Below are 288358 nucleotides of genomic sequence, written 5' to 3'. Positions count from 1 at the left end.
CATCAGGCAACCTATACTAGAGGGAAGGGGGAGGGTAATTTTGCTACCTATACCTATACTGAAGGGGGTTGATGATGACAGTGTCCTTGGGCTGTAAAGAGTACAAATCCGGCCCTGCTCTCACTCTTGCATCCATCCTTGTTCGTTTCATCCAACCTTTGGAACTCTCATTCACATCTTGTCCTCCATGCCAAGCCTTGAACCTTCAAATGCAGCCATACATTGCACCCCTTTGTACAAGCATATAAACTGTCATAGTCCACCATGACAGATATCTCTGCATTAAATGTCTTGCCACTTTATTTTCTTGCCCCAATTAGAGTTGGGCCGAACGGTTCGCCTGCGAACGGTTCCATGCGAACTTCCGTGGTTCGCGTTCGCGTCCCGCAGGTGAACCTTTGCGGAAGTTCGGTTCGCCCCATAATGCACATGGAGGGTCAACTTTGACCCTCTACATCACAGTCAGCAGGCCCAGTGTAGCCAATTAGGCTACACTAGCCCCTGGAGCCCCACCCCCCCTTATATAAGGCAGGCAGCGGCGGCCATTACGGTCACTCGTGTGCTGCCTGCGTTAGTGATAGTAGGGCGAGCTGCTGCAGACTGTCTCTCAGGGAAAGATTAGTTAGGCTTAACTTGTTCCTGTCTGGCTGCATACCTGTGCTGTGAACCCACCACTGCATACCTGTGCTGTGAACCCACCACTGCATACCTGTGCTGTGAACCCACCACTGCATACCTGTGCTGTGAACCCACCACTGCATACCTGTGCTGTGAACCCACCACTGCATACCTGTGCTGTGAACCCACCACTGCATACCTGTGCTGTGAACCCACCACTGCATACCTGTGCTGTGAACCCACCACTGCATACCTGTTCTGTTCAGTGGACCCGCCACTGTATACCTGTTCATTGAACCCACCACTGCATACCTGTGCTGTGAACCCACCACTGCATACCTGTTCTGTGAACCCACCACTGCATACCTGTTCAGTGAACCCGCCACTGCATACCTGTTCAGTGAACCCGCCACTGCATACCTGTTCTGTTCAGTGAACCCGCCACTGCATACCTGTTCTGTTCAGTGGACCCGCCACTGTATACCTGTGCTGTGAACCCACCACTGCATACCTGTTCTGTTCAGTGGACCCGCCACTGTATACCTGTTCATTGAACCCACCACTGCATACCTGTGCTGTGAACCCACCACTGCATACCTGTTCTGTGAACCCACCACTGCATACTTGTTCTGTTTAGTGAACCCGCCACTGCATACCTGTTCTGTTCAGTGGACCCGCCACTGTATACCTGTTCAGTGAACACGCCACTGCATACCTGTTGTGTTCAGTGGACCCGCCACTGCATACCTGTTCTGTGAACCCGCCACTGTATACCTGTTCTGTTTAGTGAACCCGCCACTGCATACCTGTTCTGTTCAGTGGACCCGCCACTGTATACCTGTTCAGTGAACCCGCCACTGCATACCTGTTGTGTTCAGTGAACCTGCCACTGCATACCTGTTCTGTTCAGTGGACCCGCCACTGCATACCTGTTCTGTGAACCCGCCACTGTATACCTGTTCTGTTTAGTGAACCCGCCACTGCATACCTGTTCTGTTCAGTGGACCCGCCACTGTATACCTGTTCAGTGAACCCACCACTGCATACCTGTTGTGTTCAGTGAACCTGCCACTGCATACCTGTTCTGTTCAGTGGACCCGCCACTGCATACCTGTTCAGTGAACCCACCGCATCAGTGCGCATACCTGTGCAGTTAAGTCGCCTAAGTCACAAAAGTGTTAAGTACCTCACCTTTATCAAAATGAATGAGGCATGGATCCCGGAGGGCTGCTGCCCGCCCCAAGACTAAGTCAGTCCCCGCACACACAGCATCTCTGCCTGCACGCCGTGTGACTGGCTGCCTGGCCTGCCCCAAGAAGACTAAGTCGCTCCCAGTCCCTCCACACAGCATGTCTGCCTGCAGGCCGCTTGACTACCTTCTCCGCCACCACCAACAGGGTCCGGGACTCCAGGCGGATTGCTGAATTTTTTAGGCCGCTGCTAGCAGCGGCCGCTGTAATAATTTTTCTGGTGCGTGTACATGACTGCCTAATTTTTCTGGCTGCAATGCGGGCAGCTGCAACAACAAAAGAAAAGGCATGTACATGCGCCCATTCCCCTTCTTGATCATTACCTTGCCGTGGTGAAGGGGCTTGCGTATCACAATGAAGCAATGACCGGCGCCTAGATGAGTGTCTCGGGGGGCACACCCACGATAATAAGGTCGTTGCCTCATTGTGGTCAGACCAAATTTGATCAGCTGGACAGTTACTGTTCTGTCATTCAGCTACATCAGCCAGGCGACCATATGGGCTGTAAAGCCACCAAAACCTGCACTCTCGCCATGGTGCGCACCAGTCCAGCACGGCCGTCACTACACAAACAGCTGTTTGCGGTGCGTTACACGGTGAGTTTGGTGTGTTAGTGTGAAGCAGTACCTTAATTACACTACCTGATTGATGTATACACATGCAAGATGTTTGAAAGCACTTTAGGCCTGTCATTTAGCATTCAATGTGATTTCTGCCCTTAAAACGCTGCTTTGCGTCAAATCCAGATTTTTCCCGGGGACTTTTGGCATGTATCCCACTCCGCCATGCCCCCCTCCAGGTGTTAGACCCCTTGAAACATCTTTTCCATCACTTTTGTGGCCAGCATAATTATTTTTTTTTTCAAAGTTCGCATCCCCATTGAAGTCTATTGCGGTTCGCGAACTTTAACGCGAACCGAACCTTCCGCGGAAGTTCGCGAACCAGGTTCGCGAACCTAAAATCGGAGGTTCGGCCCAACTCTAGCCCCAATGTCACCTTATGTAGTGTCTCCACTGAACATACCTATAGATTGTACGCTGAAAAGCAGTGTTGGTGTTCAATCAGGATACTGAGTTCGGAAACCCAAATTATCCTTACTTTTACTTCATTTAAGCTTGGAAGGAGGAAACATCAGAGTCGTGTGAAGAACGCCATGAAGCGCAAGTAAGTGTGACCCTGTGACCCTTTCCACTTGCTTGGGTGCTGAAGTGCAATCTATGAAGTGCTGGGCTCAGCGCGCTTGGGACTTTACTGACTTTTGTGTTTGATTGCATGGTTGTTGGCTGGGACCATTCCAACCAGTTATGGCTTCAACACCTGGGTCTTGGGGTCCCACTGGTTCATGTATTTAAGGTTGGGGGTCTGATGTTCAGGAGGTCACTCTGGTGTAACGATTGTGGAACTTTCTCCGTGATCAGCGCACAACGCTGATACGGCGGAGATCCTCCACAAGCGTATATTTGCAGGCACCCAGCAAAAGGTGCTACGCACCCGTAGAGGGAAAATTCCTGTCGGCAGATGGCGCTGGGGAGTGCAGAGGAACCAATCCTCTGTACCTCCACAAATGCCAGACAGGAATTTGTACGAAGCGCAGAACGCAATCGCAAGAGAGGCGATTGCGAATGAGAATGAGCAAAGGGACAGATTGTATGTGTGTGCGCCAATCTAGTCGCCACCCCGCGACCGCGCACACACAACAGCAGATATGAAATAGGAACGCGATCGTTAGAGGTGCGATCGCCAGACGTGACACAAGGCAGATCAGAACAGAATACGAGGTTAGCAAAGGCACAGCAAATAATACAATGAGAATAACAAGGAAAATAACAAATGCTAGCTAACCGCGGACACCGCACTCATTTGCAACAGTGCACGCAGTTATGCGCGGTTATGCGCGGTCTCCACGTGATAAGCACAATAGAGACAAGCACGCCCAGACAAACATGAAACAGAGGACGCGTACGCTTGCTTAACGGTTACCTCACCGAGCCTCCAGCAAGCGTAGCAGACAAGACAGACACACAAAAACAGGGACAAGCGAGAGATAGGATCCCCAGCGCTAGCGAAAAGTGGCTAGCACGATCCCAGGAGACAGAACAGAAGGATCCCCAGCGCTAGCGAAAAGTGGCTAGCGCGATCCCAGGAGACAGAACAGAAGGATCCCCAGCGCTAGCGAAAAGTGGCTAGCGCGATCCCAGGAGACAGAGTTGCAGAACAGAAGGATCCCCAGCGCTAGCAAAAAGTAGCTAGCGCGATCCCAGGAGACAGAACAGAAGAGATAGCTGGTAGCAACCGCTGCACCAGCTATACTCCAAGAACAGAGATCAGAACCATTTCCTCTCGACCACCGTTGGGACAGGACAATGGCAACAGAACATACAAACAGATAATACAATCCTAACTGCACTAGGGAAAACCTGCCTAGCGCAAATTCAGGAATTACTCTAAGCTGAACTTCAAACAAAGAGCATGGCTGACACTCCCGGCAGGAGTGTTACACAGGACAAAATCCTTATGAACAGCGAAGCATTGTGGGAAAGACATAGTACTTATAGTACACGCCTCTAATGAATGTGGCCAGGCAATTTGCATGACAACGTATGCAAATTCCTCTGCAAGCACAAGCTGCAAAACTGACAGAGTCCTGCAGCATGCAAATCAAAACAATGGTCAAAAAGCTGCCTGCCTGCACAGGCAGCTGAGCAAATCATCACAGTACCCCCCCCCCCCCCCCCCTCCAGGGTCGAATTCCAGACGACCCTCAAAACTGCTATTTGCAACAGACTCAAACTGAAGACTCATGAAGGTCAGGACAGCCCGACAAGGTCCGATTCCAGAGTCAGTCCACCCGAAACCGACCTCATCGGAAACAGAAGCCACCGAAACATGCCCATCAGTACTACCAGTCTCAGTATAACACCCATCAGGACTGTGAACGCCAAAGAAGAAGCCATCGACACCCTCCAGACAATACCCACCACCTTCCAAGGAGCGTCTGAAAATACCAAACCTGCCACAATACCTGTTCGAAGTGTCCCTTACAACACAAAAGCCATCGTTGATCTTATCCAGGGGACCAAGCAAAATTTCTCCCGGAATCTCCCAGAACCTTTTGAAGCTCCACAGAGATCCCAAGAGGGCAGAACAATCACCAGGCTCACATGGAGAATTACCAAGAACCCCCATGGAACCAATGACAATTCCGGATTCAGAATTACGAGGACACCCATCAAGATCAAGACTTTCAGGGACCACTTCTGGGCATGCAAGCAGGCAGGCTAAATCAGAACATGTCTCCACCGAGGAAGCATCTGAGTATGCTGGTAACCGAGGCACACTTGGGCTTTCCGGGTCACAGAGCACACTGGGGTACACCAGCACAGGAGAAACCTCAGGACATTTCGGGGAACTGCCAACCTCAGAGTCCGGCACGAGGAAACCAAAACCAGGACCGGGCAGAGAATCATCACGAGCATTGGTCTCAAGCACTGGACTTTCAAAAGAAGACTCGGATTCAAATTCGGAAATTTCTGTGACTGCAATATCATCATTGACTACACATGGCTGAAGCTCCACCAGACCTGAAAAGGTAGCCAGCAAGGCAGCAATGCCTACGGAAGAGGGCAACACCTCAGAAGGACTTGGGGGACAGGAGACATCTCCTACAAGTTCTGCACCTTTTGGGAGGAACTCGGGGACCTCCAGAACATCAAACAAGACCTCAGGAACATCATTTTTCAAGTTTTCTAGGAAGGATTCTGAACTATCCATGTTACAGGGCAAAACTGGAACTTTATTTTGTGGACAGGGCAGATGTCCCAGGAATGGTTCCACCATAACCTGAGACTGGATCTCATCATCATGAGGGGAATGTACAGGTATATTTACTGGAACACGCACTGACTCCCTAACTTCATTCTCACTGTACCCAGAATTCTGTGTGGCAGTCAAACTAGCTTGTAACTCCAAAACTGCAGAAAAACAGGTAAAAATAGCAGCAATACCTAGACGAGCCTCTAGGGGCAGGGCAGGATATATTGTACATGGCAATATTGACTCATCCAGAGTACAGGGTGGAGAGTCAGAACTTCCCTCAGAGCAAGAAAGGGGCTCACAAACGTCAGTGTGAAAGGAAAACATGTTTTTATTCATGGTACAGGGCAGGTTCAGAGAAAGCGTCTCTGAATAAGGCAAAGAGGGTTCAGCATCAGATTCGCAAAACCGAAGCGCTGTCTCACTCTTAGATTCGGCTAACAATGTCGAATCCGAGGAATCAGAACGCAAAACCTGCGAATCAAAATTCACTTTAGGTTGTGAAACTGACGCTTCTATAGCGCAAACCTCCGCGATCTGCGGAGCAGACTGCAAGGCATCTAGGACCGAAACACTGGAGCAACTGTCCCCAGGCAACGGGCCCTTACAGGTGTGAACAGGGTGAGACAGAGACTCATCTGCAGAAGAAATGGCGACATCAACAGGATAAACTTTATCAGGCATAATAATTTTACTTTTGACGCTGCATAGTCGAGAAATTTTCCCCATAGCAGGGTCACAAACGGAAGATCTCAAAGATCTGTTTCTAAATGACAAAGGATCCCACACATCCTTGAGGAAACCGGCAGACTCATGCCGATCACAATCTGCAGGAACATCCGAGAAACAGGCATCAGATCGCACAGATTTAAACTGCACACTGTCAGGAGCGAATCCTTCAGGATTCGCACAGGAATCAACCACAGCGGCACACTCATTCATTTCAGATTGCACAAAGTCAAGACTCACATGCTTTACCCCAGAAAGGCAGGAACAATCATCCGACAACGATGTCTCTTTATTGGAATCAATTGGTTGGTGTGTGTGCAACTCATCCAAAATCGTTTGCCATACATAGATCACCAGATCCACATCATCCTTGTCACATTCATCGGAATCAATCAGAAGGTACATACGTAGAGTCAAGACAAGCATTCAAGACATCTTCGCTTTTTGCGATGTAAAAGTCGCAAAAGGCTTTCCAATCCAAATCGAATTCCTCCAGCAAGGCCCCAACATCCCAGGAAGCAAATGGGGGTTCAAACAGGCCAGTATCCACATAATCTCCATAGGGTTGGAGTTCAGGAACAAGAACAGATTTTTTTCACTGCTTTAATGTAGTGTGCGATCCTACCTATAGCAGGATCCACATAAGCAGGATCCACAAAAAAGACGGAGACGAAACAACATCATTACAAACATCAATAGGGAGTGTTTTATTCCGATGCTTGCGTTTTTTAGTTTTTCTCTTTTTCGCCACTTTGCATGTCTGCTGTTTAAAACCTGAAGTGGCAACAGACACATTGAACTGATTGTCATACTAAAAAGGTTTTGCATGGAAGGGAAAGATCAGCTGACTTATCAGCAGCTACACACTCAATCAGAGCAGGTGGTAAGCCAGGCAGTTTAAACCAGTGAGAGAATATCACTGCAAGCAACTGATACAGATTATTATTCCAAGAATTAGTTTTTAACAGATTATATGCCCAGGTGAACAAATCGTCTTTTAAGAGCACATAGGCAAACAGAAGAGCCGACGTGGACGGATCAGAAATCTGAAAGGTGGGATCCAGGCAAAACCTCACACATTCAGAAAGAAATTCCGCCTTGGTCTTTGAATTAAGCCTTTTAAAGCTCTTAAAGACACAGGACCCAAACGCGACAAAATCGTACAAATCGGAATTTCCGTCTACACTGGGGTTTTGGGTTGGGCTGTTCATACTGTAACGATTGTGGAACTTTCTCCGTGATCAGCGCACAACGCGTGCGCTGATACGGCGGAAATCCTCCACAAGCGTATATTTGCAGGCACCCAGCAAAAGGTGGTACGCACCCATAGAGGGAAAATTCCTGTCGGCAGATGGCGCTGGGAAATGCAGAGGAACCAATCCTCTGTACCTCCACAAATGCCAGACAGGAATTTGTACGAAGCGCAGAACGCAATCGCAAGAGAGGCGATTGCGAATGAGAACGAGCAAAGGGACAGATTGTATGTGTGTGCGCCAATCTAGTCGCCACCCCGCGGCCGTGCACACACAACAGCAGATATGAAATAGGAACGCGATCGCGAGAGGTGCAATCGCCAGACGTGACACAAGGCAGATCAGAACAGAATACGAGGTTAGCAAAGGCACAGCAAATAATACAACGAGAATAACAAGGAAAATAACAAACGCTAGCTAACTGCGAACACCGCACTCATTCGCAACAGTGCACGCGGTTATGCGCGGTCTCCACGTGATAAGCACAATAGAGACAAGCACGCCTAACTAACCATTGACAGACAAACATGAAACAGAGGACGCGTACGCTTGCTTAACGGTTACCTCACCGAGCCTCCAGCAAGCGGTCGTAGCAGACAAGACAGACACACGAAAACAGGGACAAGCGAGAGATAGGATCCACAGCACTAGCGAAAAGTGGCTAGCGCGATCCATGTACAGAGTAGCAGAACAGAAGGATCCCCAGCGCTAGCGAAAAGTGGCTAGCGCGATCCCAGGAGACAGAACAGAAGGATCCCCAGCGCTAGCGAAAAGTGGCTAGCGCGATCCCAGGAGACAGAACAGAAGAGATAGCTGGTAGCAAACGCTGCACCAGCTATACTCCAAGAACAGAGATCAGAACCATTTCCTCTCGACCACCGTTGGGACAGGACAATGGCAACAGAACATACAAACAGATAATACAATCCTAACTGCACTAGGGAAAACCTGCCTAGCGCAAATTCAGGAATTACTCTAAGCTGAACTTCAAACAAAGAGCATGGCTGACACTCCCGGCAGGAGTGTTACACAGGACAAAATCCTTATGAACAGCGAAGCATTGTGGGAAAGACATAGTACTTATAGTACACGCCTCCAATGAATGTGGCCAGGCAATTTGCATGACAACGTATGCAAATTCCTCTGCAAGCACAAGCTGCAAAACTGACAGAGTCCTGCAGCATGCAAATCAAAACAATAGCCAAAAAGCTGCCTGCCTGCACAGGCAGCTGAGCAAATCATCACATCTGGTCTCTCTTTATTGGCAAATACGGTATCTTTATACTTACAGTATGCAGATGTGAGCACTGTGTTTCCTCTTTGTAGTTAACTTTGCACTTCATTTGCAAATCAAGGTCTCAAAGTCTAGGGGAAGAGTGGACAGTCATACATACATACTGTATCATTATGTATCCCTTGTTTGTTTGCTTACATTGTACAGCGCCACGGAATATGTTGGCGCTTTATAAATAAATAATAATAATAATAATAATAATACATACAAGCTTGAGGTCCAGTGTGAAGTTTCTACAGTTCACACAGTGATGATTTGGGGAGCCGCGTCATCTGCTGGTGTTGGTCAGCTATGTTTTATGAAGTCCAAAGTCAGTGCAGCCTTCTACCAGGAAGTTGTAAAGAACTATTTTCTTCTGCTGAAAAGTTTTTTGGAGATGCTGATTTGATTTTCCAGCAGCGCTTGACACCAGCCCATCTGCTTGATTGGCCAGCAAACTCGTCTCACCTAAATCCCATATCCGTAGGGCATCTACAAGGTATTGTCAAGAGGAAGATGAGAGACACCAGACCCCAAAATGAAGGCTGCTATCAAAGCATCCTGGCGTTCCGTAACACCTCAGCAGTGCCATCGGCTGATCACCTCCATGTCACCCCGCATTGACGCAGCAATTCATGCAAAAGGATGACTAAATATTGAGAAAATATTGTGTGCGTACATGGACAACATTTCTGTATTCAAAATCATGTATTTTATTGATCTTATGTACTATTTTAATTTTCTGATATACTGAATTTGGGGGTTTCATTGCCTGCAGGCCAGAATCACCAAATTCAAAAGAAATAAACACTTGGAATATATGACTCTGTGTGTAATTAATCTATATTATATATGAAAAATAAGTTTGCCTACTTAAAACAGAAGGTATTTGCGATAATTCAGATTGGAGTGAGCATATGATGTCTCCCACGATGCATCAATACTGAATATGCAAATCATCTCTTTGTTGTCCCTGTAAGCTAAACACGCCTCCAGAACCGCTGGAATGCAATGATGTGTCAGCTTGTTAATATTACAGAACCACAATAACCCAACATGCATACAGACCGTTTCGGATTGGTTGATCCTCATCAATGCATGGCATGGATTAATGCGGCTCCATAGGGTATATTATATATACTCCTTTAATTGAGTCACTGAAACACACACATTTTTCAATGATAATCTAGTTTATTGAGATTCACACACACACATATATATATATATATATATATATATATATATATATATATATATATATATATATATATATATATATATATATATATATATACAGGAGCCCTGATGTCATTGGCGTGCATTCTTCCCAAGGTCACTGACTCACTAAGCAATGTAGTCAAAAGATGAACAGAACGGGCAGGAAAGTAGCGATATGTAATGAGCTGAGCAAAGGCAGGTACACTATAAACCAAAATACAGACATACAGAGGCTGCCGGTAGCCTTTGTTAGGAAAGTTAAATGTACATTTCATCTCCAGGCTTTCTGATGCATTTTCAGATGCCTTGCTCTTGCATCTCTGTATCTCCTCCACACAGCTAATATCTACACCTTCATTCATGCTCTGACAAGTCAGGTTTCATGGGAGGATCGCGCAGGCCCTTTCAGTGGCCTATTCATTAGTGGGTTATATTCAGAACACAGAGGAAGCCTATTCCAGCTCCCCACTTTGATCATCGCAAGCACTCGGCAGTGGAGCCACATGAAACAGATGCCAAGGAATAAATGCTATCATGCACATGAGAGGCAATAGTTAAATCAGAGAGGGGGGATTGTAACCATAGTAACCAGCAGTCCTGTACCTGCTCAGGGCGACAGACATGCTGTCCCCACGAATTGTCTGCTATGTACAAGAAAGCAGGTGGAGGAGAGTCAGTCAGACCTCAAAGTTCACATGTTACAAGTCATTCGACGCTGAGCTCATGTGCGAGAGCCTTCCTAATTACAGCATATCAAACCTGCCATCGGCACTCTTCCTTTTTTTAAACCGCCATTGATACACATCTTCTTGTAGATTTCTAGCAATTAAAAAAAATTCCCTGTGATTTAGGACAACTATAACAAACACGTTTACTTTCTGTGATCTAAATGTGAGGCCCGTATCACACAGATGATAAAACGCCAGCAAGACATCACTGCTTTCAACGATTTCCTGCTGGAAATGCTTTTTCTACCTCCAGGAGTGATGGCTGCCAGGCAAAAGGAGCTCCAATGTAGCTCCTGTGATGGATCAATCTCTGGACTCGGATGATCCATCCGTTTGAATGGAGCACCACATGCAGCCCTAATGTAAATTACTAAGCAGTCTGGTGATGGACAACACAAGTACGTGTACATGAATTTTGGGCGTCATAGAAAAATCGGACCCAGGAACAGAGCCGATAGTAGAATATCAGTTAGTGTCAGTGTCAGTCTCCTGGAACACTGTCAAGCCAGCAGTCTTCCCCATGATTGTGTGGCCTACTGAACCAGACTAAACAGGCTCGGACTGGGCCGCCGGGAACTCAGGAGAATTCCTGGTGTGTCTCGTGGACTCCCTCTCCAGGCCCCACACCGAGCAGCAGGAGGTGGTAGCAGCGCAGGAAAGGGGGGCTTGGGCACAAACCGGTGGGGAGGGGGGCCCCTCCTTACTCCCTCACTTGGGGCCCCCGTTCCACTCCAGAATTCTCCCCTCCCCCCTCCACAATTCTGTGCAATGGCAGTGTCCGGGCAGGGCACTAATTACCTCTTCCGTGTTCCAGGCGCTGGATATCTGCAAGTCACTTCTGTCTCCAATGCCTCTCCCTGCACTTCTTGATTAGTGAAAGTACAGCGACACCTATAGCTAACTGCCTATACTGGGGACACCTATAACTTGCTACCTATACAGGGGGCACCTATAGCTAACTACCTATACGGGTGACACCTATATTTAGCTACCTATACTGGGGGCACCTATAGCTAACTACCTATAATGGCGGCACCTATAACTTGCTACCTATACCAGGGACACCTATAGCTAAATACCTATACTGGGGACACTTATAACTTGCTACCTATACCAGGGACACCTATAGCTAACTACCTATACTGGGGACACCTATAACTTGCTATGTATACCAGGGACACCTATAGCTAACTGCCTATAATGGTGACACCTATAACTTACTACTTATAGTGCGGGCACCTATAGCTAACTACCTATAATGGTGACACCTATAACTTGCTACCTTTACTGGGAGCACCTATAGCTAACTAACTATAATGGCGACACCTATAACTTGCTACCTATACCAGGGACACCTATAGCTAACTACCTATAGTGGTGACACCTATAACTTGCTACCTATACTGGGGGCATCTATAGCTAACTACCTATAATGGCGACAGCTTTAACTTGCTACCTATACTGGGAGAACCTATAGCTAACTACCTGTACTGGGGACACCGATAACTTGCTACCTATACTGGGAGCACCTATATAATTAACTATACTAGGGACACTTATAGATGGCTACCTAGTACCTATACTGGGGGAAGCTATACTCGGGCTCTAGGCCCCGCATATGACACTTGCCTCAGGCCCTGCATATTCTAAGGCCGCACAGCATAGCAGGCAGTAGCTTAATATTTTTATTTAGTGGCATATGACCACTTGATGAATTATCATGAGGCATGAGGCTACTTGATTATTTTATCTAAAGTTTATCTGGTCAGACCCACTTTCTGTGAATAACACCGCTACTTACTTTGTGTATTTTTGGGTCTGCCCATGACCCATCATGACCATGCCCATGTTCTAGAGCATGGTCACACCCTCTTTTTTTTTCCCTGCGGCGCAAAGCAACCATATCTCTGTCATGGACTGTCCTCAGAGGAGATCACAATCTATTCCCTACCATATTTATAGTCTAATGTCCTATTAAATTATTGTGTATTTATATAGCACTGAAATCTGCACAATACTGCGTAATATGTTGGCGCTTTATAAATACAATAAATAAATAAATAAATAATATTTCTACATTTCATATGCATATCTGAGCTCAAAATGATGTGTGTGTGTGTGTGTGTGTGTGGGGGGGGGGGGGGCGTCTGGGCCCCAAGCTGAAACTTTCCTGGTGGGCCCAGTCCAACCCTAAAACTAAGGCCCGTACCCACTACACGATTTCTACAACAATTTTTCAGATAAGTGGGGATTTTTTGAGCAACGAGCGATCATTTCTGTGATCTTGTGCTGTGGGTACAGGTTTTTAACTACACTAACGAAGTTTGGCAACGCTAATGACTGTAGTGTCACAGCGGATTGGATCTTTTAAGATCCCTGATGACTTCACTTTGTGCAAAGTACAACAATCGCTTGACTTCCCTTTCTTACCCGCCGTATGCCGTCGCATTTACCCGCCAACAGAAAGATGGATCAGGGAACACTCACTGTTGGGGGCCCAGCATGTCCCTCGCTGCAGCTCTGCCGTCAGCCATTTGTCACCGCTGCCTCCCGGTCCCCGGTATAGATGAAGTCAGGCCGACCTGGAGGTTGGCCTGTACTGTGCCTGCACGAGTGGTGCTGTCAATCACCGCCACGTGGACTGGAGCGTACTGCGCTATGTGAGGCGCACTGGAACGCAAGCAGGCCTCTGGTACCGAAGGGGAGCCCGGGCCACCGGCTGGATGTGGAGCTGCGGCGAGGGCACAGGATGGCTTCCAGGGGCCCCAGGTAAGTGGATTTTCTGTTATTTTTATCCTTCTTGGATGTATCCTTTAAAGAGGATGTTACACATAGAATAGTGGGCAGGTGTTTTCCTCTGCCAGGCTTCAAATACTGCAACATTCTTTGCATAACTACTTTACTGCATAATTGCTTAAAAAAAGTGCCTCTACATAGGCTTTAAATAATATATGCAGTTATCAGAATTACTTCACCTGTATTAGGTAGAAAAGTAAGGAGAAAAGGGAATGGGATAAAGAACTCTATCTTATGAACCTCACAAAGCTGCAAAACACAAGTTAGGGCTAGTGCACAACAAAATCACAATTGCAGCTTTGTGAGGTTCATAAGATAGAGTTCCTTATCCAATTCCCTTTTCTCCCTAGCACTTAGCGATTTGTGATTGCGATTTTGTATAGCGGTTTTCAGATTTTTGAATTAATGAGTGTTTTTGCACCAAAAAAGGCTACATGCAACACATTTAGAAAAATCTCAACACTGCTGTGGGAACATCCTCATAGGGTTTCAGTAGCCAAGCTCTTTTCAAAGTGCTGGCATTTGAAAAGCACTCAGACGCGCTCTTGGTGTGCACCAGCCCTAAGAAATATTTCCTTATTTTGCCATTGCTAACCCTCTTGTGGAATATTAGTAGCACTATGGTTCCAGCCTCTGTTTTTGAGCCTGCTGATATTGGGTATCACGCTATTGTACTCTGTGGAAGAGGAGTTTTTCTTTCAGGAAAATACATTTTTCTCTGATGAATATTAGTGGTGCAGAAGATAAATGTCAGGCGTTTCTGTGTGAGGCAATGAGAGAGAAAGATATTAGTGGGTTATTTATCAAAGTCTCCAGGCCACACCAGATTTACAAAGAAAAATCTGTCCCATTAAAATGAAGGAGATTCTCATGATTGATTTCAAGAGCACTGATTGTGGACCCATTTTTTGCCTTAGTTGTGCAGCTGAGATATATTGATAAATGGCCCCGTTATTCACATGGAAGCACATTAGATACTCTGGCGATAGATTGTGCTGGCCCCTTTGTGGCCACAGAGTAAAGAATGCCCATGGATGCAGCCATCAGAGTATAGAAAAACACAAGCTTGCCTTCTTAAAACAAGAAGGCAATTGCAACAATTAAGGTTGGAGTGAGCTCTGAGATCCCCCACAATGCATCTCTGCCTAATATGCAAACCATCTCATTGTTTTCCCTGATAGCTAAACACACCTCCACCTTTTCAAATCATCACAAAGTGCTCAGAAAAGCGATCCTAGTAGTGGGTTCCAGGCCAATAGAAATGACCCTCGCCAAGCTTTTAGTAACTGGTAGTATAAATGAAGCTTTATAGAGGAGCAGCTAGAAACAGGACCCTTAGCGGGTGATTTTATTTACTGTACTAGTTGACCTAAGACCGTTTAAAAACCGGCTCTAGGTCTCTTCACGCCGCCACCCAGTGCGCACACATCCGCCCACTCAGCCGGTCAGCCCGCACTGCGTCCTGTCCCACAGCAGTTTTGCGGATGGTTGGGCGGAGTTTAAGCCCACAAATTTACGGGTGCCAGGCGAGTCACTGCAGCTGACATCTGCCGATCCTTGTAGCTCTGGGTTAGAGCTTTACATTAAACGTTTATAAATTCTAAAATAGGTACTCTTTAAAGGGAACCAAGCACCACTTTCCTTTTCCTGGTTTCTAATAGTTATAGCTGCCACGTTCCCCCCTCCCCTTCTACCTGTCCATTATTTATCCAGGAGAATGTGTGAAGATAGCATCTGTGACTTCTGTAAACTCTTTGAAGCTCAGTGTTTTATCTAACCCCTCCACCTCGTTGAGCTTTTTGTTTGCTCTCTGCTAATGTGTGCAATAAAATAATTATTACATCAGTCCTTATATACCTGAAACTTCTGTGGTTGGGCAGGTCGTGGAAGTAAGGTAATAAACGCCTCTACTAAACTTTTAAATTTAAAAAGAAGAGATAAAATAGAATTTTTTTTATTAATGAGTCACATTGTTGGCAAGCACATTTAACCTCCTGGGGACCGCCCATAGTAAATCCTACACCGCACTTGTGGCTGCCTAAGCCTGATGCGGCGCATGATTTATGTTACCTGCTTTTTCTGCTCCCGCCGCGATCGTGCACACCTGAGAGGGGAGATTACAGTGAACCTCCAGACTAAAAATCTACTCAGCAGCACTAAAAAAGGCTTGGTGTTTCTTTAACAGTTTCACAGCATCAGAAGTTGTTTTTCTTATCAAAGCCTTATTATTAGCTGCACAGAAGCTACGCTCTGCCCCATCAAAGAAAACTGCCTGGGCATTTTTCCCCTGATGTTGTGCAAAGCATGATGGGATTTCTGATGTTGTTGTTCTCGTTGCCTAGCAACTAGAAGGGGTGATCAGGACACAGGACAGTTGGAACTGTGTCTCATGCTCCCTGTCACCTCCTTTCAACCAGAAAGGTGGCTGCCCTCATGAAATCACAAACATTTGCCTGTTCTTTTAAAACAGGGTAGGTAAGATAACATATTACCTATCTATTTGAATTAACATAACTAATGTAACTAAATGACAGCATGTTTGTTTAGGCTGAAGTTCCTCTTTAAGCTGTCATATGACAACTGACATCTCCACTCACTGATCAGGAGCCATAACGATTGGCTCCAGATCACGTGATCACTACAATTGCTGGCCGATCGTAGTGATTACTGTAAGCAGCGGAGGTAAGAGGGAAAGAAGAAGACGGGAACTCACCTACCTGGCGTTCCCTGGGCCCCCCCCCCTTTCTGCCTGGCATCCCTGTTCACTCTGCTTCTAATGTCGGGTCTTGTCTTGATGAGGTTAACAAGCTGGGACCCGGAACTTAGTGGCAGTGCGAGCAGGGATACCGGGCAGAGCGGAAGGGGCTAGTGCTGCTCATCGCTGGGGGAGGTGATCCTTAAAGAGGAACCCCAGTGAAAATAATGCAATAAAAAAAGTGCTTCATTTTTCCAATAATTATGTATAAATGATTTAGTCAGTGTTTGCCCATTGTAAAATCTTTTAAATCCCTGATTTACATTCTGACATTTATTACATGGTGACATTTTTACTGTCGGCAGGTGATGTAGCTGCTGCATGCTTTTTTGACAGTTGGAAACAGCTGTAAATAGCTGTTTCCCACAATGCAACAAGGTTCACAGACAGGAAACTGCCAGGAGTACCACGGTCCTCAGAGTTTCTTGTGGGAGGGGATTCACCACAAGATCAGTCATACAGCGCCCCCTAATGGTCTGTTTGTGAAAAGGAATACATTTCTCACGTAAAAGGGGGTATCAGCTACTGATTGGGATAAAGTTCAATTCTTATTTATTTATTTTATTGATTTACTGTATTTATAAAGCGCCAACATATTACGCAGCTTTGGAGTTTCTCTTTAAGGGGGTGAAGGTGTCGGTCTTGAGGAGGTTAATGTGCTATCGAGATGGCCTGGGTGCTAAAAATGGTGTTCGGTTCACTTTAATCACTCACTGTTAGTAAACACAGACTCGGTCATTGCTCTGTCCAGTATTCTGCTGAAAGAAATAATAAATAAAACAGCAGCGTTTACCTTTCCAACTCCATGATTCTGTTTCATTTCAAGAGCACTTTAAAAGCAAAATGTTATGCCTAATTCATTGCAGCTTGTTGGGTTTTTAGGGCTAAATTGAAAACAACATCAGATATATTATCCGTAGGGTTTTCATTCTACTCTTTCACACTTAGCTGAAGATTTTCCTTCAAAATATATCCATAACGAAGATCACCTTAGAACTGTGTGCAATCATGCAACAGCAGAATATATGCATTAAAGGGGCACTACAGCGAAAAATTGTATAATTTAAAATATGTGCAAACATATATAAATAAGTAGTACATTTTTTCCAGAGTAAAATAAGCCATAAATTACTTTTCTCCCATGTTGCTGTCACTTACAGTAGGTATTAGAAATCTGACAGAGTGACAGGTTTTGGACTAGTCCATCTCTTCATAAGGAATTCTCAGCAAGGCTTTTATTCTTTATAAAGATATTTACTAAAAAGGATTTAAACAATGCTGTTGGCCAGCTTCCCTGCTCGTTGCACAGTTTTTTGGCAGTTGGACAGAGCAACTGCCATTCACTAAGTGCTTTTGAAAATAAATATATCCCTGAGAATCCCCTATAAAGAGATGGACTAGTCTAAAACCTGTCACTTCTGTCAGATTTCTACAACCTGCTGTAAGTGACAGCAACATAGGAGAAAAGTAATTTATGGCTCATTTTACTCTGGAAAAAATGTACTTCTTATTTGTATATAATTGCACATATTTTAAATTTTACAGTTTTTTGCTGTAGTGCCCCTTTAATAATAATGCCTCATCTATATTAAGACTGTACTTACATTATATAGAAACATACACAAATATACTACAAACAATAAGCAAGCCAATCCTGATGAATTTACATTTTGTCTACATTAAACCGATTAACATGCAGCATTTTTGCCCTACCAAATACTTCTGTCTTGCAGTCACATTTTTTTTTCATATGACTCCATGTTATTATAGCTAGCTAAAATGTCATTGGAATTGGCCTTAAATATAATTGGTATCTACTGTGTTTGCTGAAAGTGCAAGGGCTGGATTCATATATTGTCTAGTAATATGTCACATGGAAGTGGTGTCAAAAAGCAATACATCTATGCAATACAAAGCTCATTTAGATCTGTTGTCTCTTGATGTAAGCTGTAAACAATCGGTAATTACAGCACATCCTGTGTTATACCACCACATGATCATAATATGGAATATATTAAAAAAAAGGGGGCATAACAGTAGCCCCTGCAAGGGGGTGGGGCAGAAGTAGGAACTTGGAGGGAATGGTACTGCAGAGTAGAAGCAAGGGTTATACATTACCTGCACCAGGCGGCGATAAAGATCCTCATCACTTCCTGTTCAAGTGCTGTGTTCAAGAGCCAGCCAATCACCATTCAACTTTCACCCCATCACATGATATAGGACTGAAGCCACATGGGGATTTGCTGGCTGCATGGCACTTTAAAACTGAAAAGGAATAGGTCCTGTATTACCATCAGGTGTAAGTTATGTTTAATGCTCCACTTCACTGCCGCTCTGCATTATGTACAGGACCAGGCCCTCCTAGCTAACAGACTGTGATGGAAATTAGGGGCAGATCCTGGGGGGCTGGACCAATGCAGTTACGCCCCTGAGTGTGGCTGTTTATTTCAGAATCACAAATGTGGCCGGGTTACCCCTTTGTTAATGATGTTTCCAGTGGCGTAGCTAAGGAGCTATGGGCCCTGGTGCAAGTTTTACAATGGGGCCCCTCAAGCACTCTATGCATAACAAAAACCTTCCAATAGCAACTACAGTGTCAAAGGTGGAAGAAAGAGATGGGGAACAGTTTGTTAATGATTACCACTATTCAAAGTATCTATAGAAGTGATTATTATGAGCACAGGACCAATAGAGAACTAATACTGTAGTTGAGGGAGGGCTCAAGGGCCTCGATGTGGTCACAACCTCTGCAACCCCTATTGCTACACCCCTGGATGTTTCTGCCTCTGTTGTAAGGAGAGTACATCATGTCACAGCTTTATGTAAATTGATTTTCTCTGAATTAAAAAAAAATATATCTCAGGACTTTTCTTGAACAAGGAAGAGCGAGCACATCTGTGTGTCACATGAGACTGAGTAAAAGCTCAATGACTGTCACCCAATCCTCAGGGATAAGGGTCCTTACATGTAGTCTGATGTTTGCAGGCAATCTGTTAACCATCCTTTTGAGTGCCATCCTGTAGCCTTTTGTGGGGTCCCCCTGTAATTTGGCATAGTGAGCGGTGTTGGATAATTGTCTTTGGGGCTAAATGCCCCAATGTTATGTACGTGGGAGAAACTGGACAAACTCTGCGCAAACGTATGAATGGACACAGGCACACTATTAAAGATACCAAATCTGGGCTCCCAGTTGCTACACACTTTCGGTCCAACGGACACAGCATGGATGATCTTCGTGTCACTGCCCTGAAGGGTGGCTTCAAAACGTCAAATGATCGATTAATAGCAGAAACAAAATTTATAAATTGGTTCCAAGCTGTGCAGAATGGTTTGAATAAGGACAACAACTTTCTATATTGGTATGAGACTGATGACACTTGAACTTTTCTCAGCCATTATAGCTGAACTTGTGAACTAAGAATTTACGATACCTCTCTGTCAGTCCAACTCCCAGGTATGTGAGCAGGAAGTAAACAAGGATTATTATCTTGGCTTACAACCTCTAACTCCAGGTCGATGGTCTGTGTGAATTAAGGCATCTTAATGACATGTATTTATGCTTGAAAAAAAATATCTGTTTTCCCTTTTGATGTTGCATGTATATAAGCTGTCTGTACCACCAGTTTGCAAACTAACAGGATATAAGCCAGACGAAGGCTGCAAGGCCGAAAGCTTGCTTATTTTTATTCATTTTTAGTTAGCCAATAAATGGTATCATCCTGATTTAAAACTTCTTGTATAAAATAGTGCACTAGTTACTGGGGAAGTAATTGGTGGCTACGTACAGTATGTTATGGGGCACCCCTCCCCCTTCCCAAAGAAAGAAAAACAAAGTCACAGTTTTACAAATTAATCGTGTAAAACTGGCAATTGTTACAAAACTTCCACATGAAAGCAAGCTTGAGGAAATGCTGTTCTCCTCTCTAATCCCTAGCTGAAGGTTATCCTTTTATTTAGCTTCTTCCGTGTTGTGTTTCCCTATTGGCCACTCTGAGCAAAGGAAATATGAAAAGTATTTAAAATGAAACACAAAGGATAAAAGCGTAGTGTGTATAAACAGAGGAATAGGCAGGAGGCGGGCATTGAGGAGAGAGTGCCACAGCTGCATTCCAGGCACTGTTAATCAGTGTGATGTGATATTGAGGACATAAAAAGTGTGTCTGCTTCACATTCCAAGAGCTCATCTAGCCTTCCTTCTGGCCTCTGAGGGTGTTTGAATGAGCTGGTTGAAGAGCCTGCGCCCTCCTGGCCTGGCATTCAGAGTGCCTTCTGTATCAGCATGAAGATGGAGGAGAACATTGCATGATTGGAGGGCACACAGGCTCTTGAGCGCAGGAAGGGGAGTAAAGGGGTGGTGGGGGGAGGGAGGGGGACAGTACAAATGGCTTTGCCACTTAAGAAGCAGTTCAATTTTATGCCACTTTCACTGACTCTGATCACTTATGAAACACTTTTTCACAGAAATCAAGTAAGCATGAGGGATGCTCTTGAGTCCTCAATCACTGCGAGCGCTCAGGCGTCACGGCGCATTACCAAACAAACAAATATAAAATGACAGAAGGTCCCCGGAGAGCTGTATTTTGGGACGGCTGGCAATAAAGAGAAAAAAAAAAGTTTGGTATTCTCATAGGCTTTTCAATCAATAAAATATATTAACCAAAGAATTACTCCTAAACAGCTCACTGTTTTTCTTCCATCGGTGTGTTTTCTTTGGAAAGATTATGGGGCTGGGGCCTATTTATAGAGGTGTTGATCAGCTGATGGCTGCATCATTATTAATTCCCAGGGCAGCTCAATAGCACATTAAAATGCATGCTAAAATGTGGCTCATTATGAAAAAATGTGTTCATTTTACCTTATTTTTTTTACATTTCAAGGAATCATCAAGCAAAGTGTGCTACCCTTAAACATGCATGTATGCATATGCTTTCCTGGATCACATCCTCATTGCCCCCCAAAAATGACTTATTTTCCCGTTATGCGGCCCGGTCGGGGACACAACCTTGAGGTCGGACCTCCTCTGTCACCTGGAAGTTTTAGTTCCCATGCAGGCAAAGTCTAATCTTTCTTTCTGTGGAACGCAGGTGCTTTTCCTGCCACTGGCACGCACAAAGGAAGGTGGAGGCTGAAGGAAGGGATGGCGTGAGGGAAGGAGGTAGCGGACGGCAGACTTGGACACGCCAGAGTTGGCTACAGTACGCTTGCGCATGCGTATGTAAGCACGCCAGCAGCCTGCGTTCCACAGAAAGGAAGATTAGAATGCACCTGCGTAGGAGCAATAACTTCCGGGGCACAGAAAACTTTCGGGCCGGTATAGCATTTCGGGCGGAAACGAAGGACGCAAACCTGGCCATCATTGTGTATTGAACAGACACAGGTAGGCGGTTTAGGTTATGAAGATTTTGCTTGATGATTCCTTTAAGGGTTAATTACAGGCAGTATTCTTTTACTTCTTCTACTTCCTCCATCCCCAAGCCATCCTCAAGCAGCAGAAAATGGAAGGCAGATAAGGATTCTTCTAATTAGACTTAATTGCCCAGAAGCCAAGATCAAACAAACCCATTCAGCAAAAGGGAGGAGGGAGATACTGTGCTTCAAACATATAAGGTAAGTCACACTTGATGAACTTTCACTAACCTTGGAAAATGGCAGTGAAAAGGGAGCAGGGGGTGTATTTCTCAAACATGGCAGCCCTTTCAGCTATTTGTAGTAGTCACACCCTTATTTTTCTTCTACGGAGAGCGACTTCTTAGCCTGAGTGGGGACAGGCTTAATATCCCCATATGCGATTGGAGTGGTTGCCTGAAGTCGGCAACCCAGACTTGTGAGTATATCCATATCTGCTGTACAAATTGAAGATTACCTTATATTGACAATAATACACTGGTGGAGGCTCTCGATTGTTCTTTCTTTTTGTCTTTCTACATACTTTCAGCTATTTGAAACCACGAGCTGCTAAAATCCCTTTAACCTCCCTACTAATGGATACCTCTTCTTTATGCCTAATCCTAATCCCCTAACCCTAGGCTGTAAATCTATCTAATCTCTAGTGGCAGGTGACAGATGCTCTTTGACCCTTTCCAATCCAATTTTCAACCATGTTCCCCTGGTGATTACAGGAGTGTTGAAGAGTGCTAAAGCGTGCCAAACTCTTCGATCCACAAATGAGCCCAAATATGCGTGTAATATTTAAATTATGCGGCCCAGCGAGCTGGTGGGGATCAAAGTGTCAGACTTAGTCAGACATTTTGATCTAAAGGAACAGACACTGTGCCGGATTTTATCTGACTTACAGCGACCCTAGCAGCAGCCATGTCCACATGTCTGACATTGGTCCTGCAATGCTGGGCGTAGTCCGATATGGGATTGTAAAGGGTTAATTGATAGATCAGAATAGATTAAGATATGAGATGAACGACCAAAGACAACATTAACTTCTTGCCCTGTGAAATCATCACCCTTATCATTGTATTTTATAAAATTAACTAATATTTATAGCATGTTATAACCTTTCCGAATATATAAAAATGTTTGGAACTAATACTTTTACAAATAAAACACTGGAGGAATGCTGATTTCATGACACAGCTGTTTCAGATTCAGCCTCACAGAGACAGAAATGTGTTCTTTTCTGCATCATTGCCGCACTGTATATTTTGCGTAGATCAGTTAGTCTGATAGAAACTATAATCACTGCCACTTTTCCCTGTTTTTCTTCACAGGCACTTGGTTCCACATTTGCCTTAATTGCTTCCTTTACTAACATCGCCACCTTCTCCCCCAGGCGATAAACACTTTCCACTCTCCAACAAAGTTTCCCAGTCACTTTATAGTGTAGGGCCCGTTCACACTTATAATCGCAAAATGCCGGTTTTGCGGGAGTGATTTTCCCGCGATTAACGTGGAAAAATCACTGGACACTGCGGCGGTTTTGGAGTGATCGCGATTAGCGTGCTTTGCACGCTAATCACGATCGCTAATCGTGGAACGCTCGTTGCCGGCAAACTGCTGCATGCAGTGCGGTTGCGGTTATCGCTAACTGCAACCGCGGCAGTGAGAACACTGCCACTTGCTACATTGTGTAGCGGTTTTTGCAAAACCGATAGCAGTTTGCCATGAGCGGGAATCGCGCGATTCCCACTCAGGTGAGAACGGGCCCTTAGGGTAATATCTCCATAACCTTAGTCTCTCAGAATCACCTTGATCACGCCAGCTACTATACAGTATCCTCAGACACTTCCCTTCCCATTGGCTGTGCATTCTCCCTTCTGGAACCCGGTACTTTCATTGCAGACAAAGATGCTTGGGAATTGTCATCCATAGTGATTTCCAATTACACACAGGTGCGTACTTGGGTAATATGGAGCCTACGGCAAACACTGAAATTGCAAAAAAAAAAACAGCCCCCCCCCCTCCCACCAGAGCCCCCTTCTTCTCTAAAAACAGCATCCTTTCTCACATACCTGTGCTTTTTGGCTCGAGTTATTGCTGAAGTTACTTTTTTTTGGAAATATTTCTTCTTATTCCCTCTCTGGCTCTCTTTCCTTTTTTCTAACACTAGGCCAAGTGCACCCTACGTACATCCGATCTGAGGTCTGAGTGATGGAGAGGCATGGGGGCAGGGATGGCGGTGCAGCACAGGGGCAGGCATGGGGGCGCAGCACAGACAGGAGCAGGCAAGGTGTTGCAGCACAGAAGCAGGTATGGCGGCGCAGCACAGGGCAGGCATGGGAGCACAGCACAGACAGGAGCAGGCAAGGTGTTGCAGAACAGGAGCAGGCATGGCGGCGCAGCACAGGGGCAGGCATGGTGGGGCAGCACAGGGGCAGGCAGGGATGGATCTAGACCAAGTTGCGCCAGGGGCAAAGTCAGGTTTTGGCGCCTAAAGGTCAGGTTTTGGCACCTAAACTGCCATTCCCCATCCAGTTTTAGCGCCTAAAGATCAGGTTTTGGTGCCTAAAGATCAGGTTTTGGCGCCTAAACTGCCATTCCCCATCCAAATTTTGCCGCCTTTTTAAGAATTCAACAAACTGCGCCTGGGGCAAGATACCCGTCTGCCCCCCCCTAGATCCGTCCCTGGGGCCAGGCATGGCGGTGCAGCACAGGGGCAGTCATGGGGGCACAGCACAGGGGCAGGCATGGCGGCGCAGCACAGGGGCAGGCATGGCGGCATAGCACAGGAGCAGGTATGATGCCCATGGTGCTATGGCACCCATGGCATGAGCCATGCCTGTACCCCTTTAGATACGCCTCTGATTACACAGGATTAATCAGCGCTCACTACTTGATACAAAATAAGCTGCAAATGATGCAATAATGATAGACTTCACGATTGTACAACTAACAAATGAGTAGTAAAGTCTCTCAGGTGGAGCGCTCTCTGTGTTGGGATACGGACAGCATGAAAACACAGGATCAATTAGAGACACGCCCAGTCCAGACAATGTGAAAACAGATGGATGTGTTCAGAATGTAGTACCACTAGGACCATAATAACAACTCATTACCGGCTAATTAGGGGATTTACTATGTAAACCTGTACTATGTCCAGGTGCCTGGACATGCAAAGGAAGCGGGATTTCATGTGTGTCATCATGACGGTCTGAGAGGAGGAAATACTGTTGAAGGCGCAGTCCTCCCAGGTTATAAAATGGAGCCAATATATAGACCACCTCTTCATCATATGGAGTGAGGATGAGTTTGAGGATACATCTTCTGGCTCAATCTCTCACTTGGGATTGAGTTCACTATGACATGTTATACAAAGAAGATTGTTTTCCTCAATTTAGAAATTCATGACGGGTTGTCTTGTGGTCTGTGGACAAAACCTCACTTTAAAGAGACTGATAGGAACGGGTTTCCATCCCTGGGGAGCTGTCATAGTGAGCATACCTCATGACGACGCCAGGTGGGTACAGAACCACTGTGCAAACCGTTGCTTAGCGTTGCGCCGATAACTACAGACCAACACGGCGGATCAGATCTTTAAGCTCCCGATGACACTGTGCAATGTACCGCGATTGCTGGAAGTCTCACTCATGCCGCCGTGTACGTCGCGTGACTTCATGCTGAACCCGTCGACAGGAAGGGCCGTTGCTGACAAGTGTCGTCAAGGGGCTGTCGCAGGAGCCGTTGAGTGGTGAGTACGCAGCTTAGGGTTAGAAAAAGTGGGCGCAGCCAACACCAGCCAAATACATACCCAGGCAATGCCGAGTCATCAGTGGGCGGAGACAAATACAAATTTCAATGGGAAAATGTAAACTCCTTGTTGGTAGATTCGGGAAGGGGGGGGGGGGGGGGGGGGGACAGCAGCACCAAGAGGTCACAGAGGCATGTCATTGAGCAGAGAACATACCTCTGTGTCCCATGTGGTATGTACAGACTGCCTTGGGTACACTTTAAGGCACAATGTGCAGAAATGGTGCATTCTGATAGGGTTGATTAACTACCTAACGACCGCGTCACGCCAATGGGCGTGACCGTGGCAGCAGCCCCAGGGCGACTAACGCCAATTGGCGTCAAGTCCTGAGGCCGTCTACTTCAGGAGATCACGCACAGGCTGCGCACGATCCGCCCCGCCTTCAGTCTCCGAGTGGCGATCGCTGCTCGGGAGACTGCTACTTTTCACTAAGTACAGCGCTGTGATCTGTCCCCCTGGGGCACAAGAGAGCGATCGGCTCTCATAGGCAGAAGCCTATGACAGCCGATTGCCAGGATTGGCCGCCTGGGGGGAGGGAGGGGTTTTAGAAAAAAAAAATGAAAAATATATTTAAAAAAAATAATGTAAGTATTTGTTAAAAAATAAATAAACACCGTAGGGGGGGGGGGATCAGACCCCACTAACAGGAAGCTCTGTTGGTCGGGAGAAAGGGGGGGGTGAATCACTTGTGTGCTGAGTTGTGCGGCCCTGCAGCGAGGCCTTAAAGCTGCAGTGGCCAATTTCAGGAAAAATGCCCTGGTCTTTAGGTGGGTTTAACACTGCTGTCCTCAAGTGGTTAAATAAATGGATTTTTAGAAAAAAAAAATTAAAGATGTCAATGGAGTTGGAATTTGCATTAGGCCATTTCAGAAACTCTCTGCATATAAAGCAAGAAACGGAACCTTAAAGCTTCTCATGCCAGATTTAATCACTATATTTTTAAACAATAAAAATAGTTTTAATTAAGTGCTGGGTAAGACACCCGCTGATCCCTTACCAGTGGACTATGACTTTTTTTAAATGAGGGCAAGAAGGAAGCAGGGCCCTCATTCTTAGCAGCAGTGAGCGAGGGGAACCCCTGGGAAATCTAGACTGTTTCCGTAACATAATTACATGCCCACACATGGGAGCAAACTATGCTAAATAATTATATTTTGTTTTCACTTATTTATGCTGTTTAGAGGCTAAAACACTGCAGCCACATTGGAAATAGTCACACATTTACAAAGTTCATTCTCTGTGAGCCGGTCAGCTGGGGAACTGAATGTAGAAATGCAAAATATGTTCCCATGTTACACAGCAGTATTGGAACCCACCAGGAGAGAGAACCCTGGCCCTTGGAACTTAAAGTGGACCTAAACTCAGAACTTCCTCTCGGCTCTAAAAGTTAAGCAACAGCATAATAATAAGTGGCTGAATAGTGTACTGGGGCTCTGCCTCTGACATAGGAGACACCTGGGTTCAAATCTCTGCTACTGCCTACTGAGTGCGCTCTTGTTGCTGCCCCGCAAGTGCTTTGAGTCCGACAGGAGAAAGGCACTATACAAATACTGGAATAATAACCGTTAACCTCCTGAGCGATAATCCCGAGCTGAGCTCGGGGTATATTGCGCAGGAGGATTTCTCAGGCACCTGGTGGGCCGATTTGCATAATTTTTTTTTTGTTACACGCAGCTAGCACTTTGCTAGCTGCGTGTAACTTCCGATCCGCCGCCGCTCGCCGCCGATCCGCCGCCGCTCGCCATGCCGCGCACCCCTCCCCGACCCCTTGTGCAGCCTGGCCAATCAGTGCCAGGCAGCGCTGAGGGGTGGATCAGGACTCCCTCTGACGTCACGACGTCCATGACATCGGTGACATCATCCCGCCCTGTCGCCATGGCGACCGGGGAAGCCCAGCAGGAAATCCCGTTCTGAACGGGATTTCCTGCTTACTCTGATCGCCGACGGCGATCGGAGTGGGTGGGGGGATGCTGCTGCGCTGCGGCTATCATGTAGCGAGCCCTGGGCTCGCTTCATGATTTAAAAAATAAAAAATTTAAAAAAATAGTGCTGCGCCACCTCCTGGGCGATATAATTGTATCGCCAAGAGGGTTAAAGAAAAACATTTCTTTGTTACAGCTGATACAAATCCTGGAATAAATCTGCAGTGTCAACTTCCTACTTTCATGGAAGCAGCCATAGGGTTAAAGGGCAACTGAAGCAAGAGGGATATGAAGGCTGCCATATTTATTTATTTTTTAAACCAGTTGCCTGGCAGCCCTGCCGATCCTCTGCCTCTAATACTTTTAGCCATAGCCCCTGTCACTAACTTACCAGATGGATCCTGCGTGGCGGATTCATCCCCGGTTAGCGGCAGCGCAGCGATTCCTTCCGGGTCCCCGGATGCATCGGGCGTTGACATCAGGCGCCCTGTCAGAGCAGCGCTCAGGGTGTCTGCATGGCTGCTTGTTGCTAGGCGACCGTTGTACACTCTTAGGCGTCGCATCAGGTGATGTTGCTGGGTGGGGAGGTGCTCTGCTATTGGCTAATGCTGGTATTTAAACCTCCCTCGCCTTTTACTCAGTGCCCGTGATAGTGTTACTTTGGTAGCTGCTGGGTGCTCTCGCTGTGTTAATATTACTTGATCTGTGTTCTGATTTTTGGCCTGTCCCTGGATTGTTCTGTTTGCTGCCTGCCCCGACCTGGACCATTTGACTTTTCTCCTGTGCAAGCCTTCTGTACCGTGATATTTGCCTTTCTGTGTACCGACTTGGATTGTTCTGACTACTCTTCTGTGAATACCCTTTGTACTGTACATCTGCTTACTCAGTACCGAGTCGGACTGACTACGCTCTCTGTATTGCCTGTATGGTGATTTCTCATGCCTTAGTGTACCGATCAGTATTGTGACTATTGTCTGACTTTGACTAGTCTTGCTCTACACTTTTACTCTGTTTTCAGTGAATCTGCTAGGGTACGGTGGTTATTTGCCTACTTCCCGTCAGCTCCTATACCTTGCACCTTAAAGGCCTGGGTGTAACTTCAGTTGTCCTTTAACATCCAGAATTTATAAATTGGCTGCTCTGCCGAGGCTGCCGAGATTGCTGAGAAAGTTGAGAGATGAAATTACAATTTGTGATTACCCACAGATGAGGGGGAATTAGACAGGCTAATCTCTCTAAAAACTCTCTAAATACAAATGTGACCTCATTATTGGCTCCCTCCCCAGTACAATAGCCAGCTGTGCCCCTATACAGTATTAGAAAGTCCCCCCTCCCCCCAGTACAATAGCCATATGTTCCCCCATACAGTATTAGGTAGCCCCCCTCCCCTGTATAATAGCCAGATATGCCCCCCTCCCTCTCTCTCCCCCCCCCCCCCCCCAGTATTGCAATCAGATGTGCTCCCCATCCCTCCCCCCCGTATTGTAGTCAGATGTCGCCCTCCCTGATGTCCTCCTCCCTTTCACCCTTGAAGCCGTGCGCCCAGAGGCTGGAGCCTACCCCGCCTCTGCCTTGGCCAGCTCTGCTTGAACTTCTTTCATTGTGCATGAGCTTGCAAGAAAGCGGACATAGAAAACCGTAAAGTGAAATGGCTGAAAGGTTCAACTACTTGAAGGGCAATGACACCATCTGTTAAAGTGTATTCGTCCACTTATGGCTGTCATACATGTATCTGTCATACAGGTATGTACCCAAATTCTCCTCCATCCAGTCTGCTGGATGGTCATGAATGGAGCGTTTACTTAAGAAGGCAAATTTGCTTAAAGCTGAATACCCACCACCCGATGGAGGAAGATGGATCCAGCGACGTCTCCCTGAAGCTGATCATTTCCACGATCCTTCTTCCAGCCGACGAGTACATGTGACGTTACACGACGGCACAAGATGGGCACGAATGGATAGTCAAGTGATGACAATACTTTGTGCGCCTGTACCCACGTCAAGGGATCGCAGAACCGATCGCTCATTGCTCAAAGTATTGCCGGTCGTCTGAAAAATCGGGTCATGAGTGCGGGCCTTTACTTACAAGTCCAGTTTTGTAAAATAAAAGTATCTTGGTCAGTGTATCTTATGTTGGAGTTATTTTCTTGCAGAATATGGTCTGCTTAGTAAATACTATATATGTATATGTAAAACAGCTGTAAAAATATATTTATTTTTATAACTTGCACTATACCATAACCTCATCTGACCCAACAATTTAAAATAGCTCTTGAGGTGCCCATACACACATTGATTTTCCCATTTGATTACCTGCAGATCTGATCATTTTGGTAGAATCAGATGAGAATCGATTCCCTTAAAATGTCTGAAAATTGATGTGCTGTGTGCAGTGAGAATTTTTTTTGTGTGAAAGTAATTGATCATTTTGGAAGATTGATAATTACTTTAAAGCGTTGCCCCTATTTTTTGACATTGATTGGGTCTCACTTGTTTTAAGTTATTTCTTCTCTTCCCATTTTTTGTAAACTCGATCCATCATTCAAACAAAAAATCTGAGTTTCAAAGTTATAATCAAACTTTGGAAATGTTCAGGACAAGCAGGAGTTAGAACCTTTACAAACAACCCATATTTGAATACCCGTGGTTGTTTCCTTTTTTTGATGTTGACATTTGTGGCCTTTTTCTGATGTCCAGAGTGTTCTGAGGCTCTTCTAAACAAGAATGGTGCTAAAACACTTTGTGCAAAAAATTGGCCTGTAGAAAGCTGCATGCTTGCTTTGGAGTTAATGGCCTGCTAAATGCCTAGCTTGCAATCAAACGAAACATATGTGGTATCATTTTAACCATAAGAAGTAGTAGAATTGATTTTAGGGTGTTTAAGGGTTGAGGCCTATGTCATGTGAATTCCTTTTAGTGACAAACTGAATCAAAATCAATAAAATTGTTATTTTCATATACTCTATACAATAACTAAAAACAAAAGCGACAGAATTTAGAAGAGAATACTTACATTTTTACCCTAGTAATTAAAAATACTGTGTTTCCCCAAAAATAAGACAGGATCTTATATGAATTTTTGTTCCAAAAGATGTGTTATAGATTATTTATCAGGGGATGTCTTATTTTTCCATGAACAACAATCCACATTTATTCTTGAACAAAAAAAAAATCAAGATTTATTTAAATATAGTCATTTCATCACAATCTAGATCATCACAACTCTCCAAACTCTGAATTTCATCAAGAATGTTTTGTGACAATATTTCCTTTCTCCATGTACAATAATCTGCATCCTGGAATTTACCACCAATCCTTAATGTTTTGGATCTCGTGGGGTTTGAGTACAATTCTTTTGGGGGTGTTTGCTCTTTTGGGGATCTCTGCTTTCCTTGGCGAAAAGTCTATCTGTATTTTTTTACATCTACAGGTAGTCCCTGTACATGTAGTAGTTAGGGAACGAGATACAGACTGTAGGTTCGCTCTTATTCTGAATCTCCATTAACACTGTGCCACCTTTGTCCCCTGTACCTCCTCCATGCCGCCCTGTGCCTCCAGTGCCCCCCTCTTTGTCACTTTTGTTTCCCCATGCCTTCAGTTCTGCCCCCACCCCCTCCCCCCTTTCCTTTGTGTCACCTTTTAAAAAACATTTTGTCTTTTAATTTTTTATGTTTATTCTCTTAAAAAGTGCAAGGTCTTTTGGGGAAAAAAATTGACTTGTTCCCACAGAATCACATTTCCAGGCCATTTGAATTGGCGGGTTTTTCGTGAGTCAGGTGTTCAGAAGTCGGGGACTACCTGAATTCCATTGCTACCTCGGCACTATTTAGATTTACTTTTTTATGAACTGTAACTAGGGCTTATTTTTGGAGTAGCGCTTACTGTATTTTTCGGACTATAAGACGCACTTTTTCTTCCCCAAAACTGGGGGGAAAAGTAGGTGCGTCATATAGTCCGAATATACGGCTGCAGCAGAGTATTCTCCTCTCCTGCTCCCTCCATCTGCAGCTCTACCGCGGGATCCCTAGAACTGCCAGCGGGTATCAGATTAGCAAGGTCCTGTGTGATGAGCCAGGCAGCCGTTCATCTGCAGGCATGAATGCAGGGAATCTGACAGCATGCGGCTGATATGCGAGGTCTGGTGTGGCAAGGACCGAGGCAGCCGTTCATCTGCGGGCATCCACGTAGAAAACTGGTGTCGGGTGGGAGATCAGGGAGGTCCGGTGTAGCAAGGAGTAAGGTAGTCATCCATCCGCGGGGATAACACACAATGCAGTCCAGCCTACAGCCCGCGCGCTCCTCTCCTTTGCCTCCATCTCAGTATGCAGCCGCTTTCAAAATAGTGATGGGTCGTTCGGGAACGAGCCGGCTCTAAGAGCCAGCTCTTTGCTGCGAACGACAAGAGCCGGTTCTCAGTTTTGAAAGAGCCGATGCCTCAGCTCTGATTTGCTGTGTAATAAAGGGTGCTGAGGCATGCTGGGAGATGTAGTCCTCCTTTTGCAGCTTGTAGGAGTGTATGGGGCGGAGCAGAGCAGTAGCAGGAGGGATTGCCCCAGTCAGAGAAGCAGTCAGGAGTTGTCATGGAGACGGGGACGGGGCTTTTACTCCGATTCTGAGTGGTGTCTAGTGATATTTAATGAAGAGCCGATTCAGAGCCGTAAGAGCCGGCTCTTTAATGGGAGCCGATTCAGAAGAGCTGATTCTCTGAGAAGAGCCGGAATTCCCATCACTATTTCAAAAATCATACTAGCGCTACCGTTTCCGGCTCTTCTGAACTTCCTGGTTGTGGTGTCCAGTCACCACGTGACCTGAAAGCGCACGTGCGCTGCGGGCTGCATACTAAGATGGAGGCAAAGGAGAGGAGCGCGCGGGCTGTAGGCTGGACTGCATCGTGTTATCCCTGCGGATGGATGGCTACCTTACTCCTTGTCACACCGGAGACCGCACCTCCCTGATCTCCCACCCGACGCCAGTTTTCTATGTGGATGCCCGCAGGTGAACGGCTGCCTCGGTCCTTGCCACACCAGACCTCGCATATCTGTTGCATGCTGTCAGATTTCCTGCATTCATGCCTGCAGATGAACGGCTGCCTGGCCGTCCAGGGGACCAATAAAGTGATGGTTAGTAAAGTATTATGCAACTGTAGGGGAAGGGTTGATGAAAAGTAGCTTACATTGCATGCTGGGAGGGCAGTGGGGGTCATTCTTGGTAGAGACAGTTTGGGGCAAAAGGTACATAAAACGTTCCTGCACAATAGACCACCAGGTTTAGTATATTTTTTTGCCCCTAATTTTTTACCTCTAAACTTAGGTGCATGTTATGGTCCGGAGCGTCTTATAGTCAGAAAAATACATATTTCTAGCATCCTCAAAATCATGAATAATCATGCTAGAGCTGAGTTTCCGAGTACGTCTTATTTTTGAAGAAACAGGTAGCATGGAAAATGGACTGTAATTCTGTATATCTTTCTTTTAAAGCGGTATTGTCACCATAAAAATTAAATTTCAACAGCAACTGGTCTAAGTGTATTACATGATAAAGATGCTAATCCTGCATTCAAAACTTGCAAAACTTTTTCTGCTGTTATGGTTTGGAGTTATCACATACTTTAGGAGCACTGGCCCTAGTGCCAAACAGTGCCAAAGAGTTGAATGCTGGGAGTTCTTTTTATCTATAATATATTCCTCCTCTTCCATGTATTTCCCTGCCTAGCTGCTTATCAGAAACACCCTCTGATTACTTGTGTTTACAAGCAAGGCTGAGGTGACTCAGTGATTGGATGTGTAAATAAAAAAAGACAGTGCAGTTGTTAGTATACACCTCAGTGGGAGTGTCTGAAGACTCTGGGAGGAGGGCAGCTAATATATACACAATGAGCAAGAGAAGGGAGGGGGAGGGGAGAAAACAAGAGTCAGGGAGGATATGATGTCAGCATTAGCGTGGCAAGATGGTCACTGCCTAGAATAGGATTTTCTGCTTTTCCTTTATAAAATTCACAGGAATCATTACGTGGATAGCACAATACATCTGTTATGTAAGTAGAAGTAGTATTTATCTACTTATATATGTGTTTTTTATTTCTAGGTTAGCATGGGTGTCGCTTGTTCTTTAAAGTATTTTTATGAAAAAATGCAATAGAATAGGATTTTTTTTTTTAAATAAATGTTTTGGGAGATAATTTTGCAACGTGAGCATGATGAGGAACGACAGAACCGATTGGAAATAAAATCCCATTTTTTGTCCTTCCTGAGCGCTCAGCCTACCCCGCATTTGAAAACTCTTGAATAAGCTGACCTTCTATGATTGCTTCCAAAAGTTTGTAGATATTTTTTAAATCAAGCCTTTTCATTTTTCCTATCTCATCTGTACTCTAATGTAACAGCCTACAGGGAATGCTGCTCTAAGTTTTAAATCATACTGAGCCTCTTGAAAGGTTATACACAATCTTTCATCCATAGGAAAAGGTCAGAAAAGCTGTAAATGTTTATTTCATTTAGGTCTGGCCAGATGTTTGGGATGTTGGCTGCCTGCTTCTCTCCAAACACTCTGCAGCTAAATGTTATAGGAAGAAAACGTGTCCAGAGAACTTCCCGTCTAGCAAAAATCAATAATATGCATTTATTGAAAGGTAATGGACGCAGCACCTTAGAGTGAGACTTTCCTATTGTTTTTTTTTTCCTCGTTTTGTTCTAAACGAGTTAATAGGAAAAATAATGTCTCATAAAAGTCAGTGTGGTGAAGGCAAATGATATTAGAGCAAGAATTATTCTGTGGTCAATTTATTCTTCTCATGTCGTCTTTCACCTCTGCAAGGGCTTGATTCACTAAGACAAATAGCATGCCTTATCAGAGTTAACACGCATTGTCAGAGTTAACATGCCTTATCATAGTTATCATGACTTATCAGAGTAGCATAGTGAGCGCTACTCATGTCTGCTAATTGGCAATGACGAGAGCTCCACTCATGCTGCCCTGAGCCCCTGCGGGTCCAATCACTTTAAATGACATTATCCCCGCATTTTGATTGGCCCAATAGGCTGCCTGTCAAGTTTCCTGTCAAGTGACCAGCAGCCTATTGGGCCAATCAAAGTGCAGTGATAATGTCCTTTAAAGTGATTGGACCCTCAAGGGCTCAGAGCAGGACGAGTGGAGCTCTCGTCATTGCCAATTAGCAGGCATAAGTTCGTAGCGCTCACTATGCTACTAAGGCATTTCAACTCTGATAAGATGTGTTAACTCTGATAACGCATGTTAACTCTGATAAGGCATGCTATTTGTCTTAGATGAATCAAGCCCCATATGTGGATTTGTGTGTTCAGAATGATGCTTTCAGGTTAATGTTAAAACTTTCACCTTTTTAACACCTCTCTCCGAACAGTCACCATAAGACATCTTCTAGAAACCTTGCTTGACAGGACTAACGCCATGGAAAATAATGGCCAGAACTTGGTGACATGCAGAAGAAACAGGAGTATTTATGGCTGGGAAGGTAAATTTGTCTCTGCTTAGTCACCACATGACAGGTCCAATGAGGCGTGACCCAACAGTTCAAGGTGACACAGAAAGTCAAGGTGCTGCCTTAACTTCTTCACTGCTGGATCAAACTGAAGACCTACTCCGCAATGTTCAAATTTCACCTTCCTCTCTTTTATCTGGTGGTATGAAAAAAAACCTTTCATTAAGACTTGCTCTGAAGTCAGATTTTTCATAATTACTTCATATACAAGGCATTTGTTCACGTTCCTGCTGGAAAACAACCCTTTACCAGTTTTCTGCCCTCTTTGCTATAACCTTACGCAGCAGAAGGCACTGATCCAAATCCTGCTCTGATGAGCTCTTATAAGATTTAAACACCCTGTCAGGAGGTTGGATTTATGGTTCTGTGTAGCAAGCGGTACACACGGTAAGAGTTCTGCTCCAGAGCTGCACAACAAAGGCAGGAGAGCAGTGATCTGCATGTCTCTGTTCATCATTATTCCTAAAGGTTATTGTTCCCTGATCACCCTGTGACATTAATGTGAGTAAATGATCATAGTAGAGAGCTTTGATTGCGCTGCTGGTTTTGTCGGCTGTTAACCCTTCGTACCAAGACTTGCTGTAATCAAAACTGTATGTTCTGTAGGGGTGAAACTGGTAAAAAGGGCGCAGGAGCCCTTATGGAAAAACTGTGCCACCATAGTCGCCTATTATAAAAGTCACAAGTAGCAGCAAGCAACGGATATTTGGGCACATGGAAGTGGGCTATAGCAGGCCTCCGTGTGCACAAATATAACTTCTTAGTCGCATCTTACAGCTTTGCGTTGGGGGAATTAACGTTTAGGATGGGGGGGCAGGGTTAGGTACCACTGGGGAGGAGGTCCTTAGGTACAGGCACCACCAAGTGGGTGTTAGGATTTGGGGACCACTAGGGGGTCTTAAGCAGGGCTGTATTTAGGGTTTGGGCTCCCCTAGGCACCCAAAACCTATGGCGATCCCGCACCCCCCCCCCCCCCCCCCCCCGGGGAGGGCGTGCGAGCCGCAGTGAAAATGGGCATGGTCACAGACTGCAGTGGGCGTGTCCATAACATACAGTGGGTGTGGCCAATTAAATTTTCCTAGTAAGAGTGCAGTCCAAAGTCGGAAGGGCCATGTTTTCCCCCCGGAAAAGGCAAGTAGGAAATGTCCCCCCCCCCCCAAAAAAAAACCACATTAGCCAGTGTTCTCTCGCACAAAATAGTGGTAGGTATTAGGTTGTGAGCTCCCCTGAGAAAAGTCAGTAACATGACTATGTTCTCTGCAAAGTGCTGCAGAAGATGTCAGTGCTATATAAATACATAATATTATGGTAGGACATTAGACTATGGTAGGATTAGATTGTAAGCTCCTCAGAGGATAGTCAGTGACATGACTACGTACTCTGTGAAGTACTGCTGAAGATGGCAGTACAATATAGTACAGTAGTATGGCAGCATGACGGCGTAGTGTTTAGCGCTTTCGCCTTGCAGCACTGGGTTCCCGGTTCGGATCCCAGCCGAGTCAACATCTGCAAGGAGTTTGAAAGTTCTCCCTGTGTCTTTGTGGGTTTCCTTCAGACACTCTAAAAATTGGCCCTAGACTACTATACATACATAGACATATGACTATGGTAAGGATCAGATTGTGAGCCCCTCTGAGGGACAGTTAGTGACAAGACAATACATACTCTGTACAGCGCTGCGTAATATGTTGGCGCTATATAAATTAGTATAAGTACAGTATAAAGTAGCCAGGTCTATAGGTGTTCCCAGTATAGATAGCCAGGTCTATAGGTATCCCAGTTTAGGTAGTAATCATGGGCATAACTAGAAATCACGGGGCTCCCTTGCGAAAATTTGGATGCCCCCCCCATAGGTGCCAAATAATCGTAATGGGGCACCATTTCACCATAAAATAATCGTAAAGCAGCAATGTTTCACCAGAGAATAAGCGCAATGAGAGCCACATTTCACCAGAGAATAAGCGCAATGAGAGCCACATTTCACCAGAGAATAATCGCAATCAGTGCAACATTTCAACAGAGAATAAGCACAATGCGTGCAACATTTCACCAGAAAATAATCGCAATGAGTGCAACATTTCAGCAGAGAATAATCACAATGAGTGCAACATTTCAGCAGAGAATAATCGCATTGAGTGCAACATTTCACCAGAGAATAAGCGCAATGCGTGCAACATTTCACCATAAAATAATCGTACTGAGAGCCACATTTCACCAGAGAATAATCGCAATGCGTGCAACATTTCAGCAGAGAATAATCGCAATGAGTGCAACATTTCATCAGAGAATAAACGCAATGAGTGCAACATTTCACCAGAGAATAATCGCAATGAGTGCAAATTTCACCAGAAAATAAACGCAATGAGTGCAACATTTCACCAGAGAATAATCGCAATGAGTGCAAATTTCACAAAGAAAATAATCGTACAGTGGGCTGCATTTCAGTGAGAGTTGGAAGGAGGGTTAGAGAGGGTAGGCAGAGAGAGAGACATAGGGTAAGCAGATAGACAGGTACAGAAAGTCTTAGGGCTGGTTCAGACGGACGCTTGCGGAGCGCTTACCACAAGCGTTCGGAACGTCGTGTTAAACGCTCCCATTCAAGTGAATAGGAGCGTTTGCACCGAGCTTTTACACGTGTTTACACGAACGTGGCGTTCGGGTCTCGATTTTCGCTTGCGTTCGTGGCCACCCTGGAAGCTACATGTAGCTTCCAGGGGCGGCCAACCTCGACGGGTAATGTCCCCCTAGGGAAATAAAAACGCCGACCGCATCCGGACGCGACAGCTGCTGTCAGCTGGTGGGCGGCTGGGGCCTGCTGCCTGTGACCTGGTGGCCTGCTGCCTGGGCGGCTGGGGCCTGCTGCCTGTGAACCTGGGCTGGGGCAGCTGGTGGTGGCCTGCTGGCTGCTGCCTGGGCGGCTGGGGCCTGCTGCCTGTGACCCTGGGCTGGGGCAGCTGGTGGTGGCCTGCTGGCTGCTGCCTGGGCGGCTGGGGCCTGCTGCCTGTGACCCTGGGCTGGGGCAGCTGGTGGTGGCCTGCTGGCTGCTGCCTGGGTGGCTGGGGCCTGCTGCCTGTGACCCTGGGCTGGGGTAGCTGGTGTTGGCTGCCTGGGCTGGGCGAGGGTGCTGGCTGGGTACCTGTCTGTCTGGGCGATTGGAGCGCTAGGTAGCGTAGCTGGGCGAGTGGGCAGGCTGCCAGTGGACTAGTAGCTGAGAGAACTAGCTGGCTGGGCTGCAGCACCTGCTTCACGTGTCTGTCTCCCGAGTCCCGACCCGACCTCCTTGTGCTGTCCTCCTGTGTGATCTAAAATGGTGGCGAGAGAGGAGGAGGAGGAGACACTTTTCCCAGGCTCGGCTAGTCCATTCAAATGGGGGGGGCGGAGCATAGGAGGCCAATTTACTTCATAGCCTGCTCAGTGCCTCTGTGTCAAGCCACGCCCTCCCCCCTCCCCGTACGTGCAAGTGGCTCTGGCTGGCTCATCACTCAGCCCGGCAAGCGGCTGAGTGCGATGAGAGTCAGACCAGAGGAAACCATTGTGGATGGTGGCGGCGGGGGAGCGCTTGCAAACTGTAAGAAGACAATAACTGCTGGCTGCAGCGGCGCTCCCCCCCCCCCCAAAAAAAAAGATAAATAAATAATAATAAAAAAAAGTCAGAAGGGAAAAAAATATATATTTTTATATAAAACAATGGCCACCCCCCCCCCGAGGACCCGCCCATGGCACCGGCCCACGGGTGCCTCATAATAGATATGGCCCTGGTCTTAGGGTTAGGCACCACCAGGCGGTCTTGGGGTTAGACACCACCAGGGTGGTCTTAGGGTTAGGAATTGGTAGAGGGAGGGTTCTGTGTATGAGTGGGGGTTGGTTTACTCATTGTAAAATATCAGTAAAATTTACCAATCCAGCAGTAGAATATCACAAATTTTAGCAATATTCTACTGGTAGCAATCCACTGCACCTTTTTTTTTCCAGGCGCCTTTATTTCATGTCTGTAAGGGACCTTTTACTTAAAAAAAAAATAATAATTGAAACATACATTGTATATCTTTCATCAGACATCCAATCACAGGTGTTTTTAAAATGGTAGTGTTCTTATCCATAAGTGGTGATGACATTTTTAGAGAACAAGCACTGTACAGGCATGTTGTTTAGCTACTGTTCAATGGAAATGGGGGGAGGAACAATGGGCGGCAAACACTTGATTTGTATCATGTGGCATAGGGAACAAAAGGCAATGCGCTTATTTGACAATTAGCAATCTTCTGAGAATGCGTTTCTCTGACCCAGAATGATTGAATTGGATGACATTTCTCCAGAGTGTGTTATTTTGATTCATTTTTCCTACAACATTGAGTTCTCAGAGCAGCAAGTTGTTCTTTTATTTTTCAGTGCAGGAGATTAGGTGTGAGGGTTAGCAGAAATACCGCCGCCACTGTCAGTAGTAGGGTGGCGGTTTCTGCGTCTCAGCCGGCAGTTTCCACTGCACAGTCATGTTCCTACATGCTGCCTCAGGGCAGGGATACCGTCGCCGCGGCCGGCGGCATGGCGGCGGTTCCCGCGACCCAGCCGGCAGTTGCTCTCTCTCATGTTAACACAGACTCTGGCCAGAGCCTCTCTGACACTCAGAGGCTGAGGCTTATGCGCGCGCGGGCCAAGCGACAGGACCTTTATGCAAGTAGAAGGGCAGTCAGCTGACCAGGCCGGTCAGCTGACTCCATTCGCCCTTCTGATTGGCTGAGTGACTGGGGCGGAGCTGGGGAGCACTCCCAGTATATATAGGACCTGTATGCCAGTCATTCCCTGTCTGCTGTTGCGAATACTATTGTGCTAGCTCTCAGACCATAGCTAGATCCGACAGTGTGCCAGAACCGGCAGTAGCTGGGAATCCACACTTAGTCAGATACTTGATAGCTTAAAGTACTAATTGAACTGTATTATTTGTTATGACCTTCTGCTAGCCTGACTACTCTTCTGTTTACTGATCCTGTACCTTTGCCTATCTGATATAGTTGCCGACTCTGCCTGAATCACTACTCTGATCTAGCTTTCTGTTTCTGTACTGTCTCTGCCCATGAGTTGCTGAACCTGCCTGTCTGACTACGCTACCCTCAGCACTAGGTTTACCTAGGCTGAGGGGTCTGAGTATTTCCGCTCCTCGGAAATCCTTTGCTGCATTAAGGTCTGAATCACCCATTTCCACCTAGGTGTTCTCAGCCTTAACCGAGATCTCCTTTTTGGTGATCTTTGGCTGCAGTAGTGTCTGTTGCTCATTTTTGTTGCTGAGACTCCTGCTCCTCAGGAGTTCCTATTTAGTTCCTTGTGTGTTCTTTGATACTGTTGCACCAAGCACTTACACTTCAGGTGTCCAGAGGTTAGCAAATACTTGTATTATTGATGATTCTGCAGATCATCCATAATCGGGTATATATCTGTATTCTTGATGATTCTGCAGATCATCAATGATCAGATTCTCTCTGTGAGTTGACACCATTTGTTACATTAGGCAAGTAGGATTCCCTATACAGTCAATAAGAGTTGGGAGACAGACTTTTAATTATATTATTATTATTTACTAGCTGATGGCCCGGCATTGCCCGGGTATGTATTTGGCTGGTGTTGGCTGCACTCACTTTTTCTAACCCTAACACACAATTACTCAATTACTCAATGACCAAGTTTTTGAGCTTTGCGGACTTTGGCATCAATAATTTGTATTTTAATGAAACAAATCTGATTGGCTGTTTGTGGCTCCACCCCCTTTTCTAAATTTGCACCCCAGTCATCCAATGACCAACTGTACCAGGTTTGAGGCTTGTGCCATTAACAGTGCAAGAATGGCAGCAATTAAATATTCCCCTTGAAAATCAATAGGTGAGTTTTGATTGGCTTTTGCAGGCTACACCCACTTTTCTGAATAGTAATCCCAGTTACCCAGTGACTAACTGAGCAAAGCTTGAGAATCCTACCATTAACAGTGTAAGAATGGCTGCAGTTTACACTTTCCCAGTGAAATTTGTATTTGTCTCCGCCCACTTTTTGGTTATGGGGATAAAAAGTATCCTATATGTTATTCCAGGTAATGTACTATTGGTGTGCCAAATGTCATTCAAATCCGTTCAGCCATTGTTGCGTGATTGAGTAACAAACAACCAAACATCCAAACTTTCGCATTTATAATATTATTGAGATTGGATTTATTTAGTGCCAACATATTATGCAGCGCTGTCCAATAGATAAGGTTACAGACATTAATAGGGGTGACATGGACACAATGCAGGCAATAGACAATAAGGTACACAATGCCAGCTAATACAATGGAGTAATAGTCACAGTAATTCAAGTTCAAGAAGCGACAAATTGTAAGAACAGTCAAAGTCAACCCACAGAGCAGCACCAAAGACCTACAACATCATCTTGCTGCAGATGGAGCCACTGTGAATCGTTCAACCGTTCAGTGCACTTTACACAAGGAGATGCTGTATGCGAGAGTGATGCAGATGAAGTCTTTTCTCTGCCCACAGCACAAACAGAGCTGAGGTATGCTAAAGCACAATTGGACAAGCCAGCTTCATTTTGGAATAAGGTGCTGTAGACTGATGAAACTAAAATTGAGTTATTTACAAGTATATAAACAAGGGGCGTTATGCATGGAGGAAAAAGAACACAGCATTCCAAGAAAACACCTGCTACCTACAGTGAAATATGTAAAATATGGTGGTGGTTCCACCATGCTGTGGGGCCAGTGCAGGGACTGGGAATCTTGCCAAAGTTGAGGGACGCATGGATTCCACTCAGTATCAGCAGATTCTGGAGTACAATGTCCAGGTATAAGTGACAAAACTGAAGCTGCACCGGGGCTGGATCTTTCAACAAGACGACCCTAAACACTGCTCAAAATCCACTAAGGCATTCATGCACAGGAACAAGTACAACATTCTGGAATGGCCATCTCAGTCCCCAGACCTGAATATAATTGAAAATCTGTGGTGTGAGTTAAAGAGAGCTGTCCATGCTCGGAAGCCATCAAACCTGAATAAACTAGAGATGTTTTGTAAAGAGGAATGGTCCAAAATACCTTCAACCAGAATCCAGACTCTCTTTAGAACCTACAGGAAGTGAAGGAAGCGAAGTAGAGGCTGTAATTTCTGCAAAAGTAGGATCTACTAAATATTGATTTAATTTCTTTTTTGTAGTACCCAAATTTATGCACCTGCCTAATTTTGTTTAAACAATTATTGCACACTTTCTGTAAATCCAATAAACTTCATTCCACTTCTCAAATATCACTGAGTGTGCCTACTAACAACCAATGATTTATACAGGAAAATCATGACGATTAACAAGGTTGCCCAAACTTTCATATCTCACTGTAGCTTAGACACAACTAACTCATTTGTGGGAAGGTTGCCCCCAAAACCTGCACCGTTTGGGAGTCACAAGGACAGGTTTGAGAAACATTGTTATAAAACGATTGCCAAGTTGCCAACACACTAAAACAGAGCAGGTGTTTTTTATTTTATTTTTGTTAACACACTGGGAAGGGTAAATGCTTTATTAAATATTAATCTGGAAGTAGAAAGGAATTGATGATAAGATCCTGGATAGCTTACTTTTAGGCCTAGTTTACTGGGTATTCACATGCTGTAAGTACTTTTCTGACTTGTTGTAAGCCTGTTTTTTTCTCAATTAAAAAAAAATGTAAATACAAAAAAAAAAAAAAAAAAAAAGATCCTGGATAACTGTAGTGTCGTAGTTCTCTCTCAGCATCAGCACCACATGGAGGTGGTGGGCAGGGTGAGGTTTGTGTTCACAGTGAAAAACTGGGTGGTGTCCCTTTCCAACTCAATCCTGTAAGTGATGATGGAACAGGGGGAGGAGTTTGGACAGTTAAAATGCATGCATGAAATACAGGCGCTACAAAAAAAAGGCGCAGAATACAGCCGAATTCCTTATTTTACAATAATAAGTATAAAAATATCAGTATTCAAATACATTTACTTTGTTTAAAATTCATTTTAAACGATTGGTATTATTCCTAAGACACATACTTTACGTTTAACTACTACCCGCCCACCTGCTGTTTTAAAATGTCCTGTGAGTCCCTGTTAAAGGCCCCCCTCGCCGCTGCTACTGTTCGTGATCACCTCCCCCGTACCTCGTACCGCTGGGCTGTGATTGGGGAAAGGGAATAAGCCTTCCCTGAACCAATCAGAGTGCCCGTAAGCAAAGCTCATGGCTTCAACAACAAGCCAATGAGATTTGCTCTAAAATCACCCTCTCTGTCTCACAGAGACAGAGAGTGTGAGGACATCTAGTGGTAAAAAAATGCATATGAAAATAAAAAAAAACATATCTTACACTACATTTTACATTTATTAAATTAGATACAAAATAAATGAATACCTCCACCCCCCACTCCCTGAACTCCTCCCCCATAATTACCAAAGTAAAAACACTTGTTTAAAAAAAGCATTTAAAAAAAAGCATAAAATTGCTACATTAGGGATTCCACGTTTCTACTATGTATGGCATGAGGGTATGTTACTGTTATATGTGTATATATGGGGTTGTAATTAGTGACGGATGCAAAACTGAAAAAATGCACCTTTATTTCCAAATAAAATATTGTCTCCATACATTGTACTAGGGACATAATTTAAATGGTGTAATAACCAGGACAAATGGGCAAATAAAATAAGTGGGTTTTATTCACAGTATAATATTTTATTTTAAAATTATAATTGCTGAAAACTGAGAAATAGTGACATTTTTCCATTTTTTCCTTAGTATTCCTGTTAAAATTAATAATCGCTTACAGGACAAAATAAAAAAAAAAAATACTGTGAAATAGAAAAACTACATCTACATACATTTTTTTAATATATAAACACAATGCATTACATTTAAAATTAACTGTTTACCTCCCACACTCCAAAAAATAATCCAATAACATTTTTAATAAAAAAAAATACAATTAAAAAAACACAAAACATAAAGAGTTACCTAAGGGTCTGCAATTTTTAATATGCATGTCAAGAGGGTATAGTACTATTATTTTTTATTTTAAATTATAAGCTTGTAAATAGTGATGGATGCAAAACTTAAAAAATGCACCTTTATTTCCAAATAAAATATTGGCGCCATACATAGTGATAGGGACATAATTTAAATGGTGTAATAACCGGGACAAATGGTAGCATGCATTATTAATTATGGTAGCATGCATTATTTTAAAGCTATAATGGCCAAAAACTGAATTTTTTTCTATTTTTTTTCTTAACATTTCCGTTAAAATGCATTTAGAAAAAAAAATATTTCTTAGCAAAATGAATGTACCACCCAAAGAAAGCCTAATTGGTGGCAGAACAAACAGGATATAGATCAATTCATTGTGATAAGCAGTGATAAAGTTATTGACAAATGAATGGGAGGTGAAAATTGCTCAGATGCATAAGGTGAAAATTGACTGAAGGCTGAAGTGGTTAAAGAGGAACTGTTGCGAATATTTTAAAATTTAAAACACATACAAATTAGAAGTACATTTCTTCCAGAGTAAAATGAGCCATAAATGACTTTTCTCCTATGTTGCTGTCACTTACAGGAGGTAGTAGAAATCTGACAGAACCGACAGGTTTTGGGTTAGTCCATCTATTCATAGGGGATTCTCAGCATGGCCTTTATTCTTTATAAAGACAATCCCTGAAAAATAAGATTTATACAAAGATGCTGGCCAGCCTCCCTGCTTACCGTACACATTTTTGGCAGCTGGACAGAGGAACTGCCCTTCACTGAGGCCTCATTCACATTGCGTTAAGATCGCGTTGGCGTTTGCGTTAGACTTTTTTGAAGCATTTTCTTTCCCTTCCCGGTGATTTCTGTGCATTGGGCGTTTTTGGTAAGTGGTTTTGAAGGCGTTTTTGCAGAGCGATTCTGTTCAGGAAGTGAACTCTTTGATCCGGAAAAGAATAAATACAATATATTTATTCTTAAAAACACAAATGCAATCACTACACAAATCGATTTTGTGAGCGTTTTGCGTTTTTCCTATACCTTCCATTGTAGCAAAATCACCCCAAAAATGGTCTATGCAGCACTTCTCTGAACGGAAAGCGGACGGATCGCCCCAATCTGAAATAGCACATAGGATAGCATGGTGTAAGCGCTTTCAAGACGATTTTGAAAAATCGCAGGCGCTTAAAAAAATCCAAAAATGCCTCCAGTGTGAATGAGCTCTAAGTGCTTTTAAAAATAAAGAAAACCCTGAGAATCCTCCATGAAGAGATGGGCTAGTCCAAAATCTGTCTGCAATGTCAGATTTCTACTACTTACTGTAAGTGACAGCAACATAGGAGAAAAGTAATTTATGGCTCATTTTACTCTGGAAGAAACATACTCTTCTTTGTGTGTGTTTACATGTATTTTAAATTTTAAGATTTTCGCGACAGAGGTCCTTTAAGGATTATCTGGTCTTCCCTGCCCCACAGTCAAACAGCAACTGCCGTGGCCCCTCCCTACACTTATTGCTATTTCTCTATCTCCAATGCTTATTTTTTAAAGATGTTATTCAAAATGTATAGCTTGGTAGCAGATGAGAGTGAGGTAAATCCTGTAATTTCCCTTAAAAAATAAACTAAAGAATATTTTCTGTGCAAATATATTGCATTAAATGTTTAGACAAACAGAATGTTGTTTTCAATCTGTTTTCTTTTTCTCCACAGCTCTGTATAGTGTAAGTGAGGCCTATATGAAGGTAACACCATCACCTACATTCGGTGCAGAATAGTTAGTGAGCCGCTATAAGTGTTGCCTAAGGCTGAGTGAGTTATTTTTAATCCAAATCATAATTCAACCAGGGCAACACATCCCCCCCTCCACCTTCTAATCTATATTCCAGCGCACAGCTTGATTACCACGACAGCACAACTCCCAATGTGATCCCCTCACCGCCTGATTTCACCCTTCACTGAGAAACCTCCACCATTTTGCTGACTCACAGTAATGAGGACAGTAAAGCAGTCAGATGTATGAGTGAAATAAATACAGCGCCAGGCTGGAGAGAGTGTCTTTTGTTCCATCCATGTACTGCGTGCAGGCGAGCAACAGAGATTTATTACTGCGAATACATTACACTATGCAGTTCTCAGCTTCTCAAATTATATTTGAGATGATAGTGAGGAGAATGAGGTGTGGTGGGCCGGAAAGTGCTTGGCGGGGCCTTGGTGACAGTGTGGCTGTGGCAGGCAGCTTCCATTGGAAACTGATGAATACGGCTCCTCGGCGAGGCTCTGCCGTGCTGCTCATCCACTGCATTAGCATATTTCTCACATTCTGTAAAGCGCAGCTCTGGAAATTGGATGGGTAGTTGGCAATTTATCATAACAAGTGTTTGCTGTTGTTGCAGGTGTCGTGGTATATTGTTAGGGCTTTGGATTTTATGTAGCAAAAATTGGAATTTGTGTTAAGATATTCTGGCGAGAAGAAGCCCAGAGTGTAAATATTGTCCCCGATAGAGCAAAGCTGCGGAGGGTGGGAAAGCACACCCGCGGGCGTGATCAGCATTCAGGGCGTGAGGCTGGTCAAGCTCAGTCAGTAACGCCATCTGCACAAATAGCAGCTGGGCGTGTCACCATCGCCTTCTGCATGCCAGTAGATTTGCTGGTGGTCCCTTCAGAGCAATTTAAAGTGGACCTGAACTTTAGCACAGGACAGAAGGAAAAGAGAGAAATGCATCGTGTGTATATTTAGAGAGTTTAGCCTAATTCCCCCTCATTTGTGTCTAATCACAAGTTGTAATTTGATCCTCCCCTGTGTCACATGACTGCCTATGCCACATAAGCCTATTTGAAAGCACAGGATGTAAACAATATGTCTGCTTTCATGAATCAGGAAGTAGAAACAGTGCAGATTTATTTTAGGATTTGTATCAGCTGTAACAAAGAAATGTTTTTTTGTTTGAAGGATATTATGATGTTGTGTATCTTTTAGAGCAGAGAGGACGTTCTTAGTTCAGGTCCGCTTGAAAGGACAGGTGTACTTTTGAAAAATCCCTTATAATAAAATTGCACTGCAGAGGTCATAGCAGACGAGGTTCTGGATCACTAAAACGAATACAGGGAATTTTGATGCAAAAAAACAAAAAATTATAGTATTGGGCTTTTAAAATAGTGAGATTTTCACACAGATACTGGTGGTAGGGCAGAATTGTAGCTTTACTAGCACTGTTAAGGTGGCCATACACTGGTCGATGTGCCATTAGATCGACCAGCTGACAGATCCCTGTCCGATCGAATCTGATCAGAGAGGGATCGTATGGCTGCCTTTACTGCAAACAGATTGTGAATCGATTTCAGCCTGAAACCGATTCACCATCTGCTGAGCTGCTCCTGCCGCCTGTCCCCCCGCCCCCCCCCCCCCCCCCCGTATACATTACCTGACGTTGGCTCCCGGGCATCTTCTCCGCATTGCACGGCTCTGTTCCGGCTCCATCCCGGCGCTTCCTGTGTTACTCCGTGACCAGGAAGTTCAAATAGAGCGCCCTCTATTTGAACTTCCTGGTCACTGCAGTGACACAGGAAGCGCCGGGATGGATGGAGCCAGAACAGAGCCGTGCAGCGCGGAGAAGACGCCCGGGAGCCAGCCTCAGGTAATGTATACTTGATCGGATCGGCCGCCGCTAGCGACGCACACTTTACCCGCGGGCGATCGAGGGTAATTTCCCGCACGGCGCGATCGACGGACCGATCCGATTTCGGAAGGAAATCGGATCGGCGGCTGCGTTTACCGCGAACGATTGCCAGCAGATTCGATCCCAGGATCGAATCTGCTGTCGAAACGGCCGCGAATCGAGCCAGTGTATGGCCACCTTTAGTTCCATCACTTATCTCCCACTTTAGGTCAAAATCCAGCTGGGATATCCTGTCACACGTATGTGGTGTTTACCCTCAGCATTGGCATAGCTGCCAACTGTCCCTCTTTCGGAGGGTCAGTCCCTCTTTGGGAGCCCTGTCCCTCTGTCACTGTTTCCTCCTCATTTGTCCCTCTTTAGGGACTTTGTCCCTTTTTCTATGTAAATATATATATTTCTCTACTAAAAATGTGTTTGATTGACTCTAAACTTCATTCCCATCCTATAAATTGATATATTACTTAATTTTAAAATGTTAAAATAAAGGAAAATGAACCAGGATAGAAAGGACCAGTGTGGTTTATAAAACAACATATTTTTCTTATGAAATCTTTATCGTATGCGTGACTGGGGGTGTGACGGGAGCGTGATAAGGGGTGTGGCAGGGGCGTGGCTTAAGTGTCCCTCTTTCTCATCTCAAAAAGTTGGGAGGTATGCATTGGTGCTGATTCTGAGTCTCATAAGCTCTGGAGTGTGGTAGGAGATGTGGAAGGGAGTGGCTGTTTCATGTTGGGAAGCTGAAAGTACACAGTTATTTCCGGTCCTGAGCCAGTGTCCAAGAACATGGCAGCCAAAGCCAATTACTGTAGACAGTTCAAGGGAACCCGAAGTGAGAGGGATATGGGGCCTGATTCACAAAGCGGTGATAACTCAGTTATCACGCCTAAAAGACTTTAGGCGTGATAAGCCGTGCACTGCTGAGTTAGCACCGCTTTTGCTCTTTATCTCGCGCAAAGTCCCGAGGGCAAAGTTTTGCGCGCGCAATCGCGCAATTCCACGCGCAGCGTTGTCTAGGGTTTAATGGGCACATCGCGCAAACTGCACCGTGCGCCGGGCGATTGCGCGCGCAAAACCTTGCGCACGGAATTTCGCGCGAGTTTCATTTTATCACGCCTAAACTGAGTTTAGGCGTGATAAAGGGCTTTTCACAGGCGTGCAAACACTTTGCACCGCTTTGTTAATCAGGCCCATGGAGTCTGCCATATTTGTTTCCTTCTAAACAAAGCCAGTTGCCTGGCAGCCCTGTGGATCTTGTGGCATAAGTAGTGTCTAAGTCAAAACCCTGGAACAAGCATTTGGCAAATCCAGTTAAACCAGTCAGCTGAGATTGAAACGCGCATGAGCAGGACTCTCACACCGGACGGCATAATGGCAAAATCCTCGAAAGCGGGAAGCAGCCCTGATTACTTCAGGCCGGAGTCGTCCTGCAACCGGAGCCAGGACCAGGGAAGGAGCCAGGAGGATGCCAGGGGACCTTGCGGCCTACAGTGGGTTGGAGGAAGCCCCAGGTAAGTGTAAATTCTGTTTTTATCACCTGCTCAGGATCCCTTTAAGTCCAAACTGAAAATCCATCTGTTTGGTCTCGCATTTATGAACACCTGACTATTTCCTCTGTATCACAGTCCAGTCTGCAACCATGTTTTGATCTGAGACATATCTATGCGTTTTGAGTCTTATGGCAGAAAAGCGCTTTACAAATGTTTTTGTACTATATTGTATTCTCCAGTAGGACCCAGAGCAGTCCTGGGTAAGGATTTATACAAACATGTCAGCCAGCCCCCCCCCCCCCACTCATTTGCATACTATTTGGCAGTTGGACTGAGCAACTGCTGTTCAGCAAGTGTTTTGTTTTTTTGTTAAATTAAAACCTTGAGAAGCCCCCATGAGGAGATGGGCTAGTCTAAAACGTGTCAGACCTGTCAGACTTTTACTGCTTACAACACAAGAGAAAAGTAATTTACAGTGCATTTGAATTTGGGAAAAATGCACATCTTAAAAGTATGTGTACACATGTATTTTTAATTTCACGTTTTTTCTCAATAGTGGTCCTTTAAATAAAATTAGCAGCTTGTAATCGTCTGACGATAGGAGTTTTCCCTGTATACTATTTATGTTGGTAGGCTCGCTTCCAGCGGACATCCATGTTACAAGATACCGTTTTCATTTATTTTGTGAAAATGCTGGGGGTCTTCCACAAACCAGATCTCATTTATGAGACGCTATTACCCCTTTCACACAAAGTTTTTCATTTTTTTTAACTGGTGCCTGAAGCTCAGCTTGAGATATTTCCAAAGCATTCAACAGTTTGTTCATACTCCGCTTCATAATACAACAAATGCAAAGGTAGAGAGAGATATACTGCAGCGTCAGGACTCTGAACTGAACTGTGACTGCCAGCTTTCATTTTATCTTGTATAATTTATAGACTCCTTTACTTCCACTATAACCAGGGGCGGACTGACCATTAGGGCACTCGGGCACGGACCGAGGGCCCGTGGTCAGGGGGGGCCCGCCACCCGCCATAGAACCCTGAGCAGCCAGGAGGGGAGACAGCCAGTGAAGGAGGGCGATGGGCATAGCAGCGGAGAAGGGGGGAAGTTTCCCCCCCCTCCTCTCACCTTGGGGCCCCCCTTCCTGGCTCTCCCCTCCGTAATCTGTAAGACAGCTCGAAGCGGCTGACAGCGCGCGGAGACGCTGTTCAGCCACCGGAGGGATCGCTGATCTGTGTGCAGCTAGTGTGGGCTTGAGAAGCCCAGACTAGCTGCACACAGATCAGCGATGCCTCCGGTGGCTGAACACAGCGGTAAGTCTCCGCCCGCTGTCAGCCGCTTCCAGCTGTCTTACAGATTACGGAGGGGAGAGCCAGGAAGGGGGGCCCCAAGGTGAGAGGAGGGGGGGGGAAACTTCCCCCCTTCTCCGCTGCTATGCCCATCGCCCTCCTTCACTGGCTGTCTCCCCTCCTGGAGACACCTACAAGCCTGGCTGCATATACTGGGGAGACCTATACACCTGGCTGCATATACTGGGGGCACCTATAGACCTGGCTATACTGGGGAGACCTATACATCTGGCTGCATATACTGGGGGCACCTATACACCTGACTACATATACTGGGGGCACTTATACACCTGACTACATATACTGGGGGGGGGCACTTATAGACCTAGCTACATATACTGGGGGCACTTACAGACCTGGCTATACTGGGGAGACCTATACACCTGGCTGCATATACTGGGGGCACCTATACACCTGGCTACATATACTGGGGGCACTTATAGACCTAGCTACATATACTGGGGGCACCTATAAACCTGGCTATACTGGGGACACCTATACATCTGGCTGCATATACTGGGGGCACCTATACACCTGACTACATATACTGGGGGCACTTATACACCTGACTACATATACTGGGGGCACTTATAGACCTAGCTACATATACTGGGGGCACCTATAAACCTGGCTATACTGGGGACACCTATACACCTGGCTGCATATACTGGGGGCACTTATACACCTGGCTATACTGGGGAGACCTATACACCTGGCTATACTGGGGAGACCTATACATCTGACTGCATATACTGGGGGCACCTATACACCTGACTACATATACTGGGGGCACCTATAGACCTGGCTATACTGGGGACACCTATACACCTGGCTACATATACTGGGGACACCTAAAGACCTGGCTATCTATACAGGAGACACCTATAGACCTGGCTATCTGTACTGGGGACACCTATAGGCCTGGCTACCTATTCTGGAGACACTTGTAGACCTGGCTACCTATACTGGGGACAGCTATAGACCTGGCTATCTTAACTGGGGACATCTATAGACCTGGCTATCTTAAATGGGGACATCTATAGACCTGGTTATCTATTCTGGGGACACCTGTAGATTAGGCTACTTATACTGGGGACACCTATAGACCTGGATACCTGCACTGGGAAAACCTATAGACCTGGATACTTCCACTGGGGATACCCTTTGACCTGGTTACCTATACTGGGGGCACCTATTTTGGGGGAACTGCTGCCAGATTAACTATTTTTGGGGAACTGCTGCTGCCAGATTAAGTGTATTTTGAGAAACAGCTGCCAGATTATGTGTATTTTTGGGGAACCGCTGCCAGATTGTGTATAATGGGGGAACTGCTGCTTCCAGATTCTGTGTATTTTGGGGGAACCACTGCTGCTACATGTATTTTTGGTGATCCGCTGCCAAATTATGTATATTTGGGGGAACCGCTGCTGCCAGATAACATCTATTTTGGGGGAATGACTGCCATATTATCTGTATTTTGGAGGAACCTCTGCCAAATTGCATGGATTTTTTGTGAAATGCTGTCAGATTACATGTATTTTGGGGGGAAGCACTATGGCAGAGTGCAAACTTCCCCAGCAGATCTTTTACACCACTGCTAAGGTCATGTATATTTTACCCCACCCATAACCACGCCCACATTCTGTTGCGTGATCACACCCATTTTTTGGCGCGCCGCGCTACGCGCGGCGCAGCGGTTTTTGTCACTATGTAATATCTCAATATAACATATTTACTGTTGTCAATAAATTATTATATCTTAGTCTGTAAAAATATAACGTGAAAGGTGGGAAACACTGGTATGTGGGGCCCCATAATCTCCTATTGCCCGGGGGCCCCATGAGTTGTCAGTCCGCCCCTGACTATAACTGTATCTTGATTTTATCAATAGATGATAGATAGATAGATACATATAGAACAATGTAAGCTGAAGCAAGATAATGGAAGACGAAGGAAGGCAACAACGAGGAATGAAGGGGAGAGGCAGGCGGTACAGGGTGAAGAGGGATTACAGCCACACCCACTCTTCATCATGGTGCATCATGTGACCTGCAGCACTGTAATATTGCTACTCTGTATTATTATTGTATAGTGCTGACACAATAGACCCTTTCACTAGTGCATCTCCAGAGACTTCCAAGCATCTCCATTGAAGAAAGCGTGATATAGTAACCATACCTCCCAACATTTCAATGTCCCAAAACGGGACAATTAGGCCACACCCCTGGCCACGCCCCCAACCCCCTAGTCACGCCCACCCCAGGGGAAAAAAAAGTTTTGTTTTTTTTTTTAAATAATTTTGTTATTAAATTACTCCCAAATGGGAGGGTGCCGGGGTGGTGGTGGTGAGGAGGAGGAGGGGGGTGGCCAGGCAGAGAGAGGGGGGAGAAAAAGCCGATCGAGGCACCAGCCCGCCCGGTATGCGGCATGTATGGCCGCCGCCGCCGCCGCCGCCATCATTATCCTTCTCCCTCCCTCCTAATATGTCCCCCAGTGTCCCCTTCCCCCCGCACAGTAATATGGGCAGCGGAGCGGGCAGTGAGTCTTACCACTGCCTCTTCGCTGCGTACTGGGATCTCCTCTGATCTTCTCGCTTCCTGTGACGTCACAGGAAGCGAGAAGATCAGAGGAGATCCCGGTACGCAGCGGAGAGGCAGTGGTAAGACTCACTGCCCGCTCCGCTGCCCATATTACTGTGCGGGGGGAAGCCGGGGACACTGGGGGACATATTAGGAGGGAGGGAGGGAGAAATAAATAGCGGCGGCAATCCATCCCGCATGCAGATCCCCGGGGCTGGTGCCTCGATCAATTTTTTTCCTTCTCTCTGCCCAGCGGCCGGGACAGAAGGGGGGCAGCGCGGGATGGCGGGAGGGGCCCCCCAAATCGGTACAGTCCCGATCAAATCGGGACTGTTGGGGACTATGTAGTAACCAGGGTCGTGCCGAGGCAGAGGCTGGGGAAACACCAGCCTCACGACTGCCCTCCTTGCCTGACCATGTGCAGAATGGTGCAGAGCCGTGGGTGCACAGCTCACCAGTCAGCACCACCAGGGATCTTCACCATGTCGCACAGTTCAGCGTCTTCTGGCACATCTGGCTATCTATACTGGGGGGTACCTAACACTGGGGAGCACATCTGGCTATCTATACTGGTGGGTACCTAATACTGGGGAGCACATCTGGCTATCTATACTGGTGGGTACCTAACACTGGGGAGCACGTCTGACTATCTATACTGGGGGGTACCTAATACTGGGGAGCACATCTGGCTATCTATACTGGGGGGTACCTAACACTGGGGAGCACATCTGGCTATCTATACTGTGGGGTACCTAACACTGGGGATCACATCTGGCTATCTATACTGGGGGGTACCTAACACTGGGGAGCACATCTGGCTATCTATACTGGGGTGGGGGGGTACCTATCACTGGTAAGCACATCTGGCTATCTATACTGGGGGGGGGGTACCTAACACTGGGGAGCACATCTGGCTATCTATACTGGGGGTACCTAACACTGGGGAGCACATCTGGCTATCTATACTGGGGGGTATCTAACACTGCGGAGCAGTTCTGGCTATCTATACTGGGGGGGTACCTAACACTGGATAGCACATCTGGCTATCTATACTGGGGGAGGCTACCTAACACTGGGGAGCACATCTGGCTATCTATACTGGGGGGAGGCTACCTAACACTGGGGAGCACATCTGGCTATCTATACTGGGGGGGTACCTAACACTGGGGAGCACATCTGGCTATCTATACTGGGGGGGTACCTAACACCGGGGAGCACATCTGGCTATCTATACTGGAGGGGTACCTAACACTGGGGAGCACATCTGGCTATCTATACTGGAGGGGTACCTAACACTGGGGAGCACATCTGGCTATCTATACTGGGGGGGGGGTACCTATCACTGGGGAGCAGTTCTGGCTATCTATACTGGGGGGGGGGTACCTAACACTGGATAGCACATCTGGCTATCTATACTGTGGGAGGCTACCTAACACTGGGGAGCACATCTGGCCATCTATACTGGGGGGAGGCTACCTAACACTGGGGAGCACATCTGGCTATCTATACTGGGGGGAGGCTACCTAACACTGGGGAGCACATCTGGCTATCTATACTGGGGAGGAGGCTACCTAACACCGGGGAGCACATCTATCTATATTGGTGGGAGGCTACCTGACACTTTAGTAGGGGGTGGTTACCTTACATTGGGGAAACATCTGGCTATCTATAGTAGGGGGTGGCTACCTAACACTGGGGGAACATCTGGCTATCTATACTGGGGGAGGGGAGGCTACCTAACACTGGGGAGCACATCTGGCTATCTATAGAAAGGGGGTGGCTACCTAAAACTGGGGGAACATCTGGCTATCTATAGTAGGGGGGTGGCTACCTAACACTGGCGGCACATCTGGCCATCTATACTGGGCAGGGGGGTGCCAAATACTGTGAGTGAGTACTGCTGCTGCTCTAAATAGGGGAACTCCGCAGCACTGTTTTTAGCTGCTGTGCACAGAGACAGGCAGACACACACTGCTCATGTATACTGCAGCCTCCTGTGTGTATCTGCCTTCTGTCCCCCTGTATGCTGCCCTTATTCCCTACCCCCTTCCCCGTGTGCTGCCCTTGTCTGTCCCTCTGTGTGCTGCCCTTATCTCTGTCTCCCTGTGTGCTACTCTTATCTGTTCCCGTGTCTTGCCCTTATTTGTCCCCGTGTGTGCTGTTCTTAACTCGTCCCTCTGTGTGCTGCCCTTACCTGTCCCCGTGTGCTGCCCTCATCTGTCCCCCTGTGGGCTGCCCTTATCTGTCCCTCTGTGTGCTGCCCTTATCTGTCCCCTGTGTGCTGCCCTCCTCTGTCTCCATGTGCTGACCTTATCTGACCCCCTATGTGCTGCCCTCATCTGTCCCCCTGTGTACTGCCCTCATCTGTCCTCCTGTGTGCTGCCCTCATCTGTCCTCTTGTGTGCTACTCTCATCTGTCCTTCTGTATGCTGCCCTCATCTGTCCCCCTGTGTGCTGCCCTCATCTGTCCCCGTGTGCTGCCCTCATCTGTCCTACTGTGTGCTGCCCTCATCTGTTCCCTGTGTGCTGCTCTTATCTTTCCCAATGTGCATTGCCTGTATTTGTCCCCCTGTGTACTGCCCTTATTTGTCCCCCTGGCCTTCTTGAAGAGGTGAGTTTTCAGGGCCTGTTTGAAGGTGCTAAAAGAGGGGGCAGTGGGAGAGAGTTCCATAGGATGGGGGCTGCTCTAGTGAAGTCCTGTAGTCATGCATGGGAGTGCGAGATGCAGGGCAGGATTTCAGGGCAGAATTTCTGGAAAAGCTGCAAAGACCTTGGGCCCTTGGTCGGCAGGTGGACATGGACGAGGGATTACTGCACATGGAAGAAGAGGTTGCAAATGGAATATGGAAGCTGCAAATAAACATATGGAGATAGGGAGCTGCTGCTCAAGGGATCTGTATATAACTGAAGGGGCTGCTGTACATGAAGGTTAGACATGGAGGAGGGTCTGCACAAGGATTAGGAGGGGGGTGCTGCACATGGAAGGGGAGCCACAAGAAAGTTGGTCTAGGGGGGGAAAAACTATAAATCCAGCCTTGGGGTGGTTAGGAGGAGGTCATGGGAGGAGGTGGCGTGGGCAGCCAGGTATGTATCTACTGACCACTTAAGAGATGTAGCTCAATATGGAATATATTGCTGGCTTTTGGGATTTCAACAGCATTTGGCTTACGTAAAAAAAAAAAGGATCATTTTCAACTATACAGCACTACAATATATGTCAGAACAAAAACAATAAATAGCAGGAATATAAAAACCCAGCTACCTGTGATTAGAGAGCAGCAGCTGGATAATACTGTCTGTTCTCTTGCACTGGGGTACCCACAGCAAAGGTATTCCCTCCGGATGCCGGCACAGCGTAGGGGAATCGCCAGATCAATTAAAAAGTAACCCTGCATAGTTAATCAGATCTCAAGCATCGCACTTCCCTGGTAAATCCAGGAAATACACCGTAACCTATGACTCCCCTTCCAGCACAGCCAAAGGATGAAACGCACAACAATGCAGGCAGCTCTCTGCATTGCCGAAGGGAGCGTTTACAATGCTTTGATAACAAAATAAAAGTCAATTAGAATGATGGATCACCCTCTAGTATTCCGGATTCTCTGTGCACTTCTTTCTCCCGACACAGACCATGTAATATGCGGCACAGCACGGCCGCACTCTAAACACGGAAGTAGAAAAATAGCGCTATATTAACATTATTACAGTTTTAATAACGTGTAGTGGTAATGGCTATTGTGGTTGTTGTTTTTTTTTTTTTGGGGGGGGGGGGGGTATAATAAACACTTATTATTATTCTTATCAGTGATTTATTGTCATTTTCATTAATATAATGTAAGGGTGGTTTGCAACATTAATGTCATGTTTGATCATTTAGACAGTTGTCTAACAAAATATACAGCGATTCTAAGAAACATTGGGAAAGGGAACTCTGTCACTGTGAAATGGTGAGTAGGATTCAGAGGCGCAACAATAGACCCTGCAAGGTATGCAGCCGCACGGCGGAGGGGGGGGGGCAGAAGCCACAGGGGGCCCCATCCTGAGAGACTAAAAAACTAAGGGAAAGGAGAGAGAAAAAAACTTTCTGCTCTCCACACAGTTGTTCTAATGCCTGCCTCTGCTCAGCCACTGATAACGAATCATACAAAGATTTGTAGACAGGGGCGTAGCAATAGGGGTTGCAGAGGTAGCGACCGCATCGGGGCCCTTGGGCCAGAGGGGCCCAGAAGAGCCCTCACTCAACTACAGTATTAGCTCTATATTGGTCCTGTGCTCATAATAATCACTTCTATAGATTACTTTGATTATTGGTAATAATTACCAAGCTGCTCCCCCATCCCCTTCTTGCACATCTCACAATGGAGTTGCCATTGGCAGGTTTTGGTGCGTCATATCAATTGTTATGTATAGAGTGCTTGGGGGGCCCCATTGTAAAACTTGCTTTGGGGCCCACAGCTCCTTAGCTACGCCACTGTTTGTAGACAGTCCCTATTCAGTGTGCAGGGGAAGGGGGCCCCATCCAAAGTTTTTCAGGGGGGCCCAGTGATTTCTAGTAACGCCCCTGGTAGGATTATTATTGATTTACATAACATTGTCTTCTGCAGTGCTACACAGAGTCAGAAATAGCCACAGAGTGTGGTCTCACATTTGTGGTCTCACATTTGTCTTTTGTTTTTTTTTATAAATAGGCTCTATAAAGTCTAGAAAACAAACTTTAATCTGAATACTCTTGTTATATGATGTCAGAATTTGTAGCTTCCCTTCCGATGGCAGAAAGCAGGGAATTTACAATAGATGGACCTGCAAATAACCAACCTCCCCATTCTCTAGCCCAGATCATTGCACTGCAATTGTTATGATTGGCAACCCCACTGCAGTTTGGCAGTAGGGAGACTTGGACTATTACAGTTGTGCATTCCACTGTATGTTTTAAGAGTTGATGTGCACAGTGCCTGCCCTGAATGTTGGCTCAACAAAGTCCTTTGAATGTATAGGTGCCCAGATCTCAGCTGGTAAAGGCTTCAAAATTTTAGTGGTTTATCGTCCCCCCGGAGATGCTGACCCTTTCCTACAGGAATTCCCAGAACTTCTGGCCATGCTAACTCTGTCTTATCCGAGATGGATCATCCTTGGTGACTTCAACGTCCGGGCTGATAACACTCAATCACAAGATGCAAATGAACTAATAAATCTCATGGGTGGACTAGGCTTCACACAAGTTGTAAAATCAGCTACCCACAGAGGAGGGCATACGCTAGACTTACTGTTCCACCTCGGAATGGACATTAGTAACATAACAGTAACCCCAGTGGTGTGGTCAGACCATCACATAATACAGTTTACTATTGAACATCACCCTATCAAGCAGCTCCCTAAAGAAACAATCAAAACCCGTCCCCTGAGTAAATTAACACCGGAGAGGATAACTGCCAACCTGGATTTTACAAATCTGCTCCACAGTCAAATGGACCCAAACACTCTAGTAACCCAGTACAACACCACAATATATGAAACACTTGACAGTATTGCCCCATGGCGCACCAAATCAGCAACCAAAAAGCAGAAAGCGAATTGGTTTGACAAAACCATCATGGATCTAAAAAAGAAAGGGCGCAGACTAGAAAGACAGTGGCGTAAATCAGGGACTGAGGAGCACAAATCTAGCCTAGTTCAACACCTCAGACAATACCAACAAGCAATAACCAAGAAAAAATCAGACTTTATCTCGCACAAAATATCTACAGCCAACAACAGAGCTGCTCAACTCGTCCACACAGTGGAATCACTCTGCAATCCTTCCTGCCTAAAAGCCCCAACCACATACTCCAGGGAAAGGTGTGAAGAATTCTCTGCCTTCTTCACAAACAAGGTGTCTACCATCCGTGCCAGCATTACACCAACTACATCAATTGACCACTGGACGTTGCATATGCCTACTACCGTACCACCATGGCAAGTCTTTGACACTCTGAGTGTAGAAGATTTTGGAATTCTCATTCAAAGTCTCCGCCCCACTACCTGCGACCTAGATCCTGGCCCAACTGGATCCTTAATGCAGTGCCCAGAGCTGATCAGGCCAGCACTTCACAAAATCACTCAGTGCTCCTTGCAAAGTGGTCTTTTCCCAGAAGAACTAAAGAAAGCAATCATAAAACCCCTCCTGAAGAAACCATCACTAGATCCTGATTCTGTAACCAACTACAGACCTGTGGCGAACTTACCATTCCTATCAAAAGTTATCGAGAAAGCAGTCGCCAACCAGCTAGAAGCCAGGCTTACAGATAACAACATCTTTGATACTTTTCAGTCAGGATTCAGGAAAAGGCACAGCACTGAAACAGCATTAGTCCGAGTAATGAATGATCTACTTACTGCAAGGGACAAGGGTGATTGCTCAATTCTGATTCTTCTTGACTTGTCAGCAGCATTTGATACTGTGGATCATGAAATTCTTATCCAGCGACTGAAGAATTACTGTGGCCTAAGGGGTACTGTTCTTAGATGGTTTCAGACCTTCCTATCTGGCAGGACACAGCAAGTATGTCTGGGCACACACTACTCTAATCCAGTGCCACTTGCCTATGGAGTTCCACAGGGTTCTGTACTATCACCATTACTCTTTGCAGCCTACATGCTCCCACTGGGCAAAATAATCCAGAACTATGGCCTAGGATACCATTGTTATGCAGATGACACACAACTGTATCTGTCCTTCAAGCCTGGCACCCAAGACCCATCAGCATCCATAAATGCATGTCTAGTGGATTTACAAAATTGGATGAACACCAGCTGGCTGAGGCTGAACTCTGACAAAACAGAGGTGTTGGTGGTAGGTGGTCCACACATGATGGATAAAGTTCAAAACGCTCACCACCTCAAACTAGCAATTGGGGGAGATACTGTACAGTATAAAGACTCTGTGCGAAACCTTGGGGTGATCCTGGATGGAAATCTAAAACTCAGACAGCAGGTATCAGCTGTCGTCAAGTCTTCCTTCTTCCATCTAAGAAATATAGCGAAAATCAAACACCTTATCCCAGCTGAAGACCTACCTGCCCTGGTTCACGCATTTGTATCCTCCCGCCTAGACTACTGCAACGCCCTGTTCATCGGATCTACAGATAAGGCTCTGCACCCCTTACAGCTAGTACAGAATGCTGCAGCCAGACTCCTAGCCAATGCCCCCCGCAGCTCACACATCACCCCAGTACTGCAAACTCTTCACTGGTTGCCAGTAAAATGGAGAATCAATTTTAAGATCTGCCTGCTGACATTCAAGGCTCTACACCACATGGGACACAAATACATAGCGGATCTATTGGAACTTTATGCCCCTTCACGCACCCTCCGCTCTGCCAACAAGATGAAGCTGGTTATTCCCAGGATACACTTAACATTTGGTGCTCGGGCCTTTTCCTACGCAGCCCCTACTCTATGGAACTCACTTCCACAATCAGTACGAGAGGCTCCTTCTCTGGACAGCTTTAAAAAAAGGCTAAAAACTCACCTCTTTTCCCGAGCCTTTGAGACTGCATAATGCAGGGTCACAGCGCTTTGAGTCCTCAGGGAGAAAAGCGCTATATAAATATTATTGTTATTGTTATTGTTGTTAAAGGAAACCTTAAAGTGGATCTGAGATGAAAAACTAACTATAACAAGTAACTTGTCTTTATCTAGCTGCAAACAGCTTTAACATGATATGATTATTTTTTCCTGTGATACAATGACAGCAGCAATGTTCTGATTGTCACATTACACAGGCAAGCTTGCCTGCACATCCTGCCCTCAGCCTGTGAAAACTTCACTCCCCTCACCTCCTTCCCTCTGTCTCTGAAATCTCTGGCTAGTAACAGCTCCTCCTCCTGCCCAGACTGAGCTCCCATAAGCCCTTGCTACATGGGTCTGAGAGTGCCAAGGCACTGGAGGAACTGTAGGCAAGGCTTGTTTAGTTTATAGGGAGTTAGAGTATTAAAACTCCCTATAAACGATATGAAAGGAACAACTATGCAATGAGTAAAAGTTTATCTTGGATACACTTTAAGTGATGTAAAAAAATCCAGTTTAACTTACCTGGGGCTTCTACCAGACCCCCTGCAGCCGCTCTGTGTCTGCGCCAGCCGCTCTGTGTCTGGTCCCCCGCAGCAATTGAGTTTCGTTTTCACCAACTGAGCCAGTCGACGGCAATTGGCCACACACATCCTCAACCTCGCTTATATCACCTCACCTGGAGCATCCTGCGCATGCGTCTGTATAAGAAAATCTCGTACTGCGCATACACAGGGCATTCCCGGCGATGGGAACGTGATAGAGGACGCGCACGGCCAGGGCCAAGCAGGCGCAGTGGCCATCAACTGGCTCAGGTAAGATATACTGGGGGGGGGGGGTTAATCGCTTTAGGTTCCCTTTAAGCTTAGTTTTCTAGGTCCATTATGTTTTCCATTTCGCCCATCTAGTTCCTTACCATCAAGCAATCTTTTATACTTAACATTTACTGACTATAGGAGCTGTTAGCGGAGTACAATAAATGGCCAGCAGCCTGAAATGATGTCCCGTCTCCACCGGAGAGACCACAATCACTCTTGCTGGAACAATGCTTGTAAAACAAAATAGTCTGCAGCCAGGAGCTAGCGCGGTCACCCGGCAGAGATCGTCCTTGGGAGAATGCAGGACACCATTAAATTCATCCAGGTCTGAAGCGATGAAATCTCACACAAATGACAAGGTTATGTGTGACCTTTGGGCAGTGTGTTACCTTGTATCAATGACATAAAACGCTTAGCAAAGCAAAGAGAGATGAATGCATATTGGATCAGCCTGGCTCTATACGAGAGGTGAGAGGATTAATCTCATTGCATTGAAAATTTGGCCACGGAATGTGATTCTAAAGGAAGAACATTTTGAAAGGAATCCTCAACACTTCAAAAAATCTCAGACGGGCTTTTTAAAGAACGACGTGGAGGACAGAATAGGAAGATATAACTGACAAGCTCTGAACTAGATACCCAGTCTACCGGGAAAGGATCAGGTTTGATTATACTGATAAAACATAAACCACTTGTATTGTAATGCTCAGGGTCGGTTCTTTACTTTCTGCTGCCCCCCACCCCCGTATATATACAGTACTGTGTAAAAGTTTTAAGCAGGTGTGAAAAAATGTTGTGCAAAGTGAGTAAACAAAAGTAAAGTCTAAATCAAATCAATATTTGGTGTTACTAGCTTTTGCCTTCAAACCAGCATCAACTCTTTTAGGTACACTTGCACAGTCAGGGATTTTGTAGGATTATAGTCAGGTGTATGATGAACCAGTTATACCAAACAGGTGCTAATGATCATCAACGTCACACATTGGTTTAAACACAGTCATTAACTGAAACAGCTGTGTAGGAGGTAGGGATGATCGGAACAGGCGATTTCTGATATCGTGGTAATACCGCATTCCGCGGTAACGAAATTCCGTTACCGCTACATTCCGACGGATCCCCGCAGTATTCCGCGGAATTCCGCATTTCGGCGGAACCATTTCCACAATGGTAAAGGGAACCTAATGGATGTTTCACCTCTCCACGAAAAAGAGGAAATGTTGGGAAAATAACGTTACTAATAAAATAGCTTTTTTTTCCCCAAAATATTCATTTATAAATCCAAAACCAGTACAAAATATCTCTGGTCGCCCAGAATGCTCAAAGGGAATTTTGCATAGCTAACCAGCCTAGGCTAAACATCATCTGGGAGGGAGGGCTACATACCAGTACACAGCAAGTGTTTCTGATACTGAAACCTGCATTTCTCTATGTTTCCCTTCTATCCTGTGCAAGAGTTCAGGTCCACTGTCATAAGAAGGCATAAGAAGGTTCTGATTGGTTAGATTGCGCTCTGCACTTAGCGCTGTTTTGCGGCATAAGTCCATTTGTATTTGGCCCTGATGAGATGATACACGGCCATGCAGCACGGTGATACAGAATAAAGTATGAGAAAGTTGAAATTGTTTTCAGACAGCAGTTAGAGTGGTGATGGATGTTCTCACATGGGTAGACGTAATGGTGCTGGTCTCACTGTGTGGTGATTGATTCCTTCCCCACGAGGTGCTCTTCAGAGCCATATAACACATTCCTTGTGTTTACTCAAATGCTTTATGCCTGGGAGTGAGATTGTGAAGGAATTAATCCTACGGTGGGATTGGTGACTGCAGCTCCGTGTCATTATGAACAATGGCGGTCACAGTTTCCTGTCATTCATCCTCAGTCAGCGGAATCCCGTCCAGCAGACAACGCTCTGCCTACCGAAATATCAATCACACAGCCGCTGCCATTATCACAATAATAATAACAAAAAGAAATATACATTATACTTGGCCTGAGTCTGGAGAATAGATGTAAGCTTTGGGTTCCTAAGGCAAAATCTTCTGATTCCACATAAACATTCGAGTTTAAAGAGTACCTGTAGTCAAAATAACAATGAATAAAATTAGTTTTTTTTTTTTTTTTTTACAATATTCATTTAGAAATTATAAAGTCAGTGTTTGCCCATTGTAAAAACTTTCCTCACCCTGATTTACATTCTGAAATTTATCACAGGTGGTGGCAGGTGACCTCTGCGGAATGTTCGTTTACTGAGAGTTGTAAAGCCGGTAGAAAAAATACCTGGTCTTTCAGAATGCTCTCAGGGGGACAATCCAACATAATAAAAAGCCTAGGCTAAGCACCAGTTGGAGGGAGGGGCTACGCACCAATATATAGCTATAGGAAGTGTTTATGATGTTGAAACCAGGATATTTAATGTAAAACCAAAGAACAAAGAAAAAAAATGGGCGCAAGAACTGACTTGGAAAAAAGGGCGTTGCCATAGGCGACCATTATAAAAGCCACTGCTTGCGGAAATGAACTGAAATTTGGATGCACCCGAAAAAATAGCAGAATTTATGATCATTGCCGCATATTGCAGCTTTGCGGGGGAGGGGGGTTCGGTTAAGGTTAGGCGACACCAGGGGCAGTTAAGGGTTAGGTATCAGTAGAGGGAAAGTTATGGGTTAAGTAGAGGGAAGGCTCTGTGTAGAGAGTAGAATTAGTTTAAAGAGACTCTGTAACAAAATGTTCATCCTTATTTCTTCTATCCTATAAGTTCCTATACCTGTTCTAATGTGGTCTGTCTTACTGCAGCCTTTCCTAGTTGCACAGTGGCTGTATTATCTCTGTTATATAATCTAATCTTCTTTCCTCTGACGGCTCTGTCGGGCTCAGGCACTCAGGCAGGAATGTGCTGCTCTGTTTGTAATAGGATAGAAGCTATACACACCCTCTCCACGCCCCTGCAGGCTCTGTATCAGTCACAGACTGAGCTTCTCTCAGCTTATCACATGCCATGTCTTTTGTTTGTAAACTCTGCCTAAAACTGGCAATTACAAGCCAGGATTGCAGCAGGGAGTGGCAGAAACAGCACAGAGGGGCCCAGGAGAACATAATGAATCGAATGGTACGCTTTTTATCATAAGAATTTTAGAGTACAGATTCTCTTTAAGTCATAGTGGAATATCAGTAAAGATTGGATTTAAGAAGTAGAATATTGTTAATGTTACCAATATTTTACTGATATTCTACTAGCGGCAATCCCCTGCACCCTTTTTTCCAGGCGCCATCATTACATGAATACATCCTGAGCAACTACTATATGTCGTTGTGATTCCTCTAGTCTAATTCTGTTTCTATCCTCTATTCTAATTCTGCCTTGTTCTTGGGCACCTAATTAAAAAATAAAAATAGTGAAATCCTTATTTCTGTATCCACGCAAGTCTATTATAGGCTGACATGGTTGCTAGCAAACAAACAAAAAATATATGGAAATCTATTAGGCTTTGTTCACTCGCTGAGGCTAGCATTTTGCGATTTTGTGAGTGATTTTGTTTTTCCCCTCCCGGCGCTTACCTTAGAAAAGCGCTGTTGCAGAGCGATTCGTTTTTTTCACTTCCTGATGCAAGTCAGGAAGTGAACTCTTTGACCCGGAAAAGAATGAATACAATGTATTTATTCTTAAAAGCGCAAACGCAATCAACGCACAGATCGATTTTGTGAGCATTTCGCGTTTTTCCTATACCTTCCATTGTAGCAAAATCGCCCTAAAAATGGTACAGGCAGCACTTTGCTGAGCCGATCGGAAACTAACCGCTCAGATGTGAACTCTCTGATAGGGAATCATTACACGAGCGTTTTTTAAGCGATTTCTAAAATCGCCAGCGCTTAAAAAAAAACGCAAAACGCCCTAGGTGTTAACAATCCCTTATAGTTTTCAGCAGAATGTAGTGATACTTGCTAGTACATGCCTGCATGTCTCATCTGAATCAGAGTAAATGGCACATAATGAAAGTCTGTGGTAGAATGGAGGAACACTTTTGTGTCCATTTTAACAGACACGCAAATGACATAATTCCTGTCAGGCACTTCCTGTGTCACACCATCTTAGATGCCTAGCACAAGGCCTACAGAGAGAGAACAGAATTCTAGGCACCAATTTTGCAGCAAAACAGCTGTTTATAAAACATCCACAAGACAGTATTATATTGGCGTGTAAGAACTAATTGATGGTGAATTGTACAATCAATCCCACCCTACTTACAAAAATTCTGCATGACCATGTCACCTTTGACAGGACATATACCAAAATTCTGGGCAGAGTTTGAATCCATGACCCAGAAAATGAAAACTGACAAACAAGAGTATTTGAGTTTTGCGCTGTAAGCAGTCTTGCTTGTATTTTCTGTTTTGATTTGGGACAAACAGTAAGTTTTTACATTTAAGTTGTAATTAGTTTTGCACCTAGGGTGAATTGGTGGGGGTGTGTTGATACCCTAAAGACAAAGACAACAGGAAACAGAGACCGGGAGCCCAGTAGTGCAGGATTTAAGGTCAAATGGAAAATCCAATAGGTATCAAAACCCTATGCTGATCAGCTTTTACTAGTTGGCACTTGTATTGGCCTGGGGAAGCGGGCTGTGACCAACGAAACGCGTTGCCTGTGCTTAATAAATTATTCTTTGTTGACTCATCTTCTAAATTTATTGTTTTTAATCCAATTTATACACACCTGGGCACATCTTTTCCCATAAATGTCGCACCTAGGGGCAAGGTTTCTGTGTTTTGTGCTCTGTTTTTCTGTAAATATTGTAAATAACCCCATTAGCACTGGTGATAGTGAAACACAGACTGTGCCTGGATCAGAAGGATGGCAAGAACACCCGCTACCCATCCCTCTGGTAATATATATATATATATATATATATATATATATATATATATATATATATATACACAATAAGCCTGTTAAATTGACGGGCGCTAGAACAGGTTTTTCTTTTTACATAACATGCACGAGAGCGCCACGTTGTCTCCCCTGCTCTCCACACTGCGTGCCTGTTTCCATAGCACCCGCAGAGCCCCCAAGCTGGCCAAACTGCGCGCGCACATGCAGAGCTGTCAGAGCCGGCTGAACTGCGCGCACATGCGCAGAACACTCACAGTACGGACACAGGGACACAGAGGTTTTATTATAGATATTTGTATATCTAGAATCAAATAATGCATAGATTAGAGAAGGGAAATTTCCCCTTAAATTGGACCCAAATTAAAAATACAAGATTTCAGAAATAAAATCTATTTCCTAATTTATAATAATAAATAGCAGTCTTTTTTCAGCCCATGATGACAAATATAAAATATTTTACATTAATTGGAGGAACCCCTCCCTTCCTTTCATATCGCCGGGACAGAATCTGAAAAACAAAAACAAAACACAGGCTGCTACTGATGATGTCACAGGGGAGGTGATCTCAGCTTGTGTGAGATTTCACATAGACGACGTACCTGTGAGGGAGGGTAGCTGATGACAAACACACCCATGATCTAAAACCTCCTACTAAGCTCAGAAGTAATGGCTGGAACCTGTATAATCCTAGTTATGAAAAGAGAAGGGTCAAAAGTATGCACTGAAATGCTCATAGGAGTGTTTATTTATCTCTGTATGTGTCAGAGTGGTGCAACTAAATATTTTGAATTAAAAAAATGTTTGGTTTGGGTCCGCTTTAAGACTTCATCGAAAAGCATATGTTCAGTTGGGTCAAGTGATTCACTTGCAATTCTGTTGGGTCAAGCGATTGAGCTTAAATTCTTTCTTTAGCCATTTAAGATGATGTGACCATGGCTCTTACTCAACTAACTTTCCAGTGTTTTCTTCCAGGAGATTTTTTTTATCTAAAAAAAAAATTACTTTTCAGTGCATAGCTATTGAAAAAGTACTAAAATGGTGATTTTGAATTGGCAGGGAAAAATTTCTGACATGGCATAGACCAAGTGGGCTGGTGTTGTTCACACTGTAGAGCCCCCACTGACAGATTCAGATATACTGCCAATACCAGCATCAATGGGGATAAGGGGTTAAAACAGGCTTGGGAGGGCAGTCTTGTCATTTTTTTCTAAAAACAGCGAAGCACTGAGGTGATAACCAATACATCGTGCACTGAACTGGTCACATCCGTAGCCCCAAAACGTTCATTTTTCCATTCAGCATTTTTCCATTTCAAAGACAAATGAAAATAAATTCTTAGCTTTGGCAGTTAAAGAGAAACTCCGACCAAGAATTGAACTTTATCCCAATCAGTAGCTGATACCCACTTTTACATGAAAAATATAATGATTTTCACAAACAGACCATCAGGGGGCGCTGTATGACTGATTTTGTGCTGAAACCCCTCCCACAAGAGGCTCTGGTACCGTACGGTACTCTGGGCAAACTGCCACAATGTAACAATGACACACACAGGAAATGGCTGTTTATAGCTGTCTGTTAAAGCCAGAACAGCTACATAATCTGCCCACAGTAACAATGTCACCATGTAATACATGTCAGAATGTGAATCTGGGAGAGGAAAGATTTTACAATGAGCAAACTCTGACTAAATCATGTATACATAATTATTGTAAAAATTAAGCACCTTTTTATATTAAATTATTTTCACTGGAGTTCCTCTTTAATCTTTTTCATGCTATCCCGGCCAAGTGCAATTTGGCTAAATTCTCTATTAGTGATGGTCATGTCTAGGAGAGCTTGGTCAGGTGATTATATATATATATATATATATATATATATATATATATATATATATATATATATACAGTGGAGGAAATAATTATTTGACCCCTCACTGATTTTGTAAGTTTGTCCAATGACAAAGAAATGAAAAGTCTCAGAACAGTATTCATTTCAATGGTAGGTTTATTTTAACAGTGGCAGATAGCACATCAAAAGGAAAATCGAAAAAATAACCTTAAATAAAAGATAGCAACTGATTTGCATTTCATTGAGTGAAATAAGTTTTTGAACCCTCTAACAATAAAAGACTTAATACTTAGTGGAAAAACCCTTGTTTGCAAGCACAGAGGTCAAACGTTTCTTGTAATTGATGACCAAGTTTGCACACATTTTAGGAGGAATGTTGGTCCACAGTGAGGGGTCAAATAATTATTTCCTCCACTGTGTATATATATATATATATATGTGTGTGTGTGTGTGTCTCCGATTTGCTAGTCTTGAAGTGCTAAAGCAGGATTTGATCACAGCAAATCAAAGCTTTGCAAACAAAATCAGCTGAACAAACTAATCACATGCTTCTCCATGAGTTCTTATAGACATGATCATCACTACTCTATATGACTCTACATGGGCTTGATTCACTAAGACAAATAGCATGCCTTATCCAGGTTAACACGCCTTAGTTATCAGAGATAACATGTCTTATCAGAGTTAACATGCCTTATCGGAGTAGCATAGCACTACGAACACGCAGGGGCTCAGGGCAAGACGAGTACAGCTCTCATCATTGCCAATTACCATGTTTGTATCACTCGCTATGCTACGCTGATAAGGTGTGCTAACTTTGATAAGGCGTGTTATCTCTGATAAGGCATGCTATTTGTCTTAGTGAAGCAAACCCCATTTATTGTTAATCTGCTTTTTTTTGCTTTCCTACTTTAATGTTATTATTTTATATTTTGATTTCTCTGCATTACCTTTCATTTGTAATATAATTTTTTTTACTATTGTACTTTTGTTTTTCTTTCAGAACTGCTTTTTCTGCCATTTATGCGGTCTCAAGATTTTCCAGTTTAAACTTGCACGGTCGTCGTTCATGAAGCAAAATATTTATTTTATGGAGTTACTGATTTAATCTGTATTACCTCTCACGTCTTAATCAAACCTTTTTTATACAATTTTTAGTGTATTAATTTTAATAGTTTTTAATGTAATAGTTTATTAATTTTTGTTTAATCTTAGTTGTCGCTACCAAAGAGTTGTGAACCAATCCAATATCAGGCCTCAGATTATAGTTATAGTTTGCATTATTCAGCTTTAAATCTTTCGTCCCCCATAATATAATCAATTTTATTCTTCCAAGAATGTAATCTTTTGAGATGGAGGCTCAGACATAGTTTTCATAATTACCAAGTTATTGTCTTCACAAAATGTTATTATTTCCATTTCTATCTTCAGACTTGGCCTTAGAAATTGCATTTTGCACATAGAACTGCTCTGTCTTTTCCTTAGTCAAACCCGAGTTGGAGCATAATCTTAAATGACGAATAAGACGATCTGTCCATTTAACCTTAGTAATACCATTATCCTCATTGCATCTAATTCCACAAATAACTTGTTTAGCTTTCCTGCTTTAAAATAAGTTCTTATATTCCAAGTTTTTAGGGACAATTCCTGGTTTTCAAACAGTATTTTATCATCAGTTCTGCTTAAAGAGGATCTGTCAGCCATACTACCTCAGAAAAACCCACATATATAAGTAGATAAATACTTGCTCTACTTACATAACACATGTATTGCCCTGTCCACATTTTGATTTTAGTTATTTTTCTATAGTTAAAAAAAAAAAAAAAAAAAAAGAGAGAAAATCCTTCTTAGGATTTTCCATTTTGACTGTCTGTCTTGAAGCCTGACATAATTCCCTCCCTAATGCCCAGTGCACACCAAAAAGCGGTAGCGTAATCAGAAACACTCAGCGCTTTTTGAAGTGATTTTTCAGAGTGGTTCTAGGCATGTGCAGAGTGATTTTCTAAACATGTCTGGCGGTTTTTGGAGTAGCGCCTTTATATTTTGTTACAGTAGAGCTGTAACTGAACAGCTTCTGTAACAAAAAAAATCGCTCTGATCTCGCGCGGTTTTTAAGAGCGATTTTCCACTTTCCTATTCTTAACATTCAGGATGAATCGCCTCAGAAATCGGCAAAAATGCTGCAGGACCCACGTTTTCGTTTGAGAAAAAAAAAAAAAGCACATCACTCTGGTGTTCTCCATCTCATTGAAATACATTAGCCAAGCGCTTTTCAAAGCGCTGGCGATTTTAAAAGCGCTCAGAATCGCTCTTGGTGTGCACCAGACCTTACTCTGTTTATGTATTGCCCGCCCTCCTCCCAGTCTTCAGACATTCCCACCCAGCTCTGCAGTAGAAAGAGCATTGTCTCAGCATGAGAAATTTTGGCCAATCAGAGAGGAACGGAGGTGTGGGAGGGGAAAACTGTAGGGTAAAGAGCTTCAGCCAATCATTCTGCATTAGTTATGTCTGAGGGGAAAGTAAAGAAAAAAAGAAAACCCAGCATGCCCTGCAACTTTTTTTTGTGTGGCAGATGTACCAAATAAGAACCAGGGAAACTGGGGAATGATCTTTTCTGGAGAAGAAAAGTAAGAGTGATTTTTAACTTTTGGATTGCCAGGCTAGCATCCATATTACTTGTTTACCAGATAAAAATAAAGAATTGATTTTTGATTTTATGCCTGACAGTTAATCTTTAACCACCTTACGACCGCCTAATACCGATCAGCAGCAGCAGCAGCAGCAAGGTAGCTCCCCCAAGGCCACGTAACGCAGGTTGGCATCAAGTCATGGGGGCGGAGATTGCAGGGGATCGCGCGCGCATCCCCGCTTAAGTGACAGAGCTCTGCTCAATCAACAGTCCCCCAGCGGCGAAACCGCCATCTATTTACATTGTGCAGCGCTGTACTGGGAGCCGTGTCACTCGGCTGTCCCTTAGAGAGGCTCCAAATGCTATGCCCTCTTATAGGCTTATGCCTATGAGAAGAGATCGTCCTGATTGGTTGGCGGGATGAGGCAGGGAGAGAACTAATAAAATAATTTTAAAAAATAGCAAAATTTATATAAAAAAAAAAATAAACCCCACAGCAGCGATCAGACTCCACCAACTAAAAGCTCTGTTGGTGGGCAGAAAAGGGGAGGGGGATTCATTTGTGTGATCAGTTGTATGGCTCTGCAGCGAACCATTAAAGCTGCAGAGCACTAATTTGAAAAAAATAGCCTGGTCTCTAGGGGGGCGTAAGCCTACAGTCCCTTAAGTGGTTAAAGGGAACCTGAAATTAGAGGGATAAGGAGGCTGAAATGTATTTCATTTTATACAAATGTACAGTACATTGCCTGGCTATCCGGTTGATCCTCTGTCTCTAACACATTTCGCCCTAGACCAGGGATGTCAAACCGGTCCTACGAGGGCCGTGGTCCTTACACATTTTTGACACGGCTCAAATGAATTGTTGGGTCTGAATCAGGAAAGGTGTGGTCCATCAGGTAGAACCTAGGTTCTCAACGTGTGGTACGCGTACGCCAGGGGGTACTTCTGATGGTTCCAGGGGGTACTCAGGTTTGATGTACTTGACCAAGAATAACAAATTTAGAGTTTTAGAAAATGACAAATCTTATTTTAAAAACACCAAATTAGTGTTTTAAGTAATTAAAAGCAATAGTAAATGCTTGGAAATTGTTCAGAACCAATTATCATATACTACAATTAAATATATATTTGTCAAGGGGTACTTGTGATAATGTTTACTATTCTAGGGGGTACTTGGTGAGTACGGGGTTTTAAAAGGGGTACATACCAATAAAATGTTGAGAAACACTGAGGTAGAACACATTCCTCTCTTTCTCAGTCCATCCTAAACACTGGCATGGATCTGGCCCTCCAGGCCTGGAGTTGACACCTGTGCCCTAGACTATGAACAAGAATGCAGATCAGATGTTTCTGAAAAAATGTGCTGCATGCTTGTTTCAGGTGTGTGATTCAAAATCTAGTGATGCCAGAATTAGCAGGATGTCAGGCAACTGGTATTGAGGCCCTATTTACACTTAATGCATTGTGTCGCCTCCCATTTGCCAAGATGGGATGTGACGTAACTCAATGCAATGCATTAAGTGTAAATAGGGCCTAAAAGGAAATAAATATGGCAGCCTCCATATACCTCTCCCTTAAAGAGAACCTGAGGTGTGTTTAAAGAATGTTATCTGCATACAGAGGCTGGATCTGCCTATACAGCCCAGCCTCTGTTGCTATCCCACTAAGGTCCCCCTGCACTCTGCAATCCCTCCTAAATCACAGCCGTGCTGTGAGGCTGTGTTTACATCTCTAGTGTCAGTCTCAGCTGCTCCCCCGCCTTCTGCATAGCTCCGGTCCCTGCCCCCGTCCCTTCCCTCCAATCAGCAGGGAGGGAAGGGATGCAGGCGGGGACTGGAGTTCTGCAGGAGGCGGGGAGAGCAGCAGACTGACACTATAGAGATAAACACAGCCAGCTCTGACAAGCGGTTTGTCAGCAGCGTGGCTGTGATTTATGAGGGATTGCAGAGTGCAGGGGGACCTTAGGGGGGTTTGGGATAGCAACAAAGGCTGGGCTGTATAGGCAGATCCAGCCTCTGTATGCAGATACAATACAATACAATACAATAACATTTCTATAGCGCTTTTCTCCCATAGGACTCAAAGCGCTTAGGCTCTCTCAGATTCAGTAATTAGTAGGATGAAGTATTCACACAACAAAAGTTATATTTCTGCAAATGCCAAACTGAACAGGTGGGTTTTCAGTCTGGATTTAAACACGTCCAGGGATGGAGCTGTTCTGATCTGTTGAGGTAAGGAGTTCCAAAACGTAGGGGCAGCATGACAGAAGGCTCTGGGACCAAAAGTTTCCAAGTGGACTCTGGGTATGACTAGATTATTAGAACCTGTTGATCTGAGAATGCGGGGATTGCTACGCAGCTGCAACATATCTTTCATGTATCCAGGGCCTAAATTATTCAGGGATTTAAATGTCAGTAGGCCGATCTTGAATAGGACCCTCCATTCTATAGGTAGCCAGTGAAGGGAGTGCAGGACTGGCGTTATGTGGCAGTGACGGGGTTGGTTGGTTAGCAGTCTGGCAGCAGTATTCTGTATCAGCTGTAGTCGGTACAAGACCTTTTTTGGAAGGCCAGTGTAGAGAGCATTGCAGTAGTCCAGTCGGGATGTGATGAAGGCGTGGACTAAGGTTGGCAGATCTTCTGGGGGTATGAGGTGCTTGATTTTTGCAATGTTCTTCAGGTGAAAATAGGATGATTTCACCACAGCAGAGATTTGAGTTCTGAACTTTAAATCCCAATCAATTAGAACTCCCAGGCTACGCACATGATCAGAGCTGCGCAGATCCGTGCCTCCTATTCCCAGTGGTGAAGACTGCAAGTTAAGTTGTTTTGTTATCATGCTCTGCCCTCCTATCAGAAGGACTTCAGTTTTGTCTGCATTTAGTTTCAGCCAGTTGTCATTCATCCATTGCTGTAGTTCACGTAAGCAATATTCTTCAAACCCACCTCGGGTTCTCTTTAAGGATATTATCTTTTTCACATTTCATTGTTCTCTCTATTAAATATAAATGACACTTCAACAGGTAGCCTGTGTCCTTCCCACCTCTGCATTAGGTAGTCTTTGTGCCTCCCCCCAACCAGACAACCCTCCTATCCCCAGGCACCTCCTCAATTGTGGGGAAATTGTTGTGCTTTGCCCTGCTCTTCCCACTTTCAGAAGCAGGCAGAAGGAATGGGGTTGCTGGGTGGAGTTCTGCTCACTATGGACTTCTGTGCACTGCCCTGAAGAAAAAGACAAAACTCAAATCAAGAGGGAATGGGCTGTTGATATGAGTTCTCTGTATGAAAGGATTCCTGCCCATCCTTCAAAGTTACCACTAAGCCGATGTTGCGCAGAAAAGAAAATGTCTTTAAAGAGACTCCGTAACAAAAATTGCATCCTGTTTTTTATCATCCTACAAGTTCCAAAAGCTATTCTAATGTGTTCTGGCTAACTGCAGCACTTTCTACTAACACAGTCTCTGTAATAAATCAATGTATCTTTCCCCTGTCAGACTTGTCGGCCTGTGTCTGGAAGGCTGCCAAGTTCTTCAGTGTTGTGGTTCTGCTATGAACTCCCCTTTATGCAGACTGCCTGTGTGTTATTTAGGATTAGAGCAGCTTCTCTCTTCTCTCTCTTATCTTTTACAAGCTGGATAAATCGTCCTCTGAGCTGGCTGGGCTTTCACATACTGAGGAATTACAAACAAGGGCAAAGCTGTTTGCAGGAAGAAAAGAGCAGCCTAAAACTTCAGTGCATGGGGGAAAGAAACACACAAATGATCTCTTGAGATTCAAAAGGAAGGCTGTATACAGCCTGCTTGTGTATGGATGTATTTTCTATGTGTGGACATACTGTACATCAACCTACTTCCTGTTTTGGTGGCCATTTTGTTTGTTTACAAACAAACTTTTTAAAACTGTTTTTAACCACTTTTAATGCGGCGAGGAGCGGCGAAATTGTGACAGAGGGTAATAGGAGATGTCCCCTAACGCACTGGTATGTTTACTTCTGAGCGATTTTAACAATACAGATTCTCTTTAAAGTGGACCAGAGACGTAGAAGAAGAAAGATTTGATACTTACCCCGGGCTTCCTCCAGCCCCATAACATGCATGCGCAGAAGACTGACTGGTTGATACTGAACGGCAGACCACAGGATGACAGCGAGGGACTCTGACGTGTTTATGTGGCTGGAGGAAGCCCTGTGTGAGTATCAAATCTTTCCGTGGTTTCCTTTAAATCCTCTCCTAAGTTTCCATAGACAATCTGTCATAGAAGGAGGGAACCTCTCTGTCTCGCTCTTTTTTTTCTTCACTCTTCTATCTTTTTACCCCTTTTATCTTTTTCTCTGATGATTATGTGGAGGTATCTCGGTTTCCTATCAGGATTATATTGACGTTATTGGTATTTTCTTGCCAGTCTTATGTTATCATATATCTTATTGGCTCCCTTCCTTTCAGGCAAGAAGCATACTTGGACTATAATATTATGTAGTTGTGTTTAGAACATGCACTTTCTTCTTTCAAGTTATTTCTAAGTACTATGATCTTTTTGTATCAGACATATCTTTGTTAATGGAATTATGTTCTCTAACGTGCTTGCAGTGTTCTCTTCAGGCTCTTTTAGCCAGGTGCTCCACCCGGCTAGTTTTGATGTGCACCCGGCTGTCATTGGCTCACCTCCTCCTATGCTGTAAGCAGAGTGGCAAACAGAAACACCGGCCCTGCATTCTCTCATCTCACCTCACGCGGCTACTATTTCATGTCACCCAGCTGGAAAAAAAAATTCTGGTGAGAACACTCGCTTGTATGATTTTTTTTTTCTTTTTCTGCTAATACAAATTTAATTGTGACAAAAGAAGGAGGGAACAGGTTTGGGATGGAAACTGCTGGGAGGTGTTTAGCTTACTGTAGATTGTTGCATACGCGAAGATGGCTGTTATTTCCCATTATTCATTGTCCTGGTTAGAGGCCAGGTCAGAAATGAGAAAGCAAAGAAAAATTTGGATTCGAATTTAGCAAATGTTAAACAAATGTTACAAAGCATACCTTTCCCAAAAACCCTTCTGAAGCACTTTTATGCGTTGAACCCTTGTGTCTATGTAAAATTCAATATGTCTTAATGTTACATGTCTTAAACAGGAGCCAAGCAATTGCAATTTCATAAAAGAAACATATGGTCAGTCTAACTCTAGACCACTTTCGTACCAGGACTGGGTAATGGCTAACATTTGTTTTTCAAAGAATAGACAATTTCAGATGATACTATCAAAATTCAAGAAAACCTGGGAGCCATATTACAAATATTACCTTAAAGGAGAACTGAAGTGAGAAGAATATGGAAGCTGCCATATTTATTGCCAGTTGCCTGTCTATCTGGCTGCCGTAGTGTCTGAATAACAAAGACAAAGAAAGATGCAGCTAATCTTGTCAGATGTGACAATAGTGTCATAATCATCTGACCTGCAGCATGCTTGTTAAGGGCCTATGGCTAAAAATATTAGATGCAGAGGACCAGCAGGATAGCCAGGCAACTGGTATTGCTTCAGTTGTCCTTTAATCCAGAGACCACTATACTATTTTCAACAAATAAAAAAAAGTAAGTGTGGTACCCCTTCTTGTGACACTTAGATCTATTCTCCCACAGCGTACCTTGTTCTTTTACAAACTCTGATTGCCCTAGCCTATAGTACTCTTACTGTACTGCAAATTCCACCATGCCTGACCCATTACCATATGCCCTACCGTGGACTGGATGCGATTGCCAGAAGTCCTCAGCTGCATTACCCCGAATCTCCCCTGTAGTTGACCAATAGTCTAAAGGATTAGTAATGCAACTATATCATATTTATTACCAGCTGTTCTATAGGCTGCTTTAACCACTACCCGCGGTTTTAACAAGTCCTGTTAGTCCCTCTTAACGGACCACAGGACTTTTCAAAACGTCCACCCCCGCCGTCTCTACTGCTACCGTGCCCAATCGCTCACTCGCCCACCCCAACCAAACTTATCCGTTGGAACCCGCAGAGCCATGATTGGAGAAAGGGAAGAAGTCTTCCCAGAACCAATCAAAGTGCCGTAAGCAAAGATTATGGCTTCAACGAGAAGCCAATGAGATTTGTTGTAACAAACACTGTCTCTGTGCAGAGAGACAGTGATTTTGAGGATATTTAGTTGTATTAAAAAAAAAAAAGACATACAAAAGTTGAAAAACAGAACAAAACCAAAACATTTTATACACTACATTAAATACAAATAAACCTTTTCCCCTCACCCCAAGTTACCAAAATAAAATACTTGTAAAAAATAAAATAAAAATGACAGCATTTAATTTTTTTTTTACATAGTTACAGTAGGGACTCGGCTTTTTGACTATTTATGGCATGAGGGTATATTACTGTTATATTTGCATATATGGGGTTGTAATTAGTGACAGGCGCAAAACTCAAAAAAAATGCACTTTTAAATCCAAATACAATATGGTCGCCATACATTGTACTAGGGACATCATTTAAACATTGTGATAACCGGGACAAATAATCAAATAAAATAGGTGGGTTTTATCCATAGTAGTAATGGCTGAAAACTGAGAAATAATGATTTTTGTATTATTCCTATTAAAATGCATTTGTAATAAAATAATTCTTAGCATAATGCACCACCCAAAGAAACCGTTATTATTGGCGGAAAAAAAAACAATATATAGATCATTTTGTTGTGACAAGTAGTGATAACGTTCTTGACGAATGAAAGGTAGAAGTACTGACAGGTGAAAATTGCTGCGATCCGTTGGGGTTGAAGTGGTTATTAACTGTTAAACTTTGATAGAGAAACTGCATAAATTAATGCTCAGGTCAATGAGACTGTCCACTGTTCCATTATGATAGTTACCGGTATTCTGCATAACTAGTACCTACCTGTTATGTTTGTACAATTGTACTAATTCTTGTTTTGCAATCGTACTGTACTTGCCTGTTGAATTTGAAGATTTTTTTCTTAAAAAAAAAAAAAAAAACCCCGATTGAACAGAAAGAGGAATCAGCAAGGTTTCCTAAAAATCAAACAAATGCAGCATTTTTGCTTTAAATGGTGTTTTACAGAGTTCCCTGGAGTTGCTGTAATCCCTGTATCGTTGATGTGAAACGCAGCAGCAGAATGTCATTAAGATTGTACGAGCCATTTCCTTATTTATAAGTCAGGCATTCCATTGGTAAATCTAATATACACATATTTATGGGTTCCATGTAGATTACCAACCCCCCGCTTGCTGTGATGAACTCTTCCTACGATCTCTCTGTCAAACATGTACACACATGGCCTTCCTAGAGCTGCTCTGTCAATCCTGGTCTGCAGTAAGCCTCATGGTGACACTGCTTGACACAGTTACCTAGCAACTGAGTTGTTAAAAGAAACTATCGCTAAGGGGACCAACACAGCCTTCTTTTAGCCAATGTGGCAATTAGGCATGTGCATGGTGGAAAAGTGTATACCATTTTTCTTTTCAGGATGCAATTGAAAGGTTAACTCCATTACATAAAAATGTATTCTATTTGTGCAACGGTGGCTTCAAATTTCAAGGAATGTAGGTTTTAAGAATGCTTATTTTCGTATGCTGGATTTTTTTCCAGTTGCAAAAAAAAATAAAAAATAAAAAACCCCAAAACAAATACCAGGCATGGCAAAATGACTAATAAAAAAAGAAAACAACTTTCCAACTCAGATCACTATTTGGGATCAAATCTTATTAGATCTGTGAAACCTCTACAAAGGAAAACCAGTGATAGACATCGAGGCATGCATTCCCTCTAGTTTGCCTCCATGTTATCTTTTACATTAAATATGCAGGTCAGGTGTACCCAACTTCACTGTATAGATGTCAGTCTGCTCATAACAATAATCTATTGAAGGCTAAGGCCTCTTCCACACTTGCTACATTCCATTGAGATTATTCTACAGTTGCATTGGTCCAGAAACAACAAACCGAATGTTGTGACCATACAGTACAATTAAAGTATGCCTCATTGACAATGTAAACGTGCTTGTAATCCTGGTAATGCAGTGCATTACTGCATAGGGACACCTCTGTGATAGCCTCAAACGGCTATCATTGCTTCTGCAACAGAAAACACACGTTTTCACAGACGGTACTCAAAAGCACACAGTATGCAGTGGGTCACGCTGTTTTCACAATGCACATTGATGCACATTGTTAATTTCATGCAAATGTATGCATCTTCAAAAAAAAACAAAAAAAAACAATGGACCAAATACAGCAGCTGCTAAACTTGACTATCATTTTCAAACTGCATACATTTGCATCAATTTCTTGAATAATTTGCATGGAGAGAAATGTAATTGTGTAGAACACATGCATGCATGAGATCCGGGAATTTGGGACAAGGAGGTTATTTGAGAGAAGACATTAGATAAAATGCAGATCCAAAGAGAAAGGAAGCCAGATGAGTGGGGAAGGAACCAGAGGAGAGTGACAAATGAAAGAAGGGTCAGGGAACAAGATAAGGGGGAAATGACAGAAGGGGAAAGAAACCAGACAAGAGGGGAAAATGAAAGAAGGGGAAAGAAACCAGATGTGAGGGTAAAATAAAGAAGGGTAAGGGAACCAGAGTAAATGAAAGAATGGGGGAAGGCATTAGAGGAGAGGGGAAGGAAGCAGAGGAGAGGGTAAATGACAGAAGAGGGAGGGAACCAGAGGAGATGGTAAATGACAGAAGAGTGAACGAACCGGACAAGAAGGGAAATTACATAAGGGGGCATGAACCAGAGGAACGGGGAAATGAAAGAAGGAAGGAGGAACTAGAGGAGAGGAGAAATTACAGAAAGTTAAGGACGGAAATGGGAGGGGGGGGGGGGGGCAGGGTAAGAGACTAGGGTTAGAGGGGAATGGACAGAAGGGAACCAGATAAGAGGGTTAATGACATCAGGTTAAGGGAGTCAGGGGAGAGGGAAAATACGAGAAGGGGGATGGAACAAGAGGAGAGGGGAAATTACAGGAGGGGAAGAAAGCAAAGGAGAGGAAAAATGACAAGTGGAGAAGGGAAAAGACAGAAGGTGAAGGGAACCAGAAGAGACAAGAAATTGAATGACAAGGGAATGCAAACAAGGGAAGAGAGAAAAATGACAGGAGGGGAAGGGAACCAAGTTGAAGAAGTGAACCAGTCCAGAAGAAAAAGGAAATAACAAAAGGGGAGAGGAACAAAATGAAAAAGGAAATGACAGAAGGGGAGGGACCCAGAGCAGAGAGGAAATGATAGAGGTAGAAGGGACCCAGAATAGAGAGGAAATGACAGAGGGGGAAGGGTGAGGAAACCATAGGAAAAAGGGAATGACAGAAGGGAACTGCAATAGCAGCAATGAGGTGGTAATGTAGCAGTTGAAGCTAAGTCACCTAGGTCCAGGAGCCCAGGTATAGGCCCAGATGGGGATAGCTATATCACAGCGTGGACGACATTTGTACCATCTTTAGAGGCAGGAAGAGCACTTCCTGTTTAATGGGATGTAACACCCTACACAGAAAATACAGCAGCACATCACACGGACTGCTTGAATAGTTGTGCTAAGGCTACAAGTTACATAAAATCTGTACTATTCACAGGTAACTAAAAAGGAAGCAGAATCAGCTTTCAAAAAACTAATTTTAATCAAAACAAAAAAATTGTTGATCATTAACAAGTTTATAAAACAGTGATTTAGTTACATAAATAAATTGATATCAGTGTATCAAATCTTAATTACTTTCAACTTCATGAGCATGTTTACATGGGGTGATGAAGTACAACCTTTTTTACCTAGTGTAATAAATAAAATGAAGAACATGGAAACTTTTTTGTTTTCTTTTTTTTTTCTAAATAAAAATACTTACAAACATACCTAAAGCGTGTTCTCTAATGAAGGGAACAAGAGACTAGTCAACTTTTGCACCAAAAACATAAATAAAAAAGGGCTTTAGAAAGCACAAGGATACAGAACCATTCAGCGAAAATTAAAGACACGATATTGGAACCAAGAAGTTGGTATTTAATTATATAATGAACAAGTTTGGTAGTTAGGTCTCCAGTTTGGTTATTTTAAAGCATTAAGACAAGGCAAGATAGAAGGCTGTTTTGTTTTATTTTTTTGTTTTTTTTTAGAATCGAACATTAAGATAAAAAAAATAAAAATCAACTTAAAAAGAAAAAAGTTTGAACAGTCATACCTACACAACTTTCTGCCCTGCACAAAGTCAAAATACCTATGCAGAAATATATATTTGTGCACAACAGGTTAGCTTATTGTTAGCTTGCTGACAAAGGCGTCATGGATGAGTATTTATACTGGATGTGTTTGGAACAATGAAGTGCGTCTTGGAAGATCTCTCTGCAAAGGAGGCCCCAATCCCATTTATGTGGCATATTAGAAGCTTAATGCTAAGGCTTTCGGCTCTGGCTGGATACTAAACACCCTTTTCAAATCAACTTGCCAACTGTGCACATTAAAAGAACTCCAGGGAAAATACAAAATTCAGTCCTGTGAATTCTAACCGTGTACCCACAAATTTTGGTTCTCTAATCGAATGTAACTTTTCAGGCCTTTAGATATCTAGAAGTTCTGCAATGCCTCTGCATCCTGTGGCAACATATCAACTGTTGCCCAAACACAGCAACAAACATTGGGCCCTACTGCCTGCACAGCAGGAATCGCACACCTCCTGGATATCACTTGTTTCCATTGTACTCAATTTCTGGCAAATCTCAGATTTCCAGGCTGGTGACAGTCCTGCTACGTATTGCACGATATTCAGTGCCATCATGGAGGCATGCTTGAGACAGGGTAGCATGTCGGATTAAGTATGGCCCTGCAAAATTAGTAGGCTGTAGGGGCACTGTAGACCAGCGGTTCTGGATGTGCCTCTGGCTTTTAGAGGACAAATACATTTGCATTTTCAGTAGTTACGCATCAAGGGAGATGTTTGTTGCTCACCTAAAGTATCATTGAAGTGCCCTAAAAAACAAAAAACATGTAGAGGGAAGGCTCTGGAACCCATACAGCCTGGTTCTCTCGTTGCATCCTCCGTCCACTGCTGTGTTAAAGTTATTAGATCAACTGGGTGAATACACCTTTGGGGATCCTCAGAAGCACTCGTGTCTCAGAGTGCTTCCTGTATGGGCGGCTCCATACTGCGCATGGAGACAACTGTTGCAGAAGCCTTCTGAGGACGCCCCCCCCCCCTTTTTTTTGTACACTTCAGATTTACTTTAAAAGCTGAATGATTGCAAACACTTTCTGTTTAAGACGGCAAATTTATATTAAGCATACTGTTAAGCAAGAGGATTTTTTGTTTTAAAGGAACCTCCAGACTAAAAATTGACTCAGCAGCACTGGAAAGGCCTGGTGTTTCTTTAACAGTTCCACAGCATCAGAACTTTGTTTCTCTTATACAAGCCTCATTTTTAGCTGCACAGAAGAAAACTGCCCGGGCATTTTTTCCCTGATGCTGTGCAAAGCATGATGGGATTTCTGATGTTGTTCTCGTTCTGCTGTTTTGGTGCAATTTTTTTTTTTATTTGACATTTGAAGCCTAGCGTGTGCAGCTGGGAGGGGTGATCAGGACACAGGACAGTTGGAACTGTGTCTCCTGCTCCCTGTCACCTCCTTTCAACCAAACAGATGGCTGCCCCATGACAAAGATGGCAGCCCCCATGAATCACAAACATTTGCCTGTTCTTTTAAAACGGGGTGGGTAAGAGATTATATTACCTATCTATTCTAATTAACATAACTAATGTAACTTAATGACAGTATGTTTGTTTAGGCTGAAGTTCCCCTTTAAGCCCTTTATATCGTTCTATGAGCCACCCGGGTACTCTGAACAGCTAGATGTGTGCCTTTTGTTTTCTACTGCACTAAAGGAATAGAGCCTGTCACTGGCCCCTCACTAAACTATTGTCAAATGAACGGACCAGTCAGTGAGCAATATCCGATTTACAGGAACCACAGCAGGGCAATGTAAAAGAAGCCTAACTGGCACAGTACTGGCCATCTGTACAAAAACATACAGATGGACAAGTACGTAATTTTTTTTATACATATAGTAAACTATATATTTTTTTTTCCACGCAAAGTTTACATTTAATATAACCCAAAGGCCTAGCCTTTGGATCTCATTTTATTGAGAATTTTGATCCTCACTGGAGTTCTCTTTTAAAGTCAAATATTTCTACCAATTTATAAAACCAAAAGAAAAAAACAAAACAAAGAATCAGAACATTTGAAAAAAAAGTGTCTTTTTTCCCTAAACAGGTATCAGCCAAGCTATGCAATGGATCAAGGTGGCTCTGCATAGATGCCCAGCATGTTATGATCACCACCTTAGCCAACACTAAGAAAAAGGCGCATGTCTTAACTCGATATGCTTGCGGTCTTTGTGTTTTTTTTTAGTTTATGTTTAAAACCAAGCTACTGCTGCTTCAAGTATCTTGCATTACATAGAATATTTTTTTTTTTATAAATTAGTTAATGTTATACTTTGCTTTCAATATTCAGACATATACTATAATATATATACAGTACAATAAATGCTCTCATTCTTTTTTTACTTGATAATCCCTGAGAATGTATGTTGACAGTTGCTAAGTTTCCACATGCACAGTTATTGTGGTGTCATGCCTATAGAAGAAGATCTGCATTGCAAAGCCACGTGTAATCAAGCCTTATGATTTTATATAACTATCAGCATTGGTTGTCCTATTGGGGTTTTCTGTGGTTGCTAAAGAGGATGAAATGTAAGGATGAAAGAAGAGTAAAGCTGGATCCATTCGAGGTACTTGTCACAGGATGGAGGGTAAAAAGTAACAATTTTTTTTCTTTTTGTTTTTTTAAAAGTTTGGTTTTTTTTCTTCAAGATTTTTTTCATTTTGTATATCTTTTAAAGCCATTTGTATCTTTTTGAGGCTGTGAAGGAAATACAGAAAAATGAGAGCTATGTGGGCTTTTGCCACTAGACAACATATACTCAGTGTAAACCAAACCTTGAACCTCTCTTTCATACACAGATAAACTGAAAACAAAAAATTAAAAAAGAAAAAAAAAAATACACAAACTTTCACAACATGACAATTTTTTTCTTTTGCAAACTCAGTTGAACTATACACATAATACCGGTGTGGCTCTTTTTTTGTATTGTTTTGATTTTTTTTTTCTTAAGTTAAAAAGGATATAAAGGCAGGCTCAAGTATAAACAAAGTTTTTCTCCCTCCCTCACCCATTCACACGTTGTCAACCGAATCGCTCCCGGACCAACATCATCAGTTTCTTTTTCCCTTTGTAAATTTGTTTTAGGTTATCGATGAACTGTGTAAACTGAATGTGTCCGTCATGAGCCATTAAGAAGGTCTCTCGGGCCTTGCTGAGGAACTCTATGAACTCGCTGTAGTGTCGCGGGCTGATGTGTGTGAGCCGCGAGTGCGTTGTGTTTATGTAGGCCCCAATTGTGGCATCCAAAAGCTGTCGCAAAGGGGATTTGTCCAGTGACATAAGCTTGCCAGAGTTCCTCCGACCATGAAGTCCCACCATCCCAGGCGTGGTCAAAGTGCACCTGCGCAGAATGTCCGAAAGTACTGTTGCGCACTTGACACTTGTGACCACTAGAGGTATTATCGCGGCTAGCTCGTTTTTCCCGAGAGAGTGGCTGAGCGCACAAGCCCACAAAACGTCATTAATGGCAGGGTGTGTATCCTGGTTGTAGCTCAGGTTCAGGTGTGTCATGGCCAGCGTTGCCAGTTTGTACGCCCTCATGGGGTAGCCGCGGTGCTCCATGTACCGGGCTATCGTGAACAGCTGTGTGTAGCTCATGCCGGTCGTAGCAGCATCCAGGACAATTTGGTAAGCAGTCTCAAAAGCTATGTGATCCTTTTCACATAAAGTAAGTGCTGACAGGGCACAGTTTTGGGGGTCCTTCATCGCACACTGGAGTGCAAGCGTCCTAGCACTGCTGGCCAGCTTCTCCTGCTGATGGCAGTCCAGATGCAGGCGGACAATGGTGCTGTTGGACATCACGGTTGTAGCAACGATGCTAGTGGCCTCTGTTGGAGTGAAGAGCGTGAACCAGCTCTGCATGATGCTGTCCAGTGCATAAACTCCTGCAACAGAAGCAAAGGCGTTATACCATCTTATTTACATGCACCAGAAAATACATAGTCAACCAGCTTCTCTTAACCAGCGGACGTCTATAGAGACATTTTTGTTTCCCCATATTACTTTGCCATGGATGTCAAAGGGCAAAAATTGAGGATTGGGGAGCGCTAGAAGTGATATGTCGTCTGTAACCCTCTAGAGGGGAGCCGTTCCCGTAGACCAGTGTCTGAAAAAAGGTGGACTAGGGGAAACGTCTGCTTACAGTATCAAAAAAGTTTATTAAGTAGAACCAAAATTGCAGTTGCATAGAAACATCCCTTATCCCCCCCTAAAATACACGGCCGTGTATGCCTATCTTGTCAACTGACCATCCATGCTAACTCACACATGCAATCAGGTCACACATTCTCAGAGTTATGTCTTGACAAACTATATGGATCTTCACACTCCAGCAAACTGAGGAGTTAAGTTCACTAAATAGTTCACCACTATCACAGCACTGCACTGTTGCCGAAATGTGCTCAGTCAATTGTGGGATCTATGAAGACATTATGGTGGCATTGTGAATCTGAACTTTTCTGGGTTGTTAAGACAGCGGATGGTCTATACAGCAGTGGTTACTGGAGACTATGCATACGACAATGCAACCAATTTTGGGCCAACATTGGTTGCATGCATCAATCTGACATTCTACAAGATGTAGGGCCAACATGCTCGATCAGGTGCATGGCGTGTGATATCGGGATGAGCAACAAATTCAATGGAACCCACTGCACTGTTCCCCTAGTGTAAAATGTGCCCTGTGCAGTATACTTTACCTGTTGGTGGCCATGGCTACGTGCTCCATCCTCATGCTCGCGTATACGTGGGTGTGTGTGTGACATCACACACATGTCCAACAGGTAAAGTATACTTCATGGGACACATTTTGCGGTATTATGAGGTAGCGTTATGCCTGGTACACACCATGCAATTTCCCATCAGATAGACAGGTTGAATCCATTATTTCCAACAGGTCCGATCTGATTGCCAATCGTTTTTCTGATTAGTTCTATACTAAAATCGTTCAGAAAAATCAGAAATCAGGCCAGGCCTGTTGGAAATATTCAATTAGACCCGTCTATCTGACAGGAAATTGCATGGTGTGTACCAGGCATTAGGTTTAGGCACTAGAAGGAGGCATTAGGTGGGGGTTTAGGCACTAGGAGGGGAGGCTTTAGGTGGCGGGTTATGATTAGGCACTAGGAGGGGAGGCATTAGGTGGTGATAGTGGTGGGTTAGGATTAGGCACATGGAGGGGAGGCATTAGGTGGTGGTAGGTTAGGATTAGAGTGGGTTAGGTTTAGGCACTAGGAGGGGAGGCATTAGGTGGTGATGTTGGTGGGTTAGGATTAGGCACTAGGAGGGGAGGCATTAGGTGGTGATGGTGGTGGGTTAGGATTAGGCACTAGGAGGGGAGGCATTAGGTGGTGGGTTAGGATTAGGCAATAGCAGGGGAGGCATCAGGTGGGGGGTTAGGTTTAGGCACTGGGAGAAGAGGGTTCAAGTGCATAGCAAAATATCGGTAATGTAAATTATGAATATTTTTACTAGCCCCACCTGGTGCCCAACTCATGCGGCGACACCGCAGTACATGCGCTGGTTGGAAACATTTTCTCTCACTTCCTGTCCCAGTGCCCATGTTAAAAACCTGCATGGGTAAAGTCTCTATTTAGGCAAAGGGCAGTTTAGAGGTTACAAGGGAATCCTTGCATCAACCAAAAGACTGGAGAAAAGTCCATAATATCCCAGGTCAGAAATGTTCAGCACTGAAGCAGGTCTCAGACAGGTGATCTGCAAAGTCTGATGGCAATGTTGAGCATCTCCACCCCACTCCCATTACTAATACTATCCTGTAAAGGTTATACAGTCAGGCATATCACATCCATGATGGACCCCAGCACTGGCATAGATGAACACGAGATAGCCCTTCATTTCACGTTACCTACCTACTTCAGTTGCACATGTTACCAGCCATCGAACCATTTCCCGACGCCGCCAGTTTAAAGTGGATAACGTCATCCGCATTACCTGCGAGACAAAAGAGAGGTGAGGAAACAGCACAGGAAGGCCTTTGTTCAAATGCAACTTGCCACCCACACAGAAACACGTAACAATCCCAACTCAATACAATCATCTCATTTAAAGCTCTATTAGACACATTTAAAATCTTTTTTGTGTACCGATCCACAGTGAATTGTAGCTGTCATGCTCATCACTCACAGCAGTCTGTAGGAAGAACTTGCCTTTATTCTCTTTACTGCTGATGGAAGAAATGGCGACAAAAACAGTGTGAAAATGTTCACCTACAAATTGCTGAGCCCATCCCAAATGGAGACAAAGGTCCCCGTCGCGTGTGAAACACATTCTAGCGGTTGCTATACAAGCATGGGGCATGCATGGGTCAAGGCAGCACCGTACCGGGTCAGCAGAAACTGCAGCTTTCACCAATGCTCTGACTGCAACCCTCATTTCTGTCAATGGCTCTGAACTAAGTGTTATATGTGCAAACTCATGTCTGAAATCACTGTGATAAAAACACTCATGCCAGTGCAGGTAGTCCTCGACTTACGAACGTCCTGCCGATACGAACGGCATGAATTCTGTGTTTCCATGGGAACAAGTTGGAATTTTTTTTTTCTTCAAATTGGACTTTGATAAAATCGATTTTAAAAAATTCAAAGAAAAAATGGCTTTTAAACCTGTATAAGCAGGTACAGAGGGCAGATGACACAGAGGGGGACACTGGAGGCACAGAGGAGGTACAGGGGACAGAGATGGCACAGTGTTCCGACTTAAGAACAGATTCAGGTTAAGAACGAATCTACAGTCCCTATCTCGTTCGTTAACCGGGGACTACCTGCACTGGCCATGCTGGGACATGTGATTGGTCTGTTTTCAAGCTGCATGAATCATCTTAGAATTATTTGCATCCCTAGAGCTGTTCTGAGCTGTTTGTGTGCTTGAAGCACAGAGAGCTCCTTTTCACTTGTTACACTGTGTTTACACACATGTATCAACATTGGAATGCAAACAAAGATACTGTTATCTCCAGTTTGGATGCAGATTTGAAGCTGAATAGCGGGACAAAGTGATTTGTTTAACCATTTCAGTGATGTTCTGCTAAAAAAAAAATCTGGGATAGTAGCTTTCAATCTCTGAGGAATCTTTTAGAGCAAAGTAAAAATGCTGACTTTCAGACCACTTTAAGGGCCTGAGCCCACTAACGCAGCTGAGTCTGGTTTTCAGTCTCTGTAATACGGATGATGATGTGTTGCAGAAAAGTGGACACAATAGTGTCCGTGGGCTCAGGCCCTTACCCATCCTATCACTGTGCACCTCTTAAAATATTGCCTAAGCTCCATCTCCCTGTGCTTGCTGCTAGTTTCTGATCCAGTACTAAACATATGCAAAGCCTCAATCCCACATCAGACCCCCCCTCCCCCCACCTCTCGCCAGGAGCACCCAGGATCAGTTGCATTAGGTACTGGTATTATTGGTTGAAAAGGTCAGTTTTCATTAGATTTCAGGTTTGTGTCAAATGTAAACTAAAAAACATAACAAACAAAACAAGACCGGGTAATTTGACAGTCCCTCAGCAGACAAGCTCTCAGTCTGCTGTTCCCAGCATAGTCGGGGTCTGTTATACCTACCACAGTCTCTAGGCCCCTTTTTAGGGGGTGGGTGGTGACTGATTAACCCACAGTATGTTTTTGGGATGCATGAAGAAACTGATGTAAACGTGGGAGGCATATTTCTCCATACAGATATGACCCTGGCTGTCATTTGAACTAAATATTCTTATCCTTCAGTGGTAGAATGCAGAGATGGCCACTATGTTGCTCATGTAATAATAGTAAAGTTTACTTTTCAGATTATAAAACTACTAAGTTATTGTGATGTGCAATTGCCAAGTGTAGACTCTGTGCTAGTCTTTTGATAGAAGCTAGTGTTGGTATAGCTGTTCTGTGTGTAGTCCCTCCATGGGTCTTCAGTCGCTTGTTTTTGGGTGGATGGTTTAAGATCAAATTGTTTTTGTTTTTTTTTAGCTTTCTTGGCTCCTGTTGCATGCAACAGGAGTCCCGGAGTAAGCAAGGCTATTAGCCCCATGCACGGAAAAAGTGGGAGTGCACAAACACCCCCACAAAACGTGCATGAGTAGCCCCAGGCCCCACAAAAAACCAGGGCCCTTTCCGTTGTTCCCCAAAGGGAACTTATCCCCTTTGCCACCGGCGCAGGGGGTACTTGGCATCCTCCAACACCCAAGGGGTTGGAGGACCCTGGTGGCGTCCTCCGACACCTGAAGGTTACCCACAGGGCCTGGCCATGTGGCATCCCACATGGTTCGTGGCTCCCCCGAGAGGGAGCCGGGTGGGAACCGAAGTCTCCAGGCGACAAGTCCCCGGTGCCAGCAAGCTGGCCCTGACCTTGCGGCCTGGAGTGATAAAAATTCCGCACTCTCCCTAGCCAAAAGGCTGGGGAGCTGCGTTAGTCGGCTATGCATATGGGCAGTACAGACCAAAGCACCCTACTTCCGCCTGGGATCTGCCACATTCCAGGTTTTTTCAGGTGGGATGTGGCAGTGGAGCGCCACTTCCAGGGGCAGTACGCCTAAGCAAAGCCCTCAACCCTTCAGCTTCGACCAGTGGTAGATCCATTCCATCAGCCTCTGGGGAATTACGACCAGAAGGGACACCCTGCCACAGTGCCATCCCTAGAGGCCCCCCCAAAAACCTCAAGAACAGATACTACACTTGATCTTAGCCAAAAGGCAGAGAAGCGGTTTAATATCACATCTGGGTTTTCAGTAAGCCATTCAGATGAAAAAGGTGCTTAGTGGATTTTGGGATCACAATAAAAGTCTTAGTGTTACAGATTACCCAGCAAGCTCATGGTGAACCGGAACTCCTAGGAGTGTCTAGGGGGCTGCAAAGGACCAAAATGTCCTCTAACTAAAATGTTATACAAAACAAAAAGTTTGCCTTCTTAAAACAGAATTATTCAGGTTGGCGTGAGCATATGAGGTCTCCCACAATGCTTCACTGCTGAGTATGCAAATAATCCTTTGTAAGCAAGCCACACCTCCAGAACTGCTGGAATGCAGTGATGTGTGAGCTTGTTATTTGTACAGAGCCACAATAATCCAACATGCATACAGACTATTTCACAGTGGTTGGTCCTATGAAAAAATCTCACCATAACAAAGGTAGGGGGGTATCTGCATTGCAGGAGGTTTGGTTCTGGAGTTTGTTCAGTTCAGATGACACCACTAAAAAGCCAATACCGTTCACTGGAAGTCTCCAGGGAAACTGGTCTCTCTCTGCACTTTATACAAGCTGCCTTTTTTTCCAATGTACGCCATTTACCATTGGGAATACAGAAATTGATTTCACACACTCTTTGGCAAAGCTATTAAGGGTTCCATAGATAACCATTATGAGGAATCAATATTAAACTAAGCCTATATATCTTCCCCATTCTCTATGCAAAGGTAGAGCTACAGGAATGACAGCGCATAGCAATGTGCATGGCAGGCAGGCCAAACGTCAACTATTCTAGATAACATTCGTGGAGAGTGTTCTGCTTCAAATGAGTTAGTATAATCTAAGAGGACGGCAACCGAAATCCCTGCTGTAGTGCTGGGCGCAGCGAGGCAAGGCTGAAGTCCCTGCTAGAAGCTTACAGCCATCAGACTGCCAGGCAGGTGTGTCCACCCGATTCTACCCCTGTGCTGAACAGCTAAATTTTGCTGGGAAGCTGATGTGACACATTAAGGTTACAGAAGCTATTTTGAGTGTAATTTGCCTTTTTTAAAACAAAAGGTATTTGCGATAATTCATCTTTAAAAGGTATATAGTATAGAAGGTTCTCCTTGCAGCCCCCGGAATCCTCCTGTACCTGCACCTTCCAGGCAGCAGCAGCTACCCCCGCAAAGCTGAATGGTCGTGGCCAGTCGCAGGCTACTGCACATGCACGGCCCCGCAACACACACATCCTGATAACGCTCCCGGTAATGCATGCGCAGCAGCAATGTTCCCGTACTGCGCATGTGCAGTGGCACAGGGAAGCGAAGAGGAGGTCAAGTGGCCGGACAGCTTTGAGGGGCTCGCTGCTGCTGACTGGTAGCGGAAGGATGGCTCAGGCACAGGAGGACTGCAGGGAGCTGCAAGAAGCCCCGGGGGGGGGGGGGGTGGTTGTCCGTACTTCCTCCTTTCAGCCGGTCTTCAGTCACGTCCCCTCCACTCGCTAATTGTTCCCATCTGCACAGCGCGCTGGGGAGCTGCACTGTGTGCGCTTTTGAGGTAATTTAGCTCAGAACGAAAAGTGTACTGATAGCTATATTAGTACACTATCGTTCTAAGCAAAATTACCATAAGAGATACACAGCACAGCTCCCCAATGCGCCGTGCAGATAGAAACTATTAGCGATGGGAGGAAGGGGGCGTTCCCGAGGACGGGCAGAGAGTAGGAAGTACTGACACTTCATCCCCGACCATCTTCGATGTTCTGCTCCAGTCGAATATTTCAGCTGAGCAGAACGGGAGACGGGGATGCTAAAGGGAGAGGAAGGCACTGTGATTTACATCACAGCACAGCAAATAAAAAAAACATTTTTTTTTTAAAAAGTGTGTAATTTTACAGCGAGGTCAACTGCAGTTTCCCATGATGCTTCACTCCTTAATATGCAACTCATCTCTCTTTAGGCCACTGAAGCCAGGCTTACATCCAGAGCCGCTGGTGTATAGCGAATCTACAGCTTATAAATGTTACATCAACCCAACATGCAAACAGCCTGTTTCAGACTATCTGGCCCTCATCAGTGCATGGCAGGGATTAATATAGGGTGTAAACCTGGCTTCAGGGGCATAAAGAGATGATTTGCATATTCAGGAGTGATGCATTGTGGGAAAGCACAGTTGCTTACTTAAAGCTGAATTATCGCAAATCCCTTTGGTATTAAGAAGGCAAAATTATACTCGGCGTTGATTTTTAGCAGTAGGGCTTTTCAGTCTCTTTTAGCCCTTTATACTTTCCTGGTGGTTCTGGGTCACCCTGAGCTTGCTGGGTATTCTGTAGAAGCCATTTTGTAATTTAATTTACATACACTTTACATTTACTTTTCTGTGCACAGCCAGCTATGCTTCTTCAGTTATGACAGAGGATTCAAAACATGATTGTTAAAAATCACACTGAACACAGAACGCAGCAACCGGATCTCCCTTTGGAGAGACTACAGCAGTTCACCTGCAGACCCGGGGCTCATTCACAACAAACATGTCTGCATGGGTTTCTGAACATGCGTGCATTTTGTGGACAGCAAGTGCATGCCTTCCCATAAGAAACACGTTTTTAGCATTCCCACTAGTGCAATGGAGTGTGTTGCACATTTCACTAGAATCAATCAATTAAATTCAAATAAGTGGCTGTCATTTGAACTTAATTGCACCTGCTACAATTTGTTGTTAATGAAACCTACTGGAAACCATGGCAACAATATTCATCCCAAAAGGTAACCAAAATTCTTCTTTGCCTCACAATTGCACACAAACAGGAAGTAAAATACATTGAGCCCTTTACACTTCTACAGCTGCACTGGTTTACTGCAGCAACACTTATTCCACAGCATGGAGGTATCTCACACTAGGAGGATGCTGGGATGTGTCTGCAGGTCATCACTTTATCTCAGGACCAGCCGACAGCCATGCAAGGGAGATTTAAAGGTAGCCATTAAAGCGGAATATAACCCTACATTTCAATTTTCAGTCAGAGTGTGAGTCACATTCCACACTTGTTACATTGTGTTTACTTAAATGTATCTATCTAAACTTCGGATGCAGCAGCATTTCTCTCCACTGAACTTAAAAGCTCTGTGTGTAACCCTTCCAATGCTGGTCTAGTAAAAAAAAAAAAAATGCTGGTTACATATAATATGCTGTAAATAAATGTTTTAGAGCAAAGTTGAAATGCAGGGTTATATTCCGCACTACGGGCTTCATTCACTAAACCGTGATAACTCCAATATCATCACACCTTCAAAGATAACACGCCTTATCAGAGTAGCATAGCAAACGCTATAAACCCGCAGGGGCTCAGGGCAGGACGAGTGCCACTGCCAATTAGCAGGCATAAATTTGTAGCACTCGCTATGCTACTCGGATAAGGCGTGTGCTATCTTTGATAAGGTGTGCTATCTTTGATAAGGTGTGATGTTTGAGTCATCACGGTTTAGTGAATCAAGCCCTACAAGTGCTAAGCCCTTTTGTGAGCGATTCTGGAATGCGATTACTGGCTGTTTTTTGTGCAATTTGTGTTTTTGCAAGCGATTTTGTATTTTTTTTTTTTTTTTGCAATTTTATGTGTGCAAACAGGTAGTGCACTGTTTCACCTGGGACAGATCAGACCACAGCAATAGTTGCTGAAAGTTTAATTTATTAGCAGTTGTGTGACTGTAGAAAAAAAAAGTTCTTGCTGCAGAAAAAATGCATGTGACTGCAGTCAAACAAACTGTTTAGCAAGACTCACCATGGTCAAACATAACCCAGCTAGCTGAAGGTTGCAATCGCATTAGTTGCAGACAGACCATTGCTTACTTCTATGTGGCCCAGGTTTGCAGGATTAGTTCTATTCTACAATCTGTAGCCCAGGCAGAATTAGTGAATCTGGTCCTGTGACTGAGCATCTTACCAAAATACAACAATTCCTTTGTGAATTCACAACAAAAAACTCACTGTGTACTTGTCAGTAATTAACATCCACAGTGGTCATAATATGCAGGATGTGGATAGATAGTTGTTTTGGTCCCACCAGACTTGAATTCTGAGCAGTCAACATAAAGCATATTCTGGATCAAATAGGTGACCACATATCATCCTCTAAAAAGCCCAATGAAAATGGCCGCTTACCTGAAGGCCCAGCTCCAAAGATACTTTCAGAAGAGTGATGTCCGGTAAACTGTCCATTAAGGTCGCAATTTTAAATGCATCTTGTGCAAGTTTAAATATGTGCGATGAGGAGTGGATGTTCTTCTGGATGGACTCTAACACTGTTTCCAGTCGCCTAACGTCACCTGCAAAATAAGGGGGGGAAGAAATAAGGATTAACACTCGAGCTTGCTGGTGGGAAAAAAAAAACAGGAGAACCGCAGCAGTAATGTCCGTTTCCTGTAAGAGTTCCTGAGGAATGGGACTTTTCACACTTACTCACTTCTTGGCAGAGATGGTCCAGCTTGCACGCTTTTTTGTAATAAATTTGCACACAAGCTTAATGCATAATGGTTTGTGGTTTGAATTTCTGCCATTGGCCTGGCTAAATTCCAACCAGCAAACCATTAGCTTAAAAACTACATGCAAGCTGGAATGATCGGCACCCAATTAATTGACCATCTCTACTCCGGAGCACAACATACAATTTTATTTGTTAATGCATTTATAAGACATCCAGGGTGTAACATACAGTTTAGGAATTGAGGAAAGGTGGGCATTTTGAGAGGCTAAAAAACAAATGTTTAAAAATAGCACCTGATGCCGACCAATACCGGGAGGACTTGGGAGGTGAAGGGTGTGTGAAAAAGATGAACCAGGCGTTCAAAGGGAGGACTAGAATTTGAATTTAATTGAATTTTTTTTTTAATAACTGGAATTTGTTAAATAAAGAACATGGCTCCTTGGAGTCATGTAGTATCCAAAGGAGGAGTCCGCACACAGTCTTTCAGAAGCAAAAGTGCAAGTTTATTGCTACAACACACACACGCAATATTCATATGACTGAAAGGCTGACGATCGTTTCGGGGCATATGGGGGTCCCCCCTTTGTCAAGGCATAAGGCAGATTATATATATATATATATATATATATATATATATGTATATATATATATATATATATATATATATATATATATATATATATATATATATATATAGCTAGATAGATAGATGTGTGTTTTATGCCTTATGCCTTGAGAAAGTGGACCCCCATAGGCCCCGAAACGATCGTCGGCACTTCGGTCATACGAATATTGCATGTGTGTGATGGAGCAATAAACTTGCACTTTTGCTTCTGAAAGACTGTGTCCCGGATTCCTCCTTTGGATAATTCAGGGTACTCCCCAGAATTTTTTTCCAGCCGAGTGGAATGAAAAAGTAGCCAGGTGGGGCGAGATGAGAGAATGCAGGGCCGGTGCTTCTTTGAGCAACTCTGCTTACAGAATAGGAGGAGGTGAGCCGATGACAGCCGGGTGCTCATCAAAACTAGCCGGGTGGAGCACCCAGCTAAAAGAGCCTGGGGAGAACACTAATTGTTGATGCTGCCTAGGAGTCCTGCACCAGCACCCACACAACATGGTGTGCGGTTTCTTTTCTACATCCTTTGAGTCATGGACGCCACACGAGTCAAAGTTTTCCCATTTCCTTAGCAACAAAAAGGTCCCCACAGACCCGAGCTGCCCACTAGCAATGGTCAATGATATGCTAATTATTCCTAATTGATGCAATACTTTATGCGGCCTGCAAATGCACCAGCTGATGCTTTCCACTGGTCCCTTTTTGAGGTGCATGATTTTGTGAAATTTTTTTGTTCATTACAATTGCAATTAGCTTCTGACTGACCAATCCTAGTCAGCATTCCATCTTGGGTCACCATTTTATATAAATTTTTTTTTATTTTAAATAATAACAAATAAACAGTATGTTGCCTGAACTGACACAGACAATACACTATTACTGGAAAAAAAAAGAAAAAAAAGAAAAAGAAACAACCAATCTGAGAAATGGATGCATTGCACACAGAGTATCCCGGTACCTTTGGCTGCGGTCAGCATGGTAGATGCCAGCTCACACTGTTGCGACTCGATATGACTCAGGGTGAACCAGCGAGGATAACGGTTTGGAACAACTGAGGCGATGTGGTGTGGGCGGGACATGTCTCCGGTGGGAGCCGTGGATTCCAACACTAGCAACCTGCGGACAAACAGACTTCAGTACAGTCTCCACAGCAAAGCTGCACAAAGTTCAACACACATTTTACATCATCTGTGAGCGGTTTTATGAGAACAAATTGAACCTATACAGCATTTTCAATTAGGGCTGTGACACACAAGAGACTTTGCAGCTGGCAGCAATATGTATTAGCTGCCCTGGATAGCATTAACGGCAATTACCGGTACTTAGCAACATGTCACTGAGATCTTGCAGTTACATAGTTTATTATGTACCATTGAAATGCAAGATTTCCCTGGAAGTAATCTATGGAACGGGTAATGTCACATACTTGCCACGCCTTGCTTTTATGACCATTTCAGACACGGACTTGAACGGACGGTCCGGATTTGCTGCATTTTCACGGACCACGGAAACACAGAGGGGTAGTGAAAAGCAATGGGAAAATGGATCCCCCGCTACACAGGCAGAAATGGACACAGAAACAGATCTGTTTCTGTGTCACAGCCTGTGGGTGGGGGGGGGGGGGGGTGCAGTCACGCTGGAGGGGTATAGCAGGCAGGACAAAGTGGGAGGGGGGGTGCCCCCCACCACCCCCTGGGTTTCCCATCTCCCTCCAGCTAGTTTCACATTTAAAAATCATTTAAAATCAATATAATGTAGCAGGTGGCGAGCGGGGAACTTACTTCCTTGCGTCCCACCACTGCCGCGTCACTTCCTGTAATGCCGTCTTCTGATGTTCATTGGACGGCATTACAGGAAGTGACGCGGTGAGCGGTGGAGCGCAAGGAAGTAAGTTCCCCGCTTGCCGCCTGCTACATTATATTGATTTTAAATGAGTTTTATATTATTGAAACTAGCTGGAGGGGGAGCAAGGAAGGGGGGACCCAGGTGAGAGGGGGAAGAGACGAGACCCCCCTCCTTGCCTGCTCTCCCCACCCACGGCCAGGGTTGGGGACGTTTCCACGGACTGGAAACGTCCTTACAAAAAAGCCATTTCTCTCAAAACGGAGGGAAAAAAAATTGTTTACAAAACCGGATCCGTTCTGCGGGGGACAAGTGTGGACCTAGCCTTAGAAGCTACCTAGATAACCAAGTGCTGCCCGTACAACCTGCAGAACTGATAACTGTAGGACAGTTCATTTTCATGGCCGATGCACACGGAAAAGCGCTGGCTAGAATAATCGCAAATGCTCAGCGTTTTTAGAAGTACAAAAACGCTTGGAAAATCGCTCTGTTCTAGTGCTTTTCAGAGTGATTTTCCACTTTCCTATGCTTAACATTGAGGCTCAATAGCCTAGGAAATGCCGCAGGACCTGCGTTTTGGGAAAAATTACATCGCTCTGATGTGATCCATCCCATAGAGAAACATTAGCCAAGCGCTTTTGAAAGCGCTGGCGTTTCAAAAGCGCTCAGAAGCGCTCTAGGTGGGCACCAACCCTCAGTCTGATCAAGCTTGCAATGAGACCAAACATCGCATACAACACAATAGCTTTGCAGCACCGCTAGTGTCTTCATATGCCTATATGCAGGGATGTAACAACAGTTAATTCAAACTAATGAAATCAATTTTTTTAACTAAAAAAAAAAAAAGTTTAGACACCCTTTAAAAGTGGTAGCATACTGCTAATCGAGTAGGCCCCAATCAATAATGAAATATTTTAGGATTTTTTTTTTATAATTAGATACAGTCACATCATAAGCTTTTATGTTGTGCATATATACTAATAGTAAACAGGCTACAGTCCGTGCTGATCACGGTTTGGCTAGGGGCCCACTACAGTGATTTCAGCTGCCCTTTGGGATCGCCGACTATTGCCGATAGATGCTAAAAAGCATGTCGCTGTTGAAAGTGGATGCAAGTTGGCCAAATCGCAATCGCGGGTCCATCAGCATATTTGGAACATTTGTGCTCCAATGCAAAATTCCTTTTGAATCGCTGTTCAAAAACAATTTTGCAGCAAATTTCCAGGTTTAAATAACGTTTGAACGACCTACTGAGTCTCCCAAGATCCATGCCTGCCGGCGTCCAGTGTGTAGCCCTGCCTCCTTGCACAGATGGTTATTGCCGCTTCTCCATTTGGTGATCAGGAATCACCAATAACTTTTTGTGCGTGGGGATAGGCTGTATGCTGGATGCCAGAGGGCACAGACCTTGGGAGTCCTGGCAGGCAGTTCAATCTTTATATAAAACAAAACTAAAAAACCCATAAAATTGCATGAACTGCACAAACACAGGCGTTAGAATCATACATTACTCAACTGTCATCCTTTAAAGGGGGTCACAGGCTATTGTTTCTAGAGCAATTTAGTGTTTGTGTGTTGCAATCTTCAGCTAAGACTTTACAAAACTGGCAATGTGCTTAGAAAAATCTTCTCTGCCTTCTTAGCTACTAGGGATGGTCAATGAGATGCAGGATTATGCAAAACATGTATCCAAATTTTAAAAGTGTATGCAGCTAAAAAACCGGCCAATTAAATTGTACCTTGGCAGAATTCGACTGGACCATTTTCAAGCATATCTTTGCATACATTTGTATTATCCTGCATCAACTTGAAATTATTTGCATCTCATCAACCATCCACATTAGCTACAGTACTCTGTACTCTGTATACAGTGCTGTTGGAATTACAGTATTCCTGCAACAAGGTTCTGGACCATTAGCTGCCGAGGGTGGGGGCTATTGCTACTCATTTATTGAAGAACATAAACCAAGGATTGAACTTCATCCCAATCAGTAGCTGATATCCCTTTCCCCATGAGAAATCTTTACATTTTCTCGATTAGATCATTAGGGGGGGTCTGTATGGCTGATATTGTGGTGAAACCCCACCCACAGTGTGATGTCAGGACCTAGGCCCTGACTGTTTCCGGTCTGTGAACTTTGTTACATTGTGGGAAATAATAGCCGTTTCCAAATACCAAGCAACCATTATCTCCCTCTGTGCATATGTAGATCTATAAAAGAAACACTTTAAGCCTATCACATTGTTAGAGGGTGTGGTTATAAATTATGTCAGTTGGTTCTTTGTAGTTTTTTTCATGTCTGCCAGTAGTAAAGATGAAGATGGGCAGGCTCATTGTGGATCAAACAGGAATTAAAGGAATACTATCGATATCCAAGTGTTCTAAAATGACAGTGTGCAAATAATGTCTAAGTAGCTGTGTAAACATTTTCCTACTTTTCATGTTAAATGTCCGAGGCAAACGCTGTAATTTATTGAGGGTAGGATTTAGCTTTATTGGGACAAATTAATTGCAGAAGGGGTGTCTGCTTCAATGCACAGCCAGTGTTACATATCAGACTACAGAAAGCAAATATCAAACATATCAAACTCTGAAAGCAAAAACAGTATGAAAAAGCTGAGACAGTTAGATACATTTCCTCCGCTCTCTTCAGACACGTCAGTCAGAAACACAGGATACAGGAGCTGCAGCTGTTGGGAGCTCTCTTCTCTGTCACACACAGAGCTACACATAGAGTTAACTGATCAAGTGTGAGGGGAATTTCCCCTCTCCTCATGGCTCAGTCAGTTTTGGCATCAGTGAACTTTGAAAGTATTTTGCTAACAGTAAACAAAGAAGTTGCTACTAAAATGTATACACCAGTACTTAGCAACACTTCCCAAACAATTCCTGTGTCAATTGAAAAAAATATGTGAATCGATAGTATTCCTTTAATTACATGGTGAATATCAATAATTTATTGATCGCTCTTTTTTTTAACTTCTCACTTTGCACTGCATTGATTTTTCCCCCTTTACACTAAAGTTGCTCTTTGTACATATTTTTGTGTAAAAAAAAAAAATGGTGTTTTAGAGTGAAGCATCACATTTTGCTTCTACTCTTCTGCAGAGTTCAGGCTCTTCCCTGATGCGTATGATCTCAAGCACATAGGGTTGCCAGGTGTCCGGTTTTACACCGGACAGTCCGGTTTTTGTGCGCTGTGTCCGGTGCAAAAAGGCATGCTAAACCGGACAATTAAGTTGTCCGGTTTAGAGCCCCCCCCCCCCCCCGCAGCGCAGGAGGAGAACAGCGCAGCAGAGAGAGAGCTGGGAGCAGCGGTGGAGAAGGGGGGCAATCTCCCCCCCTTCCCTCACCTTAGGGTGCTCTCTCTCCCCCGCTGTCTCCTCCAGGATGATGTGCAGGCTGGCGAGTGGCTGCAGGCGGAACTTACCTCTGTGTCGCTCCAGCGCCGGAAGTTCGGGTCCCGCAGCCGCTGAGATTCGACTCAAAAAAGATCCGGATCAAAGATCCGAATCATTCATGAGCCGGACAACACTAATCAGTCTGAATAGTGTTGTCCGGCTCATGAATGATTCGGATCTTTGATCCGGATCTTTTTTGAGTCGAATCTCAGCGGCTGCGGGACCCGAACTTCCGGCGCCTGCGACACAGAGGTAAGTTCCGCCCGCAGCCACCCACCAGCCTGCACATCATATTGGAGGAGACAGCGGGGGAGAGAGAGCACCCTAAGGTGAGGGAAGGGGAGGGGGGGGAGATTGCCCCCCTTCTCCACCGCTCTCTCTCTGCTGCACTGTTCTCCTCCTGCGGGGGGGGGGGGGGGGGGGCACCTGGCTACCTATTCTGGGCACATATAGCCCCTGGCTACCTATTCCGTGCACATATACCCCCTGGCTACCTATTCTGGGCACATATAGCCCCTGGCTACCTATTCTGGGCACATATACCCCCTGGCTACCTATTCCGGGCACATATAGCCCCTGGCTACCTATTCCGGGCACATATAGCCCCTGGCTACCTATTCTGGGCACATATAGCCCCTGGCTACCTATTCTGGGCACATATACCCCCTGGCTACATATACTGGGACATATATACCCCTGCCTACGTATACTGGGACATTTACACCCCTGCCTACATATACTGGGACATATATACCCCCTGGCTACATATACTGGGCACATATATCCCTGGCTACATATACTGGGAACACTGGCTGTTTGTCATTATGTGCATTTAGTGGTGAAAAGCTGTCTCTTTTGTGCATTTACTGGTGAAAAGCTGTCTCTTATTATGTGCATTTACTGGTGAAAAGCTGTGTCTTATGTGCATTTACTGGTGAAAAGCTGTCTCTTGTGCATTTACTGGGGAAAAGCTGTCTCTTATTATGTGCATTTACTGGCGAAAAGGTGTCTCTTATAATGTGCATTTACTGGTGAAAAGCTGTCTCTTATGTGCAGTTACTGGTGAAAAACTGTCTCTTATGTGCACTGGACCAGTACTACTGGTGAGGACAGTTAGTGACATGGCTATGTACTCTGTAATGTGCTGCAGAAGATGTCAGTGCGATATAAATACTATAAATTTTTTTTTTTAAAAAAGCCCATTGCTTAGCCCCACTCTACATAAAAGTGCGCTTCTAACTCCGCCCCTAACTCCACCCCTAACTCCACCCCCTGTCCGGTTTTCTCCATCAGCCGACCTGGCAACCCTACAAGCACAGAACAGGATACAGCAGCCTCGGTTTCCAGGATAATCATGCCTGATGCACAATACAGTAAGCAGAAGTGACACAAACCTCATTGCTCGCAGTGCAATCTTGTATGCCAGTTCAGCATCGTGAGGTAGGAGGGAGGTGAAGAGATACTTGGCAAATGTGTGCATTGGAATACTCTCTCGATGGATGATTTCACCCAAACCACTGTACGGCCCAGCTGTGGAGAGAAAAACAGCACTTCGGTCACACAGCCCTCATTGCTGGCTATTCATACAGCGCCATTGTTGCACAACCCGGCGCTGAGATAAAGAACTATTCATATCCAGCCTCGAAGCAATGGAATTCACAGCATTATTCCCACAACAGTCATGGACAAATATACACGCCAATGGGGTGGAAGCAGATTCATTGCACCGCGCTTTTTTGGGTCTGGAGGAGAAAAGCGGAGGAAAGCCACACCAACATGTGGAGAATGTACAAGCAGATGGTGTCGCTGGTTGGAAATGAGCGTGGCTCTGGTGCTGTAAGGTGAGTGCTAACCTCTTAGCTCCCAGCTCTCTACAACACCTCCATTAATAAGCAATCTGCTGGAAAGGGTTTAGAACCTATTAGTGAGAACTTGGAGTAAGTTCTGTTAGTAGAAATCTTAGTTTTATATGAAAGCTGCCTAGGGATTCGCTTGTAACCCTCCCACACTTTATTTTTTCCCCCCTCAGTTCTTTACAAAGGAGGGGAGTCGCTCGAGTATTAACATTTGTAGTGCAAAGCTAGTGCATAACTAAACAGGCTTCTCCTCCCTCGATACTCTAAATTCTGCCAATTCCTACTGGAGGTCTTTGTGCATAAAGAACAAAACAAAAAATTTTTTTTTTTAGCTCCAGCTTTAACACTCAGAGAACTGCTAAAGACGATGAAACCGTGAGCTGCAGAGCATCCTCAAAAAACAGCTGTGGGCCCAGATGATGGACTGGATCTTCCAACCTCTGAATGAGGACCATGGCGTTATACATGTGCTACCCAAGAAAGCAAGTCCAAGATAAATACCTAGCTGTAACCAATAGGGATGATCACAGATATGCACATTTTTCTGAGTTGATGTAAATTTATGCAGATGCTTATGCAAATATATGCAGCTTGAAAATGGACCAATCAATTTAAACCTCGGTTTAAATTGATTGGTCCATTTTCAAACTGCATACATTTGCATAAAAATTTGCATAATTTCAGAAAAATATGCCCCTCATTGATCATCCCTAGTAACCAGGCTGTGGAGTCGGTACAAAAAGACTCCGACTCCTACCCCTCGGTTTATGAATGAAACCACCTACTCCAGGTACCCAAAAAATTGCTCCGGCTCCACAAGCCTAGCTGTATCCACGTCGCATCATCCAACAAAAGGTCTCAGCAATGCTGCAAATGGCTGTGCATTTAATAAAAACCTCCGCACCAGGCCAACGAGCACAGTAACTGGAAATCATCATCATAATCTACTGTACCATCTAATAAAATCACTAGGGAGGGTCATTTTATCATACAGCAGCCAATGATCACAACACAAAGTGCAGCACTTTGGAGGTTGAAAGGATTTTTAGCTTCTCATAGACCATCCCTAGTCCCAAAGACCCTAATGCTATATCCAGCTTGGGCACTCCCATAACAGACACATAACACTTGCAACAGGAACACTATTCAGGACAACCAACCTCGGCATACACAGGACATCTCTGTCTGCTGCTGGATTGCCAGAGCCCAGTCCCTGGTCGCTAAGAGGGACACATGCATACAACGGCTGCACTGAGCAAACAGCCCACCCATTCAGGTGAGAGGTGTCCACTTTGGCAGCCCCTTTAAACTGCTGCACACTGAGCGCTTTTCTGTTATCTTGTTATAAAAGGTCAGCAGTACTAAGCTCAAGAGCTGCAGACAAAATCCCAGATACAGCAATACACTTCCACACTTCTCACCTTCTAACAGGAAGACTGCTTGTTTTCTGAAGATTTTCACCAGCGTATCGTCCAGCTCTATCTCCTGCAGTTTGGAGATAAGCTGCTCCTCGTTGCGGCAAACCTTCTCTTGTGCGTACAAGCCATCTGGCATGATCCGCTGCTGCCCCAGCCCGATCAGCGCCACCTCCACAGCCAGCGTCAAGTAAGACTCCCCTTCTTCTAGGAACTTGTGTGGAGACAGGTACTGGTATTCCTGAGACTTGCAAAACCCAAAGCCATCTGCAGCAAGAAGAGAAGAAAGCGTCACTTCACTGACACGTGATGGGTCATCTCCTATGGTGCAGAATTTACCAAGTCATTCAATTGCAAACACACAAGGAGAACACTGGAATAGATACTGACCTGGTTAGCAGATTTTTTATGTGTTAAAGAGTGTCAAGAACATGCAAATAATTTCACAGGAAATGCAAATTCCATAAAACAATGCTTGGAATTGGGCCAATCGAGTGTACATTCTGTATGTTTCAATAGGTCCAATTCAAAGCTAGATATCATTCCCGTTAACGTTGCATATAGGTGGGAATTACCGTACTTGCATCTTATTGACAGTTTATATTCCAGATGGAATGTAAGGGGACCAGAGCCCTCGTTGGGTTTTTATTACTGTTCTGTGACCCCCACCCGAGATTTTCCACCACTTCCTGTCCAGACAGTGGACAAAATGTAGAATCCCAGACAAGTTTCCTATGCCTGGGACTCCTATTTCTATTAAAGGCACAAGGGGCCTAGTCAGTCTCAGGGGCAGGAAGTATGCAAAAATCTCTCTGCACCAGTAGCAGTAGAGGCCTCCCAAAACATCACACCGTATCCGTACCAATTAAAATGAAACTGTATTAGAATTGGACTTAATGCAGGTCAGTTAAAAGTGAGCCAGTGTGGCCAGTAAGTCAAAGGCCACAGACATCACACCTGCATCCTACACTGTCACACCACATGAGCAACTGTCTCCAGTGATAAAAATCTGGCATAGGCACACACCTTTACACTTTAAAATACTCAGAAGAATATTGACAGTGCTGTTTTACCTACTTTTGGTATTTTTTTTTTTACCATTCACGAGAAGGTTTTTATTGAGGATAAAAAGAAAACTCAGAGCAAAAAAATACAAATAAACAAATTTGCATGATTAACAAAATGTACAGAGCAAATACAACTTGACCCATCAGAATCAAAATATGATTCAGTAGTCTAACGATTAACAAGATTGATGTTGGAAGGCAGAGCTATAAGAGCAAGAAAATGCAAGGAGATCCATCAGTGTAAACTGAAAAAAAGCACATACATAATATCTAGATCTATATATCTATATCTCTATATCTATCTACAGGGGGTGCAGAATTATTAGGCAAGTTGTATTTTTGAGGAATAATTTTATTATTGAACAACCATGTTCTCAATGAACCCAAAAAACTCATTAATATCAAAGCTGAATATTTTTGAAAGTAGTTTTTAGTTTGTTTTAGCTATTTTAGGGGGATATCTGTGTGTGCAGGTGACTATTACTGTGCATAATTATTAGTCAACTTAACAAAAAACAAATATATACCCATTTCCATTATTTATTTTTGACCAGTGAAACCAATATAACATCCCAACATTTACAAATATACATTTCTGACATTCAAAAACAAAACAAAAAAATCAGTGACCAATATAGCCACCTTTCTTTGCAAGGACACTCAAAAGCCTGCCATCCATGGATTCTGTCAGTGTTTTGATCTGTTCACCATCAACATTGCATGCAGCAGCAACCACAGCCTCCCAGACACTGCTCAGAGAGGTGTACGGTTTTCCCTCCTTGTAAATCTCACATTTTATGATGGACCACAGGTTCTCAATGGGGTTCAGATCTGGTGAACAAGGAGGCCATGTCATTAGTTGGTTTTTTTCACCCTTTCTTGCCAGCCACGCTGTGGAGTACTTGAACGCGTGTGATGGAGCATTGTCCTGCATGAAAATCAGGTTTTTCTTGAAGGATGCAGACTTCTTCCTGTACCACTGCTTGAAGAAGGTGTCTTCCAGAAACTGGCAGTAGGACTGGGAGTTGAGCTTGACTCCATCCTCAACCCGAAAAGGCCCCACAAGCTCATCTTTGATGAAACCAGCTCAAACCAGTACTCCACCTCCACCTTGCTGGCGTCTGAGTCGGACTGGAGCTCTCTGCCCTTTACCAATGTAGCCACGGGCCCATCCATCTGGCCAATCAAGACTCACTCTCATTTCATCAGTCCATAAAACCTTAGAAAAATCAGTCTTGAGATATTTCTTGGCCCAGTCTTGACGTTTCAGCTTGTGTGTCTTGTTCAGTGGTGGCCTTTCTTACCTTGGCAATGTCTCTGAGTGTTGCACACCTTGTGCTTTTGGGCACTCCAGTGATGTTGCAGCTCTGAAATATGGCCAAACTGGTGGCAAGTGGCATCTTGGCAGCTGCACGCTTGACTTTTCTCAGTTCATGGGCAGTTATTTTGCGCCTTGGTTTTTCCACACGCTTTTTGCGACCCTGTTGACTATTTTGAATGAAACGCTTAATTGTTCGATGATCACGCTTCAGAAGCTTTGCAATTTTAAGAGTGCTGCATCCCTCTGCAAGATATTTCAAAAGTTTTTTTATTTTTCTGAGCCTGTCAAGTCCTTCTTTTGATCCATTTTGCGAAAGGAAAGGAAGTTGCCTAATAATTATGCACACCTGATATAGGGTGTTGATGTCATTAGACCACACCCCTTCTCATTACAGAGATGCACATCACCTAATATGCTTAATTGGTAGTAGGCTTTCGAGCCTATACAGCTTGGAGTAAGACAACATGCATAAAGAGGATGATGTGGTCAAAATACTCATTTGCCTAATAATTCTGCACTCCCTGTATATCTCTATATCTTTATCTCTCTATCTATCTATATATCATCACCAATAAATACCAAGAGTTGTCATTGTTAAGCCAGCGGTCCTATATTTCGTTAAACTTAGGGGCAGCCCCTCTGCTGGTAAACGTGCTTTTTGAAAGGGAGAAGGTTTTTAACCTTGGATTTCCAGTCACCTAACGTGGGACATATTGGAGACATCCATCGAAAAGCTATACACTGTTTAAGTGTAAAGGTAGTTTCTCTCAGGAAAGCCTTGTCAAATTTAGGTGTCCTCCTCAAACAGGTTTGCAAGTTTTAATGTCAAAGAAGGCAGCTGACCTCATAGCGTCATGAAGAAATAGAAGTGTATGCTTGCTCTAACGGGAATTTGAGTCTGGAGGGTAAGGATATTGGTATGGGATTCTCGCTTGTAATGTGATACTGCTCTACTTGTGGTACTTTCGATTGCAAAGTACAAAAGTTATTTATAAAAAAAATAAAAAATCTCCTAGGAGAAAAAGTGATCTGGATCTGGCCATTTATCTTCATAAAAAAATGGCATGAAAAGCAGAGTCCCTTCCTGGGGACACCGTAAAGTCCCATCTTCTGCTGATCAGAGCAACTTTATTTTCTGTAACTTTCTCCAAGACCACCAAAATCTCATCTCCATTCTAAAGAGGTCTACAAGCGGGCTGACGTTTCAAGCACTGCCTATTCTATACGACATTTCCCCACACAGTGATATAAAAGGCTGGAGAGCAGAGGCCTGGACGTTCCCGGCCACCCAACAATTTATCCTTTAGCTATTCTGAACCATGAAAGCATTTTTTCCATGCACTACAGAGCACTAAAAAACTCCTACACAGTCCTCTCTGGAGGCAGCGCCTGGACTAAAAGCGAGATCAAAAGTTCCTGGGCAAAGCACCGGAGAGCTGTTTGTTCATGTGAAGCTATCCCTCAGGCATCCAATCAGAAGACACAAACCAGAATACATATCCAGCTGTGGAAATGGCTGAAGTAATCCTGCTCAACACACTCAACTAATGGATTAAAGATGACATTAAATCAGCTGTAATTTAAAGCTAACCTTAGTGATAAAAAATAAACAAAAAAACAAACATTGAGTGAGAACTGGGTCCTTGCTGATGTTATTTCCCTCACTTCCTGTGTAAAGGTAAAATTTCCTTTTTGGATCGGATTATAAGGAAAAAGGGAACTTCTCTGGTAACTTGCACATACAGGAAGCCTACGGCTGGCAATACCCTTCCTGTCCGCACAGAGCTCACATCTCCCTGCCCAAAAATGGGCTGTGCCCACGGGGCAATTCCAGCGATTACGCAGGAACTGCAGTACTGTTACTGATTCTGAGAGGGAGGCGGGAGACTTGAGGGCCAGATTGCAGGCAAGGTGATATCTATCTATCTATCTATCTATATATATACATATATATATATATATACATATATATATATATATACATATATATATATACATATATATATATACATATATATATATATATATATATATATATATATATATATATATATATATATATATATATATATATATATATACATACATACATACATACATCCATATATATATATATATATATATATATATATATATATATACATACACACACATGGGTTGATGTGCAGTATTCTACCTGACTACTTCTGTGTTGATCTGGATGCAAGTACTACTCTGGGCCTGAAGAAAAATCACATGCATGCATTTGGACTTAATAGGAGTGCACCTTCAGTTCTATGCGGTCACACCCCAGATGCCAGCTTGCACCAGTAGTGTTTTTATGGGAGGGTATATGTATTCACGTCTGTCTTCGGTTTGTCTATAGGCCTTGTATTAGATTCATGAATTTTCAATAAATTACATATTTTTACACCAGCTCTGTGCTCCCCATACTTTTACTTTGATATTTTGACATTTTATGGGTGAGACGAGCCTATTTGGGCGATATCCCGTACCTCTATTTATAGTTAAAGGTAAAATTTCCCAACAGGAATTTGGACAGCAATAAAAACCAAAAGATTCTATTAGGGATGTGCAGAAAAGTCAACTACAGATACTCCCCGATTTACAAACAACCCCCGATACAAATTGCCTGAACAGCGTATGTTTTCTGCCTGCAATTTGCACACATAAAAACGGATTCCCTGCCGCATTAAATCACAATGGGCGTACGATAGGCACACAAAAACGTGCAAAGGATGCAAAAAAATTGTCCACAGGGAAAAGCGTTTTTTTTTCTGAACACAAGTGTGGCCTCTCCCTAACTGTGCCGCTCTCACAGCAGTACTGGTGCTACCTCAGATTTGTCTTCTGAGGTGACAAGAGCTGCTGTGAGAGGTTGTGTAAATTTAAGCTCCGTGTGCACCAATAAATTTGGATGCCACCATAGGCAATCATTTAAAGCATTGCTAATATATATAACAGTAAATTTGGGCGCCAAAACCCTGCAATAAAATAGCAGGTGATGAGTCTACCCACTACAGAAACTGCAGCTATAATATGAAAATTATTAAAGGGAATGTCCAAGCAAAATAAAAAAATGAGTTTCACTTACCGGGGGCTTCTACCAGCCCCATGCAGCCATCCTGTGCCCTCGTAGTCACTCACTGTTGCTCCAGTCCCCAGCTGGCAGCTTGCCAACCTCGGAGGTCGGCGGGACGCATTGCGTACATTTTTACGCATTCCCGCTAGTACAGGAACCATAATACATACATTTTTACGCATTACTGGTTCAATGCGTAAAAATGTACGCATTGAACCAGTAACGCGTAAAAATGTATGCGTTAATGTTCCTGCACTATCGGGAATGCGTAAAAATGTACGCAATGCAACCTGCCGACCTCCGAGGTCAGGAAGCTGCCAGCGGGGGACTGGAGCAGCAGTGAGAGACTACGAGGGCACAGGATGGCTGCATGGGGCTAGTAAAAGCCCCCGGTAAGTGAAACTCATTTTTTTATTTTGCTTGAACCTTCCCTTTAAGAAACTATAAATATAAAAATAGCGGGCGCCACAGCTGAATGTCAGCTTTGCCCGAGATCAATTTAGTGCATCTACAAAGCTTAAAAAGCTAAAATAATTTGTTAAAGCTATAGCTTGAATCAAAATGGCTGCCTGTGCAGCCTGATAGATAAAAAATAAAAACTGAACATAAAAAAAGCAATATTCAATAAACTGTGGCAATTGTCTGCATGATTTATATATTTTTCATTTTCAAACGACTTTAACAGCATCCCGGAATCAAAGAACGGGAGAATTTAATTTCCTGGTGGCGAGTCGGCGGTGTGCAGAACTAAACACCTCACACAATGCCGCATGACAAATCTCCATATTACCTACTTAGACGTTAATAAAAGCTGCAGCTGGAATGCCATCAATCATTCATTACTATCAGTGGGTACCCTGAATCATTTATTGAAATCATGGCATGGCCTCCTCGGCGCGCTCAGAATGACACTCATTTGTGTCACAATTATTCCAATGAAACGGAGCTCAGTTATGAAGTATTAACAGATTGACCGCATTTGCCTTTGTTGAAAGGTAACAACTGGCTGGTGTGTCTGCTATTTGGCAGCAAAGCTCGAGTCATGGAGTGCCCACTTCAGGAAAAGCACACTGGCCCCGTTATTCCTGTCACACAGAGAATTCTACCACACGCCTGGGCTTATTAAGCCAGTCAAAACAAATTCCCAACAAACGTGGATTGTGTGAAGTAAAATCTTTGTCCATAATGAATGCTTTTAGACAGCCATTTGTGGCGTGACAGAGGAGCTCTAGGACTGGCTGGTTCCCTGTCAGCTGCCATTATCAATGGTTCTGGATCTATTAGCTTACCTGAGAAGTCTGAAAACCCGTGGAAGCCATCATCATCCGCCTTGCAGGCCTCCATAAGGCTACTAAATAGAGTACCGATAGGATCCAAGGGGTGTCCCACCCAGCCCTCTAGGTTGGTGATGGAGGTCAAGCCTTTATGAAGCAGCTCTGGAGCGAGAAAAAAAATAAAATAAGATTAAGGAGGAACTGTAATGACAGACAATAGAATGCAGTAAATAGATCATGATATCCACTTTTATAATTGTCCATGTTAATATTCCTGGTTTCAGCATCAGAAACACTTCCTATATCCAGTGTTCTCCCAGGCACTTTTAGCTGGGCGCTCCACCCAGCTAATTTTGGTGAGCACCCGGCTGTGATTGGCTCTCCTCCTCCTATGATGTAAGCAGAGTTGTGCCAGCCCTTCATTACCCCATTGTGCCCCACCCAGCTACATTTTCATGCCACCCGGTTGGAAAAAAATTACTGGGGAGAACACTGTATATCTATTGCTGTATATTTGTGTGCAGCTCTGCCCTCCCAGTGGTGTCAAACCTAGACTGATTAGCTATGCACCCTTCTCCCAGTGGACTCTGGGAGACTAGGTGTATTTCTCTTTTCTAGCACAGGACACCCAACCATTCTTCAGCTATGCAGGTTGCCTGCACTAAAGAGGTCACATCCTGTGATGCATTTTAAAATGTAAAGCAGAGAGAGGAAAGATTTTTCAATGGGCAATCACTGAACAAGTTCTGACTGGACTTGGTACTATCTGTACCCATGTTTATCTCACCAGGTCATTTGCCACTTCAGGTAAGCTGTAAATTACAGGCATGCCAACCGCAGTACATATAGTATAGGGTGCGATGCGTCTATACAGCAATGTCCCTGATTTGTTGCCCAAGGGATCGTTTCCCTATCACCGATGGGCAAGCATCACCGCATGTGTGCACTTGGCTTTAAAGGACAAGTGAATTAAGAAATATATGGAGGGTGCCATATTTTTTTTCCTTTTATACAATACCAGTTGCCTAGCAGTCCTGCTAGTCTATTAGGATGCAGTAGTGTCTGAATAATGACCGAAACAAGCATGAAGCCAATCTTTCAGATCTGATGTCAGAAACAGCTGATCTGCTGCATGCTTGTTCAGGGTTTATGACTGAAAGTATTAGGTAGAGGATTAGCAGGATAGTCAGGCAACTGGTATTGCTTAAAAGGAAATAAAATAGGACAGCCTTCATATCCCTCTTGCTTCAGTTGCCCTTTAAGTTTTTTGGGAAAGGAAGAGGGGTATAGTGGTGGTTAAAAAAAATTGGGCTTTCAATATAAAGGTGGCCATACACCTAGCAACTTTGTAAACTAATCCCGAGTGATGATTCAATAGATTTCAGGATGATATCGGTAGGACATCTCGGTTGCAAGTGCTCAACTGGGTGCAATGCGTTCGATATTGTGACAAATGATGGACTGCCAGTCAGTGTTGTCCCCCTGCTGTTGTAAAATGGCCACCCATGTCCGTGTGCAGTGTACTTAATATCTCACCAGTCTGCCAGCACAATGCCTAGCCTTCTCCGCCTTTACTGCGATTGACTACACCATGTGACACCAGGCCAGCACAAGTGTGACGACATATGCGCTGGCCTGGTGCCACACGCAACAGGCACTCGCGACAAAGGTGGAGTCATTGGTGACTGCTAGGAATCACTACAGTGGACAGGTGAGATTTTAGGGAGCATGGAGCACCAAGGGGGGACATTTTACTGAATTCTATCAGAAATCGATCTGTGATTTAAAGGCAGGTAACAGATCTCTCTCTTCTCAGATTGGATAAGAGAGAAATCTGTCACCTGGTCGATCTGCTCATACATTGCCTGATGTATGGGCACCTTAACACCGGCATAATATGAGCAGATAAAGTTCCTTTAAAATCAACTCTTATGTATCAAACTGCCACTGCTACACACAGACACCTATTTATGCATTTACTAATCTATGAAATCTCAGGTCATCCTATTTATACAGGTCCATGCTGAATTACACGTATAGATGATAAAATAGCCTGATGCAGTAATACTGGCTCCAGTCCAGCAAATGTAAAACGTTTTAGGCCATTATTGCTGGACATAAATTAAACATAACTTCCTGGTGCATCTGAATATTTATTGGATTAATAAGAGCTCGTGATGGTGCCGCTTTATGGCATTTGAAGGAGGCAGGGATGGTTAAGGAAATATTAGGCTGTGTGTGCGCCTCTTAAGGCTTTTCCTTCCTCTGTTTGAAGTGGACACACAGAGAGCACATTTTGTAGCGTTCAAAGCGGCTCGTGTGGCTGAGAGTCAAAAGGAAGAAATATTTCCAGAGCCGTGATCTGTATTATTTATATGATCTTCAGTGAGCTACATTCATCTTCAAGCAACTGAATTTGCAGCTTTTCCATAGGAAGCAATTAACCCTGTCAGGGCTTGTGGCTCCACACAGCTTCTTCGATCTGATGATCAATGCACAACTAGGCTTTCATCCTATAGCTGGGCCATACCAAGGCAATACGAGCTCACAAAGCCACATCAAGTGATTGTTACCCTTAGTACGCAACTATTTCATCCTATAGCTGGGCCATACCAAGGCAATACGAGCTCACAAAGCCAAACCAAGTCATTGTTACACTGAGTACACAACTAGGCTTTCATCCTATAGCTGGGCCATACCAAGGCAATACGAGCTCACAAAGCCAAACCAAGTCATTGTTACACTGAGTACACAACTAGGCTTTCATCCTATAGCTGGGCCATACCAAGGCAATACGAGCTCACAAAGATAAACCAAGTCATTGTTACACTGAGTACACAACTAGGCTTTCATCCTATAGCTGGGCCATACGAGCTCACAAAGCCAAACCAAGTCATTGTTACACTGAGTACACAACTAGGCTTTCATCCTATAGCTGGGCCATACCAAGGCAATACGAGCTCACAAAGCCACATCAAGTGATTGTTACCCTTAGTACGCAACTAAGCTTTCATCCTATAGCTGGGCAATACCAAAGCAATAAGAGTTCAGAAAGCCACACCAAGTGATTGTTACCCTTAGTATGCAAGTAGGCTTTCATCCTATAGCAAAGCAATAAGTGTTCAGAATGCCACACCAAGTGATTGTTACCCTTAGTATGCAAGTAGGCTTTCATCCTATAGCTGGGTAATACAAAAGCAATACGAGCTCACAAAGCCAAACCAAGTCATTGTTACGCTGAGTACACAACTAGGCTTTCATCCTATAGCTGGGCCATACCAAGGCAATACGAGCTCACAAAGCCACATCAAGTGATTGTTACCCTTAGTACGCAACTAAGCTTTCATCCTATAGCTGGGCAATACCAAAGCAATAAGAGTTCAGAAAGCCACACCAAGTGATTGTTACCCTTAGTATGCAACTAGGCTTTCATCCTATAGCTGGGCCATACCAAAGCAATACAATCTCACAAAGCCACACCAAGTGATTGTTACCCTTAGTGGACATTCACATGTGCAGAAGAGGGTGTACTGGATTCAGAAACAGGCCTGCCCAAACCTCAGCAGCACGATGTAGCATGCAGCAAGACACTGGTGCCTTCAGCATGGTTGTCCTGGAGCCACTTCCAGGCACCTGCTGAACACATCCTTGAGAAATCTAGATGACAGCAGCAATGGATGCTGGGATCAGCATTAGTTCAGCTAAGCAGGACTACAGTATTCCAGGGAGAATAAATCAATGCTGGGTACAGACAGTCAGTTGTGCAAAGCTCAATCTGGCCAGTATTTTCTAGTCTGTGCAGAGGCCTCAAGTCCAGAAGAAAATGAATCTGCGCCACACGATACAACAGTCACTAAGGGCAACCTTTGCAGCCTCCACATTTCTTAGAGGAAAACTGAAGTGAGAAGAATATCGAGGCTGCCATATTTATAATACTAAAAAATAAATACTAGACAGCAGCGTGTCCGAATCACACAAGAAACAAGCATGCAGCTAATCTTGACAATAACATCAGAAACATCTGATCTGCTGCATGACTGTTTAGTTTCTATGGCTAAAAGTATTAGAGGCTCAGCAGGACTGCCAGGTATTGCTTAAAAGGAGATCGGTATGGTAGCCTCCATATCCCTTTTACTTTAGTTGTCCTTCAAGTGCATGTTTTTGGAAAATGAGTATATGCAGAAAGCAGTCAGCAGCAGCTATGAGATTACATTAGTGATACTAGCAATGTCCCTCACCCATCCATAAGTCAGCCTCTTTATTGAAGCAGAGGCTGGTTTTAAGACTAGGTAACAGGCATCAGTCGCCTGCCAGACGTGGTGCTAGTAAAATGGCAACACAATTGCAGCGAATGCGCTGCTGAATGCATGCTCAGCATACAGTGGTTTTAATGCATTACATTGAGGAAGCCAGAGAATCTGCCTGGAAACTGATTCACTGGCACAGAGCAATCACTGTAACCTAACCTAAGGCAAGCAGCAATACAGTGCGACTGCTTTGCAGTCCAACACTGTGCTTGTATGGATAGTAAACCAGACGTAGCATGTGCTGATCCCTGCTCTGCTTCCATCATGATTCTTCCCTTCCCTCTGGTTCTAAATTTGGGGTTTGGGCTACTTATCACAAATTTAGCATAAGAGTATGAGATCCTTACATAACCTAGAGTTATTTATTTGTGTACACAGTATGACAGAATCCCAAGATAGGGTAAAAAGGCAGTCGTGAGCATATATTGAATTATTGTTAAAAGGAGGCCTGAACTCAGAACTTCCTCTCTGCTCTAAAAGATAAGCAACAGCATAATAATGACCTTTAGCACAATCTGGTATAAGTGCACCAACACTTTAAAGGGAACATGAAGTGAGAGGAGCATGGAAGCAGCGATATTTGTTTTATTTTAAGCAATACTAATTGCCTTTTTGTCCTGCTGATCCGCTGCCTCCAATACTTTAAGCCATAGACCCCCAAACAAGCATGCAGCAGATCAGGCGTTTCTGACAAAAATCTGACAAGATTAGCTGCCTGCTTGTTCCTGATGTGATTCATAAACCACTGATGTCGGAATGATCAGCAGGAAAGCCTTGCAACTGGTATTGTTTAAAAGGAAATAAATATGGCACTCTCCATATCCCACTCGCTTCAGGTTCCCTTTAAAGGCAGAGGGTCAACACAGCTGCTAAGCAGTTTTTACCAACAGGTCGGCAATGGCAGTTTTCACAGAATAAGTCCACTAAAGAGGATCTGTAGCTATAAAAAATTCCCCTGGGGGTACTCACCTTGGCAGGGGGAAGCCTCTGGATTCTAATGAGGCTTCCCTTGTCCTCCTGTGTCCCATTCGCTGCCCCTCCAAACAACGGCCACGTAAATATTTATCTTCCCGGCTCCAGCGCAGGTGCAGTATCGGCTCTCTGTCATAAACAGCCAATCACAGTCGGGTCCGCTCTACTGAGCAGGCGCAAGTCTCCTGCACAGTAGAGCGGACCCGACTGAGATTGGCTATTTCCGCCCATTTCCGAGTGGAAAGCCGCAACAGCGCCCCCTCTGGAACAGGGAAAGGTAAATATTGCACAGCCTGACAAATTGTCAGCTGTGCATTCAGTGGGCTGTAGCGAGACCGCTGTGGGACACAGGAGGACGGGGGAGCCTCGATAGGATCCAGAGGCTTCCAGCTACCGAGGTGAGTACCCCCCCCCCAGGGGAACTTCATTACAGAGTCTCTTTAAATCTCATGCTTTTTCAAGGCAGCCAGAATGAGAAAAGGAATTGGTAATCATTGTCATTTTTCCAATAGGGAAATGGGTCACTGTGTAGTCCAGTAGACAGCATGCTGAAAAAGGCCGTCTCCACCCCCACTCAGTGCTCCATTACAAAAGCTGGTAGAGGGATGAAGAGACTGTGGAGTGTCTCTCTGGCTCAGTGCTGCTCAGCTTTGACGTAGCCGGGCCGGCTGTGTGAAGGAGCTGCTGGAACAAATGCCTATAAAGGCTCAACAAAAACAAGAAATTAAAGCTCAGCTCCAGGCAAACAGCTAAATAAACAGCTAAAATACCTTTATGTGTATCATTCACCTGCCAAAATATCTAATGCTATTAATGTGATCTCGTGATTAACACACCTGCCATGCCACAGTGCCAAGACTCTGACCTCACTTTCCTCCATTTAAAGCAAACCGGTCACAGGTCTGGAGAACAGAACCTGCATATAACAGAAAATACCCAATCGCAGGAACTCTGAAAGAGGAACTGTAACATCAAAATGTCCCCTGGGGAGTACTCACCTCGGGTAGGGGAAGCCTCAGGATCCTAATGAGGCTTCCCACGCCGTCCTCCGTCCCTCGTGGTCTCGCTGCAGCCCTCCATACAGCGGCGACGTAAATATTTACCTTCCCGGCTCCTGCGCAGGCGCTCTGGTGGCTGTCGGCTCTGAAGTAGGCGGAAATACCCGATCGTCGTCGGGTCTGCTCTACTGCACAGGCGCAAGTCTACGGCGCCTGAGCAGTAGAGCGGACCCGACGGAGATCTGGTATTTATGTCTAGTTCCGAGCCGAAAGCAGCCACAGCGCCCCCGCTGGAGCCTGCAAAGGTAAACATTGAACTGACAGTCGGGTCTGTCGCCGGCTGTTCGGAGGGCTGCAGCGAGACCCCCGTGGGACAGAGGACGGCGTGGGAAGCCTCATTAGGATCGGGAGGCTTTCCCCACCCGAGGCGAGTACCCCCCAGGGGATCTTTTTGATGTTACAGAGTCTCTTGAAGACTAAAGCTGGCCACTAACGGTCCAATTTCTATCGAAAAATCGTTAGAGCGATCAGAAATTCTGATCGGATTGGTTGTAAATAATCTCCATTGGTGGACACAATCGATTATGAACGAGTGAAAAAAATGTCGCCCGAATGAATTTTCGTCGAACGAAAATTTGGATTTTCTTGGTGGTCGTGATAGATAGGAAGCAATGATTGGTTAGTTGATGGTGTAGTGAACGATTTTTCGTCCAATCAGAATTTCTGATCGCTTGAACGATTTTTCGCTCGAAATTGGACCGTTAGTGGCCAGCTTAAGCCTCAGTAAGACAGAATGCTTGATATACAAACTTTCACGTCTAATGAAAATCGAGCTAACGTCTACCTTTTCACGATCCAAGCCTTGTTGGTTCTTTCTTGCAGTTTATTTCACACGACAAGAACACTGCCCTACCCCATTTCTGATATAGAGGGCAGGAGAGAGACTGCCCTTCCCATTTATTGTTGCAGAAGGCAGGAGGGACACTGGACACTGCAAATCCCCCCCCTTCCAGTGACAGAAAGCAGGAGAGACACTGATAATCCCCCCCCCCCCTCCTGTTGAAAAGGCAAGAGAGAGACTGCCCACCCCCCCTTTCCTGTCACAGAAGGCAGGGGAGGAGTCCTCTCTTCTTTCCTGTCACAGAAGGCAGGGGAGAGACCGCCCCCCTACCCCTTCCTGTCACAAAAGGCAGGGGAGAAGTCCCCTCTTCTTTCCTGTCACAGAAGGCAGGAAAAGAGACTTCTCCTCTTAATTTCACAGAAGGAAGGAGGGCGATTGGGTAGCTCCCATTTCCTGTCACAGAATTTAGGGGCACCTCCCTAATAGGAAAGCATTCAATGAAATTCTCCACAGTTTGCTTACACTGTTTAAGCCCAACGGATGGGAATATCAGTGCTGGTTACATTGCTCTACTCTAGTCCAAATTAGAGGAAATTAAGACATTTCGTAAAAGAAAAATACGTGAATAAAAACGTGCTATTAAAAAAAAAAAAAAAAGATTCCATTGCTATTAAACACTTTAGATTAGATATCAGCTTTCTGTTATATTGGTACAATGGTTACAGGTCTGCTGCTCTGACTAGCTTCTGAACCCTACCATAATTTGTCTGCTATTGATTTTAGGATTGGCTCCATAAAAAACAAATGGAGCAGCTTGAATCGGATTTGCACTGCTCGGTTAGAACTCACATCAGTGTAATGTCAGAGGAGTGGAGCATAGATGGAAGGAGAGGTTGGGAGGTGTGCTGTGCGCACTGTATGCATTCCCCTCAGCAAAGTACTAAACCACTATCAAACTGCAGCCCTGATAACAGCACGCTGCCTTCTGTGAAACCTCCTCACAAATAACCATCCTCTGTAGAAAAGTTCCTTCCCGGGCCTTTTCATTCCTTTCATACCTTTCTTCTGCAGTCGGAACACATCCATTCTCTTCTGCTGCTGCCTTCTCAGAGTGTTGACAATGGCTATTGCTAGTCGGAGGGCCTCCCGTGGGTAGCCATGTGACCTCAGCGCGTCCACCCGCGCACAAGCAGTAGGGACATGCTCTGAAGGGCGAACAGAAAGCATTAATGTGACGTCTGGCTCCAACCATTTCAAGCATCAATACAGATTTTCCGAGGCTTAGAAAGAGAACAACATCAGCTCTTGTAGCCAAGTATTTCATCTACCCACAAGCACTCATTCATTTATAATGCCATACAAAGCTGAACAAAGCAGCAAGTCACAGAAAGTCTCTCAGCTTGCGTAACCTACCATGCCAGAGGGGCCACCCCCGAGAGTCGAAGAGGGAGTTTTCAGTGTCGTCATGATAACAGTAGTTGGTGTAAAGGTCGCTGCTAATAATGTGCTGTAAGTGGCTATCTTGCCAGTGCAAGTCGCATGCCTCGATGGCACGTGTGAACACTGTTCGGTGAGGCCGATGTGAGGAATCTGAGGGGAAGAAAAACACACAAAAAAAAAATTACATATTGCAGAAGAGCAGAATTTAAAGGGAAACTCTACCATTACTGAGAAAAAAGGCTGTTTCCCCAATTCAGCTCTATACGTTGAAGAGATTAATAGGAAAGACACAGAACATTTATATAGCGCTTTCCTCTTGCTGGACTCAAAATGGCAGAGCTGCAGCCCGTAGGGCACGCTCTATAGGCAGTAGCAGTGCTAGGGAGTCTTGCCTAAGTACTTGCCCAAGTACTCCTTGCTGAATAGGTGCCGGATTACTGTAAAGGAAGGGCTGAGATTCAAACCCAGGTCTTCTGTGTCAGAGGCAGAGCCTGTAAAGTGGACCTAACATTGGAACCTCCTCTCTGCAGCCATACATCACCACTGACTGGCAGCCTATGGAGAAGTGGAGCAACCATGTCGGTGGTGAGGGCCTGACCTCCTGTGAACAGCTGCATTTAAAATTTTTTTTAGACATTTTAAGTACATTTATTATTACTGTATATACTCGCATATAAGCAGTCATGTGTATAAGCCGAGGTACCCACTTTGCCCTCAGAAACCAGGAAAAAGTGACTGACTCATGTATAAGCCCCCTCCCCAATATAGCCTACTGCACAGTAGCCAGATGTGCCTCCAGCACAAGACACCTTTTCTCCCCATAGCCAGATGTGCCCCGAGGATGATAGCTGTGTCTCAAGACGCCACTAGATTACGTCATAGATATGAGACACGGCAACTGCCACACAGAAATAATCCCCGATTACTGCACCGCTGACAGGTTGCTTGCACTCCACATGTTGGGGGACACAGGTAGTCTTGAGCAGCGCACTCTGCACACCATGTTGCAGGGGATGGGGGACACGGACACAGCATGGAGCTAGTTGGCAAGAGCAGATTCACTTGTGCATAATCCTTATGATCCTCTGCCAGTAACAAAACCTGCTCCACCATCTGTTCTGCTCCACTGACTTGCATATAAGCCGAGGGGGTAACTTTTCTGCACATTTTTTGTGTTGAAAAATTAGGCTTATACATGAGTATATAAGGTAAGTGATTTAAAATGAACTTTAACTAGGGCTGTAAGCTATGGCATAATGTGTAGTAGAGGTCAGCCCTTTACAATTAACTTCTCCTGAGTTTATTTTCAGGAGAAATATTTGATAAACCTTTTTACCTACTTTATAGTAATTTTTGTTCAGTTGCTTTTCAGTTGCTAGGAGCTGTAGAGGTTTTTTTGTAGGCAAGTCGAAAAAAAATGTGCATTTTTTTTTGCTTGCCGGTGGCTTAAAAGACAACTGAAGTGGGAGGAGACTGCCATGTTTATTTCCTTTTACACAATACCAATTGCCAGGCAGTCTTGCTGATCTATTTGGCTGCAGTAGTGTGTGAATAACACTAGGAACAAGCATGAAGACAATCTTGTCAGACCTGACAATGTCAGAAACACCTGATGTGATGCATGCTTGTTCAGGGTTTATAGCAAAAAGTATCGAAGGCAGAGGATCAGCAGGATAGCCAGGCAACTGTTATTGCTTAAAAGGAAATAAATATGGCAGCCTCCATATGCCTCTCACATTAGTTGTCCTTTAAAGGGTAATTATTGATCGGGTGTGATGGCATCTTCTGTGAGAAACCTTAGAAAAAAGTTCCACCGCTAGTCTCCAATGGCAGCACTCATGTCACTGGGATGACTCAACCCTTTAAAGAATTTACTTTCACATTCATTATAAGCTAAATACAGGAGCAATACCAACACAGTAACAGTGTGCAACATGCTGTTCCAAGTATATACATTGAAAAGAAAAGGTCTCATATAAGGTGAAATCTTTACCGCTTGTTGGCTGCTGGTTTGAAGGTTGATTAGCTGTCATTATGTGAAGCATGAATACATATATAATGTAGTCACCTGCCAAAGTTTGGCCACACCCACAGCTTGATGAGGCATCTTTGAATATGGGAGCTGCCAGGAGTGTGTGACAGACTCTCGACAATGCCTCAGGATAGAGGTACTATAATTACTAATTTAGGGTGTACTTGCTCACAATGCCTAGGGCAACTGCATCTCAAAATACACCCGGCATTCTTCTCACCCTGGTTGGCATTTCCAGCCTGAGGCAAGGCATTGGTTAGGTTGGGCAGCTCGTTGCCGTGGTTGCCATCTTCCCAGGGACACACATCCACGCTGTTCCATTTCTTCAGCTGTTTCAGCCAACTGGCCTTCTGCTCAGGCTTGCAGTGAGGATTTAAGACAATGCACATCCATAGAGCACCTATGGAGAGAGATGTGAAAATGAATAAAAGCCATACTAACTGCTCAAGTATTCCTGTGCAAACACTATAAACATCAATAACACCATATACTTGGACTTTAGGTGTCTGATACCAGAGGGCAATTCATAGACAAGACACAGAACATTTATATCGCGCTTTTCTCCTGGTGGACTCAAAGCGCCAGAGATGCAACCACTAGGACATGCTCTATAGGCAGTAGCAGTGTTAGGGAGACTTGCCCAAGGTCTCCTGCTGAAATAGGATCTGGCTTACTGAACAGGAAGAGCAGAGATACAAACACTGGTCTCCTGTGTCAGAGACAGGGCCCTTAACCAGTATCTTAAAACGTGTAATAAAGAGCCAGTGAGGTGACTCAAAGTGGAGTCACTGTGCCATTCACCAACTGTAACTGCACACAGAATACCAACTGCAATGCAAGGTGTTCTGAAGTGTAGAAAAGCATATACTATACAGGTGATAAATTACTGCATCTTAAAATGGCCACGTGAAAGTTTATAAAAGCCCATTTATCTGAATGATCTCAATATGGGTGAAAGAGGCGCCCGCTTCCTCAGGCCAATAACAGTGCCAAATGGAAAAACCTCATTAGCATAGGTAGCCTAGTAGATTTTGTTATTTGAGGTAAGCTACCTCCCTTCCTTTCGTTTTTAAAGGATTTTATATACACCATGGCACCTTTTTCACCCATATTGTGCTTATATACCCCCCGACATATTCTGTTAGATGGGTTCAGACAGACTGCATGTGGTTCACACCACAGGAGACAACTGTTGATTTTCCTAAGTGAGTGACCCGCCACCAGGTCCGTCTGGAACACCACGAGTGGAGTCGGGTTTATGGTCTCCACCTTCTTCTTGCAGTCCATTGGCCCTCTACAACCCGCCTTAGTAGTAGTTTCCATTATACCACTTATAGACCTTATACTAAAACGTATTAAACTATTGGGCTCCCGTCATTTTTTGCATTTCCTTGATTGGAAATTGACTAAAGGTACGTACACACATTCAACAAAGTGCACAGCCAATACCACAACATGACTGACACCACAACAAACAGATTACAAGACTTGTAATCTCCACGCTTCAAACAACTGAACAACCAACTCATCCTGCACACGCAAGCGAAAAAGACTGCACGCCATGGTTGCATTCAAAACAAGCGCACGTCGTACAAACTACGTTAGACACACATGGCCAACTGCACTATATCAGCCCAACAGTTGTGTGAATTGATCCACTGGATGGATCGTGCAAGCCACCTGTTATCAGTCAACCGTCTAGACCAGGGGTCCCCAAACTTTTTCGGTTGAGGGCCAGGTCAACACTAGAGTTGGGCCGAACGGTTCGCCTGCGAACGGTTCCATGCGAACTTCAGTGGTTCGCGTTCGCGTCCCGCAGGCGAACCTTTGCGGAAGTTCGGTTCGCCCCATAATGCACATGGAGGGTCAACTTTGACCCTCTACATCACAGTCAGCAGGCCCAGTGTAGCCAATTAGGCTACACTAGCCCCTGGAGCCCCACCCCCCCTTATATAAGGCAGGCAGCGGCGGCCATTACGGCCACTCGTGTGCCTGCATTAGTCAGAGTAGGGCGAGCTGCTGCAGACTGTCTCTCAGGGAAAGATTAGTTAGGCTTAGCTTGTTCCTGTCTGGCTGCATACCTGTTCTGTGAACCCACCACTGCATACCTGTGCTGTGAACCCACCACTGCATACCTGTGCTGTGAACCCACCACTGCATACCTGTTCTGTTCAGTGGACCCGCCACTGTATACCTGTTCATTGAACCCACCACTGCATACCTGTGCTGTGAACCCACCACTGCATACCTGTGCTGTGAACCCACCACTGCATACCTGTGCTGTGAACCCACCACTGCATACCTGTTCTGTTCAGTGGACCCGCCACTGCATACTTGTTCTGTTTAGTGAACCGCCACTGTATACCTGTTCTGTTTAGTGAACCCGCCACTGCATACCTGTTCTGTTCAGTGGACCCGCCACTGCATACCTGTTCTGTGAACCCGCCACTGTATACCTGTTCTGTTCAGTGAACCCACCGCATCAGTGCGCATACCTGTGCAGTTAAGTGAACCCGCCACTGCATACCTGTTCTGTTCAGTGGACCCGCCACTGCATACCTGTTCTGTTTAGTGAACTGCCACTGTATACCTGTTCTGTTTAGTGAACCCGCCACTGCATACCTGTTCTGTTCAGTGAACCCACCGCATCAGTGCGCATACCTGTGCAGTTAAGTGAACCCGCCACTGCATACCTGTTCTGTTCAGTGGACCCGCCACTGCATACCTGTTCTGTTTAGTGAACCGCCACTGTATACCTGTTCTGTTTAGTGAACCCGCCACTGCATACCTGTTCTGTTCAGTGGACCCGCCACTGCATACCTGTTCTGTTTAGTGAACCCGCCACTGCATACCTGTTCTGTTCAGTGGACCCGCCACTGCATACCTGTTCTGTTTAGTGAACCCGCCACTGCATACCTGTTCTGTTCAGTGGACCCGCCACTGCATACCTGTTCTGTTTAGTGAACCGCCACTGCATACCTGTTCTGTGAACCCGCCACTGTATACCTGTTCTGTTCAGTGAACCCACCGCATCAGTGCGCATACCTGTGCAGTTAAGTGAACCCGCCACTGCATACCTGTTCTGTTCAGTGGACCCGCCACTGCATACCTGTTCTGTTTAGTGAACCGCCACTGTATACCTGTTCTGTTTAGTGAACCCGCCACTGCATACCTGTTCTGTTCAGTGGACCCGCCACTGCATACCTGTTCTGTTTAGTGAACCCGCCACTGCATACCTGTTCTGTTCAGTGGACCCGCCACTGCATACCTGTTCTGTTTAGTGAACCGCCACTGTATACCTGTTCTGTTTAGTGAACCCGCCACTGCATACCTGTTCTGTTCAGTGGACCCGCCACTGCATACCTGTTCTGTTTAGTGAACCCGCCACTGCATACCTGTTCTGTTCAGTGGACCCGCCACTGCATACCTGTTCTGTTTAGTGAACCGCCACTGTATACCTGTTCTGTTTAGTGAACCCGCCACTGCATACCTGTTCTGTTCAGTGGGCCCGCCACTGCATACCTGTGCTGTGAACCCGTGTCTCGGGGGGCACACCCACGATAATAAGGTCGTTGCCTCATTGTGGTCAGACCAAATTTGATCAGCTGGACAGTCACTGTTCTGTCATTCAGCTACATCAGCCAGGTGACCATATGGGCTGTAAAGCCACCAAAACCTGCGCTCTCGCAGGGACGGATCTAGGGGGGGGCAAGCGGGTATCTTGCCCCTGGCGCAGTTTGTTGAATTCTTAAAAAGGCAGCAAAATAAAAGGCAGTTTAGGCGCCAAAACCTGACCTTTAGGCGCCAAAACCTGACCTTGCCCCAGGCGCAACTTGGTCTTGATCCGTCCCTGCACTCTCGCCATGGTGCGCACCAGTAAAGCACGGCCGTCACTACACAAACAGCTGTTTGCGGTGCGTTACACGATGAGTTTGGTGTGTCAGTGTGAAGCAGTACCTTAATTACACTCCCTGATTGATGTATACACATGCAAGATGTTTGAAAGCACTTTAGGCCTGTCATTTAGCATTCAATGTGATTTCTGCCCTTAAAACGCTGCTTTGCGTCAAATCCAGATTTTTCCCGGGGACTTTTGGCATGTATCCCACTCCGCCATCCCCCCCTCCAGGTGTTAGACCCCTTGAAACATCTTTTCCATCACTTTTGTGGCCAGCATAATTATTTTTTTTTTTCAAAGTTCGCATCCCCATTGAAGTCTATTGCGGTTCGCGAACTTTAACGCGAACCGAACCTTTCGCGAAAGTTCGCGAACCCGGTTCGCGAACCAAAAATCGGAGGTTCGGCCCAACTCTAGTCAACACACTTCAGACTGCTGGGGGGCCCGAACATACATAGAATGGTGTTGAAAAACATTACATTTAATCTAGGTATTGATTCCTTTCCAGTAATGCCCGGAGGAGAACTGCCAGCAGTTCCAGTTCAGTTATGTGGCGCCTGAAGAACGTCTTTGTGCACCAGACAGTGAAGCATACTCATGTGACAGCAGTCCAATTGGACAGCAGTGTCACCTGATGCAGAATTGGATTGGAAGCCAGCAAATGACTGCTCGCTGGCTTCTACAGTATGTGGATGGGTGATGCCAGCACTGCTATTCTATATGCAGGCCATCGATATTTAGAGGTGCAGTGGGCCCCATCTATTAGTTATACATTTTGTGTTTGGGGGGGGCCAGTGAAAAAGCCTCAGGGGGCAACATTCGGCCAGCAGGCCTTAGTTTGAGGACCACGGGTCTAGACGTTTGGTTAAGCGGGTGTACAGGCCTTTAGAAGTTGGGATGATCAAGGACAAGCACATTTTTACAAAACTTTTTGCAGTTTGAAAATGTAAATGCTATAGCTTTGATTGGTCCATTTTTCAAAGCTTCATATATTTGCTCAAAACTGGCATTATCTCCTAGGCCACCCCACCTAAAAAGCAGCAATCAATACACCACAGAGCATCAAATCTAAGTTCATAAACAAGGATTCAAGAATAAAAATGTGACCAAAACACAAGCAATTGCCTTACAGTTAAACATAATGCAAATAGCAGAGCAGAGCTGTGTGATAGGGAAAAGTAAATGCAGCTCTCCCACACACACACAATCCTGTAATTTAATAACCATTAGAATACCATCCTTTCCAGGGCAATCGTTGAGGATGTAGTCACGTCACCAGCCTGTCCTCCTGGTCTCTGGAGCACGGCGCACCGACATCTGCTCTGCAGCTCCAGGAATAGGGATGCACAATGAGATGCAACTCGTTCCAGGATTATGCAGCTTGAAAATGGACCAATCGAATACCACCTTGGTAGGATTCAATTTGACCATTTTCAAGATGCAACTAAAAATACCAGATCCATGTATGCTTTCTAAATCCCGACATCGAAGGAGTATGAAGATTGGGTGTTATAAGCAACACAAATTATTTAAAGGACCAATATCATGAAAAAAGTAGGCAGTTAAAATCTGACAGAACCGACAGGTTTTTGGCCAGTCCATTTCCTCATGGGGGATTCTCTTGGTTTTCCACGACATTTCCTGAACAGCAGTTGCAAAGTCTAACTGACAAAATAGTGTGCAAGTGAGTAGGGAGGCTGGCTGGTATTTTAATATTTGGGCAGTTAAACTGCTGTTCAGGAAATGCTGTTGAAAACAAAGAAAACCCTGAGAATTCCCCATGAGGAGATGGACTGTCAGATTTTAGCTGCCTACTTTTTTCGCGATAGTGGTCCTTTAAGATAAATTATCAGCATTACACCCCAGCTACCAGCATTCTCAGAATGTGACCAGCAATGGCTGTTCCCAATAGTCTCATCACAGCTGCAGTCAGATATGCAGAGCAATTCTAAAGCAAAAATAAAAAAGGGTGCAGGTTTCCTTCTGGTATGGGATGGTGTATGGGTCCTCCTACTGGGCAGGAAAATCCGATTAGTCACCAATGTCCTAAATGAGGGTTAAAATCCCAGAGGACAAGCAAGACACAAAGACACAGAGCACTCTTGTCCAAGTTGACCATACATTGTTTCAGTGACAACAGTGTTCTCCCCAGGCTCTTTTAGCCTGGGTGCTCCACCCGGCTAATTTTGGTGCGCACCCGGCTATCATCGGCTCACGTCCTCATCCACCTCCTATGCTGTAAGCAGAGTTATGCCGGCCCTTCATTCCCTACCTCACTACTTTTTCATGCTGCTCAGCTGGGAAAACAATTCTGGGGGAAAAAAAAATGGACAATCATTTGATTTGATTTTTAGACATGCGTTTTATCAACTGGACAGGTGCCAAACGTATACAGTACACGGTACACTGCAGTACTCCATTTCCTCAAGTATAATGTGACTTTACCGCCTGTCAGATGCCCATGTGAAAAAGGACCCAACACAGAATGAATTCCCAGGCTCTCCACAGAGAACACAGTTCTAGTACACAGACCAGCAAGACAGTGCAAAAACTCCACTGAATGAATCCTTCTGCTTTCTATGGGGGAAGGGAGCGTAGTGATGGTTCAGTGATTGCCATAATGCACTGTGGAATACGTCCTCCGCACTATATATCAGGGCAAAATAAATTGACCAACTCCCCATGCTTCATCCTCTCTCCCTTTTATCTCCCCTCCCCTCCCCCACTCCTCTACCTCACCTGCTTGTGGGAATACCACAGGACTTTCTGTTTATTGCTTATTGTGCTATGCACAGCAATTGTCTGATTTTTACCTCGGGTGAGTTTCTAAACTGTTTATATGCAGTGCCGCAAGCAGGAATAGAAAGGAGAGAAAAAAAAGCACAAAAGTAAAAAGAAATACCTACATTAGCAATTATTATTATTATTATTATGCAGCCCTGTCACAGGAAAGCCTGCTGACAAAGCCGCCAAAGATGGAGTCGGCGTGTGAACAAATTACTTCAGACACACCTGAAGCAAACAAAAGACAAATTATTATTCAGCGCCTCATTTACAGACCACAAGTCAGTCTCCCATCATTCATCGAGGCTTTGGCTGCTTTTAATGGGACCAGACTCCCTTTTTTTTTATTGTCATTATTTCTGTAATTAGGTTAAGCGAGAAATTTGTTTAACATTCTCTCTTTTTTTTTCTCCCCCTCTTTGAAGAACGGCAAAAGAAAAATCTAATTTGTGCTGACATTTCACACATAGCATGGGCTGGCAAATCTGCATCCCTGACACGACGGAACGGGTGTGCCTGAACGCATCGGGCTCTGGAACGAGCCAATTTTCACATGGAGAGATTTTTTAATCAGCTGTCTCTTCACCGAGGTGAACCCTGACAGCGGCGTGAAGACGTCTGAAAAGTGCTATTCAGCCACACTTCATTTGCTCATTAAAAGGACGCGTTTTGCACACTTGAGGACGTTTGCTCAATCGGTTGGACAATCCGCCGGAGTGGTGGAGACTGCAGGATCGGCATCCTGAGAGGTGTACAGCATACAGGAGCATCCCTGCCCCCTACAGCGGCCAACAGGCTGTCTGCAAGCAGGAGGCAAAATAATTGAGAGGCAGGCAGAATCCCGGGAGAGGCCTTATACCACAGCACACAGGCCAAGGAAGCAGCGGCAGGCCTAGGATGCACTTCTTCTGGGCTGTGTGTATTTATGGTGCAGCCGCACAGCGCAAGGACAATATGCAATTACTGCCACAGGTCATGCATGGCATCACACTTTGAAGAATCCCAGTCAATGTGCCGACACTGTGGAGGATGGGGAGGAGGGGGGGGGGGGGGGGGGGGGAGGATCTTCAGCTTTCCATGCTAGATTTGGCAGACATAAGGAATGAACCATTATACATTGATGAAGAATAGGCAAGGCTATTGTCAGCCCCAGCTGTGATCTCCTGCTGACCTTGGGTACTAGCTGGTATGTGCATTATATCCGTATCCCATCACAGGGATAAGGAGAAGATGCTGGTACTCTGGCGTCTTTGTGCTAAATCCATTTTCAAGGTGAGCCTTTTGGTTGAGGAGAATCTTCCTTCCTCTGGTCCACATCTGTACAAAGGCTCAGATATATAATAAGAGGTGTTTACAGCAGTCCATAGCTTGGAGAGGAGGGTTGTATAAAGAAAACAAAGAATCAATTAATAAAAGAGCAATAAGGAATAGTTTAGTTCTGGAGGGTTCAATAAAACCTCGCTATCATGCACCCTTGTAACCTTACATTACCAGTGTGCTTGTGCAGGTCTCTGATCAGGTTGAGGGCAATAATAAAGGTGAATTTGGGATGCAGCAACGCCCTCTAAGGCCTGGGAGCACCTAGGAGTGCTTTAGCAGCACTAGCCAGCTATCAGCAAATCGCTACACAAGTGGATCCCTATGGGGGTGGGTCCCACTAGCAAACAATCCTGGACCAATTCCATCAGTGGTTACATTAGCCAAATCACGATCGCTCCAGGAATCGTGGGGAAATTCCAATACTTTCGCAATTTTGCAAATTGAGGGTGATTTGCAATTGCCGCAACCCTCCCATAGTGGGGGGTCCCAAGCCTAACTGCAAATGGTATAGCAGGGTTTCCTCAAAGTTCACAGCAGAGTGGTTAAAGAGGAACTCCAGTGAAAATAATGTAATAAAAAAAAAGTGCTTAATTTTTACAATAATTATGTATAAATGATTTAGTCAGTGTTTGCCCATTGTAAAATCTTATAAATCCCTGATTTACATTCTGACATTTATTACATGGTGACATTTTTACTGTTGGCAGGTGATGTAGCTGCTGCATGCTTTTTTGGCAGTTGGAAACAGCCATTTCCCACAATGCAGCAAGGTTCACAGACAGGAAACTGCCAAGAGTACGTACTCAGAATTTCTTTGTGGTAGGGGTTTCACCACAATATCAGTCATACAGCGCCCCCTGATGATCTGTTTGTGAAAGGAATAGATTTCTCATGTAAAAGGGGGTATCAGCTACTGATTGGGATAAGGTTCAATTCTTGGTCGGAGTTACTCTTTAAACCCCTGGTTCTGCCAGCTTACATATAGCAGCTGTACAGGCGTCTCTGCATACTGCTTATGTAAATTATAGCTTACAAAGTAAAAATGGACTTTTCAATATTTTCCAGTCTTCTTTGTGCCAACGTCCAAATATTAACAATGGTGATACACAAAGACTTTGTTGCAGATTCTCTGCCTAATCCTTTTAGCCATGGCCCCTGAACAAGCATGCAGACCAGGTGTTTCTGCCCGAAGGGTGACTGGATTAGCTGCATGCTTGATTCAGGTGTGATTCAGACACTACTGTAGCCAAAGAGATCAGCAGGGATGCCAAGAATCTGGTATTGTTAAAAAAAAAAAAAAATATAGCAGCCTCCATATCCTTTAACGGTTTATAAATGTAGAGATAGGAGACTGTGTTGATAAATGCTGCTCCTAGAGAAAGGGGAACCATGAATGTGAAGTATGTTTATCACAGTTTCGGCATAAAAGGCACAGTGTTATTTGCCAAAGGAAAACTGGAGCGTGAGGCAACAAAGTCTCCTCAAATACCCAAAACATTGTGGAAGTTTTCTCTTCACGTGACAGATTGGGCTCTTCCTACTTGGTTGGCATATGGGAGGGAAGGTCTGTCTTTGTCTTCCTCAGAGTACTGGCTTTTTCTAATACTAATACATGCCTCTTCAAAAATGTTTTTTTGTTTTGTTTATTAAACACGGAGAATGACAAAACACTAACCGTCTGGGGGTGGGGGGGGCGTGTTATTGACTGGAGGAGTCGAGCAGTCCTTTGCTACAGCAAGGAAGCCAGACAAACAGCACATTATACCGCTGGAGTGAGACTGTGGTCAGATTGTCCTGTACATCAGTCTTCCCCAACCCTGTCCTCAAGGCCCAACAGTGCATGTTTTGTGGAAATCCACAGAGGTAGTAAATCAGCTCTGCTGAGCCACTAATTACCTCACCTGTGCATGTTTGTGGTTTCCTGCAAAACATGCACTGTTGGTGGGCCTTGAGGACAGGGTTGGGGAACTCTGCTCTACATACTAGGCTCGGAGGTGAGATTAGTACGTAGAGCAGTGGTTCTCAAACTTTTTGAGGGTGAGGGCACCTTGACGGCTTTGAAATGTTTTCAATGCATCCCTGGGCAGCATTTCCCTCCTACTTGTGATGCTTATTAGGCCAGATGCCCCCTTCAAGTGGTCACGGACCCACCCATTGTATATCACTGATAGCATTATGCCACGGCACCCGGTTTGTGATGTAGAGGACAATCCGACCACAATTTCACACTCCAGAAGAAGCAAGACACCAGCACATTACACCACTGAAGACCTCAGAGCTGGATACATAGAGGACAATATGACCACAGTCACTCTCTGAAGCGAAATTTCCCCATGCAGATTTTAGGCCAGAACTCGGAGCATGAATCCAAATTCACACAGGCCTCTTTGTTACGCAAATAACGGATAGATGGCTTTTAAGGATTTTAAGGCATCCATGCGAGTGGGAAGCCCGTAAAGAGTTATCATTTATGCTGTTCACAAAGAAGCCAAGCAAGAGAATGGAAGAGAAAAAAAACACATTTGAGATGAGAGGAATGGTGGATGTGAGGGATGATTTGATGGCAGTGACATTCCTGGGCGACATCCTCCGCCACATGCACTCCTCCTGTTGTGCTGTATCCAGCTCATCACTGAGCTCTCCCGGGAAAGCAGCTAATAAAAGACTTTACCCTAGACTGACTCTCCAAACATATGTGGAGGATAGACCACTGCCAATCATATCTTTCCCCAATTACATTTTCATAGTCACACACAATTCCAGAGAAGCCACTTCATAGAAGGCTGATAAAAATAGTGAGCTGCTCTATAAATCCGCTGATTGCCGAGCAATATTCCAAGTCAATAGTCGCCCCTTCTTAAGCCAAAAATCCTCTAGTATATTGGTTTGAAGGATTCAATAAGGAGGAATAATTGAAAGCACACAGAGGCACATCACTGCAGAGGCAGCTTTAGTCTTTGTTAGATGAAAAGAGGCTGGATGGTGAAACCCTAGTATAGCCAGGAAGGACAACACAAGGGAGCAGATTTAAAAAGACAGGTGCAAATAGAAAGCAAAAAGTGAAATACGTTACCCAGAGTATGCAAAATGCATTTGACAAACCAAAACTGGTAATTCAGCTCAAATGCTCCACACCCATCCAGTATTCTTGGAACCTGTAATGTAGTCCCTTAAAGGGAATCTGAAGTAAGAGGGATATGGAGGCTGCCATATTTATTTCCCTTTAGACCAAAGGTGTCGAACTCCAGGCCTGGAGGGCCAGATCCATGCCAGTGTTTAGGATGGACTGAGAAAGAGGAATGTGTTCTACCTGATGGACCACACCTTTCCTGATTCAGACCCATCAATTCATTTGAGTTCTGTCAAAATTGTGTGAAGACCACGGCCCTCAAAGGACTGCTTTAGACAATACCAGTTGCCTGGCTGTCCTGCTGATCCTCTGCCTCTAATACTTGTAGCCATAGATCCCCAAATAGTCTGCAACTGTATAGTGTAAAATGCAAAACAAATATGGCTGCCTGCATATACCTCTAGCTTCAGGGGTCATTTAATGTGGCCCATACACATCGATTTTTCATTTACTTATCCAGCCTATTTGATCGCTCTGATTGAATCTACTAGAAATCCATGCAGCGAGTCGACACATTTTTGGTCAATCGCTACAGACAGAAGACATCGGTCTGTGGCGGGCCAGAAGTAGCAGCAGAACTACGGCCCATAGCATTGCACTGGATCACTCATCGCAAGGCTGCAGTTAGAATTCAATAGATTTCATATAGAAATCTATTAAAAATCTGATCCTAATGTGTGGCACAGATCAGATCAATCCCTGTCAGATTTGATCTGACAGGGAACTATCTGATGGTCGATTCTGGTGGCCATTTATAGGTCGAATCTGGGATACACAAGTCAATATTTATTCCCAGTCAATGAGTGAGTTAAAGTGGACCTGAACTCTTCCACAGGACAGAAGGAAAACAGAGAAAAGCACAGAGAAAAGCTGTAATTTGATCTCTCCCCTGTGTCAGCTGACTGCCAGGGCGGAGAGGCTAATATGAAAGCACAGGATGTTAACAATATGTCATAGGAAGTTCTGAGTTCAGGTCCGCTTTAATTAAAATAACTGTGGATTGGCTGTTGGACCGGGAGTGAAATCTTCAACCAACTGAGGACTAGTGTCTCACTTACGAAATGATTGGACATGCTGGAAGATACTGAACGGTCCCACACCTAACAATATAATGTACAAACAACCAATGCGTTTAGGTGAAGACCCCCCCAGAGCTTGTTGGATAGACCATATGGGAAAGCAATTTTGTATACAGTTCGGCGCTTCAATTCCCTGACAGTAAATAATTGGATGAATAGAAAGATGCACTGCACGATACGTTGGCAGCAGAAATACTCCTGTACACCAGGCCTCATCTGTTTAGTCAACCCTGAGGTTGTCCTCCAAATAAGCCGCTGGTTTAGCACTAACTGGTCTGTACGGTTCTCTGCTGGGCCCGTATGCTCCAGCTGGTAGACAAGGAGGTCTTCTCTCTCACCAGTCTATAAGGAATAGGCACATGTGGATGCTGCAGGACACCTAGAGTGGAACTAAACACTTTTTAAATTAAGTTGTTTCCCAAGCAGATTATCCTTCATTACAGCAGACTATTAAAAGCCCTGGCTCGCCCTCCCAGGTTTTTTTTAATGTATACGCAGCTGCGCCGGGCAGGATCCTATTGCTTACGACATTATACAATTTCCTGCAGTCATTCCAGCGAATTCACTCATTAAAACATATTGTCACGTATCTGGAGGTACTCCAACTATAAAAGAGTCAATCGTTTGGAGTGGGGTATTTCCTGACCTAGCAATTCAAGTGCCTCGTCACATACCCAAGGGCTATAGGTTCCCAGTGTACATGTCCTTCAATGCCAGTACTTTGGGCATTTTCAGTCTACAGCTAAAAAATGACTGGTTGTCATGCTTACCAGTGTGTCATCCGATAGGGCCTGCCGGGTCCGTAGTCGCATGCACGGGCACAGAAGGGGCCGACATGTTTGTTTACTTCATGGCGTCACGCCAATCGGCGTGACGCGTACTAAGTTACGCGCATGCGCGTCTGATCAGGTCCATGCGAAGGCTAGTACGCGTGCGCGACCTCACGCTGACGGGGTCGCGCATGCGCGTCTTCACGCGGACGTTTGTACGCATGCGCAGCGTTCGGTAATTGGCGCCAAGCGGCCTATTTAAACCTGCCCTGCCAGCACATCAGTGCTGTCTGTTCGTGCAGCTTGTCAGCAGTTGTTCCTGTTACTCTGCCAGCTATTTCTCTGATAGATACCGGTTACCTGACCTCGGCCTGTTCCTGACTACGTTTGATCTCCGCCTGCCTCGACCCTTAGCAGGTTTACCGCTCACGAAAGTACTCTGCCTGCCTCGACCCTAGCTTGTCTTCTCGTTACGCCTGAACGCTGCCAGCCCTGACCTCGGAACTGTCTCGACCTTGTTTTGCCTGCTGATCCTGTACCTCGCTTTCTCCACATTGCAGTGTTGCTGTTCTCTGAATCACTGTTGGGTCTACCTGGAGCGCAACCTGGTGGGCACTAGGCAGCAAAGTCCTTTTGGCCCCAGTGGTCCTTAGGGTGAAGACCCGTGGTCACTTAGATCCTGTGCTCTGGGTGGTCCTCACCTCAATGGTAAGGTCAACAGCTTTCTCTGTGAAGCATAACAACAGCTTCCCCTGTGAAGCATAACACTGGTGCCAGCTCAGGCAAAGGCATAATCTGGTTACCCAACCCAACTGAAAGGCTGCCCAGTGCCCCGCCCATCTAATAGGTCACTCTGGCAGCCGCGTGGGTGCTAAGGCTGGTTGGATTGGAGTTTACACTGACAGTCAGTCTACCATTACAAAATAAGACAAGCAAATGTGCAGATGAGGCCATTCTGGTAAATGTAGAACTAAAAACCATTACACATGTACATACACGTCTGGATTCCAAATACGGGTTTAGACAAATTATGCATAAACCATAATCACTGCTTAACAAAGCCAAGGAACAGGAATGCTAAGCCTGGTACACACTTTCCACTATGATTGGCCAATCACTGACCAATTTTACCACTTCCACGTAGTATAAGGTTAGGTTTCCACTTGTGTGTTTTGTATTAGATTTTTCGCATAGAAAATTTGCATTCGTTTAGCACCATTGGTAGTGAATGGGGCTGTTTCCATGAAAGGCGAATTTATCGCAAGCGTTTGTACGCAAAAAAATCTGAGGTCCTGCTTCATTTTTCCGGATATTTTATGCGTATCGGCCTCTATTTGCATATAATGCTTTGCAATGCCATCCCATAGCAGTGCAAATTTTCACATTATTTGTGCGAAAATTTGCATGAAATGCGTTGTCAGCACTCGTGACAAAGCTGTTACTGGGCAGATTATGTTAAATTTGACTAATGCGAATTTTCGCGTGCGGAAATTCACATAAAACACAGATTTACATGCACCAATCAGAAAAATCTTGTACGATTTTTTGAACGCAAAAATATTCACACTACAGTAGAAACGTAGCCTAATGCTGGGAATACACGTTAAGTTTTTACTTTAGATAGATGGGTTCGATAGATAAATTCCAACCTGTCGGATCTGGTCGATTCTACTTTCGTTTCGATTCTCCTCATTCAAGTGAATGTAATTGATAAGAAAAGATAAGGAATCGAGAGTAGAATCTATCGAAAGCGAAAACGACGGCAAAAACGAACGCAAAAACGCATCGTGTATTCCCGGCATAAGAGTTAACAGATATTGAATAGGATGAGCAGATTGTGTAGAGTAATGCCCATACTGTATGGAGGTGGTAACATTGGTCAGTGATTGGCCAATCATAATTACAAAAAAAAGTGTATGCCAGGATTTAGTGCAGCTGAGCAGATCAGCCAGGCAACTGGTATTGTTTAAAAGGAAAAAAAACATGGCAGCCTCCTCATCCCTCTCACTTCAAGCACTGTCTGCTGGCCTTGCGTATTGCTAAATAGACGCACTGCTGATATCCGCATCGCAACACAAAATATGCACAAGCCTGCGCTGCTGTAGCTGCAGATCATATTGATATTTTCATAGAAGGCCATGTCGGATTATGCATTTTATCATATGTTCTGTTGTCCAAGTTTGTGTCAGTTTTGCTTCTGGTTACAAAACAGCTTCCAAGATAAAATGCATCAGCCAGAAATCTATGCGTAATGCACAATGGTACATATTAAACTTGCACAAAAAGCAAAGAGAAGAAAAAGATTTAAATGACAGCCCATTTATACAGATTTGTAAAAATAGGTAGCAGTAATCCATAAAGAGGGACTGAGATAATGATTTGGAAGAAAACGTGAGGGAAGCTTGTACGTATTAAACTCTGCAGCCTAAATAAATCAGTGCGGCGCCCTTTTGACCTATTTCGTGCTAAAGTCACGCGGTTACCCATCAAACAAAATGGATTCTGCACGAGGGTCAAGAGTGATTAGAATCCAATACAAGATGGAACGCACACAGCTCATCTCCAGCCATGTGTAGCCTGTGAGTAAAGTGACACATGACCACTACAGGCCTATCCAGCCAGATCCATTCCAGCAGCCGGCTGAGCGAATCATGACAGAAGAGCAAATCATGACAGAAGCACACAGCTGTGCAGTGAGGGGAATTCAGAAGAGGAGCAGTGTGTTCCACAGCAGTCCCACTCCTTGCTTTGTGCCGGCACTAGCTTCAGCCAGGCTGCTGTGTAGTCATTTTAAAGGGCAAAAGGCCTGGGATGCCGGCCAGTGAATGGAACCGGTTCTAAGGGCTGCGTTTCTTGGAGGAACAGAAGGTTTCATTTTGCTCTAATTCATTCTATTACAGAATTAAAGGTTGACGTATTGGTCTTGACAAGTGCTTCATGCTGATTGTATTGTGCATGATGGTATAATCACTCCCCATGCAGTTTGCGCTGGCTGACTGATTAATGCAATGGATTTCTGATGGGGGGGGTTTGAGAAGACTGTGCAATCCACAAGACCGCATTCTGTTTGTGTGTGTGGGGGGCTGGGAGAGCAGAACGCAGGAGGGGCGTGCTCATTAGTATTCGTTTCATCCTATACAGTGTACACATTCTGTATTATGACAGCGCCTGGATCAGTCCTCACACTTAATTCAAGGTCACATGAGCAAGTCTGAATGTTGTGATTTTCTTAAAGGGAACACGAGCGGAATACAAAAAGGGCCATCGTGAGACAAAGCACATGTGAAAGCCTACATGCTGCCATCTTGTGATTGTTCCTTGCTTGACTGACTTCAGTTTAGGTTTCTTCTCCCTGATAAAGCCATTCTCTCAGTACTGAGACACACATTCTGCCGACCCCTTCCTGCTTCACTAAGCTGCTCCCATCAGCCAACTGTCACTATCCCTAGTCATGTGATGTTGGCGACAGGATTTGCGAGCATCAGACTTCAATTAATCATGAACAGCTATTTCTGTGAGAGAGCTGCAGCTCAGAACCTCATACGGAAAAAATGTGTCTTTGTGCAGCGATGCCCCTAGCAACCAGTCATTTGCAAGTTCACAAAGGAAGCAGGACTAACATTACAGAGGAACCAACAGATATGATTAGAGGTAGAGGACGTTAAATGCAGGGCACAGACTTCCTGCATTGGTTCTCCGAGAGACTAAAAACACGGATTAGAAAACGTACAGGCCTCAAGCGTCAAATAGGAAAACAAAGCAGGCAGGTCTTTATCCTATTTTTTCCTGATATGTCCAATAGTTACCACTAGATGGAGATACTTGCATTTGGGATTGGGTTGCCAGTTGTACATGGGGCAAAGGCTAACACACTCATAGCAAATTTATAGTGTGCACTGGACATGTTATACGATCCAGATGCTATGAGCAGCTACAGACCTGTCTCCAACCTCCCCTTCTTAGGTAAAGTTATTGAAAAGGCTGTCTATCTGCAACTTGAAACCTGGCTGTCAGTAAACAACATCCTGGACCCTCTACAATCTGGCTTTAAGAAACACCACAGCTGTGAAACAGCCCTCATCCAAGTCTGCAACGATCTGCTCATGGCAAGGGACAGAGGGGAATGCTCCATCCTAATCCTGTTGGATCTCTCAGCGGCTTTTGATACAGTTGACCATGAAATCCTGCTTAACAGACTGCAGGAGTACTGTGGCATCAGTGGATCAGTCCTCCAGTGGTTCAGATCATTCCTGACTGACAGAACACAGAGAGTATCCCTAGGACCCATAATGTCCAAACCTGCACCTCTACAATTCGGAGTGCCACAAGGATCAATCCTATCCCCTCTGCTGTTTGCAATCTACATGTTGCCACTCGGCACACTTATCCAACGACATGGCCTGACGTACCACTGCTACGCCGATGACACACAGCTATACCTGTCCTTCAAACCTGGTGGAACAGACCCTACCCCAAAAATAAACTCTTGCTTAGCTGAGCTACAGGCATGGATGAATGATAACTGGTTGAAACTGAATGCTGACAAAACTGAGGTCCTGTTTGTCCAAAGCCAGTGCCCGCCATCAAAACAGCTCTATCCTAAAGCAACACCAATCAGGATTGGGAATTCAGACATAAACAGCTCCAACTTTGTGCGCAGCCTTGGCGTACTAATCGATGGGGAATTGAGTTTCAGAAACCAAATTTCATCTGTAGTTAAATCCTCCTTCTTTCATCTGAAGAACATTGCAAAGATTAAACATCTGATTCCCCCAGAGGATCTTCCAACCCTAGTCCACGCCTTCATCACATCACGTCTGGACTACTGCAATGCCCTTTATGTTGGCCTCCCCAAAAAGGACCTGCGCCGCCTGCAATTAGTGCAGAATTCTGCTGCCAGATTGCTAACAAACCAGCCTCGCCACTGTCATATTACACCGATCCTTCGCTCACTGCACTGGCTACCAGTAGAATGGAGAATACTCTTCAAGATTGGACTGCTGACATTCAAATCCCTGCACAGTCTAGGCCCTGGATACATGAAGGACTTGCTGAAGCTGCACCACACCTCTCACAACCTCAGATCAGCAAGTTCTATAAACTTGGTCACTCCCAGAGTGCACCTCAAAAAATCTGGAGATAGAGCCTTCTGCCATGCTGCCCCTACTCTCTGGAACTCCCTACCACACCCAGTAAAGACAGCACCATCCCTGGAGCTATTCAAATCCAGACTGAAAAGCCACCTGTTTAGCCTGGCATTTCCAGATTTATAAAATTTCTTCCTCTGTACCACGATGGTCTGAGCCATGCTTATGCGCTTTGAGTCCCACGGGAGAAAAGCGCTTTACAAATGTTATTTGTTGTTGTTGTTGTTGTTGTTATACTATGGTCAGACACTCATGAAATGCAGTTACATAAAGAATGGACAGAGGTAATTTGGCACAGACTAAAGCTCCAAATACGTGGTGGCATTTGTGTACTGCACCACTAGGGCTTTCTTTAAAGAGGAAGTGTCGCAAAAAATCTGAACATTTAAAACACATACAAATAAGTACATTACTTCAAGGGTAAAATGAGCCATAAATGACTTTTCTCAGGGGCGTAGCAATAGGGGTTGCAGAGGTAGCGACCACATCGGGGCCCTTGGGCCAGAGGGGCCCCAAAGGGCCCTCCCTCAAATGCAGTATTCGCTCTCTATCGGTCCTGTGCTCATAATAAGCACTTCTATAGATGCTTTGAATAGTGGTAATCATTAACAAACTGCCCCCCATCCCCTTCTTGCACCTCTGACACTGTAGTTGCCATTGGCAGGTTTTGGTGCGCCGTATCAATTGTTATGTATAGAGTGCTTGGGGGGCCCCAATGTAAAACTTGCATCGGGGCCCACAGCTCCTTAGCTACGCCACTGACTTTTCTCACATGTTGCTGTCACTTACAGTAGGTAGTATAAATCTGACATCAACAGGTTTTGGTTAGTTCATCTCTTCATAGGGGATTCTCAGCATGGTCTGTGTTCTTTACAAAGACATTCCCTGAAAAAAGATTTATACACAGATGCTGGACAGCCTCCCTGCTCACTGTACACTTTTTTGGCAGTTGGACAGAGCAACTGCCATTCACGAAGTGCTTTTAAACATAAAGAAAACCCTGAGAACCCCCCTCCCCCCATGAGAGGATGGGCTAGTCCAAAATCTGTCAGTAATGTCAGATATCTACTACTTACTGTAAGTGACAGCAACATAGGAGAAAAGTAATTTATGGCTCATTTAACTCCGGAAGAAACGTACTTCTTATTTGTAGATGTTAACATGTATTTTAACGTTTGAGATTTTCGCGACAGAGGTCCTTTAACCTCCTTAGCGGTAACCCCGTGCTGGACACTGGGTAAGCCGCTGCGGAGGATTCCTCAGGCCCTGCATAATTTTTTTTTCAAACACGCAGCTAGCACTTTGCTACCTGCGTGTTTGTTGCGATCACCGCGATACAGACCCCCCCCCCCCCCCCCGCATACCCCTTGTGCAGCCTGGCCAATCGGCACCAGGCTGCTCTATGGGGTGGATCGGGACTCCCTGTGACGTCACGACATCGGCAACGTTTATGACGTCACTCCGTTTGTCGCCATGGCGACGGGGGAAGCCCTCAAGGAAATCCCATTCAGAACGGGATTTCCTTATGGGCAAGCGGCGCCGGCAGCGATTAATTAGTACGGGAGGACGCCGTAGGGAGGGGGGAAGCATGTAGCTAGCACTAGGCTAGCTACAGGCTTTAAAAAAAAAAAAAAAAAAAAGGTGAAAAAAACCCTCCCACGGCCACGCAGCCGCGAGAATCATACCGCCAGGGAGGTTAAAGCAAACTGCCACATAATCTACGATATTTACGAAATTGCTTTATTTTCATCTAGCTATATAGAAAAGTTGTTTTAAATGATAACACCTTTGAAGAAGCTGTGGTAAGGCCACAAAACGTGGATCAGGCAATGATATATGATGCAGTGTATACCATGCACTAGCCATAATCTATATACACACACACACACTTTTTTTTTTTTTGCTCAGATTGAAATATTCTAGGATTTCATGTGAAATGATTGTATGTAAATGCTGAGACAACCTATAAAACAATAGAACTGAATTATGTATTGATCTTTGATGACACCTTAAAAACCTCACTCTTTGGAGATCAAATGTTTTGATCTAGTGTTGGGAATTTTTCCACTAAGAAAAGAGTTTCTATTGCAGCGCTGCGTAATATGTTGGCGCTTTATAAATACAATAAATAAAATGTTACCACTTGTGCAGTTCCGCAGCAATCTGTTGGGTGTATGGCGCAAATTTATGGCGATTATGATTTCCACCAAGACAAAAAAAAAACAGTCTGGGAAAATAGTTTGAATTGCCAAATCGTGGGGAAAAAGCACAAAGGTGCGGTTGCCATGCGATTGTCCTACACGCCTAAACCGATAATTGCTGACCTGCAGCATTTTGTGAGAGTCAATGCAGTGCAAGGCTATGGGCCGTTGATCTACCGCTGCTTCTGCCCACCCCTGATCATTCAAGATTTTCTGTCAATGAGTTTATTTTTTATTTTTTTTTATTTTTTTTAAAAGCAAAAACACTATCGAAACTCAATCAAACACTTAAAGGAAATTTCCGTTTTTTTTCCTTTTTTTTTTTGAATTTTTCTTTTCCGTTTCAATCAGAATAATCCAATCTGCAGGGAATCGAATGGGAGATAGAGAAAAAAAATAAAATAATCGATGCATGTCAGTGTTCTCCCCCAGAAATTTTTTCCAACCGGGTGGCATGAAAAAGTAGCCGGGTGAGGCGAGATGACAGAATGCAGGGCCGGTGCTTCTGTGCGCAACTCTGCTTATAGCTCCTTACAGGAGGTGAGCCGATGACAGCCGAGTGCTCACCAAAACTAGCCGGGTGGAGCACCCGGCTAAAAGAGCCTGGGGAGAACACTGCATGTATTGGCACCTTTACACATTAAAAAACAATCTCTGCAGCTGTCTACACGGACACACAGACTTAAGAAAAAACACGTGCCTCAATGTAAGTCAGGGTGAAGAAAAATTTTACAATGGAAATCACTGACTAAATCATTTCTTAAAGAGACTCCGTAACAAAAATTACATCCTGTTTTTTATCATCCTACAAGTTCCAAAAGCTATTCTAATGTGTTCTGGCTTACTGCAGCCCTTTCTGCTATCACTATCTCTGTAATAAATCAATGTATCTTTCCCTTGTCAGACTTGTCGGCCTGTGTCTGGAAGGCTGCCAAGTTCTTCAGTGTTGTGGTTCTGCTATGAACTCACCCTTCCAGGTCCCACTATGCACACAGCCTGTGTATTATTTAGATTAGAGCAGCTTCTCTCTTCTCTCTTATCTTTTACAAGCTGGATAAATCAACCTCTGAGCTGGCTGGGCTTTCACATACTGAAGAATTACAGACAAGGGCAAAGCTGTTTGCAGGAAGAAAAGAGCAGCCTGAAACTTCAATGCATGAGAACTGCAGGGGGAAAGAAACACACAAATGATCTCTTGAGATTCAAAAGGAAGGGTGTATACAGCCTGCTTGTGTATGGATGTATTTTCTATGTGTGGACATACTGTACATCAACCTACTTCCTGTTTTGGTGGCCATTTTGTTTGTTTACAAACAAACTTTTTAAAACTGTTTTTAACCACTTTTAATGCGGCGAGGAGCGGCGAAATTGTGACAGAGGGTAATAGGAGATGTCCCCTAACGCACTGGTATGTTTACTTTTGTGCGATTTTAACAATACAGATTCTCTTTAATGTGAAAAAAAATAATAAATTTATGTTATTTTCATGACAGTTCTCTTGAATATAAAAAGGTGGCCACCAAGGATCCAATTTCTAGCGAAAAATCGTTTAATCGTTTGAGCGATCAGATATTCTGATCGGAAGTGAAATCGTTCACTACACCATCAACAAACCAATCTTTGCATCCTATCCGTCATAACCGACAAAAAAATCCAAATTTTGGGCTGACGAAAATCCAATCGGACGACTGTTTTTATAATTGTTTGTAATCCATTGTGCCCATCAATGGATATTATTTACAACCAATCCGATCAGAATTTCTGATCGCTCAATTTTTAGCTAGAAATTGGACCAGTTAGTGGTCACCTTAAGGATATGTAAAACGCCACCAACTGACTAGCCAGACATTGAAAAGCAGCTGTGTTGAAACATCCTTCCTTAAAAGGATACTGTAGGGGGGGGGGGGGGGGGCGGGGGAAAATGAGTTGAACTTACCCGGGGCTTCTAATGGTCCCCCGCAGACATCCTGGGTTGGCGCAGCCACTCACCGATGCTCCGGCCCCACCTCCGGTTCACTTTTCGAATTTCTGACGTTAAAGTCGGAAAACCACTGCGCCTGCGTTGCCGTGTCCTCGCTCCCGCTGAAGTCACCAGGAGTGTACTGCGCAGACACAGACCATACTGGGCCTGCGCTGTGCGCTCTTGGTGACATCAGCGGGATCGAGGGCACGGCAACGCATGCACAGTGGTTTTCAGACTTTAAAGTCTGAAATTCCAGAAGTGAACCGGAGGCGGGGTCGGAGCATCGGTGAGTGGCTGCGTGGGCACAGGATGTCTGTGGGGGACCGTTAGAAGCCCCGGGTAAGTTCAACTCATTTTCCCCTGACCCCCCTACAGTATCCCTTTAAATGTGGTCATACACCTCAACCTGTGTGATCAAACAATCCATAAAACAGTCCTGAATGATCAGGGAGTGGAAATATAACAGAAGACACCAAACTACTCACACAGTTATTTTTCCAACAGTGTGCTGCAGCCATAACAACTTAATTCAAACATCGGCAAACCGAATCCCACACCCTTCAAATACAAGTGGTTGGATAGTGCAGGGCTGTGGAGTCGGAGGTTTCATAAACTGAGGAGTCAGAGTCGTGAATCGGATGATTTTTCTACCAAATCCACAGCCCTGGTAAGTTTTAGACTAATGAGTCGGAAGTCGAGGAGTCGGAGCCATTTTGGGTACCTGGAATCGGAGTCGGTGGTTTCATACACTGAGGAGTTGGAGTCGGATGATTTTTGTACCGACTCCACAGCCCAGGGATAGTGTACTGGTTGAACCTCGGCTCTTCCTGTTCAGTAAGCCATAACCTATTCAGCAGGACTTGTCTTGTCTTCCTGGACAAGAGGCCGCACCACCACTAGTTCAGATGGCTGTCACTAGCCAGCTCACCACACACCATGGGGCAGATTTATCAAACCCAGTGCAAGGAAAAATATAGCAAAACAAAGGAGCAGCTGCTGAGAGTCAGCAATTAGAAGCCTTGATCTGGACAGTACTAATGTATATAGTGCTGGCTATCTACAGCCTCAGCTCAGAGCTACTCCGTCAGTAAATTCAGGGAGAGGCCTAGGCTCAATGTGACAAACCAGCTGCAGGGAAAACACAACTGCAGTAAAGGAAAGAACGTGTCAGCATCCCATACACACATTGCACACAAATTACACTGAGAAAATCAATTCAACAGGGACGGGCCAAACAAATGGAGGTTAAAGCAATTTTAAACTACACAGAAAAAAAAGGAAAAGGGGGTAAAAAAAAATTACAGCAGGCAATGATTCCCTCTACAGCGTCGAGAATGTGCTATCGATTCCAAAGTGTATGATGTAATGCAAAATGTATGCAGTTTGGAACTGGGACAATCCAAATCAGCAGGAAGTGCATTTGATTGGCCAGTTCCAAGCTAGAAAATAACCCCCGAGCAGGCCTGGATTTACATCACATGAGCCTATAGGCACAGATCTCCTGGCACCCTAGAATTTGCCCTCCATGAACCTACAAACCCCTTCAGTACCGCACCACAGGTATGCTGGCTTAGCGGTCTTCTCCCTTACTTCCCTTTCCTGGCTTAGGTAGTAACAGGTGCCCTGTAGTAGGAGGTAGCCAGAGCTTCTCTCAGTATTAAATCTGTACAGCGGGAGACATGTCAGCGCTTTCAAACAGAAGTTATATCTGAATGATATTTCTGCATGGATGTGTAGAGCTCCCGTAACTGGACTATATTACACACCTAGCACTCAAAACTTCTGTTTGAAAGCGCTGCCATGTCTCCCACTGTACAGATGGAACGCAAGTATACTAGTGGCTGGCTGCATTCATTGCTTCAGATCTACATTCAAAATGTTTAGATTAGAATTAGTACATCATTTGCATCTGTTTTGCATTCAAGGCATGTATTTAGCCCCAGTGGGGCTCTGCATTGCCTCGGTTGGTCTTCATTTCAGGTGTAGCCTTGAGCGCTGTCATTTGTCTGTCTGTCTCAATATTAAATAGCTAGAGGTTCCCCCAGATGAAGTTAGATCTCATCAGTGGAATGCTGAGAGTCAGGCAAGTAGCCTCATTTAAACTCTACTTGGGCCTCTGCACAGGGAAAGAAGCGTGGAGAGGGAGGGGAGTGAGATGCCTTTTCATTATCAGGCGCCTGTAGGCATGTGCCTACAGTGCCTTATGGTGAATCCAGCCCTGCCCCCAAGGTTAATATAGGTTCACAGAAAGGGGAATAGGACTTGTGGGTATGAACACTAGGAATCCAGCGCAGGAGATTTGGGCACAGCCGGCGCCACCATAGGCTGTAATAGGAATTACGGCTGTAGCAGCGCACAGAGTGCAACTTCGGCGCCGTCAGAAGACGGAGCTGAAGTTACATTTAAAACACTGTAATTCGGCCGCGAGCAATAGCTGGAAGCCATATACCGGCTGTATCCTGCACCCAAGTCTCCCGCAATGATTCATCTTGTACGCTTGTGGGTGTGCCGGAAATGCAACACCTAGACTGCAGCGGCAATACTGGACAGAGCACTCCCATGATGTGGTAAAAAGCAGAGGAAATAGAAAAAAAGGCTATTGTAGGCAGGAATTCATTTAGAGGGAACCTGAGGCAAGAAGAGTATGGAGGCTGACATATTTATTTCCTTTAAACAACACCAGTTGCCGGCCTGTTCTCCTGATCATGTATGAAATAGTTTTAAACATAAACCCTGAACAAGCATGCAGCAGATCAGGTACTCTGACTCAGCTGACTCCGGTTTTACTGGATAAGCTATATGCTTGTTCCAGGGTTTTGATTCTTGACACTACTACTGCCAGAAGATCAACAGGGCTGGCATGGTTTACAAGGAAATAAATATGACAGCCTCCATATCCCTCTCACCTTGGGTTCCCTTTAACCTCCTGAGCGGTCTGGACGAGCTCAGCTCGTCCATCACCGCCGGAGGCTGCCGCTAAGGCCCTGCTGGGCTGATTTTCTCCAAATAAAAAGCAGCACACGCAGCCGGCACTTTGCCAGCCGCGTGTGCTATCTGATCGCTGCCGCAGCGTGGCGATCCGCCGAGTGCAGCGGCGAAAGTGGCTCCCCCTAGCCGCCCGAGCCCAGCGTAGCCGGAACAAACAGTTCCGGCCAGCGCTAAGGGCTGGATCGGAGGCGGCTGACGTCAGGACTTCGGCTGACGTCCATGACGTCACTCCGCTCGTCGCCATGGCGACGAGGTAATCAAAACAAGGAAGGCTGCTCATTGCGGCCTTCCTTGTTTATTCTGGTCGCCGGAGGCGATCAGAATTACGGATCCGGAGCGCCCTCTAGTGGGCTTTCATGCAGCCAACTTTCAGTTGGCTGCATGGAATATTTTTTTTTTTATTTAAAAAAAACCCTCCCGCAGCCGCCCTGGCGATCCTATCCTACGCCAGGGAGGTTAAAATAAATCTGCAGTTTACAAACAATGACGACATTTTACTTTAAAGTACATCAGCCATTTACATCACTCATTGCCCGAAGCTTTCAATCTAAAGTTCCCACAACTGCCATAAAAACAAAAATGGCGAATGGGTAGGAAGCCCAGGAAACAAAACAAAAAATGCTCAAAATAAGTGGTTTTTCAATTAGTTTTATTTCTGCTAGGAAAGTGCAAAAGAGAGAAAAAAATGTACACTTTAGGTTATAATAAAACAGGCAGACAATTTATGATGGGTATTGTGAATAAGCCTCACAGCGTCTAGCACTACAAACAAAGCAAAGCCAAGTTTGAACCAGAAACAAATGTTAAAGAGACACTGAAGCGAAAAAAAAAATTATGATATTATGATTTGTATGTGTAGTACAGCTAAGAAATAAAACATTCAGATCAGATACATCAGTCTAATTGTTTCCAGTACAGGAAGAGTTAAGAAACTCCAGTTGTTATCTCTATGCAAAAAAGCCATTAAGCTCTACAACTTTCAAGGTCGTGGAGAGGGCTGTCTTCTGACTTTTATTATCTCAACTGTTAGTGAACAATTTTCTTTTTCTCTGCCAGAGGAGAGGTCATTACTTCACAGACTGTTCTGAAAGACTCATTTTGAATGCTGAGTGTTGTGTAATCTACACATATTATAGAATGATGCAATGTTAGAAAAAAAACACTATATACCTGAAAATAAAAATATGAGAATATTTTCTTACATAGTAAACAACCAATTCATCATATTTTTTATTCCGCTTCAGTGTCTCTTTAAGCACGGCTGGCCAGGGTTCAGCTGCTGAATCACAAGGATTTCAATGGTCGTTCTGAGCATTAGCTCTGATTTCGTTTGCGTGTCTTCATAAAATACATTAATAGTGTTTTCATGGAATGCATGCTGTACATCCTGTTGTGATGACAGCCCTCTATTAGTGTTCATCAATGTACAACGTTCAGTTCACATTTAAACTGAACAAAGTACAGCGTGTATTGCTGGAGGGGGCAGCAGAGTTAGCATGACCTGAGGGCTTTAATCAGTCATTGATTTGCAGGACAGCGATCATTAATGCCTAGCTCTGTTCATAAACCTGGCCTATTCTGTTCCTGAGCCTGCATGCAATAATTTAAAACAGAATCATCAGGGATAAAAGTTTTATTTGTATTTTATTTTTTGGATCGTAAATAAGATCAGACATGTCGGAAATTATCTATCGAACCATCTATCTGCCAAAGAAATCTCATGGTGTGTTCCCAGCATAATGCTAGGTACACACCAGACAATTTTTTGTTATGCTGGGAATACACGGGTCGATTCTGGCGCTCGATTCTTTAGCCCGCTCGATTCTCGTCTCCTGCTCGTTTTTCTTATCTTTTTTCAATTCACTTCAATGAGAAATCAAGCGGCAAAACGATCGAATGCACGAGACAATGCACCAGAGATAATGACCAGTCTCTACCAGTACTTTACAGAAAATAATCTAACAGAAAATCTAAAAGGGCCCATACACTGGTCGATTTTAGCCATCGATCTATCGATTCTATAAAATCGATCGGAAATCTATTATTTTAAATCAGCGATTTGTGATCGATCTAAATCGATCTGATGAGATGGAAAATCTAGGTCGATTTGCTGCTGGCAGCAGATAGATGGCCTATAGAGTTGCATTGGATCTAATGGTCCAATAATGCATTCAGATCGATTTTCAATAGCTTTCCAATAGATCTCATTCTGAAATCTATTGGAAGTCTGTTCCTAGTGTGTGGCACACATTAGATAGATTCCTGTCAGATTCGACTTGACAGGCATCTGACAGAAATCTGATGGTCGAATCTGCTGCAAATCTACAAAGGTGCATACACACGCACTACGGCAGCCAACGACGGGTCTGTCGGCACCTCCCGCTGGGCAGGTTTTAAGAAGACTGTAGTGCGTGTCTACGCACTGTCGGCGGACTGATAAGGCTGTTCCTGGATGATCCGCCCGGCGACGAGGCGGGCACGCGCGGGGCCGCGGAACAGGCGATCCGGCGGCTAATCGAGCCACCATATCGCAGCCTCATCTACCCGTGTAGATGAGGCTTTTAGTGTATGGCCTCCTTAACAGAAAAAATCTAACAGAAAATTGTATGGTGTGTACTAGGCATAACACAAATCTTGATGGTGGCCCTGGGCTACCTGCGCCCCCCTGTAGCGTCTGCTATGTACACACTCGAAACAAGCATGTGATTAATCCAGTCAAAACATCTGTTCTGCATCAGAGTCTATGCGTAAAAGTATTAGGCTCAGTTCCCACCTGGAGCAGATACATGGACTCACGTGTCCCCCAGGTTCTCAGTTCCAAAGCTCACAGACCAGAGGCTGGCAGAGCATGGGGCTCTTCATAGGTTTACAATAGACCAATTCTTCCTAGCAACAGGAAAAATTTTCATTGGTCCACCATGGACCAATGAGAATACTCCCTGTTGCTGAGGATTCCCATTGGTCTTTTGCAGCACCAATCATTTTCCTGGGAGCAAGAGGAGTCAGCAGCAGTGGAACTGGGGGACACGAGAGTATCTGCTTGACGGCGGTAATCAGCCTAGTGAGAATGGACACTGTAAGCCACATGGTGAGCTACTGAGCAAACGTTTGTAGTGCACCAGACCCAGCAAGGCCCAGCAAATTCTGATTTATATCAGATTTCAACTAAAAATCCAATCAGAATCAGAAGCAAGTACACATAATGGGATTGTGTTACCCAAAACCGATCCAATTATTTTGCGTGAAAATCTAGTGCAAGTAGAGGGTGTCAACATCGGTGGTCTCCCCTTCAGTCAACCCACATAGAGTTAAATCCTACCTGGCTGACTGATCTTGTTATTCCATTTCAAAGACAAGTTTGTGAACTGACAATATATTTTTTCATAGACATTTTTTATTCATCTACAGCAGTGCTTTAATTGGGTGCAAATAATAAAAGTAATATATTTACAGCCAATTCATATTTGTACAAGAAAACACAAACATTGTTAACATTTTAAAAGAAGGAATTAAAGCAGCAGAGACAGCCATTCTATCTTAGGGGAAAAAAAACACATAAGTAGAGAACTAATAGTTCTACTTACCGTACATAACATATGTATATACTGTCCACATTATGATTTCAGTGGATTGTATCTACTAAATAAAGAGGATTCTGTTCCTGCCATTTGCCATCTTGATCCCCTCTAACTGAAGCCAATCCCGATTATCATTTCCTCCCTTACTTTTTTTTTCCTGCCCTCAGCCAATCCCTCAGCACTGAAGTGCCCTCAGCCATTTAGTAAAGAGCAGGAATGTAGGAGGGGTGATGACAAGCTTCCTTCTTGTTGGCAATGGCAAAAAATATAGCCAGGCTGACTGAGATAAGATTTATTACAGCAGAAACCTTTTTGAATAGGTATGAGTGCTTGCAATGCAGGGTAAGGTTGCAGGCTACATATTAACTGCTTCACGACTGCTCCACACCGATTGGCATGAGCAGCGCGGCAGCCCCAGGGCCACTCCACGCCGATTGGCGTGAATGGCCTGGAATAGAGATTGCAGGAGATCGCGCACCTCGCTTAAATGTCGGAGTGTTTTGAAAAAAAACAACAAACAAATATTGGGGGAGCGATCAGACCCCACCAACAGAAAGCTGTGTTGGTGAGGAGAAAGGGGGGGGGGGGGGTAAATCACTTGTGTGCTGAGTTGTATGACCCTGCAGCAAGGCCTTAAAGCTGCAATGGCCCAATTAGGAAAAAATGGCCTGGTCACTAGGGAGGTTTAACACCGCGGTCCTCAAGAGGTTAAACACACAGCAATGGGTAAATGGAATTTGATTTTGTGGCTGACAATCCCTTTAACAAAAGGGAATCTAAAAAGCTGCATACATGCCGTATAACAAATGAAATGATGTCCCGTACAGTCAGGGCTGGGATGTACACAGAACGCGGCTCACTAACAAGCGCCTAGGCTGTCACTTCATCCGCCTCGCGATACTGACCTCATATTGTTACCAGACTTCCTATCAAATTAAACTTCTGGGATTCAACGTTACAATTTCAGCTTTATTAAACTGTCAAATGAGCAGTCTGACTTCCACAACACCGGCTGCACCAATTATAGCCGACTTTTGGTTGACAAGCAATAATTTGGCCACAGCACATGAAAAAGGCCATTGCAGACTGGTTGGCATTGCAGGTTAATGTGTATAAAAAAAGGAAAGTGTACACCTTAATCTTTTGCTAAGCAGGCAATTCAATTGCAGTGAGAAGCAACAAGGTCTGCAGTCTCTATGTAATCCCTAATATTTAGTGTTTTGGTAAGTCGCCAGCAAGAGTGAAGATGCCATTGTCTCTCAGTGAGCCCCACCAGTGATATTTGTATTCAGGTCTCATGTTCTCCATGTGGCTAAAGGGCTTCCAATTTCATTTCACAGGCAGGAGCACGCAGAAAACACCAATTAACTTCCAGATCCCATTTGCAAACAGAAGTCAGCTCCTTGCTCAACGCCAGGCATCTGGCAGTAGGCCTGATTCTGGAGCATGGAGCCTCAAAACGGTACCAGTCCCATCTTATCAGGCTGGGATTACATTGGAGAAAGCTGGCATGATGAGCAACACTCCTATGTGTCTCAGCCTGTGAAAGATATCCACAAATATACTGCATCTATACCAGAACACCCACATAGCTCATGATGACCCAGAAACACCAGGAAAGTATAGGGGGCTAACTATACACCAGTGGTTCCAGATGTGTGCTTTGCTTTCAGGGCATAAAAAGATCATTTTCATACATTGGAGCATAGGGAAACCACAGCTGCTCAGATAAACCATAAAGTATTTGCGAAAATTCAGCTTTAAGAAGGCAAAACTACCCATATAACCTTGAATACAAGTCGACCTTGTGTATAAGTCGACTCCAATATTTGACCCTCTTAAGCTGGTATTTTTATTGACTCAAGTATAAGTCTACCCAGCAAAGTTAATGGCTGCACTTGGGGACCAGGAGTGGTTACTGACAGCACTGCATACAGTATTGTAGCCATTAACCCCTCCATTCCCTTAAGTGCAGCCATTAACTTCTCCAGGCCCCCAAGTGCAGCAATTATTCTCTCCCCTTCCTGCAGCCCAGTATTTTTACCTTGCCCATTTCCTTGTTAATTGTTCAGACTTGTGGGTTTCACAGCATTCATGGCTAAATGCGCTCTAGTGGGGCATAGCCCTTAACCTCCTGGGCGATACAATAATATCGCCAGGGGGCGGCGCAGCACATTTTTTTAAATTATTATTTTTTTTAATCATGTAGCTAGCCTAGCGCTAGCTACATGATAGCCGCTGTGCAGCGGCATCCAACCAACCCCCTCCGATCGCCTCCGGCAATCAAAGCAAACAGGAAATCCCGTTCAGAACGGGATTTCCTGTTTGGCTTCCCCGTCGCCATGGCGACGATCGGGATGACGTCATCAACGTTGTGACGTCAGAGGGAGTCCCGATCCACCCCTCAGCGCTGCCTGGCACTGATTGGCCAGGCTGCGCACGAGGTCTTGGGGGGGGGTGGGGGGGGGGGCGGCGCGGCACGGCGGGTAGCGGCGAATCAGCGCGGAGCCGTGGCGATCGGTATAAAGTGCTAGCTGCGTGCAACAAAAAAATTATGCAAATCGGCCCACCAGGGCCTGAGAAATCCTCTGTGGCGGCTTACCCCGAGCTCAGCTCGGGATTATCCCCCAGAGGGTTAAAGGTAAGGCTGCCATATTTATTTCCTTTTAAACAATACCAGTTGCCTGGCAGCTCTGCTGATCTATTTGACTGCAGTAGTGTCTGAATTACACCAGAAACAAGCATGCAGCCAACTGTCACATTTGACAATAATTTCAGAAACACCTGATATGCTGCATGCTTGTTCAGGGTCTATGGTTAAAAGTATTAGAAGCAGAGGATAAGCAGGATAGCCAGGTAACTGGTATTGCTTAAAAGGAAATATGGCAGCCTCCATATACCTCACTTCAGGTTTCCAGGGGAATCCCGGCAGCTGGTCACATGACCATTAAAGGGACAGCAGCATTGTGAAGTCTGGCCTGGCTATGTCTGGGCATCACTTCGAGGATCTCAGCTGATGAAGCCAGGGCAACGGTTTCTTCAGAGAATCTGAAAGTTTTATTTTTCCCATAAAACCTCTCTAGGACCAGCTCTGATTTTATTTGCTCTGGGAAGGCTGTTAAACAACACCTGTTCTCAGGTCTGCACAGCATAGTCCATATCGGTTAATTGCATTAGGAGTGTTTACCACACACACACGTCATTCATTTGGAAATCCATAGTGCCAATGTACACATCCTGCCTGCGGAGTTTCTTCATAAAGCAGACAGGGGGCGGGCCTGCACTGCTCACTCTACTGTGCTGTCCTCCCGGCCGGCCCTGACTACAATCTCCCGAGAGCTCTGAAAGCTGACAGGTGTACTTTAAAGGAAAGCTCCATGAAGAACATTTATAACTTATAGCATTCTACAAAATATTATCCTTGGAAGGCAGTCATCTGCGAAAGTAACGCTTCTCAAACTTCAGGAAAGGCATTTGTAAAGTATTGCAGGACTGACATTGCCAGAGACAGCAGAAACAATAGCATGTGATTAGAGCTCCTCTGCAGGTGCAGATATACTTCTACCATCTATTATGGTTTAGCATGAATGTTCACTTTTTGTTTAAAAGGAGGATTATACCACTAATCAGAGTCAGTGGCTTCTGTACCAGCACAGCTGATCGTTTCAAACAGTGAGTAGTTTTGCTCAATTATTATGTTCTAGCCATAAAGCAGACCTGAACTCAGAACTTCCTCTCTGCTCTAAAAGATAAGCAACAGCATAACAACCTTTAAAAAAAACATCTTTGTTACAGCTGATATAAATCGCGCAATAAATCTGCAGTGTGTACTTCCTGCTTTCATGGAAGCATACACGGGGTTAACATCCTGTTTACAAATTAGCTGCTCTACTGAGACAGCCAGCTGATAAAACTGAGAGATCAAATTACACTCGTGATTAGTCACAGATAAGGGGGGGAATTAGGCAGGCTATAATATAATATAAATATATATATTCTGGCGCCACAAGTTCCTGATGCCGATATTTTCTGTACTTTTCCGTAAGACTTACCCAGCACCCTATTCTATCTGTATGCTTGTTCAGGGTCTATAGCTAAAAGTATTAAAGGCAAGTGAACAGCAGGATATCCAGGCAATGTGCATTGATTAAAATGAAATATAGGTCAGCCTTCATATCCCTCTGACTTCAGGGGTTCTCTAATACTGTCCGTGAAAACGCACAGTACATTGCAGATTACTACCCATGGTGCTGTGTAGCCACACACCAGTCAGAGTACCTATGTACCTCAGAGTAGCACCAGAAGCAATGGGAACATGAGCAATAGAGTGGGACTAGAGAGCAGCAATGTAAGAAGCTGTCCAGGTCTGAAATATAATTTTAGTTTAGCCTCCAAATTCCCCAGAATTCAATCTGAGCCAGCATCTGTGTGATAATCCAGGAAGATCTTGAAGCACACAGGACCTGAAGGCATATGGTGGCTGCCATATTTGTTTGGTTTTTTTAAACACCAGTTGTCTGGCAGTCCTGCTGATACTCTATACTGTCCTGAATCACACCTGACACAAACATGGTAGTCAGATTTCTGTCAGAAACACATGATCTGTTCAGGGTCTATGGCTTTTTACGTATTAGAGGCAGATGATCAGCAGAACAGCCAGGCAACTTCCATTGTTTAAAAAGAAATACCGTATATAAGACGACACCCCAACTTTTCCAGTTAAAATATAAAGTTTGGGATATACTCGCCATACAAGCCTACCCCCTTCTTCCAACGCACACCAAATAAAAACAAACATCATATACTGGTGCTATGTATGAACAGCTACTGGTGCTGTACTGTATGTGGCACCCAGTATTTAACAGTATACAGGCGATTGAATGGTTGGATTGGTCAACTCTCCGTTTATCAGAGCGGTATGGAAGAATAGATCGCGCTGTGCCCATAAAACACGCCTCTTTCACACTTCTGGTCCACCCTTGTATCCTCCTCCTCTGCCTGTCAGCTCTCGCACATGTGCGCCTGCGTCGCTTCACTACAGTCCTCAGCAGCGAGATCTGAGAGTCGGTAACAGGATAGGGCATATCACCCGGCATCAATGACACGCGGCATATAAGACGATCCCTGACTTTTCAGAAGATTTTTAAGGGTTAAAAAGTAGTCTTATACGCCAGAATATACAGTGAATATGCCAGCCTCCACATCCCTCTTACTTCAGGTTCTCTTTAAAGAGCCTGTTGCCCACGTCTTGGTGCCAGATACCACAGAGGCCTTGTGGAGTCCATGCCTTGATGGGTCAGAGCTGTTCCGATGGCACGAGGGGGACCTGAACAATACTAGGCAGATGGCTTTGATGTTTTGGCTGAGCAGTGTACAATAAAATACCATCATTCTTCTGTAAACACACAGGTGTCACATTGGGTTCCTTCGCCAGCACTGTGCAGCCCATCTCTCTGCAGGAGAGAATGGCTTTTTCTGGTGGAAAATAACTAACAACAATGCAGACTGTCCTTCCTTTCTGCAGTCTGACAGAAGGGCTGCGCAGAGCTATGGAAGACAAATATCCTCTGTGCTGCCGTTTCCTGTCACAAATGTGCTGGATTATCTCCACAGGCCTGTGATTCTGGACATCTCCGCCACAAGCTGCTGCCTCTGTCGCCATGTACCGCTCTGACATTCTGTGCTACTGGCAGCCACCGCCGCATTCCCCAACACACAGAAAACTCAACTGCAACTTCCCAGCCAATCTGCACATTCTCACATAATGATCTTTTATTGTGCTGTGGAAAACTGGATGGGATCATTTGGAGGAGGGCGGAGAAGACAGAACGAAGCACAAAACCATCAAGATGAAATATGAAACATTCGAGAAAGGACATTCTGTAGATGGATGCCGATTGGCAGCCAAAGGGCGGCACGCGTTCCGCATGAAGTAGCATCTGCGGGCCGTGTATACATAGGCAGCCAGGAGCAGAAACTTGCCTGAAACACATCTGTGGCGCAGTCTGCGTTCCTGACCGCACAGGCGCTAGTCAAACTAATCAGAAGCAGTGGTGAAATGTGAGCACAGCATGTTCAATGCGAGTGGGTGTGTCAATCTGCGACAATTAGTACAGATGCAGGCAACGTAAACTGAGCTTCACTGTACAAAATGAAGATCTGGTACTAGCAATGAGAAAATAAAATGAATGGGGAAGGATGGTGGTGCAGTGGTTAGCTCTCTCGCCTTGCAGCACTGTGTACTCTGTTCGAATCCCAGCTAGGGCTATATCTACACAGAGTTTGTAGGTTCTCCCCATGGCTGTGTGGGTTTCCTCCAGGCACTCTGGCTTCCTCCCACATCCCAAAAACGTGCAGAGAAGTTTACCGGCTTCCCCCTAAATTGGCCCTAGACTATGATACATGCACTACACGATACATACATAGACATAGGACTATGGTAGGGATTAGATTGTGAGCTCCTCTGAGGTACAGTTAAGTGACAAGGCAATATACTCTGTACAGCGCTGCGGAAGATGTTGGCACTATATAGAGATTCTAAAAATAATAAATAACGCTAGACATACACTACACAACTTGTGGTAGATCAGGTAAACAACCAGCATCTTTCTCAAGGTTTGCCTGTTTTACTTGTTTGCACCGTTAGCTTCAACAAGATTTCAGTAGAGCCCTATTTCAGAAAAAAAGGCTCCTGTGAGGCCCCGTTCACATCTACTCAGCGCACATGGCAGTGCGATCAGAACGCAATGCGTACGATCGCACGCCATCTGCACCACTACCCGCTGTGCTGCTGGATCCCATCCATAGACCGTGATGGGATCAGCTCTGTGCTTGCAGGCAAAATGCAGGCAGCAGTACGCAAGCGCATCATAGCGCATTGCACTGCTGCGTAGAGCAGTAGATGTGAACGGCAGAAGGGCTGTCTATGCCCTTCTGCCGTTTCTGCATGCCATCCCCTCATACGTGCTTCCAAATGCGCACGGAAGCGCGTATGATGTGAACGAAGCCTTAAAATACAAGTATTCATCCTCTACAGACTGGGACATTTCTGTTGCCTGCACCCAGCAAGCAGAGTGATTGGGGGTAGGCCACATGGTATACATTAAAGCTGAATATAACCCAGCATTTCATATTTGCTCTAAAACATTATTTACAGCATATTTACAGCATATTATATGCAACCAGCATTCAAAGGGTCACACACAGGACTTGAAAGTTCAATGCAGAGAAATGTGGATGCATTCGAACTTTAGATAATATTATCTTGTGTTTACTTAAATGTATCAAGTGAGGAATGTGACACATTCTCTGACTGCGGAGAAGCAGCTCCACACAGACAGAGAGTCAAAGCATTTCTGCCTTCAATACATAATGAATAAAACCAGTTATTAATAAAGTGCAAAGTCAGCTCACAAAGCAAAAAAAATAACGGTACTTTTGGGAACCTATAATTTCTAAATGAATAATACTTATGCACAAAAGAAAATATGATAACCGTATGGCATATACAAAGTAGGAAAACAGGTTTTTATGGAATATTATGTGAGGGTTTTATACCGCTTTAAGCTGGCAACACACCACACCATTTTTTAACATTTTTCTTTTCAATTCAAGATTTACAATTAAATGTATCTGATTGAATGTAAACACACACAATACAATGTTTCAAATATCTTTTCAATTCAAGAATTACTGTCAATTTTTCTGACCGATTGTAACATTTAAAAAAATCTGACCAATGTAACACACACACACCACACACAACACACAACACACACACACACACACTGTACACACACACACACACACACAATTTTTCCCCAATTATGAAAAAAGGGTTTGAAAACTCAGAAAAAAAGTGCTTGGGTCTGTACATCAAGACATTGTCGATCTACTTCATTCAGTTTTTATATAAAGTGATCAGAAAAATCAAACACTCCTCATCTTTTATCAAATAAAAAAAAAAAAGGAAATTCTATCATGAGTCTCAAACAAATGAAAAAAAAAAAATTAATTTTCAATTCGATTTTTCTAAAATTGGATCATTTTATTTTATCGTGTGTGTGGCCACCTTTACGGGAAACCCCATTGGAATTTTCATTCAAATAAAAAAAAAAAAAAGCTTCCAATTTTTTTGTAGAAACTGTTGTTTTTATCAAATTTCTGTGAAATCGGATCATTTTATTGTATTGTGTGTGTGGCCAACTTTAGAGATAAGTAAACTGCTGCCTCCACTAGGTTTGTATTGCCCAACCTGTCCCACATGATCAAATCCAGAGACATTTGTCAGGCATGCTGGGATCAACAGACTACTGGCAGACTGGATTAAGGTGGGCAGATATCTTCTACACGTGTGTGAAATTGGTGTTGTGAGGAGAATCCCTATATATATATATATATATATATATATAAGCTGCTATTGTAGGTAAACGGGACAAGGTACTGACAACTGAAAACCCTCTTATGAAGCCATAACAGCCATTAGTTCTGATACTCTGATATGCAACATGTATCCAAAGTTACTAAAATTACTAGTCCTTTTGAAAACAGGCAGTTTGGGAGTAAACCTTCTATAGCCAGATTTGCGTACAGGCACAACACGTGTCAGATGTGACATTCCCAGCTATTGTTAGGAGCAGTCTCTGGTGCCATAAGCTCCAATGCCCTCTATAGGTAACACAGGGCTTTCCTAATTGGCAAGCCTGGCCCATGGGCTCTGGGAAGGGGAGGTCTCGCTGGGAGGAAGGGGGGCATTTAGGAATTACAGCTGCAGTGGTCTCAGATGTTTCTTCACAAACTCCCCTATTTTGCAGCTTTCTTAGCCATGTTATTATGTCTACACATAGAGGAAGGCATCCCCCACAGGACGTCAGTGTAAAAAAATATATTTATTGTTGTATGCTTAGCTCCATCCCACGAGGCAATAATGTACACAATACATAATAGACGGAGGGAGCTTCCGCATCTGTCTACTGAGGTGCAGCAACAACATTGACAGAACAATTAAACCCCATTACTGGCCAGGTTATGGGCAGAGGCTTGTGCATAGCTAACGTGTTTATAGACTAGACAAATCTCGTTTTCAGCAGGAGAGCAGACTCAAAGTCACCACAGCTGCCCATACACACATAGATGGCCAACCAATGTGGCAAACCAATCAGATTCAGACAGCTCAATAATTTGGTTCTATAACCCATACAATTGTAAACATACAACAGCGGCCTTACCACGTTTGTACTAAGGGGGTGAGGCATCCAGTAGGCCACAACCAAAGCCATTTAAAGTGGACCTGAACTCAGAAATCCTCTCTGCTCTAAAAGATACACAACAGCATAATAACATTTAAACAAAAAAAAAATGTGTTACAGCTGATACAAATCCTAAAATAAATCTGCACAGTTTCTACTTCCTGATTCATGGAAGCAGACATCTTGTTTACAGCCTGTGCTTTCAAATGGGCTCATCTGCTTGTCATATCACACGGGGGAGATCAAATTACAACTAGTGATTAGACACAAATGAGGGGGAATTACACAGGCTAAAACTCTGTAAGTACATACAGGGTGCATTTCTGTTATGTTTTACTTGTGTACTGTGCAAGGTCTACTTTAACAGTCCAATGTGAGCCTTGTCATTGGCCTGACCACTCCCCCCCCCCCCCCCCGCATCACCCAGTCCCATGCACGCCTCCAGGACTTCTCAAGAGCTTCGCCTACCTCCACCCAATAGGGCAGCCCCCTCCTTCGACATCTTCAAGAAGGCCCTCCAAACTTACCTTTTCATTCTGGCCTACTACCCCTCACAAGTGCGCTAAACCCACAGCTGAACTCCGGTCCCCTACATTTCGTGTCCCTACCTCTCCCTCTAGATTGTAAGCCTTTGGGCAGGGTCCTCCTCCTTTTGTGTCCTACCTGATCATGCACCTCCATTACTGTTAACCCATGTTATGCATCTGAGTGAACCCAACTTGCCTAATCTCCATGCTCCATCCAGTGACTGACTAAGCATTACCTGGTACTCATACGCTGCTGCGTGATCTGGTTTTCTTGTATTCCTGTATTGTCATATTGCTGTATGTTACCCCTAAATATTGTCTGTAACCTAAATTAATGTCCGGCGCTGCGTAATATGTTGGCGCTTTATAAATACAACAAATAAATAAAATAAATGGGCATGTTCAGACAGTTTAGCTCAAAGTCAGAAAAGTCCAGACCCTCTTTCACAGAATGCTCAAAATTAAACTTGAGAATTATAAAATTCATATAGCACGGACCTCCTCCGTAGCACCTTATAGAGTATAAAGTCTTGTCACTACTGTCCCTCAGGAGCTCACAATCTAATCCTTACCATAGTCCATTAGTCTAGGGCCAATTTAAGGGGTAAGGCAATTAACTAATCTGTATGTTTTTGAGAATGTAGGAGGAATCCCACGGCTACACTGGGAGAACATACAAACTCCATGCAGGTAGTGCCCTGTCTCATATTCTAAACGTGCTATCCACTACTGCGCCGTGCTGCCAGGTTCCTGCACCTTGGTTTGGATTTGTGGTGTGATTGCTTTACTTCAATGGAACCCGAGGTGAGAGACCCATGGGGGCTGCTTTATTAATTTCCTTTTAGTTGCCCAGCTGTCCTGCTTATCTTTCTGGTCAGTGTCTCAATCGCACACCTGAAACAAGCATGCAGCTAATCTTGTCAGAAACCTCCAATCTGCATGATTGTTCAGTGTCTGTGGCTAAAAGTATTAAGATGCCCATACACTGCGTCGAATTCACTGTGATCAAATCTGCTGTTAAATGGATAACGCAAACGCTGAACGATCGACCGATATCCATCCAAAATCAATTGATCCCATCGATCTGTCCCGGCCGAAAATTTCTCTCGATCGCCGGCGGGTCGGGAGTGCGTCAATATCGGCGTTCCATTGGCCAATGACCAACAAAGCGATACATTTACCTCTCTGCCAGCGCGGGTCCCTGCTGTCCCGTCTCCGGCTGGTCATCTTCTCTTCACTTCCTGTCCCATCCTGTCAGGGGAAGTTCAAACAGTAGAGCGCCCTCTACTGTTTGAACTTTTGCTGGTCACAGGACGTGATAGGAAGTAAAGAGAAGATGTCCAGCGCAGACAGGAGGAATAGCGAGGACTCGCGCTGGCAGAGAGGTAATGTATTGCGGGGAGCGACGGCAGTTCCACAGATTGTGAATCAATTTCAAGCTGACATCCATTCAAAATCTGTGTTCAGTGTATAGGCAGCTATTAGATCCCTCTGTGATCAGATTAGATCAGAGAGGGATCTATCTGTTGGTTGATCTGGTGGCAATCGACCAGTGTATCTCTGCCTTAGAGGATCAGCAGGACAGCCACGCAACGTGCATTCTTTGAAAAGGGAACAAATAGCCTCCATAGGTCTCACCTCAGGTTCCCTCCTCGCTACAAATTGGATCCGGCCCCACCAAGAGGTTCATTGCCAGCCTGAATGCTGTGCAGATTTCACCTCATACACTATACAGTCTGTCACTTATAAACAAAAGCAGAAAAGAAAGCCTAACAGACTTCTGTGCAGAGTGCGAGAGAACAGCCAGTTCCCCTCAGAAGGCTCTCCACAAACTGCATCACAGAGAACGCAAGATGAATCCTCTTACAGCTTGGATCATAGGCCATTCCCATAGCTGCTTCGCCCCAACCTCAGGGAGGGGAAAAAAGTGAACACATAGTTCCTGCAAAGTACGCCAAATAATTCCCTCAATCACTGCCAAATTGGCTGCTAACGTGTTCATTAGAATAGTAAACACATACAAGGGATTAAAGCTACAAAACAGGAATGAGCAACATGCCAAAAACAAACAGAGAAGGCAATCTGTGCCCATGTAGTGTAGAACGCCACAGCCACAGTTCAAGCTACATAAATAAAGGTAAGTGCAGGCAAACAGAAAGACTCCAGTGTAACCAGGACACAAAGGACTTCAATTTACACTTTTCACACCAGTGTTAAATGCTTCCTACACCAAGAAAACACAATTAAAATGTCCCTTTGCAAGAGATGCTGAAGGCAGCCATCTTGACAAAACCGGGATCCATGGAAACAGCTTCCTAGGAAATAATGACGTCACAGAACTACTTCATATTCTAGACTTCCTTTCGCTAAAAGGGTTCAGACAACTATTGCTGCAGGCTTCCTGCATAAAAAAACCTACCACAGAATATCAAATAATACATTTTTTGTGAATTTGAAGTGTTTAAAGGGAACCCAAAGTGAGATGGATATGGTGGCTGACATGTTTCCTTTTAAATAAAGCACATTGCCTGGCTGTCATGCTGATTCTCTGCCTCTAATACTTTAAGCCATATACCCTGAACAAGCATGCAGATCAGATGTCATTGACAAATCTGACAAGATAAGCTGCATGCTTGTTTCAGGTGTGGGATTTAGACCCCATTGATCAGAAAGATCAGCAGGACTGACAGGCAACTGGTATTTTTGTTTTTTTAAAAGGAAATAAATATGGCAGCCATCATCAGTCTCACACCTCGGGTTCTTTTTAAGGCAGGGGCTCACACTATCATTGAGACAAAGTAAACTGTTCTAATATGGGTTTTTCATGTTAAAGCGGTATTGTCCCCATAAAAATCAAATTTCAACAGCAACTGGTCTGAGTGTATTAAAGTGGACCCAAACCAAACATTTTTTTAATTCAAAATATTTAGTTGCACCACTCTGACACATACAAATATAAATAAACACTCCTTCAAGCCTATGAGCATTACAGTGCATGCTTTTCACCCTTCTCTTTTCATAACTAGGGTTATACAGGTGGCAGCCATTAGCAATTTCGCCTTTGCCGGACACCACCTACTCCACCAGTGTGCCGGATTCTGTCCCGGCAATATGAAAGGAAGGGAGGGGTTCCTCCAATAAATGTAAAATATTTTATATTTGTCATTATGCAGCTGAAAAAAAGGCTGCTATTTATTATTATAATTTAGAAAATAGATTTTATTTTTGAAATCTTGTATTTTTAATTTGGGTTTACTTTAAGTGATAAAGATGCTAATCCTGCATTCAAAACTTGTAAAACTTTTTCTTCTGTTATGGTTTGTAGTTATCACATACTTTAGGAGCACTGGCCCTAGTGCCAAACAGTGACAAAGAGTTGAATGCTGGGAGTTATTTTTATCTATAATATATTACTCCTCTTCCATTTATTTCCCTGCCTAGCTGCTTATCAGAAACACCCTCTGATTACTTGTGTTTACAAGCAAGGCTGAGGTGACTCAATGATTGGATGTGTAAATTAAAAAAAAAGTCAGTGCAGTTGTTCCTATACACCTCAGTGGGAGTGTCTGAAGACTCTGGGAGGAGGGCAGCTAATGCATACACAATGAGCAAGAGAAGGGAGGGGGGAAAACAAGAGTCAGGGAGGATAGGATGTCAGCATTAGCTTGGCAACATGGCCACTGCCTACAACAGGATTTTCCTTTAGAAAATTCACAGGAATCATTACAAGAATAGCACAATACATCTGCTATGTAAGTAGAAGTAGTATTTATCTACTTATATATGTGTTTTTTTATTTCTAGGTTAGCATGGGTGTCGCTTGTTCTTTAAAACACAACTTTGCTAATTTAGCAGAAGTTACTCAAAGAGCAAAAGGAAACTGGAGCAAAAGAGAAGCCACTGCCCTGACCAACCAATCAGAACGCCTGTTTTCTTAATGCTGGATACACACAGTTCGTTCCCGCACTCGATTCCAGTCGATGCGCCGCTTGATTCCCGTCGATTCGTTTATTTCAGACATGTCCAATTCGCGTTTCAATGGATCGTTAGGTCGACCTAAAAATCATCGAAATGCGCTCGGAAATGTTGGGAATAATCGATTCGTCGGGAATCGAGCAGCGCATTCGATGCGGGAACGAACCGCGTGTATTCAGCATAAGACGCAAGGTGCCCACTAATGATACAATCTTAACTGTACAATCTTATCAAGTCTAAGTACATACACTTTGAATGGATACTTTAGATAGTCCCTCATTTTACATAGAAGTGGTAATACTGTACAATCACGATTGTCTCATTAGTGGGCACGTTACCATTTAGCTGCCATGGTCAGCAGCACCCTCTTTCTTTGAGTGCGTTCTGAAAAACAAGCCCCATACAGGAGACGGTTTCAGGGATTTGAACCAGCTTGGAACAGGCCGATCACACAAGCCAATTGTTTTTCAGTTCCGACCTCCCTATTCATTTCTCAGTGCTTACTATCAGACACATGACTACAGGCTGGCTACAGAACTGGAAAATATTTGTAGCTTTAAAGCATACCTGAACTCAGAACTTCCTCTCTGCTCTAAAAGATAAGCAACAGCATTACAACCTTTAAAGAAAAAAACATTTCTTTACAGCTGATACAACTCCTGCAAAAAGTCTGTAGTGTGTCTACTTCCTGCTTTCACAGAAGCAGACATACTGTTAACATTCTGTGTTCACAAATTATCTGCTCTGCCAAGGCAGCCAGCTGAGAGATCAAACTACAGTTGTGATTAGTCTCAGATGAAGGTAAATTAGACAGGCTAAACTCCCTAAATACATACAGGGTGCATTCCTCCGTTTTCCTTCTTTCCTGTGCAAGAGTCGAGGTCCACTTTAAAGTGAACCAGAGTTGAGCGTTATATGAAGGCTGCCATATTTATTTTGTTTTAAGCAATACCAGTTGCCTGGCTGTCCTGCTGGTCCTCTGCCTCTAATACTTTTAGCCATAGACCCTGAACAAGCATGCAGATCAGATGTTTCTGACACGGTCAGAACTGAAAATATTACCTGCATGCTTGTTTCTGGTGCAATTCAGACACTACTGCAACCAAATGGATCAGCAGGGCTGCCAGGCAGGTGGTATTGTTTAAAAGGAAACCAATATGGCAGCCTCCATATCACTCTCAACTCTGGTTCCCTTTAACCCAGCTGCATTATCGGCTTCTAGAAGGCCATCTACCATGAAACATGTACATTCAACATTCAAAACAAACAAACAAACAAAGAGAACACCCCTTTGTGTACACAAGCCAATACCGGCAAAACAATAATAAGGGACCGCTTGACAGAAGGAACTCATGTTGTCCCCAAGCAGTCCCCCCACATGCAAACAGAGGGCTCAAGACTTCACATAAACAGGTAAAAAAGCCAATTCCTATTCACAAAAATGCCAGATTTGTAGCACGTGTCAACAACTACGCCAGCTATGTTACTGCAGATCTTGAGCAACACAGGCGTGGTAAACCACAACAAGCTCTATAAGTATGTAGGCCAAGTAAGTTACCCTTGGCTGAGATCTCACACAGATGACTAGACAGGTTAGATAATACAATACCTAGCTCATCCCAGAGCTGTCTGTACTTGTCAGTCATCGCAGTGCCTTGCTGCCTCCATAGCGAGAGACGGGGATCTGCCATGAACTGCTCCGTTATTAAGGTCAGCATACGAGCTCCATTGGAGTCCCTCATTTTTAACATTTCCCGCACCTGCCAAACAATGAAAATAGAACAACGTCAACACTTGAAAAATGGCTGCAGCACAGAAACGTGACACACATACAGATCCGACAACCAGCAGCATAATACATTAACATGAAATGAGAAAAGGCTGATCTATAAAAACTGCATAAAGCTGGAAGAAAGGCTTCTAGTAACAGAGTTCCACTGTCTGTGTGGTTCTATAAAAAATAAAAGGCCAAGAAACTGGTTGTCAACAGCAACAAAGGCTTACTTCTTAAAAGGGAAGGTCCGAGGTGATTACAAATCAAAAATCTACTTACCTGGGGCTTCATCCAGCCCCTGGCAGCCGTCCTGTGCCGTCGCTCAGCTCCGGTGGCTCCCGGTCCCTACCAGTGCAGATGCCGACCTTCCCAGGTCGGCATCTACTGCGTGGCTCTTGGAGTCGCACTGATGTCATCCGGACGGTACTGCGCAGTACAGTCCTGATGACGTCAGCGCGACTCACAGAGCTTCTTGCGCAGGAGCAGTAATCAACTTGCTGGAGGGGACCCCGGGCCACCGGCGGGGAGCGGAGCTGCGGCGAGAGCACAGGACAGCTGCCAGGAACTGGAGGGAGTATCAGGTAAGTAAATTTTTTGATTTTTCATCACCTCGGACCTTATCTTTAGGAGTGACACGGAAGGGAAAAAAAAACCCTAATGATATAATGAATTGAATGTGTAGTACTGATAATAGAACATCAGTAGCAAAGAAAGCTTTTTTTCATGGCAGTGCATCATTCTATCATATTTGTAAATTTCAAAACACACTGCATTTTAAACTAAAAAACTGAAACTAATGACCCATTTTCCCATTGAATTCCCAGCAAATTTGATAACTTCAATGGACTGACAGCGTTGCTTTGCATTGAGGGGACAGTGCCAGGGGCAGCTGATACGGCGTCACAAGGCAGATTCCCCGAGACATTTCATACTGAAATCGATTGGGAATCGGCCTGTGGTGTATGGGCAGCTGACAGATCTCTCACTGATCAGGTAGATCTGTCTCTAGGTTGATCTGGCCATACATCATTTGATATATGGAAGCACCTTTCCCACAGTCCCCCTCACATAAATAATCACCTAGACAACGTGTGTGTGGCGGGTGTGTGGTGTGTGTGTGGGGCCAAGTCCTCATCACAAAAACTATTGCACACATTCCTTTTGGTTGCTCTTCTCCAACTGTTCCCAGAAGATAATGACTTCTCACAGTCCGCTCCTATATTGAGGAGGTGTGAATGTGCACAGTGCAGACTAATGCTGGGAATACACGGGTCAATTCCGGCCCTCGATTCTGCGCCCTATCGATTCCCTTATTTTCTCCCAGCATCACAGCTTAGCTTTGTGGCAGAAAAATTTTGAGCCTCATTCACCAAGGCTGGAGAACTGCAGAAAGCAGTTTTTAAAAGAGGGGGAAAAAATCCAGCCTAGGTTTACTTTAAATATTGGGAGACAAGTGTTTGTAAAGTGAATATTATTATTTATTTATATGAACACAAGCATCTTCTGTGGCGTGGCCAGCTAAAAACGTAGTGACTTAGCAGTTGTACAATATACAGGGCACATTTTTATGTAAAACCTCCAAAATGCTTCTCCTATCGGTGTGTGCAAACACAAGGGGGGTCCTATACACACACAATACAGGAAAATAAATAGGATGTGACAGGGCACTCTTGTCCTAGAATCTATCAGCGAGAGACCGACCATGTAATGCTAGGTACACACCATACAATTCTCTGTTATGCTGGGAACACACGTTTCATTTTTGTGGTAGAATCGTTCCAATAGATGCCTGTGATTGATAAAATCCCGCCATGTCCGATTCTCCACTCGATTGTTTTCCGCTCGATTTCTCATAGAAGTGAATGAAAAAAAAAAAAAACGAACAACGAGCGAAAGATAATTAGGAATCGAATGGTCAATCGTTCGCGTGGAGAATCAACCCCAAAAAAAACAAACAAAAAAAACACGTATTGTGTGTTTTCATCATTAGATTTTCTGTAATGCTGGGTACACACGGTAAGATTTTCTGTGCAATTTTGCGACCCAATCATTTTTTCCGCACGACTCTGCACTCAATTCTATCTTCATTCATTTTTCCTATCTTTTTCCATCCACTGCTATGAGAAATCGAGTGTGCAATCGGATCCATCTATCGCCTGTAGGAGGCCCCTGTGGCAGCATTTGTGACCCTGCAGAAATCTGCCAACGGTATATCGGAAGCAAAAAATCCCAAACCCCTGGAAGACGCTGTTATCTTCATTTCTGATGCCCTGTGCGAGTTATTTAGCAGGTTATAACTGGCTGCTCTTCCATATCAGATGTGGAGGGCTGTAGATCTCAGATCAGGGATGCAGAGGATGCAGGTGAAGTGAGACAACCAACAGTTACTTCGCAAAACAACCGTCTTGGGTTCAGAATAGTGCAAGACAAAGGATGGGGAATGGAAATGCATCAGGCAAGTGTGCCTTCTGTTATTAGAAATCTTTCAGTGCGGATTTCCACACGGTGATTACAGGAAAAAGTGCTGTATACTGGGGCCGAGTGGCACAGAGGTCACTGAACAGGACAGTCACATGACCACTACTGGAGTTCAGTAATGCGAGACTTATGGCCGCCACTAACTATACAATTCTTCTAATAAATGACCAGGAATGAGGTTTTGGACCACTCAATGGACAAAAATCTCCTAACCAATCTGATCAGATTGACGTGATCGATCCGGAGATCAGATCCATTTCATTAATCTGATCTGATTGGTGGGATTTTTTCCACTAGTGGTAACAGACAAACGTTTCCAATCGTTCATACAAACAATCATTTGTAAACAATTATTTAGCAAATTGTATCGATACTGGCCACCTTTAACCATGTACAAACTTGAGGAATGCCACCTGTCAGGGATTCAGATCCGATCCCGTGGGTGATATTGTAGAGCTGAGGCTGTGCAGACATTGCAGTCTGCATATGGAGGTGAGGTTTTGGGGGGGGGGGCTGCTGTATACACGCTGGATACTCGGCAGAGGCTGTTATCGGACGGGTGTCAGCTAGCGTGTGTACACAGCTTAAAGTAAACCAGAGATGAACACTTATGACAGATTTATCCATACCTGGGGCTTCCTCCCGCCCCCTCCGCATCGATTGCTCCCACATCTTCCTCCGCCTTCTTCTGGTCCATGTAGAGGCCCCACAAGTTTGGAGACCCGGGGCGCACTGCGCATGCACGACCTGGCCGCGTGCTCCCCGCTACGCTTCCATAGTGGGGGGTTCTCTGCACCTGCACAGTCGCAGAACGCTCCCAGTCACAGGAGCGAGACAGGTGCATGCGCCGACTGGCTCAGACTTAGCAAACGTACGGGGCTTCTACCAGGACCAGAAGGCGGCGGAGGAAGACGTTGTGAGAGCTATCGATGTGGAGGGAGGCTGGAGGAAGCCACAGGTATGGATAAATCTTTTATCTCTGGTACACTATAATTCTACAGGCTTGAGGGATGGCAACTAGAGGACTTGCTCCCAGGAAAAGTCACATTACATAGTAACCCTGGCATGAAGCCCCATACATACACTGGTGTCAATGTTAGTTTTAGCCAACAGTATTGCATACTCAGCTGAACTGTACCTACTTGTCCTATAAAGAGGAGAAGGCAAGGAGGAGCAACAAGGGGCTTCCAGCTGTATTTCAGACTAGTAAAAAGTGTGAGACAGTTGCAGATTGGTGGACATGTACATACAAATGTACAAGATGCACTATAAACATTTATATAAACTACAAAATTATAGATTATCTGACAGGTTTTGAACTCGTCCATTTCCTCATGGGAGATTGTAAGGGTTTTCATCATTTTCAAAAGCACTTACAGAACAGCGAGTGCTCAGCCCTAAGTGCAATAGTGTGCAATTAGGTAGGGAGGCTGGCCAGCTCATTTCATTGTACAGTTCATTTCCATAGATAGCTTTGGTACATAATATATCATAGTAAGGAGATACTTTATCAACAAGCAGCATATGGGGGGGGGGGGGGGGGGGGAAGGATTTGAACTCGCCTGGGGCTTCTAATGGTCCCCCGCAGACATCCTGTGCCCGCGCAGCCACTCATCGATGCTCTGCTCCGTCATTGGCTCACTTCCAGAATTTGCAACTGTAAAGTCGGAAAAGCACTGCGCCTGTGCGGCCGGGTCCTCGCTCCCGATGACGTCACGGGAGAGTACTGCGCAGGCACAGACCGTACTCGGCCTGCGCCGTACACTCCCAGGGACGTCAGCGGGAGTGAGGATGCAGGCGCAGTGGTTTTCCAACTTTAAAGTCGCCAATTCCAGAAGTGAACCGGGTGTAAGAACTGGAGCATCAGTAAGTGGCTGCGCAGGCATGGGATGTCTGCGGGGGACCATTAGAAGCTCCAGGCAACTTCAACCCCCCCCAGGTACTCCTTTAACAAGAAAGGCACTCCTGCATAACATGTTCCTGGTCTCCTCCACCTCTCAAGCCATCTTACTGGTTCTCCCCCACCTTTCACCTGCCCTCTTTCCCTCCTCTGTGTGCTCTGTACACACAGGGGCAACATGGGACATCGAGAAGTGGCTCAATCTTCTCAGGGAGGAACGCCGCTTCCGGTAAGTATGTTTATTTAACTGTAACATTCCGCCTCAGGATGTGCATTATGCATGGAGTCTATGAGGCTTTGGTAAAGCCTAATGAGAGCTTCTGCTCTGTGCAACTGATTGCTTTTGCAGCAATATTTGTTCTTTGTGCAGTCTGTACTCCAGAGTATGATTGCCATTGATACGGATATGAATTTCCAAAACTGCCAGCAGAAATTGCACAACTAGCTGTGATTATTACAAAAAAATATAACAAAACAAAAAAAAAACACAAAAACTATGCAACAAAGATCAAGGTTTGCAACAAGTTAATAAAAGCAGAAAGTCCTTTTTTCCTCTGCAATGATTCTGCACACATGTGGAACCCCAGCAGAACAGAGCCACCTGCTTATCAGAAAGTCATACCTTGGCAAAGAGCAAGTTGAGTTGCTTTCCCGATCCATGGTAACCACCCTGGGAGAGAAATAACTTGACCTGTTCCTGGACCTGCTCTTCATCCAGATGCCAGCAGTTCTCGTCGTCTATACTGGCGCCTGCTGTCGGATCTGGAGCACCTGTTCACATGGAAAGACAGCTGGGTATTAATGCACAAGCCATGTATGGGGGGGAGCATTTGATCTATGCAGGGTGAGCATTAGCAGCTTTACCAATGGGATCCCCTTCATTATACACACATTAACAATGTATGGAGTTCAGCAGTGCTTATTTCTTACATAATCTTACCGGAAGGCACGGATATCAAACACATTAGTGCCAGCAGGGCTGCCTTGTCAAGACCAGTACAAGGAAAACTGGACCAAGAGGACCAACAGAATTCCCAATTAATCCTGTAGTGCGTTCAGAGAAAAATGTCCCTTACCCAAAAAGTATTGAGAAAGCAAGAGAAAGGTCATTCAGTTTTAGCCAGTTTGAGATATGAGGGTCTGAGATGTACTCCATTCACACACCTACGTTGTGTGTATAGGATTAGGTTTAAAGCAGAGTAGTCACCACCTGACAGGTCCAGTGATGTTCCCTTCTCACAACATCACATAAAGGGCAGGAACAGAAAGTCAAGCGATCGCAGTACTTTGCACGGAGTAAACCGGGATCTTAATGATCCGATCCATTGTGACGGTCGTTATCGTGTGCATCGCTAGGCGTAGCTTAGCAGTGTCATGCTTGGCTATAGGGATTCAGCGGCGTACTGCAGGAAACTTTAGCACGCCGTCCAGAATCACAATGCAGTTCAATTCAGATGGCACGCCATAGCAGCAATATGCAGCATTTCCCCTTCCTGGTCTTGCCTGCAGGAAAACTCTGCTGATCCATGCCAGATTTGGCTTTAGTGGAAACAGGCCCTTATGCTGGATACACACCATGCGTTTCCGCGTTCGATACGTCCGTCGATACGCGTCGATTCGATTATTTCCGACATGTCCGATTCGCGGTTCGATGGATCGTTAGGTCGATTTGCCATACTTTACATGGCATTCGACCTAAAAATAATCGAAATGCGCTCAGAAATAATCGAATTGACGCGTCTCGACGGACGCGTGCGACGCGGAAACTCATGGTGTGTATCCAGCATTAAAGATGGCCATACACTGGTCGATGTGGCCATCAGATAGATCCCACAGTCATCATTACCAGCACGGAAGAAGAAAAAAAAAATGCACACTGCCCGCTGGGTCATCAGGTCACCCATTTCTCATCCAATATGGAAGGTTCCTGATCTACCTCCAACATCATATTGTATGAGCAATTTGAGCATTCTTACCTCTTGAATGAGGCAACCAATGATTAGTAACAGTATTTAGCCCTATGACGTGCCAATATTGTGATAGAGGTTGTATGAACACAGCATACATCACATGGCTAACATGCACGTTATGCACTGATATTTTTATAGGGGCTTTGTGAAGGAGACATTGCGCAACTGCATCTCTTATAACATGAAAGCTGATCAACACTGGTAAGACTTTGTATTGCCCACAGGTTCATGAGTGCCCATCAGCTCTTAAAAAAAGAACAACAAAAAACACAAGTAATATATCCTCACGCATGCCCACATACCATGACTTTTTAATTAGGTATGCTTAAGAACATGAAATTCACAAGGCCTTTAGGACTCTAAAATTAAAAATGTACAAACTGTACACAAGCCACTAAATAAAGCAAAGCAGGACTGTTAATTCTGGAGATCAGCAGGAACAGGTATACCTATCATTTTTCCATAGAAGACAAAAAATACAGCACAACATTTTCAATATGCACTCCCATTTAACAAAACAACTTAATGCTAAGTTTCCCAGATCACTTAGTCATAGTCCTATACATTTATGATGATCACGCTAAAATCATTTTATGTCAAAAATAAATATAAAATAATAAGAATAAAAATACAGGTAGTCCCTGGTTAACAAACAAGAGGTTCGTTCTTAACCTGAATCTGTTCTTAAAGGAATACTATCAATGCCCAAGTGTTCTAAAATTACAATGTACAAATAATGTCTAAGTACCTGTGTAAACATTTTCCTACTTTTCAAGTTAAATATCAAAGGCAAAATCTTTCATTTATTGAGTGTAGGATTTAGCTATATTGGGACAAATCAATTGCAGACGGGGTGTCTGTATCAAAGCACAGACAGTGGTACATATCAGACTACAGTGTATTTTTCTCAGAAAGCAAAAACAGTATGAAAAGCTGTGACAAAAGCTGTGAGCTTTCTTTCTCTCTCTCTCTCTCACACACAGAGTTACACACAGGGTTAACGGATCAAGTGCGAGGGGAGTTTCCCCTCTCCTCATGGCTCAATCTGCCATCAGTTTTAGCATCAGTAAAGTTTGAAAGTATTTTGATAACAGTAAACAGAGGTTGCCAGTGAAATGTATACACCAGTACTTAGCAGCACTTCCCAAACAATTTCTATATCAATTGAAAAAAAAAAAAAAATGTAGATCGATAGTGTTCCTTTAAAGGGATACTGTAGGGGGGGGGGGGGGGGGGTCGGGGGAAAATGAGTTGAAGTTACCCGGGGCTTCTAATGGTCCCCCGCAGACATCCTGTGCCCGCGCAGCCGCTCACCGATGCTCCGGCCCCGCCTCCGGTTCACTTCTGGAATTTCTGACTTTAAAGTCAGAAAACCACTGCGCCTGCGTTGCCGTGTCCTCGATCCCGCTGATGTCATCAAGAGCGCACAGCGCAGGCCCAGTATGGTCTGTGTCTGCGCAGTACACTCCTGGTGACATCAGCGGGAGCGAGGACACGACAACGCAGGCGCAGTGGTTTTCTGACTTTAAAGTCAGAAATTCCAGAAGTGAACCGGAGGCGGGGCCGGAGCATCAGTGAGTGGCTGCGCCAACACAGGATGTCTGCGGGGGACCATTAGAAGCCACGGGTAAGTTCAACTCATTTTCCCCCGACCCCCCCTACAGTATCCCTTTAAGTCAGAACACTGTCACCTCTGTCCCCTGTACCTGCTTATACAAGTTTATTTAATCGATTTTCTCAAAAACTACAAGTTCAATTTGAATGGTTTTCCTGCTTGTTCCCACAGAATCACAGAATTCATGCCGTTCACATCGACGGGTCATTCGCAAGTTGAGAACTACAATTAAACGTGCACACCCTTTGCACAGCCATTGCGGGGGCAGAAGGGGGTGAGTGGGGTCGTAGCAGAGCCCTACCAACCCTTTTGAAAATGGGCGGGCTTATTACTAGTTTATTGTATTTACACACTTTTTCCCTGTAATTTATGAGTTTAAAAATGCAAAAAGGGAGCACAGGCTTTCCCAAAAATTTATACAAACATTATGTATACTTAGTAAACCATATAGGCCAAGGTCAGGGAGACTCGCTTTTAAAAAGGGGCCCAGCCCAGAGAGGAGGTTGTATTGGCAGCAGTGAAGTGGTTAAATGCAGGGTTTTCTAAGCAATTTGAAGGGTGCTGCATGATTGCCATGGCAACTGGGATGCTGAAGCCTTGTGTGGCACTGCAACCGCTGTCTCTCGTCATGTGACAGTGCACCTCAGGAGGGAGGAGGGACTGAAGCTTACTGCGCAGATGAAGGTAGGAGGGTACACGCAGAACTGCGCCACACAGAGGAGAGGCAGAAGCTGCATGCTCACCAGCCACTCACAGGGGAGGATAAGCCAGCACTGCAATTACACTGCCTGCTGAAAGTAATTTAGGTTGGGCTGCTTGCTGGGCTGGGGGTTTTGGGGCCTATCAATACAGCAGACACCTGTGTCACTTATTACCATGGGAACCAGGAGGAGGAGGAGGAGGCAGTGCACAGGAGATCCATGCCTCTGATTACATTGGAAACTGGTTATTTTACCAAATGTAGTGTTCTGCTAAGAAAATAAACATCCATAAGGATTATTGCTCCTATTGTGAATGCATCATCATCACCACCACTATACACCTGTCTGGTGGAAGATTTGAAGAAATAATAATAAAAAAAAAAAACACCTTACAGAGAAATGGTGATCACCAATTAAACTTCATCCCAATCAGTAGTGGATATGCCCTTTTACACGAGAAATCTATTCCTTTTCACAAAAGGATCATCAGGAGGCTCTGTATGGCTGATATTGTGGTGAAACCACTCCCACAGGAAACTGAGGACCATGGTCCTGGCCGTTTCCTGTCTGTGAACCTCATTGCAGTGGGAAATAGCTGTTTACAGCGGTTTCCAACTGCAAAAAAAGAAAGCAGCATCTCCTTCCACTGACATTACCTGCCAGCAGTATAAATGTCACCATGTGATAAATGAAGCGCTTATTTGTTACATTATTTTCGCTGGAGTTCCTCTTTAAACTGTCTCTCTCTTTCATTGAACATCTGATTGGTATTGGAGATGGAATCCTGAAACACAACCTGAAGTGACACCTGACATGATGAGATAAACTTGTAAAGTCCCATTTTACTTAGAACTAGACTTTGTTTCTCACTGTACGGGTTAAAAAGGGAATGTCCAGGCTCAACGGATACCTGACACGTTTAACTTTTTAGATACAAAATGACTTTGGGGCCCCAACAAAGTCCGGTTTAGGATTAAGACAACAGATACACGATTTCTCTGTTTATTTTCACACCAGGTTTGCAAAAATCTAAAGAATTATTTGAAATTATAAAATGATACATGGTCACACGATAAAATTCATTGAAACTTCTGAAACATCCGAGGAATGCATCACACAATTTTTTCCTCCAATCATGCAAAAAGGGATTAAAAAAAAAAATGTAGGATCGCAAATTTTATTGCTTCATAGACCTAACTTCCTGAAAAAAAATAAAAAAAAATTTCTACCACAGTCAATAAAAACACTCCCATCTAGTAGGACAATATAGTGGCATTGCAATTCTATTCCTATGGTGCATACGCATCAGGAGCAGTCCAGAGGGTTCTGCCAGAATCACAGCATGCAGTGCATCTATTTGCACATTTACAGTGGCAGCAGAGCAGAATGTCAATGTACTGTATGTGTCACATTGAACTCTTCAGTACTGAAGCATTGCAATTGTAACACAACAGGCATATTGTGAAGTGACCTTAGATGGACTATGGTGGAGACCAAGATTGTGAGCTCCTCTACTGGAGAATGTGGCCCGAATGCAGTAAAGTCTGTTAAAGTTGCTGTGCGCAAAGTGCATGGCAATTTCACCATAACTAGAGCATGTTGCTATGGCAACATGCATTACCATAGTAACAAACGAGGTACTAAGGAATAACACTTTGTGCTCCCACTACGCTAGTAACAGTAAAATTGCCATGCACTCTCTGCACATGGCAACCTTACCGGAGTTTAGTGCATCAGGCCCTTTGTGACTTTTGGTTTTTATACATCTAGTGCATTGAAAAAAAAAAATATATGTTGGAATAATGCGGAGTAAAGTTAGATGAGCACTTCACTCCAGTGACAGCTATGCATGGGCAGTGCTTTATGGCGCTCTGCTAAGCTTTATTCTTGAGAAACGTTTCCAGGCAAGGCTTCTTCACAACTCCTCTTCAAACGGCAGCAGATAACAGTGTGCACTCAGGAGGATAGAGCAGCTGTTGTCAACGTATGTTATCAATATCACCTTGCAGAGAATCCTAAATGTTTCATTACAGCAGGGAGCCTGCTTATTCATTAAAATACAAATGAAATTGGATTGCCCTTTCATACAAAATGTGTTAACCGCTTGAATCTAACTGAAAGACAGAAAATGCAGAGATACAATTTGTCCCATATGGTCATTTATCTTTGCACTTAAGGTGGAATTAAAGTCAAAGTTTTCCCTTGGATACAACAGCTCAGCCACGCCATAACAAAAAACAAAGTTTTGAAGTTATAAAGGGTTAACAGATGTACTTTCATTTTCCCCTGAGGACCTAATCAGTCACAGAGCAGAGCTGTGCTGCACTAAACTCTTCAGGTTAGGCTTTCATTAATGCAGGATATAAGGCTTGAAATATAGCAAATATTCCAAGTGCATGCTACACTGATAGTAAGCAGAACATTGCTGTTTTTTTTATTCACAAGCTACAATTGACCTGGATATTACATTATGCAGTATGGCTGGATTCACACGGTGCATAATGCCTGTGTTATAATGTGTGTGAACTGCATTGGAGACTGGACATAGACATACAAAACCTGCATGCAGCAAGTCAGAATAACGCAATTCGCCAAAATGTAGAGATGTGAACAGGCCCATATAATTGAGGCGCTCAAGTCTAATCGCCAAAGCCACACAGCACCGTATTGGGTACTACTGACCAGAGGATGCGAAGAAGGCCCTAGAAATATGTAATCTGACCCCGTTTCTGTGCAATAAATATATTGAATTTCTACATAGTTGTGCTGGCCAATATTGTACAGGAGAGGCAAGCCAACCACTGCCTCTTCTTTTTAAACTGTTTTAATTATTTTATTTTTGGACATCTCCACCCTCCAGTTGTTTTATACCTCTGTTGGGAGGTTGTTTTTAGCCAAGTCCCCTTTGGGGGATGACCTAATATTCAGGAACACGACCAATGAAGATCCTCACTAACCTGAACAGTGGCAGGAAATCCTGTGCAAGCCTTATTGGTGGTTGCTTTGTGTTGCAACCAGAAAAGTAATACCCATTCTATAAGTCATTTCACATTATATACAGATTACACTATTGGCTCCTGGTATTTGTCCCTTTTGTGTTTTTTCAGTCCTTGGAACTTGTGGATCAGCCTTTCCATTTCCTGCTGCACGACAGTAGTAGCATAGTGTTCAGCAGTGCTATATGCTTTTTATTCCCTTACTAAATGCAGGAATGTGCTGCACAGTAAGGCCAAGTTCTCAGTGGTGCATTGCGGTATAACGGGTTGCAGCAGGGTAACACTGCATGCATGCAGAGTTACCACCAAAAACACATGTTAACAGTAGAGTGAATACTTTTCAATAACTATGCTTCACTGTACCCAACACAAGCTTAATTTGTGGTACCTTTGTTATGTTCCTGCTGCCACAGGGAAAGTTAACAGCTACTGTAAACATGGCCTGAGCATCTTCTTATGCACCTGTGTCCAGACATTCTGGATACTGAAGTAAGAATATGGAGGCTGCCATATTTATTTCCTTTTAAAGAGACACTGAAGCGAGAATAAATCTCGCTTCTTATACCAAAAGCGAAAAGCAATGACCTCAAAGAAATCGCACCAAAACAGCTATATCAGTAAACAATATATCATCCTTTATTGATGATATATTTATTCAATAAAGGATGATATATTGTTTACTGATATAGCTGTTTTGGTGCGGTTTCTTTGAGGTCATTGCTTTTCGCTTTTGGTATAATTACTGTATTTTTGACCGTTCTGCACATTACAGACCCACCCCTTGTTTATACATACAGGGTGGCGTATTGATTGTAGGGGATGGTGCTCCCCGTATTGCTTTTTGGTAAATCTCGCTTCTTGTCTCATAGTCAGCAGGGGCATGTGTGCCCCTGCTAAAAAGCCACTATCCCGCGGCTAAACGAGGGTCCCTAACCCCCCCCCCCCTGCAAAATCTACGACCAACTTGGTCGTAGATTTTGCTGCTCTTGAGGCAGGGCTAACGGCTGCAGCCCTGCCTCTCAGCACCGTCTATCAGCAGCGGATCTCCGCCTCTCCCCCGCCCCACTCAGCGCAGGAAGACTGAGAGGGGCGGGGGAGAGGCGGAGATGCACGCTGACAGACGCGCGTGAGGCAGGGCTGCGGCGGTTAGCCCTGCCTTAATCCGGAAGAGGGGATGCGCTGCTCGGAGGGGATTTCGGGGGGTAAGGGACCCCCGGCGTTTTAGCAGGGGCACACATGCCCCTGCTGACTATGAGGTCTGAAGCGAGATTTATTCTCGCTTCAGACTCTCTTTAAACAATACCAGTTGCCTGGCAGCCTTGCTAATCTATTTGGTTGCAGTAGTGTCTGAATTCCAGAAACAAGCATGCAGCTAATCTTGTCAAACGCCTGATGTGCATATGCTTGTTCAGGGTCGATGGCTAAAAGTATTAAAGGCAGGATAGCCAGGCAACTGGTAGTGTTTAAAAGGAAATAAATATGGCTACCTCCATAGGCTTCTCCTTACAGTCATCCTTCAAATAAGTTAGAGGAACACCAGTACACTGCATTCTTGGACAAGGAGGCTTTTATATGCAACCTTCTGGATTTCTTTTTCCTTGGGGAGCTTGTGGTGTTGTGCAGTCAGTTACCAGTCTGGAGTTGTAGGTCTTGGAACGCTGTCTTTCAAGGGAAGTGTTCCAGGTTCAAATCTTAGCTATCAGTTCCATTGGGATTTCATTTCATGAATGGATTGTTAGCAGTCAAGACTTACTTCCCATAATCCCTAGCAGTGAATCATGCCTAACTATCCCACTGCTAGGATTGCACTTTAGACCTTAGAGCTCAGAATCTGAAGTGAAAATAAACTTATGATATCATGATTTGCATGTGTAATACTGCTAAGAAATAATTTATTAGCACAGATAGAAGTCTCATATTGTTTCCAGTACAAGAAGAGTTAAAGGGGAACTGAAGAGAGGTATATGGAGGCTGCCATGTTTATTTCCTTTTAAGCAATACCAGTTGCCTGGCAGCCCTGCTGATCCTCTGCCTTTAATACTATTAGCCATAGCCCCTGAACAAGCATGCAGCAGATCAGGTGTTTCAGACTTTAAGCCGCATCTACACGAGTAGATGCGGCCGTGATGCTCCTTATCAATCGAGCCGCTGATGCAGCTCGATTGATAAGATCCGACAGGACGGATCTCCGCACCGCCGATTCCCTGCTCGATCCCCGCGAGGGGACAATGGCAGGGAATCGTGCGGGAGATAAGCGGCGCCGGCGGGGACGAGCGGGCATGAGCGGGGAATCGAATGCGGCGCACGCGCAGCGAGCGGGGACGCGCAACGGGCCGCCGATCGCCACAACATCTCCCCGTGTAGACGGGGCTTTAAAGTCAGATCTGATTAGACTAACTGCATGCTTGTTTCTGGTGTTATTCAGATACTACTGCAGAGAAATAGACCAGCAGGCCAGCCAGGCAACTGGTATTGATTAAAAGGAAATAAATATGGCAGCCTCCATATACCGCTCTCTTCAGTTCCCCTTTAAGAACTCCTTTGAGCTCTGCATCTTTATAACGTGGTGGACAGCACTATCTTTTGACACTGATCTCAACTCTCTCTCATAGTTTTGTCTTTGTTTATGGTTGTTCTGCAGAAAAACGTTCAAAGGGTCACTAGCCTGCTCTGTGAAATCATGAGTGTATTGTGGAAACTAATTATTAAAGAGTGATGCAATGTTATAAAAAAAAAATAACATTGCATCACTGCAAAGAAAAAAAGCTATATACCATGAAAATAAAAATAGGACGCAATTTTCTTTGCTACTAATGTTCTATTAATCATTTGTATTACACAACCAATTCATTATATCTTTTTTTTTATTTATTTATTTTTTTGCTTCAGTGTTACTTGAAGGACAACTGAAACGAGAAGATGGAGGCGGCCATATTTGTTTCCTTTTAAAGGAAACCTAAACTGAGAGGGATATGGATGTTTTCTTTTAAACAATACAAGTTGCCCGACTCTCCTGCTGATATCTTTAGTTGCAGTAGTGGCTGAATCACACACCTGAAACAAGCATGCAGCTAATCCAGTCAAAGCACCTGATCTGCATGCTTGTTCAGGGGCTGTGGCTAAAAGCATCAGCAGGAGAGTCAGGCAACTGGTATTATTTTGAAAAGGAAAAATCCATATCCTTCTCAGTTTAGGTTCCCTTTAAGCAATACCAGTTGCCTGCATATCCTTCTGATCCTCAGCCTCTAATAGACCATGAACAAGCATACAGATCAGGTGTTTCTGGCAAGATTGTCAGATCTGACACGATTAGCTGCATGCTTGTGTTATTCAGACACCACTGCAGCCAAATAGACCATCAGGGCTGCCAGGCAACACGTATTGTTTAAAAGAAAATAAATATGGCAGCCTCCATATTCCTCATTTCAGCTGTCCTTTAAAAAGGTAAACTACAATGTATTTTCAGTGAGTGCATACTTTACCAGTGTAGTACGGTATATCACTTCTATTTGTGTACTTTCATACCCATGTCTGTTCGCTCAGTCTAGTGCTTTCGATGGGTCAGACCTCACCCACAAATTGCTTAACGCTAAACCACTATGTGGCAATGCAAAACAAATTGCAATGCATGCCTATTTGATGAGTAAATACGGGCACAATGTGTAAAGAGATAATTACACATCATACATAGGATTTGTAAATATGCTGATAAGATTTACATAAGCTGATCACGTTCACACACTTAAGAAAAGTCAGAACACTCAAGCCAAAAGAAATTTGTAAGGAGGAAGAAAGGTTTACATCTCCCAATAGGTTATTCCAGCCATGTTCCCATAGGGAAAACATCCCATCCTGCTAAGCCAGAGTGTGGCAACATGATAGCCACCAGAACAGGAAGTGACAAAAATAAAATTTATGCTTTTTTGGCTTGAATATTTACATTTAGAACTTTCACTCCGATTTTACTGATCTTAGCACAGACTATGATAAAACATTCATTGCACAATGGGTGGTCATATAAAGATGTTAGAATGAAAAGATAGGCAGGAGTACGGTGGTGTAGGTTATGGCACATCTTGCAGCATCCAGTCTCCAGTTCAAATCTTAGCCAGGACACCATCTGCATGGAGTTGGCATTGAGCTGCATGCTCCCCCCATGTTTGGATGGGTTGACTTCATGTACCCAGGTTTACCCCACATCCTTACCATCCAGGGTCACCCAGAGTGTAATAACTGTTTGCTTTTATCTGCCACTTCATTCACAAGTTATTCTGTGTAATGCAGCTTGCATCTTCCAGGTTCACTGCTTCTGTTCCAGCACTACTTGTCACAATTGCAGATCATCAGGGCTTTTCCACACCGCAAGCACTTCCATCAGATTTTCAAAGCGCATCCCTTTTGCCAATCGCAAGGGCACTGTGATTAACATTGTAATCACAGTGCCCTGTACAGGAGCATCAAGTTTTAACCCAATTGAAAAACATAGTGCCTACATAAATGGGAGCGCATGTAAATCATATGCAAACTTTATGCGATGCGCTCACCCATTCAAAAAACTTCCTGCGGCTTTTTTTTTTTTAATTAAGTCGTGAAACAAATCCCGGCTGCCGAGGTTGAAAACAAGTGAAAATTGCATTCTGCTTGCTTAAAAAGCTCTACATGAGCATCTCTGGCAGTATATACAGGATCTTCTCAAAACATTAGCGTATTGTGATAAAGTTCATTATTTTCTGTAATGTACTGATAACCATTAGATTTTCACATATTTTAGATTCAAATACACACAACTGAAGTAGTTCAAGCCTTTTATTGTTTTAATATTGAGGATTTTGGCATACAGCTCATGAAAACCCAAATTTCCTATCTCAAAAAATTAGCATATTTCATCCGACCAATAAAAGAAAAGTGTTTTTAAAACAAAAAGTCAACCTTCAAATAATTATGTTCAGTTATGCACTCAATACTTGGTCGGGAATCCTTTTGCAGAAATGACTGCTTCAATGCGGCGTGGCATGGAGGCAATCAGCCTGTGGCACTGCTCAGGTGTTATGGAGGCCCAGGGTGCTTCGATAGCGGCCTTAAAGGGGAACTGAAGTAAGAGGTATATGGAGGCTGACATATTTATTTCCTTTTAATCAATACCAGTTGCCTGGCAGCCCTGCTGGTCTATTTCTCTGCAGTAGTATCTGAATAACACCAGAAACAAGCATGCAGCTAGTCTTGTCAGATCTGACTTTAACCACTTGCCGACCGCGCACTCATAACGCGCGTCGGCAAAGTGGCAGCTGCAGGACCAGCAACGCAGTATTGCATCGCCGGCTGCAGGCTAATTAATCAGGAAGCAGCCGCTCGTGCGAGCGGCTGCTTCCTGTCAATTCACGGCGGGGGGCTCCGTGAATAGCCTGCGGGACGCCGATCGCAGGCTAAATGTAAACACAAGCGGAAATAATCCGCTTTGTTTACATTGTACGGCGCTGCTGCGCAGCAGCGCCATAAGGCAGATCGGCGATCCCCGGCCAATCAGCGGCCGGGGATCGCCGCCATGTGACAGGGGACGTCCTGTCACTGGCTGCACAGGACGGATAGCGTCCTGTGCAGCCTCGATCACCGGAGGGGTAGCAGGTAGGAGAGGGAGGGGGGAATTTGAGGTGCCCCCCCCCCCCGCAACACCCACAGCATGCAGAAGCAATCAGACCCCCACAGCACATCATCCCCCTAGGGGGGAAAAAGGGGGGGGGGGGAGATCTGATCGCTCTGCATGCCAGCTGATCTGTGCTGGGGGCTGTAGAGCCCACCCAGCACAGATCTGAAAATACAGCGCTGGTCCTTAAGGGGTGGGGGGGGGGGTAAAGGCTAGGTCCTCAAGTGGTTAAAGTCTGAAACACCTGATCTGCTGCATGCTTGTTCAGGGGCTATGGCTGAGGATCAGCAGGGCTGCCAGGCAACTGGTATTGCTTGAAAGGAAATAAACATGGCAGCCTCCATATACCTCTCTCTTCAGTTCCCCTTTAAGCTCATCCAGAGTGTTGGGTCTTGCGTCTCTCAACTTTCTCTTCACAATTTCCCACAGATTCTCTATGCAATTCAGGTCAGGAGAGTTGGCAGGCCAATTGAGCACAGTAATACCATGGTCAGTAAACCATTTACCAGTGTTTTTGGCACTGTGAGCAGGTGCCAGGTCGTGCTGAAAAATGAAATCTTCATCTCCATAAAGCTGTTCAGCAGATGGAAGCATGAACCCACCTTTGAACCAGAAACAGCGGCAGAAGCGCCTGACTTGGGCTAAAGAGAAGCAGCACTGGACTGTTGCTCAGTGGTCCAAAGTACTTTTTTTGGATGAAAGCAACTTTTACATGTCATTCGGAAATCAAGGTGCCAGAGTCTGGAGGAAGACTGGGGAGAGGGAAATGCCAAAATGCCTGAAGTCCAGTGTCAAGTACCCACAGTCAGTGATGGTCTGGTATGCCATGTCAGCTGCTGGTGTTGGTCCACTGTGTTTATCAAGGGCAGGGTCAATGCAGCTAGCTATCAGGAGATTTTGGAGCACTTCATGCTTCCATCTGCTGAAAAGCTTTATGGAGATGAAGATTTCATTTTTCTGAACATAATTATTTGAAGGTTGACTTTTTTTGTTTTAAAACACTTCTTTTATTGGTCGGATGAAACATGCTAATTTTTTGAGATAGGAATTTTGGGTTTTCATGAGCTGTATGCCAAAATCATCAATATTAAAACAATAAAAGGCTTGAACTACTTCAGTTGTGTGTATTTGAATCTAAAATATATGAAAGTCTAATATTTATCAGTACATTACAGAAAATAATGAACTTTATCACAATATGCTATTTTTTTTTTTTTAGAAGATCCTGTATTTGAAGAGGAGCAAGCCTTAACATTTTTTTTTTCAGTTTTCTAGGTGATCCATTGTTTGGAGTACTTGAGGTGTTATGGACCGAGCGCTAAATCATGGAAGATGTTTTAGGGGTTTAAAGGGTTAAATACTTACCTGTTCGGGTGTCATCCCTCCAGGCAGGTAATCGCTATGCCTCCCCTCCCAAGTTGGGCCAAGGCTAATTTTTTTTTTAAACTGGCTCCAGAGGCTGTGGTCACGCACTTGTGTGGCCACAGTGCATCCCCAGCGGAGCAGCTACTGCCCGATTGGTGGCTGCTAAGCTGGGGGAAGGCTATGCAGTCAGAGGTTTCCAAAGATCTTCAGCAATCTTCTGAATCATAGCCACCCCTGTACTACCGAGGAAAGAGGTGGAGGGTGTTCTGTATCCCAAAGACATCACAACAGGTAAGTATTTATCCATATCACCCTCCTTATCCATCCACTCAAGGTACTTTTTAAGAAGAGGCAGGACTAAAAACTTTACTAAGCAAACTGGTACTAATTTATAAATTAAAATTGTAAAAAAAAAAAAAAAAAATAAATACTCATTAGGTAACCATTCCTTTAAGACATTAGACTAGTGTTGCACATGAAATGTTCCTGTTTGAGGCCATAGGTGGGAATATCCGACGCTGTAACAACAGGGCAGGAGATTTCGGCGCAGCCGGCACCACCATAGACCGTAATAGGAATTATGGCTACAGCGGCACACAGTGAGTAACTTCAGCACAGTCAGAAGATGGAACTGAAGTTACTTTTAAAAACACTGTAATTTGGCTTCCACCAATAGCTTGAAGCCGAATTACATCATTCCCCACTATCCATGTGGACCTGGAGGGGGAATAGTAATTACCACTGCTGGGACTTGTGCAGCAGCAGTATAAGCCATATACCGGCTGTATCCTGTGCCCAAGTGTCCTGGCGGTGATTTCATATGTATGTGGTAATATCTACTATGGTAATGACGGTTATAGTTCACACTGGTACAGTACTGCAGTGGCAGCTTCAGACATTTCCCCCTACAGTCACCACAGAAAACCTTCCAGTGTGGTCACCAGTTTACACCTGTAATTCTTGGTGCACTGGAGAAGTCAATAAGGGTCTGGGTTCCGCTTTGTTGGGTGGATGATTAGAGTTAATACAAGATTTACTGATGTTTCTACAACACACCTGTGACTGCTGAGCACAGCCTAAACAGCTCCCGTCACATACCTGAGCCCTGAGCTCACCGGCCTGAAGGTAGTCTGCAAACAAAGAGCAACTGTTCAGCCAAACAAGCAGCTCCTCTTATTTGGGAGCAATTAGGACATTCTTGCAGACTTATTAGCTCCCCCTCAGTCATCAGAGAATGTAATACACAACTTTGGTGAAAAGTCACAATTCCACAACATTCGAAAGCTACGGCAGAGGTCCAGGTTTTCAATTCACCTCTGAAGCTCATCATTCTAAAAATCCTTCACAGAAGTGAAGAAGCTGTGGTTGCTCAGTAAGCTTGTTTTTATGTTAAAATACTGTTGGGGTGAGGGTAGATACAGTAATGCTATGGGTTAATCCAGGGAATAAAACTGGTTCTTTTTTTTCTACCTCCCCAACCTTTAAAGTGGTCTGAAACTCAACTATGAGAAAATGGGCTAGTCCAAAATCTGTTGGTAATGCCAAATTTACTTACTGTAATGCCGGGCATACACAGCACGTTTTATGCGCCGGATCGATCCAGCGACTCAATGCCCACACATCCCCGCTCGTATCGATTGCCGCTCATCCCCGCCAGCGCTTCCTTATCACCGCTCAATTCCCTACCATTGTCCGCCGGTGGGGATCGAGCGTGCGCGGGTCGAGCGGCATGATCGGGCAAGCTGATTATTATCAGCTGGCCGGATAAGCTGGTCGATACACGGTACAGAAACGTACCGTGTATCCCTAGCATAAGTGACAGCAGCAAAGGAGAAATCTAATTTATGGCCCAATTTACTCTGGGAGAAATGTACTTATTTGTATGGGTTTTAAATTTTAAGATTTTCACAACAGTTCCTTTTTAAAGGAATACTGTAGGGGGGATGGGGGAAAATGAGCTGAACTTACCCGGGGGCTTCTAATGGTCCCCCACAGACATCCTGTGCCTGCACAGCCACTATCCGATGCTCCAGTCCCTATCTCCTTTTCACTTCTGGAATTTCAGACTTTAAAGTCTGAAAACCACTGTGCCTGCGTTGCCATGTCCTCGCTCCCGCTAATGTCACCAGGAGCGTACAGTGCAGGCCCAGTATGCAAGGCTGTGTAGTCGCTACAAAAATTCACCAACTCCGAAGTTTAGGATTCCATCGACACAGACTCCTCTAATTTGCATATTACAATTTTGTTGATTGATAGTATGTAACATAAAATTCATCTCTTAACTGCCAACGCTTAGGAATTTTAAAAGACAACTGAAGTGAGAAGGATATGTAGACATACATATGCCATATTTATTCCCTTTAGTCATAGACTAAAACTAGTCCTTGGTAAGAGAGTACTTGTAAAAAAAAAGGTACAGACCAGAATAAAGAACATCTATCAGGCCCTAGGCAATGTAACTGTGGGTACATGTAAGAGTGATGTGCAGGTACTCTGCAGGGGAATGAGGGGATTCTTCCTCTATTACACATTCTTCATGCACAATCTGAACCGGGTTTATGGGCAATAGACAACACCTCTGTGTTCAATGTGCAAAACATTCTCAGTGGATTCCCTGCAGCTCTGTGGAGAGTGCATATGTAGAGTATAGTACTACTGTGTAACAAAGTAAACCTGAGACAGATGAAATTAAAGTTTTATACATACCTGGGGCTTCCTCTAGCCCCCTTCAGGCTTATCAGTCCCTCGCTGTCCTCCTCCGCCACCTGGATCTTCTGCTATGAGTCCAGGTACTTGAGCCAGTCTGGTGTAGTGCGCATGCACACACTCCACCGCCGGGAGCGTACTATACCTGCGCAGCACTATTGCGCAGGTGCAGAATGTTCCTGGCTGTAGGAGCGGCACGCGGCTGGACTGTGCTGACTGGCTGAATTACCGGGACTCATAGCAGAAGATACAGGTGGCGGAGGAGGACAGTGAGGAACTGATTAGCCTTAAGGGGCTGGAGGAAGCACCAGGTATGTATAACACTTTTCTTTTCATCCGTCTCAGGATAACAACATATCAAATTATTTGATTTCATGAGCAAAGAGAGTGCATACATTTGCATAAACCAGCATCAGCGCAGAATTATTTCCATCTCATTGACCATCTCTATTAGTGACACGGCTACACATCAGGCTTTATACTTACAGCATAGATGTTATTTCGTATATATAAGATTCCTGTGTACACATCATATATACAGTCACAATCAGATATGTATATCTGACTTTAAAAATACGGAGACTGCTTTATTGAAGCAGTACAAGTAACTATTCTTTGATTGGTTTATTTCATTTTTGTGGCCTAAGCACAGCTATTACTGTATATATAAATTATTTATGATAACTTCTCTGAGAAATAAAACATCATATTTTCTTTTTTTAATTACAGTTTAAATTCATTAGGAGTCGGAGCATTTTTTCCCGACTCCAACTCCGACTCCAGGCACCCAAAATTGCTCCGACTCCAACTCCACGACTCAGACTCCACAGCCCTGCCAGTATGGTCTGTGCCTGCACAGTACACTCCTAGTGAAATCAGTGGGATCGACGACACGGCAACGCAGGCGCAGTGGTTTTCAGACTTTAAAGCAGTAGGATTAGCCATACTATGCCAGGGAAAAAAAAAACCACACATATATAAGTAGATAAATACTTGATCTACTTACATAACACATGTATTATACTGTCCACGTTTTGATTTCCGTGAATGTTATATAGTAAATTACGAGAATTCTGTTCCTGGTGGGGGCCATGTCTTTTGCCCACAGTTAAGGCTAACTCGTGATGTCATTTCTGCCCTTTACTTTTTTTCTTGTCTCCTCCAATCGCTGAGTCGCCTCAGCCTTGCTTGTAAACACAAGTGAGTAGGGGATTAAGTTTCAGATAAGAAGCTGGCAGAGAAATAAAGGGAAGAGGAGGAATAGATTATAGATAAAAAGAACCCCCCAGCATGCAATTCTTTAACACGACTATTAAAGGGCTAGTGTTTCTTAACCTTCCTGGCGGTAAGCCCGAGCTGAGCTCGGGCTATGCCGCGCAGGAAGATATCTCAGCCCCTGGTGGGGTGATTTGCTCAGTTTAAAATGCTGTACGCACAGCTAGCACTTTGCTAGCCGCGCGTACAGCTTGATCGCCGCCACTCTGCAGCGGCGCAAGAGGGCCCCCCCCCCCGCCAGAGCCCTGCGCTGCCCGGACCAATGCGTTCCAGGCAGCGCTATGGGCTGGATCGGAGGCGTCTGTTGTCAGGACGTCGGCTGACGTCCATGACGTCATTCCGATCGTCGCCATGGCGACAGGAGAAGCCAAACAGGGGAGCGCATTATATATGCGTTCCCGTTTGCTATTGATGCCGGCGACGATCGCACTAGAGGGACACATGCGCCCTCTAGTGGTGTTTCATGTAGCTACCACTCTGGTAGCTTTACATGAAACAAAAACAAAAAAAAAAAAGATTTTTGCCTAAGTAGCAAAAAAATTAACCGCCAGGGAGGTTAAAGGGAAGCAGAGAGGAACGCGATAAAAAAAAAAAAAAAAAAAAAAAAAAAAAAAAAAAAAAAAAAAAAAGAAGAAGCTTTTATACATACCTGGGGCTTCTTCCTGCCCCATAAGCCTGGATTGCTCCCACGCCGCCATCCTCCGCTTCCTGGATCAGCGGTACCGGGTCCCGTCACTTCCGGCGGACGCGGCCAATTGCCCGCATCGCAGCAGCTCCCTCCTTACGCGTACGCATGAGGCTGCGCAGTAGGAGCCTCACGCGTACATACATGGAGGGAGCTCGGTGTGATGCAGACTATTGGCCGCGTCAGCCGGCCGACTGGCTGCCATGACGGTACCCGGTACCGGCGGATCCAGGCAGCAGAGGACGGCGGCATGGGAGCGATCCATGCGTATAAGGCTGGAGGAAGCCCCAGGTATGTATAACATCTTTTTTCTGGGGCCTCTGGTTCCCTTTAAGTATGTGATAACTCCAAATCATAACAGCAGAAAAAGTTTTGAAAGTTTTGAATGCAGGATTAGCATCTTTATCACTTAATACACTCAGACCAGTTGCTGTTGAAATTTGATTTTTATGGTGACGATACTGCTTTAAAGTCTGAAATTCCAGAAGTGAACCGGAGGCGGGGCCGGAGCATCAGTGAGTGGCTGCGTGGGCACAGGACGTCTGCGGGGGACCATTAGAAGCCCGGGTAAATTCAACTTATTTTCCCCCAACCCCTCTACAGTATTCCTTTAAAGAGTAACTGTTAGAAATGGAGAATTGATTTTGTTTTTCATGCCTGTTGATCATATAAAAGGAATGCTAAAAAGGCAATGCATAACTTTAAAATATTTTCTTTTTATTGCAGAGATTAATCCTCATGTCCCCAGCTCCTTCGTACTGGCTGCCAGTAATCAGCCGCAAAAGAGAAGCTGCAGTGCAGGCTGGGGGAGTTTTTGCACAGACACAGCTAGTTCAGCCTGAGTCACTCTCAGGGCTGTGGAGTCGGAGTTGGAGTGATTGATTTTATAAACGGAGGAGTCAGAGTCGGATGATTTTTGTACAAAATCCACAGCCCTGTTAAGTATTAGACTAAGGAGTTGGAGTCGGGGAGTCAGAGCCATTTTGGGTACCCGGAGTCAGAGTCGTAGTTTCATAAACAAAGGAGTCGGAGTCGGAAGATTTTAGTACCGACTCCACAGCCCTGGTCACTCTCACTCCTTTTCCTCTCATTGGCTGCCTCCCGTGACTGTCCGTGTCTGCCCCCTCCCCACACTCCAGCTTGACAGGCATCTCCGCCTATTCATGTGGGCAGTGGCTGCCACCACCGCATCGCATCCATGGGGACCCCTATCCCTGCTACCATTTCCTTAGGGATTCCCTGCATTTACAATCAACGCTCGCTATTGGTGTGGGGAGGAGGGGAGAGTAAGGGAGGAAATGACATCACCATTGGCTTCAGCTGGAGGGAGTAAAGATGGCCCCTGCCAGCAAACAGAATTCTCTCCATTTACCTTTTTTATCTTATAAAAGTTCACTGAAATGAACACTTGGACCGTGCAATACGCGTTATTTAAGTAGAGCTAGTATTTATCTACTTATATATACTGTTTTTTTTTTATCTGGCATAGTATGGCTGACAGCTCCTCTAAACATTTGATGAGATTTGCAGAGAAAGCACTGTGCTGTATTTAGTTAGTGGTGAAAGTGCAGCAATTTGTTAGACACCTGGCAAAGCCGAGCACAGCCCACTATGGAACAGCTCCGCAATTTCAGAAACAGTTAGTACTTTGTGATTTGGAAATCACTAAGTTTTAAAAATGAGATTACGGGCTGAGACACACCAAAAAAAGCTCCCCAAACGCTAGAGGTTTCAAAAGCTCTTCCCAATGTAATGCTATGGTTTTTTTTACAAAACCTCATTGCTCCAGTGTGCACAGACACATAGGATAACATTAACAGGAGGTTTCAAAAACTCAAACCACTCAAAAAAAACTCCTCTGGTGTGCACCAGGCCTACCAGAGCAGTCTTGATTTGGCCCTGCAGTCACTAAATATGGAGACTCTTATAGGGCTCCACCATTGCAGCACTTTGCTAGCCACTGGCAATCAGAAAGAGCTGCAGGAAACGCTAGTGGGCCCCAGCCATAAGCTCCATGGTTACAGAAAGCACAGCATACATACAACTGATCATGGCCTTTGAACATACTACAGGCTACCTGCTTGTGACACAGGTGTGCTCTACTTCAAAGGATTTTGAATCAGGGTCACATTAAAGGTTTAGGGGTCCCAGTAGGCTAAAGTAAATGCACAGAAAATTCCTTGCAATATATAGAGTAGGCCTGAAAGACATGTAATCTAAATCAAAATCGTGATCACCAAGCTCACAATTTCAGAATAGTCAAAGTGGCAATTTCTGCGATGACATTATTTCCACATGGGGGAAGTTTGAAGTAGTAGCTTCAGAGTTCCCCAAGTCTCAGCGCGTGCAGCCCGCAGCATAGGCAGTGTTGAACATACCTTCTGACATGAGTGGAACGATTTCCATCCTCTCGCCATCTGCCAGCTCTTGTGCACAGCATACTTCCTGGTTCCCGTATGTCACATGACATACAGGAAGTATGCCGTGCATTAGAGCCTGCAGGAGGTGAAGTGGATAGACTAGTATCGCTGGACTCGTGCTGGAAGGCATGTCCAGCACTGGCGCAGCTTGGGGACAGGAGCACAGAGATAGAGCCAGAGGGTGCACAAAGAGAGGGGGACAGAGAGGCACAAAGGGGAACAAAGCTTGGATTTGAAAGAAATCGTAAATTGAATCAAAAAATTGGGATTTCGGATAGAAATCGCTCAATTCAATTCTTTCCTAAATTTGTTCAGGCCTAGTAGAGTTACCCAGGATGAAATGCTTTCTCAACCTGAAGAAAAATCTGCCATTACAATCTTATGCTAATGCTGGGAATACACAATGATTTTTTTCTTCAGCAGATTTACTGGTCATTTTTTCATTCACTTCCATGAGAAAATTTATCAGGAAAAAAAAAAAAAAAAAAAAAAAAGAAGAAATCAAAAATCAGACTTGTCAGAAATGGAGCCATTTATCTGCCAAAACACTCATTGTGTATTCCCAGCAGAAGACTGTCAAGGTTTCAGAATTGGGGGATTTGCAGGGAGGAGGTGATCAGCCCCTCCCTTAGGCTGCTAGTAGCATTCTCCATCTGGATGCGTTTAATATGGGGGGAAAAAAAAAAAAAAAAAAAAAAAGTGTTGAAAAGATGGGATTTCCTGCTCTACTCTGATGCATTAGTCACATGACAACAATTATGACATCACAAGAATCCCTATGGTTTCCATCTCACTTCATACAGCTTTAAACTTGAATCCCAACACAACAGACCAGCATTTGAGACTCTCAGGCCATGCAAATTAAACTCCTGTAGAAAACCTATGCGTGTGATGTAAAAGTGTGGGGCTCTTCCCTTTACCAGTGTACGGTTGCCATGGTTGCAGTTAGGGACTAGTGTGTAGAAATTCATAGCCATTTGATACAACCTGTTTCAGTTTAGAAATTGCATTATAGACTTGTGCATTGATGATCCATTAGGTTTCTTTTTAAGCAAAGTTACATTAAAATGTTGCTCTTTAGCAAATATCTGCATAATCTAGGCTTTAGGCTACATTCAGTGGGGAGTTGCCATGCAGGAATGCAACTGAGGAAAAAGTAGCATTGCACATTATGCATGTGGTGTGATTGTATATAATGAACAGAGGCGCCAAAAGTATAAAATTAGATTAAATGAGCTTAAAAACCAAAACCAAACCTTAATTGGCATAAATCAGGGGTCTCAAACTCGCGGCCCATTTGCGGCCCTCGATACAATATTTTATGGCCCTCGCCGGCAAAAGCTTACTTACAGTGCACTTCAGTGCTCCCAAGTAACCCGCCACATCCCCACCGCTAAACGAGGGCTGCAGATCCCCCAAATCGCCCGAGGGGCAATCCGCCAGCATTTCCTGGAAGGGGCAGAGCTTTCAGCTTCAGCTCTGCCTCTCCTGACGTCAATCGCGGCACATCGCCGCCTCTGCCCGCCCCTCTCTGTGAAAGAAGAGTGAGAGGGGTGGGCAGAGGCAGTAATGCGCCGCGATTGACGTCAGGAGGACAGAGCTGAAGCTGAAAGCTCTACCCCTTCCAGGTAATGCCGGCGAATTGCCCCCTGGGCGATTTGGGGGCTCTGCAGCCCTCATTTTTCGGAGGGGATACGGCAGATTACTTGTAATGGGAGCACTGAAGAGAACTATAAGGTAAAAAAGGCAAAATAGTTCGCTTCAGTGTGAATTTGATTTTGAAATAAAAATCAATGCAAGGGACGGGGGGTGTTAGGAGTTGGGGGACGGGGGTTGGGTTCCCTTATGCGGCCCAGCCTCATCCTGACTTTGCCTCCTGCGGCCCCCAGGTACATTGAGTTTGAGACCCCTGGCATAAATGGAGGAAGTGGTGGTCTTACTTAGAGGCGCTTAACTTGAATCCTTGTGCAGATCGCTTGATACTCCTCCCTGTATTGCCTGATGAAGCGGGATTGAGCCTGCGAAACGCATTGCAATTTTTTGGGGGAGTTTCTAATAAATGTGTTTGACTGTCTGAATCACAGTCGTGTCTGCTTGAGGGAGGTAAGACCACCACTTCCTCCTTCATTTATGCCAATTAATTTGGTTTTTAAGATCATTTAATCTAATTTTAACTTTTGGCGCCTCTGTTCATTATATGCAATTTCGAGTCCACCCTTTGTGGAGGGTTGCTACCCTTTTTTCCCTGTGTACAGAGAGCGACTTCTTAATCCTGAATGGGGTCAGGACAATCTCCGCACCTGCCTTTACAGTGGTTGCCTGCCGGTGACCCTGACTTGTATCTAGCAATACAAATTTATTGCCACCTTATCCAGTACGTATTACACTATTGGGGCTCTTGGTGTTCCCTGTTTTTACCTCTTTGCATGTGGTGTGATGCATACAGTACACAGAAAGTACGCTTCACTGCCACTGTTAACACTAACGTTATGCAGTACCATTCTGCATCCACCCACTGCATTTGCATCACCACCCATGCATCAATACCATCCGCCGCTCATCCCAGTGACCAGGAAGTATGGAGCATCCTTGTTGAAAAGATCAATGTGAATCCTACCTAGCAACAGGGAGGATTCTCACTGGTCCACCACAGACCAATGAGAATTTTCCTACTGTAGCAGGATTTTGCAAACCAATGAGGTGCCTCATGCTTCTAGTTATCGTATGGCAGCAGTGGAGCTAAAAAATCCATGGGACAAGAGAGCGGTTTTAATACAGCAAACAGCCTAGTGGGAACAGACACCTATCCATTCCCATAGGCTTCCAAATCTGTGGCAAGATTGTGTTATATTGCGGGAAATTGCTTTCAAGACTTTGCATATACAATCCAGTCTGTGTGTTGCGTTCCAACTGACTGTGAAGGTTGTGTTTTCCTGCATTCCAGAAAGCAGAGTTTATTTCTGCAGTGTGAATGGGGCTGAGGCAGCTGATCAGCCGGACAGCCAGGCATGCGCATTGTTTAAAGGTTATTATGCTGTTACTTATCTTATAGAGCAGAGAGGAAGTTTTAGTTCCAATCTGCTTTATGGTAGGTGCACTATGCGTTTTTACGGTTAATTTTCCTGTTAGATTTGTTTTTCCATCAATTTCCATTTACTTCTATGGGAAATTGACCAGAGAAAAAAAAAAATAAAAAAAATTTAGACATCACAAAAATTATCGAGCCATCTAACAAAATTGTATGGTGTGTACCTAGCATTTGAAAAAACATTATCTTTGTTACAGCGGATACAAATCCTGCAATAAATCTGCAGTACGTCTACTTTCTGCTTTCACATAAGCTGACTATCATCTTGTGCTTACAAAGTAGCTGCACTGCCATGGCAGAGGCGATTCCCAAGTTGACACAGCCGAGAAAATCAACATACAGTAGTGAGATAAGGGGGAATTGGGCTAAACTAAATACATACAGGGTATATTTCTCTAGGTTTTCCTTCTGTCTTGTACAACAGTTCAGGTCCACTTTAACAGAAAATAAGCCTCTAGATGTCTCAAACCAGGTTCACTCTTTAAATGTGATACAGTAGTACATTACATTATCTATTCACTGGTCTTGAAAAAACATGCTGCACTGCTAGGAAAACATGCTACAAACCAACTGCATGGCTGCATCCCATAGAGAAGTCATAAGCAGAGATGCTTGGGTCCAGCCCTGCACTCACCCAGAGGCAGAACATGAGCTTGTGGGGGAGCACACAGACTTGCCAAAACAGTCTAGGACACTTCAAAGGAAGGTTTGTTAAGAAGGAATTTTGACCCCCTTTGATATGGCTCCTTCCCTCATATGTGTATTTGTTTATTGAGAAAGGTTATGTGTTTGCTTTCACTACTGTGATAAGATTACACTTTACAGACACAGAGAAAAACCAACAAATGCCGTATGTCTGAAGATGCTTGCAGACACCAGGGGGTGGTCACATAATGTGGCACAGCCAGCTCTGCAACACATGCTTGGCTGAGCATCCCCTTACCAAATACAGAGAACAGAGGGGGGAAAATCCAGAGATCAAAGCTTTCCCGTCATCCCTCACATGTGTACTGTTGGAAGTACTGATGAGGAGAGTTGCTCATTCTGGGAATTCCCCATCTAATAATGGGGCCCAGACCAACAGATATGGAGTGGAGAGTTGCAGTCATTACAGTCAACTAAGTTGCACTATGCTGCAGAGCACGCCTCCCATTATGCCATCCAATATCACCGCACAGCTGATGTACCAGTATCAAAATACCATTAGGCCTCACATTCATGTTTACAAGATTTTGCACGCGCTTCACCCCTCTGGAATGCCCTCCCAGAACACATCCGACACTCGTCAACCTTTGTTACCTTTAAAAACGCTCTCTAAAAACTAATTTGCTCCGACAAGCATATGCGCTACCTTAGGCCACTTCCATTTGTCCTAAGACCAAATTGCACTCCTACTAGGTATCCTAAAAAACACTGCCGCTATATATTTGCTGTAAACTACCACTCTTGTTTACCCCCCCCCCCCCCCCCCCCATTCCCTTTAGATTTTAAGCTCGCAAGGGCAGGGCTCTCTACCCCTTGTGTCTTAAAAATTATACATTTTATTTATCATGTTACTTTTATCACTGTCATTACCAGTTCTGTATCATTTTTGTATTTTGTCACTAATTGTGTATCTTGTATATTAGTGTACACCATTGTCTATTATATACCCCATGTTTTTTTCTTAATTTGTACAGCGCCACAGAATGTTGGCGCTTTATAAATCAATAGGCTGTAGACACACTGAGCGCTTTCTGAGAGAGTTTGACCTTCAGCGCTTTACGTGATCACTGCAAATTTTATGCAAGTTAATGGGAGCATTTTATAAAACTGCTCAGAAAGCGTAGAGGGTCAGAAAGAATCTCAGAAAGTGCTCAGTGTGTCTACAGCCTAAAGCTGGCCATACACTGGCCCGATTTGCCGCCGTTTCGACAGCAGATTCGATCACCGGGATCGAATCTGCTGCCAATCGTTCGCGCTACACGCCGAATTTCGATTAATTTCGTCCAATCCTGTCGATCGCTCCGTGCGGAAAACGTACATCGCCCGCGGGTAGGGAGCGCGTCGCTAGCGGCGTTCGAGTGCCCGACGACCGATGCAATAGAGCGGCAATACATTACCTGCTCCCCCGGCGCGACTGCCCCCGGTCACCGCTGCTCCATCTCCGCGCTGGTCTCCAGCATGCTTCAGTTCCTCCAGCCCGGCAGGAAGTTTAAACAGTAGAGGGCGCTCTACTGTTTAAACTTCCTGCCGGGCAGGAAGAAGTGAAGCATGCCGGGGCCGGAGACCAGAGCGGAGAAGCGGTGACCGGGGGCAGTCACGCCAGGGGAGCAGGTAATGTATGGGGGGGGGGGGGGGGAGCGGCGGCAGCACCACCACAACAGACTGAACGATTTCAGGCTGAAATCGGTTCACAATCAGTTTGCAGTAAAGGTAGCCATACGATCCCTCTCTGATCAGATTCGATCAGAGAGGGATCTATCTGTTGGTCGAATCTGATGGCAAATCGACCAGTGTATGGCTACCTTAACACTATAACTGCATCACACTAGCAATGCAATGCACCCAATACCCAAGAGTGAACATAGCTTAAAAGGAACCTAAACTGAGAGGGATATTAAGGTTCTCTTTTAAACAATACCAGTTGCCTGACTCTCCTGCTGATCAATTTGCTGCGGTAATATCTGGATCTCACACCTGAAACAAGCATGCAGCTAATCCAGTCTGACTTCAGTCAGAGCACCTGATCTGCATGCTTGTTCAGGGGCTGTGGCTATAAGTATTAGAGACACAGGATCAGCAGGAGAGTCAGGCAACTGGCATTTTAAAAGGAAAAAAATCCATATCCTCAGTTTAGGTTCCCTTTAAAGAAAGGTAATCCATAACTTCCCAAACTAAAAATAGTCTGAGCAGCAAAGAATTATGCTGGGAACACACAATGAGATTTTTCAGCAGATTTGCTGTCTGATCGATTTTCCGATCAATTTCCATCCACTTCTATGAGAAATCAATCAGAAAACTGATAGATAATTTCTGACCATGTCCAATATTTTCAATCAAACCATCTGCCAAAAAAATCTCATGGTATATATCACATAGAACTCAAATGTGTGCTGAAATCTAAAAAAGGGGGTTGGGAGAGAAATCACCCTATGTGAAGAGTCTAGCAAAGTAAGCAGCCTCAATATGTGACCATAACCCCTGGTAACTGGCTTTGGTCTCTGTGTCTAAGCCTGTGGTGTGTCTGGCTCCATGCATTCAGTGTCATCACAGCAGGTCTCTATGCATCTCCATGCTGCCCAGCCACCTTTTGTTTCTCTTTACAGGTCAGGAGTCCTGGACACTGCAGTCACAAGTAGTGAAAGCTACTGATGCTGGACCTTTGTGTACCTGGGTTATTGTGTAACTAGTTCTGGGCATGGTTAGTGGACAACAGGACCTACTGCATATAAAGGCCTGGTACACACCATGCAATATTCACTTCAGATCCCATTACCGATATACACATGCATACAGCCTACTAATTGACAGACTTATCGATGCCAAGCACAGAAGCAGATCAGACATGCTGGAAAATAAATGAAATTCTGGCATTGTTCTGTATGTCCTTTCATTTTTGATAGCTAGCCAATCAGGAAAACTAGCATGTGCGCACACTAAGGGCTAATTCACATTCTCAGAGCTTTTTAAACACTAGAGATTTGAAAAGCTCTTGCTAATGCAATGCTATGGATAATTTTTACAAAATCACATCGCTCCAGTGTGAACACACATAGGACAACATTAGTAAGAGCTTAAAAAAAACAAACACACAAAGTGCTCAGAAGAGCTCGTGTAGGGCAAACAAGCCTTAAGGCTAGGTTTCCACTTGTGCGTTTTGTATTTGATTTTTCGCATAGAAAATTTGTATTAGTTTAGCAACAAATAGTAGTGAATGGGGCTGTTTCCAATAAATGCAAATTTTTGTAAGCGTTCGTATGCGGGGGAGGGGGAGAAACTGAGGTCCTGCTTCATTTTTTTGTATTAGTTTACGCACAATGGCCGCAATTCGCGTATAATGCTTTGCAATGACATCGCATAGCAATTTTTGCAAAAATTTGCATTAAATGTATAGTTACAAGAAATTGTAAGCTGTTGCTGGGCAGATTATGTTTTATTTGGCTAATGCAAATCTACACATACGAAAATACACCTTCGCATAAAATGCGTACAAATTTACATCCAAATTTTCACCAATCAGAAAAATCGTACGATTTATTTTGGACGTGAAAATGTCACCACAGTGGAAACGTATCCCAACTGTCTTTTATATATCTGATCGATGTCTTATTTGAATATCGATCTGATTATTAACATTAGTTCTGAAGCAAAAATTGCATGCTGTGTAACAATTTTATTCATTACTGTAAGTCTGAAGCCTGGTAACTTATTTACAACACATTTCAATTCTCTAGGTAATGTATTTCATATTGTAAAAATCATTCCTCACCCGATTTATATTGCTAACATGGCAACTTTACTGCAGGCAAGGCGAACCCTTGTGAAATATCCTCCACCCCTTTTTTTTGAAGTGAGCAAACACAATCACCTGACCCCTATGTGTTCTCCAGTAGAGACAGCTTCCTCACATCATAGCCTAGGCTAATGACGCTTTTAGGGTGGAGTTACATAATACAGTATACACCACACAGATGTAAGTAGTGCTTCTGATGTTGAAACCAGGATATTTATGGTAAATAAAAGGGACTTCTGAATAACTTATAGTGCTATTACATGTCATTGTTCTGCTATAAGGGCCCATTTCCACTGAGTGCAAAATCGCAATACAAATTTTTGCCTTAAAGGGAGACCACAGCAAAAAATTGCAACATTTAAAATATGTGCAAACATATACAAATAAGAAGTCCCCTTTTATAGAGTAAAATGAGCCATAAATTACTTTTCTCTTATGTTGCCGTCTTACAGTAGGGTGTAGAAATCTGACAGAAGTGACCGGTTTTGGACTAGTCCATCTCTTTATAGGGGATTCTCAGGGATACATTTTCAAAAGCACTTAGTGAATGGCAGTTGCTCTGTCCAACTGCCAAAAACTGTAGTGAGCAGGGAAGCTGGCCAGCATCATTGTTTAAATCCTTTTTAGGGAATATCTTTATAAAGAATAAAAGCCTTGCTGAGAATCCCCTATGAAGAGATGGACAAGTCCAAAACCTGTCACTTCTGTCAGATTTCTACACCCTACTGTAAGTGACAGCAACATAGGTGAAAAGTAATTTAGTGAATTTGGATGCAGAACGCACAGTACACTAGAGGAGATAGGTCCCAATTACTAGTCAACTATAGCCTGGTACACATATCCAATTTTGATTGGCCAATTTTACCCCTTCCATACTGTATGAGAGCTTACCTACACAATCTGCTCATAGTATTCAACATTTCTTGGCCCTCATACTGCATGGAGGTGGTAAAATTGGTCAGTGATTGGCCAATCAAAATGTAACTGCATTGGTGTATGCATCCTCTTGCTGACTGGGCCACTCACAAGTGTAACACTTTTTGGGGAGCTTCAGAAGCCAGTATGGCCACATCTTGATGAAATGTGACCCTGAGCAAGCAAGAGGACTCCTCAGGCTGCTGGGCCTGCACTGCCTCATTTGTCAGAGGGTTTGTTATGCCATCAGTGACTACAGGGATCCTGTGGTGGATTTGTGTGCTTTGGCTCCTGCTGAAGTGTTTTCCATCTCTTGACTGGATTTTACAGCCTCGCACAAGTGTCTTTATTTCAAAACCATCTGTATTAATGTGCGCAGCCTTGGCCTGGTCTCCAGCTATGCGCTCGGAATGACGTAGGAACTGTCACAACGAGTGACGCCCAATTCTGGAAAAAGAAAAAAAAAAAAGACACGTCCAGCTACCTCATGGAAGCGCAGTGTTGGGGACAAGCCTTTACTGCAGGAGCACAAAGGAGGCTCTGAGGGAAGGAACAGTATCAGCATCAGTGCAGGCCATTCCTACACTGCTCAAATGGACTATGAAGTGCTGCACTTACAGACTGCAGAGCTCTAGGTCATTACATTTAGGCCTAGAACCCACTGAAATCAGCAAACGCGAAACGCTACCACTAGTGTTTTGTCTGAGCGGATTGCAAGCGGATTAATGCGCGTTTTCGGTCGCGTTTTGCAACATTGTATTTTCTTGCTCAGCGGGTGCGTAGCGTTTTGCGTTTTTATCCTGATTGGTCCTGTGAATTTTTTCTTCATTTTGTTACAGTGTGCTGAACCGCAAAACGCTAGCAAAACCGTTCAGTTTAGGTTTTGCTGAGCGTTTCCACTAGCGTTTCAATACTTTACATTGAAGCGCTAACGCTCCCAAAATGCTGCAGGTCCTGCGTTTGCATTTCTGGGAAACGCAAACGCTCCTGTGGAAGTTGCCCCATCCATTAACATTAGCCCAGCGTTTTGGCAAAGTGCTAGCATATCGCACCGCTGCCAAAAGCGCTCCTGTGGGTTCCAGCCCATAAAGTAGCATCACCATTTCAAAGCCCTCATTGAGCGAAAATAGCTGAACGGCCTACACTAAACTAGCAATAAAGTAGCATTTTCCAGTACAGGAAAAAAAAAAAACCTTATCTATGCAAAAAGGGATTCTTTGAGCTTCTTGACCCACAGTGTTGAATACAGTCCTGTTTTCTGAAGTACTTAGACAGGAAACAGTGAGAGAGACAGCTTGAGATAAGGTTTTACCGCAGGTAAGTTTGAATGGTCATTTCTGCTTTGTTTTACAGCTTAAGGGCTGGTTCAGACGGGCGTTTGGTGGCGTCGCGTTCATTGGCGTCACGGCGGCGGGCTTTCAGCAGCGTTCGGATGCAGTCGCGTTTTTTCTTCCCCTAGGGGGATATTAGCTGTCACAGTTAACTGCCCCTGGAAACTACATGAACGCCAGGGAAAATCGGGACCCGAACGCCGCGTCCGTGTAAACGCATGTGAAAGCTTGGTACAAATGCTCCCATTCACTTGAATGGGATCGTTTGACACCAAGCCCCGAACGCTGGCTGTAAACGCTCCACAAGCGTCCGTCTTAAACTGATCCTAAAAAAAAAATAAAAATAACTGCTACTAATTTTCTTTATATTATCCGTACTAAACATACAATTTATTATACGAATTGGTCAGATAGTAGTTTGCGTATGCTGCAAGATGTTGGTCTGACTCGCTCGATTGGTTGTGTGGCGGTAGCAGCATGCATTTTCAGGGTGATCAACAAACATTAAGAAATCCCAGGCGCTGTTCCTCCAGAATGTTAAATGTATCCCCGATGCAAGCGATACGCCACCTGTCCGCAGCCTCCACTGCTTCCGGGATTCCTCTGTGCTGTATACATGCGCACCTCAGGTGGTTGCCTACTAAGGGCACGCGTGACATCAGAGGTCACACACGTGGCAACGTTACTAGGCAACCATGTGGCACGCATATATCGAGAATCCCAGAGACTGCAGACAGGTAATGTATTACTTGAACAGGCACCGGGAAAATGTAACATTAAGGGGGGGCAGCATTGGGGTGGTGGATGCGGCATCACAAGACAAATCTCTCTGATCAGATTCAATTAAAGGATACATCCGAGCACTACAAAAACGTCCTGTGCAGGGGGCTGGAAGAAACCTCAAGTAAGTGGATTTTTTATTTTTACATTGCTCGGACCTTCCCTTTAAGATTTGTCTCTTGTTTAAAGGTAGCCATACATCTAGTGATAATGGGCAGATTCAGACATGCAGCCAAAGAGATCAGCAGGACTGTCAGGCACCTTCTATTGTAAAAAGAAATATGGTCACCATTTATCGCTTTGTGGCATACCAATATCACAAAGAGATGTGGCATATCGCTTTGTGGTCCGAGAGATGCAAATAGTTGCATCTTCATGCAGCAGCATGTAAGTTTTGTATGCAGCTTGAAAGTGGACCTAGATCTAATCCTGCCAAGGTAGAATTTGATTGGTCTATTTACAAGATGGATAAAATTTGCATACAAAATTTCAGAATGATTTGCATCTCATTGGCAATCCCTAGTGTGAACTATGGAGGTGTCAAAGGTGATAATTCATAGTTCATACTCCTTTATATTTATTTATAGTGAGTTATAATAGCAGCTGCAACCTGTTTTTGCTGTCCATTTCTGCTGGACACTCCACTTACCAGCCAATGACAACTACTGTATTTTTCGTACTATAAGACACTCCTAACCATAAGACGCACCTAGATTTAGAGGACGAAAGCCGTGGTGGGGTGGGGGTGAATATACTAAACCTGGTGCATCCATGGTGAAGGAGCATCTTGTGTATTATTGTGGCTCTGTACAATTAATAAAACGGACACACTGCATTCTAGCGGTTTTGGGGGTGTGGCTAGCTTACAAGAACAAAGGATGATTTGCATAATTGGCAGTGATGCATCATGGGAGTCATGCTCAGTCCAACATGAATTGTCGCAAATACCTTCTGTTTCATGAACGCAAACATGTTTTGCATAACGTTTTAGTAAGAGGGCTTTTTGGTCCTTTGTAGCTCCTTATACAGTCCTAGTTCACAATGAGCTATAGCTGGGTAAACTAACTAAAGAAAGCAGATCTAATGCTTCGATATTAATCCCAATGAACCACTTATCCACAACTCATGTTCTCATGACACCTATTACATTTTGGAATTCAACTGATTGGAGCTCTAATAGAAGTCTTTTTCTCCTTCTGAACTGGATGATCATGCACAGGCGCTGCTGGCCCGGCTGCGCACATCCGAAATCACACAGCCAGGAGCACACTGCGCATTGTGCCAGCCGTGATGAAACCGGTAGTGAAGACAGACCAGATAGAAAAATGGGAGCCTGGAGACCCCAACTCTTCCAACCACTCCCCAAACAGAGGCAGGAAAACACACAGTACGCTCACAAGGCTGGCAATCACATGCTCACTAACACTCAGCATCAAGTGCAACTCATACCCTAGTCATGGAATAAGACAGCTTTCAATGTAACCCAGCTAAAATCCAATCCTTGCCAGCGATTAGCAATGAAACGCAAAATCTTTCTTGCAGTATGAAACTCATGAATTAGCTAGAAATACATTTAATTAGTCCCCTACCAAGCTGCATACAATTCACATGAAAGTTACTAGCATCATATTGTCCACGTATAATTCTTTGCGGCTTCGTTCAGTGGGACGTTGAGGTACTGCGATATAAAAAGTCTTATAATGCAGCTTACTGCAATGCAATTAAAAAGTAGCCATTGTAGCCCCCAGGAGCAGCATTTTTTGCGGCTACCTGATCCGTTCAGCCCCACGGATCAGGTCGTTTTTTTTAAGTCCACCTCGGTCTCTCTTTAAAGGAGGTTGTTCACACCATGATATTCCAAATGACTGGGTTGCTTGATTAATGCCTGTGAAAGGGAAGGGACATGTCACATGACATAAGCACGTTCCCAGAAAAGGGTTGTCTGAATTGATCCACCAGTTGGCTCAAGCACAATACGCGATATCAGTCGCTAGTTTGCGTACATTTTTATACTGATTGTTGTCCGGTATGGCCATAACTCATATTGGATAAAAGACTTAAAATATCAGAATGAGTACAAGGCTAAAGAATGCATGCTTTGCAGTGTGTGATCCATACAAGGCTAGAGAATGCATGCTTTGCAGTGTGTGAGTGATCAGTACAAGGCTAAAGAATGCATGCTTTGCAGTGTGTGAGTGATCAGTACAAGGCTAGAGAATGCATGCATCGCAGTGTGTGAGTGATCAGTACAAGGCTAGAGAATGCATGCTTTGCAGTGTGTGAATAATCAGTACAAGGCTAGAGAATGCATGCTTTGCAGTGTGTGAATAATCAGTACAAGGCTAGAGAATGCATGCTTTGCAGTGTGTGATCCGTACAAGGCTAGAGAATGCATGCTTTGCAGTGTGTGAGTGATCCGTACAAGGCTAGAGAATGCATGCTTTGCAGTGTGTGAGTGATCAGTACAAGGCTAGAGAATGCATGCATCGCAGTGTGTGAGTGATCAGTACAAGGCTAGAGAATGCATGCTTTGCAGTGTGTGAATAATCAGTACAAGGCTAGAGAATGCATGCTTTGCAGTGTGTGATCCGTACAAGGCTAGAGAATGCATGCATCGCAGTGTGTGAGTGATCAGTACAAGGCTAGAGAATGCATGCTTTGCAGTGTGTGATCTGTACAAGGCTAGAGAATGCATGCTTTGCAGTGTGTGATCTGTACAAGGCTAGAGAATGCATGCATCGCAGTGTGTGATCTGTACAAGGCTAATGAATGCATGCATCGCAGTGTGTGATCTGTACAAGGCTAGAGAATGCATGCATCGCAGTGTGTGATCTGTACAAGGCTAGAGAATGCATGCATCGCAGTGTGTGAGTGACCAGTACAAGGCTAGAGAATGCATGCATCGCAGTGTGTGAGTGACCAGTACAAGGCTAGAGAATGCATGCATCGCAGTGTGTGAGTGATCAGTACAAGGCTAGAGAATGCATGCTTTGCAGTGTGTGAATAATCAGTACAAGGCTAGAGAATGCATGCTTTGCAGTGTGTGAATGACCAGTACAAGGCTAGAGAATGCATGCTTTGCAGTGTGTGAATGACCAGTACAAGGCTAGAGAATGCATGCTTTGCAGTGTGTGAATAATCAGTACAAGGCTAGAGAATGCATGCATCGCAGTGTGTGATCTGTACAAGGCTAGAGAATGCATGCATCGCAGTGTGTGATCTGTACAAGGCTAGAGAATGCATGCATCGCAGTGTGTGAGTGACCAGTACAAGGCTAGAGAATGCATGCATCGCAGTGTGTGAGTGATCAGTACAAGGCTAGAGAATGCATGCATCGCAGTGTGTGAGTGATCAGTACAAGGCTAGAGAATGCATGCTTTGCAGTGTGTGATCTGTACAAGGCTAGAGAATGCATGCTTTGCAGTGTGTGAATGACCAGTACAAGGCTAGAGAATGCATGCTTTGCAGTGTGTGAATAATCAGTACAAGGCTAGAGAATGCATGCATCGCAGTATGTGATCTGTACAAGGCTAGAGAATGCATGCATCGCAGTGTGTGAGTGATCAGTACAAGGCTAGAGAATGCATGCTTTGCAGTGTGTGAGTGATCAGTACAAGGCTAGAGAATGCATGCATCGCAGTGTGTGAATGATCAGAATTCTTTTCTCATCTGCTGCTTCTCTCTCTCCTGGACAAAGCAAACGGAGCACAACAATTAGGGTCCATTTCCACTAGAATCCGCAGCAGTTTCCAATTCTGCCGTGGCTTCCGTTCTTCTGCGAAGTCTCAGCACTGATCATAGAAACTGGAGTCACCAGATAGACTCAGGACGCTATGGAGTTTGTATGTTCTGCCTGTAATTGTGTGGGTGTCTGGTTTCCTCCCATGTACCCAAAACATAGGTCAATTGGTTCTCCTACACTGGTAATTGCAAAACATTTTCCCGTGGCTTATTGTATAAGGGCTTGTTCACACTATGAGCGATTCAGATTTTTTTTTATAAGCACTGGCAATTTTAGAAAATCGTCCTAAAGGTGGCCACACACCATACAATTTTTTAAAATATCTGTTCAATTTAAGAATTGCACTCAATTTTTCTGACTGATTGTAACATTTTAAAAATATGACCAATGTACCACACGTTAAATTTTTCCCCCCAATTATGATAAAAATGATTGGATACTCTAACAAAATTGCTTGGGTGTGTATATTAATAAATTGACAATCCAACACACCATACAATCTTTAGAAAGATTGAAGAAAAATATCTGGCAGTCTGGATCGATTAAAATCGAAGAAAACGGGAAATCCGATCGGATTTTTCAGTCGAATGGAAAAAAAAACGCTTTCGATTTTTTCGGGAGATCCGATCGTTTTTATCGAATTACTGTAAAATTTGATCATTTTATTGTATCGTGTGTGGCCACCTTAAGGCTCCCTGCACGCGATTCTGATTCTTAATCGGTTTTTACATCCGACTCAGATTTTTAATCATTACTGCATGCTGTGTTGTGATTGAATGCAGTGTGCAGGGAGCCTAAAAGCTTGTGCAGAGATTTCCCCAGAGAGTGTTCACATGTGCAGGTTTTGGATTTTATAAAAATGTACCATGTCCTGAGCATCTGTGCTCAATGGAAGGTATAGGGAAATCGCAAAGCACTCAAAAAAGCGCTTTGAATTGCAATTTCCCAAGCGCTTTTAAGAATACATACATTGTATTTATTCTTTTCCGGGTCAACCAGTTCACTTCCCGACCGACGTCAAGAAGTGAACTACTCGCTCAGCAAAAGCGCAGGGAAAAGTGCTCCATAAAAATCGTTCAGCGCTTGCGATAGCACTGACAATTTACACTTTTAAAGCCTTAAGTAACTAAATTTGGAGCGATTGCTTTTTCTGATTCTTAAACATTAAAACACAATTGCTAGAAAGCGCTGCATGCCCCAGGTTTGCGATTTTCTTTAATCGCTGGCAATTGATACAGTAAGATCATTGTCATACACTTTACATTACAATTGCTTTTCAAAATGCCAGCAATTGAAAGCTATGCAGGAATCGCAAAGAAAATGCTTCAGCACGAGTGGGTTTTAAGACTTGCCTTGGACTGTGACAGGGACACTTGCTAATGGTAGGAATTATGTATGGTACAGTACATGCCATTTTCTGTCAAATCAACATGGTTTAATCAATTTCCAACAGGTCCAATCATTTTTTTCAACTGATTTTTCGATTACTTCTGTACAAAAGCGTTTAGAAAATCAAATCAGAAACTGTCAAAACTAATGGGAAATTGCAGGTTATGTACCAGGTACTAGAGAGCACCTTTATGCCCAATACACACGGTACAATTTTCCGTGCGATATATGGATCCGATTGATATCGGTCATGTCCGATATTGCTCCCGATGGTTTCCGCACTCGATTTCTCATAGCGGTGAATGGAGAAAGAAAGATAAGAGAATCGAACGCAGAATAGAGTGCGGAATCGTGTGGAAAAACGATCAGGTTGCAAAATCGCACAGAAACTCTTACCGTGTGTACCCAGCATTAGGGAACAGCTACTGGCAATTACTATGGACTCTTATCACTGGAGAGGTCAGCATTGAGTAAACTCATAAGGGCCTATTTCCACTACACCCAGGCTGAATCTGCAGCGTTTCCCCCACCCAGGAGAGGGCGGATAAACGCTGCCCATCTAGTGACTTGTCTTCCAGGTCACACTGTGACGTTAATCTGGACGGTATGCTTCAAATTTATGCAGCACGCACCCGAATCACTATAGCCATGCACGGCACGGCTTAGCGATTAGAGCTGTGATCTTGCAGTAGAACGGAAGCTGTCGCAGAATCGGAAATGGCCACGGTGGAAATGAGCCTTAATTGTTAGCTGTGCTCAGTTTGCCTTTTCCAGGAGAAAAAAGCAGATGAGAAACCACTCCTGATTATTCACACGCTGCAACAAAGCATGCATTCTCTGATACAACTTTTCCCACTGCCAAAGAAATGTACAACTGAAGTATCTACTTTATAATGCATAAAAGGAAAGGGGGGGTCAAAGCACCAACTAGTGTTACGGTCCGTACACACGCCGGACTGCAGGTTTTCAGACAGTCCGGCGTGTGTACAGTGTCGGTGGACTGATAAGGCTGTTTCTGAGCGAGCCACTGGGCGGATCGCTCAGAAACAGCCGTATCAGTCTGCAGACAGACTGTACACACGCCGGACTGTCGCTGGAATGCCCACCCAGCGGAAGGTGACGACGGACCAGTCGTTGCCTGCAGTCCGGCATGTCTACGGACCATAAAGCAAGCACTTGATTTTTCTCCTCTGATCCCTGCCAGATTCAATGGCTCCAGCGTGTCTGATCATTCGTATGTCAATGTGATTTACACTTCAATATCAATTGAATCCATCAATCGGACAGGACAGAAGAAGAACAGACAGAACAGTGGCCAATCAAGGGGATAGGGAGGTGCAAAGCTATAGTTTAATCAATTTTCAGTAGATTTCCTGCTGAAGTGTATTGAAAAATCGATGTGCTGTGTGTGGTAGGAATCTAGCCCTCCCTGATCAGATTGAGATTGCCACCCAATGTGAAAACCTGAACAATTCTTCTGCAATCTAGAAGTGCACAGACACCTTTAAACATGCAAACAAATAAGGGCAAGGAAAGAGTTAATGGGATTGCCATTCAGCCTCCATATCTGTTTCAGGAGCCCAGTTGGCAGTGTTATCTAATCAGGGCAGAGGCCTCCCCAGGGAGAACACATGGAGAATATCCTCCCATGCTGGGCTACACTATCAGCTGCTCAGTACTGGAAACATGCTGGGAGGTGCAGGGCCTGCTCCTCACACAGAATTACTTGCTATAAGGGCTGGTTCAGACGGACGTTTGCAGAGCGTTTACAGCCAGCGTTCAGGGCTTGGTGTTAAACGCTCCCATTCAAGTGAATGGGAGCGTTTGTACCAAGCTTTCAAGCGCGTTTACACAAACGCGGCGTTTGGGTCCCGATTTTCTCTGGCGTTCAAGGAGCCCCTGGAAGCTACATGTAGCTTCCAGGGGAGGTTAACCGCGACGGCTAATGTCCCCCTAGGGGAAGAAAAAACGCGACCGCATCCAAACGCACGCGAACGCTGCTGAACGCGACGCCAGCAAACGCAACGCCTCCAAACGTCCGTCTGAACCAGCCCTTACTTATACATCATCTCATTGTGTGGGGGAACTTCTCACAGGTTAAATGTTACATTGCCATTAATTTTTCAAGCTTCTGGGGAAGTCTGTGCAAAGTGCATTTCATTTCTAAGAAGTCTATGCACAAGGCAGCTACGCCTATACACAGTATGTAAATATACTTTAACAGGAAAGTGCTAAAACTATTGCCAGACTTTAACTAGTTGTCAAATCCATTATAGTTTCAGGCAGCAATTTAGGCTTGAGCCCTGTGTACAGTCACCAGGGCTGTGGAGTCGGTCCAAAAATCCACCGACTCCGACTCCTCAGTTTAGGATTCCACCGACTCCGACTCCTCTAATTTGCATATTACAATTTTGTAGATTAAAAGTATGTAACACGAAATTCGTCTCTTAACTGCCAACGCTTAGGAATTTTACAAGACAACTGAAGTGAGAAGGATATGTAGACTACTATATTTATTCCCTTTAGTTATAGACTAAAACTAGTCCTTGGTAAGAGGTACAAACCGGAACAAAGAACATCTATCAGGCCCTAGGCAATGTAAGTGTGGGTACATGTAAGAATGATGTGCAGGTACTCTGCAGGGGAATGAGGAGATTGTAAGGAAACAGACAAAACCTCTGTGTTCAATGTGGACAGCATTCTCAGTGGATTCCCTGCAGCTCTGTGGGGAGTGCATATGTAGAGTATAGTACTACTGCGTAACAAAGTAAACCTGAGACAGATGAAATTAAAGTTTTATACATACCTGGGGCTTCCTCCAGCCGCCTTCAGGATAATCAGTCCCTCAATGTCCTCCTCCACCACCTGGATCTTCTGCTATGAGTCCAGGTACTTGAGCAGGTCAGGCGTAGTGCGCATGCACACACTCCGCCGCCAGGAGCATACTACACCTGTGCAGCACTATTGCGCAGGTGCAGAATGTTCCTGGCTGTGGGAGCGGCATGCGGCCGGACAGCGCTGACTGGCTGAATTACCAGGACTCATAGCAGAAGATCCGGGTGGTGGAGGACAGCGAGGGACTGATTAGCCTGAAGGGGGCTGGAGGAAGCCCCAGGTATGTATAAAACTTTACTTTTCATCCGTCTCAGTTACCCTTTAATTTGTAGTCACCAAACCAAATTTTAACAACATCACATTATTTGATTTCATCAGCAAAGGGAGTGCATACATTTGCATAAATCAGCATCAATGCAGAATTATTTCCATCTCGTTGACCATCTCTATTAGTGACACAGCTACACATCAGGCTTTATTCTTACAGCACAGATGTTATTTAGTATATATAAGAGATTCCTGTGTACACATCATATATACAGTCACAATCAGATATGTATATCTGACCTTAAAAATACGGTGACTGCTTTGTTGAAGCAGCACAAGTAACTAATTTTGACTGGTTTATTTCATTTTTGTGGACTAAGCACAGCTATTACTGTATATATATATACATTATTTTAATGACTATTATCTGAGAAATAGAACATTATCATATTTTCTATTTTAATTACAGTTACAAATTCATTAGGCGTCGGAGTCGGTGCATTTTTTCCCCGACTCCAGGCACCCAAAATTGCCCGACTCCACGACTCCGACTCCACCTCCACAGCCCTGACAGTCACTGAAGAAAAGAGAAAAAGCGGGGTGACGGCTGCGATACCGGTGGAGCAGTCCACCGGGGGCTCCTCATTGGCACCTATTCCAAGTCCGCCATTATCTTTGGTCCGGCTAAGTATTACGGCTATCTTATCGCTATAGAGTTCACTATAGTCACACGTCTGGTCTCACTCACAAACTAACTTATTGGTCACAGATTGATTAAAATTATGGGGAAAATTTTTATGGTAGGTCATGTTATATTGTTTTACACTTTGATTTATGTGTTATAGTATATGTTTAAATGCACTTATATGCACTTTTCTTTAGTCTTAATACAGAACCAGAAGGGTTCTTAGCCCATGACAGCTCAGAATCTGAGCGTCCTGATGGTTATTTAATTTGATGCTTTAACAGTATATGGATATAAGGATATTGACGAATTATGAATATAGATGTATAACTGGTTTGGTGCCTTTCCGTCTTAATTGATTTTAAGGATTTGTAGTGTTGTATATCTAAGAATATTTTTGTAATTTGCATATATATCCTGGTATGGTGCCATTTTCTAAGGGCTGTATTTCCTTATGTTCTAATGTGTACAGTCACTGTGACCCCCCTAGGGCAGGTGTGTCAAATACAAAGTGGGAAGACATTTTAGACTGAGACCTATTTGTGGGCCAACCTCAACGTCTACTGGATATCTTCATTATAAATTAAATTATAAAGTTCCCAGGTGTCTAATGACCCCCCTCCAACCACTGTACAGTTCCCTGGTGTCTAGAGGCCCCCCACCCTCCCCTATACAATTCCCTAGGGTTTATTGCTTTCCCCCTTCCTCCCCTATATGGCTTTCCTGGTGTTCTAGGGCTTCAACTCCAATATAGCTTCCCTGGTGGTCTAGAGTGGGCCAAACAATGCAAAGTGGGGAAACCACTTGTGGGCCAAATATAATGGCTCTGAGGGCCACATTTGGCCCACGGGTCAGAGTTTGACATGTATGCCCTTGGGGAGGGGTAGAATTTGCCAGCAGCACCCTGCTTCACTGCAAAGATGTAGACTGGGAGGAGCTAGTCTTATTTTGAACATAGCTGGCCCTGCCCACTGCCTCTGTCCTTCACAGGAGGGAGCAGATTGGGTGGGTGGAAGTCCCACTCTGCCAGCTGCGCTACAGTTTGGAAGAGTCCAAGAGTGAGCAGGCAACTAAGTCACTGAAAAGGAGAACGTTTAACTGGTAAACCAGCTACATTTTCTTTTCTTTTTGGTATTGCAAAACAAACCATTTACAATATTTCTATTAAAGCGGAATATAACCGTGCATTTCAACTTTGCTCTAAAACATTTACAGCAGATTATATGCAACCAGCATTGGAAGGGTTAAACATAGAGGTTTAAAGTTCGGTGGAGAGATATGCAGAAGTTCAGATGGATACATTTAACTAAATAGAATGTAACAAGTGATAAATGTTACACTCTTTGGCTGTCCTCCAGCTCCTTCTCAGTCAGAGAGAGTGAGTCACATGCCACACTTAGATACATTTTGTTTACATAAATGTATCTATGTCAGCTTTGGATGCGTCTGCAGTTCTGTCCAGGAACTTTAAAGCTCTGTGTAACCCTTCCAATGCTGGTCTAGTAAAAAAAAATGCTGGTTGCATATAATATACTGTAAATAATGTTTTAGAGCAAAGTTAAAATGCAGGGTTATATTCCGCTTTAAAAGGGAAGGTTCAGGGAGGGTGGGTAAAAAATAAAAATCAATTTCCTCTTACCTGGGGCTTCCTCCAGCTCGTGGCAGGCAGGAGGTGCCCTCGCCGCCGCTCCGCAGGCTCCCGGTGGTCTCCGGTGGCTGACCCGACCTGGCCAGCTGCCAGGTCAGGCTCTTCTGCGCTCCAAGGCCCAGAACTTCTGCGTCCCACTCCGGCGCGCTGACGTCCTCCGGGCTCTACTGCGCAGGCGCAGTAGTTCTGCGCCTGCGCAGTAGAGCCCGGAGGACGTCCGATGACGTCAGTGCGCCGGCGTGGGACGCAGAAGTTCCGGGCCTTGGAGCGCAGAAGAGCTCGACCTGGCAGCCGGCCTGGCCAGGTCGGGTCAGCCACCGGAGACCACCGGGAGCCTGCGGAGCAGCGGCGAGGGCACCTCCTGCCTGTCACGGGCTGGAGGAAGCCCCAGGTAAGTGGAAATTGATTTTTATTTTTACCCACCCTCCCTGAACCTTCCCTTTAAGTGCAAGCAAGAGCTGCTTGATGAAGTGTACGCTAACACGAAACTGCCACCTTTAAACTTTGCATTTGTAGCACAATAAATCCTCTTGGTGCTGCAAACTCCACTGGGGTTAGCCCGATTTTATATCCTGGTCAGACTTTACAATGCACCTACCTGTGTTGTTCCTGTCGATACGTCACATTTTATATGCATTTCACACTTATGTGCGTTCTGAGGACTCTAACAGACCCGCTTTAGACAATAGTTTCCTGCCACTGAAAGCAAAAACCACAAGCCAGACCACTTGCAGCACGTTTAGACACGATACTGCCAGAGCATAAACGCCCAAAAAAAAAATTAAAAAAAAAAAAAATTAAAGAACTAAAACTCCAGGGGAAAAACAAGACAAAAAGATTCCCAAACTGCCTTCGAATACAAAACTTATGTAAATCCAGAATGACTATCGGAGGTGGGTTGGCCAAGAAACACGGACAGGCTGCCCCTTCAGACCTGGAATGTGAATAGCAGCAGTGGAGAATCAGCAGGAAGCACCACTCACCATGAACTTGATTGATTTCAGAGTTCTGTGACAGAATTTCATCTGCCAGTTTCTGAGCAGTTGGCAAGACCTCTGTGTGGTGCACGGTAATCAAATACTGTACAAATTTCTGCAGCTGGTCTCTGTTCATTTGAAAGAGTGTCTCTGAAATGGGAAGATGCAGCTTGACCTGATCGGGCTTGCGGATGCGGTATAAGGAAAGTGCCACCACGTGGGCGCAGTAGAAGATGTCCTTGTTCCCACAGCTGCAGGTCACTGAGGTAATCTTGCAACGGTCAAAGCTGATGGCTACATTGCAAACGGATTCCGGATCAGACTGCGTTGCGGGTTCTGTCACCGTGCCACTCAAATGAAAGCCTGTAGGGGGAAGTCAAAATCAAAGGATTAGACAAGGCAATAAAACACCATTTTAAGATTTCTGACATCAATCAAGGGGGAGTATAACTGGTTTTAAACACTCATGCTGAAGTTTCCTGCAACAGGTTATCTACATATAGTATACAGAGTGGCCTGCAAGCATCTGTAACCACTTCAGTACCAGCGATCTCTGGCCAATTCAGGACCAGAGACCGCTGGCATCAAAAATCAGGGCTCCTCTGCGTCACACCACATGGAATCATAGCTACCCTTGAGCACCCATATCCCAGCCCTCTCGCTCTGCCGCCGATATGACCGCATAACTGAGCCGGTCAGGAGCAGATTTAATCGGCTCTGGACCCGGTCATCAATTATTATTATGATTATTATGATTATTATGATTATTATTATATAGCGCCGACATCTTACACAGCGCTGTACAGAGAATATAGTCTTGTCACTAACTGTCCCTCAGAGGAGCTCACAATCTAATCCCTACCATAGTCCTATGTCTATGTCGTGTAGTGTATGTAGCACAGTCTAGGGCCAATTTTAGGGGGAAGCCAATTAACTTATCTGTATGTTTTTGGGCTGTGAGAGGAAACCGGAGTGCCCGGAGGAAACCCACGCAGACACGGGAAGAACATACAAACTCCTTGCAGATGTTGACCTGGCTGGGATTCGAACCAGGGACCTAGCGCTACAAGGCGAGAGTGCTAACCACTGCGCCACCGTGCTGCCCTCATCAATGTGAGTGAATGAGATTTCCTCAGTGATCACAGGGACCGGAGCCAATGATAACGACAGCAGAGCGAGTGAAATCTACGCCCTGGCAGAAATAACAGCTGCCAAACAAGGCACAGATTTCAATTAGCGTTGTCCGAAACCGGTTAAAGTAAGCCTGTAACAATTTCTGGTTTACTTTTACACACTGGCCTGCATTATTAGCTCAAAGGACAGCACAACATTTTAACATTCTAGTTTTGCTACTCTGGGGTCATGGATGAAGTCAGTGTGTTACGTAATAATTCAAGGAATTAATAGGCGGGCAAAGATTCTACCTGCAGTGTAATCTGCTAGGCTTGTGCCCATCCATGCAGAACTATGAAGCATGTGTATAGCGATACCAAATACACGGGCTATAGGACTAACCAGACCCAATTCTTCCCACCTGACCTCACAGCCACTATTCAATTCCTGATGGGCGATTTCTCCATTGCTACTCATGATGCAGTAATTGGGGGCAGAAAGGTCATTTTTTCTAATCCACCTTATCAGTGGAGATGTGCAGACAGTCATACCAATCACCAGCTATGAACGCCTCCACTATTCACCAATGTGATTGGCTGGGTTTCCGGCCCTGGAGATTAGGGCTATTTATTGTGGGAAGGAGCGACACTTGTCTGCTAAAAACGATGGCAAAAAAAATAAAAACAGAAATGGTAGGTGTACCAAAATGATCCTGTATGTACTTTATACATGGTTAAACTGGCAAGTTTTCACAGCTAGCAACCAGCAGTATCCAGCACGAGATGCAAACATGAGATCTCATGCACAAGGCAAGCAGGACAGCTAGAGATTCAAGCAAGTAACCACCCGATTGTAATCACTGCTTCAAAATATACATTACAGATCACCATTAAAGTGGACCTGACCTCTTGCACAGGACAGGAGGAAAACCCAGAAATGCACCCTGTATGTAGGGAGTTCAGCCTGTCTAGTTCCCCCTAATTTGTGTCTGGTGACAGCTGAGAGATCAAATTACAGTTTGTGATTAGACTGCCATGGCAGATAAGCTCATTTGTACGCACAGGATGTTAATAGGTCTGCTTTTATGAAAGCAGGAAGTAGATACACTAGAGTTATTGCAGGATTTGTATCAGTTGTAACAAAAGTTTTTCTTTAAAGATTATGCTGTTGCGTATCACAAAGCGGAAGCTCTGAGTTCAGTTCCACTTTAAGAAATCTTTAGGAAGGTTTCCCCTCCAAGTCTCCTGTAGCACCTACAGAACAACTATTTTTTAAAGAGTACCTAGTTAAAAAGGACAACTGAAGTAAGAAGTATATGAAAGCTGCCATATTAATTTCCTTTTAATAACAGTTGCCTGCAGTAGTGTCACCAGAAACAAGCATGCAGCCAATTGTCAGATCTGATGCTGCTATCTCTCTCATTTCAGTTGTCCAAGTCACAGAAAACCAAAACCACTACAATTTAAAAAGAAACCAAAATAGGGAATCTAAAATGCTGAAGACTACACTAAATATATATAGGCACAGAACAGTGGTTCAAGAAGTGCGTTTGGCTTTTGGTTACGGACAAAGGAATAGGTTGGCATATTAAGCCACTAACCCTGTCAGGCAGGCACCTTAACTTGTGTGTACACACCTCTCCATAGAACAAACCAGATATCTGAACTTCAACCAGTTTTCACCCCAGATAATTAAAAATGACAATTTTGGACAAAAAAAAAAAAACAAAAACAAAAAAAAAAAAACCCTTTTATTACTGTAAAGCACTATAGATAGTGCTAAACCGCCGCATCCCCGCGGCAAAACGAGGAGATTATACCCCCCCAAATCCCCTCTGCAAAATCCACAACTTTCCTGGTTGTGGATTTTGCTGCTCATGGAGGCAGAGCTATGAGCTGCAGCTCTGCCTCCATGCGTGTCAATCTGCCGACGGATCTCCGCCTCTCCCCCACCCCTCTGTGAAGGCAGATTGAGAGGCGCGGGGAGAGGCGGCGATCAGCCGGGGTTGACACGAGCAGAGGCAGAGCTACAGCACTAAGCTCTACCTCATCAGGAAGCGCTCCCCCAACTCTGCAGAAGGGATTTGGGGGGTATAAACCGCTTTTTGCCACAGGGATGCAGCGGTTTAGCACTATCTATAGTGCTTTACGGTAATAAAATCTTTAAACATGATTTAAAAACTTGCTTCAGACTTGCTTCAGACTCTAAACAGCCAAGAAAGTGAGAGAAAGCTTGAGATAAGGTTTTACTGCAGGAAAGTTCAAAGGATCGTTATTTCTAGCTAAAAACAGTGTGGTTTCTAAACTGCAAATATGACAATGACGCAATGTAAAAAAATAAAATAAAAATCTATGACTGAAAATAAAAATCAGACTCTTTGCTACCAATGTTCTACTTGCTATCCATACTAATTTTTTTTGCTTTAAGATTTGCTTAGTGGTTTTGCATAAAATACAGTAACTAATACAAGTCATCTTTAGGGTAGGAATACATACAGACTGTTGCATACAATTCATTAAGGGCTCAACCAAAGACAGGCTTTTTCTGCTCAGTAGTGTTACAAGCAGCCATGGTGTGCTTCTGCCTTTAATTACCAGTGTTTAAAGGAACAATATGGAAAGACTAGAATTTCCCTAAAGAACAGGCGCTTTAAAGTAAGGCAAGACGAGGGTTACTCCTCTAGGAATGCCATGTGGCAGGAATACTCAGAAGGCGGCAGCAGGGGGATAGAAAGGACATGAGAGATTACTGGGGAAACCACAGAGTTCCCCCTCAAAGGGTCTCAACAGACAGGCTTAGGTTTCATCCGGCTACATTCACAGAAGTCAGGATTACACTCAGGCAGAGGATCTCGTGAGAGGCAATCTATTTTTGTTGCTGTAAGAGGTTATTACTTTTTTTGTGTAACAATTACATAATATATAAATAAATATATATATATATATATATATATATATATATATATATATATATATATATATATATATATATATATATATATATATATATATATATATATATATATATATATATATATATATAGCATTCTAATGTACGGGTTGAAGTGGAACCGATGCGATTATTACCTTTGTCAGCCTTAGAAAACAACAATTGTACGTGTGTATTGATTGGAGTGACAGAATGAACAGTTACCTGTACAGATTAGAAAGGGGCGGGACTTCTCTACAAAACAGGGATCTCAGAACCTGGTGGATTAACCATGCTGTGTTCTCTGCACCAAACTACATTACTGTGCTGTAGGGCTGAATGATTTTTGGTTTTAAGCCAAAAATCGTGATCTGGGACAAAGCGATCTTGAGATAGTCAAACCGGTGTTTTTTTGCCGCCACCGGTACCTGCTCTGCTCCCACACCCTCCTCCAGCAAGTTCTTATTGGCCTCACCACATTGCTGTGCAGAGCAGGTACCAGCAGCAGCGAGGGGGAAACTAGAGGGGGAATCTGGCTATATACACTAAAGGGGATTGGGATGGCCAACCTGTACCGCGGCACCTATTCTGGCTAACCTATGCTGGCTAACCTGTACAGCTGCACCTATAGCTGGATAAACTATACTGGGGCACATGTGTTTGCACCGTAACACATTGTTTAAGTAAAATCTCATAACATGGAGGTGGTAAACTTAGTGATTGGCCAATTATAATTGGAGGCGTGTACTAGGCTTTAGTTTCTAGATGTGTTTCTAGCTACTTAAGTTTGGCACGGCTTAAGCAGCTAGAAACCTTTTATACAGCTGTTCTGAAAGACTAGGACTTGGGAAATTGGGGGGTTAGGAGAGACACACACAATCACAGGGATTCGGTACCAAAAGGGGCTATCAAAAAGGAAGAGGGAAGAAAAAAAAAGTTGGGGCAGTTGTGAGCCAAATTTACAGCAAAGTCCCCATAATCTGGAATTCAGGCAACATGAAGTCTCAACTAACCAGCATGCCTGAGGGATAACTGACATCCTTTGGGGGGCTTTGTGGGTGTTGGTAAAATACATACAGAGTAGGCCTGAAAGAAATAAAATTTAAACCGAAATCGCAATCACCAAGATCACAATTTCGGAATCATCAAAGTGGCAATTATCGCGATCACGTCATTTCCACATGGGGGAAGCTTGAAGTGGCTTTAAACCTCCGCGCTACCCGCAGCATTGGACATACCTTCCGCACGAGTCCAACGCTGTCCGTCCTCCATCTGCCAGCTCTTGTTCTTGGCAAAACTCCAGGTTCCTGTATGTCACATGACACGAAGTATTCCGTGCATTAGAGCCTGCAGGAGACGAAATTGGATAGACTGGCATCGCTGGATTCATGCTAGAAGGTATGTCCGGAACTAATATAGCTGAGAGAGAGGAGAGAGGAGAGAGAGAGAGAGAAGAGAAGAGAGAGAGAGAAGAGAGAGAGAGAGAGAGTGAGAGAGAGAGTAGAGAGAGAAGAGAAGAGAGAGAGTAGAGAGAGAGAGAGAAGAAGAGAGAGAGAGAGAAGAGAAGACGAGAGAGAGAGAGAGAGAGAGAGAGAGAGAGAGAAGAGAGAGAAGAGAGAGAGAGAAAGAGAAGAGAGAAAGAGAAGAGAGAGAGAGAGAGAGAGAGAGAGAGAGAGAAAGAGAAAGAGAGACAGAGGGAGCACAGAGACCCAAAGGCGGCAAGGGAGACCCAGAGGAGGCATAAAGAGGCAAAGGCAGCACAAAGAGACAGGGGGACACAGGGGGAACAAAGCTTGGTTTGAAGGAAATCATGAATCGAAATTTCAGACAGAAATTGCTCAATTTAATTTTTTTTTCTAAAATCGTTCAGGCCTAGTACCGAGCCTCCAGCCTTGGTAAGTATCTAAGGGGTGGGTGTTTGTAAGTGGTGTAACAAAAGGGGCTGCAGCCCCCTGCACCCATCCCAAGCACAGGTATACGGACATCAGGCAATCCCAGCCAATGCTGGATACTGGGGACTGTGCTCCAGGTAGCCACAGTTTGTCACCGATTGCTGAATGGCTGCAAAGCTTCAGGAAAAGTACAAAAGACTAGCATGCTCCCCATTCTTCCCATAGAGTGCTCCATCACCATTGGATGTTGCAACACAATAAATTCATTGGGGGACAGTTCCACCCCTCAAAGTAAAGGAAACTGAAGTGAGGGATATGGAGGCTGCCGTATTTCCTTTTAACCAATACCAGTTGCCTGGCTGTCCTGCTGATCCTCTGCCTCTAATACTTTTAGCCCTAGACCCCAAACAAGCATGCAGATCAGGTGTTTGACATTGTCACATCTGACAAGATTAGCTACATGCTTGTTTGTTTCTGGTGGTATCCAAACACTACTGCAGCCAAATAGATCAGCAGGACAACCAGGTAATGTGCATTGTTTAAAAGTTTGGCAGCCTCCCCATTCCCCTTCAGTTCTCCTTTAACACAGGCCAATGCCTTTAATAACGGCAGCTGTAAGGTACAAGTTAAGTGATTGAGTAAGGTAGAGGCAGGGCTGCATTAACACTCACTTCTTGGTGCTTTATTCAGTTTTAGGGGTATGTTCATTTCACATTAAACTTCAGCCTACCCCGGCAGTAAGGCCATGTGAAACCTATTCCCATTAGTATTGCTCCTAACAAGCTGATTATTTCCCTATAAAAACAGCCATTGTCATTAACACTCTTCCATTATTGTTAGATGGGGCTGTCGACACTGCACATTGCATTGACTGATAAAGGCTACACCAACACATTCCTTTGTAATGCTTTAATGACCTAACCGGCTTTGCCAATTAAAGTGAGCAATGCTGAACTAAAGGCTTTGCTGCTCCAAATTAGCTCCAAGTTGAATGTAAGGCCTGTAAATTAGGAAGCACCTAGCAAGCTTCCTCTGGATGTGTGCCTGGATGCCAGGGCAGGGGGGAGTAGAGCAGCCCTGGAATCTGCTGAGTATTAGAGGCGGTATGAATAACATGACCTGATGGATCCCTGTCTGAAATAACCCATGCCTCGACTAGTGAAACATTCTACGCTTGGAACCCAACACTCATCCATGCACAGGAAATCAAGATATCAGAGGGGAGGGGGAGGAACCAAACACTTTCCTCCATACATCTTTTACACAAGAAATCAAAAGATGTATGGTTTTAAACAAGCGATTTGACGATTGACAGACCAGCCTATGCACGTCGGATCCTACAGGAGAAAAGCGCTTTACAAATGTTGTGGTCATTTTGATCAAATGTCTACATCATCAAGGAGCTAATTGCTACCAATAGTGTTGCAGTGTGAGGTGCAATCCCATATTCCAGGTGTTTGGCCTACTCAAAAGCAAGCAGTAGTCTTGCACTTCTGTTTGCCTGAAGGGGGGGGGGGGGGCAGGTGAGGGAAGAGGACTACCAGTGCAGAACTTGTGCAATCAGCCTTATTCACAAGCCTGGTCTCCAAATTCTGTACTTGAAACATGGAAGCAACAACTCCCCCTTCAGCAGCTAAACATGTGTGTCCTCCCAGGTCTCCTACACTTGTCATGTGCCCCAGGCTGTCATCTCAGAGCATAACATTTTCAGGCAGGGCTGTGCTGAGGGAGCAGGAAGCAGCCATTCAAATGAGGGCAGGGAGAGAATGTTCTCCCTCTTTGCTAATGCTTAATCATTAATCCTGCCCCCTGGCTCTGACAGACAAAGGAGAGAATTTACTCCATCTTCATTTGCTTGACTGCATCTCACCAACATCCAACAACTTACGGTAACTAGAAGTGCATCACCAAGACCTTTGGAGAGTTGAATTATGGCAGAACAGATTGTCCGTAGCCCTCCCGCTCCATGCTGCTCTGGCATGCACAGTGCCATCCCTACCCTTTTCCTCACAGCAACAGAACATGAAACTAGCTTGTAGGCCAACAACGTATCTATAAAGCACACTAGAAGAACTTTAGCACTAGTTATTTGAAAAGCTCTTGATAATGTAATGCTATGGATGATTTTTATAAAATTTTATCACTCAAGTGAGAACATGCATACAGTTTAGCACTACATTGGCAAGAGCTTTTCAAATCACAAGCGCTTAGAAAAAGCTCTTGCAGTGTGAACCAGCCTTAAGTGCGTGTGTATGCCTCTTAACCCTTTAGCTGCTGGAATGATAAAACCAGCACGTCTACTTTGCTTTATATACACAAATACACTCTGAAGTGAATTTTTTCCCTAAGGAGATAAAATTAAAAAAAAACAACATTATGCTAAATACAATTATGCCTTCATAGACCAAAATGAACTTGCATTTATTCCACTGTATGTTATATGTTTCTCTCACATATACGGAACGCATTTCCTTGGTAAGCCAGTAATTAAACCATACAGCAGCCTAGATGGAGGAGGTTAGGTCTCCAAGACTGAACATTAGAAGAGGAATGCCCCTTCTACAGAACACCAAGCCTGTAAAAATCAAAGCCACCAAAATTTGCCCATTACTGACGCTCCTTTCCCGGCAGCCCCAGATCCTACTTCTCCCCACACAACAAAGCAGACACCTGCTTGTTTATGTAAATCTCTCATTTGAATACGAGCTAACAGATGAGCATCTCTTTATGATTTCCACCCTCTGCGAGCGAGGAAGCGCTTCCCCCCATTAAGACGCACATCTCTGCACATCCTGCTGTTTTTAGTTGCAGCGGTGCTCCCTGCCTGCACACGCTGCCTCCCTCTCAGTCTCTCATGGACCATTCCGGTGAAATTAGCTATTCATTACATGTGAAGGAATAGTAGACTGAGCAGGGCCCTGCTGAGAGAGACGCTTCTTTACATGTCAATTCCTGAACAAAAGCATCTGCTACCTAGCCCATATGTATATTTAATGCCACTGCATAATGGGCAAAATGATGTGCTGCTCTTTGCTTGTTTGTTCAGCAGTAATGTACTCTTGTCTGGAATGGCTTTCAAATGAATCCCATTGAAATTTGGAACATTTATTAAGTCACGTGCCCAGATTAAGTCAAATTGTTTTATTTGACTCGGAGAACTCATGCAATATAAAATGCAGCCCGAGATAAATAGGAACCATTTATAACTAAAAAGTGTTAAACAGCACTGGAAAAGAGGCACTCTGCTGTAAATCTGCTACACTATTGACTGGCTATATTGCTTTACGTTAAAGAAAAAAAACCAAAAAACCATTGCAAAGTGAAAACTTAAATGTAGATCAACGAATGATTGTTATCTGCATACAGAGGCTGATCTGCCTATACAGCCTAGCCTCTGTTGCTATCCCAAACCCCCCTAAGGTCCCCCTGCACTCTGCAATCCCTCATAAATCACAGCCATGCTGTGAGGCTGTGTTTACATCTGTAGTGTCAGTCTCGGCTGCTCCCCCGCCTCCTGCATAGCTCCGGTCCCTGCCCCCGTCCCTTCCCTCCAATCAGCAGGGAGGGAAGGGATGCAGGCAGGGACTGGAGTTCTGCAGGAGGCGGGGAGAGCAGCAGACTGACACTATAGAGATAAACACAGCCAGCTCTGACAAGCTGTTTGTCAGCAGCGTGGCTGTGATTTATGAGGGATTGCAGAGTGCATGGGGACCTTAGGGGAGTTTGGGATAGCAACAGAGGCTGGGCTGTATAGGCAGTTCCAGCCTCTGTATGCAGATAATATTCTTCAAACCCACCTCGGGTTCTCTTTAAATGTAGATCAACATCTCTTTCTCAATGCATTGTATAAGCATAGAAGGTTAGAATATTATATTGTGGGACAATTAGGAGTTTCAGGGAGATCGGGAACCCCACATAGTATACAATTCCAGAGATTTGAACCCACTTCCAACAAATGAGAGCTGGACAATAGCTTAACAGCGGTTTTCCGCATGGACAAGAGAAGGGTTTGAACCCCACTTTAATAAACGTTATAAGGAAACTAATGTTCACCTACTGTGGGTGTTAAGAGGGTATACTAGCTGGGGTTTATTATGCTGTAGAAATGTATCCAGGTATTAATGTACTACCCATTCTTGTTACCTCTTTGAAGTTTCCATTATGCTCATAAATGTGTTGCTTATACATTGTACCATGTAGAATCAGACTGGACACAGTTGTATAAAAAAAAGAAAGTGAGGAGGTGGCCATACACTGGCCCGATTTGCGGCAGTTTCGACAGCAGATTCGATCACTGGGATCGAATCTGCTGCCAATCGTTCGCGCAACACGCACCCGCCGATCCGATTTCCTCCCGAAATCGGATCGGTCCGTCGATTGCGCCGTGCGGGAAATTACCCTCGATCGCCCGCAGGTAGGGAGCGCGTCGCTAGCGGCGGCCGATCCGATCAGGTATACATTACCTGAGGCTGGCTCCCGGGCATCCCGTCCGTCACTGCTCCCGTCATGGCACCTCTGGCATCCTCGTATAACTTCCGCTGTCATGCCAGTGACAGCGGAAGTACAACTAGAGGGCGCTCTATTTGAACTTCCGCTGTCACTGGTGTGATAGCTTAAGTTCTATGCGGATGCCGGAGCCGGAGGTGCCACATGACGGGGACATCACGCCCGGGAGCCAGCCTCAGGTAATGTATACCGGCGGGGGGAGCGGCGGCAGCACCACCACAACAGATTGTGATCGGTTTCAGGCTGAAATCGATTCACAATCTGTTTGCAGGAAAGGCAGCCATACGATCCCTCTCTGATCAGATTCGATCAGATAGGGATCTGTCAGCTGGTCGATCTGATGGCACATCGACCAGTGTATGGCTGCCTTTAATCTTTATTGAAACAAAAATGGTAAATATCAATCATTCGATCTACCTTTTTTTTGTATTTGTTTGTTTCAATAAAGATTAAAGGCAGCCATACACTGGTCGATGTGCCATCAGATCGACCAGCTGACAGATCCCTATCTGATCAGATTCGATCAGATAGGGATCTGTCAGCTGGTCGATCTGATGGCACATCGACCAGTGTATGGCTGCCTTTAATCTTTATTGAAACAAACAAATACAAAAAAAAGGTAGATCGAATGATTGATATTTACCATGTAATTTGTTCATATTGTTTGATCCACAATTAGCCGGCATGTAATCATCTTTACTACTGGCAGACAAGGGGGGGGGGGGGGGGGGGAGACAGCACCATCTGCCATTATCTGCAACCAGACCTAACAAGGTTTCTTGGCAGGTAAGCCAAGTAAACACTTGAGATAAGTCTTCGGACTTGAAATGAAAACTCAGACACCAATTTTACCACCTTCCATGTAGTATGATAACAGTCCATTCTATTAAAGTGGATTTGAGATAAAAAAAACACTAACAAGTAACTTGTCTATATATCTTATCTAAAGTTTGGATAGTTTACACAGCAAATCTAGCTGCACACAGCTTCAATAGAATATGATTATTTCTTCCTGTGATACAATGACAGCAGCGTGCGCCTTTAAACCAGGTGTGTATGAAATCTGTAGATATAGACCCTGAATGCATTTTGCAGGAGCTGATCTTTTGTAGGTGTACAAAGTTTTTTCTCTTATGTACTCCGCTTAATAGAATGGACCGTGTTCTCATACTACATGAAAGGTGGTAAAATTGGTCTGATCTTTCATTTTCCAAAGACATCTCAAGTGTGTACTTCGCTCTAAAAAAAAAAAAAAAAACAGCAGTTTCTCCTCACAAAGCAACAAGGCTTCCATAGTGTGATGTTAGAACCTAGGTCCCGACATGACTGTGGGAGGGGTTTCAACTCTAAGTCAATTTTATGTGCCTGAATAAGACTTTTCAATAAACTGGCCCAAATTCTTCGAGGGGTAATATTACCTCTGTTTATAAGGTTAACAGCTTATAAGCCTATCTTATGTATTGGGCAAGTCCACCCCTGTTTTAAGTGTCCAGTATAGGTTAGGCAGCCATAGGTGCCTCCAGTATAGGTAATGCAGCCATAAGTGGTGTGTCCTCTGCCCCCCCCCCCCCACCCGGTTATAAAGGAGCAGGAGGGGGAGCAGCGGCAGCACATGGGACTCAGCCACTAGGAAGTGGGCCCCAACCCCCCTCTCTTCGGGTCCCCCTCTACGCTCCCCCCTCCATTGAACACAAGTGCGGCAGCAGAACTTGCCTTCTGGCCTCCAGGCGGTGAGCGTGCCACCGGGTTGCTCTCTGAACATCGCTGTTGCACTACTTCCTGTGAGTGGCGATGTTCAGAGAGCAACCTGGCAGAAAGTGAGCATCGCCTGGATCCCGGCAGGCAAGTTCTGCTGACACCCCACTGCCGTACTTGTATTCAATGGAGATAGGCACACGGAGGACGCAAAGAAAGGGAGGAGACAGATCCCCTTTTCCTAGCAGCTGAGTCCCATGTGCGGCAGCTGCTCCGCCCCCCCCTTAACTGCATCCCCCTCCTTCATAGCGCCCCAGGAAGTCCCCTGGTCCTCCCGCAGGTAGAAACGGGGCTGGATGAGGGAGAGTCAGACAGGCCAAACTCCAATTACATACAGGGTGTATTTCTATAAGTTTTCCTTCTTTCCTGCACAAGAGTTCAGATCCACAAAAGGAAAAGTACTAGAATATGAAAGTTTTTCCAGCTCAAAAAATGTTATTGGTTCCTTGTGATTTCCGTAGTTTGACAATTTGCTTAGAGACACATACCCAGTGACCATGCAGACCAGGAGTTTCAGGTAAAGTTCAGTCAGACACCTAGTAGACCTTCATGTCAGCCTCCATACTTCTCACACCTCACAGGTTATAAGGGCTAGCAATTTTTCAACAGCTTCTTTTGCTACCTTCCACATGCACATCACCTGAGTCAGCATTCTCTACAAAACACCATAAATGCTAAGAGCAAGGCAGCAGACTGTGGCAACAGCTTCCTGCATGCAGATCAGTCTTATAAATCCTGCAGTATTCACCTCCCTACCCAGAACCACATTCTTCCCTGGTAGCATAAAAGAGCCAGGAGCAACAGTGACTCAGTCTGAAAACCGGAAAGCACAAGAAAAACACAACGACGCAGGAATTAGCTGCCAGACAATAGATTTACTCACTTATGGTCTATTCAGACAGGGTGAATTACGGGAAACCCTTCAATACACGCAGCTTCAGCCGTAATTCTCTCTCAGGAGTCATTTTAGTTGTTTGCCTAAAATCCCTGTAAAATACATCAGTGAGTCACTGTTTTGGTTCACGTTTTCCTAGATAGAATTACCAGCCAGACGGCCAATATAGTCACTGACTAAGATATTCATCACACAAGCAGTAACTACACAGGCTGAGCTGGTCATTATTTGTGCTTACTTCTGGCATGTGAAGCAGTGCTAGTAGGTGGTTGTGCTCGAGAGATCACAGTATAAATAGAAAGCTTCTGGGTCCAACAGGTACATTTGCACTCAATTTATGAAACATTCTAATCGCCTAGGCCTTGTAATCAGCTGGCAACACGAGCCTTCAGCACAGACCAATCCAGAACTGGGGCAAAACAAATTCCAACAGTAAAGCCATATTTCCTTGCTTTTCCATGGCATCAGTCCAAACTTTAAAATGTACCAGAGCCCTGGCAGGTCCTCTTTACAGAGCATTCATGTTGGCACATTTGCCATATAGTGACCTCAGCACTGGTACGAAGACAAAGACAAAGACAAGTAACATTTATATCATGCCATCCTGCTGGTGGACTCAAAGTACCAGAGCTGAAGCCACTTAGATGTGCTTTATAGGCAGTAGCAGTGTTCGGGAGTCTTGCCCAAGGTCTCATGAGTAGGTGCTGGCTTACTGGCTGAACAGGAGCAAAGATTCTAACCCTGGTTTCCTGTGTCAGAGCAAGAGCCCTTAACTAGTACACTATCCAGCAAAGGAGGCCATTCCCACTAGAGATGGTCAGTTTATGACATTTTTATGCAAATTTAAGCTTTATTGAAATGTAGCCGCATTTTTAAAATTAATTTTCATATATTTAACATTAACAAGATAGTTGAGGTCCACTATTTGCAGGTCATTGGCCATACCAGCTTCCCACCACCAGTGCTTGTTCCAGAGGATCGCTATATTAAAGCGACCTCCAGTGTAATACTGGGCATACACTGCTCGATTCTGAGCCATTTAGATGGCTCGATAGATCATTTCCGACATGTCCGATCTAGAGCCGATAGTTTCCGCGCTCAATTCTGCACGGACGACAATGGGAAAAGATAAGAAAAACGAGTGCAAGATAAGAGAATCACCTCCAGAATAGAGCGCCAGAATAGAGCCACGTATGCCCAGCATAAGATACAGTTATTGTCAGAGACGCCTACAAGTTATATCGCTATATTGCCTGCTTGGCAGCTGTAAATAGCTAGTATTTCCCACAATGCGAAGAGGTTTCCAGAAGGCAACATCAGGGCCACGGCAATTGCACAGTGGGAGGGGTTTTGCCACAATATCAGCCATACTGATGACCCTGAAGACCTATTTGAGAAAAAGTAAAGATCTTGTGGGGATGGGAGCAGCAGCTACTGAATGTGATGTTCAATCCAGGGTTATGGCCCTGACACTAAAGAGCATTTTGGGGGTGGTTTTCATTTTATAAAAATGCCTCCATTAAAATAGTGGCAAAGATTTTTCGTAAAAAAAAAAAAATCTCAGCAATTTTGCCACAACTAATGCAAGTTAATGGAGGAGTTTTTTTTAAAACGAAGATGACCAGCAAAACGTTCTTTCACCACCCTAAAGGTCTTTAAACCTACTTTTCATGCAGGACAACCAGTAAAGTAGATTATTCTGCCTGTGCAGTGTAATTATGGTACCTGAATGATAGACAGATGAGAAAACATGACCTTGTGGACATGAAGTGTGTGGTCTATTGGAAGTCCCCCAGCCTGGAGGAATGGGGGGAGCGCAAGAGAAAAGCCATCATGTGGGCTCAATGCCTGACCCTCCTCACAGAGCTTTGAGCACACAGCTGTACATCATTGCTGTATACACAAGAGACACATTAACCCACTGCCTGCACCCAAAATTAACTTAGCAGACAAATATGCAGATCAAAGCTGCATTAGGCACAGCTTTATTGGTGCAAGATGTCCTGAACATACACCTGTTCCAGACAAGTCAAGTCATGTGACCAAGTTCCCAAGGGGAGAGAATGTAGCTTTACACTGTTGGAGGTTTGTGATGGGGTAATGCTGTATGCAAGCCACATAATCTAAACATTCCTTGTCAGGTAGTAAAATGGTTTTAATGGACACCACGCATCCTTAAAGAGAACCCGAGGTGGGTTTGAAGAATGTTATCTGCATACAAAGGCTGGATCTGCCTATACAGCCCAGTCTCTGTTGCTATCCCAAACCCCCCTAAGTTCCCCCTGCACTCTGCAATCCCTCATAAATCACAGCCATGCTGCTGACAAACAGCTTGTCAGAGCTGGCTGTGTTTATCTCTATAGTGTCAGTCTGCTGCTCTCCCCGCCTCCTGCAGAACTCCGGTCCCCGCCCGCATCCCTTCCATCCCTGCTGATTGGAGGGAAGGGATGGGGGCAGGGACCGGAGCTATGCAGGAGGCAGGGGAGCAGCAGAGACTGACACTACAGATGTAAACACAGCCTCACAGCACGGCTGTGACTTATGGGGGATTGCAGAGTGCAGGGGGACCTTAGGGGGGTTTGGGATGGCAACAGAGGCTGGGCTGTATAGGCAGATCCAGCCTCTGTATGCACATAACATTCTTTAAAAACACCTCGGCTTCTCTTTAAAGGACCACTCAAAATATACGTAAACATACAGATAAGCAGTATGTTTCTTCCAGCGTAAATTGAGCCACAAATTGTTTTTCTCCCATGTTGCTATCACTTACAGTAAGTAGTAGGGACTAGTCTATCTCCTCATGGGGTGTTCTCAGGGTTTTCTTTATTGTCAAAAGCACTTAGTGAATGGTCATTCAAAATAAAAGAAAGTGTATGGTGAACAAGGAGCCTGGCCCTTTTCAGGGAGTGTCTTTATAAAGAATAAAGGTCATGCTGAGAATCCCCTATGGAGAGATGGACTAGCCCAAAAACCTGTCTGTAATGTGTGAATTCTATTTACTGTAAGTGACAACTACATAGGAGAAAAGTAGCTTATGGCTCATTTCACTCTGGAAGAAATGTACCGTATATACCAGCGTATGAGACTGGGCGTATAAGACTACCTCCCAACTTTTCCAGTTAAAATATACAGTTTGGGATATACTCGCCGTATAAGACTACCCATCTTCCAACGCACACCAAATTAAAAACAAACATGTACTGGTGCTATGCTTGAACAGATACTGGTGCTGTACTGTATGTGTTACCCAGTACAGAGTCGATTAGTGGATTTGTCAGCTCTCCTTGTCTACCTGTTTATCAGAGCGGTATGGAAGAATAGATTGCGCTGTGCCCATAAAAAAACACGCCTCTCACCCGTCTGGCCCACCCTTGTATCCCATTTACCTCCTTCTCTGCCTCTCAGATCTCGCACATGTGCACCTGCACCGCTTCACTACAGTCTTCAGCAGCGAGATCTGAGAGTCGGTAACAGGATAGGGCGTATCACCCGGCATCAATGACAAGCGGCGTATAAGACTACCCCCAACTTTTCACAAGATTTTCAAGGGTTAAAAAGTAGTCTACGCAGGAATATACTGTACTTAGTGTGCGTTTATAGGCCTGAAAGATAAATCGAATTTAAATCGAAATCGCGATCACCAAGATCACAATTTCGGAATCGTCAAAGCAGCGAGTATCGCGATGACGTCATTTCAGAATAGGGGAAGTTTGAAGAAGTGGTTTCATACCCCCCCCCCCCCCCCCCCAGTCCCATCGAGTGCGGCGCGCAGCATCTGCAGTGTTGGACATACCTTCCGCACAAACCCAACACTGTCTGGCCTCTTTCATTGTCTGCCGGCTCATGTGCACCGCATACTTCCTGGTTTCTGTATGTCACAAGACATACAGGAAGTATGCAGTTCATTAGATCCTGCAGGAGAAGTGGATAGACGGGCATCTTTGGACTTGTGCTGGAAGGTATATCCAGACCAGCACTGCCGCAGCTTGGGGGACAGAGGGGCCACAGAGAGAGACCCAGAGCAGGTACACAGAAAAACAGAGGAGGACACAAGAGGGGCACAAAAAGAGACAGAGGGTGCACAGAGAGGCAGGAGACAGAGAGACACAGGGGGAACATAGCTTGATTTGAAGGAAATCGTGAATTGAATCGAAATCGTGATTTCGGACAGAAATCGCTCAATTCAATTTTTTCCTAAAATCGTTCAGGCCTATGCGTTTACACATTTTACATTTTTAGGATTTTCACAACAGTGGTCCTTGTAGTAATAAAAAAATTCTGCACTACATGTAATGTTCAAAACTGGATGTACTGCATCACCTGCACAAATAAACAGGCCCAACAGGATCTATACATGCCCCAATGTCAGTAGCCCTGTTGCATATGGGGAAGACATTATAAAAAGAGTAACTGTAGTCAAAACAATAAAATGGCTTAATGTTTACAATCTGCATTTATAAAATTTAGTCCGTGTTTGCTCATCTTTCCTCTCCCTGATGTACAGTCTCAAATTTATCACAGGTGGCGGAATCTTTAGTGCTGGCAGGTGATCTCTGGAATGTTCTGTTAGAAAGTTCTAAAGCCAGTGGCAAAGATATCTGATCTCCCAGAATGCCTCTGGGGGTGATCCACAATCCACATAATTGCTTAGGCTAAGCTTCAGTGGGAGAGTGGGGCTACATACAAAGAAGAAATTTCCTATAACTACATATTTCTGTATGATTCTGAACCAGGATTTAACGCAAAATTGAGCATCCTAAATTTCACTGCATTGTATGCATTTACTGCATATCTACTTTACTGTCCCCTTAAATTTAAAAAGTAGGTACAGAATAATGAAAATCCGTATAGTGGCTTAATGAACTGTTGTGTAAACCTGAAGTTGAGACTTCTTTAAAATTTGTAATTTGGCATTTTTACACACAGGCGTTACAACAAGAACTGTTGTGACATTTCAGTGGGGCTCAGCTATTTGCACTGTTCCCTTATGGTTTCTTGCCAAGATGTGATAACTGAGCATATGGTTAGTGCATCTCTGATGTGCACCAGAGAGCATGCTAGGCAACTGACAGTTTATCTGAGGGGACCTAACAGGAAATCTCAGACCAACTGCTTCTCCATGCAGCTTGGTTACCTCCACTAGTTTGGAGACCACCACTGCTGCCCCATTCCGAAAACCATAACAATGCTCCTACATGGAGGAGAGTGGCCCACATGCAAGCACAGCAGCATGGAGTGCCCTGGGCTTTCTGCACAGGTGCGGCAGTACTTGCGCAGGTACAGCATGGCCATGCAACATAGCCAACAAGCTCTTGCTGGAAAAGTTCCTGGGGTCTGTGCAATACAATGGTGGGGGGGGCAGGACGACATCGGAAGACTGTTGGATCTTTTCTTAAAGCGGATCCAAGATGAAAAAAAATCTATAACAAGTAACTGGTCTATATATCTTATCTAAAGTTTAGATGGTTTACACAGCATATCTAGCTGCAAATAGGAATAAATAATCAAACTATTGAAGCTGTGATACAATGAGGGCAGCCATGTTTGTCACAGGCTGAGGGCTGGAGATTATATCAGCTTGCTTGTGTGTAATGTGACAAATTCAGTCCACTCTTCTCCTCCTCCCCTCTCCCTCTGAAATCTCTGGCTAGTAACCTCCTCCTCCTGCCCAGACTGAGCTCCCATAAGCCCTTGCTACAGTGCCAAGGCACTCTAAAAAGCTGTGGGAGAGGCTTTTTTAGTTTACAGGGAATTAGAGTATTAAAACAAAACAAGTATTTGGCTTGTGGAATGCCCTATAAACGATATGAAAGGAACACAATTATGCAATGAATAAAGGTTTATCTCGCATCCACTTTAAATAAGAATTTCCTCCTCCCTCCCCTTCCTTAGGTTTGCCTTGAGCAGACAGAGTTCAGTTTTGATTGATACAGCACAGTAGATCTCCAACCTTCTCAATAGGGGAGGGCTGTACTGTCAAGTATGTGCATAGCTGTGGCCTGACAGAAGAGGAATACTGGAAAGGGAGAGAAAACCAGCAGTTGCTGCATAATGTAAAAAGCTTCCCCTGCTAGATCAGTAAACTGAATCTCTGCCGTAAAATTGATGTACATTTGTTGCTGGTTTCCACCAATGCAGACTGAAGACCCTGGGACTACATAGCTCAGCATGCCACAGCTTGCTGGGACTTTTGCGGAGAAGTGAGAAATACCGTTTGCGTCCGCTTTGCAGGGCATGCTGGGCCCTGCCCATAACAGGCAGAGAAAGAGCCAAGAGCGTAGAGTACATATTGGAAAGGCTGATAGCTGCTTGGTGGTGAGCACTCCTCCAGCTCTTTGTGGGTTTCTAATATGGAACGCCTTAATTACACTGGGGCTGACCAGCTGCACTGCTCACTTTTAAGTGTCTATTCTTGTAATGCAGGGGGAGTGAAGAGCTCAGCATCAGCGAGAACATCTGGGGTGCAGACTTCCTTCCAGGGCTCCTGTGCTCCCTGGCAACCAGCCTGAAAGTGAAAGATCCAGGATCATCTTGATTATAAAGCATAAAACCACTCCCAGAAGCCTCAGCAATGAATGCGGGGCCAAGAGGAAGAGAAACAGCACAGAACACCCTCTTTTTACTGCTTCTTCCAATTAAGCCACTAGAGTGAAGAGCAATTCCACGGTTCTGCTCTTGGCAACAAATATGGGGCCTTGCAAGAGGAAGCCACACAATTCAGACATGAGAAACATACAAGAGAAGGATCAGGATGGCTATATCTATTCTAGATTACTTAAAATGACAAGACATCCAGGTTTCAGCAGACATGAAGTAAGGTTCATATACATTGATGCAATTGGTAATGCATATACCACATATATACTACTCCACGAAAGACCAGAGCCAGGGGAAAAATTAGAAATGTCTAATGCTGGGCATACACAGCTCGATTCTGCTGCTCAATTCCCCCGCTCAATTCCGCAGGAGATTCTCTTTTCTGCTCTTTATATTTTTCCACTGTCCTCAATGCGGAATCGAGCACAGAAACGATCGGGCGGGAGATCGGACATGTCGGAAATGATCTATCGAGCCCTCTAAATGGCTCAGAATCGAGCCGTGTATTCCCAGCATTAGGCTAGGTTTCAATTTGTGCGAAAATAGTCTGATTCCTTGGCCACGAATTCGGATGAAATTTGGCAGCCTATTGAAGTCTATGCAGAGCATCTGAATACGTGGCCAGGGAAAAAATGCGCACGTCAACCGTCCAAATGCCATAGCCACGCATAGTGCGGCTAGAGGGATTCGGCTGCGAGACACGTCACAGCTGTGCCGGCATGGCGTCTCACAAGACTCATGCCGCGCACAAGTGGAAACTGGGCCTTAGGTTTGAAAAGGTCTATAACCTCTTGCAATACACGCTTTTGGCACATAACCTTAGGAAGCAGGCCATGACATACAAATCACATTTACGTGCCAATAACTTCCCTTAAATATTTTCGACTCCTATCTTGTGATGCAAGCAGTGTACATACTTTACGCATTTACCAATATATCCGATAACTCATGCTGATCTGCTTAACCTGGGCACCTCCAAATTGCTCATCTTAAAGTACTGCTTGCAGTTGTATTGCTCCCACACCTACATCTGGCACCGAATGCTAGTACCTAGCATACATTTTTCTGGCAGATTTATCTGCCAGATCAATCATTTCCAACCAGGGCTGTGGAGTCGGTACAAAAATCTTCCGACTCCGACTCAGTTTCTGAAACCACGACTCCGACTCCAACTCCGACCCCGGGTGCCCAAATTTGCCCCGACTCCAACTCCGACTCCACAGCCCTGTTTCCAACATGTCCGATCTGAATTTCGAACGTTTCAGATTTTCCATTAGTTTATCGTTTTTTTTTCCCATCAATTTTTTATTCAGTTCTGTGGAAAAAAAAAATCAAAGGAAAAAAAAAAAAGTCAAAGGATTAAAAGACTAAAAAAATTCGAAATTCAGATCGGATGTGTTGGAAATAATCAGTCTGGCAAGTAAATCTGCCAGAAAATTGTATGGTGTGTACCTTGCATTAGCCATCATCCACAGATGATACAGACCACTGTGAATCCAGCCTTAATTAAATCCAGTCATTATAAACATTTAGGAGTGATGTGCAATCTTGCACTACTGGAAAGTGATGGTAAATGGCTGAAATACAGAATAGCAGCTCCTCAACCCCAGCTGAAGGGAATTACTGTATATACTTTAGTATAAGTCTAGAAATTTAGGTCTGACTCACTTCAAAAGTATAGGGGTCGACATACACAAATCACAGGCAGCACTGAGCACACAGAGTAATGTGTGTACTATTAGTGACATTCCCATTTGCAGCGATTTACCCTGTGGTAAGTAATACTTTGAGGAACGGAAATGCCAAGAAAGCACATGTCCAAGTCCCGGTCACAACTATTCACAAGGAAAGGGGCGGGGGGGGGGGGGGGGGGGGAGGAGAGATACTGGGCTGCATAAAAATGGAGTGAATAATTGCTGCACTTTGGGGCCTGGAGGAGTTTTTGGATGCAACGAGGGACACAAGGGATTAATGGCTGCAATACTGTATGCAGTGCAGTCATTAACTTTGCTCGATAGACTTATACTTGAGTCAACTTAAAGGAGAACTGAAGTGAGAGGGATTTGGAGGCTGCCATATTTATTTCCTTTTAAGCAATACCAGTTGCCTGGCAGCCCTGCTGATCTATTTGGCCGAAGTAGTATTCGAATCACACCAGAAACAAGCATGCAGCTAATCTTGTCATCTGTCAAAATTGTCAGAAACACCTGATCTGCTGCATGCTTGTTCAGGGTCTATGGCTGAAAGTATTAGAGGTAGAGGATCAGCAGGATAACCAGGTAACTGGTATTGCTTAAATGGAAATAATTATGGCAGCCTCCATACACCGCTCTACAGTTCTCCTTTAAGAGGGTTGAATGGTGGAGTCTACTTATACACGAGGTTGACTTGTATTAGAGTATATATGGTACTATTGCTCTTGGTTTCAAGAGCAATTTGAGCGGCAGGTGCCCAGTCCAACTGCCAAATCGTGGGCAAGTGGGTAGGGGGGCCCATCGGACATTCTGTATAGATCCTTTCCAGGGAGTGCTTTTGTAAAGAATTTGTTTAATTTCCAGAATAGTGTGCATATAAGAAGGGAATTGATTTTGTCATACAAACAAAAAACAAATAAACTCCTCGTAAATTGAAATTTCTGTGGAATTGAAAATGGGCATCTGACCATCCCTAGTGATAACACTGCTGCACACGTGGGATCAGACAGGCTGTCTATGCATTCCTCATGTCCTTGTTTACTGCACACAGAGCTTCTGAAATATACACAGCCATGCTTCAAATGGGGGCAAGGCAAAATCAAGAATATATATATATATATATATATAAAAAAAAAAAAAAAAAGTCTGAAACCACTATACATACACTTGCATTGGGAGGCATCTGAATGCTGTATCTGGAAATGATCTGTAGACAAGAAACTTTTGTATACCGGTACTGTAAAACATGCACTAAAATGAATGGATATTTCATTTAAAAAAAAAAAAAAAAAAAGCTGTGTGGCATGAAAATTTGGCGGTTTACACAGTAGCCATGTAATCTAGGCCTATGATAGCTGTTGGGACATGAGGTCTGAGCTCCCTGGACAGTGTTGTGGAAAGTGTCAACACTACAGTATATAAAATATATACAACCAAAATCAGTATGTCAGGATAGCCCAGATCTGCCAAGCTTGGTTGTAGCTGAACTAAAAATCTACAAAAATCTACCAAGTACCAAAGAAACAGCAGGAGGAGACTATATTCTCCAGAGCAGCAGTTGAGCTGCATAAACCCAGCCCTACTTACAGAAACAGCCATTCTGCACACTGGGTGACGACTGCAAAATAACTACAGCAAAATGGCCGCCTGCACTGTGCACCCAGCCAGGACTGAAGTGCCTGGAGTGTAAAGCAGAAACAGATCTGCAGTGCTAGGAGGGGACATGCACACACACTGCTCATTCCCTTACAAAGCTTCCACACAGACTTAAAAATACAGCCACCCCCACAAGGCCCCTCCCCACCGTACTGTCAGCCTGGCCTGGCCCTCAGCTGAACTGCTAGCGCTGACGTCAGCTGGCGACTGAGGCAGCATTCCTAAACAGTTCAGACAAACCCACTTGTGGGAAGCTTAGAAAGCCCTCAGCTGTAGTGAAGAAAGCAAAGGCTTGGCCGGGAGCCAGACTACTGAGCTCAGCATTTTGTAATGCACTTCCTTTTTACTTAACAGCTTGCATAATGCCTCAGCCAATCCACCTTTAACCCCTTCTCCGAACACACTCTGTACTGGCAGAGGACAGAAAAAAATATATACACAAAAACCCGACGCTATTCTGCATGGGGAGCTGGGACAGTTTTGCTTTCAGCACAACTTCAAAACAAAGGACACTAGCACACTGCATGCTGGGATATCACAATGAACAGTATTGACCAGACAGTCACAGGTTTAGAAGCAGAGCATGCTTCAAGTACTCTGAACTCTGGAAGTCTTGAAGTAATTTGTAGGTTCTCCTCTGTGTGCTGCATGCTACTAATCTCTGAAGTCCCATCCCTCTGCCTGTAGACTTGTGGTCTGCACACTGACTGCAAGTCTACAGGCAGACAAGAATATACGAGTGAATGGGGCATCCACGTATAAGCAAAAGGTATTTTTTATATCTAGAAGCACCACAATCAAAAAAAAAAAATTTAAATTCATTTTAACACATTCCCAGATTAAAATACATTATAAATTGCTTTTTCTCTCCTATGTTGCCATCACTAATGGAAAAAACTGACAGATCTGGTTTTGGACTAGTCCATCTTCTCACGATCATGGTGAGCTTCCCTTCTCATTTTCACACTATTCTGGTAGTTAAATTGAGCTACTGCCAAGCAAGAGCTTTTGAAAATAAAGAAATTCCAGAGAATCCCCCAGAGGAGGGCTAGTTCAAAACCTGTCCGATTCCTACTGCCTACTGTAAGCGACGGGACCATGGGAGAAAAGTAACGTCTAGTGCATTTTACTGGACTTCATGTACATGTGTATTTTAACCAGGCCTTTCTGCAGTGATCGGTGCTGCGTGGGCTCTCCAGCCCGCAGCACCGATCAGAATTCAGCCTTGGTGATCAGACTTCCCCCCCCCCCTTTTTTTTCCCCACTAGGGGGATGTCCTGCTGGGGGGGCTCTTCAAAGCCCCCCTCCGCAGCGTTTTCGGCGCTCCCTGATTCCCCTTACCTCCCTCTCCCTCCTGGGGCTGCGCAGGACGGATTTCCGTCCTGCGCATTGAAGGATAGGCTTCAGCCTATCATATGCCGGCGATCCCCGGCCAATCAGAGGCCGGGGATCGCCGATCTACGTCACGGCGCTGCTGCGCAGCAGCGCCGTGTCATGTAAACAGCGGGGATTTCTTCCCCGGATGTTTACATTATGCGTGCGAGCCGCGTTCGGCGGCTCGCACACTGTTCACAGAGGCAGTCTCCGTGAACTAGCATGGAAAGGCCGCTCGATCGAGCGGCTGTTTCCATGCTATACCACTAACGACCTGCCGACGCCTATGGGCGTTAGGCGGTCGTTAAGTGGTTAAGTTTATATATTTTTGCTATAGTGTTCCTTAAAGAGAACCCGAGGCTGAATATTGAAATCTTAATAGGACCCAGAGGCATGTTATGTGCACAATGACATGCCTCTGGCATTCTATATCTGTCCCCCCCGAAAAGATCACCAGGCTGGCAACAATCTGCTTGTCGCTCGCCTGCTTTGTTTACCTGAGGCATGTCAATCGGTCTCCTCCACATCGCCCCCTCGATAAAGATGCCCATACACTTGTCCGATTTACCGACGATAGACAGATTCGATCACTGATCGAATCTGTGAAATTGATACGCAAACGCTAACCGTTCGACCAATTTCCACCCAAAACCAATCTATCCCGTCAATCTGTCCGCACGGAAAATTTTGCTCGATCACCACCAGGTCGGGAGTACGTCGATAGTGACGGTCGAGTGTCCGACGGCCAACGCTAGCGGCATTACCTGTTCCGCCGGCGCGTGTTCCCGCTGTCCCTTCTCCACGCTGAGCTCCGGCTGGCTTAATTTCCTGTCGGGGGAAGTTAAACCAGTAGAGCGTCCTCTACTGTTTAAAGTTCCGACAGGAAGTAAAGTGAAGCTGGAGTCCAGAGCAGAGTAGACAGCGGAGACCGGGGGACTCGCGCCAGCCGGATCAGGTAATGTATGCAGGGGGTGGCGGCAGCTCCACAGATAGTGATTCGGTTTCATAGATCGGTTCAATAGATCCTTTGATCAGATTCGATCACAGAGGGATCTATCTGCTGGTCGATCCGGTGGCATAATCGACCAGTGTATGGGTGCCTTAATAGGCTGCCCCCGTCGCTGATAGCTTCCTCCAATAGGAAGCCAAGCCATGACCTAGGAGTACTTTCTGGGTCGTGGCTTGGCTTCCTACTGGAGGAAGCTAGCAGAGGCGGAGAGCGGCCAGGGGAGCCCATTATCGAGAGGGTGATGTGGAAGAAACCGACTGACATTCCTTAGGTAAACAAAGCAGGCTAGCGACAAGCAGATTGTTGCTAGCCTGGAGATCTTTTCAGGTGGAACAGCAGAGCACGCACGGGGGGCGCGTCGGCGGGACTGGCAGCAGCAATAGAATGACATTGTGCACATGACATGCCTCTGTATCCTATTAGGATTTCAATATTCCGCCTCGGGTTCTTTTTAAAGGAAAGCTACATAAAATGACTGTCGCCCATGGAGACCATGATTATCACCTCAGGCAATGGGGCAGAGTTCTGTACCTTGTGGCTATGGATGATGGGGGGGGGTTGCCGGTGTCTATAAACACTATACACTTAGCAGAGGCAGCTGTCAGGGTATAACCTAGTGTATGAGGCTCAGAATGAAGCTTTAGAATAGATTAAATGCTGGCGGCACGAGCAATCACATACAAACTATGGACACTCCCAGAATGAATTACCAGACAAGGCAAAAGTTACATACACAGGTCCAGCAAAGCGCATGACCAACACCACACAAAAAGTTTACACGACTTGTATTTTCCACACACCAAGCAACTGAACCACCAACTCATTTGCATAGTGATTAAACTGAAAGACTGCACAACATGGCGGCATTCAAAAAGAGTATGTTCAAACACCATTATACAAATATGACCAACACGATATCAGCCCAACAGTTGCACGAGTTGATCCACTGGATGGACTGGGTAAACCGCTGCACGTATAAGGTTTGCCCCACATACGTATATCTGAGTCATCGATCAGGTGGTCGGTTTGTGTGTGTACGGGGCCTAACAGAAGATCAGCGCAGCCTCGGGCCTCTTCCACACTCCATCCCTTGCATCTCACCACAAGCATTTTTCTGTGATACGTTCACGTCAGCAGTGTGGAAGTTTCTGATGGAATTGTGTGCATTTGCAGAGATAGTGAAGGAAACATTGTACTGTACATATAAGGATAAGGGCCTGAGCCCACTAACGCAGTTGTGCGCAGTGGTGTCTGCTTCTGTCTTTTCAGCATCTAACATTGATGTGTTGCTGAAAAGCAGACAACTGCTCACAACTGTGTTAGTGGGCTCAGGCCCTGAAAGCTAGCAGCCCTCACCCTTCTGCAGGGTCACTTTGCTACATTAATGTATACACTGAAACTTAACTGGACATATTCAGTAAATCACACCTATGAAGCACTGCAGAGGCTGGATAGTGCACTGGTTAAGGACTGCCTCTGTCACAGGAGACCAGGGTTCAAGCCTCAACACTTCCTGTTCAGCAAGCCAGCACTTATTCACCGAGGAGATCTTGGGCAAGACTGCCCAACACTGCTACAGCCTATAAGGCACACCCTAGTGCAGTGATGGCTAACCTTGGCACTCCAGCTGTGACAAAACTACAAATCCCATCATGCCTTTGCCTCCGAGCTATGCTTAGAGCTGTCAGAGTATTGCAATGCCTCATGGGACTTGTAGTTCCCACCACAGCTGGAACGCCAAGGTTAGCCATTACTGCCCTAGTGGCTGCAGCTCCGGAGCTTGGTGTCCAACAGGAGAAAAGAGCTATATAAATGTTCTTTGTCTTCTAGCTACCAGCCAGCGAATGTTAGATTGAGATAATCTAGAGATCATGCAGGAGAACCCCAAGTCTTGACTCAGTAAAATACAATCAGTGCGGACACACAGCTAAAGATAGAAAGGGTGTGCTCTACACATCTTCCCCACTACTGGGCATTCTGCCAATAGTCATTAGCACACAATTCTACTTCCACAAAGTGAAAGGTGGCCTGGAACATTGCTCCAGCATGAACACCCAGTCACTTATTCCAGAGAAATATACAAAGTATCTAAATATAATGCATCTAATTATATACACAAAGTATCTAAATATAAGGCACAGGAAATGTCAGGCTAATAACCTGAAGCCACTAGCAACAAAAAACACCATGATTTTCAGAGCAATTTAAAGAAATGTGGTTTTTACCCCTGCATTCCTTCAAAAAAAGCATTCTAAAAATGCTGCAGGCTGGTCACTTACCACTAAGGCCTGGAACCCACTAGCAGCACTTTTCTAAGAGTTTGATTTGTAAAGCTCTTGCTACTGTAATGCTAGGGCAGAGGTGCCCATTAGGTAGATCGCGATCTACCGGTAGATCGCGAAGGCCTTCATGGTAGATCCCGACCCCACTACATTTTCCATTCTGTATATACAAGCGTGCTCCTAAAATTGTACATAGGTAGATCATTTTGACTTGCTAATTTTTTTTTAAGTAGCTCACAAGGCGAAAAAAAAAAAAAAAGTGTGGGCACCTCTGTGCTAGGGGGATTTTTTTTAAAGAACCTCTCATAAATGGGATCACACCCACATAGCATTATATTAGCAAGAGCTTTTCGAATCACAATCACTCTGAAAAGCGCTGCTAGTGGGTTCCAGGCCTTTGTCTAAATCGCAAGCGGTTGCGATTAACATAATTTATTCGCCCTCATAGGGTTCCACTGGGCTGGGCTTTGATGATTGCCTGCAATTGCATTAAAATCATGCAATGGCCCCTAGCCCTTACAGGACAGTTCACATTACCACAGCGACAAGAAAGGCAATAATACAATAGCAGTAGTAGACTGTTGAACAATGTTGACCAACCCAAGGGGAATTTTTGGCGCAGTGCCAAAATAAGCAGCCTAGTCTGACAGCCTGGTGGAAACCAGCAGCTGTGAATTAAGGTGCCCTAAACACTCATTTTGCAAAAAAAACACCCTTAACATTCATATACAAAATTTCATAAAATCAGTAGCAAACTCATACTGGGACCAAGTTACAGCTTTCCCTACTATCCATGGCGGCCTGGAGGGATAATAGTAATTAGCGCCACCTAGCGGATGCGCCCGGCTAACTGACAAGTACCTCACAGGCCAACCCTCAATGTCTAGTGGCCACCTCCCTCACTTACAGTTCTAGTGTTGGTCCTTCCTGATACAGTTCCCTGGTGTTTAGTGGTTCTCCCTCCACCAGTGTTCTCCCCAGGCTCTTTTAGCCGGGTGCTCCACCACCCGGCTGTCATCAGCTTGCCACCTCATCTCCTCCTATGCTGTAAGCAGAGCTGCGCCAACCCTGCATTTTCCCATCACGTTCCACCCAGCTACTTTTCCATTCCACCCAGCTGGAAAAAAATTCTGGGGAGACCACTGCTCCCCTCTATAGTTCCCTAGTGTTCTCCGCCCCTCCCCCCTTCCCTACACATCCAATCTAGAGTTTTACCCCCAATATAGCATCCCTGGTGGTCTAGAGTAGGCCACACAATGCAAAGGAGGGGAAACCTCTTGTGGGGCAAATCTGAGAGCCAGATTCAGCCTGTGGGCCAGAGTTTGACATGTATGCATTAAATGCATAGAAAACAGTGCTTGAACATGGAATTTAAATAAAGTGTCCACATCTGTAAGTATTAAGGTTTGTCAGGTCCATTGGTAAAACAGCATAGTGGACAAGTGGACAGATTTTCTTTTCTTAAATAGCCAAGCTACCTCTCAGAACAGAAGAGAAAAGCAAAATGCTGGAGATTCAAGAAAGCCCAACTACTTGTCAAAACACATCATTACCTATAAATTAATAACCTTCCCTCAAAAATCAATGCAGTATCGAGTTTACCTTGTGGGGCTTTGGAAGGAGACGCCAACAGCTGCAAGCCATATAATTCCCATAAACCTGATCCATGGCAAATCTCACCCTTAATAGGCATTTTATTAACCCTTCAAGTTGAAGTTCTCTCAAATTCAGTTATTGACCGATAACATGCTGGTCTTAAAAAGGACACTGAAGTAGAAAGTATGGATGCTGACCTATTCCGGGCTCATTTTACACATGACGTTCCGATCTGTGGCCTCAGCTCTGAGTCACACGTTTACATCTAGCAGTGTCATACTGCAGCCAGAGCAACAGATCTGCATACCCATTCTGAATCTGTGACAAAGTGGATTACAGGCAGAATAAGCACAATGGCCAGGCAAACTGCATTTTTAATCTCTGCTAATCCCAAATTGAAAAGGGCAAATTTGAACAGGAATTAGGATTATAAGTAAATATACTCAGCACACAGACGCAACGTCTGGTACAGTATACTATTTTCATTGACCAAGATTTCCTGTCAAATCCACTATTTCAAACATGTCCTGATTGCAGATTGATTTTCCATTCACTTCTAATGGGAAAGATCGGAAAGTCGATCGGAAACTTCGATCTGACAGTAAATCTGTGAGAAAATTGCATTGTGTGTGCCTAGCATTACCCTACTAGTGATGTATGGGCAGACTGTTTAGATTTGATCAGAGGGATCTGTTTCATGGTCAGAGAGAACTGTTTCCTGCCCATACACCACAGACCAATTTGATAGATTTGAACATAAAAGATTCAGCCTACTAACGCTGCCTGCCCTACAAAGTGTCACTATGCACCCCCCCCCCCCGCATGTCCTGCTGGTGCAACTCCCAGCATCCTTCACTGTCACCCGTTACTGCAGGTGCTGTGCCATGTGTGATGTCACACGTGCCATAGGGACTTGTTTGTGTAACAATGGAGGGCACTGGGAGTCATGCCAGTTGGACAGGTGAAAAAGGCAAATGCAGTTACCACCATGCACCTGAACTAGCACTTCTGACAGATTTTCCAGTATGCCCAATTGATGCATTAGACCGATTTGGCTCAAATAGGTCAAATTATTGATCAGGCAGACATGTTACAGCACCAATTTTCATCCAATTTGATAAAATGTATTAAATCGAATGGATGATCAGGCCACAAAATTGATAGAAGTATGGCCATCTTTAGCTTACTATCTGGATTTAGTTACTGAGTGGGTAAGTTAAGAGACCATGTAAAACAATAGATACACCACATTTCTTAGAATCCCAACATTACACTAGGGGAAGTCTTGCCTAAATACTTAAGTCTGTCATTGACCCTACTACCCTGACCCCCCCCCCCCCCTTCCCTAGATAGTGTACTGGTTAAAGGCACCGCCTTTACCACAGGCGATCAGGGTTTGAATCCTGCTATGGTTACCTATTCAGTAAGGTGTCCTTAGGCAACACTCCCTAACACTGCAGGGTAGCCTCTTGAGCGCTTTGAGTGAAACAAGTGTGCTATACAAATGTTCAGATCTGATTATTCCCACAGCCTGCACATCCCCGAAGCCATGCACCATCCCCTCCTAGGAGCCTGCAGTATCTATAGGCCTTCAACCCCTCCCTACCTCCCAGAATCCCACACAGTTCAGGCCACGCCCCACCCCTTCTCCCAGAAGTCTAAAGGTGCTTACACACGCACTACTATAAGGAGCAGGCCCCGTCAGACCCTCCCGCTGGGCGGGCATTCCAGCGATAGAGCACGTGTACAGTGTCGGCAGACTGATAACACTGTTTCTGAATGATCCGCTCAGTGGATAGTTCAGAAACAGTGTCAGTCCGCCGACAGACTACACTCTCTACTATCGCTGGAACGCCCACCCAGCGGGAGGGTCTGACAGGCCCGGCGGTCCTTATAGTGCGTGTGTACGCTGTCTATGCCCAACCACCCCAACCCCCCATGGCAAACATTTAATTAAGGGTTGTTCAGTGCTAATTACAGAACACCACCTCTGCATTTAGGAAGGCAGACAACTCCTGTAAACTCCCACAGAGTGACGTTTTGTATTGGTTTTAGACTGGAATGCACAGCAGTTAAAGAGTCATTCCTCATGGCTCTCTAACCTTTACAGCCTCCAGGACATGAGGATGATTAACAGATGGTAAAGCCAAAACCACAGTACAGCAATACTGTGAGAACAATTGTAGACTAGATTACTAGTAGTCAACTGAAAGCATTTTGTAAGGTATGCACCCAATATTAGCATGAAATAAATACATCCTCCAGGGTGCTGCCTGTGTGAACCAGAGCAGGTGTGCGGAGGCTTCTGGGAACATTTGTTTGTCACTCTATACTACATCTGCTAAAGCAATAAGCAGTAAGGATCTGTGCATTCCACCCCTAATACTACCACCAAGCTGGCCTGGAATGAACAGCACTAATACAGGCCACCTACATGCCAGCAGAGAGAAAGCTACACACATGGCAATTACAACCAGGAAACAACTGCCACAGCAGCTGATATTTTACTCACTGTAGTGTACACACAATGCAGGCTATGTACTGTGCTGGGCGGATGCAGCACTAGGGAAGCCAGGCCAGAGAAAATACAATGCATGCATAGCAAAAAACAAAATAAACAGTCCATCTGCTAAACCTGTGAGAGCTAGTAGGCAGGTCAGCTGCCATCAGTATATAGATCCTTACCAAGGGAGTGCTTTTGAAAGGCATAAGGAAACATTGAGAATCCCCAGAAGATGGACTAGTCCAAATCTTGTCAAGAAGTTCAGAATAGCACCACCTATTAAAAAGCTTCGTAAACATGCTAGAGGGTTATCTGGTGAGGTGAAGGGCTGTGGAGTCTATACAAAAATCACCCGCTCTATACAAAAATCAACTCCAGGTACCTAAAATTGCTCCAACTCCTCAAATCAGACTCCTTAAGCTGGCCACTAACGGTCCAATTTCTAGTGAAAAATCGTTCGAGCGATCAGAAATTCTGATCGGATTGGTTGTAAATAATCTCCATTGGTGGACACAATCGATTATGAACGAGTGAAAAAAATGTCGCCCGAATGAATTTTCGAACGAAAATTTGGATTTTCTTGGTGGTCGTGATAGATAGGAAGCAATGATTGGTTAGTTGATGGTGTAGTGAACGATTTTTCGTCCGATCAGAATTTCTGATCGCTCGAACGATTTTTCGCTAGAAATTGGACCGTTAGTGGCCAGCTTTAGTCTAATTTTTACAAAGGCTATGGATTTGATACAAAAATCATTTTTGAAACAGACTCCAGGTACCCAAAATTGCAGACTCCACAGTCCTGGTCAGGCGAGCCAGTCTCTGCCAAAACTAGTGTGTACTACAGCCCTCATGCAGCCCAGTGAATGCCAACTTTTTTTGTCTTACCCACTTCGCTCAAAGCCACTGTCATGTGCAGTGCCATCATTCCCTCCATAAACAGAATGAGTTGTTAGCCTATAGACTAGCAAAATGTCCACACAGCTCTCCCCAAAATGTCCCCAACAAGATAAAGTCCTGATCCCTGCAGATAACAGTGAGAGCTAGGGCACACCAAGAGTGCTTCTGAGCACTTTTAAACACGAGCTTTGAAAGGCGTTTGGCTTATTTAAATGGGATGATACCAACAGAGTGATGTGATTTTCTCCCAAATGCAAACTCGAGTCCTGCAGCATTTCTGAGGCGATTCAGCCTCAAAAAGTACAGGAAAGTAGAAAATCGCTCTGAAAAGCACTAGAACAAAGCGATTTTCCAAGCGTTGTTACAGAAGCTGTTCAGTTCCAGCACTACTGTAAAATAAAAACAGCTACACCAAAACGCTCCAAAAATCGCTAGGCACGATTAGAAAATCACTAGGCACATGCATAGAATCGCTCTGAAAAAGCACTTTAAAAAGTGCTGAGCATTTGCAATTATGCTAGCACTTTGTGTGCACTGACCCCAAGGCCTCTTCAACAGGCAGGTAAAACCCATGAGTGGGCCATGAAGGAACAGTCACAAGCAGAGTGTGCAGTGTAGGAGGGTGAGAACTCTTTCCAGGAGCCACAAGGATTTACTCCTTCCAGATGTTCTGTCTCTATGATGAAGCCCTACCTGTCATCACATGACAGATGGTTCTACACTATAGAGGCAGAACACCTAGGAGAAGACTGCAGTGTTCTCCCCAGGACTAATTAAGTGGGCGGGCCGCCCGGCTGGTTTCAAGCCCCGCCCGGGTGCTATCCAAGGCCCACCCGAATTTTCAAACAGTCCTTCTGCTTTGCTGTCCGTGTGCCGATGTGCGCTACTGTACGCTCTCACAGAGCGGATCTCCCTTTGCATAGCTGCCCGGAGTTCCCGCAGTGTTGCCCGCCCGTAGAGTCACTCAGACCTCCAGATCAGCGGCAGCCGGCAAGGATATGAGAGAGGGGAGCGATTTGCGGTAACACGCCATAGCCGTCTAATGCAGAAAGTGATGTCACTTCCTGTATTTGAAGTCTATGGCGCGTTACCGCAAATCGCTCCCCTCTCTCATATCCTTGCCGGCTGCCGCTGATCTGGAGGTCTGAGTGACTCTAGGGGCGGGCAACGCTGCGGGAACTCCGGGCAGCTATGCAAAGGGAGATCCGCTCTGTGAGAGCGTACAGTAGCGCACATCGGCACACAGATGGCTGCAGGAACCAAGGAGCACATCCTCCAGTCCTCTAGTACTTCTCCCCCGTCGGTAGAGCGGCCTGGCCAGTGCTCCCCTGTGCTGCAGCCGATCAAGTCTCCAGGACCAGTGGGCTGGGAAGCGGGTCACCTTGTTCCAACAGAGACCCCACTAGATGGATAACTTCATCTACAACATCCTGGCGTGCACGGAGCTCGGTGACCGGCAGGAAGGAGTGCTGGTGGTCGGGGGGACGGGTGATACTACGTGGCTGCCAATGGAGTAGGGGGGGGGGGGGGGGTGACATTGGCTAAGGGGAGGGGGAGGTGTTGTAAGAGTGTAAGCACACAGGATCAGGGCAGAGCGATGCCATATACTGTAGGGTGTATTCATAGTGGTATGGAATGGTTTTGTAACTTAGAAATATAATGGTTGTAGTAATGCATGGGCTGCAATGTATTGTGCTGTAATGTAATGCAATGCATGGGCTGCAATGTAATGTATTGTATGTGCAGTAACGTATGGTGATGTGCTGTATTGTATGTGCAGTAACGTATGGTGATGTGCTGTATTGTATGTGCAGTAACGTATGGTGATGTGCTGTATTGTATGTGCAGTAACGTATGGTGATGTGCTGTATTGTATGTGCAGTAACGTATGGTGATGTGCTGTATTGTATGTGCAGTAACGTATGGTGATGTGCTGTATTGTATGTGCAGTAACGTATGGTGATGTGCTGTAATGTATGTGCAGTAACGTATGGTGATGTGCTGTAATGTATGTGCAGTAACGTATGGTGATGTGCTGTAATGTATGTGCAGTAACGTATGGTGATGTGCTGTAATGTATGTGCAGTAACGTATGGTGATGTGCTGTAATGTATGTGCAGTAACGTATGGTGATGTGCTGTAATGTATGTGCAGTAACGTATGGTGATGTGCTGTAATGTATGTGCAGTAATGTATGGTGATGTGCTGTAATGTATGTGCAGTAATGTATGGTGATGTGCTGTAATGTATGTGCAGTAATGTATGGTGATGTGCTGTAATGTATGTGCAGTAATGTATGCTCTGTAATGTAAGGAGATTGCTGGCATGTGATCTAATAAGCTATGAAGTTTGAAGGTCGGTGCAGTAATATGTGGAGTGTGGTGGGTGCTGTATGGGGGCATACTGACGTGCAGTAATATGTGGAATGTGTTAGTGGTGCAGTAGTGTATGAAATGTTTGAGAGTGCAATAACCTGTTATCAGGAAATAGGACCCAGTATTGTTTGAGTTGTCAGGTGTGCATGGGACATGATATGGGATACAGGGACGCATGGGATGTGATAGGGATTGCAGCAATGCATGGAATGTGATAGGAGGTGTACCAATGCATGGGAAGTGATAGGGGGTGCAGGGATGAATGGGATGTGATGGGGAGTGCACGGATGTCCTATGCTGTAAGCATTCCCCACCCCCGTCGCACCCCACCTGGCTACTTTTTCATGCCACCCGGCTGGAAAAAAATTCTGGGGAGAACCCTGGACTGGTCATTTGTATCATCAGATATTGGAGAAGCGAGTCAGGGTACCTTCTGCATGGGGTGGGGTCATCTGGCACCTATGGGGGGGGGGGTATTCACCTGATTACCCATACTGTGGGTGAGGGGTCACCTGGCTACACATACTGAAGAGATTCTGGCTGCCTATACTGACCATGTTTGGGCACTGTCTCTGAAAGTGTTGCCATCACTGATCTAGTGCATCGATCCAGCCACAGATACAAGTGGGGCCAGTCTGATACAAGAGAAAAAAAATGCTCTAGTCATGCCTTGGCAGCTATTCAAAACTTCACGTTGTAAAAGACTCAGAGTAGCAAAACTCTGCAAACAGTGTGTCTTATTATATGAAGTCTTGGCAGGACATTTACTACCCTGAGTAAACCCTGAACTTTGATCTGAATTTTCACCTCGTTTCCATTGATATGAGCTTTTAATATTCAACCAATGAATGCTGCCAGAGAGAAGCGCACTATACACAAAAATAAACACTCTAAACAGTGCATTCATCACCCTTCTGGCTGAACAAGTCCTACCCGCAGTGTGTGCAGTTCAGCCAGCAAACAAAGCAAGCCCAGGCAGGTACATTAAGAGGCTGCAGCATATCAAGTTAATCAGAACTAGACTTTTACAGAACAAGTCCAATTCAATAGCTGCATGCTTTGCTGGAGAGAATAAGCAGCATGCCTTTGTTGACCTTGCTTTGAGAAGGTTATTTGCCTGGCAGTGTCTGGCTTCACTTCTGGCTATTTGTTGCATACCACATACAGTGCAGGAGGAGTCCAGACTCCAGCATTGTTACCATCAGGGGTCACGGATACTGAGAAACCGGACAGAAGAGAAGCATCTAAGCAACCTGCTGCTGCCCATACATATGGGGAGGCCACTGATCGGTACATTTAAAAGGAGCATTCAATAAAATGGGTGTGATTATATATCCCCCTATTCTACCATCCCCCACTGTACCCCTATGACTCTAAGGCCTCGTGCTCACATTAGGCAATGCAGATGTGCATACGTTCAGAACGCAAGCACACGCAATACGCTTTGCGCTGCTGATACCATTAAACCATGAATGGGTTCAGCGATGCACTTTGCCAAAAATGCGCACAGCAGTACATGGTCTGAACGTCAGAAGTGCTTTCTTCTGATCTTGCTGATCGCACACCATATGCAGTGCCAAAAAGCCCACAGCAGTGCATATAGTGTGAACGAGACCTGAACCTCCCTAAACCTCAACTCCCAACCCCCCCCCCCCCCCCCCTTCCCCCTGGAAAAAAATACCAGATGCTACACCCCAAATCAAAATTTTGTAAAAAGCCAGAATATCACTGAAATGGTTAAACAAAAACAATTTGTCCTGCTATTCAGCTTCAATCCACATCCAAACTGTAGATAACAGTATTTTTGTTTACATTACAATGTTGTCACAATGTGTGTAAACATTCTAACAAGTGAAGGAGCTCTCTGTGCTTCAGACAGTTCAGAAAAGCTCATTAGAAGATGTTAATATATAATAAAAAGCAGTTTGAATAAAATACAATGCCAGCTTTCAGGGTACGATAAACTACACTTTGGAAGCTTGTAATTTGTAAACCGACAATATTTCTGTACAAAAGCAAATATAACTGTATGAGTAATAAAAAGTAGGAACACATTTTCATTGAAATGTTATGTCGGAGTTTCAGACCACTGCTGCCGCTCGAGTCACTCCGATGGGCGTTGCGCCAACCCCAGGACTGCCTAACGCCGATCGGCGTAAGGTCCTGGGGCTCTGAATTGCGGGCGATCGCATGCATCGCCCAGCATCCCTTGCGGCCCCCTTTGCCATCAGCCCGCCGACCAATTAGCAGTGCCGGCGGGCTATTTGCGCATGATGTGGCCAGTTAAGAGTATAGTACAGGTTGTTTAGTAAACAACTTGTATTCTACTGGCTGCCCCCTCCTCTGGTGGTCACAGCGCTCCCGGATCAACCACCAGAGAGGACGGCAGCCCGGTTAGTGTATGTACACCAGTTTTTCTGCTCGATCTCTCCCCCCCCCCCCCCCCGATCGCCGCAGATCACCCCCACTACCCCCCTTACTGGCCCTGACAGGCATCTGACTGAGCTCAGAGTGATATCTGGTCGCCTGTCACAGCTCTGATCGAGGTCTGAGTGACATCCAATTGTCTGTGCACTGTGGATTGACATTTGATTGCCTGTCACCCGCTCTGTTTGGCCTTTGATCATCTCTGATTGCCCTGTGATTGATCTGTTTACATTGCTTGGCATCTGACAGCTGCACTGTGATTGACATCTGGCCACCTGTCATCAGCTCTGATAGAGGTCTGAGTGACATCTAATTGGTCTGTGCACTGTTTGACATCTGATTGCCTGTTTGCACTGATTGGCATCTGGTCATCTCCGATTGCCCTGTGATCGATTTCTGTTTACATCATTCGACAGCTGCACTGTGATTGACTGTCACCAGCTTTGATTGAGGTCTGAGTGACATATCGTCTGGGCGCAGTTTGACATTGATCGCCTGTTTTCACTCCGATTGGCATCTGATCAGCCTCTTGATTGCCCTGTGATTGGCTCTGATTGACGTCTGTCTGTTTCTAATTGCATTTCATTGTTTTCGATTGCCATCTGATTGCCTCCAAATTTATCAGATCACCCCCCCCCCCCCCCCCATCCATCCTAGTGATCTAAAAACAGGCGTGAGTTAGCTAGGCCCCTTTGTTAGGTAGTTAGTGCCCAGCCTACTACACCGCAATCACTAATAAGTCGCTGATTAGAGTCATCACTGTCGCTAAACAGCATTAGTACTATATAGTATCTGTAAGTGATCAGTACTGATCCCAGTCAAATCTATTCAAATATGTTAGGGTCACCTTAGAGCAGGCTCCACTAAACGCAGTGTTTGCCCGATCAGGCCTGATCGTTCAGCAGGACTTGCGTTCAGCCGGTCCCACCGCAGTGAAACATTTTTGTTTTCTGATCACTGCAAAAACCCAACACAATAGCTGTGACGCTATAAAGATCAGTTTTGATTTCTTTTATCAAAACTGAGTGATCGCAGCCGTTTACTTAAATACTTCCATTTGCTAGACAGGTGCATTTTTTACTGGGTAGTCTCAGAGGAATACCCACTAAATTTAGCATCCCAAAATGGCAAGAAAGGGGCATTCCCTGCAAGAGGCCTACAGTATTCTGGCCGAGTCGGGTGAGAGAGATTGGGACCTCCCATCCAACGAATCATCCGGCTCAGAATTTGAACCTGTAGAGGACAGTGGCTCTCTGACCGATAGTTCCGATGACGAGGTTGGGGTCCCTGCTAGCACCCGGCTTACCCGACCCCATGTCAGTGGACCGCAGGTGGCAAAGGATCCACCTCAAGGACAGCAGAGTGGTACTAGCGCTTATCCAGGTTTTCATGGTGAGGCATGCACCAGCAGCGCAGCACATCCTGGACTTGAAACCAGTACTGCCGTAGACCCTGGTGAAGTGGCGAGCACCAGCATGGCAGTTAAAAATGGTTCGGTGGTATGTGCAGTAAGACCCCAGTTGTAGCCACCAGAAACATGGGCACATAGTACCCCTAGGCTCCCAGAGGTGCTGGCAAACCCTCATTGGAAGTTCCTATTCTGCCGCACCCGTAGTGACCCCTTTCACCGCCCAGTCTGGAGTCCAGGTGGAGACAGATCTAGGATCGACCCTAGATGCTTTTCATCTGATCTTCACCGAGGATCTCTACGACTCAGTCGTGGCAGAGACCAACTGTAAGGCAACACAATTTATCACCGCCAATCCGAACAGCTCCCATGCCCAGCCTTTTCTGTGGAAGCAGGTCACAGTTTCCGAACTTAGACCCATGTTAAGAAAACCCAAAAAGATTTTAACAAAAAAAAAAAAAAAAAGGTATTGCGGACCTATTGTCTATGCACCCAATACATCACATGCCCATGTACTCTGCTGCCATGTCCAGGGCACGTTTTGAGGACATCCTGCGCTTCAGTGCCAATACAACCAGTCATGAAAAGAGGCCACCCTGCTTATGATTGGTAACGGTAGTGCATACCTACGCTACTGCGCGGCTCCTGTGTGTGAAAGCAGACATCTGCTTTTGAGAGACCCAAATACACAGGACTGCCAGAAACCTCTTTCACTTGGGACAAAGTGCATAGCGTACTTTGCCACATCTCTGTGCGATCTGCGCTTTGCACACTGTCCCATGGGGAACATGGAGAGTTCATAGAAGATTTTATTTTTTTGTTACAAGTTAGTGGAAAATGACACTGAGAAAAACTAAAAAAAAAAAAAATTTCCACCAACTTGTGACAAAAAATAAATTCTTCTATGAACTCACCCAACCCCTCACGGAATACCTTAGGGTGTCTTTCCAAAATTGGGTCACTTGTGGGGTTCCTACACTGCCCTGGCATTTTAGAGGCCCTAAACTGAGGCGTAGTCTGGAAAACAAATGAGTAAAATTGACCTGTAAAATCCTAAAGGTACTCATTGGACTTCGGGCCCCTTTGCACAGCTAAGCTGCAAAAAAGAGTCACACGTGGTATCGCTAACCCACCCCATGGTAGGTGGGAGAAATCTCTGTAAATGGACAAGTTAGTTAGTGTAAAAAAAAAAAGGAAAAGTGCTTTACAGAGATTTCTCCGACCCAGCATGGGTATGTGTAAAAAGACACCCCAAAACATATACTACTTCTGAGTATGGCGATACCACATGTGACACTTTTTGCTGCCTAGCAGTGCAAAGGGGCCCAAAATCCAATGAGCACCTTTACAGGGGTGCTCACAATTTATCCCCCCCCCACCCCCCCCCCCCATGTCAGGGCAGTACAAGTACCCCAATTTTGGAAAGTAGACACCCCAGGGTATTCACTGAGGGGCATGGTGAGTCTGGCAGATTTTATTTTTTGTCACAAAGTGTCATTATCTGCTAACTTGTGACAAATAAAATCTGTTATGAACTCACCATGCCTCTCAGCAAATACCTTGGGGTGTCTTTCCAAAGTGGGGTCATTTGAGGGGTATTTATACTATCCATCTGTACTCTAGCACCTCAAGAAACATGACAGGTGCTCACAAAAGTCAGAGCTGCTTCAAACTGCGCAAATTCACTTTTTTGTACCATAGTTTGTAAGCGCTATGACTTTTACCCAAACCAATAAATACACTTATTGAATTTTTATTTTCTTCCTTTATCAAAAACATGTAGCACAATAAATTTGGACAAAAACGTGTATAGAAATGTTACTTTATTTGAAAAATGTTACCACAGAAAGTTGAAAAAAAAATTTGACAAAATTCCTGTCCTTTTTGATTAATATAATAAAAACTAAAAATCGCAGCAGCAATCAAATAGCACCAAAGGAAAGCTGTGTTAGTGAGAAGAAAAGGAGGTAAAATTTGTTTGGGTGGTAAGTTGTATGACTGAGCAATAAACAGTTATAACTGCAGTGGTCTGCATGGTAAAAAATGGCCTGGTCTTTTAGGGGGGGGGGGGGGGGGGGGGGGGGGGTTTAGCACTGCAGTCCTCAAGTGGTTAAATGGACCAGCGTTAACGGGGACACACACACACTTTTCACGTTTCTCTTAAATCTGAAAGAACATAAACAGGTTAATTTCTTATTGTAGGATTAATTTTAATTGTTTCAGTTAAAATGGAGTTTCATAACACTAAGTGCCCTCTGAACCTATAAGAGAACCACAAGGAGTACATACCACATGCAGAGATCCTGTACACTAGAGACAGGTCTTCATTCTCCATGGTATTGAAATCTGACACGAAATTGCGGCTTCCATAAAGGCATGACAGGTCCACTTGACTGCATGCATACAAACCAGCCATTCAAACTGACCCTGCTCAGCTGTTCAGATTTCAAAACTGAGGAGGAAAAAAAAAAAAAAAAAAAAAAAAAAAACCACTACAGTGTCTACCTCACAGAAAAACAAAGAAAACACAGATAAACACACAAGGTTTTTGTCGAGAGACCCAGGTACTGAGAACCAGTGAACAGATGTTCTGCCAGCTCAGTGGGCAAGTGGGAATTACTTCAGGCTCTGTTATGTCATGAGCTCTACATTTTCATGAGCCAGCTTAAGTATACACATCTTAACAGGCATGGCTAGTAAAGGAGGGGGGGGGGGGGGGGCTCATGGAGAAGGCAAGACCTATACAACAAGAGAGTTTATTCAAGGAGGAAATTACTGGATGGGGGAAAAAAACAAATTGAATATGGAACACTAGTGGATTTGGATACATATTAAAAATGAGACTGAAATTGCTGCAAAGTACTATATTGTTCCTAACTAATAATTTGGTATACCTAGAGCAATAAACTAGCTCACTAGTCTTAAAGTGGACAAAAACGCTTGCACAGCACACAATGAAAAGTCTTTATTCTACATATAATTACTGAAGGAATTCACCTCTGTTCAATTGTTCAGGGCCCATTCACACTAGAAGCGCTTTGAGCGCTTTGTGATTGATTAGCACTGGTAATTCAGTAAAATCGTGGTAAAAAGCAATGAGATTGTGAAAATCACAGCGATTTTTACTGCGATTTTAATGAAAGTGAATGGGAGCCATTGTTAAAAAAAAGTGCTAATCACAAAGCGCTCAGAAGAGCGCTTCTAGTGTGAATGGGCCATTAGAGTAAGGCATCCAATTCATTCTCATCAGCAACTGAATAGACTGCAGGAGAGCTCTGTAGAGGCAGCTCTGGAATATACAATAGAATCCCTATTCTATAAATGAAGCTACAGGGGTTTTTTCGGATTTTCAAAAATTGTAATGGCGAAAGAAAATTTTAAAAACGGTTATGCTGTGGCTAGTCTTTAGAGCATAGAGAAAGTTTTAAGTCTAGTTCAATTTTAAAATTAAAGAAAAAATTTAAGTGAACCAACTGTTGCAAAACATTATGCCCATGTGGTAAATTGTGCCCGCCCCTTCCTGCTTTACTGAGCTGCTTCCATTGGCCAACCAAAACCATCTTCAGTCACGTGATATTAGAATGGTTCCAAATAATCCTGCTGCCAATATCACGTGACTGAAGATGGTTTTGGTTGGCCAATGGAAGCAGCCTAGTGAAGCAAGAAGTGGGACAGTCAAGTAAAAAAGGATGCAGTGTGGCTGCCGAGATTTGGATGCCTCCATAGGCCATAGTGTGAATTACGGCTATAGCGGCAATCAGTGAGTAATTTGGGGCCTGGCAAAATACAAAGCCTAAATTACTAGAATAGTGTCATTCAGCCACCATCAATAGCTGGAAGCCAAATTGCGTCTTACCCCCAATGAACGATGGTTGGAAAAGTAACCGTAATTTGCCACACACACACACACGGTTTCCTATAAACTACAGGCTTCCTACACACCAGCAGTTCTAGATGTATGTCTGGCTTTTATGGGCATGCGACAGACCATTTTCATATTCAGTAGAGATGCATTGTGGGAAACCTCAATTTCTCACTTAGGAATTGCAGATACCTTCTACTATAAGAAGGAAAAATTACACTTAGCAATAATTCTAAAGTTGATAGTTAAAGAATGCATTGGAAGGTACATGTGTGTGGTCAGCATTAGCCTACAGCTTACCTTTTATGCTGGGTACACACTGAGATTTTATGGTGGATTTACTTTCAGATCGATTTCCAACATGTCAGATTTGCTTTCCGATCAATTTCCTAGCATTTTCAAATCTATTTCCGATTAAAGTTAACGGAAATCAATTGGAAAATCGATCGGAAAGCAAATCGGACATGTTGGAAATAATCGATCTGACAGTAAATCGACCATAAAATCTCAGTGTGTACCCAGCATTATACCTATAAATAACACTGAATAGGGAAAACAAGAACCATGCAGCCTGACTGGTTCTGCATATCTTCCTTTACCAGTTTCTGCCTTTCTACGCAACTTGCAGAACTTGCCCAAGCAGGTCAGCATGGATAAACAGTCCCCCACCAGCTATGCAAGATATTTTCACTACAATATTAAGAATTCACAGGATTTGTTTGCAAAAATCACTGTTCCGCTCCTGAAACCCATGTTCCCTGGAAAGTACTAAACACTGGAGATACTCCATCAGTCAACAGGAACACTGACCGTCATTAACACTAATAGGGCTGGTTTACACAGTCATTCAGGGGAAGTCTTGTTTAGCTGATGCGAACCACTTTTCTGCATCCTGTTCAGTTGACACATTTTGAGCCATGTAGGGAGACATGGAATCTTTAAAGGGAACCTAAACAGAGGGATATGGAGGTTTCCTTTTAAATAATACCAGTTGCTTGGCAGGCCTGCAGATCTCTTTGGCTGCAGTAAATGGCTGAATCACACACCTGAAACAAGCATGCAGCTAATCCAGTCTGACTTCAGTCAGAGCACCTGATCTGCCTGCTTGTTCAGGGGCTGTGGCTAAAAGTATAAAAAGACACAGGATCCGCAGGAGTCAGGCAACTGGTATTTTAATAGGAAAAAATCCATATTCTCAGTTTAGGTTCCCTTTAAGCTCACATTCACGCAAAAAACAAACAAACAACAGTCTGTTCACATTGCAGTCGTAACGGATGCGATTAGATCCGATGGTACCCTATGGATACGCTCACATTTGTCTGACCGGATGGATCTGTGCTGCTAGTTTCCTGCTGCAGCAATTTTTACGGACTACTGAACCCAGCGGAATGGAAAGATCCTGAAGCAGGGCATTGAGAAAATTGAACGTTTCTTCACAGTAGTAAAGAAACTGACCATTCTAAGGGGCAAAACCTACTTTAGGGGTGGGGAAGTTATGGGGAAACTGAACGGAAGTGAAAATGGATCCGATCGCCTGGTAATCAGATCAGTTTTCACAGATCCATTTGCCACTTCAACGCAAGTGTGAAACTGGGCCGTAAAATGGACCTTGCTAAAAAGTGATGCTAAACTTGCACAGAACTGAAGAAAACGAGAGAAATGCACCCTGTACGTATTTAGGGAGTTTAGCCTTATTCACCCTCATCTATGCCTAATCCCTAAATATAATTTGCGCTCTCCCCTGCGTCACATGACTGCCACGGCAGATAAGCTCATTTGAAAGCACAGGCTGTTAATATGTCTGCTTCCATGAATCAGGAAGTAGAAACTGCAGATTTTAGGATTTGTATCCGCTGTAACAAAAATGTTTTTTGTTTAAAGGTTATTATACTGCAGAGAAGACGTTCTGAGTTCAGGTCCTCTTCAAAGAAGAACATTTTTGTTACAGCATACAAATCCTGCAATAAATCTTCCTGCTTTCATGGAAGCAGGCATAGGGTTAACATCCTGTGTTTACAAATTAGCAGCTCTGCCATAGCAGAGGAGATTCCTGAGCTGACAGCTGGAGATCAAATTACATTGGTGATTAGTCACAGATTCGGGGGAATTAGGCTAAACTCTTAATACATACAAGGAGTATTGCTCTAGGTTTTCCCTTTGTCCTGAAACATAGCTGATCCTGGATGTTGCATGTAGAGTCCAGGACAAGGGGGGGGGGGGGGGGGGGTCAAGCACAGCATTTATGTAAATGATGGCAAAAGACTGCCATGCCTTTCCCATAAGATTGTTTTACAACTGCAAAAATCCCATTTGGCAAAAGACTGCCATGCCTTTCCCATAAGATTGTTTTACAACTGCAAAAATCCCATTCAGTTTTACTGAATGTGGTAAAAACACAATTGGAGAAAAAAAAATGCAATTTGGATCATGCTATTAAAACTCCACAGTAGAGTTCACATTAAAGAGAACCCGAGGTGTGTTTAAAGAATGTTATCTGCATGCAGAGGCTGGATCTGCCTATACAGCCCAGCCTCTGTTGCTATCCCAAACCCCACTAAGGTCCCCCTGCACTCTGCTATGCCCTCATAACTCACAGCCGTGCTGTGAGGCTGTGTTTACATCTGTAGTGTCAGTCTCAGCTGCTTCCCCGCCTCCTGCATAGCTCCGGTCCCTGCCCCCGTCCCTTCCCTCCAATCAGCAGGGAGGGAAGGGATGCAGGCGGGGACTGGAGTTCTGCAGGAGGCGGGGAGAGCAGCAAACTGACACTATAGAGATAAACACAGCCAGCTCTGACAAGCTGTTTGTCAGCAGCACGGCTGTGATTTATGAGGGATTGCAGAGTGCAGGGGGACCTTAGTGGGGTTTGGGATAGCAACAGAGGCTGGGCTGTATAGGCAGATCCAGCCTCTGTATGCAGATAACATTCTTCAAACCCACCTCGGGTTCTCTTTAACAGACTGGTCAACTATGCATAAACATGCTCTTCCTCTTGTGGAGGTTATAGGAGGCGACAACCGATTATGATTCTTTATGCTGCACTCTTCTTGAATCATTACCAACTAACATTATGCAGGACTGTTTCTGCATGGGACTCACAAAGGCCCAGTATTATAGGAGAGTTGGCAGCGATTCCCTCCTGCAATGGGCTCTGCTACTTTAAGGATTAAAAAGCTCTGCACTCTAAAAAGCCACCATTCATCAAATAAGGCTTTCACATGCCAGCAGGCCGTGAAGGTTTCCTGGATCATGTAGACACGACATGTGCCAAGTGGCTGAAAGCTTGAGGTGACCTACTCGAGAATACTTTTCAAGGCAGAGGACAGAAAACAAGGATTTTCACAAGTGGTCAGGCTCAGGTTTTGTGGAATTTAAAATGTCAATTCTGCTGTTTAGAAAAGCAGAATTAAAGAGGACCTATGGGTTCCACAGAGAAGAGGCCATTTTGCGAGATGAATGAATATTCATGAGGTGCCACCTATTCTGATTTAGGCCGAACCCAGGCTCAGTCCAGAGCTCTTGGGCCATCCATCTGCTTTATTCATTATAAGACAAGGTCATCAAATCCATCATGCCCCTTGGGCTTGTTCACACAGTGGTTTGATGCAGAAGCTCATCTAGTGCCCATGACATTTAGGAGGCCACCAGAGTGCTTTCCAGCCCAGATGCATGCATGGGTCACCAGAACAAGCAATCAAAGGTAATCCGTGCCTGCCCCCTCCACTGGATGGCATGACTGCTCAGATGAGATGGCCTTCCAAGTAAATATACAAATCCATGTCTGAAAAGGTTCGTCAGGTACTCTCCCACAAAACAAAATGGAGCTATAGAAGCCATTTCGGGCAGCACTTATGTCCTTACTTTTGCCCAAGAGCCTTACTTCCTGTCCGTGTGATATTCTGGCTATCACACTAAGCTACACTTCCTGCTTGACCTTACCATCTCCATGCATTCAATATTTGTGGTCATTCTGAAACAGTTAGGGGGCTCTTCCAATAAAATAGACCTGAACATAAAATCCATCAAAACAAAATTTTGGACATTTTACTTTAATAATAAAAAGAGCTCAAGCTCAAATAAATACACTAAAAACTCATGATTTTGTTCAGAGGCAAAAATCAAAAGCCAAGAATAAGGGCAGGAACTATGAAAGGAGCTTTGTCAGACAGCAAGTGTAGAACACACTGGTGTACCGAGCCATTCCTGCTATATTGAAAGGTGCCCATTAATGAACAAGGGTTTTCCTTACATGCAAAAGTGCAAGAATCGTCCTTTATGCGAAAGGATCGATAATCACTTTCCAATTACTTACAAAGGTGCAAATATGATCAAATGACTGTACCTAAGGAAAATCTTGTACAGTTCTTGGGCACCTTAAGGCTGGGTTCACACTATACCTCAAATGCAGTGCAATTCATTTAGGACCTGAGCGGATGCGTCGTTCACATTTCCTTTTTAACAAAGTCAGTTGCCTGGCAGTTCTCCCGACCCTGTCTCTCTAATACTTTTACCCGCAGACCCTGAACAGGCATGCAGCAGATCAGGTACTCTCAGATGACTCCGGTTTTACTGGATTAGCCATATGCTTGTTCCAGGGTTTTAACTCAAACACCACTTATGCCAGAAGATCAACAGGACTTCCAGGCAACTGGCATGGTTTACAGGGAAATATGACAGCCTCCAAATCCCGTTCACCTCAGGTTCCCTTTTTGAATCACAAATGCAAAGACCATACCGAGACATGCCAAAAAGTAAAGGCATTTTCTACTCACATCTGTCATGAAAAGTAAAATCTAATGTAGTAGCCTACACAGCTGTCACACATTCACTTTAATGCTAGGCTATTTAGTTTTTGCTAGTCTAAAGAGGAACCAGGACGGCTGCGTCAAAGCCGATATCTTACAACACAAATTCTGCAATCTGGCAGGATGTGGCACTTTGAGGAAGTAGCGGGTCACATGGGATCCTGCTTCCCTAAGATAATAGGATGTGAGGCACACAAGCATGACAGGAAGCTGATTGCTGACAGACTCACTAAGCTTTAGAAGGGGACCAAAATGTAGTTTCAACACTTCCCAAGAGATTCGCAACGGCAGACTGAGCCAACAGCATAAATGTGAGCGAGTTCAGAAGCTAAAAATGCAACAGGAAGCTCATGTTCCAACAGCACAGATGGGACTAAAGCTTGTCCAAGGGACAGGATGCAGTATGTTAAAGGAGCACTTATGTCTTATATTGTGATAGGCAAGGAACATTCAGAATGAATCTATGCCACAACCTGTCCTCAGTTGACACCGCTTATGCTTCATACACACTTGAGATAAAAGTCTTTGGAAAATGCAAGATCACAGACCAATTTTACCCCATTCCATATAGTATGAGAGCCATACCTACAGTCTAGTCTATGGAGCTGCACTCCCCATCAGATAAAATCTTTGCAAGATGCTGCACACACTCAAAAGATTATTATCTGCAAAAGATCTGTTCCTGCAAAAAATTGATTCCTGCGAAATGCATTCATAGTCTATGAGATCTGCAGATCCTCATACACACCTGGTTTAACAGACTTCATCTGCATATCTGGCAATCATCTGCAGATCTGAAAATCCATCCTGGTGGATCTGATCTGCAGATGATTGTCTGTTAAACCAGGTGTGTATGAGGATCTGCAGATCTCATAGACTATGAATGCATTTTGCAGGAATGGATTTTTTGCAGGAACAGATCTTTTGCAGATAATGATCTTTTGAGTGTACGGGCATCTGTGCGCAGCATCTTGCAAAGATTTTATCTGATGGGGAGTGCAGCTCCATAGAATACACTGTGTAGAGTATGGCTCTCATACTACATGGAAGGGGGTAAAATTGGTCTGTGATCTTGCATTTTCCAAAGACTTTTATCTCAAGTGTGTATGAAGCATAAGTCTTTGTGCTCACGTCACAAGCGTCAAACACATTAACAACTATGTGCCCACCAGATCAGCAGCACTGCCTCCATCAGTGTGGCTATGCTGTGCCCAAGGAGGTACCTGACAGTTCATCAAAAACAGAACTTGATTGTCTGATTTTGGTCTGTTAGACAACAATCAGGGATGCGTATACATGGCAAACAACTAGACGAGTGATTGAGACCAGGCGGTTTCCCCGATCCATCAGGCAGATATACTCACACGACTGACTGTTGGGCTGATATATGCGCAGGTGGCCACTTGTTTACCACATTGCCTGAATGGAATACTTGTTTTGAACGCAGCAATATTATGCAGTCATTCGCTTGCGTGGCAGTATGTAAATGAGTTGGTCGTTCAGTTGGTTGGTGCGCAGAAAATACAAGTCATTCCAGCGCTGGATCAGTGGAGGCAATGAACTAGCCAGAGGCTTCCCTCTTGAGGCCTGTATGTAAATTGGGCACTTTTTCCCCTTCTGGTACACTCAGGCCTCCACACTGGGAATCACAATTGTGATCACGATTTTGTATTGTGGTGGTCCGTGATTTTGATTCTTATTCCAGTGAAGGAAAATTGCTACACTATCAGGAAAATGTTACATGTAGCATGTTACGATCTACCGAAATCACACACATGCCACAATCGCAGCAAGTGCAAGGACCGATTCACACAAAAAAAAAAACAAAAAAAAGATTTTTAGTCCAGCTTAGCGCAGGAAGCAGATTCTAATGTAAAAACAGATCCGCCTGCCAAGTGGAATTCAGAGTCTAAACTCTGCACATTGTTACCAGACAGTATAGGAAAATGTATGCAATGAAAGCCTGAGAACAAACTGATCTCACTATTGGCAAGTCGCGGTGTCGGCTTCGCCCATTTTGATCGCCAGTGACGCAATACTCACATGTCCCGCCGATCACCGCCACTCAGCCCCATACACAGCCCGATAGCCGGCAGAAGCATTGGGATCTCCACTGGGCTGTAAGAGACCAATGAAATACACAACAGGGGGGATTCTCATTTATTCATGGTGGACCAATAAAAATTCTCCCTGGTGCTAGGGGGAATTGGTCTATTGTCTATCTGCCCCTATCAGTCTCCAAGCGGTGTACTGAGGGGCCGAGCAGACGTGATCGACGCAGGACATGTGGTCAAAGCAGACGGGAGAAGATTGCTGCAACGGATGCACAACAGACAGAACGCATCTGGATGAGCTTACCATGTCCTTTTTGCAACCGCTCAAGATCTTATACAATTACTCGTAAAGTAGGCCTTAAAAGGACACCCAAAGTGGGAAAAAAAAAAAACGCATCTCCTCTAAGATATTCTATAGTTTTGCTTTATGTTTAAAATCTACTTTAAGTCTTTACTGTTTTGTTTTAGCGCAGACACATTCTTTGAAGTATTCTAGAGCTAAAATCTATGAACTATTGACCCTTTTTATCTCCGTCCTGCTCTCAGAAGCTATTTTTTGCTAGGAAAGTATTTTATAGATGCAATTTCTCATCAGTGAGGGTCACACTGTAGTCTGACCCAGTCCTGACTGACAAGAACTGCCACTTACCTACCTGATTAACTCTTTCAAAGAAAAAAAAATAAACAGCAGTTATTTGTGTGCTTGGCACTGTACATACACATGTCTAACACATGTCACCTAGGGTATCTTTTAAAACATGCTGTAATGCTTTGTGAATTGAACCCTTAGGGTAATCCAGGAGGAATTCAGGTTTGTGGCACATGTTCCTACATAGATGTTCTTTGCAAGCTACAGTTTGTAAAGAGCTATTGAATTTAAGCTGGAAAGCTGTAATACCACTTCTGTAACTGGAGTTCCCCTTTAACAACGCCATGCTGACAATGCGTATACGCAGACCATATACAAACACTTTCGTTCCCCTCTCGTCAGCATGGTTAGTTTTTCTTTCCATTTAAACATTACAAAAACATCCTCCCACTCTGGGGCATCAGCTAATGAAATGAAAGCACTCAGGCATGCAAGACTATCATTTGACCCAAATTAATGGTGAGAAGAATAGTCCGTGTGCGTTGTTATTCTCATGTGAAACTGGCAGTTGGAAGGAAATTGTATGTTACCAGAGAACTTACTCATAAAGGGACTGCAAGTTACAAAGACAACTGACCTTTAACTGCTTCTAAGAAAAAAAAAAATGCATTTATGATAAAAAAAAAAAAAAAAAAAAAAAAAGATTGTTAAAACAATACCCAAGTCACTAGTGTGCAAAGCGCAGCCATTATGGAGTCAAGAGCCTCCATAATGCTGCCATTAATCACTGGGCCTTGAAACCATGCAGGGCTGAGGGAATGCATTGATCTCCAGTGTATAGCCAGAACCACTCAAGGTTGATGATAACACTATACTCCTGCCCAGCAGAGTATCACAGCAATGACTGAGCAAGGCTTCTATTTACAAGAAAAGGTCACCAGAAGTGCACTGGAAAAGGTTTATTTTCACAGCCTGGGAAATGTAACTGAATGGAAACAACCAAACAGGCTGGTACTGTGAAGTTTGTCAACGTTTCAACAAGTATTACTTGGCTTTATCTAGAGTAAATGGCTTCAGCAACCACTGTATATAGACCATGAGCCTTTTTGCACAATACAAATTCAATTCACCTACACAAACTGCCAGCACTTTAAAAAGGATCTTGGCACCAAGTTTTACAGACCCATCAAACAAACCTCCACCTAAGAGCAACAAGCATTCACGGACCTACAGGGGCTGCCTCAGCCCTGTGCCTATATGCAGGCCTCCATCTAGACAAGACAGAACATTTATATTACGCTTTCCTCCTGGCATACTCAAAGCACCAGAGCTGTAGACACGGGGGCGCAGTAACTGTGTTATGGAGTCTTGCCCAAGGTCTCCTACTGAATAGGCGCTGGCTTACTGAACAGGAAGCCCTGATATATTTGAACCCTGGTATCCTGTGTCAGAGGCAGAGCCCTTCACCAGTACACTATCCAGCCACTGCTGTCCCTGTGCCACAGCTTGAGTACCTGTGGTGAAGTCATGAGACCTTGACCACTGCAAATCATGCCAGGAGATGCAGTCCATTAATGTGATTACATCTCCCAGTCATGAAAAGTAATCACATTTATGAACTACATCTCCAGGCATGTGCTACAGCTGCTGCAGCACATAAGTACGTACTTCCAAGTTGCTGCAGAGAGACAGATTGAGACCAACAAAAATGGGGTGGGGGAGGGGGAGTTACAAGCAGCCCCCAAATAGGTAAGTGAAGCTTGTTGCACCAGCGCCCCCCCCCCCCCCCCCACCCCACATTACAGGATGTGCATCTGATAGAGCTTAGAAGCAGCTTGTTGAATTTAAAAGCACCCAAGTGCTCAGTTTACTTTAAATATTACACCTGAACCAAGAACCGTAAAGATCCCCTGGCAGAACTTAAGGTGCGTACACACGCACTACGGCCCCCAACGACGGGTCCGTCAGACCCTCCCGCTGGGCGGACTTTTCAGGCGTCAGTAGCGCGTGTACGCGCAGTCAGCGGACTTATAAGACGGATCGTTCAGAAACAGCCTCAGTCCACCGACAGCGCATACACACGCGCTACTGTCGCCTGAAAGACCGCCCAGCGGGAGGGTCTGACGGACCAGTTGTTGGCGCCGTAGTGTGTGTACGCACCTTAAAGATGTCAACACCAGTGATACATTTCAGAAGGTAAATCAGGCAGAGGAAAGATTTTACAATGGGCAAACACGGACCATCTATAAATGAATATTGTAAACAAGAAATTTTGGGTTTACAATAGTTCCTCTGTAAAGAGACTCTGAAGTCTCAAAAAACATTTAATAAGTGTTTAACATAATAACATAACATAATAACCCTACCTAAACCGCCGCAACCCCGCTGCTCTAATCTAACTAAATACCCCCAAACTCCCTGGGGGGGGGGGGGGGCAATCCAGGCAGCGCTTGTGTGAGGCAGGGCTATGAGCTGCAGCTCTGCCTCACATGCTTCTGTCAGCCCGAATCGCCTCCTCTCCCCCGCCCCTCTGTCTTCCTTCTCTCTAACTGTCCCTCAGATATGCTGTGAACAATTCCCACCCCCTTTGACCTGGCATGCTCTTTACCTTACCCCAAAACATAAGGAACAACATTTTGTACATCTGTGGAAGTATTGCCCAATTGCAATCAGAGCTTGTTTATCCCCATTGTGGTTTCAGTTCCTACTAAGATATGCAGATGTTGCCGGTAAACTTAGTTGCCCAATTTGTGCTTTATTTTAGGAAATATCACGCAGTCTCTTCTACATCTTTGTGACTAGAGTGAGAAAATTAGGAAAAAAAAAAATTAGTATTGTCACCAAGACTAGACAACTGCTTAATTTTGGGCAGCACGGTGGCATAGTGGTTAGCTCTCATGCTTTGCAGCACTAGGTCACTAGTTCGTATCCCAGCCAGGGCACTATCTGCACAGAGTTTGTATGTTCTCCCCATGTCTGTGGGGGTTTCCTCCAGGCACTCCGGTTTCTTGCCTAATCCCAAAAACCTACAGATAAGTCAATTGGCTTCCTTCTAAACTGGCCCTAGACTAAGATACATGCACCACACGATACATGTATAGGACAGGATTATGGTAGGGAATAGATCTGTGAGCCTCTATTAGGGAGTTGAGATATGGCTTCCTTCTAAACTGGCCCTAGACTAAGATACATGCACCACACGATACATGTATAGGACAGGATTATGGTAGGGAATAGATCTGTGAGCCTCTATTAGGGAGTTGAGATATAAGACAATATATACTCTGTACAGTGCTGCAGAAGATGTCAGCGCTATTCTGCCACTGCATTTGAAAGCAGTGGCAAAATTGATTTTTACAAGTCGAAATCGTATGTATATGCCTTTTATTGGGGAAATGTGCCTTTACTTCAATTTGTGGTAACAAGCAGTATTATAAGTACCAAAATGTTGTGGCCTGAACGATTTTAGGAAAAAAAATTGAGCGATTTCTGTCCAAAATCAAGATTTTCTTCAAATCAAGCTTTGTTCCCCCTCTGTCTTTGTGCTCCCTCTAGGTCTCTCTCTTGCACCCCTTTGTGTGTCTGTGTCTGCTCTGTGTGCCCACTCTGTCTCGGTGCCCCCAAGCTGCAGCAGTGCTTTACATACCTTCCAGCATGAGTTCAGAGATGCCAGTCTATTCACTTCGCCTCCTGCAGGCTCTGTGTCATGTGACATACAGGAACCAGGAAGTATACCGTGCACAAGAGCCGGCAGTCTGCGAGAGGACGAACAGCGTTGGACTCACAAAATGTATGTCCAACATTGTCGATGCTGCGGTATTAACACGCCAGGACTTGGGGCAAATTTGAAGCCACTTCTTCAAAACTTCCCCATGCGGAAATTATGTAATCGTGAAAATTGCCGCTTTGACGATTTCAAAGTGGTGATCGCCAATTTGGTTGAAATTCTATTTATCTTTCAGGCCTAGTGTGAAAGACTAAACTTACACCCAGCAACAAGTTATTTTAGTAATACAGTTGGAGTTTGCAGATCTGCAGCTGTTTTCACATCTTCCTTACAGAACTGCATAAAGCATACATGACACCTCATGTTGGGCCAAATTGTTTATTATGATTTAACATTTATTGATCAGTTTCAAACTACAGTGACTGGGGAGGGGGCTCCTCTTCCTGCTCTCCAGGGCCCAATTCAGCCTGCAGGCCGTGTATCTGACACAAACTTAGCTGCAGGGCTGTGGAGTCTACAAAATCATCCGACTCTTTATGAAACAGACACCAGGTAGCCAGATTGCTTTTGACTCTAATGGTGGCCATACATGGTACAATTTCATTTTTTTTTTATTATTAGATAGATAATTAGTTTGATTATTCTGTTCGATCGAATAAAGATTTTTCCAGCATGTCGATCAGATTTTTCTGGGGAAAAAAAAAATGATAATCGTTCGATCCGATCATTTGGATCGAACAAACTGGAAAATCGAACGTTTTTATTGTACCGTGTGGGAACCATTAGACTGACTCCACAGCCCCACTTAAAGTGGACCTGTACTCAGAACGTCCCCTCTGCTCTAAAAGATAAACAGCATAATAACCTTTAAACAGACAGATTTTAGGTACAGCAGATACAAATCCTAAAAATGAATATAATAAATCTGCACTATGTATACTTCCTGATTCATGGAAGCAGACATTGTTAACAGCCTGTGCTTTCAAATGGGCTTATCTGCTATCTCTGCTGTGGCAGTCATGTGACCCAGGCGAAAGATCAGATTACAACTTGTGATTAGACACAAATGAGGGGGAACTAAACAGGCTAAACTCTCAAAATACATACAGGGGCATTTCTCTACGTTTCCCTCTGTCCTGTGCAAGAGTTCAGATCCACTTTGAGGGCTGGAACCCACAAGAGCGTTTTTTTGAGCATTTTGGCAGCGCTGCGATACGCTAGCGTTTTGCCAAAACGCTCAGCTGATGTTAATGGATGGGGCAACTTCCACAGGAGCGTTTGCGTTTCCCAGAAACGCAAACGCAGGACATGCAGCATTTTGGGAGCGTTAGCGCTTCAATGTAAAGTATTGAAACGCTAGCAGAAACGCTCAGCAAAACCTAAACTGAGCGGTTCTGCTAGCGTTTTGCGGTTCAGCACACTAACAAAATGAAAAATAATTCACAGGACCAATCAGGATAAAAACGCAAAACGCAAAACGCTAGGCACCCGCTGGGGAAAAAAATACAATGTTGTAAAACAACCCAAAACGCGCATGAATCCGCTTGCAAACCGCTCAGACAAAACGCTAGCGGTTGCGTTTTGCGTATTTCAGTGGGTTCCAGGCCTGAGGGCTTGTTGACACTACAAGAGCTTTACTAAGCACTTTGAGATTTTACAAGCTCTTGCTAATGTTATCCTGTCTGTCCTGACTGGAGCGATGTGATTTTGTAAAAGTCCCCCATAGCATTGCATTAGCAAGAGCTTTTCAAAAATCACTAGCACTTAAAAAGCTCTTGTAATGTGAACAAGTTGAGTTGGTCAACTGTTGAGCCTAACAATCATTCTACCCTGACCATTCTAAAATGACTGCCCGAAACCAGAAGACCATTTTACGTACCATTTTACGTAACAGTATGAAGTATGGGTACACCTAGGGTACACGCAAAGAAAATCAGAGGAGGTTAGTAATGAGATGCACTGATGACCTGACTGCTATTCCACCACTGAGAAGTGCAAGAAATATAAAAGATACCCTAAGACAGTGATGGCTAACCTTGGCACTCCAGCTGTGAAAACTACAAATCCCAGCATGCCTCTGCCTCCCCAAGTTATACTTAGAGCTATCAGAGTATTGCAATGCCTCATGGGACTTTTAGTTCCACCACAGACTGCCAAGGTTAGCCATCACTGCCCTAAGAAGCAGCTTTGTGATTTGGTGGTCTTTACCAGAACATTCATGACTGTTTTAGTGGTAGAGATCGTTCAGGCTTAACCTCTGGCAATATCTAAATCTACAAACCATGTATTCTAACCTCCACGCAAGTGACTCAGTTTTATAACCACAGATCAGCATTTCAGTAAAGCAGTTTGCATTTTCAAGAGGTCAGCAATGGCTGCTTCCATATTTCTCCTATGACAGGTGTACACAGCTGTTCCACAGTTGCAATCAGCAAGTGCCCCAATTTTTTTTATTTTAATAGCAAGGTTACAAACTCCTTTCACTTTTCCAATGCAGATAGTCCCCAGTTTACAGACACCCGACTTACGAACAACCCACCAATACCAACGGCCTGATCCCGTCGCGATGATGTTATTTTCGTGTATAAAACAGAAGAATTGACATCATGAGAGCAGAAAACTGAAGAACCCATACCATAGACAGCTGTAACGGAGTAACTGTCTGGCATAACATCAAAAATCAATTCTTTATTTTTATCTGGTAAACAAATAAGGATGCTTACCAGGCAATCCAAAATGTAAAATCAGTTTTCTTGTTGATTGATGATCATTCTCCCAGGTTACCTGTCTCTTATTTGGTATACACAAAAAGGAAGTTGCAGGGCATGTTGGGTTGTCTTTTTGCTTTTGTACTCCCCCCTCAGACTTATCCAATGCAGCCTGATTGGCTGAAGCCCCTTTCCCTCCCGTTTTCCCCTCCCACACCTCTATTCCTCTCTGATTGCATTGTATCCGCATGAGAAATATTGGCCACTTATAGTGAAGGGTGGGCAAGTCAGGCAGAGGAGACCAGCAGGAAATGACATCAGAATTGGCTTCAAAATAGCCACACAAAAGAGAAAATACTTAGTATTTCCCATTTTAACTAGAAAAAGCACTAAAATAAAAAACGTGGACAAAGCAATACATATCTTAAGTAGAGGGGAAAAAAAAAAAAGTAGTGTGTGTTTTTTCCTGAGACTTTAGATAGTATGGCTGACCGCTCCTCTAAAGTAAAAAATGTAAAATTATTATGGGACACATGGATTACAGTAGCCCCAACCAAGGTCTGCGCTGCTAGCAAACTATGTGGCAGCAAGATAGGAAGATTCATCATTGACCTGCAAACCTTTCCCAACGACCAATGGGGCTAAAGCTGAGTACACACGTACGATAACGATCGTTCAAAAACGAATGATAACGACAATCGGAACGATAATCGTGCGTTCAAAAAGTGTGAACGATCGTTTTTGTGAACGATAACGATCGTTATCGTTCAATCGGACCGATCCAACCCGGCGGATTTTTTCGAAAGATAATCGTTCAATCGTTGCAGTGTGTACAAAGATCGTCCGATAACGCATGTTCTTATTGCCTGTCATAACGTCACTTCCGTTTGCGCACGCATTTTTTAATCGTTCGTCGTTCAGTACTTTATACTTATATCGTTCACGTGTGTACACAATCGTTCATTACGAACGATCTTTTTGGTCTAATTTGAATATCGTGTAAACGTCACGAATCGTTCGTAACGAACGATCTTTATCGGACGTGTATACGAACCTTTAGAATGGAGCAGTCAACGGGTTAAACTGATTTATCAAAGCAGCTCATAAGGGAGGGACTAATAAGAGCCAAAGTCAAACCCACTTGTCACCCCCTACCTCCAGTCTCACTAATTCAGATTACTAGATAGTGGTGCAGTCCCTTATATTATCAAATGTTTGACGGGAAAGGAAATTGGCTTAGCCAAGTGCAACCAAGCATGCATTCACTGCATAACAAGCAGTCACAAATCAGTCCACGCGCACATAAAACAAAGACAGCAGGGTTTATGAACCTATACATGTCAGCATCAAAAATCAAGGTTAACAGCTCACACCTACAGGAGTGTAATAAGCAGCATCACCATACGTGACAGACCCAAAAACAATTTGAATTATGAATCAGAATTAAGCATAAACAGCAATGCACCAATATCATTTTTTCAAACCTACTTAAAATATGAGGTGCACAGAACTAGCCCAGCCTCAACAAACTGCAAAATGAAGTGCTGGGGAAGCTTGAGAACAGGCCCAGGAAACTGAATACTAATGATGAGTACAGTGTGTGGCCGGTACCAATACAATGATCACATGACATTGCCAGGATTAGGAGAGAGAGGAAGAACGGTTTTAATTCAGCTACCAGTATCTGCAATCAGAGCTGTGTACTTGTTTGATAATAAACCTCTTTATAAAAATGTATCCTGTGATCACGCATCTTGTACCCTGCTTGCCTTGTAAACGTTGCCCTAGGTTGTAAAACCTTGTTACATCTGCCAGGCTTTGTACCATTGCATGAATTGTCCACTGCTGCGTAGTATGTTGACAATTTAGTTGACAATTTATAAACGAAATGTATGAAAGCAAAAAAAAAAATCCACAAGCCATATAAACACACTGATCCCAATGCTGACCAAACATGAAATGTGGGACTTAACTCAGTAAATGTAAATTTATAAATTTTAAATATTTTATAGTTTAAAGATAACTGCAATAGCTTCATCCCATTCAACAAGCCGATCACATCTGGAGCCGGATCTACACGAGGCGATCCGGCGGCTCGATTAGCCGCCGGATCGCCTCTTCCGCATCCTCGCGCGTACCCGCCCGATTCGATCCGCCCCGCTCATCTTCCGTTTGATTCCCTGCCATTGTCCCCTTGTGGAGAACAAGCAGGGAATCAGCGGCGTCAAAATCGGACCTGACGGATCTTATCAATCGAGCCGCTTCAGCGGCTCGATTGATAAGGAACATCGCTCCATGTAGACAGATCTTGAAGGTTGGAAACTGTCTAAATACACATGCAATAGCTTTAGATTGCTGTGATAGTTGCTATTATTCTGAACAATGTTTTCCCCAGGCTCTTTTAGCCAGGTGCTCCACCCAGCTATCATCGGCTTGTCTCATCCTATGCTGTAAGCAGAGTTGTGCCAGCCCTGCCTTCCCCCATCATGTCCCACCCAGCTACTTTTTCATGCCACCCAGCTAGAAGAAGAAGGGGGAAAAAAAAAAAAAACACAAAAAAAACTTTATGGTGAGAACACTGCTGATGAATAAATTGAGCCAATAACCATTTTGCAGCAGTACTCAGAAAAGGTGGTCAAATGTGCATGCAGCCAGCTGGAAAGCAAAATCATGATGCTCAGTTGAGGTCTATAAACCAGGTTCAAGCTATCCAGATGTCAATATAGTACACACTACAGATACTTCCACCCTAGCATAGTGACTCATCTGGTTGTGCAGTTCACACAAGGTGTGCTGATTCACTGACAGAGCACCTGCCTGAGGCATTACTCAATCTGTAATTACAATCCATCCAGCATCCCTCACAGCTCTATATTCTGACTGTTTGTACTGAGACTACGGCATGCTCAACTTAATTCATACAACCATCGTGTGTGACTCCTACATATTTACCATCTCCGCCATGTGTATATAACCTCCACATTATCCCGAAGATAACTATTCCGGATACACAATCCGCAAACATCAACCACCCTTTAAGCAAACTGAATTTCACTTACGACTAAACACCTTCCAAAACAGCCAGTTTGTAGGTTCACGGTCAGGTTTTAAGGGGAGATGCTGCAGCCAAAACACAAAGGATCAGTCGCTGGCTGTATAAGTATGATGCTGTGCCCGTGCAAGGAACAAATAAGGCAAATAAAGCAGCCACCGTCTATTCTATCAAAAAGTAAAACCTAAATTAAAAAAAGCCTATAATCTGAATATTTAAAAACGAAACTACAACTGTCTTGTCATTTAAAGGACCACTATTGCGAAAATAGTAAAAATTAAAATACATTTAAACACATACAAGAAGTACATTTCTTCCAGAGTAAAATGAGCCATAAATTACATTTCTTCTATGTTGCTGCCACTTACAGTAGGTGGTAGAAACTTGACGGAGCTGACAGGTTTTGGACTAGCCCATCTTTGTCATGGGGATTCTCAGAGTTTTCTTTAGTTTTAAAAACACTTGGTGAATGGCAGTTGCTCTGTCCAACTGCCACAAAAAGTATGCAGCGAGCAGGGAGGCTGGTCAGCATCTTTCTATAAAATTGTATATAATTATATAGAACACTCTCCGGCGCTGGAAATGGTTACTATTCTACAAGCTGCGTGTTGCGTGGAGGGATTCCCCAACCCTCAAAATGATACTAGAAGATTATATAAATCACTAACACGCGCTTAGTCAAATTTTAACACTTTATTTAAAATTAAATGTTATATCCTCAATCATTACCCACACACACACTTGTATTCCACATCCACACTCTCGAGAGGCCTCTCCACTTACTACAACCTCCTAGTCTATCCTCCTTTATAAAATTAATTGGATATATATTCCCTAAAAAAGTAATTAATTGCGTAATGGATCTTCCGTTTTAATCCCTTTAAAATTGTGTCGCCACTTATTTGCAAAAATGGAGGGAAAGAAAAAAGCGTTACTCCACTCTTAATTTTGTAGAAAATAGTAAATGTCACTTTTTAAAAGCTGGCGATATGGTTAAAACTCACAATTTCCTTATTGACAAGTTCATCATTTCTTTAGAGCAAAAAATGGAGGGGGGCAAAAAGCATTGCTTCACTCTTAGTTTGCAAAAAATATATAATGTCACTTTTTAAAGCTGGCGTTGTAGTTACAAACTCACAGTTTCCTTTTTGGCAAGTGCATCACTTCTTTAGGGAGTCCCGTCCGTTATCTCCCCCGTGTGCAGTCAGCTTCTATGCCGCTCCGATCGTCCAGGGTTATCCCCTTCTGCCCGCCGCTTACCAGATAGACGTTATTGGACAGCCTGCGTCACTTCCACCTAGGTCACCGGAAGTCCGCTCGCTCCGTTCTTCCCGTCTTCTGTTTACTGGCTTATACTACTGTGGGTTTATATGGGCATTCAGTTAGCTTGAATAGACAATAGGTGTCTATTCAAGCTAACTGAATGCCCATATAAATCTACATAAGCATTGGGAATGGTGTACTGCTAGCGCGCAGCAACCGCCAGCAAAGTACCAAATAGCTTAGAGAGGTGACGTCACCCACAGTAGTATAAGCCAGTAAACAGAAGACGGGAAGAACGGAGCGAGCGGACTTCCGGTGACCTAGGTGGAAGTGACGCAGGCTGTCCAATAACGTCTATCTGGTAAGCGGCGGGCAGAAGGGGATAACCCTGGACGATCGGAGCGGCATAGAAGCTGACTGCACACGGGGGAGATAACGGACGGGACTCCCTAAAGAAGTGATGCACTTGCCAAAAAGGAAACTGAGTTTGTAACTACAACGCCAGCTTTAAAAAGTGACATTATATATTTTTTGCAAACTAAGAGTGAAGCAATGCTTTTTGCCCCCCTCCATTTTTTGCTCTAAAGAAATGATGAACTTGTCAATAAGGAAATTGTGAGTTTTAACCATATCGCCAGCTTTTAAAAAGTGACATTTACTATTTTCTACAAAATTAAGAGTGGAGTAACGCTTTTTTCTTTCCCTCCATTTTTGCAAATAAGTGGCGACACAATTTTAAAGGGATTAAAACGGAAGATCCATTACGCAATTAATTACTTTTTTAGGGAATATATATCCAATTAATTTTATAAAGGAGGATAGACTAGGAGGTTGTAGTAAGTGGAGAGGCCTCTCGAGAGTGTGGATGTGGAATACAAGTGTGTGTGTGGGTAATGATTGAGGATATAACATTTAATTTTAAATAAAGTGTTAAAATTTGACTAAGCGCGTGTTAGTGATTTATATAATCTTTCTATAAAATGCTTTTCAGGGAGTGTCTTTATAAAGAAGGCCATACTGAGAATCACCAATGAAGAGATAGACTCGTTCAAAACCTGCTAGTTCTGTCAGATTTATAGTGTAAGTGACAGGAACATAGGAAAAATGTAATTTATGGCTTATTTTACTCTGGAAGAAATGTACTTATTTGCATAGGTTTACATGTATTTCACAAATTTTTTGCAATAGTGGTCCTTTAATCAGAAGGAAAACAAGAGTACCTTGCATGCATTTCCCCCTTATCTGTATCACAAGTTGTAATTTGATCCCCCCCCCCCCCCCCCCCGATTTAACTGACTGCCATGGAAGATGCACTCATTTGAAACCACAGGATGTTAACATGTCTGCTTCCATAAAAGCAGGAAGTAGAGACACTGCACTTTAGGTTTGGAACGGCTTTGCAGAAAAAAAAAAAATTACAGCAGATAGGAAGTTCTGAGCTCACATCTGTTTTAAGGGGGAGACACTGAAGCGAGAACGCAAAAAAAAAAAAAAGCGTATGAGGCTAAGGGCCTTTTTCCACTACCCTGCAATTTGCGATTTGATTCTGATCGCAAAGTACATTAAACTAATGGAAACTGCAGCAGCAATTTCCATTAGTGCAATGCCATTGCGATGCGATTTTAGTCAAAATGCAATAGTCAACCTGCTGCGTTTTGGATGCGATTGAGCTTTACTGTACTGAGTATACGCCATTGCGATCGTAATCGCATTTCATAGTGGAAAAGAGCCCTTGGCAGTATAAAAGCAAGTAAAAGCAGCTACCATCACAAAAAAAAAAAAAAAAAAAAAACACACCCTTTAAAAAAATGAAACGTAAAAGCCTAAATTACAAGGCCTATATGCTCAATATTAGAATAGACACGACTACTGTCTGATAACATTTAAGCTGCGCTAAAGCAACCGCAGAACTGCACACAGACATTTTAAGGCCTACTCAATAGTAACCGGATTGTCAACCGCTGCTGTTAAAATACAAGAAAGCAGAAATTCACTCCTCCTCTAATAGGGAAAAAATCAGGTTTATAGTTTATAGACAGGAACTTTTTTTCCACACTGCTGAAAGCAACAAATCCTTGGCTTGCACTTCTGGCTCCATAAGATTGCATCTTTCCTTTTATTGCCCCTTGGCTTTATTTTTACAATGGATTCCTGGCTTAAATGCAATCAGCCAAAAAACCCTCCCCTGTGAGCTCTTTGCTGTCATCCCTCATTGCTTACATGCAAAGTCAAGCACAGACAAAAACTCCTCGGCAGTGCCAACCGAAAGAGGTGGGTTGCTGACAGTCACCACAAATATACCTCAGGAGCTTTTCAACCAGTATAAGGAGAAAAAAAAAATCTATATAAAAAAGCCGTACGCTTGGATAAACAGTGTAAAAGGAAGGTACTAGGTCTAGCCAGAGATAAAGGCACTCTAGGCAGACTGAAACGGCACCAAGCCCAGATCAAGCAGAGTAGGCTGCTTCCGATACAGGTTTAATAAGTCATTAAGGAGGTAGAAAAAAATGGATCATGCAGAAAATCACGTTTGCAGATAGCATCTGGAGCCAAGCACAGAGCAGACAGACTGGATTTAAAGAAAACAGAACGAAGTTGGCTTACTGCAATAAAAAGGACAAAAAAAAAAAAAAAAACCTAACATTAACAGGAGACACTTCAAGCCAGACAAAACAGCACAGGCCCTTCTCAGAACACAAAACAGCCTTGAAGCTAAATTGCACACTGTAGCTTTAAATCATCAGCATAGCTGGCTTTGTCAAGTCTCTATTTAACAGGCATTGAAAAGAAATAAAAAGCGTTCTTTGTTTGGCTTTTTTTGAGGAGTGACAAAAAAACAAAACTGAAGGGACACAAACATAAAAACAGAGAACGGGCCGGGAATGCCTGATGGCTATTTGACATGCACAAATGGCAAACCTAAGGCAGAAAAAAGGGCTTGCTCCTCCTAGGAAAAACAAATATAGCTCTAGATATTTATTTAAAACCAATACACACCCCCCCCCTCCCCCCTCCATCTCTTTGCTTCGTGAGAGCTTGATGCTCTCTACCATGCCTTAAAATTAGCTGAGGAAATCCCAGTTATGAGACGGGCTTTACAATGCAGATCCCCTAAAGCAAGACAGGTACGCAGAGAGCAATGTAGACAGGACAGGTTTGGACAGCCCCTTCTGCCTGTCTAAGCCACTGACAAAAGTAGACAGAAAAGGGGGTATCACTGAAAACCTTCTATAATAAGATGGTTTGAGGTGGAAAAATAGAAAGAAGAGGGATAAAGGAGGAGGAAGGGGACATGAAAGGTGGGTATTGTTTTCCCTGCACTCCCTTGTCCTGACAAGAAACAGCTCCATTCTGAGCTGCCTGGCACAATGCAGCAGCACAGCCCAGGGGTGTGTGATCAAACCTCCCACCCCCTCTCCATCTTTCACACACAATCCTGTCAAGCACCTCCAGCAATCAAGCAGCACAACCCACCAGGAGGTGTGACCTCTCCTTTCTCCCAGACACCCAAATCCAAAAGACACCTCCAGGCAATTAGTGAGAACAGTCCTAAGACAAGACAACCCTCTACGAAAAAGATTTATACAGAATATGGGAGAATAGCTAGCAGAACACTAGAGAGGATGTGTATCCACAGAACTAAAAAGCTCAGATATCACGTAGGAAATAAGAAAGGAATACGGTGATCTGCTGACATAGTCAAGGTTGTACCTGACACTAACAGAAGCCAAGGGAGACGACAAAGGAGAAAGAAAAAATAATGAACACAAAAACCAGCGCTTAAGCTCAAAACAGGAAACACTTGGGTATGCAGTGCATTGTGTGGCTGCAGATTTAAACCCCCCTCCTTGTGCGCTGCCCTTTAAATTCCTCCCTTTGTTCTCTGCTTATATTTCTCCCCAGATCTGGGGTAAAGGTGGGGGGCTGCTCCTTTGCTAGGACATGGTGTCGAGGCCAACCCCTGGATTTAGGTAGGTCAGGCACAGCTCTGCTGAAAATACAGCATGTCCCATCTAACTAGACTTGTCCCTCATCTTTCAGTAGGAATGTTGGCAGATCCAGACAGATAACAGGAGAAAGCAGGAAGCCACAACCATCTAAAGATATAATTAAATCCTAGCCACTCTATGGAGGGGTGCTGCCTAATGCCAGTGTTAGCAGGGACAGGGAGAACAACAACAATCCTATGTGAGAACAAGGGATGGGGAAGACATTAACATAAATCCTCAGAATACTGTATGGTTCTGCAGGGATATGCAAGACTGAAGCTACGTGGGGACTTGCACTGAAGAAAAACAGCAACAAGAAAACATTCACTGACTGAGCAAACCATATGACCCCAGAAACCCTGGACATGCTACATAATGCTAGCTACCCATGTGGGGGGGGGGGCTGCTGCCTGCTGGGGAACACGTACAATCCTGGCAGTAAGGTTGTTTAAAAACATTGGTCCCCCAGGTGATATACAATTCTGTCAGTGACGGAAGGGGAAGAACTGGACAGGGAACCCCTGGGTCACATATCAAATCCAGGATGTCACAGGAAGGGGGAGGGGTAACAGTAGACACTCAGTAAACATTCAAGACTGTCAAATGAGGGAGGGGCGATTAACACAAGGGACCCTCTGGTCAAACAATCCTAGAAGTCAAGGAAGACATACTCCATCAGTATTCCATACCCATGTAAAATACAGAATAAAGATTATAACAGGGCGGTACATAGAACTGGAGCCCTCTAGCATGAGAAACAGCCCTAGATGACATGAGACATCAGGCTCTCTGGGTCAGGCGACAAACCTGGCTAGTACAGGGGTAAACATAAGGAAACCCCAATTCATAAGTCAGCACAATTCTAGGCATCACATTGGGAAGAGGGGGGTGATCATCAGACAACCTCAGCTCACTCAGCACAGCTGGAAGTCAGTGGGGGCAGAAGATTTACATCAAAGAGCATAAACCTAATGTTGTATGGCAATGCTAGCAAGAAATCCCAGGTTTCACAGCAACTTCAGCTGTCAGTATGGAGTGATCAAGACTGGTCCCTCCCACCATCACCCCAATGCAACCAGCACACAATCCTAGCTACCATAGCACAGGATAAAAAGAGGACCACCTGGAGGTTATAAAGCCTATGTTCAACAACCCATAAAGCTGGACACAGCAATTATTGAGCCAATTCACTATATCTGCATATCATTATCCTTCCCAAACAAGCAACAAAACTATGCACAAACTGCTTCAAGCTCACAACACACACACTATGACCAAAGTGGAATTGGGATGCCTCTAGGTTGCATAGGAAATCTCAGTTACAGCTTGTATAAGTAACATGGGGTGATCATGGCACCCACTAGGTTACATTTGACAGATCTAATTTGTAGGATATAGGATGCAAACTCAAGGGGACCAAAAGGTCTCAGGTGTCAGAGACATCTGCCTGTTCAGTAAGCCAGCACCTATTCAGTAGGAGACCTTGGGCAAGTCTTCCTAACACGGCTAATGCCTATAGAGCGCGTCCTAGTAGCTGCAGCTCTGGCGCTTTGAGTCCGCCAGGAGAAAAGCGCAATATAAATGTTCTGTTCTGCGTTTAGTACCCAGTACACTATCCAGCCACTAGTTCCTTTCTGCTTACATGGAAGGGGCAAGATTGTCCAATCAAGATTGTATCAGTGGCACCTTTACCCATGGGCGACGTTAAAATTCTGCCTGCCAAAATAGAGGCTGTTCTATTTCTAAAACACATAATACACGTTTTAATGCCACAAATGAAAGGGTGAACAGACTGCCGAGGACTGCTGATGGCTGTGGAAGGTAACATAGGAATCAAGTCAGCCCTGAGTCACAAACCATAATACTGGCTGTCACAACAGAAAGGGTGATCAAAACACCAGGGTGCCCACACAGCCAGGGCTGACTAGGGGTAATTACACCAGTGGATGAGATAGCACAGATTTACCACTTTAACAGTGGGTGAGCGAGACACCAGGCCAACACCACAAGCCTGTAATGAGATCAGGACACCATACTGTGACATAACAATCCTAGTATGCCCCAGGATGACAACACCTCAGGGAGTTGTAAACACCAGAGTGACCACTCACATATTCCTAATGCCAAGTACACAAATGCAATTTTGCATCAGACTGAACAGTCTTCAATTTCCAACAGGTCCAATCTGATACCGATTGTTTTTCTGGTCTATTTTCCAATCATTTCCATACAAAATCAATCAGAAAACCGATCATGAATAATCAACCTTTAATCTGACAGAAAATTGCATCATGTGTACTAGACATATCACACATACCACATAATCCCATGAGGAGATCAAGACACCATACTGTGACATACCACAATTCTGGGGTGCTCAGAATACCCCAAAGTGACACCTCAAGGAGTTGTACACACCAGGGTGACCCCATATACCACAAAATCCTGTGTGGAGAACCAGACACCAAACTGACATACCACAATCCTGGGGTTCTCAATACCACAAAGCAACAAGACACCAGGGTGACACCCACATTATATCGGGGTGATCGACATCACATTGCTGGGCAACATATCCCTAACAGACATAGCACACAATCCTGAGATGTAGCCAGGACACCCCAGGGTGCCATATCACATAATCCAGTAGGGTAATCAGGACACCCCTGAGCCACATAGCACACCATCCTGTGGGGGTGATCAGGACACCCCTGAGCCACATAGCACACCATCCTGTGGGGGTGACCAGGACAGCTGTAGGTTACAGGAAATGGTCATACCCCAGGGCTGTGACAGGGAACACCCGGGTGACACAGCAGCACACACTCCCGGGACTCACCCACTTGCAGGACATTGTCCACACAGCCGCCCTCCAGCAGAGCGATCCCCCGGCGGAAGGGCAGGCGGTTCTCCTCGCCGCTCTCCCCGGATGACACTGGCACGGCCGCTGTGGCAGCTCCTGAGGCGCCGGCCGTCCCCCCGGCAGTGGCCCCAGGCACCCCCCCTGAGGGGGCCCCACCGTCCTCTCCGCCCGTGTTAAAGGACGAGTACATGCAGATCTCCCGTTCGCTCCGCGGGAAGGACCAGTAGACGATGCGGCGCTGGACGGGCTCGGGGATCCTCTCGAAGCGCTCCTCCACCCGCTGGAAGGGCCACTTCTCCGCCACCTTCCGGGCCGCGATGTCCAGCAGGGACTCCGGGTTCTGCGTCTTCCCCGCCAGGCCGCCGCCGGGGGCTCCTCCTGCCCGCTGGCCCGGCCTGCACGCCAAGCCGAAGCCTGGTCTGCAGCAAAGCCGCTTAGCGGGAGGCAGCTGACCGCGCTCCGCCATCATCGCACCGCTTCTGAGCCGCCAGCGGAAGTGGCCGCACATTATAAACTGGGGGGGAGGAAGGGCGAGCTCGGCATTTACTCAGCAGCGCCGCTTGCCCCGCCCACCAGGCGCACGACCACGCCTGCCTCTCGGTGAAAAATCATGCGGGCGACGCCCTTTTCTCACACTGGCCACGCCCATTAAGCTCCACAGTCCCGTCCCCTCGGGAGGTCAGCGGTCGAGTGTGCGAGAACTGGCGAACAAGTCACGCCCATTTCTCACACTTGTCGCGCCCACTTCCACACTAGCCCCGCCCGCCGCCGTGTTTATCAGGCTTGTGAGAGAGAATTGAAAATAAAACTTCAGAAGGAGACGTCACGCGAGGGGCGTGCCTATGCAAATTGACCTATTGGAAACATAAATAGAGCTGCCGCTGGCCAGTCTGGGAAACTGAGCAGGAATGTGAGTGGGAGGGGACGCCGGGGAGGGCGGTGGCGGGGGTAAAGGAGGACGGCCTGTCCTTTGAAGTTCGCCACGCTCTTTGAAGTCGGACGTGACAGGGGCGGAGCGCCTCCTGACGGGAAAGCGAGGTGGGAGCGGAAGGGGGGTGGGCGTGGCTGAGGAGGCCTGTTGTGGGTGTGGTTTGCTGAACCTTGCGACCTCGCTTGGCGAGGAGCCCCCGTGCTGGAAGCTGCTAGTGACGTCACGACCTTTTTCAAAACAAAAGAAATGTGGCAGAGTCAGGAAGTGTGTGTGAGAAAGAGTGATGCTGTGGCCACGCCCCCTCCTCCACTCTGCCCAGACACAGGGGACACAACTGTCATCACTGGGACCTGCCTGCTGGCTGTCTGCATGTGTCATCTGCCTTCGTATGTCTTAAAACTCGGTGATTGAGGTTACATGCGTGCTGTCATAGTGACAGGCAGTAATGAGCAGAAACAAATGGGAGATGTAACTGCTGGAGGAGAAATGTAGTGCAGAAATCCAGATATCCTATTAAATATGCTGGAATTAAAAGTCAGATCATTGGTGCTGATGGGGGAATGTTTACATTCATTTTCAGTTTTACTAAATTATTTCCCTACATTTATTTAGACACCTTTCTGCGCTTTACAGAATACCTTAAAAACCAGTTACATTACGAAAAACTGATAGGCAAATAGTAATCATTTTACCATGATTGTGATGATAGTTGGTAGGGCAAGGTTGAGGTGATAGACTAAGCTCAAGACTAGAGACTGACAAAGCTGATTTGAGGACACATGTCCTGGTCAGGACAGATAACTGAGGGCCGCACAGTAGCATAGCTCCCCATGTCTGCATGGGTTTCTTCCTACATCACAAAAACATTCAGATAAGTTAATTGGCTTCCCCCCTAAAATGATGGACATGTGACTATGATATAGATCAGATAGTGGGCTTCTGCGAGGGACAAGACTGTATACTCTGTACAGCACTGGCAGATTAGGGTTAAGGTCAAAGACCGGGGTCAGAATTGGTAGCTAGCAGTGCAGGGTTGAGGACAGAAGCCAAAGTCAGAGCTGGTGGTTACATGATGGCGAAGGATTGGTAGTTGGTGGAGCAAAGTCAGGGTACTAACTGAGTTTAAGACAGTCAGCTGGTGGAGCAGACTCAGGGCACGAACTGAGGAGTGACTGGCATTGTGTATGTTCTTTGGAGGCACAGAGGAGAAGGAGCTGGATCATCCTAGAGAAAGAAGACCACCAAGGATGGGACTGGGAGCAGTGGCATAACTGTAGTTTGCAGAACCCCCCAGAAATACTCTGGCAGCCTGCCCAACTATAGTTATGCCCCTGCTTCCATCCTCTACCAGTCAAGGAGCCCATTGCCACAGGAACTAGGAGAGGTGAGATTTACTTACGCAGCATTGCTTCCAGATGCCAACCTCTGCAATGGTGGTTTGGGGGACAACTATCAGACTATCAGAGAATGCCAGGCTCCATTAATCCGGCAACTTTGGCTGGTTGTGCGTGCGCGCCCCGGTGTGTCATCACGTTGATCGCTGAAAGCGTCCTGCGCATGCACGGTTCAGTCTTTAGAGAACCGCGCAGGATGCTATTGCCAGCTCAGTGTTTTTTGCAAAGTTCCCCATGTACTGTGACAGATGTAATTAATATTACAGCCTATAGTGGTGTCCAATGCAGGCGCTGCATGGATCACTCACTGAAGCAACCAGATATATCCCCCTCCAACATGGATTTAAAAAAAAAATGTTTTATATATTATCCTTTTTATTCAGTTTAGAAAAAAAAAATGTGACATACAGATGAAGAAAGCATTGCATAGTCAAAGACATATTCAAACAAAATTGCAACTGATAACTATGGGTTCTCACCTAGGTGAGTCACACTTTGGCTATCATTCATAAACCTGTTGTCGGTAAAGAGAATCTGTGCGGAAAAACACCGCTGTCGGTGTTTTAGACTTCTGGCTGCTCATTCATAAAAATGTATCCAGTTGCGATAGCAGTGCGGAGATTCCCCGAACTAGGCTGTTGGTAGGCTTTCGGAAGCACAGGAAGCAGCCGAGTTGATACATTTCTCCATGTTCCGCTCTACTGCAGCTGCCTTGGAGGTCTGTCTCTACATTCACTTAACATTGTTATCGCCACATCAGAGGGAGCGGTATTTCCCGTCCTCATACCACTTGCGGTAATCTTTATGAATGAACATTTTGTTACATTTGTTACGATAATCACCGCACAAGGCGGTGATTTATCGCTCTACTAGGTAATGTCGGGTTTTCATGCGGAAAGAGCCTTTATGAATGCCGAATTTGCTAGGTGTTCGGTAAAGTCAGCTGATTTAAGCATTTATGCATGCGGAAATGCTTTATGAATGATAGCCAATATAGAAGCGATAATAAGACTAACAGCAATCACTGAAGTCGTAATGAAAATCAGCCTGTCAATACCATAATCCAAGCATCCCCATAAAAAAAAAGAAAAACATACCACAGACGAAAGTCAAGAGATGAGAAAATAAGGGCTGTGGAGTCGGTACAAAAATCTTCCAACTCCGACTCCTCCTCAGAAATCTCCGACTCCGGGTACCCAAAATGGCTCCAACTCCTCGACTACGACTCCTTAGTCTAATACCTACCAGGGCTGTGGATTTTGCACACAAATCCTCCGACTCGTCAGTTTATGAAATCTCCAACTCCGATTCCGGGTACCCAAAATTGCTCCGACTCTAACTCCACAGCCCTGGAGAAAATAAGCCAAAAAACTGTAGAAAGGTCTGAATATCTGCTCAAGTGATAATATGCTACTAAAGTGAGCTATAGTCTTGTATAGTTTTTCCAAATCTCCAATGGGTACCATATAGCGTTAAACTGGTCAACAGTGTTATTCATTTGGGCCGTCATCTCTTCCATCCGCTTTACCTCCAAGATTTTCCCAATCAATGAATCCCTAGTTGATGGGGACTGGGATCGCCACAGGGCTCCAATAGAGCGTTTTGCAGCATTGAGACTATCCAACATGGATTTTAACGTGCTGGGGTACCTTGCAAAGGGGAAAAGAAGATACTCCCTTATTTGCAGAGCTCTAGTCTCACAATTTTAAAGTGAACCAAGAACAATTTTTAGCACACAGGGCATCTCAATAGCACATTAAAAACATTACAAAAATGTGGCTCTTTATTTAAAAACATCAATTTTACTTCTTTTTTTATATGTAAAAGTTTAGCAGAGGCCTTTATTATCCTATTTCCTCCTACTTTCGAGGCCTGCCCAACCACAGAAATTTTAGGCAGATAAGGACTGATTATTATTTAATTATTATGAATTATTAGTTATTATTGTTATTATTAGTCACTATTTTATTGCATACATTAGCAGAGAGCAAACAAAAGCTTTCATCAGCAGGGGGGTGGACAGATAGAACACTGTGCTTCAAAGAGTTTACAGAAGCCACAGATGTTATCTTCACACCTTCTCCTGGATAAATAATGGGCAACTAGAACAGCAGGGGGGGGGGGGGGGGGTATGGCAATTCCTATAGCTACTAGAAAGCAGGGCAAACTGCAGAAAAGTGACAGTTCCCTTTAAAGCACACCTTTAACATTGAAGGGAAGATCACAGCAAAGCCTGCTTCTTCCTTTCTGTAAATTTGACATTGGCCCAAAGTCAATTTTTTTCAAGAAGCAATTACTAGGACCAGGGGGAATTAAGAGAGGAACAGATAATACACAGAGGTATGAATGTATCGCTGTGCTTTAGGTAGCTTTAGGGTTGATGCACATAACAGTGGTCAGCACACAACAATATTACCCTTCCATCTGTCTGCAGTACAGCGAGTTACGCTCTTATCGCTACTCCTGGGACCTGAGTAGTGCTGAGTAGTAATGCGCGTTATTAATGAGCATGACAAGACAATTAACATTTATATTGCACTTTTCTCCTGGCGCACTCAAAGCACCAGAGCTGCAGCCACTAGAGTGCTCTCTTTATGCAGTAGCAGCATTAGGGAGACTTGCCCAAGGTCTCCTACTGAATAGGTGCTGGCTTACTAAACAGTTGAGGTTTGAACCCAAGTCTCCTGTGTCAGAGGCGGAGCCCTTAACTTTTACAGTATCCAGCCACTACCACTAGTAACATGCGTTATCATAGCAACGGTCGCGCTACTTGATACCGCAATATATTTTTTTGTTTCAATACATTTTTATTGAAATTTATAAGAAATAAATAGAACCAGTACAGGCATACAAGCTACCCTAGAGCCAAATTGCAAGGCAGAATAAGTCAAGACAGTTACATGTATTGAGATAGTGAGAAACACAAACTCAACCATCACAAGATCAAAAGTACTGTGATAAATTAGTTGTGCACAGGTAAGAGATATCAAACATAAGTTAGAAAAGTCCTTACTATCACTCAGCACGCATGTACGTGTATTAGGCATATCTTTGCTAAATGTAGAAAGACAAAAAGAAAGAACAACCGAGAGCCCCCAATAGTGTATTATTGTTGATATAAGATAATCCTCAATTTGTACAGCAGCTATGGATATACTCGCAAGTCTGGGTAATCGCATATGGGGATGTTAAGCCTGTCCCCACTCAGGCTAAGAAGTCGCTCTCCGTAGAAGAAAAATAAGGGTGCACACACCCATCCACCAGGTGGATAATGATATTTGTAGTAGTTACAGAATCACCAGCAGAATAAAAATCAGTAGTCTATTAAAAACAAATAAAAAATTGGGGGACCGGTGTGGATCCATCTCCCCAATATATATGACACATCCACCATATATGGTATCCAGAAAAATATATATTTAATCAGTACTCCACATAAAATTATGCAACGTGTTTTGCGGGTCCCAAGCACCTATCTGCACAACCTCGGAGTTACTCCTGCTCTTGTATTTGCCCGAGGAAGCGGGCTTGGGACCCGCGAAACGCGTTGCATAATTTTATGTGGAGTACTGACTAAATATATTTTTTTCTGGATACCATATATGGTGGTTGTGTCATATATATTGGGGAGACGGATCCACCCCTGTCCCCCAATTTTTTGGGGGGTTTTAATAGACTACTAACTTTTATTCTGCTGACGCCTCTGTAACTACTACAAATATTTTTGCTAAAGTTTTCTTTAAACTGGTTTGCAAGGTAAAAATAGAAAGACTTATTTTTCAGTACCTAATCTGCAATCATTTGGATGACAGGTGAAATTTGGATAAAGTTTTGCTTGTTTACCAAAAAAATGACATAATCACAATAAACCTTATGCACAGCTATGCTAATACTCAAATGATGGAGCTCTTGGAAAGTAGGCATCTTCTCTTTCTCCTTAAGCCCATTCTAATTCACATTTCCTCCTAAGTTTTCTCCCAGGAGATAGTTTTCCAACTTCTGTTTAACCCCCTTGGCGGTATGAAAAATACCGCCAGGGGGCAGCGCAGCAGTTTTTTTTTAATTATTTTTTTTTTAAATCATGTAGCGAGCGGCATCCCCCCAGCCCCGCCGATCGCCTCCGGCGATAGGCGATCAGGAAATCCCGTTCAAAGAACGGGATTTCCTGGAGGGCTTCCCCCGTCGCCATGGCGACGGGGCGGAATGACGTCACCGACGTCAGCGACGTCGGGACGTCATTGGGAGACCCGATCCACCCCTCGGCGCTGCCTGCCAGGCAGCGCTCGGGGTCTGGGGGGGGGGCCGCGCGCCGCACCGGATAGCGGCGATCGGGCGCGCGGCGGCGGCGATCGGGGTGCTGGCACAGCTAGCAAAGTGCTAGCTGCGTCCAGCAAAAAAAAAATTAAGTAAATCGGCCCAGCAGGGCCTGAGCGGCACCCTCCGGCGGCTTACCCCGTGTCACACACGGGGTTACCGCTAAGGAGGTTAAAGAGACACTGAAGCGAAAAAAAATGATGATATTATGATTTGTATGTGTAGTACAGCTAAGAAATAAAACATTAAGATCAGATACATCAGTCTAATTGTTTCCAGTACAGGAAGAGTTAAGAAACTCCAGTTGTTATCTCTATGCAAAAAAGCAATTAAGCCCTATGACTTTCAAAGTAGTGGAGAGGGCTGTTATCTGACTTTTATTATCTCAAGTGTTATTGAACTAATTACTTTTCTTCTGCCAGAAGAGAGGTCATTACTTCACAGACTGCTCTGAAAGAATCATTTTGAATGCTGAGTGTTGTGTAATCTGCACATATTATAGAATGATGCAATGTTAGAAAAACACTATATACCTGAAAATAAAAATATGAGAATATTTTTTTTGCTGCTAAACTTCTAGTAATCATTCATAGTACACAACCAATTCATTATATCATATATATTTTTTTCCGCTTCAGTGTCTCTTTAAAATAACTTTTGCACTCTGCAATTGAAAAAGTACTGTCAAAATTATTCTGAGTATTTTCTTGCTTGCTGGTGGCTAAATGCATTTTATTTATAAGGTGTTAAAATATCACCTAGGAGAAAACATAGGAGAAAAAGTGAATTGAATTGGATTGGGCCCTTTCTGTCTCTGTCTTCCCTATTTTCATTGGCAAAGGGTCACTAGCTCTGCTTTTTTTTTTTTAGTTGC

At 44.4% G+C, this 288358-nt stretch overlaps 1 protein-coding gene and 1 pseudogene across 1 annotated transcript; both read right to left on the bottom strand.

Moving 5' to 3' along the window:
• Nucleotides 1–80518: 80518 nt before the first annotated feature.
• On the bottom strand, nucleotides 80519–281354 carry ZSWIM6 (zinc finger SWIM-type containing 6). Its single transcript, XM_068249615.1, has 14 exons — nucleotides 280822–281354; nucleotides 213036–213392; nucleotides 170126–170274; nucleotides 164961–165111; nucleotides 120964–121143; nucleotides 118685–118861; nucleotides 118330–118476; nucleotides 110169–110315; nucleotides 103416–103676; nucleotides 101533–101668; nucleotides 95853–96010; nucleotides 93957–94120; nucleotides 87003–87084; nucleotides 80519–85019 (listed from the first exon to the last, which is right to left on the bottom strand). The coding sequence occupies exons 1-14, from the start codon at nucleotides 281351–281353 to the stop codon at nucleotides 84157–84159; spliced, it is 3504 nt and encodes a 1167-aa protein (XP_068105716.1). The 5' UTR covers nucleotide 281354; the 3' UTR covers nucleotides 80519–84156.
• Nucleotides 89740–89837, bottom strand: LOC137533162 (U2 spliceosomal RNA; annotated as a pseudogene).
• Nucleotides 281355–288358: the final 7004 nt, after the last annotated feature.

The sequence above is a fragment of the Hyperolius riggenbachi genome, chromosome 1, assembly GCF_040937935.1.
Source record: "Hyperolius riggenbachi isolate aHypRig1 chromosome 1, aHypRig1.pri, whole genome shotgun sequence".
NCBI classification, from domain to species: Eukaryota; Metazoa; Chordata; class Amphibia; order Anura; family Hyperoliidae; genus Hyperolius; species Hyperolius riggenbachi.
Note: the sequence above shows the minus strand (reverse complement) of the source record. Positions and strands in the feature narration are given on the sequence as shown.

Excerpts from the sequence above, each read along its gene's own strand:
- ZSWIM6 (XM_068249615.1), bottom strand. The coding sequence starts at position 281,353 with ATGTGCGGCCACTTCCGCTGGCGGCTCAGAAGCGGTGCGATGATGGCG. Across the intron at positions 118,862-120,963 it reads GGCTGGAAATGCCAACCAGG|ATTCCTCACATCGGCCTCAC; the intron begins GTGAGAAGAATG and ends TCTTCCCCTCAG. Across the intron at positions 96,011-101,532 it reads ATTGCACTGCGAGCAATGAG|GTTGCTAGTGTTGGAATCCA; the intron begins GTTTGTGTCACT and ends GTTTGTCCGCAG.